Consider the following 288,358-nt stretch of genomic DNA (forward strand, 5'->3'; position numbering starts at 1 on the left):
CCACTACAGTCTAAAATGGTCATAACTTCTGAACCATTCATGCAAATAATGTCCTGATAAGGTTGTTGTAATCCTTATAAAATACTGGAGGAGGTCAAACAATTTATTTTCATGAGGAACTCGAGGATAATATCGAAATATTTATTTAATTTTAAGGAGTTATATTTTTTACCGCGGACTATAGCATAAAATCGCTTCTAGAGGGCAGCTGGTTGGAAATAGATATGTGCCATCGCGGACTTTTTTGTAGAGGTTTCTATGCTTTACATTTCGTCCGCTTACACTTGCGGTCTATGGTTGATGGTTCACGCAGCGTAAGCCAAGAAAGCAAGTGACTTACCGACCGACCGACCGACCGACCGACCGACATTTTTGTCTCTTTCTACGTATTTACTGTATATCGGGTCACGGATACATAATATTTTTATAGTGGTTCACTCAGTGTTCGTGTTATCAGTATCTGAAGTTGAACCACTGTACTGATTAAAATGCAGTCAACATATTATGGAAACGTGTGTGGCGCTATAAATTGTTGGCACGTGAAAGAACTTCCATGGGACAAAATTACGGCACCTCGAGTGTGAAAATGGTAAACCACGGAAAACCATCTTCAGGATTACCGACAGTGGGATTCGAACCCACTATCTTCCGGATGTAAGCTCACAGCTGCGCGACTCTAACCTCACGGCCAACTCGCCCGGTGGTGCCATTCAACAGCGAAATACAAATGCGAGAGAATGTGTGAGTGCTGAGGGAAGTGTGCTAATAACTCTCAGGTAAGAAAAGTGAACTTCATTTTTACAAACAAAGAAAAATTTAAAAGCTTAGAAAATAATTCTATGCTTTCTCCGTAATGTCCTTTCTTGCGTAATCCTTCAGCGTACAATTGTACGGTACGGAGTGTTTTTCATACTCCCACTAACTTTACGTTGAAAACTTGTTCGCTCGCCATCGTAAAAAGGCACTTGATCACTGGGAACTGAGAAACTAAACTCGCTGGTGACTGGCTCCGCGAGTCACCTGGAACTGATTACAAACTAGTTACTAACTGGTAGCTTTCCAGGAAATACACAGGAATTGTCACTCAAGTACGCGGCCGGAAACTTCAGTTACCAATCAGTTACTAATGAGTAGCTCCGTGTGTAGATGGCCTTAGTCATCAGAATAATTAGAAGGATATCTGTACTGATTGCCAGGAAAAGACCTCAGGTTTTCAAGTTTTCACAAGCTGAAAATATTTTTATTTTTTTCTATGGTTGAGAAAATGAAAACAAGAAAACTTACGACACTGATCAGAAATGACTAAACATGCTTGAAAGAAGCCGCTCTTCTCTTGTTTTCTATTATTATTACAGACATTGTCATTGCCAACCTCAAATATTCATAGTTCATAAAATCTTGACTTTGGAAAGTTTATTTCAGTCAAAGTCGACTTTAGAGAAAGTATCGTCTATGAAACAGACTTAGAGCAAAGTAAAAATTTCTTATCAAAGTGGACTTTGTGAAGTTTCCACTCAAAGTCGTATTTATGAATACGACCCTTAGTAATTTCTTTTTTTTTTTTTTTTTTTTTTTTTTTTTTTTTTTTTTTTTTTTGAGATCCAATAGTCGGAATTAGCAAATTAGCGTGCATAATCTTATTGCATCTCGACAATGGAGCTTTAATAATTTTCCGTACATTGTTATTTTGAAATATTTAGAGATGTTTTACATGAATTTTGGCTAAGTAGCCCCAGGCCTCGCAACCATACAGCAGTATGGGTCTCACACACGGTTGATAAATATTCCTCTTTATGGAGGAAGAGAATGATAGTAGTTTGAGAGATGCTACCCTACCTGATGCTCATTGCAGGGCCTGGTCAACATTAGGTTTCCATGTTAATTTCTGGTCAAGATGGAGGCCCAAATATTTAACACTCCAGTGATCCCGCGGTGTACAGGTGTACACCAGGTAAATTGTTATGTATACAGACGACAGTTGACAACGCCTATGGTCTTCAACGTTTGTCTACTCTCCCTTAACCTCTTTATCTTCCTGTCAGTATGGCGACAGCACACGTGGTGGTTGCGTTTAGCACTACATTGTTGGTGTATAACTGTACACCGCGCGACTAAACTCGTTACTATATTTTTTGCTCTGTGACTTTGACTCCGTAGAGTTTACTTATAAAATAGATATAGTTTTTGAAATGAGTACTTTTCTTGTGTGAAAGAAACCAAACATAGAACCTAAAATGAATGAACGTGATCGTGAGCAGATACCTCGCTGGCTTGAAGAAACTGATGAGGAAGACAGTTTTTGTGTTGTGGAAAGTGAAACTGAGGGTGACAATGGCAATATACTTGGCGTGGAAGACAGGAATGAACTGGAAGAAGACCATGTGGAAGAACACTGCTTCGATCGATCCGACGAGTTTAGTGCACCGTTGGAGGACGTGCTGAAGATATGGATCTGGAAGTTGAACATGCATTTCATGAAACACCTACCCAACGCCATTTAGAAAATAAAGAGTTTTATTTCGGAAATGATTGGCAAACAAGGCGATATTTAGATCACACGTATCTCAGGCTTCCCGCACAACATAATTCGAACCTTTCACCGACCAAGACCTTAAGGAAATTCCAGACATGCTAACACACCCACACTGTCATTTGAGTGCATGATTGATAATGAAATAATTATGAAAATAGTTGAATATACAAATATTTATATTGAGAAAGTAAGGCGTCTTTTTGGAAGAGAGAGAGATGTTAAGTCCACAGATTGCCAGGAAATAAGAGCATTGATTGGCACTTTGTATCTTGCTGGAGCACTAAAATCCGGCAGGAGAAATGTGTTCGACATGTGGGATAAATCTTTGGATACTGAGATTGAAGCTGTTTATCTAACTATGAGTGTTACTAGGTTTAGATTTCTATTACCTACGTTGCCTCAGATTTGACAACATACATAACAGTGAAGAACGAAAATAAGTGGACAATCTAACTGCTTTACTAGAAATATTTGGAAGATTTGTGAACAGTTTTAAGAACTCCTTCAAACCCACAGACTATCTCAATATTGACGAACAACTGGTGGCATTTAGAGGAAACTTCCCTTTCCGGGTGTATATGCCTAGCAAGTCAGCGAAGTGAAAACCTACAACCTGTTTTCCAGTCAATGACCGGGTCAGGGATGGAATGAATGATGCGGCGAGGATAGGAATTGTGCCGGCTGCCGAAGCCTGTCGCACTCCTCTGGGGCAATGATTAATGACTTACAGATGAAGTGAAATGATAGTGGAGAGTACTGCTGGAATGAAAGATGACAGGGAAAACCGAAGTACCCGGAGAAGAACCTGTCCCACCTCTGCTTTGTCCAGCACAAATTTCACATGGATTGACCGAGATTTCAATCACGGAATCCAGCGGTGAGAGGCCGACACGCTGCCGTCTGAGCAACGGAGGCTTAGCAAGCCCGCGAAGAACGGGATAAAAATATTTGCACCGAGCGCGATAGCTGCAGTCGCTTAAGTGTGGCCAGTATCCAGTATTCGGGAGATCGTGGGTTCGAACCCCACTGTCAGCAGCCCTGAAGATGGTTTTCCGTGGTTTCCGATTTTCATACCAGGCAAATGCTGGGGCTGTACCTTAATTAAGGCCACGGCCGCTTCCTTCCAACTCCTAGCCCCTTCCTCCCTCATCGTCGCCAAAAGACCTATCCGTGTCGGTGCGACGTAAAGCAAATAACAAAAAAACAAAAAAAAGCCCTTGTTTCCGCATCCAATTTTTTTAAAACCATAAACCTTGAGATGTATGTGGGTCAACAGCTAGTTGGCCCTCTTAGACCCAGTTACGCTACACAAGACTTAGTACTAAGATTAGTTCAGCCCATATCAGCGACGAACCGAAATATTACTTGTGACGACTAGTTTTCTTCAGTGCCTTTGGCAATAAAGCTTCGTGAAGAAGAAAAACCGACTTTGATAAATACTTTACGGAAAAACAAGCATGAAGCCTCCCCCCCCCCCCAACTTCCTACCTGATGCACCAAGGGAAGTAAAAAGTAGTCTATTTGGTTTCCAAAAGAATTGTACCTAAAAACAAAAGAGACTGTGCTAGCCATCTCAACAATGCATGACAATGTCGCGATCGACCCAGCCACAGGAGAGGATAGAAAGCTAGTTATTATAACAACATACAACGATACCAAGTTTGGTGTAGACATTCTGGACAAAATGTCTCGACAGTATGACACAGCAAGAAACTCATGGAGATGGCCTTTGACTTTATTTTTTCATGTTCTAAATTTAGGAGGAGTAAACGCTCTCACTATTTACAAGGCTAACATTAAGCCCTCGACTTTGAGAACCAGAAATATTTTTTTAAACAATTGGCGTTTGATCTCATCGAGCCATAAATTGCACACCGCATCAGCCTGGAAACTATACCAAAGGAAATGAAGACTTGAAGAAGATTGCTAATGAAACTCGATGATGAATGTCGTATGGCTTTTAGTGCCGGGATATCCCAGAACGGGCACGGTTCGCCACGTGCAGGTCTTTCTATTTGACTCCCGTAGGCGACCTGCACGTCGTGATGAGGATGAAATGATGATGAAGACGACACATACACCCAGCCCCCGTGCCATTGGAATTAACCAATTAAGGTTAAAATCCCCGACCAGGCCGGGAATCGAACCCGAGACCCTCTGAACCGAAGGCCAGTACGCTGACCGTTCAGCCAACGAGTCGGACAACTCGGTGATGAAGAAGCAGGTCAACATCAATCTTTGTCGGAAGTCCGTTCCCTAGGAGCTATTGCCCATGGGAGATGCTACATCTGCGGCAGAGAGAGAAGCAAGTTCACGAGAGGAAACGGTGCTATAGATGCCAGAAATGGGTGTGTGCTGATCTACTGAATAATATCTAGGAGCAGTGCCTCTAATAAGAGAACTGAAAGTTTGCGAAGTACTGTTCACATGTCTTTGTTGTGATTTTGCAAATAAACAAACGTCAACAATAATATTGTACTACAATATAGACCTAAATTATATTGGCAAGGTGCCAACAAGTTCTTTGCAGCATTGTATAAAATAATAACTAATAAGAGATAGCCGTTCACTGATTATTCATAGATTTGTTTTCAAATTTATAATTCTATTGCAAGACGGATGTAGATCTTACGTCAACCAGGTTCAATCTCCGAAATGCCTGGACAGATGAATGGTTAAACTCGACACCTCATGGCCTACTTTCAATCAGTGATCCCACTACAAGGATTGCTGGCTTTAATCTACCTCGGACAGTCTGGTCAAGGTTAAACAGGATTCGATGTGGTACTGGTCGAACTCGTGCAGCCCTATATCAATGGGGTTGGATAAATTCTCCCCAATCTGACTGCGGTTTCGAATTGCAAATCATCAAGCATATTATGCAGGAGTGCCCTCTATGTGCATATCCCGGCTCCTTGGATGAACTCCACTCAGCATCTCCAGAAGGAATTAGATGGATTGCAGACCTATCTATCCATATTTGAAAAGGGGTCCTGATGATGTAAATTGTACATATGTAACAATATAAATTAATGCAATTCTCATTGTCTTGTGAGCATCATATGCTAAATAATAATAGGAAATAAACAATTCTATTGGTGTAAAATTATCATGTAAATACCTGTTCATATACAGCCTAGGACTACTAATAACTTCTCCAAAAGTCTGAGAAAAAAACCTTTTACAGTTCTATTTTTCTATTTAAAACCTATAAACACAAAATTGTTTGTAAGTATAAACATATGTTTTGTAACTTACAACTTACGTTACATTTTCATTCCGAAAACATCAATAGAAAGGTTTTAAAATCCAAAATGGTAAAAAAAAAGACAAAAAGATGTGGTGTACACTTGTATGCCACGCGACTACTCATGTTACAAGAGTTGGCGCGACCACTGGAGTTTCAATAGCAATGACCCAGGGAAAGGCAGTGTTATGAAGTCTAGGTCTTCAAGTATAGTTCCGTAAAGTTAGCCGGAAGTCAGGCGGTGGTGCCAAATTGCTACGAATACAAACAACTGATTTACGATACACAACACGAACAGAAATGTAAATAATGGAATATAAGTCCATAATCAGTTATTCTTTGTAGCAACATGCATGATTCACATAAGATAAACAATAATACACAACACATTTAGGATAAGGCTACAAGATACAAATTTGTCAATACTCGAACAGACAAAACGTGATAAAATTAAATTAAATTTCTACTCACCATGTAGAATATCTCGCGTTGCTGTTATTCAGTTTCCCGTAACGAAGGAATAATCCTACAAAGCGAATATACCACTCATTTCTGAGTCACTATCGGCATTGTCATCGTCTGTTGAGGTTTCGCTCTCGCTTGACCCTAAGAGATAATAAAGTCTTCAACATAATCGTCTATGAGACTTTCTTTCTCCCAAGCTTTAATCATCTCGGATTTCGTGTGTCTCACATCGTTGCTCCAGTCCTCGGCACTTATACGGCCTACGTCTTCGAAAATAAGTCTTTCAACTTCCGAAACTGTGAAGAGTCGGTTATTCTCAGCTGCATAATCTTTCACTTGGGTCCAAAAAAGGTTCTATGGCGTTGAAATGGCAACGGTATAGTAGAAAGTGAACAACTTTATGCCCGTTCCTTCTGGCGATTTCATCCACCACATAAACTGGGCACTGGGGCTTGTTTTGTTTCAAGAGATGCATAAGATCTCCCTTCCCCATATCATCGCGAACCGAAATATTGTGCTCCTTCAACCACTTAATCAACTCATTCTTTCTAGCCGCCATTGTTGGTGCTTTGTCAAGAATGACTCCCTAATATTACAAACAATTTCCCCGGCCTGGCTCCTTGGTGGAGTACCGCGTCCGAAGGGCTTTCTCTTGGGAGCTTCATCCTTAGACGTAGGCGTCGACATCACAGAATATCACGTGGTTACCGTAAACAACAGATCGACAACACTGTTAACCAGAACTTGAGTCTAACACGCTCTATCGGAGCGATTGGCTGCCTATGATTGACTGTCAGCACTCAAACGTCAAGTCGAAACTCATAATAACTGAACTATAAATGGGATAGGCATGATACTGTATGGGCTTTTGGGCTTATGCCGTGTCAAGAAAATAAGGTGAAATTCTTTACGTTTCGCAGAGAACTGTGCTCTGCGTCCTCAGAAGAAATCTCGACTGTCCACGAGAAAGGCTTCTTAAACAACGATTATTTAAATTTAGGCGTTATAATAGAAGTGGAAATGGTACGTTCATTCGCCACCAGATGGCTCCCAGGACGTGGCACAACGCTAGCGTTCGAAGCGGAAGCTGACAGAACCATCAGAATCAGTCTAAACGGTTCACATAACGCGTGTACGTAACATATGACATTGACAGGTGTGTGAAATAGACACAAGCCTAGAACGAAACATCTGGCGACGAGGAACGTACGAATTTGGAAAATCACCGAGACGAAATAACAATTGTGAAGGGACAGGGAAGGGAACTAACTACGTAAATTCTTAATGGATGGCAACCAGGTATTACTTAATTGATAGCCGGTGTCCCTGTTGAAATTGTTAGGATTTCTACGCATTTCCACAGCTTCCTGTATAATCCTGGACCTGTAGTGTCTAGTGAGGGTAAGAGCTCGAGCATCTTGGAACATAACATCATCACCCGACGATAGAGCGTGCTCAACTATTGCCGATTTGTCTGGTTGGTTGAGACGAATATTACGTTCATGTTCTTTGATACGGGTACCGATGGACCGGCATGTTTGTCCGATGTATACCTTACCGCAAGTACAGGGAATTTCGTATACCCCAGGATGTAAAAGTGGGGACAATTTGTCCCTGGTTTTACTCAGACTGTGAGCAAGTTTAGTGGCAGTGCCAAACACGGTTTTTATATTGTGTTTGCGGAGGACCTTGGCAATTCTATCTGTGGTGTTGTGAATGTAAGGCAAGTAGGCAGCTCCTTTCACTTCTTCCTTCTGTGAGCTTTGCTTGGTCGTTTCTCTGGGATGCAGGGCTCTGTGAATCTGCAAATCGCTGTAACCATTACCCTTAAACGCGAATTTGAGCGTGTCCATCAACATCTGAATATGTGATGGTTCACAAATTCGTATCGCCCCCTTGGCGAGTGTCGTGAGAATGTCTCATTTTTGTGCTGGATAGTGGCGAGAATCTGTATGAAGATAGCGATTTGTGTGGGTAGGCTTACGATAGACGGCATGTCCTAAGGAGCCGTCCGGTTTCTTTCTTACTAGAACATCCAAGAAATGAAGGCATCCGTCCGACTCCATATCCACAGTGAATTTTATTGAAGGATGTTGCTGATTTAGGTGATTTAGAAATAGATGAAGTTTCTCAGGACTTTCTGTCCAGACCACAAATGCATCATCAACATACCTGCACCATATCAAGTTTGACGGGCGCCGAAGGAATAGCCTCCTCCTCAAAATGCTCCATAAAGAAATTAACCACTACTGGCGAAAGTGGACTTCCCATAGCCACTCCGTCCATCTGTTCGTAAAAATTCCCACCCCACAAGAAATAGCTGGAAGTCATGCAGTGGTAAATAGCTTAGTAATGTCTTTAGGGAACAGGTGTTCAATGAGAGACATGACCGAGTCAATCGGCACTTTAGTGAACAAGGACTCTACATCGAAACTCACCAAAAGTGCATTAGGTTGAAGGGTTATGGTTGACAGCTTGCTGCTGACGAAATACCGAGAGTCCGTGACGTATGATTCAGTACGTTCTATGTGTGGCTGAAGCAATTTGCTTAGGTATTTAGCCAGAGCATACGTAGGAGAACCTATCGCGCTAACAATAAGTCTGAGGGGAACATCTTTTATATGTATGTTAGGCAGCCCATATAATCTAGGTGGCACTGCACCTCCCCCCCCCCCCCCGGGACAGATGTTTAGCCTCCTCTTTTGGAACTGAAGATTGCCTTAAGAGCTTTACGGTGGCGTTGAACACACGAATGGTGGGGTTACGTGATCTCAGTCTGTAAACAGGCTCTGACAATATAGCCGAGATCTTATTCTTATACTCATCAGTGTCCATAACTACTGTCGCATTACCGTTATCATCTGAGAGAATGGTCAGTTCAGAATCATCTCTAAGTTCCCTCAGAGATCTCCTTTTGCCTCTTGCTAAATTGGGCGAGGGTACAACAGCGGACCTTATGAGTCTCACACATTTCTGTCTTAACTCCTTAGCCTCATCCGTAGGTAGTTTGTGGATGGCTGCCTCAACGGAAGTAATTAACTCCGGAATTTTAGAGGGAACGACAGCGAAATTAAGACCCCTAGCTAGAACTGCCGTTTGGTTTTCGTCCAAGGATTTCTTGGAAATATTGACGACAGTTTTTCTAGCATCCAGGTTCGTGCGAGAGACCGCCTGTTTCTGAGCTAGACGGAGGAACTTTGATTTCTGTCTGAATGACACCTGCTTGAATTTTCGTTCAGCCTGTAGAGCAGTAATGCGATCGAAAGTCAACCACAATTCCCGCGAGATAGTGTTGTTTAAAGAAGGTGCAAACTAAACAACTCTCGGGAGACTGAATCCGGTTCCCTACGAGTGTTATGCACTCTCTCGATCACAAGAGCCTTGTTAGCGCGTTGAATACACCGAAGGCCAGGAGAATATATCTCTCTCAGAACCAGAAGTTGAAGGCCCGCCTTAACAAATTTAAGCCTCCCCCCGCAGGGGGGTTGGGGGAGAGTTTTGAATTAATTACTGGTACCGGTGCAATTAAATGCTCCTCACCCAGTCTATTTGTATAAAAGTGGATTTAGATGCAAATTTATTAGTGAAAAGATACGTATTTAGTAATTATAATGAATACTGTAATATTAATTAATTAATGAAAAGCTAAATTAGTGAATGATTTAATTTTCGATATAATTTTTAATGCTGAAAATCAGTGAATTCGATGTAATTATTTAATATCGTATTATTTGATATGATTGTATGGATCGACCAAGCTATTTTTTCGTTTGACAGTATGGCTGACAGATTTAATGTAGCAGATATTTTATGTGGTATTGTTGTTATGGTGACCCATCCAACTACTGACCACGCCGTATGTTTCCCTCAAGTTGGTAACGGGCATTTATCCGATTTTTCACAGGGACTATACGTTTAATAAACTATTGTGTTTATAGCTAATGTGCGTATGCAGATGCGATTTATAAGCAGCATAATTATTGGCTTGTGCGTCGCACCGTACCTCGTTCCGGGTACCAGTGCTTCACCTGGAGTTGTGGGGCAGTTTAATTAGAGAGAAGGCAGTAGCACTAGAATTAGAGGTTATAAGGAAGGAAGTGAAAATTTTCATGGTCTTGGTGGGATGTGGGGGAATTCTTGGCTGGGTTGGACACAAGCTTACATGGAACGAAATTTGTCCACCGATCTCAAGTGTTAAATGTCAAACTAATGGATCTCCACCCTTCAAGAACTGTGTTAACGGCTAGCGGATGGTTCTATTACTTTTAAATATTATTTACTGTAAATTAACTTATTTAACATTTTACTGAACATTGTCGAAGATTTCTTTCTAAGTTGATCATGCTGCATTTCAAACTTCGCTTAAACCTGTTAAATTACTCCCCACGGACGTGCCTTGATTAAAACTTTGAATGTGATAATGTTAACCTTCCTCGAGCTAATTGTACTGCTTATTTTTTCATGTAACGTGTGGTGTCATGTCGAAGGTTCATGTGTTCAAACCAAAAGAACTATCGTGTGTATCATAGACATTTCACAACTTGCTCGACAAGCTGGAAAGTATGGAAGTGTAGCGTGATTATGAATAACTTTGGAACTGTAGGGTCAAAAGATCCACTGTCCTTTGGAGAATCTGCTTACTCGTGACAGCCTAATTCATACTATATCGTCGCTCGACCGGTAAAAGGTTGTATTCCACAAAGCTCTTCCTATCAATTATTCTCCTTAAGACTGGTCACGCCTCCCAGCCACGTATGGATGTCCATCAGAACAAATTTTGTTGTGTTCATTTTCCTATGCCCATGTGTAAAGGAAAATGAACCTTACAGTACCGTACTGTATGAATGTACGTTTGCATTACGTATTTACGCACTCCCAGTGTACAATGCACGTAAGGTTCATTTTCGTTTAATCGTTGACATAGGAAAACGAACACAACGGACATTGTTCTGATGGACTGCGTATCCATATGTGGCTGGGAGGCGTGACCAGTCTTAAGGAGAATAATGGATAGGAAGAGTATCGTGGGATACAACGTTTTACCGGTGAAGCGACGATATTTTTTAATTTTTGTCAAATTAACCCTAGTATGTTTTGTTTCCATCCCTTTTAAATATTCATGGCGGGTCTCTTTTTAAACGCACGGCAATTCCTAAAATTGTGTCAGTAATTGAAATGCTATTTAATACAATTTGAATTTGCTATATTCGTACTGTGCGTTCTAGTCGCTTCTTTAAATCCCCTCCCCCTCTTGCAATGTTGAAATGTTGTATTCTTAAAACTTATTTCAAAGAGTGTCTTGATGTGTGGTGAACTTTATCTTATACCCCAAGTATAAAACAAAGAAACTTGAGTCATTTTAAAGGGGAATAGGTTTCAGACTGCGTTCCGGTGTGTTCCGGCACCACTGCATTCCTGATCCCGAGGACAAATCACGTGAATGCATTCCCCACTTGACATGCGGTGGCAGAGCGGTTTTTTAGGTAGATATCGTCTCTCCGAGCACTCTCACTCCAATAATAATAATAATAATAATAATAATATGAAGAAAAATAAATCATTAGAAATACACTCAGCTAAATGGTCAGCGTAGCGGCCTTCGATTTAGGAGTTCTGTGTTCATTTCTTGGCCGTATTGGGGATTTAACCGCGTCTAGTCAATTCCCTTGCCCGGGCACTGGGGGTTTATGTTCAGCTTAATACACACTTCTTCATTCACACACAGCATAGCATATTACCAGCCACCACAGAAAAAGGTAATAGTGAATATTTTTTTAAATATAGGTTTCATGTTAGGAGGGGCATCCGGCCGTAAAACAGGGTCAGGTCCACACGTTCGACACAGATCACACCTGCGACCCTACAAGAGTGTGGGGAAAGCCCATCTGTAAACTCCTTAGTGCCCTTCTGCTTCAGATCACGCCTTGGTTGTCAATAAAAGAAACCTTGCTGATTGGTGGGAAACAGAATTATCTCAGAAGTATTTTAAGGCAGAATACAGCTACAGGAACAGCCAGTGTGCTAAAGAATCTGTTATGTGTCTAGGTGACGATCACGACCAGAACCAATCTGACACCAGAAGCAATCTCAGACTCCAGAAGTTACCATTCGGCCACCGGATGCGTAATAATTCATTTGTCATTGCCTATGAGAAGAGGGGAGCCTCACCTCCCTTCACCTTCCTGTACAATGGCACTAGCTGGGACATCATTCTAGTCCTGCACATGGCTACGGACCTTACCAGACTCGACATTCTTGTATCACGGTACATGCAGGGAGTTCATCACATAGCTACAGGCCTAATCATCACCAACTTCATGGCCATAAGACTTACTTGGCTTCATTTCTTAGCCCTGCACATGACTACAGACCACACAAGACTTCTCATTCTGCATCACGGCTCCTGCTGAGGCTTCATCCCCTAGCCCTGCAGCTGGCTACAGGTCTCATCAGACTCCTCGTTCCTGTATCACTGCACCTGCTGGGGGTTCAGTTCTGAGCCCTGTACATCTTGGTACTACGTGGAGCTTCATCGACTTGGCCTGAACATGGCTACAAGACTCATCAGACTCCTCATTCCTACTTCAAGGCTAATGCTAGTCTTTATTTCTTAGCCATGTGCATGGCTTCAGAACTTACCGAACTCATTTCCTACTTCACCGCGCTTGTCAGTCTTCATTGTATGGCTACATGGCTCGCCAGGCTCCTCATTCTTGCATCATAGCACCCGCTAGGGCTTCATTTCCTAGCCCTGCATATGAATGCAATCCTCATCAGCCTCCACGAGTCTGTATCACAGCTGGGGCTTCATCTGCACTTGGCTACAATCACATCAAGTATTAGTAGATTATTATTAGAGCTATACTCCGACGTTGCTTCTCTCTAGGCTAGTTCCCCATCCCTACCATGTATCATTAGCTCCAATGATTTGCTTCTTTACGGGCCATTAATTCAGCGCAGTTACTCCCTGGGTGATCATAACTAACTACGGCTTATCTGTGCATTACTATTGAGGGGATAGGTAGATGGTGCCGCTTTATGTGCTTGCAAGACACTGGCAATACACAATGCTAGGGAAAGGAATTGAAATAGAATTAATTATTAATCATAATAAATATTATGTGGACTCTGTTACTGAGTGCAGGTATTCTGATTATACGTCATTTACACTGCCTCCGTATCAATTTATACGCTCTGTTTTGCTCTACCAGGTTGCAGAGAAGAGAAACCGGAACCGTATAGGGCAACTTATTGTTGATTTTTATTTAATGTTGTCTGTCAAACACCAGTATGTCACCCACATCGTACGGCAAAGAGCAGTGAACGGACTTTTCTCCTTGTCCTTCAAAAACTCCAGCTACCTCTTCCGGATCTGAACCCGCGATTTTAGGATTCAAACGCCAACATTTCTGCTACTGTTTCACAGAGGGAGCACGAAAGAGTGAACACGAACATGCCATCATTTAAAAAAATGTATAAAGTAATTATTTGTGTTTTTTCACTTATCCACAAGGCAAATTGAGGACGTACCTTCACTAAAACCATGGCTGCCTCCTTCCCAGTCCTAATCCTTCCCTATCCCAGTGTCGCCAGAGAACTACATGTTTTAACGCGACATTAAATACTGTCATCACGGAACGTTTGAGTAAGTTCGATGTAAGCTTGTGCCCAGAGTTCAGATCACTGGGACTTCAGAGGATTTACATGTGGATCGAAGCGTATGTCTTATAATTGTAAACACCATGTAATAAACTAGCTCGTGAACTCGTTCAATTACTCACGGTCAGCTGAAAGCATCGGAGGGAACCGTCTGCCTCGACAGCGATACGTATTAAACAAGGTGGTAGAACAAGGAAAGATGAGGTGACCTAATTAAATTCACTCCAACACACGTATATAATATGACAGATACAATGGTAACGTAATATACCCATACGGAATAATCGGCAATGTATACATCCATAAAGTTACAGCTGAAGGGGAGACACATCCTACCTAAGTATCTGGAGATACTTGGGGTATAAGATACAGTTCGTAACACATCAATACACTCTTTGAAATAAGTTTTAAGAATACAACATTTCAACATTGCAAGAGGGGGAGAGGATATAAAGAAGCGACTAGAACGCACAGTACGAATGTAGCAAATTAAAATTGTAATAAATAGCATTTCAGTTACTGACATAATTTGAGGAATTACCGTACGTTTAAAAACAGACCCACCATGAATATTTAATGCATAGGAGACCGAGCCCGAGTATGTATCCGAGTGGGGTAACAGCTCAGACCAACCGCGCCCGAGGCTAACTCGGGCCCGCATATTTGTTATATTGTCAACACAGCCAGGACGAGAATCGCTCGGGAAGTATACTTTAAAGAAATTTTGTAACAGCTATGCCGTGCGTTCGTGTCCTCTGTCGTTGTTTTCTCGAACTTATAGCAGCTTATTTTAGCTCGAATTCGATTCTATACTCCATGCTTCCAGGCTTGCTTCCATCTGCTCAAGGCGCGCGCTTTCAGAGTTTTGTTTACATAGTGCGAAGTGTTTAGACTGTGTTTTGTTTCTGCTATAATGATTGGAACATTGAATGAAGGTGGAATTGTAGAGATTTTAGAAGAGATTTTTTATGACAGTGGTTCAGAAGAAGAGGTAGATGATTCAGTGGAATTGCCACACAGAATGGACATTTTTTAAATCTTCCACTTAAAGAAAGGTCCAACTTATGTGGTGAAAATAAAATGTAGCGAAAAATCGCATTTCATATAACAAATATCCTGATTGAATAAATCTACAGATAGCCAATGTACTGGATAAGGTTATGGGCCTCCTGAGTCGTACACGAGACGCCATTATAATACATTGTATTAATGTTATGTAAGGAAATATTTGCATCTGATTCTAAATTGTCGTTTATTATACATGAATCGACAGCAATATCATCACAAACACTTTGAATAGTATATATCTGTGCATCATTCAGTGGTGACGAAACAATAATATTTATTGCTATTTACTGGAGTCTTCTTGCGAGAGTGTATTGAATACCCTTTTAACTGATTATAATCCAATGACCTCTCCCATGAATTGTTAGCAAAAATAATTGACTGGTGTACGAAAAGATCGTGCTAGTTATATGATGGGTAAAAATCTGGTGCGCTGAAATTACTGAGTCTGAAGTACCCTGCTAATATCAAGTGGCATCGTCTTTGTCACGGACTAGAATTCTATCCTGGCTCAGTACGGTGGTATTTGAAGGTGCACTAAGGCGTCAGCCTCGTGTCTATAGATTTACTGGAACGTAAAAGAACTCTGAAGGACAAACTTCCGGCTTCTCCGAAAACCGTCAACAGTAGTTAGTAGGGCGTAAAAAATGCATAACAGAATAGAACTGACAAGCGAGTGTTGGTAATACCGTAAACTCAGTGTCTGGAACGAATGCATTTCAGATTTTCGTGGTTGAAGTCTATTCATTGTACAATAGCATAGATATAAAAAAATAAAATAAAAAAAATCTGTATCAACTACAAGCAAAAGACATTGGGCTGCAAATATCAAAAGTAGGGAGAATTCTGTTCAGTGCACTGGGTAGCTGAATCTCACAGAGCTGTTGAGGCAACTGTTTTGTTCACACGAGTTTGTATTTAATCTAGCATTAATAACCGATGTTATTTATGAATTTATAGTAATTAATGAGTTATTGCAAAAAGATTCTTCTAGTCTGACTGATGGCTAGAGAATCATTCATAGACGCTATTGAGGGAATGCCCTATAAAAGATTTAAAGGAAGCTGGAATTGCCATACAGAAATGACATTTTTTTAAATCTTCCACTTAAAGAAAGGTCCAACTTATGTAGTGAAAATAAATTGGGATACATTTCTCCAGAGTCTGTTTGAGAGTCTGAAATACAGATTGCTGTTTCCTCCATCTGCAATTCTCTAAGTAATACTGCCAATATTCGAAGCACTGATTAAACAAATCAAGTAATGGAACAAATTTGCACAAATATGTGAAAGGTTCTGCATGTCATTTGACATGGTTTGTGAAGATTAGGGATTTCAAGAACAGTAATGGTGAATGTGTGGATGGAAATTTGAATAAAGTTGACTGGCTATATGAAAAACTGAAATGGCGTATGACTTTTAGTGGCGGGAGTGTCCGAGGACATGTTCTGCTCGCCAGGTGTAGGTCTTTTGATCTGACGCTCGTAGGCGACCTGCGCGTCGTGATGAGGATGAAATGATGATGAAAACAACGCATACGCTCAGCCCCCGTGGCAGCGAAATTAACCAATGATGGTTAAAATCCCCGACCCTGCCGGGAACCGAACCCGGGACCCCCGTGACCAAAGGCCATCACGCTAACCATTTAGCCATGGAGCTGGACTCTGGCTATATCAACATTACCAATAACTAGCTCTGACTGTGAAAGGGGATTCGGCACTTTGAATTTCATCATGACACCATCCAAGAACCGTCTTTTGATGGAAAATGTGCCTCGTTTGATGTTCATCAACATACTCGAGCCACGAGTTTGTGGGATCCAACACCTTATGTACAAGAATGGTTGCTGAAACATTAGGACGGTTGATGGTAGAAGAATCAGACAGCGTCAGCTTCAAGAAAATGAAAGATACAAGATTCTCTGTAAGCTCTTTTGACTGTGAGTGTTTGAATTTGAGTGCCATTTGTAAGAAATTGTTCATGTAAGGTCAAAGTATAATGAAAAAATACTATGCATCTCTAAAGTTATGTAGAAATATACTATAGGTCAGTTAAGTTGATAATGAACTTTATGTACTGTATATTTGAAAAAATACCTTAATTAATGTTTTGCTATTACACGATATTTAACAAAGTAAGATTAGTAAGATTAGTAAGATTAGTAAAAGAAAAAAAGCAAACCCCCACGGCACTTAACGCCCTTGAAAGGGCCGCGACCGCTGCTCAGCACGAAGGCCTGCAGATTACGAGGGGTCGTGTGGTCAGCACGACACATCCTCTAGGCCGTTATTCTGGGCTTTCGAGACCGGGCCGCCATCTCACCGTCAGATAGCTCCTCAGTTCTAATCACGGGGCTTCCGGGCGAGAGGCGGGCACGCCACCCCTACACCACGAGGCCGGCTAAGATTAGTAAGATGTATAACAATTAATTGTAAGTGTAGTGGCAAATATGTCTTAATATGGAAACTAACTGCAACCGACAAGACTGACAAAACACTTGAGTTACGCTAGCACAGCAAAATAGTTCCAATGTTTTGCTATAGCTGTGGTGAATAGCTTTCTGATTTTGATTTTCTTAAAGTACGCAGTGGTATATTGAGATATTTAAATAAAGCAAAGCAAAGCAAAGTAAAGCAAAGCAAAGTCACCTCCGTACAGGCCATGAAGGCCCTTGGAGGAGTGGAAGATAAAGGCTTCCGCCATTGTTAACCTCGGCACGTGATGGGGGTAGAGTGGTTAGCTCTACGCCCGGCCGCCTTTGCCCCCACGAATTAACCTGGTACTCATTTCTTGTGTAGGCTGAGTGAACCTCAGGGCCATATGCACCTCCGGAAGTGGAAATCTCGTTTCTTAAATTTTACGACTTCCTGGCGGGGATTCGAACCCACGTCCTTCCGGGCGAACCGAGCACGCCTTTACCACCTCGGCCAGGCAGCCCCTGAGATATTTGAATACTTAAACTAATTTAATGCAATTATTTTCCTGTTTTAATTGGGGAAAAGTCCTTCTGAGCAACCCGTTGCACGCTCGTTCATCTTTAATTACTAATTTCACGAGTGAGTCTGAAACCTATTTCTGATACCAGTGCAACCCTGCTCAGGATGCAGCGTGTGGATGCCCGAGTGATAGCAGGGCCAATAATTTCATAACAACATTATCATAATTATCGGATAATGGATGGGACGGGCTATTAAATTATCAGATCAGAGTGAGGCAGCACAGTACACCTTCTAACTAATAACTGCATTGTACATAGTAGATACAATATGGACTACTGCATTCTACATTCCCAGAGGTTCGAAGCCAATTGCTTAATAAACAGTCAAAATTCATTTTAAGCCCGATGACGAATATTATCCTTTCTTTGCAGTACTAGCCCCCCAGGAGAAAGAAGACAAAATAAATCCATGATAACCCGCGCTGTGCGTAAGAGGCGATTAAGCGGGGCGCCTCACTTTCACGTTTCATTTCGGAGCCGCTTAATAGACACTTGTTCTCTGCAAACTCCGATGGGACAGGGAGCCTCCCATTTTTGTCTGTCATGGTTCTTCCCGTACACTGCCTGATAACTTACTCATATCTCACTGTACTTCCCCTTAAAACATTGTGATGTTTTGAACATCACAGCATGTACACTGACTGACAGAGCAAATGCAACACCAAGAAGGAGTGGTCAGAACTTCATGCCAATTGCAGGGTAGACTGACGTCACTGAGGTATGCTCATGATGTGAAATGCGCCGCTGTGCTGCGCACGTAGCGAACGATAAATGGGACACGGCGTTGGCGAATGGCCCACTTCGTACCGTGATTTCTCAGCCGACAGTCATTGTAGAACGTGTTGTCGTGTGCCACAGGACACGTGTATAGCTAAGAATGCCAGGCCGCTGTCAACGGAGGCATTTCCAGCAGACAGACGACTTTACGAGGGGTATGGTGATCGGGCTAAGAAGGGCAGGTTGGTCGCTTCGTCAAATCGCAGCCGATACCCATAGGGATGTGTCCACGGTGCAGCGCCTGTGGCGAAGATGGTTGGCGCAGGGACATGTGGCACGTGCGAGGGGTCCAGGCGCAGCCCGAGTGACGTCAGCACGCGAGGATCGGCGAATCCGCCGCCAAGCGGTGGCAGCCCCGCACGCCACGTCAACCGCCATTCTTCAGCATGTGCAAGACACCCTGGCTGTTCCAATATCGACCAGAACAATTTCCCGTCGATTGGTTGAAGGAGGCCTGCACTCCCGGCGTCCGCTCAGAAGACTACCATTGACTCCACAGCATAGACGTGCACGCCTGGCATGGTGCCGGGCTAGAACGACTTGGATGAGGGAATGGCGGAACGTCGTGTTCTCCGATGAGTCACGCTTCTGTTCTGTCAGTGGTAGTCACCGCAGACGAGTGTGGCGTCGGCGTGGAGAAAGGTCAAATCCGGCAGTAACTGTGGAGCGCCCTACCGCTAGACAACGCGGCATCATGGTTTGGGGCGCTATTGCGTATGATTACAGGTCACCTCTAGTGCGTATTCAAGGCACGTTAAATGCCCACCGCTACGTGCAGCATGTGCTGCGGCCGGTGGCACTCCCGTACCTTCAGGGGCTGCCCAATGCTCTGTTTCAGCAGGATAATGCCCGCCCACACACTGCTCGCATCTCCCAACAGGCTCTACGAGGTGTACAGATGCTTCCGTGGCCAGCGTACTCTCCGGATCTCTCACCAATCGAACACGTGTGGGATCTCATTGGACGCCGTTTGCAAACTCTGCCCCAGCCTCGTACGGACGACCAACTGTGGCAAATGGTTGACAGAGAATGGAGAACCATCCCTCAGGACACCATCCGCACTCTTATTGACTCTGTACCTCGACGTGTTTCTGCGTGCATCGCCGCTCGCGGTGGTCCTACATCCTACTGAGTCGATGCCGTGCGCATTGTATAACCTGCATATCGGTTTGAAATAAACATCAATTATTCGTCCGTGCCGTCTCTGTTTTTTCCCCAACTTTCATCCCTTTCGAACCACTCCTTCTTGGTGTTGCATTTGCTCTGTCAGTCAGTGTATATAAAATTACAAACTGTGAAATTAATTGGAAAGATGTATATATGTAATTTGTGGTAGGGCATTATAAATTATTATGCTTATATGTAGTGTTTTTAACAGTGGCGGTTCGTGACATTTTACTCTGGCAGGGCTGTGCCGCCTTTTCTTTCCCTTTCCCAATCGGTCGAGTTTTCACTGACCAACACCACGATACTTTTAGATGAATAATAAAAATACATACATACATTATCATTACAGACTGTTATGCCTTTCAGCGTTCAGTCTGCAAGCCTCTGAGAATTTACTAAACGTCGCCACAATCCTCGATTTGCAACTAGTGCTGTGGCCTCATTTAGTTCTATACCTCTTATCTTTAAATCGTTAGAAACCGAGTCTAACCATCGTCGTCTTGGTCTCCCTCTACTTCTCTTACCCTCCATAGCAGAGTCCATTATTCTCCTAGGTAACCTATCCTCCTCCATTCGCCTCACATGACTCCACCACCGAAGCCGGTTTATGCGTACAGGTTCATCCATCGAGTTCAATCCTAAATTAGCCTTTACCTCCTCATTCCGAGTACCCTCCTAATAATAATAATAATAATAATAATAATAATAATAATAATAATAATAATAATAATAAACATTACTGCGAACCTCGCTGGTCCTAAAAGTACTGACCTAGAATTACTTCAAATTGTTCGCTCACTAGATTGTAGAGAAGGTCATTCCTAACTACTCGATAGTTTAGAAATGATGAAATGAAATGGCGTATGGCTTTTAGTGCCGGGAATGACAAGTTCGGATCGCCAGGTGCAGGTCTTTCGATTAGACTCCTGCAGGCAACCTGCGCGTCGTGATAAGGATGAAATGATGATGAAGGCGACACCTACACCCAGCCCCCGTGCCAGAGAAATTAACCAATGATGGTTAAAATTCCCAACTCTGCCAGGAATCGAACCCGGGACCTCTGTGACTAAAGGCCAGTACGCTAACCATTTAGCCATGGAGCCTGACTTTACAAATGATGAAAGAAGTTGAAGTTACAGTCGGAAAATGAACCAAAAACCATGCTACATAGCACAAAGAATATAATTACTTGGATAGTACAGTATCAAATGATAACCAAGCCGAATATTAGGTATACAAACGAATCAGCAAGGTAACACACTTTTACCACCTAGTAAGACAGCTGTGGCATAACGAGTACTCCTGGAAACCAAGAAGATATGTGAATCCTGTTATACCCCATCCTCACGCATAGCCTGGAAACTGTCACATTCGAAAATCCAAGCATCAGAATTGAAGTTCCTACTCCTCACGACCCTGAAGACGGCAAAAGACAAAATTAGAGACGAAAACATTCCGAAAAGAGGTGGGAATATAAGACTCACTACCATAAAGGATTCAGAAGGCAAGACTGAAACAGCCGAAGGATGAGTGCTAACAAGACTGCAAAAAGGGAACATGAAAGAGGAAAAGGTGGGACGCGACCAGAGGGGAGACCTAAAGAAAAATGGACTGATTTAGTAAAGAAGGACGTAGAGGACAGAGAACAAGGTTGGGATAGGTTCTGAAAGAAGAATAGTTCATGGGGGCTCGTACACCACACTCGGGCAAAATCTATATATATAAAGTAGCTTGTCCTGACTGACTGACGGATTCATCATCGCCGAGCCAAAACTACTGGACATAAAGAAATGAAATTTTGGGGATATATTCATATTATAATGTAGGTGCTCGCTAAGAGAGGATTTTTGGATATTCCGTCGCTAAGGGGGTGAAAAGGGGGGTGAAATTTTAAAATGAGTGTGTCTATATCTCAAAACTTTAAAAGTTTACAAATGTGAAAATTGGTATTTAGAATTTTCTTTAAAAATAAGGAAACACGTATTTTTTTGTTTTCAGACAATCCCAATAGGAGTGGGTGAAAAAGGGTGAAAAAGGGGTTGAATGCCTTTAATCAGGATACCGCTACTTATATCTCAGAAACTGAAGATATTACAGACCTCAAAATTGGTACTTTCGATCGCTGTCAAAAATAAAGAAACACATATTTTTTTGTTTTTGGAAAATCCAATTAATGCGAGGGTGAAAGGGGGGTGAATTTTTAAAATAAGTGCATCTATATCTCAAAAGTTTTAAAGTTTAGAGATGTAAAAATTAGTATTTAGAATCTTCATTAAAAATAAAGGAACACGTATTTTTTTTTGTTTTCGGAAAATCCCAATAGGAGGGGTAAAAAGGGGTGAAAAATGGGTTGAATGCCTTTAAAGAGAATACATATATCTTAGAAACTGAATATATTACAGACCTGAAAATTGGTATTTGGGATCTACTTTAAAAATAAAGAAACAGGTATTTTTTCGTTTTGAGAAAATCCAAATAATGGGGGGTGAAAAGAGGGATGAAATTTTTAAAATGAGTGTATCTATATCTCAAAACTTTTAAAGTTTATAGATGTAAAATTTGGTATTTAGAATCTCCTTTAAAAATAAAGAAACACGTATTTTTTGTTTTCGGAAAATCCAAATAGGAAGGGTGGAAAAGGGTGAAAAAGAGTTTGAATGCCTTTAATGAGGCTACTTATATTTTAGAACCAGAAGATATTACAGACCTGAAAATTGGTAATTGGGATCTACTTTAAAAATAAAGAAACAGGTATTTTTTCGTTTTTGGAAAATCCAAATAATGGGGGGTGAAAAGGGGGGTGAATTTTTAAAATGAGTGTGTCTACATCTTAAAACTTTAAACGTTTACGGATGTAAAAACTGGTGTTTAGAATCTCCCTTAAAAATAAAGGACACGTATTTCTTTGTTTTCTCTAAATCCCAATAGGAGGGGTGTAAAAGGGTGAATAATGGGTTGAATGCCTTTAATGAGGATACATATATCTCAGAAACTGAAGATATTACAGAACTGAAAATTTGTAAATGGGATCTCCTTTAAAAATAAAGAAACACGTATATTTTTGCTTGTGGAAAATTCAATTAATGGCGGTTAAACAGGAGTGGCAAATTGGGGTGAATTTTTTGAAAGACTATATCTACAGAATATCTGAGAAGCGTAAAATGTTACAGACTTAAAAAGTGGGTATTTGGAATCCCCTGTAAGTGTAAAGAAACACAGGTGATTTGTCTTCGGAAACCCCACTTAAGGGGAACTAAAAAGGGGTGAAATTTTAAAATGAGAATTTCTACAGTATATCTCAAAAAACTTAACATGTTACAGAAGTGAAAAATGGTAATTTTTTAATTCTATTAAAAATAAAGAAATGTGTATTTTTAGTTTTCGGAAATACCACTTGGGAAGTGGGGGGGGTAAAAGTGACTGAAAATGGTGTTGAATTCTTTTAATTAGGCTACTGATATCTCAAAAATGAAGATGTTACACACGTGAAATGTGATTTTTGGAATCTGCTTTAAACGTAAACAAACACGTATTCTCGGAAAATCCAATGAAGGGGGTTTGGGGGGTTAAAGGATTGAAAAAATTAATTGACTTAATTGTATGAGAATACATACATCTAATAAAAACTAAAGTTGTTACAGACGTGAAAATTGGTGTTTTGATCTCTTTTAAAAACAAAGAAAAGCGCGTTTTTGGGGGGGGGGGGAACAATCTTGGGTGGGGCGGGAGTGAAAAGGAGCTGTATTCCTTTCATGAGGACACATAAATCAAAAACTAAAGAGGTTAGAGTGGTGATAATTGGTTTTTAGGAGATCCTTTACTATTAAAGGAACAAGTATTTTTTGCCTTAATATCACTTTGTGAGGGGGGGGGGGGAGTGTGAAAGGAAGTTAAAAAAAGTGAATTATTTTAAAGGGGATACTTATATCTCAAAACTGAAGGTAATAAACGTGAACATTGGTATTTGTAATCTCCTTTAAACATAAACACACCTTCTTTTAATTTTTTGGGGGGTGGGGGTAAATAAACTTAACAGCGGTGGGGTGTAAAAGGCGGTGAGACCAATTGATTTTACTGTTCATAATGTACTTATAAGGAGCCTCCGTTGCTCAGGCGGCAGAGCGCCGGCCTCTCACAGCTGGGTTCCGTGTTTCAAATCCCGGTCACTCCATGTGACATTCGTGCTGGACAAAATGGCGGCGGGACAGGTTTTTCTCCGGATACTCCGGCTTTCCCTGTCATCACTCATTCCAGCAACACTGTCCAATATTTCATTTCATTTGTCACTCATCGATCATTGCTCCAGAGGGGAGCTTCGGCAGCCGGCACAATTTATATTGTCGCCGCTAGATGGGGCTTTATTCATTCCATCCCTGATCCTGTCGAATGATAGGAAACAGGCTGTTGACTTTCGATGTACTTATTCTGATCATAAGCCGATCATTTTTAATCTTTCCTGGGTTCTTTTTCAACAGCCATCTTTTCCTTCGGAGAACGTTCTTAGATTAGAGTGGATTCTCCTGGCATATAAATAAAAATTTAAACACATTTGAAATAAACGATAGGAATGATATTGACCGTCAAATTGTTCACCTCTATAATAAGGTCACTAATACACGGAGGTATGTCATTCGTATCGCCAGAAATCCCGCACACTTGCCTACGCGCGACAATGGTGCTGGCCACATTGTCAACAATGACAATGGCAGCAGATGTAATTTACCGCCAAGTAGCGGTCTTGCATATTGCTGTGGGGTCCAGAACATATAATAATAATAATAATAATAATAATAATAATAATAATAATAATAATAATAATAATAATGTTCTGGACCGTCGTCACATGTGCGGACCACGCCGGAAACGGGTCCTGGACGGCTAATGACTAAGAATGCAGTCCGGCCGCGGGTTCAGTAGGCTACCGCCAAGGCACCCAAGACGACACCACGACAGATCCCCTGAAGGATTTGATCCATATTAAAAATGCTTATAGGAAAAGATGGCAAAGATTTAGGGACCCAACTAACTTGGTGGAATACCTGGACCTAGCCCGGGAAGTACGAAATCGTTTTTGGAAAGAAAGATTGAAAAATGGGAGGAAACTTGCCGTAATCTATTAGAAAACGAGTCAGATCGCGAATTTTGGCGGATTCTCTCAGAAAACGGGTCAGATCGCGAATTTCGGCGGATTATATACCTAAAACAATAAGCATTCAATTATAAATTTCAGTATAATACCGTAGCGAAGCACGGGTATCTTGCTAGTCTATATATATAAAATAAGAGTTTTGTCTGTACATTGCTTAGAATTTGAAAAGAATGGTATTTCTATATCGGTCATGACCACAGTAACAAGGAAATGCATTTTTTACTTTTCCGTAATTTCTGTCTGTCTGTCTGTCTGTCTGTCTGTCTGTCTGTCTGTCTGTCTGTCTGTCTGTCTGTCTGTCTGTCTGTCTGTCTGTCTGTATGTATGTATGTATGTATGTACACGCATCACGAGAAAACGGCTGAAGAGAATTTAATGAAAATCGGAATGTAAAGTCGGGTGATGAACCGCTACAATCTAGGCTATGAATTATTTTAATCACGCTGAGTGAAATGGTAGTTTAGGGGAAGGCCTGAAATTTAATTCTCAAATATTTATGTTATTAGTGGTCGTGTCTTAATGAAAATCGCTAGACAAAGATGGGAAATAAGTCGCTACAATATAGGCTATACACGCTGAGAAAAATGGTAGTTTAGGGAAGGCCTAAAATTTAATTGTCAAATATTTATTTTATTAGTGGTCGTATCTTCACGAAAATTGGAATGCAAAGTCGGGGAATAGGTCGCTATAATCTATACTATCAATAATGTTATTCGCACTGAGTGAAATGGTAGTTTAGGGGAAGGCCTGAAATGTAATCTCTATATATAAAATAAGAGTTTTGTCTGTACATTGCTCAGAATTTGAAAAGAATGGTATTTCTGTATCGGTCATGACCACAATAACAAGAAAATGCATTTTTTACTTTTCCGTAATTTCTGTCTGTCTGTCTGTCTGTCTGTCTGTATGTATGTATGTATGTATGTATGTATGTATGTACACGCATCACGAGAAAACGGCTGAAGAGAATTTAATGAAAATCGGAATGTAAAGTCGGGTGATGAACCGCTACAATCTAGGCTATAAATTATTTTAATCACGCTGAGTGAAATGGTAGTTTAGGGGAAGGCCTGAAATTTAATTCTCAAATATTTATGTTATTAGTGGTCGTGTCTTAATGAAAATCGCTAGACAAAGATGGGAAATAAGTCGCTACAATATAGGCTATACACGCTGAGAAAAATGGTAGTTTAGGGGAAGGCCTAAAATTTAATTGTCAAATATTTATTTTATTAGAGGTCGTATCTTCACAAAAATTGGTATGCAAAGTCGGGGAATAGGTCGCTATAATCTATACTATCAATAATGTTATTCGCACTGAGCGAAATGGTAGTTTAGGGGAAGGCCTGAAATGTATATATATAAAATAAGAGTCTTGTCTGTACATTGCTCAGAATTTGAAAAGAATGGTATTTCTGTATCGGTCATGACCACAGTAACAAGAAAATGCATTTTTTACTTTTCCGTAATTTCTGTCTGTCTGTCTGTCTGTCTGTCTGTCTTTGAAAGGGAAGAAAGTGTCGTTTATGAAATTGCATTATGTATAGGACGACGTTTAATTAGGGAGTTTTAGTAGCTCGTAAGGAGGGGGATGCTAAGTATATGAGGTATGCAGTATTTAATGCGGCAGGGCGGACAGTTCCTTTATGCTCCTGCACCTACCACACTCAGTGTTACTTAAATTCGGATATCTCATAGAATCCAATGTTTCAACATAGCTGCAACGTTGGCATAAAACAATAACTGAAGAACATTGGTCTGGTTATTGACAACCTAATCACTGTCCCAAGGTAGGCCAGGGGCCACTGATCAGGCCTCCTGAGCCGGTGATTACTTGTGGTAGAGTGGCTAGTTCATCTCTGTTCCTCTTCTAGCCAACACTCCTGTGAGGTACCAAATCCAATGATACTCAACTTCAGAAATCTCACGGGTTCCACGCAACCATTGGCAAATAAGTCTGCTATCTCATCGTATTAAATCACCATTTATTAGTTTACGTCGTGACTATCAGAACAACACATACACTTGAAGTCGCTGTCGACTAGATAACTGAACGTAAGCTCACTCCTTGCACTTTAGCTACACCGAACCGATGTGTAGTGAGTAGCTATTAAGTTATATACTGTATGTACCACAGATAAGTCCATGGATTAGAACTTCCAACAGCTGACAAGCGACGCGTACCAGCCCACGGTAGAGTTGGAGGAAGTCTGCTTCCTCTTGCATTCAGGCAGACACACCACATGAAGGCATCTCACAAACTGGAGTTAGGCCTCCCAAAGGAATATTCACTCTACCGGACTTCTCGAAGCTTAGCTTTCGGTAACGAAACTCAATGACATTAACACCTCTCTCTCTCTCTTTTCAACCTTTATTAAGATGCTTGGATAATCTTCACATTCTAATATCATATTAAAGATTCTAATATTAAGGAATCTTCATAGATACCAACCTACAGTTCCTCTTCATTGACGGATTTATTTGCTACTGCCTTTACATCGCACCGACACAGATAGGTCTTATGGCGACGTTAGGATAGGAAAGGCCTAGGAGTTGGAAGGAAGCGGCCGTGGCCTTAATTAAGGTACAGCCCCAGCATTTGCCTGTTGTGTAAATGGGGAAACCACGGAAAACCATCTGCAGGGTTGCCGACAGTGGGGTTCGAACCCATTATCTCCCGGATGCGAGCTCACAGCTGCGCCCCCCTGACCGCACGGCCAACTCGCCCGGTCATGTTATCCTTAGCTGACTTCTTTGTTAGATTCAATTTTCTAGGAAGTTCCTTCAATTTACCGTTACTTCCACAACCATTTCTAACTCTATTTCGTTCCAACCTGCGCCTCCTTCTTAGTCTCTTTACTTCTCTGTTATAATATAGTGGATATTTACCAGTCCTTACCACTTTTAAAGGTACAAACCTATTTTTACATTCCTCAATAATTGCTTTAAACCCATTCCAGAGCCTTTATACATTTTTATGTACTGTTTCATCAGCCATATGGTAATGCTTAACAGTCCTAATTTTAATACTTTCCTTTCTATCACATTTATTTTTAACTACGACAAAAACAGCTTCGTGATCAACAAGACCATCTATTACTTCGGTTTCTCTATAGCACAGATCTGCTTTTAACAGCACCACGTCCAGAATATTCTTCCCTCTAGTTGGTTCCATCGTTTTCTGAATCAGCTGCCCTTCCCGTATTAACTTATTTCCCAATCCACGTTCATGCTTCCTGTCATTCGCATTACCTTCCCAATTGAAATTTGGTCAACTGAATATCACCCGCTACAATCACGTCCCTTTCCATATCGTTTCCCTCATAGCTGATTTATCGTATCAAACAATTCCCAATCAGCGTCAGAGCTACCCTTTCTCGGTCTCTACACTCCATAGACATAAAGTTGCCTATTATCTTTAGAAATGAGCCTTACACCTAGAATTTCATGTATGTCATCTTTAACTTTATTGTAGCTTACAAATTATTCTTTCACCAGAATGAGTACTCCCCTCTTACCATTCCCATTCTATCTCTACGATACACACTCCACTTCCGTGAGAAAATTTCTGCATCCATTATATCATTTCTCAGCCATGATTCAATTCCTATTACAATATCTGGCAAGTATACTGTATATCTGTTAACTTACTTAATTCAATTACTTTCTTTACGATACTTCTACAGTTCAACACTAACATTTATTGTCATCTCTATTTGACTTCCTGATCCCTGTATCTTTACCACCGCTCCTTAGGCCACCCCGTTTCCCTGAATGTACCTCCTTATAACCCTTCTAAACAAATTTCCTGACTTATATGTATCATTGTGGTTTAAGTGTAGGCTATCTGAGCACGTATCCCTATCTCCTACCCACCCATTAGGATCTAGAATTCTCAATCCCAGTTCCCCACATACCCACTCCATAGTCTCATTTAAATCCCAAATCACCCTCCAATCAGTATCTCTCCTACACAGTAATCCACCGATAACAATCTCCGCTTCCTTTGCTGCATTTACCAAATCCCACACTTCCCCAGCTATGTTGGTACTTATACCTGCTTGCCTTATGTAGTTGGTACCAACGGTAAACACTACCACCTTCTCCTTTCCTTCCTCCTTCTCTTCTATTTTCCTAAACATCTATCTTAACCTAATTCCTGGATTACACTCTAACCTGGTTCCCTTTCCTTCACACACTTTTCCCACGTGTCTAACAATGGAATCCCCCATGACCAGTCTCTCAACCCTACCCACCCCATCTGATCCCATCCCCTCCTGGTCAACCCTATCTTTCCTGAAGGCTGCAGAAATTACTTCCTCCTCCCTTTTCTCCCTCCCATGACCCTGCTCCACCTATCTTTTTCTATCCTCTACTCTACATTTCCCTTTACTACTTGTTCCTTCTACTTCTTTACTTCTCAGCAACAGTTCCCTGTTCCTCATCTTCCCTCTGTTGTTCTACCTGTAGTAACTTGTACCGATTTCTCACAGACACCTGTCCTAAATTCTGATCCTGAACAGAGCCCTTAGCCTGCAATCTCCTTCCCCTTAAAACATTAGACTATCTGTCTTCTACAGTTTCTCCCTTTCCTTCCCATCCCTCTTTTACTCCTACTGTATCCTGTGCATTGTTTGAGGGAGGCCTACTTTCTTTCCTGTCGTCTGAGAGAATCCTAATTATCTCCCTCAAACTCTCCACCTCTTTCCTCATACTCTTTAATGCCTGGCCACCCCCACAGCTCCTACACTTGCACTCCTTAGCCATTCTTTACGGAATAATGAAAAGAAAATAAAAAATGAAAAACTTATTCTGTGTACAAAAAATGGAAGGAAAGAAATATTGTCTATGTTAGTACACAAATATCACACGACAATAAGGTAATTAATACACTACTACACTACAATACTATTTAGTCGTACAATATTTTTAGCCTACAACACGCTAACAGGATTTAAACAGCCATTAATCACTGAATACCGAAAGGAATGCACAAGAATGACATTATTCTAAACTACAGTTAAGTCTATCCTAATTACAACAATATAATTCTATTACGAGAGTTCCCACAGATACTTCTACTACACATATTTCACAACAATAGAATAAGTACGCTAATTTCTAATAAGATACTACAGTACACTACGAATAATTTTAACCACTTTTAGACGTATCCTAATTAGAATAGGTTATTACTAAGCACAAACATAAATGACAATTGCAATTAAGGTATGAAATTCGCAAGAACTAGTCAAGGATTACCAACAAAGTTAAATGTGAAGACAGATTATTATTAGTAGGCCTACTATTTTATCCTTTTATGCTCTAACAGAAATGAAAACTGCCGTTTCGCTGAATGCTGAAAGGGTTACCGTACACAAAGATACACAACGAATATAACAGGCAAGATACTATCTAATACATTGTATCTACACTACAATTCTCAACTGAAATGTGGTTATGTGATTATTACAGCTGATGGATTACTATTATTTTCTTTACTCCGCGGGACGGAGAATAAATGTGTCCTTAAATGCTGTAGGCTACAATAAGAGTTTATCTACAATAATTTATCAAAAAACTCCTGTCAATCCTACGCTGGGGACTTGAATTGTAATTATTGCGATATAGGAATTTGGTAATTATTAGGTAACCGCTCTTAAATACTGAAAGATCGAAGGTGCAATGTATGATTTACGGATACTTGAACTACCTATTCAGAACTGCAAATGATCGGAATACAGGAATCTGCTGATATTTATTTATATTTTCTTGACCCTTTGTTCACGACTGTAGCCAACAATGCAATATTTGAATACGAAGAGCGACAATAATCGATAACAATACAACGAATGTTATCTATTTCGCCAGGGAAATACTGTATATTCTGTGACGTCGTATGAACATCCAAAACGTTCAAGCTGACTCTTCGATAGCTAGACAAAATCTTTGCATGGTAGTGGTTGAGAAACTCCATATCCATATAAATTATTAACATCATAGTACATGATAAAAGAATCTTCTTTTTAGAATCAGAATCTAGGTACGGATTATTCGCACTGCATGCCTATTGACGAGAGAAACTACCCCCCTCGTATACCACGTTCGAAAAACAAGAACATGTCTACATCTGTCTACATCTGATGATAAACGGGGATAAAAGTCAGGCTGTGAGTTGCACAAATAGGAAAAGTCCTCTCAGTTTTAATTACTGCGTTGATGGGGAGAAAGTTCCCTTTGGGGATCATTGTAAACACCTAGGTATTAATATAAGGAAAGATCTTCATTGGGGTAATCACATAAATATGATTGTAAATAAAAGGTACAGATCTCTGCACATGGTTATGAGAGTATTTAGGGGTTGTAGTAAGGATGTAAAGGAGAGAGCATATTTCTCTCTGGTGAGACCCCAACTAGAGTATGGTTCCAGTGTATGGGACCCTCACCAGGATTACTTGATTCAGGAACTGGAAAAAATCCAAAGAAAAGCAGCTCAATTTGTTCTGGGCGATTTCCGACAAAAGAGTAGCGTTGCAATAATGTTGCAAAGTTTGGCCTGGGAAGACTTGGGAGAAAGGGGACGAGCTGCTCGACTAAGTGGTATGTTCCGAGCTGTCGGTGGAGAGGTGGCTTGGGAGGACATCAGTAGACGAATAAGTTTGGGTGGTGTCCCGAAAAGTAGGAAAGATCACAATATGAAGATAAAGTTGGAATTCAAGAGGACAAATTGGGGTAAATATTCGTTTATAGGAAGGGGAGTTTTGGAATAACTTACCAAGGGAAATGTTCAATAAATTTCCAATTTCTTTGCAATCATTTAAGAAAAGGCTAGGAAAACAACAGATAGGGAATCTGCCACTTGGGCGACTGCTATAAATGCAGATCAGTAGTGATTGATTGATTGACTGTGAGGATATCTTGTTCGGCATTTGTGTACTTTATCATTGCGTCCCAAGAGAGGCCAGGACTTGTGAAGTACTGACATGGATCTAAACAGCAAAATAGTCTGACACATTTTATGGAACTTCTCAAACACATCACAGTGTATCTACTTTCAAATATAACTCGGCGCACTCGCCTAGCGATTGTATATAGAACGTGTTCGATGCGTTACAGGCATGGGGTACTCATCATCTGAGATGAAAGATAACACTCGATTGCTCACTTAGCCATTGAGTAATGCATTCATTCAAGACACTCGTAAATGCAGAGTGAAGAGGTAAGTTATTGATCTTCCTCTAGCGTTTTCCAGTTGTTAACATAATCGTAAGGATATCCTTGCTTGGAAAACAGAGTTGACATTCATTAGGATCTGGGAAATACTGACGGCTAGAGCAGGGTAAGCATAAAATGACAGCCAGAGACAGATGTCCTGTTATGTAACCTACCCTAACATGGCAGGCAGAGCAATGTTTTGACGGATTTGTTACGTTGTTGTTGTTGTTTGAGTCATCAGTCCATAGACTGGTTTGATGCAGCTCTCCACGCCACCCTATCCTGTGCTAACCTTTTCATTTCTACGTAACTACTGCACCCTACATCTGCTCTAATCTGTTTGTCATATTCATACCTTGGTCTACCCCTACCGTTCTTGCCACCTACACTTCCTTCAAAAACTAACTGAACAAGTCCTGGGTGTCTTAAGATGTGTCCTATCATTCTATCTCTTCTTCTCGTCAAATTTAGCCAAATCGATCTCCTCTCACCAATTCGATTCAGTATCTCTGTATTCGTGATTCGATCTATCCATCTGACCTTCAGCATTCTTCTGTAACACCACATTTCAAAAGCTTCTATTCTCTTTCTTTCTGAGCTAGTTATCGTCCATGTTTCACTTCCATACAATGCCACGCTCCACACAAAAGTCTTCAAAAACATCTTTCTAATTCCGATATCAATGTTTGAAGTGAGCAAATTTCTTTTCTTAAGAAAGCTCTTCCTTGCTTGTGCTAGTCTGCATTTTATGTCCTCCTTACTTCTGCCATCGCTGGTTATTTTACTACCCAAGTAACAATATTCATCTACTTCCTTTAAGACTTCGTTTCCTAATCTAATATTTCCTACATCACCTGCCTTCGTTCGACTGCACTCCATTACCTTTGTTTTGGACTTATTTATTTTCATCTTGTACTCCTTACCTAAGACTTCATCCATACCATTCAGCAACTTCTCGAGATCTTCTGTTACGTAACCTAACGTTATCCCCTATCCTAACATAACGGGTGTGACAGGACGGTGGCTAGAGCACGTGACCAGAGAGTCATGCCCCACGTGTTCTCGCCAAATTCTCAGTGTTTTGACAAATGGACAAGTGAATAACAGATAAATGTCTTATTACCTTAGCCAACGGGTGAAACAAGATGGCAGCCACAGCATGGGAACTCTTGATACTGCGTCTGTTGCTTACCCCGCTCAAGATAATAGGAAATGAATCTCGACTATTAAGTTGTCCGGCTCCATAGCTAAGTGGTTAGCATGCTGGCCTTTGCTTCAAGGGGTCCCGGGTTCGATTCCCGGTGGGCTTGGGGATTTTAACTTACCGTACATTAGTTCATTCCTATGGCTCAGGGGATGGGAATTCGTGACGTTTTCAGCATTAGATCTCATCTTACATAGGGCCCCATCCTCACAGATGCGCAGGTCTCCTATACGGTGTCAAATCGAAAGACCTGCATCAGGCATTTCTGCAGGCCACACGCCATTATTATTATTTGTTAACAAACCGCAGTGTCACTAAATATTTCTAGCCTCAGTTTCAGGATCTACCGGTTAAAATTAGCAGTTGAGTTTTGGTACAGGATGTTCTATAAAATATTTCCATGAGTGAAATTTAATGTAGGTTGCGATGTGATGTGGGGAGCAATAGAAAACTTCCACGGTTTCCCCTGCCTGTCGTAAGAGGCTACTAAAAGAATACTTCCAGGGGTTCTCAAATTGGGAATATGGAACGAGAAACCACAGAGCCCTTAACTGAGCTTGTCATAGTTTCTACCTAAGGTAAGGTAAGGGTGTATTCTGCCCGAAGGCAGGTCCGAAACTCCTCAGAGGTGTGCCTGAGCCGGAGTTTACGTGCGGTAGGGTGGCCAGTTCCTTTCCGCTCCTCCATTCCCATACCCCCCCCCCCCCCACCAACAGCGCGCGGCAACCCATCCAAATCTTGACCACGCCCAATGTTGCCTAACTTCGGAGATCTCACGGGATCCGGTGTTTCAACATGGCTACAGCCGTTGGCAGTTTCTACCTACAATAATAATAATAATAATAATAATAATAATAATAATAATAATAATAATAATAATAATACTTGCTTTAAGTCCCGCTAACTACTTTTACAGTTTCCGGAGACGCCGAGGTGCAGGATTTAGTCCCGCAGGAGTTCTTTTACGTGGCAGTAAATCTACCGACACGACGCTGACGTATTTCATCACCTTCAAATACCACCGGACTCAGCCAGGATCGAACCTGCGAAGTTGGGGTCCAGGCTCGACACTTTCATCCTTGAGATCTGACCTCTCTTGGTCAAATCTTGTTTTCTTCCGAGCGCGACGATATTACTTTTGCGAGGCCTAGGAAGTCTTTAATTTTCACGCGCTTCGTGGTCGTTCCCTTTCTTATGCCGATACCTTAATTTTTCGAAGGGTCGGGCCTGTTACTTTTCCCTTTCTAATTAGTGTTAAGAAAGTATTGCTGCCCTAACGTACTGCTCCACGCCGAAATTATCAGCGCACTGGCCGTCGGTTCAAGGGTATTTTAACATTCACTGGTTAATTCTCATGGTTCGGGTCCTCAGCATTAGTATTCATCATAATAGAGCACCATCCTCACAGATGCACAGGTCGCCTGTTAGGCGTCAACTCGAAAGACCTGAAGAGGCCACACGCCGTTATTATTACTACTGCCTCTTTCTTAAAACAATAATCACCACCGGAATCACCAGCTCCCCTGTTCGGGAAGTAAAGGCGAAGGACGCGTTTGTGTTCTGCCAGACTGCTGAAGCTCAAGAAGTTATAAGGCTTTTGAGTAATAATTAAATGCAGTTTTATGACTGTCCATAGTCCGGCAAACCTTTGATATGAAAAAGTTCGAGTTTAGTACTGTGATCGTCTTATTAAAGAGATGAATGTTCTTCGATTCCTTAATAAATTTCAGGAACGGTCCTTGAGACTTCATTTTGGACAGGATAAAAAATGAGATGACTAATGAGCGGAACTGTGCAAATGGAAGCTCTCCAATTTTCTCCACCAGCTTCCTGTACGATACTTCTATTTGTAATGTTATTCAGAAGGCGGAGAGCCATTTCATAACGAGCAACCTTCAGGCGAAGTGTTTTCCAGTCCGATATCCTGAAAGGTGAATATTCCTCGCAGACTGTCCAATGAGCAAAGTGTAGTAACACTTATTGCGCAGACTGCCTTTGAAGCTAATATATACTCAGCATGTGTCTTAGTATCCACGATTCTAATCAATCTTCGATCTAGAAAAACGTTTATAGTTTTATGTGATTAACAATTACTTTGATTAGAAGCTAGTGAACATACAGTATTTCATGGATTTTGAACCAGTCAGGAATTGTTTGGATTGAACCAGACCAACTGCAGTGAAACAGTAGGATGATCAAGTAAGATATCAGAACATTACTGCACGCCAGCTGTTGTTGCATAGGCTGCCCACATCATGCCAAAATGGAGATTATGAACAGAAATCCACCAGTTTCCTAGTTTATGTTATTAAAAGATGTTAGTAATAACATGCTGGTTTATACGGGATGTTTCCAAATTTGAAGGAAGTGGTCGGGGGATGGAAATTAGTACGCTCCACAACATCACATAAAGTTCCTATGAACATATACCCTACGGGGGATATTACTGTCATTAATCCTCTCGTGCTTACGTACTCCTTTCATCCCGTCAACATCCATTCGCACCAACCACCGTTTATTTTCCGTGGGCCCTCCCCATCCACTTACCACAGGCTTCACGAGTACGTCCGGCTCAACCTCAAAGACATTACCGACCTACGGTCGTACAAGTATACTTACGCCTTGCAATACGCACCCATGGCCAGTAGGCAGTAATGATCTGTCTTTGAATGTTAACAGCTTAGCGTAGTAATCGCAAAAAATCATATACTCATACCATTATGGCAAATTACATCACATACGAGTGTTAAGGTATTAGTTCCGTAGCAGAGCCGGGAATCGAACCCAGGCCTTTGGGGGTTTCAGCTAATCACAGTTCAGTCCACTTTTTGCCTATTGGAAGCTTAGGTTTTTCTTGGAAACATCGGTGTCTTGTTAGTTTCTGTTTAAGGGGGGCACGTTCCCAGATATCGTTGTCTGTAATTCCCACTTCTTGTAAATTATTATTATTATTATTATTAACACATTAATTGTAAGTGAAGCTTCCACGGTGTGTAGAATTATTTAGTTCTTCCTCCGGGTAGAACCGTGTGTTTTTTTCTTTATTTTTCTGTACATTCCGTACAGTTTGCCGACGTTTCGAATACATTGTAGCATTCTTTGTCAAGGCGACTGAAATACCGCTACTCGATTCGAGGTACAATAATCAGTCTCCCAGGCAGCAATCACACTACTGCAATATATTCGAATCGTCGGCAAATTATACGGGCCGATTGCAGAAACGATGGCTAGTTTTAAGCCTTAGACAACGTCTACCTAAACAACGTCTAAATTGAGCACGATCTAACATTGCATAAACAATGTTCAACGGGTGTTTAACTAGACATCGTTTAAAGTTTCAATATTGGTTTGAAAATGGAGATAGAAGTATCTTTCATGCGACTCTTTGCTTGTCGCAACCAATGAAATTCGTCGGTGCGCGCGCCGAACGCCAGTCAGCAATTTGTCTTCCTACACATTACTCAAATATGACTAAGGATGAGCCACTGCCTGCTCGATCTGCATCCAATGACTGCTTATGCTTCCTGCTCAATACAACACTTTAACATGGCACTGAATGAAACAGTGCGTTTAAAAATACCGACGGGAGGCGGCAGTACCAAATGTCAGAATGAAAGCGGAAAATCGCCTAGTACTGTACTTCCTTTTAGTGAAAAGGATGTATCATGGATTGTATTTGTTAGCGGATTGCTTTTCCGAAAGATTACGAATATGGACAGAGATCAGAATTAATATAGTCACCTTCACGTAGTACATTAGATAAGTCTCCAAGCGTGATGAAGTCTGGAGCAGGTATTTCACCATTAATAAAGGAAAGATTGCAAGCAGAATGATATGAAGAAAGTTTGCTCTCTAATTTGCGACGAAATTGCAGTCGAAGAGCGGCAAAGAGGACAGATCCTATGGAATTATCGAAACAGGGGGAGTCTATAAAGAAGAAATGGGAATAAACCCTCAACTCGCTAACAAGTTGCTGTGATTTGTAATTCATGGATTGTCGAAGAAATTTACGATTCCACCTGCCTACTTCATGGTGAAGGCATTACAAGGAAATGAATTTTCCTCCTCGTTCAGCAGGTTTTGAAGGCTGGATTCTTCGTTATTCGTCTTGTGACGGACAAGCATGGAAGAGAGAAAGAAGAAGAGCTGCTCGACTAAGTGGTATGTTCCGAGCTGTCAGCGGAGAGATGGTGTGGAATGACATTAGTAGACGAATAAGGTTGAATGGCGTTTATAAAAGTAGGAAAGATCACAATATGAAGATAAAGTTGGAATTCAAGAGGACAAACTGGGGCAAATATTCATTTATAGGAAGGGGAGTTAGGGATTGGAATAACTTACCAAGGGAGACGTTCAATAAATTTCCAATGTCTTTGAAATCATTTAGGAAAAGGCTAGGAAAACAACAGATATCGGAATCTGCCACCTGGGTGACTGCCCTAAATGCAGATCAGTATTCATTCAAATATTCCCACGTTCAAAAAATTTGGTAACGGAGAATTAAGTCATGTGTGGTTCAGCCATGCAACACCATGCAACAGTTTCTGCCAATATGATGAAGAGATATAAGAAGCCCCAAAGCTCCCGATAATTAAAAAAAAACTTGCCGAAGAAACACATCAAGCTATTATCACTGTCCGACTCCTTGGCTGAATGGTCGACGTTGAGTTCTATGGTTCCGAGGGCCCCGGGTTCGATTCCCGTCCGGGACGGGTATTTTAATCGCGTCTGATTAATTCTCCTGACTCGGGGACTGGGTGTTTGTGTCTCTCCCAACACTCTTCTCTTCAAATGCAACAAAACACCAGACTACCAACCACCATAGAAACACGCAATAGTAATTACATGCCTCCATATAGGTTTGGCCACAGGAATGGCATCCGGCCGTAAAACAGGAGAAAATCCAAATATGGGGTAACACAGTTCGCACCCCACAGGTGTGGGAAAAGCGGTGAAAGAAGATTATCTACTTCTTCTTTCATTGTTCATCTTCTACAGAATGATTTTTTTAATTTTTTTATGTGCTGACACAGGCCTTTCAGGAGATCCATTTTAAGCCATGTTTAGGACTATATAAATGGTAGAGAGAACAGTGACATGACTGACTCACGGGCTGCTCAGGATTCCGTATAGAGAATTCTGAAATTCGGTATTTTTATGTTCACCGATGGTGCTAGCAAAATGCACAAGCAAAATTCGCAATTTTCTGCCTCAATATCTTCTTCCAGACTTGACTAAACAGAATCAATGGTATTTGATTTACTGGGAGATGTTCGTGAGCCCCCTAAATCAGTGTGTGCCACTTTGGTAACAGCTTCGCAGGCACTAGTGTGTGTGGTTATATGGTGCGTGTACGCCAAGAAGAAACTGAATGCAATAATGTTTACACCTCAGTTAATCCATCCCTATTGACGAACCTGGTCAGTCACTCGGATACGCCTGTTATATCTCCAGCCGCTATTTACTGGCCTAATTATGGGGCTATACGAATTTTTTGAGTTTGCTCTACCGTACTGCAAGAACTCTTCGAGTAATTTAAAGTGTGTTAGTAACAACAATCACGAGGAACTTGCGTCACAAACTGTGGTGACCAAAGCTATGGAACCCTACCTTAATAACGTAGGGAAGTGTAATACAGACGAAGTTTCCAGATTTTCTTTCCGTCGAAGCCTCCTTTTCGAGAAGTGCTGAAGATATAAATCTCTAGAGCACTACTTAATTATTCTACTTTATTTTCATAGTTTCAGCTTCGCTTATGTGCTTATCTACCTGTATTTCCGCGATAACTAGGGCCATTTTGGTGCTGCCATCTACCGGCGGTTTCTTCGTAAGTCGTGTTACACCTTTGAGTATGAAATGAGCAGGCAGTATAAGCAGCCATCGGGTGTGTATCGAGCAGGCAGTGTATGAGCACGACTTGCCCACAGATAAAAATATCGCTTTCGGTGGAAATTAAATCTCATAATATTATCGACACTAAAGCGACACGCCAACGTACGGGGAAGTGTAGCTTTGATTATAGCGTTGTTATGGTGAATGTAATCTTGTCGTAAATAGCTTCGACGAAGGAAAGATGAAGCAACAGTAATGTGTAACCGAATGTGTTGTACAGGCCATATAGATGGAGATCGTAGGTTCAAAACGCATCATCGGCAGCCCTGAAGATTGTTTTCCGTAGTTTCCCTATTTTTACACCAGACGAATACTAGGGCTGTTATTATGGCCACGGCTGTTCTTCCCCAGTCCTCCTCTTTAAACAATAACCACCACCATCACCATCACTTGCCTTTTCCTATCTCACAGTTGCCGAAAACGTATCTAAATTAGCGGAGCGATTATATATATATATAAACCACATAAACCTACTTTTTAGTTTTCACTATTATGTGTGCTTACTTGGCAGTAAATATAAGTCAATCACTCCCGGTTGATGTACGCGACAGCCCTCTGACGATTGCGACAAGTAATTCTGACATACGTGTAGTCAAAGTGTCCTATAATTCCATGGAAGTTACCCCATGTACAATAAAATACATCGGTTACCAAGAATTATATTCCAGTTGGCAGTTACCGGACTGTCCCTTTGTCAGTCTCAAGAAACAAGTCTCTTGAAAAGCGAAATGTTATTTTGAGCTCTACCTCCCTGTACATTTCAAATGAATTGCTGCGATTTAGCAGCGGGAGACCGTCCGACTAACCTTTCTTCGAGAAATCGTCTCAACATGATAATACAAACTACATGTTTCATGGTACATAACCTCTGATTGTGATTCACTCCTCTCATTTGAGGTTAAATAGTGCTCTCGGTAGTGTTTAAACATGGCCGGTTGAAAATATGTTTTAGACTGTGTCTAAATGATAAATAACGTCTCTGCAATGCGACAGCCATACTTAGACATTGTTTAACCTTAGACATCGTATAAACACTGTTTCTACAATCGGCCCGGGACGGATTGTACAGAAAACAACACGGTTCAACCCGAAAGAACTAAATAAATGCAATGAAATTAGCAGATATCCCGTTGGCGATGCAGACTTACAGTAGTATGACAATGAAGAAAAATGACAACATAAATTTAATAACAAAAACAGAATACAACAAACAATTCCGTGAAAAGCAAATACAGTATTACCATAAGATTGACAATTAAACATTGCATACGATTAGTGTAACATAGGCCTAATCATATCGAAAGCAATCGCACACACATGAACACGAAATTTTCGGAAACTATCTTAAAATGTGTCTACCCCTTAGTCCCGTTCCCTGACATGAGGTGAGATGAAATTATATGGCATGTTATTACGGCCGGATGCCCTTCCTGATGCAAAACTCATTTGAGAAACTAATGAAGACGAAATTAATGATGGCGAATTAAATTGGGTAAGGAGGTGGAAGGAATCGGCTGTAGCCTATGAATGATTTTCCTGGAGGTGAAAATGTAAAACCACAGAAAGCCATTGTCAGGACAGCCTCACTCACACTGCCGAATGCAGAGACCGAGCAAGTTCGCCGTGCGCGCAGCTGTGAGCTCGCATTGGGAAGATAGGGAGTTCGAATTCCACTGTTGGCAGCCCTGAAGCTGGTTTTCCGTGGTTTCCCGTTTCACACCAAGTACATGCTGGAGCTGTAGCTTGTTTAAGAGCACAGCCGTTTCCTTCTCACTCCTAGCTCTTTCCTATCCTATCGTCGCCATAAGACCTGTCTGTGTCGGTGCGACGTAAAGCAAATTGTAATTAAACCGAATGCAGAGCGTAGCGCTGTAGCGCGTTAACATGTGCGGCGACTCCTCTCGGTGGAAACTAACTTAAAACATTCTCTCACATACGCGTAACATAATTACAACGTAGAAACTTAGAAATTCACCCAAAATTTATAGAATATTCCATTACGAATAGTGTGCCATTACAACGCAGAAAACTAACTGTGGTAAATATTCGTCAGTAAATCGGGGAATTGATAACTGCAGCTGTCTTACAGCCTTTACCCAAAATGTAAGATGCTCCAAGAATGGACTCCAGTGTCTTGTAAATTCTGTGTACATTTCTATTTGATGGTTTCCTGTTTAAATATTAAGCTCACCATCATTAACAGAATTATTTTTACTTCGTACGTTAATAATGTTATTTGTTTTACGTCCCACTAACTACTTTTTGGTCTTCGGAGACGCCGAGGTGCCGGAATTTAGTCCCGCGGGAGTTCTTTTACGTGTCAGTAAATCTACCGACACGAGGCTGACGTATTTGAGCACCTTCAAATACCACCGGACTGAGCCAGGATCGAACCTGCCACGTTGGGGTCAGAAGGCCAGCGCCTTAACCGTCTGAGCCACTCAGCCCGGCAAACTTCGTACGAACATAGGGCTTGTTCTTGACCACATTCTTCACATAATCCCACAATTTTCTAACTTTCCATTTTTTTGGTAGTGGTTTAACGTCGCACTAACACATCGAAGGTTTTCGGCGACTCAAGTATGGAAAAGGGCTAGGATAAGGAAGTGGCCGTGGCCATGATTAAGGTACAACCCCAGCATTTGCCTCGTGAAAAAATGGGAAATCACGGAAAACCATCTTTAGAGCTGCCGACGGTAGGATTTGAACCCACCATCTCCCGAATGCAAGCTCACAGCTACGCGAGCTCACTCGACCTTTCCCATTTTTTCCAAATAATGTGAAATTCATCAAATCATTAAATGATATGTCTAAACTACGTCTTCTAAGTCATCCTCTACAGTCCAGTTCCTCAGTATCCCAGGAAACATACCTCCTTCATTCGCATCACATGGGATAGAGCCTGCTTCAGGTGTCGAGACAACGCTCTTCTAGATCATAATGAAAATGTATTAACGTTATGTCGGTAGATTTACCGGCATGTAAAAATAACTTCTGCGGGACAAATCTCCATTACCTTGGTGTTTCCACAAACCATAAAAGTATTTCGTAGGATGCAAAACCATTATTATTATTATTATTATTATTATTATTATTATTATTATTATTATTATTATTATTATTATTATTATTATTATTATTACACTCCAGGTTTTCTTTGGCCGCCTTCGCCTTCGATCTTCTTGAGCATACCAGTCTATAGAATCTATAGAGCCGCCTTTTCGATACCTCCATCTGGTTTTCGCACCGCTTATCCAATCGAACTCAATTTCCTATGTTTAATTTGAGACTCTATAGACGGTTGACACATTGTTTATTTACAACTTTGTATGAGATATAATGGAATTCAACAACCACAGCATTAATTCAGGGCCAGTCGAAAGCTGCACAATGAGCAAGCCCGCACAGTAGCACACTATCCCAATAGAGGTGCAGACGCGTGTTGGCTACAATGGAGAAGTGGAGGGAAGAATGCGAGGAATGTACCAGAAAGAAGCATTCTGTATAGCTGGTAGAAAGTTATTTTATGCTTCGAAGTGCATATTTTTCGTTCATAAATATGTAAGCAAGATTCATATCAGTTATGAAATCATGGTTGAGAATTTTTTTCGAAATTGCTGGTGATTATTGTGACTCAATAGTATGCAATCTTAAAGCTAATTTCTGTGGATTAATAATAGAGTGCCATCTCCAGATACCAAGATCGCAGGTTCAACCCAGCAGAGGTATCTTCATCTTTGAAGGGTGAAAAAAATCAATTTGGCCATCAATGCCGCATGATGTCAGCATGTAGAATATCTCTGGTGATACAACTGGTGTTTTACCTGTTAAAATTAACACTCAACCATTGATCACCCAACAGAAATCCCGTTTATTCTGTCATCTGGTAGAGTAAAACAGAATGTCGAGATTGACATTCAGACTGCCTAGATGGCAGTAGAAGTATTCGGATGCACACGGCAACTGAGGCCATGCGATTACATTATTATTATTATTATTATTATTATTATTATTATTATTATTATTATTATTATTATTATTATTATTATTATTATTATTATTATTGTTGTTGTTGTTACGGGATTTTGGTGGTTCAGCAGAGGTGAAAGAAGGTGCGGGCTGGAATGGGTCTAACTACAAGTTCGAAAAATGAATTAAAATTTCAACAAAGGTTATATTTTCAAAACTTAACAGTGGTGACATAGAATTTGAAAACTTAACAAGTCAACAACAAGCCAAAATCAGGTACAAAGAAATCACAAGATTTCGGGGGTTATTAAAAGATCTGGGCTTCGAGCCCCAAGTATAATTTCTGAGCTCTCAGCTCACAACAACAAAAATACTAAAGGGCAGAGCACCCTTAATTACATGGAGCATTAGCTCCCAACCTTACATCTCAAGCCTCTCTAAGGCCCTTTTACCACAACACTATAAAGAGCTGTCCCGCTCTCTATCTGTCAAGCCTATTAAAGGCATACCCGACCTTACAAATCAATTGCCGTTACCGCACCAAATGAAACAGGGGTATTAGTACCCAATCTCCTGGGCCTCGGCCCAAAATACAAAATGACTGGAGGCGTAGCTTGCACTCCTACATTACACTATTAAAACCTACTCGGCTCTAGGCCGCTTACACAAGGGCTAATCCCATACTAGGGAGGTGACTCGTATAAGGAAACTTTATTACATTAAGAAAAAAGAAAATCGGTTATGAAAACGTAGTCACCTCAAAACAATATGAGTGGGAGCTCGAGAGGGTTAGGCACTCTCTATCCCAATTTGTAGTTAAAGAGACGGAATTTTTACCAAATGTCTTTACATTGTAAAGGTAGGTTACATGAGAAAAGTTTCGAACCTGCCCCGTGGGTTAAACTGCTGGGCTAGCAAGAAATAAAGTTATTAAACGGCCATTACCTTGTTGATGAACTGCTACCCGAAGAAAGAGGCGCTTCCCGCCCCCTGCTACATATTCACACACTGAGCAAGATGTCGATGGAGTGGCAACGAGCCATGAACCTCAGCAGTTTTATACCCACAAGGAAGCTTCGAGACCTTTCATGAAATAAAAGCGCCACACCCCTTCCCTTTATTGGCTAACATCAAAAGTTACACACAACATGAACAAGAAACCTAGGATTGGAGGAAAATTTAGAAAATTCTGGATTGGCTGAATTCAAAACTGGCGGAAACAGAGATCAATATTGCCAACCCAAAGAATGAAAGAAAGAAGTTTAACAAAGAACAAACTTATGGATACAAAGTTTCTTCAAAAACAGTCCCTTCACTTCGCACCAGAGTGCACAATCGTAGTCTTTTCTCTGTAGAGACATCTAGAAGAGAATGTCCACACTTCTTGATACAGGGCAAAACAAACACAAATCGAAATAGACCCCGTTCAGAACACTTCAAAATTACAAAATTTACAGTGATGACATATTCTGGGCAACTATAGAGTTGCTTCAGTTATTAAAGTTCAGGGTTTCCCCTGTAGGGGTTTACTTGTAGGCACACAATTTAAATTTGCGGGGTCGGGGTGTACCAACAGGTACAATTATGATTGTTAATGGAAAGGCGACTCACTTAAATGCATTTTTTACAATTTGTTTTAGGTCACACCGACACAGATAGGTCTTATGGTGACGATGGGATGGGAAAGGCCTAGGAGTGGGAAGAAAGCGGCCGTGGCCTTATTTAAGGTACAAACCCAGCATTTGTCTGAGGTGAAAATCGGAAATCGCGGAAAACCTGGGCTGCTGACAGTGGGGTTCGAACCCACTATCTCCTGGATGCAAACTCACAGCTGCGCACCCCTAACCGCACGGCCAACTCACCCGGTTTGCAGCAGCTATCAAACGAGATATTTAATGAGTGTGAGGAAACACAATGGAATGAGTAACATCGTGTGCGAAACAGGGAGGAGGTTATTTTGAACATTTGTTGTCATGAAACGTGCAACAATATTCATACATATTGTAATCCTCATTTCAATTTCCCTTCCATGTGAGAGTGCATGTTGATGCAGCAAACTAACATACAGTACTATGGTGCAGGCCCTATTCGTTTGCCACTTGGTACATCTACGGTTGACAAGAAATGCTTTGCCGATCTGCTTTAATATCAGGAATATTATAATTTTCTCAATTTGAAATACTCCTCTATACCATACAAGTTTAGGTTAAATATTGTTAAGGTATCTGTTGTTTTGATTCTTTCTTCGTTCATGCCAGCAGCATTATACATAAAAGTTGGTATAAAAAACATAAATTACATATATTCTCAATACATCACCTCAAAATTTGTTGATATTAATGCCAGTGCTGCTGCAAAGGAGAGTCGCGGATAAGGATTAGAAAGAGGTTTTACAGCGTTATGTATACTTTTGAATTTTTATACATCTTACCGAGTTTGACTTGTTTATATTTGCATGCGATGCACACGACTTGCATAATAATAATAATAATAATAATAATAATAATAATAATAATAATAATAATAATAATAATAATAATAATAATAATAATAATAATAATTCCCTGATACGTTAACGTCAAGAAAGACCTCGAAGAAATGGGCCTACGATCAGATGACACACACAAACGAGACCTTTTCAGCAAGCATCGTACCTTTTGAAACTTTCCGGGATGTGAAGTTGACAACTACTGGTGCTCGACACAGCAAGCTAATGAAAACCGACTGGATCAATCGAAAACTGAGTACACGGCGGAATGTATAACGAAACTTATCGTGGTCCCTAGCTGGCCGATAGCGAATAATAAATAAATAAATAAATAAATAAATAAATAAATAAATAAATAAATAAATAAATAAATAAATAAATAAATAAATAAATAAATAAATAAATAAATAAATACATGAATGAATAAATAAAGTGAATAAAGAATTATACAGACAGCTAGACGTCCTTCATATATATATACACTAACACAATATACTGCGTGGTTTGATGACCCATTAGGCGACATTTCACCACCACTTATCTTCCTGACAATATTGTTGACAGTGTCTCTCATAAGCCTTGAGTAAGGATTGGATTCTCCGTTATCCCGAGGCAGGAAATGCGCTCTCTCCTCCCAATAAGTGATTTCTTCCACGCCGCTGTTATGTACGTTACCGAGGCCAACGAAGATTAAACGTCTATTTCCGCACCCGTCCAGTCTGGAACTAGCTAAAATGGCACGGAAACATGGCCTCTCACCCTCTGAAGGAGACCGAAGTTGTCAGCCACCAAAGTTGTCACCTACTGTAAATGAGAATGGCTTCAGACTTGGATTGCTTTATTCGGTATGAGACAGAGCGTGATTGCAATATCCTTGGCTTCTCACCAAGGTGGCCGCGGTTCGAATCCCAGTCAGTGCATATGGTACTTTTGAAATTAAATTTCACGGTCCTGTGGTTCGGATACTGGAGTTCCCGTGACTATGATCTCGATATCAACCTAGTGTTTACAGTGCACTATGTCTTCTGGTATGGGCTAGAGCAATTTTGTTACTTTCATTGATCTGTCTCTGTCTTATCCTTGGCTTTGACAATATGAAAGTGACTGAGGTATGAGCGATGCTAGTAATGCCATTCCTTGTACAGCCAGTCCCTGCTATGAATGGTATGAAAATGTTGCTCATAGTGTCGGTCGGTGCATGCATTTTAATGGGCTTGGCAGGCTGATATGTAATAGCAACTTCTGGCTCAGTGAGGAAAGCAACGGGAAACTACCTCATTCCTCATTTCCCTAGTACGCCTCTTCAATGATGCCTAGGCCATCTATGACAGCTGATGGCAGAGCTGTTGAGCATTAGGGCTGAAGACTGAACATACATACATACATACATACATACATACATACATACATACATACATACATACATTGCATACATACATACATACATACATACATACATACATACATACATACATACATACATCAACGGTTATGAAAAACTACAAGCTGCTTGCTTTTCGTTATAAGAGAAAAGGTGTAACTTCAGACCTCAGTATAGAATTTCGAGTAAAATCCCTGGACTGACTGGGAATCGAACTGGATCCTCAGAGTGAAGGGCAGGCACACTAACCCTTTCTCTCGGGACTGCCGCCGTGAAACATCTACTGCAGAAACAACATTCCACCACTTGAAACTGAAACTGATAGCAACTGAAGGCCATTAAGTACATTACATTATGTACTTTATAATATTTCATACAAGTACTTTCCTCACATGTAGACAGGGGTGACATAAATTATCAAGGAAATCAACAACATGTCTCGTTCAGAGATTTAGATACAACTTCAATACTTATAGACATGATACTGTATAGGCTTTTGGGCTTCTGCCGAGTCAAGAAAATAAGGTGAAATTCTTTACGTTTCACAGAGAACTGTGCTCTGCGTCATCAGAAGAAAAATCTCGACTGTTCACAAGAAAGGCTTCTTAAACAATGACTTTTTGAAATTTAGACGTAATAATAGAAGTGGAAATGGTAGGTTCATTCGTCACCAGATGGCTCCCCGGACGTGGCACAGCGCTAGCGTTTGAAGCGGAAGCTGACCGAACCTACTGGTAAGGATTGGATTCTCCGCTATCCCGAGACAGGAAATGCGCTCTCTCCCCCCAATAAGTGATTTCCTCAACGCCGCTGTTATGTACGTTACCGAGACCAACGAAGATTAAACGTCTATTTCCGCAACTAGCTGAAATGGCACGGAAACATGGCCCCTCACCCTTGGTTCGGTCAGCTTCCGCTTCGAACGCTAGCGCTGCGCCACGTCCGGGGAGACATCTGGTGACGAATGAACGTACCATTTCCACTTTTATTGTAACGTCTAAATTTCAAAAAGTCATTGTTTAAGAAGCCTTTCTCGCGGACAGTCGAGATTTTTATTCTGATGACGCAGAGCACAGTTCTCTGCGAAACGTAAAGAATTTCACCTTATTTACTTGACACGGCAGAAGCCCAAAAGCCTATACAGTATCATGTCTACCGGGCGAGTTAGCCGTGCGCGTAGAGGCGCGCGGCTGTGAGCTTGCATCCGGGAGATAGTAGGTTCGAATCCCACGATCGGCAGCCCTGAAAATGGTTTTCCGTGGTTTCCCATTTTCACACCAGGCAAATGCTGGGGCTGTACCTTAATTAAGGCCACGGCCGCTTCCTTCCAACTCCTAGGCCTTTCCTATCCCATCGTCGCCATAAGACCTATCTGTGTCGGCGCGACGTAAAGCCCCTAGCAAAAAAAAAGTCTCATGTCTATAAGTACGGGCCGTGAAAGCATCAATGGCAACTTGAGTGTTGTTGAAATCTGTTCCAGAGGTCGCGATGGTTGTGATGCAGGTTATCTCGCCTCCTTTGTTTTCATTGTAACTCGAGTTTCTCATTTCTATGTGCTGCTCCTTATAAATAACTCCAGACCATGACCATTCAAGTCTATTGTCTTCTCTCTGAGAGGAGCTGTAGTAACTTCTAAATTAGCGGATGGATCCTCCGTAATTAATTACGCATCAGACACGCCTTGTCTCCAAACCAGCGAGGAAGAACTGCATTACCTATTCGCGAGCAGACGAGAGGAAATTTTCCGGCTGCTCAAAGTACGGTAAATGGTCTCAGTGAACACTAGGCATTATGGTTTAGCAAAGAGGGTTAAAGGTGTCAATTTAGATTACCTCAAGTTATTGGTAGGTATTTAAACTTCGACCTAACAAACTTTTTCAACTCTATAAGTAACTGTGTATGAGAAAAGCAAGCTTGCAGTTTTTCTGTGGCCGTTGATAGTGTGAACATAGCCATGGGACCTCCCGTTTTACACACAGTCCAAACAAGAGGAATGTAATTTTTTCATTTCATGAAATATAGTTTCTAATCTGACCACCATGATCGCTGGAGACAAATATTATGCAGTGGAATACACAGAATAAAACACACTTCTCTTCTAATGTGGAATGATTAAAGAACGAGCACAATGCAAATTATTGTGACCTTCTACTGATATGTAAAATAAAGTAAATTCGTGTCCTCGGCCTGAGATAGCGCAGCTCTTCTGAGGCATACGCCCCATGGAGGTGAGCTGCATGAACCATTTTAACCACATACCAGCCTGCCTGCCATTCTTAAATCTCTGGCAGTAACGGGAATCGAACCTGGGCAACCAAGGACAGCAGCTTATCGTGATGCTACGGAGGTGGAAGATACGTGAAGAGTTCATTAATGTTACTAGCTCTACGTCCCTCTAACGGTTTTCAGAGAGGCCGAAGTGTCAGAGTTTTGTGAGTCGAGATCGACCCCACCGACTTGAGTTCGGAAACCCAAAGCTCTACCGTCTGATCCTCTCAGATCGGCTGCATGAAGTACTGTGAAGTGTATAAAAGCAATATAAAATATTCATTAGGATAAAAATGCTACATATTATGAGAGACAAGCTACAAGAGTCAAGCAATTCGGTACTGTTTCTAAGAATAAAAGTTAATAGTAAGGAACGTAAACGTTCATTTCATATTCATTCCTAATAACTAATAATCGAAAGAAACCCGGATTTATCTGCATACAACATTTTCTAAAAGTGTTTGCTCTTGGTGATAGAAGGCCTTCTTGTTTCAAATAGTTACACAGATTAGACAAGGCTGTAATATTTCACCCTCGTTGTTCATAGTTTAGATGGATCATTCATTAAAAAATATAAAATGGCAGGGAAGGATTTTCTTGGGTGGAAATGTAAGGAAATTGGCCTACGCCAATGACTTAGTTTTATTAGTAAAATGCCGAAAGCCTGCAATCTGGTATCTTGGACCCTGAATAGGGTGCAGCGAGCTTGATATGAAAATTAACATTTTAAATTTTTTTTTACACCTTGCTTTACGTCGCACCGACAAAGATAGGTCTTATGGCACAGATCCAGCATTTTCTTGGTGTAAAATGGGAAACCACGGAAAACTATCTTCAGGACTGCCAAGAGCGCGGTTCGAACCCACTATCCCCCGATGCAAGCTCACAACTGTGCGCCTCTAACCGAACGGTCAACTCGCCCGCTATTAACATTTCTAAGACTAATGTCAGTAGAGAAGAGACACAAGGGGATTGAATACCAGATAGAGAATACGAAATTGGATGTGTATTCTCCTAGGATGGTAGTATACTAAGTGAAACAATCATGGTGCAGCAAAATTAAAGCAGTCAGCAGGCAGTGGCGATCAGTGGTATTCTGAAAGAAAGAAGTGTGTTTTTGATCCGTTCAGTTTGGTGATATTTGAAAGCGTTCAAATACGCAAGCCTTGTGCCTGTACATTTGCCGAAAAGTAAAAGTTCTGTGGAAACACTTTGCGAGCTTCTGTCATGGAATTATTCGTAGTGTGAGCAGTGGAAGCGTCCTGTTGAAAATATGCAAAATTACGCTCCCTGTCGGTTAATTTTCTGAGGAAGGGTTTCAGTGTGGTATTCACATAACTAAGAGAATAAACCATATTCTGGAAAATAAAATGGTTCCACGATACTTTCGCAACTGATGGCACACCATACACCAAGTTTTGCGTCATGCACAGGCACTTTCTGTACGAAGTCTGATTTAAACTAGTAACGATTGTTTTGTGTACACGCATAACCATGGAGTTGGAACCAGACCTTGTCCAAAAATAATATTAAATGTGTGTTTATTTGTCCACTGTATACATTTTCCAAACTCCACTCAGAGATTGTGCACCTATCAACAGGGTCACTTGGTTGAAAAGCAAGTGCCATCGTTATTTTATACGGCTTTAAGTGTAATCATTTGCGCAGACCTATACGAAATTACCACTTGTTCAAAACGACGAAGTGATTTTTTTCAGCAACATTTTTTAAACGATGCCCACTGTCATATAATTTTTCATTGGTGAGAACCTTACGTCCGTCTCTGTGGTGTAGTGGTTAGTGCGATTAGCTGCCACCCCCGGAGGCCCGGGTTCGATTCCCGGCTCTGCCACGAAATTTAAAAAGTGGTACGAGGGCTGTAACGGGGTCCACTCAGCCTCGGGAGGTCAACTGAGTACAGGTGGGTTCGATTACCACCTCAGCCATCCTGAACGTGGTTTTCCGTGGTTTCCCCGCTTCTCCTCCAGGCAAATGCCGGGATGGTACCTAACTTAAGGCCACGGCCGCTTCCTTCCCACTTCCTTGTCTATCCCTTCCAATCTTCCCATCTCCCCACAAGGCCCCTGTTCAGCATAGCAGGTGAGGCCGCCTGGGCGAGGTACTGATCATCCTTCCCAGTTGTATCCCCCGACCCAGAGTCTGATCTCCAGGACACTGCCCTTGAGGCGGTAGAGGTGTGATCCCTCGCTGAGTCCGAGGGAAAAACCGACCCTGGAAGGTAAATAGATTACGAATAGATTACGAGAACCTTACACTGCCTTTTTGTCTTTTTTTAGGGATGGATACTTCCTGTTTCCGGAAATTTATTATGAACATTGGATTGCTTTGCGACTTAAAACGTCTGCACCCGGAAGTCTTTCTTGAAACCGTCCTTGAACTTCACAAGCTGACTGAGTTAACACACATGGATCGTGACATTCTGTGCCGCACGAGTTTGCAGGGATACGCGCGCACACGAAACCACGGCAGGGTCAGAAAACAAAACATGTGATGGCATACAGCGCCAACCCCTTCCCGCGTGCGACGAACGGGTGGGTAGCTCACCCATAAGAAAAAGTCCGCGAAAGCCGGGCTAAGGTATATCTCATCACTCTATACATCTACAATAAGCTGGGACTGAACTCGTAAATTTACTGTCAGAAAGCCAGCGATCTTCCATCTGAGCCATTCAGCGCGGCGCACACAACACAATTATGAACCCCTGTGGGTGGGGACGGTAGAATAACACCCATGGTATTCCCTACCTGTCGTAAGAGGCGACTAAAAGGGGCCCCAGGGCCTCTTAACTTAGGAGCGTGGGTTACGACCACGAGGCCCTTAGCCTTAGGTGAGTCCTGGCATTGCTTCCACTCACTTGTGCCAGGCTCCTCACTTTCATCTACCCTACCCGACCTCCCTTGGTCAACTCTTGTTCTTTTCCGACCCCGACGGTATTACGTGAAGAGGCGTAGGGAGTCTTTCATTTTCTCGTCTTTCATGACCCTAGTCTTCCTTTTTTTATTTTTCGAAGTATCGGGCCCCTCACATTTCTCTCTCTGATTAGTGTTATGTAGAGGATGGTTGCCTAGTTGTACATACTCTTAAAACATAATCTGCAGATAATATGAACGCTAAACCCACATAAAAAGCAAAGCAGAGAGTCATCTCCACACAGGTTATGAAGGCCCTGGGAAGGGTGGAAGGTAAGTGATTCCAGTGTCCGTAACCGCCGGCACTTAGTGGGGTGAAGTGGTTAGCTCTACGCCCGACCACCTTTGTCATCAGGAATTCACCTGGTAAGTACTAATTTTTAGTGTAGGCTGAGTGTACCTCAGGGCCATGTGCATCTTCGGAAGTGGAGATCTTTCTTAAAATTTTCAGCTTCCTGACGGGGAATCGAACCCACATCCTTCCGGGTGAACCCAGCACACCTTTCCCGCCTCGACCAGACAGCCTCTTCCGAACCCACTTACACGAAGCAAAAGCAAAAACTCTACCACCAATGTAAAGTTTAACGTAAAATTCCAGCCACTGGGACATGACTTTCCCATTCCACTCAACCTGGCAGTTTCTTCAGGAATTTACATACTTGGGTTAGAGCAGTGATTTTTTATTATTTGAATACAAATAAGTATTTTGTCAAGTACTGGGAAGAGCCGAAGACTTTTCTGTTTTAAACCTGTCAGTGGACAACAGATGGGAGATTCTTATTCAAGGGGGACAAGATAATACATTGACTGAAAGGGACAGTAGAGTGGAGTGAAATGAGGATGGACATAGTTGACGATATGCCGGACGGAGCAATAAAAAACATGTCCAGTGAAGGGAACTGGTTGTTCACGTTCGCTTCCATATGAGAAGTAGCTATAACGCAAGGTGGACTCAAAAATAAAATAACATAGGTTTCGCTTGACTGAGGGAGTTGTATCATAGACTTCTGGTAACCATTCAAAACCAAAGAATGCAAGCCATATCAAACTCAGAACAGTGCAGCATCTTAACAAAGACAGAGTTTGACCAGTCGTTATTGAACAGAAACAGTGCAAAGCGTTTACTTAAGATCAGTCCCATACACTTCAATAAACTGGACAGCTTCAAAACATCTTTGAAAATTTTGAATCTTTACTTCCACCGTTCATCTCACACTTGATCCTGCCTTACTCTCTTTATCAGAAGTCCTATCGATCACATTGCTCTGCACTGCCCACACTCTATCAATAGTATTTCACTCATCTTTTTCATTTGGTACTCGTGCAGCGTTCCTTTACTTCGTTTTTCTTCAACTTATCCAAATTCCATCTTCTTTTTCTTCAAGCTATTTTCAAGTTATATCCTTACCAAATTTCAGCACAATCGATCCAGTAGTTTTCGAACCTATTTGAAAAAACAAACAAACAAACAAACAAACAAACAAACAAACAAACAAACAAAAACAAGCAGACAGACATCATCTCAATTTTATTAATAGTATAGATAATGTACAGTTAGACTGGCTCACCTTTTTTTTTTTTTTTACCACGGGTGCGTGGAGATACGCCAGGGTAGGGGTAGAAAATATTTTAATCCTCTTAATCGGGGAAACAGATCTTCCCGTATATGCGGCAGCTCGTTCAATAGACTTACTGAGGGGGAAGAGCAACTGCTTATTTTCATTTTCTATATCACAACAATCTAATACTTCTGCTATCGATGGGTACCGTAGCTTATGTTCTATTACGGAATGTTTTGATTCTAATTTCCGTTTTGATAGTTCATTGTGAACTTTCACTTACGAGACCCATCGTGCTTCTTACACGGACACTCATAGATTGTTCCCATCCTTCGGAATTAGTGTGTAGTTCTCGCTTTCCAATCCATCAAGCATAGATAGGACCAATCATCATTAATCTAAATGTTAGTCGCTAGAAATGTGCATAGTTTTCGAACACTTACATCCTACAGTATTCATGTCACTCCTCTTATCTTGAAATATTATCCAAATGCAAATTTAAACCAGGCGCCTATATTTGAACATCCCTCAAAGGGGTTGCTCTCCCACGCAGTCAGATGCAACACTAACTGGTGAATAGACTGTCTGCTTCACGCATCAGTTGGCATGTCATATGGTGAAAAGGGTAACTGAGCCGATAAACATTGACACGCACCTCTAAAGAGACGCGCGATCGGATAATTGTGTCATTGTTGTTGATCTCGGAGCCAGGTGGATGACAGTGTATTGATCTGCACGCCAGGACCATACTATTTCCTGTGTAACGTCAACCACTTAAACTTATATGATTTATCAGCTGTCTGCTAGATGTCATGCATATGAAAATCCCCACCAGCATATGGTTCTCAAAACAGACATTACTACCGCCCTTCCATAGTTCAGACGGCTGGACATCTATTGTTTCCCACTACCTTCCGTATTCGAATCTCGCACATCACAGATATACTGTATGTGAAAAATGTTAGATAGAAATAACATAATTTTCTGCAGATAATTTATTTAATATTAAAAAGAAACGTTGGATGATAAGATCAATGCTTATTTTTAATTCTGATAGTTATTGTCTCAGATTCTCATTCATTGGTACAGGACAAAAAAAAAATTCCCAACTTTCCTGATAGCTGCCAGTTTGCCAGGAAGCACATTAATAAAACGTGAAATTCATATGTTTATTTCCCATGAGAATTTACATGATTTTAAATAGATGAGCTGCCTTTTTTGCAAAATGGCTCTGTGGTCGGTCCAGTAAATATAATAGCACGTGGCTGTGATGTCGTCAGAGCTCGTATTACTCTTGTGCGAAACAGTTGACCACATGATGGGCAAGACTCGAGATCTCAACGCATTTGACTGCGGCCAGATTATCGGTGCCAGGAGTATGGGTCATTTCATCTCCGAAGCCGTACAGGAAATGGCCTTTCCACGGGCCACCATGTCAAGAGTGTTCCATGAGTACGTGGATTCGGGGAATACCACCACCACCACAAGGGTCAACTGTCGTAGAATACAACGTGTTGATAATGAAGGCCACCGTCGGTCAGCTCGGACAGTAAGGCTGATGACACACGGAGCGGTTTTTGCCGAGTCGGCAGCCGCGTCGGCCGCCGCCTGTGATTGATACACAGAGCGGTTTTTGCCGACTGTGACGAAACCACTGCCTGCTCGAACTGCATCTAAAATGACTGCTTATACGCAGTCATCGGGTGCGTATCGAGCAGGCAGTGGACAAAACACATTAGTGAGCGTGACGTTAGGTGAGGAAGCTAGCTAAAATTACCGAAAAATAAAGGATTGTTCTTATTCTTATTATTATTCCAAAATACTACTTACTCTATACGTCCTTTTACGTGTATATTATTGAATTTCAAAGATACTTAATGATATCTAATAAAGAATACCTACCAATGATGCAATCGCCGCGTAAATTCAGCCACGCCCGACTAGAGCGAAGCATCAAGTCAGCCGTGATTCAGCTGAATGTAATAAATCTATGGCGCTAGAGCGCGCACAAAGTCTTCAAAACGCTCGCTGCACCGCCAGCTACACGACAGGCCGAGTCGGCAAATCTGCCGCCTGTCGGCGAGCACCACTGTGTCTGTTTCATCCCATCTGATACAATAGAAACATGCGCCGACGCGGCGGCCGACTCGGCTGCCGACTCGGCGAAAACCGCTCCGTGTGTCATCAGCCTAAGAGGTGATAGACGAGCCTACAGTGCAGCAGATCACTGGCGAATTCAATGCGAATTCATTGCCAGTAGGTATCCTCGTATAAGAACTGTTCACGTGGGACGAAATGGGACTCCTGGTATATCTACCAACGTCCCTTACTGGTGAATGTTATAGGAACCTGTTGTATGATCATGTCCACACAATTGTTCCCTCACCTCTAGCACCCTGTAGAGAACCTTTTGCTGCAGCACTGTGGTCTGTGGCACCCTGTAGGAAACCATAACTCCCAAACTGTGACAGATTGGATTCCACAGACATGAGTATGCTTGCCTAAATTAGTCACGTAGGTCACTCAACCTTAAACCTATTGAGCGCAACTGAGATGCTATCGAAAGGATTCTGTGCACCTTGGACCTGCTCCGACCAATCTCCGTGCATTATACGAGGTCGTGCGGCGGTCATGGATTAGTATGGCTTCATCACACCTTCATTACCTTGTGGAGTCCATGCCACGCCATGTCACTCCCATCATCAGGACGAACTGGGCCGCTACACGCTACCAACCAAGTACCTTTAATTCAGCTGCTCATCAGTGCATAATGTATTAAGAATCAGTGTGGAAAACTAGTGGCATGTGCTTCGATATGTATATTTATATTCCCTGCAACAGGTCTCCCGTAAGATGAAACAAATATCTTTTCTGAGCGAATACGTTTATCACTGAAACAAATAATGCATGTAAAGATATAACAAATCGTTCATTATTTATCAATTTGTGAGGTGATCAGCCGCAAAAGCCGACGGCGGTGCTACGCTAAGGCGTACTAGGCAAGATGAGACAGGAGATACTTTGCCGTTGATTTACTCACTGAGCCACGAAGTGCTACAGCCCTATGCGTAGCACCATTTTCAGTATTTGTACTAATTGTGGTCTGAATGGCATTACTCAACATGATCCATACCTCAGGAAATTTCATACTGTCACAGCCATAAAAGAGATCCAAACTTAAGTGCAAACCACACCCCAATCTGGTCTCCAAGGGAGAGACGCAAAAATACTGTCTCCATGAAGAAATAGCCACAGGATATTTATCAGTACCGGTTTTACTTTACTTCCGATATTCTCGGACGAATTTTCATATTTACCAGAGTTGTATAACATAATTAGCAGACTTGTCAAGAGCGGCAAAAAGGGTTTAACTTTTCGGTGATTTGGGCTAGACGATATTAATTTTAATTTATATTTTACAAAAATGAAGATGTACTAGCAGTTCGTGTTTATCTTACGTACTTGGGAATGAAGTTATTCAAGCTCAACTATGATTGCACGTCCCAGTGAGTCAGTGACATAAAACTAAGAAGAGGCGAGGCAGTGCTAATCCTAGCAGCACAAAATGAACTGTGAATCTTGTTAGAAGTATGCAGCGAGTCTCCTCACGGGGACGAAACGAGATGAAATGGAGGGCAGATGCCAACATGCCAGTACAGCAACATGTAACATAGAGCTGAAATGAGAGAGCACGCAACACAAGAGGAGCTTTATCTTGAAGACTCGAGGTAAGAGAGCATTTCATGAAACAGTCCTGGCATATTCAAGTCTTCTGGGCATATGCCTCATAGACTGTGTGTAGTATCTCAAATGGTAAAAATCACGGTTGTTATCGACAAGAAAAATCAGGAGTTTTGAGTAACTGGTTTATGTCACATAGACTGTGAAGTAACTCAGCATGATACTGTAGTTACTGAAAAGAATATGTCACCGGGCAAGTTGGCTGTGAGGTTCGGGTCACCCAGCTGTAAGCTTGCATTCAGGGGAAGGTGCGTTCGAACCCGACTGTCGGCAGCCATAAAGATATTTTTCCGTGGTTTCCCATTTGCACGCTACGCAAAAGGAAGGGTTGAACCTTAACTAATGCCACGGCTACTTCCTTCCTAATCTTAACCCTTTCCCAACCTTGCGTCGCCGAAAACCTTCCGGTGCGACGTAGGCCTAAACCACTAGCAACCGAAAATGTCAAGAGTCTTGAAGCACACGTCTCAGTGAAAACTTTCAAACTTTTTAAACATTATTTCAATGCTCTAGTTAGAAGACTCTGGCACTGAATACGAAGTTAAAAGTGAATTTCCCTTATGATTTGTAAGCGAACATGTAAAGATAGGTCAAAATGAGGTACACTGCTTTATTTCGGCTTCATTCTTGTATTTTTCGAGATAATCACCACAGTTATTGAAGCATTATCAAAGCGTAAATTGAGTGTCTTATTACCCTTACTATATTTTCCATGCGTATAGCAATGTGCTGCTGCGGGTGGATATTACGAGAACTACTTAGAGGACTGTTCAACAGATGGCCGTAAGAAGGCGGAGGACGTGTGATGTTTACACGCATTTATTCAATCATTTTATAGTGCTATCTTCATTTCTTTTTAATGCGATAACCTTTTCGGCAAAACTATGACCTTGTTGTTGGCTGCAGTAATATATATTTTAGCTTTCTTTTATGACCTCACGAAATGGATTCGAAAAGATGGTGAATCTTGGCACTAAATAACAGTAAGTAACTCAGGATTTAAATTTCATTAATACAAGTAACTCATTAGTAAATTTACAAATATTTTAACAAGTACAAACAATTAATTATAACAATGTTCTATCTGCAAAGCAAGCTGCAGTAAGCTATCGTTTTAAAGCATACGCATCATAGTAGTACACACACATTATATTCTATTAATCAATAGTCTTAATGATAGCCATACTAATAATAATACTAATAAATTATAATTACAGAAATAGGCCTACATCACAGATCAATAGCTCACAGAAATAGCGTATTTTTCAAATGCGTAATTATACGTCAATTTGTGTAATCGTCTCGAGGTGGTACACGTCTTTTCAGGCACACCCCTAATGGAAATGTTTTAGCCACATACAGTCCTCATACAAATCTTAAATATCTGTCAGTTTCGGGAATCAAACTCAGGCCCCCGAAAACGGTAGCTAGTAGCGCTAACCGTTAAACTGTAGAAGTGGAATCGACCATACTATATCAATACAGAACCACAATATAGGCCAGGGCCTCTCAAACGCCCAAACTCTCACGCGTGCAGAGCGAGGTGCATAGGCTCTGTGCACTGTGCATCGGTACGCTTCGCCTCAACTCGGCTTGACTCGGATGGTGTAGTGTGCTGAGAGCGACGAAGCGTTTGGTGGTAGACGACGTGTTTATCAGTGAAACAGATAAGCGCACGACAACAACATAATAATGGAGCAACCTGTTTCGAAGAAAGCAAAGACTTCCGAAAGTCCATTTCAATCGAACTGGGAACTTTCGTATTTTTGTTTGTTTCTTTGTTTGTTTGTCGTGACGATAACGCCAAATGCTTATTCTGTTGGACGATAATTACGTGCGTAAGAAAATCGTCTATTGAAAGACACTACAACAGACTACATTCGGAAAATTATTGTGAAATCATAGGAGACGTCAGAGAGAAAGAATTAAGGAAGTTGAAACAGCTTGAAGAAGAGCATTCTATATCCACAAATGAGGTTTGTTCCAGTAGTGTAGCATTTTCATTTTGGTTACGGTTTCTGAATTTTTAAAAATTATGTTTACATTCCTCTCAAACATGTATGTGTATTTCTAATTCACTTTTTAAATTTTTTTAATAACACTGGTAACCTTGTCCCATACAACTGTGCGTCTCCGCTCACCACACGTAAACATTTCGCAGTGGGGGAGAAACAGCAGTGAAGGTGAGGAACGCGGAGACAGGGCGAACGGGGTGACAGGTGTAGGGAGAGAGGAGTGGGGGGTCTGCACTCTGGTCAACCAAGCGAAGTCGTCTTTTGCACCGTGCACAGTGCACCACGCGCATGCACCCTGAGAGGCCCTGATATAGGCCTAAATAACCATTTACTGGCAACTTAAAGTTTTCTAGTTTTTGATAGTGTAGGGGCATATGCGGTTTCAAAATAAAAAATTTCAATTGGTACAATATCAAGCCTCTGCATTTTTATCGGAGAAAGTTCTTCTAATCTCTTCCTCTTGCCCTGACGGAGGGCATTCACGGGCACAATTAATCGCCTCCCTAACAGCATTAACCTACGCTAGCATGATATCGTATTAGAAAGGCCTAAAATAATGTTCCTGAGGATAACTTAAACATGAATCTTGTTATCACCACTACTGATACATAAATTATAACGTGCCGGGCTGAGTGGCTCAGACGGTCGAGGCGCTGGCCTTCTGACCCCAACTTGACACATTCGATTCTGGCTCAGTCCGGTGATATTCGAAGGTGCTCAAAGACGTCAGCCTCGTGTCGGTTGATTACCGGGCAGGGGCTGTACCTTAATTAAGGCCATGGCCGCTTCCTTCCCACTCCTAACCCTTTCCTGTCCCATCGTCGCCATAAGACCTATCTGTGTCAGTGCGACGTAAAGCCAATAGCAGTAGATTACCGGCACGTAAAAGAATTCCTGCGGGACAAAACTCCGGCACCTCGGCGTCTCCGAAAACCGTAAAAGTAGTTAGTGGGACGTAAAAGCAAATAACATTATTATTATTATTATTATTATTATTATTATTATTATTATTATTATTATTAAATTATAACGTTGCCTCTATCGTGAAATGGTAGTGGTAGGACATCTAGTGAACCGATGTTTCTCTTATCACATTAGCAGTTATTACTCTGATGATATTTCCTGCGAATTGCTTTACCTGTACATTTAATACATGACCAGTTTTTTGGAAATTTGGAAGAATTTAGCTGATTGCTGTTGTATAAACCACTCTGAAATTCCATTGTTATTGTTTAGTCGGCCATGGCAGCACGGTGAGACTACATCAGATATTTACGCGTACCGGGCGGGTTGGCCGTGCGCGTTGAGGCGCGCAGCTGTGAGCTTGCATCCGGGAGATAGTAGGTTCGAATCCCACTATCGGCAGCCCTGAAGATGGTTTTCCGTGGTTTCACATTTTCACACCAGGCAAATGCTGGGGGTGTACCTTAATTAAGGCCACGGCCGCTTCCTTCCAATTCCTAGGCCTTTCCTATCCCATCGTCGCCATAAGACCTATCTGTGTCGGAGCGACGTAAAGCCCCTAGAAAAAAAAAAAAAAAAAAGAAAAAAAAAAAACAAGATATTTACGCGGTGACACACCACAACTTACAATGTTCGCCGCTCCCAGTGCAGCAGTGCATTTCTCCCATTAACGCACGAAGCCTACAGAAAGTGGGTGTCATGTTCGTTGAACACCTGTAAGTGATTCAGCGTTACACGTCTGTTCTCCCATCCCATTTCATCAATTCTTCTACCCTTTATTCCCACACCGTATGGGGTCGCGGGTGCGAACCGTGTCGCACATCTGTTTTATGGCCGGATACCCTTCTGGACGCCAGCCCTATATGAGGGGATGTATTCACTATTACGTGTTTCTGTGATGGTTGGTAGTGCGGTGTGTTATGTGAATATGAAGTGGAGAGTGTTGGGACCAACACAAACCACCAGTTCCCGAGCCAGAATAATAAATATCACGCGATTAAAATTCCCGACCCGGCCGAGAATCGAACCCGGGACTCTCTAAATCGAAAACCTCAACGCTGACCATTCAGCCAAGGAGTCGGACCATTTCATTTGTTCACAATCTATCGGTGTTACTAAAAAATACCGGATACATCAGTCAATCAATCAATCAATACTGATCTGCATTTAGGGCAGTCGCCCAGGTGGCAGATTCCCTATCTGTTGTTTTCCTAGCCTTTTCCTAAATGATTTCAAAGAAATTGGAAATTTATTGAACATCTCCCTTGGTAAGTTATTCCAATCCCTAACTCCCCTTCCTATAAATGAATATTTGCCCCAGTTTGTCCTCTTGAATTCCAACTTTATCTTCATATTGTGAAGCGAGCTCTGTTACTTTGTTCCTGAGTGATAAAACAGGATATCTTACTTTATGATTTACCCTCGTAGATTAACGTTGACTATTGTTGCTTTACGTAAAGGTTACGAGATGATCACCTATGTGTGCTTAGGGCATGAGAAGTCTGTCAGATAACATAACCTATGTGCCTGAGGTCAGCAGATGAAGCTCCAACTAGATCCATACAGTCTTCGAAAACAATGACAAAAGGAACATTATGGAATGAAAACCTCAATATATTTGCTTTACGTCACACAATGTATTTGCTTTACGTCACACCGACGTGAAGATAGTATAGGTCAGGGCTATGACTGGGAAGAAGCGACCGTGTCCTTAAATAACCTTTTCAGACCTGAATTTTTGCTCATTTGAAAAAAAAAAAAAAAAAAAAAAAATCTAACTCGATGGGTCATAAATAAAACTTTAATGTGAATATAAGCAACTATAAAAAATTATTTGTACAAAATTCAATGCGTACATTACAATGTCAATTCATACCCGACCAAAACCAATCCAATCCAATCCAATCCAATCCAATCCAATCCAATCCAATCCAATCCAATCCAATCAAACCCCATGGCACAACAGCTCCGCAGGTCCATGTCCTACCAAGCAGCCACTGCTCAGTAAGGAGACCTTGTAACCGTCCAGGCTTCTCCAGCCCTACTAATTTAATAATATCATTTTACGCGATATCATTTGATATCAAGTTTATCCGCCATCGGCAATTATTTGTAATAACATATTTATTCAACGTCAATCATTTGTAATCAAGGCTTTTTGGAATCATATTGCATATATAATAACATCGTTTTAGTATTTAAATTATTATATTATGTAGGATAAGAATTCATTATGTTGTAAATACGGTCAATATGTTGAGACATAGTTGTTTTCATTTCATCTCATGTTTGTGTATACGGAGGGTTATTCTTGAAGCTTGGGATTTTGCGTGCGTCATGGGTTTATTTTATGACCAAGGCTAGTAAACAGCGACCCGTGCGCGAGGCTTGCAAGCTAGTCAGCTATATCATCGCCACGCCTTCTGGACTTGTCGAGGTATAAGAGAAGGGGAGTTGATGCTTCGATCTATCGAATCAGATACTTCGTTGTATATGAGTTTTGAGATTGAACTGTTACCAAGAGTGGGGGTGAGCCCGGATATATACTGATTCTCAACACGAGAACGGGACCTAACAACCTTACGACCTTACGACCTTACAACCTTACAACCTAATTACGAGATACTCCATCACTACTACTTCTACTGTGAACATCTACTTTGAACGACGTGATTTGATTTTTGATACAATGTGTGGTCGCTCCGCGACAGAGTTATTTTTGTACAATGTGTTATCGCTTCGATACAGTACTTAGGTGCGGTAAGGTTATCGGATCTACGAGAAACGAAACAAGCTTATGGCTTGTGTGATATTCAGTAAATATTGTGGACGAAGAACTATGTTTAGTTCAAGTCTACGGAATTTTGGTACAAGTCTGTACCGTATAAATAGTATAGCTCAGTTGGTTTGAGATTTCTACTAATATGGAAAAAATCATATCTCTGAATTTTCTCCTCATACGATCAACGCTGATCAGTTTTTACAAGTATAGGGCCAATGTCTATTTTAAAGACTAGGCAAGCAGGGAGTGCTAGTCCAGATAGCCCGTACCATATCAGAGAAGGAAGGAAGGATGTCCATGGAGCAACGTCTACATCGAGAAGGAGAGAACGAGCAACCACGGAAACCAGATGACTTCAACGGAAGCTGCAATTGGTGAGCTTCAATTAGATAAAGCAAGCAATAGTAAATTCAGTAAATTATTCCTCCACGCTTTAAGGAAACTTTTCCGATTCATCTCATTTTTTTGTATAATAAATTCATTTGTATTTTATATTGCGTTAATTTTCTTTAAGCGATACTTAATGGTTAATTATTTAAAATCCTACCCCTGTGATCTAAGTATAAGTCTCTATGCTAGTAAATATAAATTTTGGTTTACAGTTTTGTTTAAAACTGTAACCATGGCGCCCAAACATTACATAGAGAAATGGGGAACTATGGAATGTTAATTGTTTCTATTTGCGTGGCAATTTGCGGGCAAGTCACAAATAGTTTATTTAATATTCATGTGTCCCAAGATAATAACTTTCATCTCCTCAAGTGTTTTGACGAGGTGGAACAGTTACAACCTGCAGATTACGACGAATCCTCACGACCGTTATTGTTGGCTTTCTAGACCAGGGCTGCTATCTCACCATCAGATAGATCCTCAATTGTAACCGCGTAGGATGAGTGAACCTCAAACCAGTCATAAGATTTAAGTAAAAATCCCTGACGTGTCCGGGAATCGAAACCGGGGTCTCCGGATAAGATGCAGGTACGCTACCCCTACAATGGGGGAACCGGCACATTTATACCCGGACACAGCAAAATTATGATCGTCTAAAAATATGTGAAATTGAACAATAAAGGTTACTTGCAGGGAAATGATAAGTAGTTAGTACACAGTCCAGCATAAAAAGTCCAGAAAATGAATGAAATTAACAATTATTGTTTAGCTTTTTGTCCGCCTCTGTGGTGTAGTGGTTAGCGTGATTAGCTGCCACCCCCGGAGGCCCGGGTTCGATTCCCGGCTCTGCCACGAAATTTGAAAAGTGGTATGAGGGCTGGAACGGGGTCAACTCAGCCTCGGGAGGTCAACTGAGTAGAGGTGGGTTCGATTCCCACCTCAGCCATCCTGGAAGTGGTTTTCCGTTGTTTCCACTTCTCCTCCAGGCGAATGCCGGGATGGTACCTAACTTAAGGCCACGGCCGCTTCCTTCCCTCTTCCTTGCCTATCCCTTCCAAACTTCCCATCCCTCCACAAGGCCCCTGTTCAGCATAGCAGGTGAGGCCGCCTGGGCGAGGTACTGGTCATACTCCCCAGTTGTATCCCCCGACCAAGAGTCTGAAGCTCCAGGACACTGCCCTTGAGGCGGTAGAGGTGGGATCCCTCGCTAAGTCCGAGGGAAAAACCGAACCTGGAGGGTAAACAGATGATGATGATGATGATGATGTTTAGCTTTTTTCACGACTTCCCTCGGACTGAAACACAACATTTCTCTTTGCTAGTCAAGCACAAATATATCCCGTATTTTAAATTTGTCACAGTAAATGTATGATCTCCTTTGACAGTAGGATTGCTTGCATCTTGTGGCTTCTTTCTTGTCATCAAATTGTGGCATGTGGTCTGTGTTGTCACACTGGACATCTTCCCCCGGTCTTTTCTCACCATCCGTATCGAGCCGTGACCGTGTTGGTGGTGGCAATGGTTTTTGTGAAGAACTTGGTTTTCCCCTTCGTTCCAAATTAACATTTTCTTTCAGCTTTTAAGAGACCATCAACTACTCTCATTCTTAAATGTAATGCAAAGTAATTTCTTCTTAGAATACCTAAAGCACCAGTCTTTTCATTACTCGAGCCAGGTTGGTTAGTGTAAAATCAATGCAATGGGCAATTTGACCTTTAAAAATATATATAAACTTATCAACTGATCCAGAAGATCAACTCCTACCACCGTATTGATTTCATAGCTTTACAATCTCTGGGCGAGGTATATCAATGTAAGCTAATTGCCCCCTGTCCCATCATAAAACAGTATGTGATACTTTAATTCCTTCAGTTACCGGTAGGTGTAAAACAACAGTAGCATCTAACTCAAAACATTTCAAGTTTGAAGGATTCAATTCTGTAGCCTTATCTTGATAGGATAACAAAATCATAAACCATACAACTTTTTGCACATAAAACAAATATTTTCATGCCCGATGACTGTGGTTTGCATTTCACATACTGATTAATGACAAGTTCTTCCGTAAATAGCACTATCTGCTCATCTACACACAATAACTCTTCTAAAGGAAGTTCTAAACAACGCTGCCTAACTGAATCAAGTAATGGTCGAACCTGATATAGAACATCTGTGTACCATTTGGACGATCTAATCTATTCTCTAAATGAAAATATGTTCTGAGTTCAAAATATCTTTTTCTCTGTTCTTACAGTTCAGAATTTAATTTATGCGAAAGGTTGTGTCCCAGTGTATTCGTACTCCACGAAACTTATTCAGACAGCCCATAATTATGTGAAGAGCAAAGCGTGACTTGATTTCATATTGCCTGTGTTCTTGAATCGCCTCTTATTTTCCTAGAGAGCATTATTATTAAGGCACTCTTCCATTATTTCAAAACGTGTATCAGGAACTTTTACAAAACGATTTGGAGAATTCTAGGTCATCGTTTTCAATAACCGGAGCGTCAAAATCAATAATAGGATCAATAACTGGCTTCGTTCTGTATTTTTTATGACATTTATCTCACAAGATGTATGAGACAGGAGAAGTCCCATCCGATTTTCGGCAGAATGTTGTTATACCTATTCCCAAGAAAGCCGGTGCTGACAGGTGTGAAAACTACCGCACTATTAGTTTAGTATCTCATGCCTGCAAAATTTTAACACGTATTATTTACAGAAGAATGCAAAAACAAGTTGAAGCTGAGTTGGGGGAAGATCAATTTGGCTTCAGAAGAAATGTAGGAACACGTGAAGCAATCCTGACTTTACGTCTGATCTTAGAGGATCGAATCAAGAAGGACAAGCCCACGTACATGGCATTCGTAGATCTAGAAAAGGCATTCGATAATGTTGATTGGACCAGGCTATTTATGATTCTGAAGACGATAGGGATCAGATACCGAGAACGAAGAATTATCTACAATCTGTATAAAAATCAGTCTGCAGTGATAAGAATCGAGGGCTTTGAAAAAGAAGCAGCAATCCAGAAAGGAGTGAGGCAAGCCTGCAGTTTGTCCCCTCTCCTTTTCAATGTTTACATAGAACAGGCAGTAAAGGAAATCAAAGAGAAATTTGGAAAGGGAATCACAGTCCAAGGAGAGGAAATCAAAACCTTGAGATTTGCCGATGATATTGTTATTTTATCTGAGACTGCAGAAGATCTCGAGAAGTTGCTGAATGGTATGGATGAAGTCTTAGGTAAGGAGTACAAGATGAAAATAAATAAGTCCAAAACAAAAGTAATGGAGTGCAGTCGAACGAAGGCAGGTGATATAGGAAATATTAGATTAGGAAACGAAGTCTTAAAGGAAGTAGATGAATATTGTCACTTGGGTAGTAAAATAACCAACGATGGCAGAAGTAAGGAGGACATAAAATGCAGACTAGCACAAGCAAGGAAGAGCTTTCTTAAGAAAAGAAATTTGCTCACTTCAAACATTGATATCGGAATTAGAAAGATGTTTTTGAAGACTTTTGTGTGGAGCGTGGCATTGTATGGAAGTGAAACATGGACGATAACTAGCTCAGAAAGAAAGAGAATAGAAGCTTTTGAAATGTGGTGTTATAGAAGAATGCTGAAGGTGAGATGGATAGATCGAATCACGAATGAAGAGATACTGAATCGAATTGGTGAGAGGAGATCGATTTGGCTAAATTTGACGAGAAGAAGAGATAGAATGATAGGACACATCTTAAGACACCCAGGACTTGTTCAGTTGGTTTTTGAAGGAAGTGTAGGTGGCAAGAACGGTAGGGGTAGACCAAGGTATGAATATGACAAACAGATTAGAGCAGATGTAAGATGCAATAGTTACGTAGAAATGAAAAGGTTAGCACAGGATAGGGTGGCATGGAGAGCTGCATCAAACCAGTCTATGGACTGATGACTCAAACAACAACAACATCTCACAAGATAACAATGCAACTATTTATCATTACTTTGTGGTACTTAACTTTCTTAACACTTTCTTCGTCTACATCATGTATACCTTCTTCTTATTGTATTTTAATTGCGGTTATTGTATCTGATTCCTCTTCATTGGTATTGAAGCGTCTAAAATGTCCTCTTCGTCGTTACTGAAGTCTTCAATCTCAAATGCCTCACTATTCTCCAATATGTTCAAAATTATTGACGTATAATTTGGATCGCTTTGGACCGATGAACTTAGATGTCAGGCCCCTTTAAACAACAAGCATCATCATCATGGATCGCTGGGATCGAGTCGTTCAGAATAATATTTATCTTCGACTGAGACATTAAATGGCCTAAAACATTGGAAATACTGTATTAAAAATCATGTTATGTAAGTGTTAAAACTGTTTCAAAGACATTATATAATTTAACAGATTACTACTTAGACACACACTTGGAAGCAGCTGAACTGTGAGGTTATGAACTGCTAGACATAGCTTGAGACCAGATGTACATTACAACGTACATTGACTTTTGGCCCATAAAACGGCGCATTATGCCCATTATATAAGCTGCATTATTATGCTTTGTCCGGCTCCATGGCTAAATGGTTAGCGTGCTGGCCTTTTGTCACAAGGGTCCCGGGTTCGATTCCCGGCAGGATCGGGAATTTTAACTTTAATCGGTTAATTTCGCTGGCACGAGGGCTGGGTGTATGTCTTCATCATCATTTCATCCTCATCATGACTCGCAGGTCGCCTACGGGAGTCAATTGAAAAGACCTGCACCTGGCGAGCCGAACCTGTCCTCGGACACTCCCGGCAATAAAAGCCATACGCCATTTCATTTCATTATGCTTTAATTCTTCCACGATATCTGGTTCATAAACACGCAAAATTAGACAAATATTGTAACTAAGCGCATGTGTATACAAGAAAACAATAAAATTAACTTTCATTATCATGGTTTATGTTATACATCTTTTTTCTGTATAGTTGAAATTCTTATTTCCGATCATATAGGGCAGCAGCAACTGAAGTAGCGCACAGATGGGATGTACTGTACGTTACAGCGTACAGTCACCATCATAAAATAAAAAGCTACTGGGGTTTTAGAAAGAGACATGAAAAATGATGTACATTATAAAAGGATCTCCAAAGACTTCAGAAATAATAATTATGTTATTCGCTTTACGTCCCACTAACTACTTTTACGGTTTCTGCAGACACTCAGGTGCCATCATTTTAATTTTATTCCGATGGAGTTCTTTTACATGCAGGTAACTCTAACGGCATGATGCTGGTGTATCTGGACACTTTCTAATACCGCTGGACTCAACCACTCAGCGAAGCGCAGAATTCCCTGACAAATACGGGAGATCTTTTCAATAATTCTCGTAGAAATGATTACAGAAGAAATTATTTTTTTAAGCATGTAGGTCGTGGACGAATTGGGTCGGCAACTGTCTTTCGGAGGGAGTGGAGCCGACTGAGAATGCCGAGTTGGGAGCTACTAACCCAGTTCGATCACGGTCAACGTGTTTGTTTGTTTGTTTGTTTGTTTGTCCAACCCTTGTCCCGTTTCCCTACGGGGTCGGGTGTGAGGTGATATGAATTTGTCGTGGTTGGTTTTTATGACCGGATGCCCTTCCTGACGTCAACCTCATCAGAGGAGTTAATGAGAGATGAAATGAATGACGTGATATATGATAGTAGGGAGAGGGTGAAACCCGGTGCCGGCACATAGCCTACTCCTGTCGAATAGCACCAAGGGGTCTGCTCAAGGCTTAACGTCCCCATCCGACGGACGAATCACCATCAACAGCGTCATATGCCCTCACTCCATATGAGCACTGCGGAGAGGTTTGGAATTTAATCCAGGCTTTTGGCATGCAATCTAGTGATTAGAAATTGTATACCACCACCTCCCCTACCCTGCCGGCCAACATTCTGATGGTGAAAATTTTTTCGACCAACGGGACTCGAACCGGCTAACCTCGGTGTTAGACCGTTTTAGACTTCAGCGCCTTAACGATCATGGCCACCAGGCGGGCTAGTTCGATCACGGTCAACAAGCCCAGAAAATCATTTCTTCTACTTTAACCACCAAGAAATCCTATGCTGTTATGTAATATAATGTTATTCGTTTTACGACCCACTAACTACTTTTACGGTTTTCGGAGACGCCGAGGTGCTGGAAGTTTGCCCCGCCGGAGTTCTTTTATGCGCCGGTAAATCTACCAACACGGGGCCGATGTATCTGAGCACCTTCAAATATCACCTGACTGGGTTCAGAAAGCCAGCGCGTTAACCGTCTGAGCCATACAGCCCGGAACGCTGTTAAGTTCTTCTTGTAGCAAATTTCTGAAATGTATTAAAAAAACAATAGCTATTATCTTGGACATTGCGTAGGAGTATATATAATGACTTCGTGACCATATGACTTGTTTTTCATTCCCACATCTAGCATGAAAGATATAAAACAGGTCACTTATTTCCAAGCCCTACCTTAACCCAATTAATAACAAATACCCATACTTATTTTTAAATATTTGCTTTACGTCGCACCGAGACAGATAGGTCTTATGGCGACGATGGGATAGGAAATGCCCAGGAATTGGAAGGCAGCGGCCGTGGCCTTAACTAAGGTACAGTCCCAGCATTTGCCTGGTGTGAAAATAGGAAACCACGGAAAACCATCTTCAGAGCTGCCGATAGTGGGACTCGAACCCACTATCTCCCGATTACTGGATACTGGCCCCACTTAAGCGACTGCAACTATCGAGCTCGGTAATACCCATACCAGTACGGACAGTGAATTAACTCAGGTTGTGGTAAAGTCTTAATGATATGGTTCACCACGATGTCTCAAACTTCCCAAAATTAAGAGTATTAAATCTAATTAAACATCATATTAAAGATCTTCAGAATTACGTCCGACTCGTTGGCTGAATGGTCAGCATACTGGCCTTCGGTTCAGAGCGTCCCGGGTTCGATTCCCGGCCGGGTCGGGGATTTGAACCTTCATTGGTTAATTCCAATGGCTCGGGGTCTGGGTGTTTGTGCTGTCCCCAACATCCCTGCACTCACACACCACACATAACAGTATACTCCACCATAATAACACGCAGCTACCTACACATGGCAGATGCCGGCCACACTCATCGGAGGGTCTGCCTTACAAGGGATACACCCGTCTAGAAATAGCCACACGAAATTATTATTAATTATTATTATTATTATTATTCAGAATTACAACTATACAGAAAATGTGATGTTGAGTAAACAGATTTATTAAGCTGTGTACGTACTTATAAACGTACTACAAGGGACTGGTTCAAGGATACTCAACATTGTTGCATGAAGAGCAAGACAAATGTGAGAGCTCTACTTCGCTGATGTGGCGGTTACTTAAAGCGTCACACAAAGGCACGCCATTCGCACTTCTCAGGGAATTGTTGCATCGAGCGCGGTATGACACTTCACCTTAGTTCGGGGAAGGGAACTCAAGGAGGCACATTGGTGAAGAGTAACGAGGAGATCGATGTATCAGGAGAGAGCAGCGCACTGTCATTACAACAGGCACCCGTTATACAGGGTAAAGAGAACGCAGTGAGTGGAGGGAGGAGGAATTTTCTTCTTTGAAAAGAAGTATTCCTCCAATTCAGTAAGATTTCTAATTTCAGAAAGTAGAGGGATATGATTTTGTTTTTATGCCACTTCTTGGATTTATATTGTTTCAGAACTGTCTGGACACTAAGGCTGCTTCACTGAACCAACTGCAGGCTTTTGGAATCGCAGACTGTTGAAGATCCCTAAGGAAGACATCATCACAAACGAGGAGGTACTCTGTCATGCCATCATCATGCTAAATCCTATCCCATATAAAAAAGGACGGGAAGCAGTCCATTCTGGTCACATCTTCTGAAATGGCAATTGTGGCAATTGCAGCCTTATACAGCTGATCAAGGAAGGCAAGATAAAGAAAAGTTGACGTGGGCAGAACGTCCGACATAGGTCTGACACCCTCGATACGACAAGCGTAGTGGTATGAGGTTTGGTTGAAAATGGGTGGAAATGCCGTAAAACTACAGTGAACATTACTGTCTTTCAACGCAAAGCATGTAAAATAAATTAAGTGACCTAGTTTGAGAAGCACATAGTGCAAACAGTTGAGCACTTTAACGCTAAAATACGTCCCAACGAATCACCTCATCTTCCTTCATCCCGTACGCCTGCTTTATAGACCTCCGAACTCACAGTTTAAACTGCTGCAGTACGATCGGAAGTTTGAAAACTCGCGATCAGAGAAAGGAAACTTCCTTTCCATACATCATTCCAAACTTTACGTTCTAAATTAAGTTAAATTCAAAGCAGAACTCATAATGCTAGTTACAGTTCATTTCTAACATATACTATCAAACATTTTTTAAAGCCAGAAGTGGTGATCGGAGAAACATTCTGAAAACCAAAATTAAGGACTCGAATTATGTTTGTGTAATACTTTCTCACCATTATTATTTCTGTCCGAATGTGTGTCCTGGGTGTCTTAGGCATTACCTGAAGCTTAGTGCCTTATAGAGTATGGGGTACAGTTACCTAATTACCGGTCCCATCTATGACAAAGGATCACAGATCAGTCATTTGGAGAGGGGGAGCTGGCAGGCTGTAGTGTGTCCAGCTCTTTTCAAGCATCAATGGAACATAAAATAGTGTATGTCAGATGTTCTAAGTGGAACAGAAGCACGATTAACCCCCTTACTTTATCCGACACCTTCAGTAATTGAAAAATCGGCACGCACACTGCTTCTTTATTCATTCTGTTTTCATTCATTCATTCATTCATTCATTCATTCATTCATTCATTCATTCATTCATTATATATCCGTGTTCAGATTAATAATAATAATAATAATAATAATAATAATAATAATAATAATAATAATAATAATGTTATTTGTTTTACGTCCCACTAACTACTCTTTTACGGTTTTCGGAGACGCCGAGGTGCCGGAATTTAGTCCTTCAGGAGTTCTTTTACGTGCCAGTAAATCTACCGACACGAGGCTGACGTATTTGAGCACCTTCAAATACCACCGGACTGAGCCAGGATCGAACCTGCCAAGTTGGGGTCAGAAGGCCAGCGCCTTAACCGTCTGAGCCACCCAGCCCGACCGTGTTCAGATTAAAATAATGCTTGGCCAGTAAGCAGCTTTATTTGTAAGTCTATAAGTAATCTGGTGCCCGCAAAATCATAAATATAGTTAGAGGAACATTAACCAATAACAGAGTTTTTTTTTTTTTTTGCTAGTTGTTTTACGTTGCACCGACTGAGATAGGTCTTATGGCGACGATGGGATAGGAAAAGCCTAGGAATGGGAAGGAAGCGACCGTGCCCTTAAGTAAGGTACAGTCCCAGCATTTGCTTGGTGTGAAAATGGGAAACCACGGAAAACCATCTTCAGGGCTAACGACAGGGGGCTTCGAACCCACTATCTCCCGGATGCGAGCCCACAACGGCGCGCTCCTAACCGCACGGCCAATTCGCCCAGTAACATAAATGTTAGGTTAACCTCATTTATAAGAAATTTCCCCGAGAATAGAAGGTTTCTTGCATCTCTCCTTGGTAAGCATAGCCGATGGAGCCTCCAGAGGAGCGGAATAACTCATTCGATCTTCGCAATATTGCTTTATTACATACTTAGACGACATTGACCAGCTATGGGCATAAGTTTCTCCGAAAACCGAAAAAAAATTGTTAGTGGAATGTAAAAATATTATTATTATTGAGCATAAGGCACTAGGAGATTCATCTACACCAATGACAGCAGTCGCAGCAAAGGTTCGTAGGTAGATTTTCGGATGTAATAAATTCCCTGTCCTTTGCATAGTTGGTGTCTGGTCATGCCGAACTGAGAGTTCTGCGTTTCTCGACATTGTGACGTAAATCTACAAAACAGGAAAATACTAACTCCAAAAGCCACAGTTGGAATGAATGTGCGGAGTGTAACATTTCATTAGTTTCAGCAGACCTCTTAACACATTAAATGTTAAAGCAGATAAGAAGAGTACGTTTTAGATGGCTGAGTAAGTCAAGGCGTGATACAGCAATAAACGTTAAGTTTATGACGGCTGAGAATGGCAAGTTTCATCCGCAGCATCCCACAAGGTAGCGGTAATATCCGAACAGAGACACATAAAAGATCATTTTTATGTTCCTCAAGTTTATTAAACTTCTGCAGGCATAATTTTCTCGTCCTCAGTTTCAGGTCGAGGTTTAATACTGCACACGCTGGAGGAAGTAAATAAAATATTTCTGTATCTCCTGAACTGGAGTTAATTATCTGGACGGAATTACGAACAACAGCAATGGTTTCATGTACGAATGCTTATATAAATGCGTGATGTACGCCAACTCATCTACATCATGAAGAATGTAACAAAACAAGGACACCTAGCTGTGAGGTTGTATTTGAGAGATGCCGGGTTCGAATCTACAGTAATTGTCGGCAGCTCTGAAGATAACATTCGCGTGGTTTCCCATTTTCACATCAGGCAAATGCTGGGGCTGCGCCTTAATTAAGGACAAGACCACTGCAACCCAATCCTAAGCCTTACGTCTCTGAAAACCGTCTACACTGCTGGCCATTAACAATGCTACACCAGGAAGGTACGCAGAGAGCAAAATCATATTTATTATACTTATACAGTATGATGGTCGGAAGACATGATTTAATTTACACTAATTTTGAGGTACAGAACATGCACAAATTAGTGTCCGGAATTGTCACCGCTGGCAGCAATAACAACAGCTGCAATCCGGCTGGGCATGGTGGGGAGCTTGGTTTACAGATGCGGGTACACCATTACACCATTCCATACGGCTTCAACTCCATGCCAGAGTTCATCAATCGTAGTGGCTAGCGAGTGGTGGCGTGCCAGTCTCTTGGCAACCTATGACCAGATGTTCTCAGGTGGCAGATCTGGAGAACGTGCTGGTCACGGCAACATTCGAACACCTTTTTTATCAGAGAAGGTCAGAACAGCATGGACAACATGCAGTCGTGCAGTGACCTATTGAAAGGTAGCAACACAGAGGCTTCGAAGATAGGGCACAGCCACGGGTCTTAACATGTCAGGAATGTAACGGCGGCTGTCCAAATTACCGGCTGACAGGGATGTGTACCCAATGGCACCCCTTAGCGCGTGTGACAATGACGAATGCAAGCTGGCAACGTTCGCTCTCTTCGGTGCCTCCACACATCTTTATGATGCAGTGCGCAGAATCAGGAAAATCAAAAGGAGGATGATATTAGTATTCCGGTGATTATTGAGACAATCTATGCTGTAGTGGTTAGCAAGATTAGCTGCTACCCCCCCCCCCCCCCCGGAGGCGCGGGTTCGATTCCCGGCTCTGCCACGCTTTTTGAAAAGTCGTACGAGGACTGGAACGGTGTCCACCCAGCCTTGGGAGGTCAACGGAGTAGAGGGGGTTCTGTTCTCACTCCAGTCATCCTCAAAGTGGTTTTCCGAGGTTTCCCCACTTCTTCTCCAGGCACATGCTGGGTTGGTACCTAACTCAAGGCCACGGCCGCTTCCTTCCCTCCCCTTTGCGTATCCCTTCCAATCTTCCCATCACCTATAAAGCCCCTATTCAGCATGGAAGGTGAGGCCGCCTGGGTCTCTTCCCCAGTTGTATCCCCGACTAAATGTCTTACGCTCCAGGACACTGCACTTGAGGCGGTAAAGTTGGGATCCCTCGCAGAATCCGGGGGAGAAACCAATCCTGGAAGGTAAACGGAATAAATAAATAAATAAATAAATAAATAAATAAATAAATAAATAAATAAATAAATAAATAAATAAATAAATAAATAAATAAATAAATAAATAAATAAATATCGAGACAATACATGTTTGAATAATATGTGTCTTAAAAGACGACGTGACGCCACTCTTGTAACCATGGTCATCGTTCAACGCACCGCTGTAGGCGCGTCTGTCTGCAGGGAAGTCGCAACAATGGTCGCCGTGCTGACAGTCGGCGGTACTGCAGAAATCGTCGCACTGTCTGTGAGGACACTTGTTCAGCAAACCCTCTCGGGTGTTAGTGGGCAGGAACCATTGAGATCCTGGATGGCGTTCCGTATGGCCTTCCTGGACCCCCCATCAATTTCACATTCGAATGGCAGTTATGGGATCCCGACCATCACGAGCAGCAATGTTGTGGAACCGTAGTCGCGATAGGCCACTATCTTGCCGCAGTCAAATTCCGTCACGTGCTGGTAGGCGTTCCTCCTTACCAAGGAATAACATGACCTTTACACAAACAACCAACGTTGAAAAAACAACTTCCGACTGGGAAACCCGCTGTGTAATCTTCTCTTTTATGCAGGCTGTAGATGGCATTTCTCCTCCCTGCTTTGTGCGCATGCGTTGAATTGCCGATCATTTGAATATCCCAGCATGCTGTAGCCTTCATGTAAATTTCACGTTTGTTACATGCCGCCTCCATGGTGTTGCTATGTTAATAATAATGGCATTTGCTTTACGTCCCATTAACTACTTTTACAGTTTTCGGAGACGCCGAGGTGCCGGAATTTAGTCATGCAGGAGTTCTTTTACGTGCCAGTAAACCTACTGGAACAAGGCTGACGTATTTGACCACCTTCAAATACCACCGGACTGAGCCAGGATCGAACCTACCAAGTTGGGGTCAGAAGGCCAGCGCCTCAACCGTCTGAGCCACTCAGCCAGGTTGTTGCAATTTTAAAGGCCAGAAGTGCATATGTTAGTGCGACATTAATCTACTACTGTGTAGGAAAATTAACATTTAATTTATACTATGCTGGTGCAACGGCGAGCCTCCGTGGCTCAGGTGGTAAAGCGCCAGCCTCTCACCGCTGGGTTCCGTGGTTCAAATCACGGTCACTCCATGTGAGATTTGTGCTGAGCAAAGATGAGGCGTGGCAGGTTTTTCTCCGGTACTCCGGTTTTCCCTGGATAATGATACTAATAAGTAGGATATAAAAAAGGAAGACAAAATCTGACTATTAAAGGAGGTTGATGAGAGGAGTAAGTTTCTGGTAATGAAGAAGAGAAGAAATAAATTTGATATTAAGACATAACCAGCTTACGAAGCAAATTTTAGAAGGGAAATCTCTTTGAAGAAACGAGAGAGTAAAACCGAGAGAGAAATACTTGGCAGATGTTTAGAGACGAACGAAAGTTATGCGTAGCTGAAGAGGGCAGCAGTAAAGAGGAATCTCTAGTTGCAGCGACAAAGAGTAACCATTAAGCCTTGATTGACTGATCACATACTCACACTAACACACTATTAAGGCTAAAGTTATTACTTTTATCAGACACTGTTGATAAACTTAACGATAGTAGGTATTTGTATTTGTTCCTCTAAGTTACTGACTTGTCTAAAGCTATTAAAAACTATTTAAAATAGTATGTGTTTCGTCCACATTGTCAATACACTTTTATAATTGAAAATCATTTATTCGAACATGTTTCAGGAACATAATACATTCCCCTCATCAGTGAAGTCCAATCAAAGACTTTGAGTGACGAGGTGGACGATACACACACTGTTTTAAATAGTTTTTAATAGCTTTATCAGAAATTTTCCGTTCATATACGCCCACAACGGGCCGACAATGACAGATGTCCCACCCCTGCAATGAGTTAACAGCACTACTGCCACATTTTGACAAACATTACGTTAGACAAACTTGAGCATTACCTTCTTGTGCTCGCGAAATAAGGACCTAGCCGTACATCAAAATTACAAAGCACAAATAAGTACGTAGCGTATGTTCATTAGTTACAAGACAAAGAAGTACTTCATTTCGCGCTACAGATGTTCTTTACTCTTAATTAATGACACTCGCTTTCGCAGCTAGCGTGCACAATGCCGTTTGTTTACACGAATATTACAGGAAGGGAAATAAGACACAAAACATCTGGCGGTACTGCGATGACCTATGGACCTGACCTCAACGCGGTAATGGGTAGAACGTGACCCGTTGCTGTCCTCAGCAGAAACCCAGTACAAGAACTCCCTTGCTTTACAACCCAGAGGAGCCCAGATTGTTGTACAAAACGCAATGCATATATTGCTAAGAATATTGTTTCAAGAGGAAGTACAATGAGGCAACCATCCTCTCTTAAGAACAATCGGAGGGAAAAATGAAAGAGTTAAGGAAAGAAATGGACCACAAAGGGCGTGAAAATAATATACTCCCCAGGCCACGCAAACCTAATACCGTCGGGGTCGGATGAGAAACAGAGTTGATCAAGGAGGGTCTGGTAGGCGAGGAAGCTAGTACAAATAAATGAAAGAAATGCCAGACCCAGCTAGGTACCCCGTGGTGGCCTACCCACTGCTCCCAAGTTGACAGTCCCTTTTATTCGCCTCTTGCGACAGGCAGTTGGACGTAGATATATTCTACCGCCCCACCCACAGGATGAAATACTTTGTAGGGAATAAAAGAAATACTAAGACCCTCAGTGGCTCAGGCGGCAGCGCGCCGGCCTCTCACCGCTGGGTTCCGTGGTTCAAATCCCGGTCACTCCATGTGAGATTTGTACTGGACAAAGCGGAGGCGAGACAGGTTTTTCTCCGGGTATTCCGGTTTTCCCTGTCATATTTAATTCCAGCAACACTCTCAAATATCATTTCATTTCACCTGTCATTCATTAATCATTGCTCCAGAGGAGTGCGACAGGCTTCGGCAGCCGGCACACTTCCTATCCTCGCCGCTAGTTGGGGCTTCATTCATTCCATTCCTGACCCGGGCGAATGACTGAAAACAGGCTATGTATTTTCAAACGAAACAGTAGTAGTTTTAGACCTACTGAACGAAAATATACATCTGTGATTCACTGGAGTATGAACTATCCTAGCAGGATAGGTTAACGTATCCTCCCGAATATCAGCTACACGGATCCGAATCCCGAGGTCAGTCACATTTTAAAGTCCTTTGCCTGAGATTATGGATACATCTGGAACGAAGTGGGTATCGCACAACATTTCGTCACGCGAAAGTGAAATGATGACATCTTAAATATCGGACACGTTCAGATTTTCCACCCAGGGACTTGAGGGCCCTGATCCCCGAGTAATATCGTCATTGCCCTCTCGCTAAAGTGAAAGCGGTTCAAATCCAGAAAGATGTATGTGGGCTTTTGGATATGACGAGTATCGTTCATAAGATTCGACTTTCACCTGAAAAGGAGGTTTTATGATTATGGAGACATCAACAGTCACACAAAATTAAATGATTGCTTTAATATTGGATATTTAATAAACGGAAGAATAGTAGGCCTAGTAATAAAATCTAGATATACAGGCATCTACTACTAAACAATCACTGCTCCCCCATTCAAAAGAAAAACCGTGGCACACTGAAGGCCTTGGTTTACCAAGACGAATTCTGCCCAGGTGGACAGCCTGCAGATACTGAAGTGTTACGTGGTCAGCGTCATGAGATGCTCAATCTTATCGCTTGGCTTTCGTGACCGGCCCATGTCAGACATCTTCTCAGTTGGTTTCACGAGGATGAGTAAATCCTGTTCCACCCTTCATCTAGGAATAAAATTCGCCGACTGGCTTGGAAACGAATCCCAGGCCGGGTAAAAGGCAGACGCGCTACCTCCCAACATCACGGGGCTGGCCCATCCAAAATAAAAGGTTCCAAATAATAATCATCACATATATTTTTATTCGTATGCTGTCATATTTGTCCAGATCATGTCTCCGGCTGAATCTATTAGATGTAGACCTTTAATTGTTGTACTTTCATCTCAAATGTCGAAGACTGCATAGTGTGAAGCTCTCCGCTTGATCTCTTCAGTACTCCCATTTGTTGTCAATGAACCCAAATAAACTATTTTGTTCGCTACCAGTACTTTGTTCATGTGTTGCAACTGCTGGTTGTTATTCTACCTCAAAAATAATTTCGTGTTCCCCCTATTTACTTCCAAGTTTTCTTTGTTCCTCATCTTTTCAACGCTTTCGCGTGAGGTTACAGTGTCTTCCTTCCCGTTGTTCATCTAAATTATGCCTACAATGCATAGTGTAGCTTTTGGGCTACACCAACTTTGAAAAGGCTCCGAGACCTTTGCTGGAAAACAAATATATATCTCTACAAGTATTAAGAGAAATATTGACCTGGCATGTATTAGACCCATCCTGTTGTACGGCTGTGAGGCCTGAGGCTAAATTGCTAAAACTCCGCATTCCAAATTACATGTTTTTCAATATAAAACACCCAGAATGATTACACAAGCATGAAGACTGAAATCTAACGAGAAGATACGAACAGAATTTCGTATTCCGACTGTTAGATCTCAGATAAATAAAATAGTAAGAATGACCAAAGCTAGAATCCTCCGTAGCCATTCAAACGACCCTGGCATCCTACTCTTAAAACGGGTCATAAGAACCAAGAATTCGAACACACGTTTCTAACATCGCGGCCCTTGGCTCAATTACGACCTGTTTTAACATAAAATAGAAATCTGTTTCGGCCTTTTCCAAATTTTAAAACCTTCCTCTCATTAAAGCCGGCCCCGTGGTGTAGGGGTAGCATCCCTGCCTCTTACCCGGAGGCCCAGAGTTCGATTCTCGGCCAGGTCAGGAATTTTTACCTGGGCCTAAGGGCTGGTTCGAGGTCCACTCAGCCTACGCGATTAGAATTGAAGAGCTATCTGACAGTGAGATAGCGGCCCCGGTCTCGAAAGCCAAGAATAACGGCCGAGAGGATTCGTCGTGCTGACCACACGACACCTCGTAATCTGCAGGCCTTCGGGCTGAGCAGCGGTCGCTTGGTAGGCCAAGGCCCTTCAAGGGCTGTAGTGCCATGAGGTTTGGTTTGGTTTGGTTTGGTTCTCTCATTAAATAACCTCAAAATTAAACCCCTGAAAGGGGCCGGTTGTTAAGAAGGGAAGTGTCTCCCCCACTCTGAAAACAGCTCTCCGACTCAAAATTAGAAGCTATTCCTAAGCAAAGAAGGGGTTTATTCTCTGACGGAAGGTGAATACCTCCTCTCAGCCAGATCGTTTTTTCCCTGTCAGTGTAGAACCAGAGATTTTTCCGACTCATCGGCATTTCTCGGAAACAGATGAGCAAAGGAACATACTTTTCGCATTGACACTCTCAGGTACTCGCCCTCAACAAAAAATATGTTAGTGTTTGATGCTCATTTCTCGGCATGACTCTCAAGCCCGACCAAGCCACGTGCAGATTTAGCAACACCGCCTCGTACAACCCATTTGAATTCGCCCGCGAAGCAATGTGATTGGCTAACTTCAGCAGTTGATAAAATGACAATGGCGCGAGAAATCGACGTATTTTTTTTCAAATTTCTCATCGGTATGACCAACTCTGTAACGCTCATATACTCGGTTCACGTTGTTTCCTACCACCCTGTATATAGATTTCCGAATCAGTCGCGAAATAGCTAATAACATTGTTGTTAAATATGAACGGAGTGAGCAGTATAAGAGTGGTTTCTATGGACAGTTTGCGCCAGGCTAGTTGCACCGAGAATTAGCATTTTGATTGCTATACTGCATATTAATATAGGCCTAGGTCTATATTTTGTTTACTTTTGACGAGAAGTCTTATGTTTGTAGGTTCTAGTATTTCGAAGGTATACTGGCTATCGCTTTCGCGATGTCGCAGATAGATTTGTTTTTGAGCTCCTTGTGCAGATATATTAGAAGGGTAGTCATATTTGTAAGCGACCTTCCACTTCAGCTTATCACATGGCGTACGGAAAACGAAAAGTTTATCATAGGAAATTATTCCACAGAAAAAGGATTTCCAGGTAATTGGAGCTATTAATGATTGCCACTGATAAACCAGAAAATAATCCAGATTCATATATAAACAGGAAAATCTTTTGTTCAATACAGGTAGGGTTATTTATGTGCGATTATCAAAAGGCACGTAAAATTATTATAATAATTATTAGATACGTATACATACTTTTTCTCTATCCAGAGGCAAGTTGTATGTGGCCATACAAGAAAAATTCGAGGCATATTTGTGGGCTACCCAGACTTTGTTCACCGGGCGAGTTGGTCGTGCGGTTAGGGACGCGCGGCTGTGAGCTTGCATCCGGGAGATAGTGGGTTCAAATCCCACTGTCGGCAGCCCTGAAGATGGTTTTCCGTGGTTCCCATTTTCACACCAGGCAAATGCTGGGACTGTACCTTAATTAAGGCCACGGCCACTTCCGTCCAACTCCTAGCCTTTCTTATCCCATCGTCGCCGTAAGACCTATCTGTGTCGGTGCGACGTAAAGCCACTAGCAAAAAAAAAAAAAAAAAAAAAAAAAGAACTCTGTTCATGACAGCAGAGTGTTTAGGAATTCTCCACTCTCCACTATTTTGGAACAGATATGTAGCTGTTATTATTTACTTGGAGATAGTGGGTACCGTATTATTGATACCGTTGAACGACAAAAGCCAACTCAAGCGTAGGCAAGTTAACTACAACGCGGAACTATCAAAAAGTCGCTACATTATTGGACATTGTTTCGGAAGACTAACCCAAACACTTCGACAGGTATTTGATTTGGTTGTAGCATGGTCTGAATGTAGCCTATTCAGAGAACAGATCTTTCATCCCGGGAATATACTGTTCTATTTTTCCATTTAAACTCTGTGGGCCGCAGCCTGCCAATATGTCGAATGTCGGTTTCATCAGAATAACAGAGTCACATTCTGTTGATTGTGCGCTCTGTATTATGTAATACTGATGGCAAATCATGTTCCAGTCGAAGAAGTTATAAAGATATTTCACTGAGCTGATATGGTTTAATTTTTTAATTTCGTGTGGCTATTTCTAGCCGAGTGCAGCCCTTGTAAGGCAGACCCTCCGATGAGGGTGGGGGGCATCTGCCATGTGTAGAGAACTGCGTGTTATTGTGGTGGAGGATAGTGTTATGTGTGGTGTAAGAGTTGCAGGGATGTTGGGGGCACTACAAACACCCAGCCCCCGGGCCATTGGAATTAACCAATGAAGGTTAAAATCCCCGACCCGGCCGGGAATCGAACCCGAGACCCTCTGAACTGAAGGGCAGTACGCTGACCATTCAGCCAACGAGTCGGACAGCTGATCTGGTGAATGTATATAAAAGCAAGCACACAGCGTAAAGACCCAACAGGAAATTTATCTCTCAAAGAAAGAACAGCTGAGAACAGCAATCTTCAATGGAAAAAAAAAAAAAAAAAAGTGATAAAACGAAACGATAAAATTACGCGAGGCAGCTGTCGTTGGTAGAAATTCCTGATATTCTTATACTGGATTGGTCACTGATTCATGAATAGCCATAGATATATCCTGGCCTAATAATAAACGGAAGTTTACTTACATTTTAAGTATAAAAGGGTGTAGTTCTATGCTCTTAGAACGAGTAATATTCACTACACATTGTCTCAAACTCTGCTAGTCACTTTCCTAATGTAATAGAAGTACGCAGGTTTACTGGCAAAAGTATATTAAAGAGAAAGGAAGAAGTATATTATTACGAAAGGCTATAGCACGAGACAAGGAATACAAAGTCTGGCGCCGATTCTTCCGTACAGGACTCCGTTCAGTGTCTACACGAGCGAAAGCACATAAGCACTAGCTGGAATAACATACCCTGACCTAACAATTGGCCAGAACGAGGTTAGTTGATAATTTAGATTTACTCAACTTGGCAATGTCACCGTGCATTTGTCATGTACTATTTTCCCAATGCGCAGCTTTATTCGACCCCTGGCCTCTTGGCAAGAAATAAAGCGTTTGAATTCCCAGCACGTCACTTGGTCAGCGCGACTTGTAAACGTCGGTCGAATGCTCCTCAAATACGAGCTTTTAATGCTCACGCACGAGCTGTTAACGTACCACCAGGAAGGAGGTGAAAGCTGGTTGGCTTTACCTCTCTGCCTCACAGATCAGCAGTGCGTAAAGCTTGCAAGAGCATGGAATGGCCATACACTATAGCAAACACGTGCACAGTTTGGGCTGGACAACACCGATTGCAAAGAAATAAAATAATGTTAAAACAGTTTTATGCTAATATTTTTTTTTTTTTTTTGCTATTTGCTTTACGTCGCACCGACACATATAGACTTACGGCGACGATGGGACAGGAAAGGGTTAGGAGTGGGAAGGAAGCGTTCGTGGCCTTAATTAAGGTGTGGCCTGGTGTGAAAATGGGAAACCACGGAAAATCATCTTCAGGGCAGCCGACAGTGGGGTTCGAACCTACTATCTCCCGAATACTGGATACTGGCCGCACTTAAGCGACTGCAGCTATCGAGCTCGGTATTTAAATATTTGAAAGCTTCTAAAATGCAAATTAAAGGGTAAATAACCAGACAAATGCTGGGACTGTTCCTTAATTAAGACCACGGCAACTTCCTTTACACTACTGTCAATTTCCTCTCCCATCGTCGCCCTAAGACCTACCTGTGTCGTTGCGATGTAAAGCACCTTGTAAGAAAAGAAACAAGAAGCAGCCGAGAAGCATATTCGCTGGTTTCTCACAAGGCGTCCGTGGTTTGATCCCAGTCAATACATGTGGGATTTCGGATTTCACGTAAAACTGGATGTCCTGTAGCTATGCTCACGACATCAGCAGTCACTTAAATCTACAAGCTTACTTGTTTGATATAAAATATGTACAAGATACGTTCATTTGAAACACAGAACGTTTTAAACAGAGTATGATATACATTGAAGAACACGAAATAATTTAATTATCATAGTGAGCTGACGATGTTCGGCAATCCCATGAAGTACACTATACTAATGCCTAAAGAAAATTGGAAGATTCTAGTATCAAACCCGGTTTTCTCGGTTACTGGGGTATATCTGTAACCATTAAAACAGGGAGGTGGCAAATGAGTATTTCGATAATGCATTTAATTTTTTTCATACTTCTAATAGTGACTGTTTAATGGAGAATCTACGAGATTATGTACGGAAAATTAATTGAGGCCAGTTTTACGAAAATGGATTTAACCCATTAGAGCCCAACTTACTTATCTGTAAAAAAATATTAGTTAACATCATTAGTGATGATGATGATGAGATATATTGAAAATTGATCTTGAAGCCCGCCTGGTGGCCATGATTGTTAATGCGTTGAAGTCTACACGGTCCGACACCATGGTTAGGCGGTTCGAGTTCTGTTGGTCGAAAAAAATTTCACCATCAGAATGTTGGCCAGCAGGATAGAGGAGGTGGTGGTATATAATTTCTAATCACTAGATTGCGTGCCAAAAGTCTGGATTACATTCCAAACCTCTCTGCAGTGCTCATATGGCGTGCGGGCATATGACGCTGTTGATGGTGATTCGTCCGACGGACGGAGACGTTAAGCCTTGAGCAGACCCCTTGGTGCTATTCGACAGGAGTAAGCTATTTACCCTCTCCCTTCCTAGTATCAAATCACGTCATTCATTTCATCTCATTAACTCCTCTCTTGAGGTTGACGTCAGGAAGGACATCTGGTCATAAAAACCCGCCATAACAGATTCATCTCACCTCATACCCGACCCGGTAGAGAAACGGGACAAGGTTTGGACAAACAAAGATTGAAAATTGATCTTGAAAATGCGCGTGGCTTGAGTAAAAATTGATATACGCAACAGTCTATAAAAACAGTAGACGGCTAGGTGCTAATGGTTTGAACATCAGGACCATGTCTGAACTTTTCTGGAGGGAGCAGGAAAAATGTCATTACGGACCTAAGATCGAGAACGTAATAATAATAATAATAATAATAATAATAATAATAATAATAATAATAATAATAATAATGTTATTTGCTTTACGTCCCTCCAACTACTCTTTTACGGTTTTCGGAGACGCCGAGGTGCCGGAATTTAGTCCCGCACGAGTTCTTTTACGTGGCACTAAATCTACCGACGCGAGGCTGACATATTTGAGCACCTTCAAATACCGCCGGACTGAGCCAGAATCGATCCTGCCACGTTGCGGTCAGAAGGCCAGCAGCTCAACCATCTGAGCCACTCAGCCTGTTCCCAGCAGGTTAAACTGAAGGGGCACTTTCATCGTCGACTGGAAAGAAGGAAAACTACGTTTTAAAATACAATGAGTGGCTCCTCGGAGCAGGCCGCGAAAGCCGAATGACACCGTTACATGGCTCTCATCACGACAGCTGCGATCTGAATTCCGGCATATCAATGGAAGATTTTCGAAATGAAAAAATCACATTCAAGTGGATAGTATTCCATATAAACTGGAGATTCCATGTTGGTCGTCATGATGTTAACAGTGACTTCAAAATACAACACAACTCATTAGGTAAGAACATGTGTATAATTCTATTTTCATGGCTCCTGGGCATTAACATGATATTCAGTTACCCAACTTTGTGGTCTTTCCTGCTTTAATAATATCTACAGTGGGCAGTGAAACTGGCTACTGGGAAGTCTAGTCTTCAAAAACTGAACCATTACCAAAAAACAATTCAACTGATTTCATCGTAGGTTATTTTATCTTGTTTCTCCGCCAATTCTTTCAGTAGTTCTTTCGACGTTCAGACGATCAGATGATCAGACGCTGACCTATCACTGCTTTATTCCAGTTTAACATTTAACAGCAAAGTAACGTTGTTTCTGCACCACTATGCCGGTCCTGAAAAGAGTGGGATTTACAGACATCCACTACTCGTAACTCGACACAAAGTGGGATAGAGTAGTTAACTCTATGTCCGATCACCTTTTACCCAAGGAATTAACCTAATTCAATATCAAGTGGATACTGAGTCAATCATAGATCCATGTGCTTCTACAGAACCGAAGGGCACAGTTTTTCTTAATTTTTCGACTTCTTCCTAATAAACTGCAAATGCTTCTATATCCTCAATAATAATAATAATAATAATAATAATAATAATAATAATAATAATAATAATAATAATAATAATAACAATTTTATGAGGAAGAGGCAATTGACCTTCTATGGGCATTTGACTCGTATGAGTACTTACAGACTTACCAGAAAGATCTTTACCGCTACAGGCAGAGGGAAAGCGTCCAAAAATAAATGGATCACCACAGTGAAGTCCGACTTAGAAGAGCTGGGGATTTCAGAACAAACTATACAGGATCGTGTATTATTCCGGCAGTTGACCTTTCAAGGTGTCTTTCCAGAGTCTCTCACCAGCAGACAGAGTACAGGCACCACCCGATCGAAGTGGACCGAGAAAAGGAAACAAGCACACAGCCAGAAGATGAAAGCTTTCTGGGCGAAGAAAAAACAGAATTTCCATACAAGGAGTCGAAACGAGCCCCGTGGTCCTCAGTAGGCCCAAACGATAAGAAGAAGAAGAAATAACAATTTTACCACGGGTACAATTTTCCCGGCTTTGTAAACTGCGCGCCTTTCCTATGGCCATCTATGACAGTGACCAAGAGCTTTTAAAACCTTCTAAAACCTCCTTCTCCGACGGTTAGGCTGTGCCATCTATTTTCTAGAGACCTTTAGTGGACTAAACACAAATTTAATTTCTGAAGATATTTCATTCGTTGTAGTTTTAAATCTTTTTTCTTGGTTATTTTTTTTGATGTGCCGAAGTAGTCAACACGTCACCTGGTTCCTCTTCTAATGTCATCTGCATATCACATGCCTGTAACTAAGTTCTCTAGCCAATCAAACCAGGAGGAGTGTAAGGAAAATTAGCCTATCAGTGCTCTGGATGTTAATTTAATCTGGAACTTTCCCCTGCGGAGTTATTTAAGGAGAGCACTTTAGGGCCATCTTGTCTGATTTGCTCCAGTTTTTGAGAGTGCGACTTGGCGGAGGTTAGAGAGGGCAGAAGTCAGGGCGGCCGGCTCGATGAACATCCAGCCCTATAAGGTAATTGCAGAATTTACCTTAACATTTGATTGTGCCGGCGTGTATTTTGAGGGGAAGATTTCAGCACTTTTCTTAATATCTAACATGTAATCTTTTCTTTTTGGGCCGAAATGTAGCGCCTTCTTCGCAGTCTTCAGACTCTATTTATATTCCCTACTGGGAAAACATTTAATTTAATTTAAGGGAGCAAGAGAGGCGACCCTCGGAACTCTCCCCGTCTACTTTTGAGCTGGGTGACTAGAGTTTTCAACCTCTAAATTATGGAGATATTGACCCGACATTTAAATTTTTCCTCTTTAGTCACCCTTTTTAGTAGACGATTAGGCCCCGTGTCATTGTGCCTTAAGCCCACTTAGGTTCTCGTCTCTTTCCGAATGTTCGCAAAGGAGTGCTGGTGTTCCGCCTCCTTGCCTTTTGTTAATGACCTGTTTTGTGTAACCGTTTCTTTTTATTCTTAAGGCCTTGCAGTATGGGTAATTATGCCCCTCTATATTCGTTATGGTTCTTCGGGTAACCTTGTCTAGTTTAGGTTCCTTCGAGGAACAGTGCTTAACCTTAATTAAGGTACAGCTCCAGCATTTGCCTGGTGTGAAAATGCGAAAGCACGGAAAACCACATTCAGGGCTGCCGATAGCGGAGTTGGAACCCACTATCTGCTGGATGCAAGCTTACAAGCTGCGCGCCCTTAACCGCACTGACAACTCGCCTAGTCCAACAGCCTAATTTTTACTAGTAGTCCTCTATGATCTACCCTACCTAAAGCCTTGGACAGGTCAATATCGATACAGTCTATTTGACCTCCTGAATAGTTGAGTCTCACGGAAGCCTGTCTCAAACCGAAACTACCTTCTATCAAACCAGTTGGTAATTTCGCAAACGTGTCTAATCAGAAATACTTTTCGAGAGCTTACAAGCAATACATATCTAGCTGACTGGCCAGTTCCGCCTTATGTTTATCACACGTTTCTTTTTGTACCGGCTATACTGCAGCAACTCGCCACAAATCGCCACTCATTTGGTGTAGCTCCTTCATGTAAACAGCAATCAAATAAGTACTTCAGATATGGTATTATATTCCAACTCATTGCCTGTAGTATATCCTCAGAAATATTATCAATTCCAACTGCTTTCCTAGCTTTCAACTTCTGTATCTTTTGTAAACATCTTTGTTATCAAAGACGAACTTCAGTTTTTCACTAGTATTAATATAGTCGTGTAAACGACAGCTGCTATTGAGAAAGGGTGTATCTCAAGCTCAAACGGTAAATAAAGTTTTAAAAATAACATGTATGGTTAACGTGAACGATAGGATTCGAATTCTGGAATCTTCTAAATAAATGCGTTTTCCACCTTGGCAAGCAAGCATTACAGTTATATTGGGTAGTTGTAATGATGTATTATTATTATTATTATTATTATTATTATTATTATTATTATTATTATTATTATTATTATTATTATTCGGCTCCTCGGATGAATGGTCAGCGTTGAGATCTTCGTTTCCAAGGGTCCAAGGTTCGATTCTCGGCGTCTCGTTAATTCCTCTGACTCAAGAACGGTGTGCTCTTCATATATAGACTACAGCATACATTATCTACCAACCACCACAGAATCCAACGATAGTGAATACATTCCTTCACAGGAAGGGCAGCCGGCTGACAAACAGGGTCAAATCAACATATGCGACATAGTTCGCAAGTTCGCAACCGCGACCGCACCGGTGCGTGGGAGCAGCGTTATTATTAATAATAAATGCATTGCTACTGGTGGGTATCCCTGTGACAATGTTTACTTACAGTAGTACAGCGCGAAACTGAATGCTATATATATATATATATATATATATATATATATATATATATATATTTTTGCTAGTGGCTTTACGTCGCACCGACACAGATAGGTATTATGGCGATGATGGGACATGACAGGGCTAGGAGTTGGAAGGAAGCGGCCGTGGCCTTAAGTAAGGTACAGCCCTAGCATTTACCTGGTGTGAAAATGGGAAACCACGGAAAACCATCTTCAGGGCTGCCGACAGTGGGATTCGAACCCACTATCTCCCGGATGCAAGCTCACAGCCGCGCGCCCCTGTCCGCACGCCCGGTGAAATTGAATGAAAACGTAACAAAATATTACGACAATGACATCAGAACGAAGTACAATAAGAAATCATACCAGTAGTATAATACAGGGATTCTGCGGCCACCTCCTCCTCCGGCTCTCGGGAGAGGCCTCCACCTCCCGTGGGAAATTTGCATTTTGGCGGGAAATTTGAATTTTGGCGCGAGATTTGAATTTGTGAACAAAGTCACGTGCTTTTTGACAGCTGTCATCGACAACAACGCATCGCTAACCTCACTGCTGCCATCTTGACGGGCCTAAACCTCAGTGGTACCAACTTAACCTTACTAGCGCGAGATTTGAATTTGTAAACAAATCCACGTGTTTTTGACAGCCACGTGCTTTTTGACAGACAACAACGCATCGCTAACCTCACTGCTGCCATCTTGACGGGCCTAAACCTCAGTGGTACCAACTTAACCTTACTAGCGCGAGATTTGAATTTGTAAACAAATCCACGTGCTTTTTGACAGCCACGTGCTTTTTGACAGACAACAACGTATCGCAAACCTCAGTGCAGCCATCTTGACGGGCCTAAACCTCAGTGGTACCAACTTAACCTCACTAGCGCGAGATTTGAATTTGTAAACAAATCCACGTGCTTTTTGACAGCTGTCATCCGCCATCTTTAAACTACAGAGCACCGTGCTGCCCTCTTTATCGCAGTAGCTGCAAATTCGTCACCTGTCATCGGCAGTGCTGCCATCTTGGCGGGTCTAAACCTTAGTGCTACCAACTTAACCTCACTAGCGCGAGATTTGAATCGGTAAACAAATCCACGTGCCTTTTTGACAGCTGCCATCCGCCATCTTTAATCCATAGAGCACAGTGCTGCCCTCTTTAGCTACTTACATTTGAAATGTGGTGGCGGATAATTTGAAAAATGCTTTTTGACAGCAGCCATCTTTAATCCAGAGAGCGCCGTGCTGCCCTCTTTAGCTAGATATCTTTGAAATGTGGTGGCAGGCAATTCCACGTGACAGCAGCCATCTTTAATCAAGAGAGCACCGTGCTACCCTCTTTGTGGCGGTGGTAAATTCCACGTCCTCTTGTTTGGAAACAAACTCACGTGCTTTTTTTCTGATAGCTGTCATCCGCCATCTTGCATCACAAACCTCAGTGCTGCACTCTTTAGCTAGATACCTTTGAAATGTGGTGGCGGCAATTTGAAGAATTCTATGTGCTCTTGTTTGGAAACAAAGCCACGTGCTTTTTTGACAGCTGTCATCCGCCATCTTTAATCAATAGAGCACTGTGCTGCTATCATGTGGGCAATTTCGTCAGCTGTCATCCGCCATCTTAAATCTACAGAGCACCGTGCTGCCCTCTTTATGACATGTAGTAGAGGACAATTTGAAAAGTTCTGTTAGCTGTCATCCACCATCTTAAATCAAGAGAGCACCGTGCTGCCATCTTTAGCTAGATACCTTTGAAATGTGTCCGAGGACATGTTCGGCTCGCCAGGTGTAGGTCTTTTTGATTTAACTCCCGTAGGCGACCTGCGCGTCATGATGAGGGATAAATGATGATGACGACACATAACCCCAGCCCCCGTGCCAGCGAAATTAACCAATGATGGTTAAAATTCCGAGCCTGCCGGGAGTCGAACCCGGGACCCCTATGACCAAAGGTCAGCGCGCTATCCACTTAGCCATACAGCCGGACAATTTCGCATTGTAAAAAGAATAAGAAGAAGAAGGAGGAAAAGAAGAATAAGAAGATGTTGAAATCAACAAACAAAAAGTGCATATAAATTAAAATATTAATATATTATATTCACGCAAACGTTCACACGAAATGTAAATGCAACGCAGTCACTCAGGAATTTACTGATCATTTACAATGTTGTTTGTCCCGTTTCTCTACGGGTATGAGGTGAGATGAATTTGTCGTGGCAGTTTTTTAATGACCGGATGCCCTTCCTGACGTCAATCTCATCAGAGGAACTGTTTATTTACAATAACTTAATATATTCCAAAACATTTAGTGTAGCATAATTATCTAAATACAACCACATAGAAATTCACAGATAACATAAATATCTCCAATATGAAGAGTGAGGTCGAAGTTTCAGAATCACACAATACTAGGTGCATCTGTATCTTGTTGGGCAGGTCATTTCAAAAGTATGATTGCTCTTGAAGGGATAGTCTTCAGTCGTAAACGCAATGTAATACTGTTGCAGACTATGAAGACTGGGCTCCATTTCCGAGGAGAGAAACGATCAGTGGTCTGTTGTATGTCGTTACCTCCTCGCATAGTAGTAAAAGGAGACTAAACATAAAATGAAGTCAATTTGGGATAGGAAAGGAACAATATTATCGAGCTTCGTAAACTGAACGCGTTTACGACTCCCATAAACAACTTGACGTTAATTTCCTAGCTTCCTACATTAGCACTTCCCACACCAAACGATTCTGACTTTTATTATCAATATTATGATGATGTTATTTTGTTGCCAAGAGCATCCTTAAGAGCGTCCAGATTCAAATGAAAGGAAGCCTTTTCGTAACTAATTTTCAGAGCAAGTAGGACTTCAATAAAAGAAGAGTGAAACAGGCAAGATTTCATATACATCATCCATCATGTTATTGCACCTCATATGAGAGCTCGTAATGTGCCCCCAGATCTTGTTACACGAAATGTATAATTTCACAACAAGAATCTTTTGCTTTGATAGGGTATATCATGGAATACTACTGGCAAAAATGAGTCCTATTGGACTAGAAAAAAGAGTGACTGAATGGGTGGCTATATTTCTAGAAAATAGAACTCAGGGAATCAGAGTAGGCGAAGCTTTATCTGACTCTGTAATAATTAAGAGAGGCATTCCTCAATGCAGTATTATTGGACCTTTATGTTTTCTTATATATATATATATATATATATATATATCAATGATATGTGTACAGGGGATAAGGCTGTTTGCAGATGATGTTATTCTGTACAGAGTAATAAATAAGTTACAAGATTGTGAGCGGCTGCAGGGTGACCTCGATAGTGTTGTGAGATGGACGGTGGGCAATGGTATGATGATAAACGGAGTTAAAAGTCAGGTTGTGAGTTTCACAAATAGGAAAAGTCCTCTCAGTTTTAATTACTGCGTTGAGGGGGTGAAAGTTCCTTTTGGGGATCATTGTAAGTACCTACTGTAGGTGTTAATATAAGAAAAGACCTTCATTGAGGTAATCACATAAATATGATTGTTAATAAAGGGTACAGATCTCTGCACATGGTTATGAGGGTATTTAGGGGTTGTAGTAAGAATGTAAAGGAGAGGGCATATAAGTCTCTGGTAAGACTCCAACTAGTGTATGGTTCCAGTGTATGGGGCCCTCACCAGGATTACTTGATCCAAGAACTGGAAACAGTCTAAAGAAAAGCAGCTCGATTTGTTCTGGGTGACTTCTGACAAAAGAGTAGCGTTACAAAAATGTTGCAAAGTTTGGGCTGGGAAGACTTGGGAGAAAGGAGACAAGCTGCTCGATTAAGTGGTATGTTCCGAGCTGTCAGTGGAGAGATGGCGTGGAATGACGTTAGTAGACGAACAAGTTTGCGTGTTTTTTAAGTAGGAAAGATCACAGTATGAAGATAAAGTTGGAATTCAAGATGACGAACTGGGGCAAACATTTGTTTATACGAAGGGGAGTTAGGGATTGGAATAACGTATCAAAGGAAATGTTCAATAATTTTCCAATTTCTTTGCGACCATTTAAGAAAAGGCTAGGAACAACAGATAGGGAATCTGCCACCTGGGCGACTGCCCTAAATGCAGATCAGTAGTGATTGGTTGATTGATTCATTGATTGATTCATTGATTGATCTTCTTTTTTCTTCATCTTCCACCGCTTTTCCCACAACTGTGGGGTCGCGGGTTCGAACTGTGCCACACATGTGAATTTGGCCCTATTTAACGGCCGGATGGCCTTCCTGACGCCAACCCTACATGGAGGGATGCAATCACTATTGTGTGTTTCTGTGGTGGTTTATTGTGTAGTATGTTGTCTGTATATGAAGAGGAAAGTGTTGAGACAAACACAAACACCCAGTCCCCAGGTCATGAGAATTAAACAGACGCGATTAAAATCGGGACCCTCTGAACCGAAGGCCTCAACGCCAATGGGTCGAACAATTTCACAACAAGAATATTACGTTAATTTTAGCCGGACCCAGCCAATTCTCTATATAATATTGAGCCTGGTTGCGTTCATTCACAAAGTCGAGTTTCGCAACCTGTGCGCCGTGAAATGACTTAAGAACTTCCGAGTATTCTCGTTACGGGATCACGACCGGAGTTGTAACAGGATTACATGAGTGATCGGAGAGAGAACTGGGGATTGTGTAAGTGATTACGGGGAGTTCCGGAAAGAAACGTTAGGGAGACACTGAGAAGAACAGAGACTCTCACGGAACCTCTTCTCAGTACAGTGACTCTATAATATGAAAGTTGTCCATAAATATTGATAACTTGGAAAGTTGGACGAATCATCGAGGTGAATGCAACCGAGTGCCGAGTCTTGAACGTGTGAAGTTCGTGGATTATGCCCCCGTAGCAAGCCATTTTAAGCGCGGGAGATCTCACTCTCCAGAATGACAGGCCCATGTACATAATGATAATGACACATGACTAGTTGTAGGGGCGAAGGAGAATGCCCGTATAAGCGTAAGTTGGACGTGGTCCATCATCTCTTATCTGCTTAAAACTGTCCATTGTTTACAGGTATGTTATAGTGTTACATTTCGTGTTTACGGCAGACTGAAAAACTATAACTTGTGGTAACGAAAAAACATACACACACACACACACACACACACACACACACACACACACACACACACACACACACACACACACACACACACACACACACACACACACAAAGAAAGGCCTCATTCCTAACATTTTATCAAGGATTCTTTATCCAGTTACCATAATCTATCGACCAATGTACAGTATCAAGAGTTCGTTACGAATCGTCTTATTGTCTTATTTATTGGCTACTGTCTGTTGGCTGGTATCGTGTATGTGTTATTGAACTGCTAGAGTCTATGGCCTGATTTCAAGGCGTAGATGAGTCTTTTGAAAGAAACGTGTGTTTTTGAATAGTGAACAGTATGATTATATCAGTATTAAAATCAATGAGTGGCTACATACAAAGATGATCTAAATCAGGATACAACGTGCCGGTGAAACAATCCCTGAAAATTGTATATGTGGCAAAATTGAAGTGAAGTGTGTTGCCGTTACCACTGGCCGATTACTACAGATAGTAGTAGAACGTAGTGCTTGATTTCCCATGAATTTATTTCGGCTTTAAATGTAATTTCGTATGTCTACAGTATGTGCTAGGCGACAACTTTCCAGTCTTCCGTTTATTTATTTTGAAGGTTTGTTTAGATGTTTGTTACAAGAATTTGATGAAATGGACGTCCGTGGATAATGCTATTTTAGAATATACCTAGTTTATTCCATGCCTTTGTGGGAGTGTTATTTAAGGCAGACAACCTTACAGCAGTTCCCACCAGTTTAATCGTTTTCGGAGGGTTAGGTAAGGCCCGTAGCCTCATGTACACGTCCTTGGAGAGAAGAAAAAATTTATCATGCTCTACGTAACTATGAGGGATGCATTTTGGTGAACTCTGGCGCCCAAATAACGGACACTTCAGATTATTATAATTTCTATTTCAAGAAAGTTCAAGGTAAGTACGGTTTCTAACGTTACAAATTACGCCCAACTGTTGGGCAAGTAGAATAAGTAAAAAAATAAAAATAAAAATAAAAATAAAAAGAAATGAAATGAAATGGCGTTTGGCTTTTAGTGCCGGGATTGTCCGAGGAAAAGTTCGGCTCGCCAGATGCAGATCTTTTTTGATTTGACGCCCGTAGGCCACCTGCACGTCGTGATGAGGATGAAATGATGATGAAGACGACACACACACCCAGCCTCCGTGCCAGCGAAATTAACCAATTAAGGTTAAAATTACCGACCTTGCCGGGAATCGAACCCGCGACCCCTGTAACCAAAGGTCAGCACGCTAACCATTTATCCATGAAGCCGGACGTAGAACAAGTAAAGTTACAACATTTCTATGAGTTGGAAAATTAGGGGGTCTCTGAAAGACCAGTACGAGGTTATATGAGATAACGCTGGGGGCTCTGTGAGACTAATACGTGGTTCTGTGAGAAACTACTCTAAGCTTCTGCCAACTTTAGTGGCTAAGCGTGAGGATGTCATATTTATGATAGAAATGCATGTAAGGAAACGCCTAAGGCTTCATTTTAAAGTTCTTGGAGGTTTCAGAGAAGTGCAAAGAGGTTCTGTAAAATAACGTTGAATGGTCAGTGATGTGTGTTTGGACGTTCCTTGGGGAAATGTGTTTTCATAAAAAAAGTTGTTCTTGAACAGAAAAGATCACTGGAAGTTCTGAGAGAGGATAGCATGGAATTTTTTTTTTTTTTTTTTTTTTTTTTGCTAGTTGCTTTACGTCGCACCAACACAGATAGGTCTGATGGTGACGATGGGACAGGAAAGGCCTAGGAATGGGAAGGAAGCGGTCGTGGCCTTAATTAATGTACAGCTCCAGCATTTGCCTGGTGTGAGCAGTGGATTAAGACTGAATCAAAATACGGAGAGATGTTGCACGATGCCATGTTTTTTTTTCTACACAAGCTTCATATTTTTGTACGATGCAGAATCCTGGACTGAAGGCTACTGATGTGAAACGAATTGACGTCTTTGAAAGTGGTGCTGGCAACGGTTGCTCCGCATCCAGTGGACAGCAAGAAGAACGACCGTGTCCTATTAAATGAACTTGGTATTTGTGTTAGGCTTTCGACGATTTGTCGATGTCACATTCTGCAGTAATTTAGGTAACGTGGAATGCCGTGATGGTACTCGCCTTAAAAAACTGATAGATAAAGGATACGTTTATGGAAAGAGATTCAGAGGTAGAGCACCGAAGATATGATTGGATCAAATCAAACACTTCAATGGGAAACCTCTTCAAATTTCAATCAGACTAGCACAAGATCGGCTCAAATGGACAACCATAGTTTACACTTAGAAATTAAGTCATGAGATCAAAGTTCATATGCTGATTTTATTGTCAAACAATGCTGTTTTGTTTTTCTGTTGATGAATATAGGGACGTCATGCCTGGAGAAACACGCGACATCGTCAGGTCTCCCAAGGCCTCAAAAGCTGAGTTGCAATGGCCTGTCTTTCTGAAATGTCCTGCTCATTCAGATATTGTTATTTTTTTGTTAATCCCTCATATTATTTCACGTGTTTCATTTCAGATTCATATCAGTGTTCTAAGCAACTGATGACACAATCGGGCGGTGAATGGGTGTCGCATCAATTTATGAAAAAATGCAGGAGGCACGCCTCCGACTGTCACCAGTACTTTGAAGTAGGCATTCACGTACAAGACTAAGCAAAAGGGGCTGGATACGTTGAAGTCTGATTTAAAATACGTCACTTACATCTAGTTGATATACTGTATTTGACTCATTAAGTGTTCTGTGATCTGTTCTGCAGCGCGGATGCTGCACCTGTGGGACAACGTTAGGACGAAGAAGAAGAAGATTTACAATGAATGTGATTAATTCCATGTTTTACTTCTACTTAACGTGTACCTTTACATATTTTAAATTGACCTTCAGCCCAATTAATTCGACAAATTGAAAAGATCAAAGAGAAAATAGACATAAGATTTTTTCCTATGTTAGAGGCGAACTGCAGGAAATCTTTACGTATCACGAGGACTTCGCTTCGTATCCTGGAGCAAGAAAATACGGGGAAGGGAATAACCATTTAAAATAAAAATGAATGAAAGATGATGCAGAAAGGAATAGAAAAGTACAAAATGGGGGCGGGAGGAGACCAGGAAGAGAGAAAATATGGAAAGAGTATAAAGACGGTTAAAAAGATGAGAGGAAAAATATGAATGTTCGAATTCTTAACTAGGGAACACTGAAAGTTATATGATGCTTGTTGTTTAAAGGGGCCTAACATCGAGGTCATCGGCCCTGAAAGTTATAGCCTGTGAACAAATCATGAAGGTGGTGAAGAAAGAAGGCAGGGGTGAGTTTATATGTTAGTTCATGTATTTGTTTGTAGGTGCAGGAAAGTAGATGAAGGATTAGCTGTGAAGTGCAGCTTCCACTTTAAGCTAGAGAAGAGAAGTGTGGAAAATGTAAAGAACGTAGAGGGAGAGATGGAATTTATGACGAACACTGCCGACTTGGTTCGTACTGTATTTTATTAGACGTGGGGAATATGACTTGCTTGCTCCCTCTCTGTTTTTATGTCCCTCGTCCCCCGGGGTACATTCAGCACTCAACCTGCCATCCTCACACTTACACGCAAGATATTCACGTCTTTATTTCCACTCTATGATTTATATCATTCCTTTTATGAACCTCTATTTCAAACAGAAGGAAGGCGTCGAAGATGATGCCTCTTCTGACACTGCACTTTACTTCTCCTTTCTTCTTCGCTTTGTAAGTAAGGTATCGAGCTCAACACAATGAGTAGGCAGCGAGACGTCTTGAGTTTTATATAATGCATGCCAGAAGCCTCAGGTTAATACGAATGGCTCTATTTATAAAGAAAATGACTGTGAGCAAATAAAGAATACTACCCTATCATCATACCATACGAAATTGCGTCGCAGACATGTAAAGGATGATGATAATAATAATAATAATAATAATAATAATAATAATAATAATAATAATAATAATAATAATAATAATAATAATAATAATAATAATAATAATAATAATTCGTGTGTTCTGGGCAGAGTAGCTCAGGCGATAGAGAGCTGCCCTTCAGAGTTCAACTTGGTAGGTTCGATCCTGCCCCAGTACGGTAGTATTTGAAAGTTCTCAAATACGTCAGCCTCGTGTCGGCAGATTTAGTGGCACGTAAAATATCTCACACGGGGCATAATCAGGCACCTCGGCGTCTCTGAAAACCGTATAAAATGCAATTAGTGGGACTTAAAACCAATAACATTATTACTTAATTAGTATATTTTACGCTACAATGTAATTCAGTTAAGATGTTGAAATATTCTGTAAACCACTGCAGATATCGATATGTTGTTTTGACGGAGGTGTGTGGTAACAAGGCCGTACCTTAATTACGGCCACGGCCGCTTCCTTCCCACTCCTAGCCCTTTCCTATCCAATGGTAGCCATAAGACCTATCTATGTCGGTGCGACGTAAAGCAAAAAAAAAAAAAAAGAAAAAAAAGATGTGAAGCAGATTGTAAAAAAAAGTAAGAGAGGGATACCAACTTATTTCCTTTACCTGGAATCATGCCAGTTTCTACCGCCAAATAAGATATTTTGCTTATTCGTATTCAGTGGCGTGATTTATTTTGGCATGTTGTACATAGGGGGAGGGGGAGAGGGTCTATTGTACTGTATGTCAGAACAGTTTAAATGAAAAATGTACTCGTACATTTTATATGTAGATTTGAAAAGAGGTCCTCGTGCGCCAACTAAAAATCCAGTCACTCCGCAGTTGTTCAAAAGTAAGTGATATTTCTCCTTCAACTACTCTCTTATCATAGTGTTCCTCTCACCATCCCCTGAAGGGGGCTGGACATGGTTTCGTACCGGACCTGCTGCATAATGTGTTTGTTTGAATTAAGTTCCAAAAAGTATTTCGTTTCCCACGGTCGACTATTTTAGTGTGAATACCGTAGGACGTGTCTTGTTTTAGTACACCCTTTTGAGAGGGTTCGTGTGCCTGATCCAAATAGTCACCGTATTGTGTCTAAGGTCACTCTCACCAAACCTCTAGTAGTGTTGTATGAACGTAATGTGCATACTCGCTGTAGCCTACCTTTGTCACTGCAATGTCAGAAATGACTCTTCCAAAATCCTCTGTTTAGTTTGTGTTTGTATATGTATTATTTTGGTGTCGTTGCCTTCTGGAGTATCCTCGCAGGTGAAATGGAGGCTGAGTGGGGTATGGAGTAGGGGCTGATGATGTAGTAACTTGTGGCTTGTCCTTTGTAGTGTTAGTCAGTTTTAGTATCGAGCGAGTTGGCCGTGCGGTTAGGGGCGCGCAGCTGTGAGCTACATTCGGGAGATATTGGGTTCAAACCCCACTATCGGTAGCCCTGAGGATGGTTTTCCGAGGTTTCCCATCTTCACACCAGGCAAATTCTGGGACTGTACCTTAATTAAAGGCCATGGCCACTTTTCACTCTCAACCCTTTCCTATCCCATCGTCGCCATAAGACCTATGTGTCGATGCGACGTAAAGCCAATTGTAAAACGTTTAGGTTTAGTAAGTGTTGTGTTCCGGCTTATGGTGAGTTCTGTTGCAGTATTTTAATTACAAGAGTATATGAAACACATTCTGTAATGTATATACTTTTGCCTTTCATCCTCATTTGCTTGAGTATCGTCACTTTCAAATCTTATTGCAGGGTCGACCATGAAGCCGCTGTTCTGTATCCTGTATGAGATCAGCCCATTTAATGAAAGATCTACTCGTACTCCATTGCCTCGGAGCCCCGTGTTCAATTCCTGGCTAGATCGCGGGATTTTAATCGTCAACAGTTAATTCCCTTGACTGTCCGACTCGTTGGCTGAATGGTCAGCGTACTGGCCTTCGGTTCAGAGGGTCCTGGGTTCAATTCCCGGCCAGGTCGGGGATTTTAACCTTCATTGGTTAATTCCAGTGGCTCGGGGACTGGGGTTTGTGCTGTCCCGAACATTCCTGCAACTCACACACCACACACAACACTATCCTCCACCACAACAACACGCAGTTACCTACACATGGCAGATGCCGCACACCCTCATAATAATACTTATATTTTAATATTTAATATTAATTAATTTAATTTAATTTTAATATTTAATTTTTAATATTTATTATTATTATTATTATTATTATTATTATTATTATTATTATTATTATTATTATTATTATTATTCCCTTGACTAGAGAACTGGATGCTGGTACCATCACAAACATTCCTGAAAGTCGCACACAACACTAGAATGACAACTCGCAGCTTCTCACCATTGCGGACGTCACCCAATCTCCGGAGGGTCTGTCTTGCAAGGACTGTCTTCAAATGCAATCGCCATACGAAATTACACGGTATGCCGCAAAACAAAATACACTGAAATAATTGTTAATCAGTGTCCACATTTCCCTGGCAGCGAAGTATTTATCTATATTATATAATAGTTTGACATACTGTGAATTCGGTGTTGTGCTTCTCAGAACAGCAGTGGCGTATGCTGGAATCAAGACGTGGGCTACCACTAGACTAGGTTACCTCTTTTTGATGGTTGGATTAGTGAACGTCAAGCCTTAAGCGTTTTGAGCTGCAGCCAATAGCCAAGGGAGAAGCCTGCTGTGATATCAAGGCTGCTTCGCAAGCTACTGCCCTGGCCTTTGCTACTGTAAATACATAACACCTGATCAGTGGAGATGGTAGCCTAAGGTTTAGCAAATTAAAGTCCGGCTTTGTGGCTATGACGTCTTCGCCACTCATTTTATCCTTTAGGTCACCACCAAGCCTATACAGATGCCATGCACTATTATTATTATTATTATTATAATTATAATTATTATTACTATAATAATAATAATAATAATAATAATAATAATAATAATAATAATAATAATAATAATAATCTATATAAATAAAATCGTAACGACCGTGTGTCTGTACATTGATTATTTTGGCGAAATTTCCGTACAGTTATCCGTTTCAGGTGTAATAATGACCATCTGCATCATTTTTAGCTTTGGTGTCTGTTTGTCTGTTTGTTTGTCTGTTTGTCTGCTTGTCTGTCCTTCTATAACTTGAAAACTACTGGATATATTTCCACCAAACTTTATATTTATAATCCATCTGTCCTTGGGTAGGTTTTAGCGCAAATATCCTTTCTAAATCCCTGAACTGAGTGGGGATTTTTACGAAACCGAAACCGTGATTTTGCACTCCCTCAAAGTATACACAACCGAACTTAATGGAAATCTACCTGCTTAATGAAAATATATTTCTAAACATTTTTTCTCATGTACATCATTTCGATAACAGGATTTAATAAGGGAGATATCATTAACGGACAGTTTTTCGGTACAAATCCTAGCGGACGTAACGCAAGAGCGGGTGCGTGTAAAGCGTATTTCTTACAACTTGAAAACTACTGAAGATACTTGAACCAAACTTTATATATAGCATCAATCTGTCCAAGGGTAGGTTTCCTTGGTGTCAGTTAGTTAGTTAGTTAGTTAGTTAGTTAGTTAGTTCGTTCGTTTGTTTGTCTGTTGGTCTGTTTGTCTTTCTATAACTTGAAAACTACTGGATATATTTCCACCAAACTTCACATTTGGAATCCACCTGTACTTGGGTAGGTTTTAGGGCAAATATTGTTTCTAAATCCCTGAATTAATTGGGGGTTTATACGAAACCGAAACCGTGATTTTGCACTCCCTCAAAATATACAGAACCAAACTTAATGGAAATCTACCTGCCTTAATGGAAATGAATTTCTAAACCTTTTTTCTCATGTGCATCATTGCGATACCAGGATTAATAACGGAGATATCATTTTCGGTACAAGTCTCACCGGACTTAACGCAAGAGCGGGTGCGCGTAAAGCGTATTTCTTACAACTTGAAAACTACTGAGATATTTGAACCAAACTTTATATTTAGCATCCACCCCTCCAAGGGTAGGTTTTAAGGTTTATACCATTTAAAATTCCCGGAATGGACTGGGGTTTTATAGGGGACCGAAATGGTGATTTTTACTCTTCCACAATATATAAAGTACAAGACCAACCTGACTGTTTGTCGGTTTGATTGTATGAGTTTTGATAACATGAAAACTACTGAATATATTTCTACCAAACTTGATATTTAGAATCCACCTGTCCTTGTGTAGGTTTTAGGGCCAATACTATTTCTGAATACCTAAATTCACTGGGGGTTTATCCGAAACCGGAACCTTGATTTTGCACTTCCTCAAAATATGCACATCCGAAATTAATCGAAATCTACAATCCTTAATGGAAATCCATTTATAAAACTTTTGTTCTCATGTGAATTTTTCGACAGGAGGATTAATAAGTGAGATATCATGAACGGTTGGTTTTGCAGGTTAAGTCCAGCGGACGTAGCCAAAATGTGTTGTACGTGAAGCAGATTCCTTATCTATCTATATAAATAAAATCGTAACGACTGTGTGTGCCTGTACATTGACTATTTTGGTGAAATTTTCGTACAGATACCCGATTGAGGAGTAATGATGATCGTCTGCATATTTTTTGGTTTAATTTCCTGAAAGTCATAATTTTTACCCCCTCACCCAAAATCCAGATTGCAGCATAATCTGCCAGACAAGCAAGAACATTGAAATTTGGCAAAATTATACGTTTCAGCCTGTAACGAACGAAAAATTTCACAGATCTTTAATTTTTTCATTTTTTATCCCCGAAGAATATCTAAATATGGAAGCAATTTTAATGATGGTGCAGACCTTCGTTTCGAGGTATTTCGTGGGATAAACGGTAAGTCCTATCAAATAACGGATGGCACAATCTTCGTTGAATTAGGAGTGATATTCAACCTTGGTCTTAAGACTTTTTGTCGTATCTGTATCGCTTATACGTTAGATTCGTCTCTATTTCTCGAATTTAAGTAAATTTGGACTCTATACCTATATAATTCATACTTTCAATCACTTACAGGAAAGATAGTATGATCAAACTCTACACCCAGTACCCATATGTGAGCCAAAAGCTATGTCACATAATTATCCGAAAAGTAATGCAATGTAAGATAATCTTACACAAATTTCAACCTATTCAACGTTTCTGACTCAATTTGACCCATGAATAGATGAGATGCGAGATCACAGGACCAGCCATTTAGATCGCTAAATACTGCGCCTTACGATACAATCCTTTGTCAATTTGACGTACCGTTTAGCAGCAGTTAATCTGTAAATGAAAGTCTGCAATATTGTAAACATACATATACTTTCGTATGTCCATCTATATATATTCATTGACTAGCTGTTGTACCCGTGCTCCGCTACGCGATTCTCAGAAAGACTGACTTGGTGGTTTTCCTAACTGAATTCAACATAGGTCATTACAAAAACGTCAGTAGGAATGTAGCGACTGAAAGCCATGTTATCATATAAAATACTCGATCAAATGAAAAACCGCACACTTTCTCACTTTCAACGAACAGTACTACGGTGCCGATCTAAGAGTCCAAAGTTCCAGAGCTGGAATAACCAGGTCGCAGACTGCCGTGAACACTCCTCTGTCATTATTCCGTTAAATATGCACACTACTCATTCCAATCAGTGTCTCAGTGTAGGGATTGAATAGCTCGAATGCTATGATGAACCAGTATGTTACGTACCAGATATATCAGAAAATGTATGAACCAGAGGAATGGCATGCTAAAGAAGAAAGTTATCTTACTCCCCAGCTACTTCCCGCCAATATACAGGCAGGCTGTTACAGTCGGTACGACCAGGCGAGTTGCCCGTGTGGTTAGGGGCGCGCAGCTGTGAGCTTGCATCCGGGAGATAGTAGATTCGAACCCCACTGCCGGCAACTCTGAAGATGGTATTCCGTGGTTTCCCATTTTCACACCAGTCACACCAGGCTGTACCTTAAAGCCAAGGCCGCTTCCTTCACACCAGTATTCATTTCCTATCCCATCGTCGCCATAAGACCTACCTGTGTCGGTGCGACGCCAAGCAAATTTAAAAAAAATCTTGGTAGGCTGCAGTAATCCTATCTATCAGGGATGAGAGGAAACAGAAGACAAAAAGCACATCACAACAAACAATGGTCAATGTAATGTTATTCTTGATAAAGTTTATGACCTTTCTATATTGCAGGCCTTCACATTAGTTTTCTTTCGACTCTGTGATATTAGGGTGTCCTACAAAGTTATTTATATCGTAGACTGTAGTCCTTATTCTCAGACTTTACATACCGATTTTCACTAAATTCTGTTTACCCATTTTCTCGTGACTCGGCGCTGATATGGACTTAGTAACAAAAATCCAAATTCATGAATATCTCTGATTATATGCGGTACGGTAACAATGTATAAGACATAAGTGATCGGAAATTTAATAACTTCTTACATAACTACTACTAACTTACGACATAACTAAAGTTATGTTAGTTATGTAGTATTTATCGATACGACCACTAATAACATAAATAACTTATTTGAGAATTACATTTCAGGCCTTCCCCTAAACTACCATTTCACTCAGCGTGAGCAAAATGATTTATAGCCTAGATTGTAGAGGCTCATCCCCCGACTTCACATACCGATTTTCATTAAATTCTCTTCAACCATTTTCTCGTGATGCGTGTACATACATACGGACAGACATACATACATACATACATACATACATACATACATACATACATACAGACAGACATTACGGAAAAGTAAAAAATGCATTTCCTTGTAACTGTGGACATGACCGATACAGAAATATCATTCATTTCAAATTCTGAGCAATGTACAGGCAAAACACTTATTTTATATATAGATTACATTTCAGTCCTTCCCCTAAACTACCATTTCGTTCAGTGTGAATAACATTATTGATAGCCTAGATTATAGCGACCTACTCTCCGACTTTGCATACCAATTTTCGTGAAGATATGACCACTAATAAAATAAATATTTGACAATTAAATTTTAGGCCTTCCCCTAAACTACCATTTTTTTCAGCGTGTATAGCCTATATTGTAGCGAATTATTTCCCATCTTTGTCTAGCGATTTTCATTAAGACACGACCACTAATAACATAAATATTTTAGAAATAAATTTCAGGCCTTCCCCTAAACTACCATTTCACTCAGCGTGATTAAAATAATTTATAGCCTAGATTGTAGCGGTTCATCACCCGACTTTACATTCCGATTTTCATTCAATTATCTTCAGCCGTTTCCTTGTGATGCGTGTACAGACAGACAGACAGACAGACAGACAGACAGACAGACAGACAGACAGACAGACAGACAGACAGACAGACAGACAGACAGACAGACAGACAGACAGACAGACAGACAGACAGACAGACAGACAGACAGACAGACAGACAGACAGACAGACAGACAGACAGACAGACAGACAGACAGACAGACAGACAGACAGACAGACAGACAGACAGACAGACAGACATTACGGAAAAGTAAAAAATGCATTTTCTTGTTACTGTGGACATGACCGATACAGAAATACCATTCTTTTCAAATTCTGAGCAATGTACAGACAAAACTCTTATTTTATATATATATAGATGTCGATTTGTAGCGATCGAGAAAGGGTGTGTCTACTATTGTAATCAGAACTCCCTACACCGACTTTGACTGCTGGCACTGGGAATGGGGTCCTTCTCCAACTCCTGTGTAACTGGTATTAGTAAGGAGGGCCTACCATTTTAATGAATAATTCACTTCTCGATTTGTCTTGCAGAAGGTAAGGGATCATGCAGTTTTGTTCGAAAGTCCCCTACCCTATTGTGTTTGGCTCTAGGCCAGGGTGCTCGCAATTATTAACAAATGTTCCAATCTAAAATTTGACTAGCATTAGGCACAGTGGCCTGCTATTTTCATGGAAACTCACTAATTCTGTGTGACTGGCAGTAAGCTGGCTGGCAGCAGTAAAAAGGGCCTGTCATTATAATGATAACTGCACAAGTCAATTTTGACTGGTGGTAGGGAAGCTGCCTGCTATTATAATAAAAACTCCTCAACTGTAATCTGTCTGGAAGTAGGAAAGGAGGCCCGCCATTGTAACTAAAACTCCCCAAATCGATTGTGACCGCGCAGTAGGCAATGGGGCCTGCAATTATAATGTAAACTTCCCAACTCGATTGTGAATGGCAGTAGGCAAGTGAGCCTGCCGTTATCATCACAACTCCACAACCCTCACTTTATATTGGAAACAACGTATGGGGACCTCCCCATGCTATTTCTCGGATAACGCTAAGAGACATGCAATTTTAAAACAATCTCATTTACTGCACGCACAGTATTTACTTCGATATTCGTATACAATGTAGAATACCGTAGCGAAGCACGGGTACATTTGCTAGTAATAAATAAAAACGTTGAATTTTACAGCGGTCGTGCCCATCGTCCACTGGTTTATTAGCTTCCTCAGGAGAACAGTGGTGGTGTCCGACCCATGATCACGGGTTCTATTCCGACCAACAAAAGAGAACACTAAACTTGAAAGATTGCACTTCATTTTAGCAGACCTACCAGTAAAAAGAAATCCATATTGCTCCTATAACAGCAGCCCTGCAGTGTCTTCCTACAAGGATGTAGAAGCGAACGGGAATGAAATACCAGTATTCTGTTATCTATATAATTAATTCAGAAGTATGAGGTGAGGAAGTATGTAACGCATGGTTGATATTAAGCAGTGGCGATCTGACGGACCGAAGCCTAGCACACCCATCTCCCCTTATACAACAGCATACCGCGCTAGCTGAGTCGAGGGGAGAGCGACGAATGTCTGGGCTGCAATATCAGTCTCCGATGCCTTACTCTCAGAAATACGTGCGACGTTTTTTCTCACTGCTTTCAAGTTTTGTAAATGGTACAATGTGTCAGATGATTACATTATAATGTGTTTTAGACTTGCATCATTCTCAAATGAGGTTTGGGTTTCACTGATAGCCTTGGTAGCCCTCAGTATACGCCACTGCACAACAGAGGAGAAGGTGTTTATCGTTGAACATTATTTCCGGTCATACGAAGTGGGGCGTCAGAATGGGCCGAATTTGCTTCACGTTGAAGAACAGTACGAGGTGCGATTTTATGAGGACGCACGAAATAGCTTAATAATGCTAGCTGTAGTGGACAAATGCAGTCATACGGGATCAGTCTTATATCAACGCAAGGGGATAGATAATTGGATACCCAAGAACCGTCACTCCAAGCGATAATCAAGGGCGACTTCTCTAACAAGTCCACAAAGCGTAGTCTACGACGAACGTAGCTGAAACTCTGTATGGGTGATAGGTCTGTTCGGCGGATGATTAAAGAGCTGGAGGGATTTGCATACCGTATTCCAGATGCTCATGAGCGAGCACGATTACAGTATTGCAGCCGAGTGTTGTCCATGACGTATGAGAGCCCAGACTTTTTCTGCAACATATGGTTTTCAGATGAAAGCCATGTTCAAACTTGATAGTTACATGAACCGACAAATAACTCATCTTTTAGGGTTTGAACGGCCTGATGCGGGGTTACAATTTGGTACGCTGTGTCCGGTCATGGGATATTTTGACCCTTATTTCGTCCGGGATGCTGCAAATAATCCTAAAACAGAGAACCAGGTAGTCTACAGAGACATCGTTATTACCACATTCGTGCGGGATTTGCGACATTTTTGTCGCGCCCGAAACTTGCTCTCCCAACAACAATGGAAGCAGAGACACTTTGGAGATCACCTAATTTTTCGTGGAACTCCATTCCCGTAGACATTCTGCTCTCCGGATCTCATGGCCCCAGATGCCTACATACCGGGCATATTAAAAAAAAAATCGGTTTTCAAGACAAATGACCCACCTACAAATATTCACGAATTGCACGAGAAGATAGCGTGATTTTTGGTGTCTTTTCAGCAACCTCTATTCATCAACATGTTCAATGTTCAGAAACGTTTTGAACCATGTGTGGCACGCGATAGTAGCCTAAAGATTTTGAACACACACTGTACAAACGCAATTAAGCAACATTTCAGTGTCGTTTGTTTTGCCGCATACGGTATTAGCTGAGATACGTCCGAATCTTTACCTGAATGGTCAGTGTTAAGGCCTTCAGTTCTGAGGGTTCCACGTTCCAGGTTCGATTCCCGGCCGAGTCGGGGATTTTAATAGCGTCTGATTATTTCTTCTGGCTCGGCGACTGGGCATTTGTGTTTGTCCGAACTCTCAACGCGTTCCTCTTCATATTCAGACAATACAGTACATTACCAACCACCACAGAAATACGTAATAACGATTACATTCCTGCATATAGGGTTGGCGTCAGGAACGGCATCCGGCCGTAAATCAGGGCCAAATCCAGATGTGCAACACAGTTAACACCCGCGATTCCACAGATGTGGGAAAATCGATCGTAGAAGAAGAAGGTATTAGCTGAGATACAAGGAATTTCGTAAACAAATTTACGCAATCATCTTACACATTCGCCAATGCTTGTGCTCACTTTGCAATGTCTATTACAGGGCCTCTCAAACGCCCAAAATCTCACGCGTGCAAATCGAGGCGCAAGAGCTCCGTGCACTATGCATCGGTTCCACTCAGCTCGGCTCGGACCAACGCTTCGTCCCTGGGCTACTTGGCTAAGCTCGGCTCAACTCGGCTCGGATTTGGAGCGCTACGGAGCAAGTGTGGAAGAGGGAGACAGGGGGAGCGAGCGAGACAGGCGTGGGTAAAGAGAGAGACAGCGCTATTGCTCCAAATCGACGAGTGGCGGTCTGCACTCTGGGCAACCAAGCGAACTCGGCTTTTGCACCGTGCACAGTGCACCAGGCGCATGCACCCTGGGAGGCCCTGGTCCATTACTTCTTTATTTCTCTTGGGAGCAGTGTAATGACGAAACTGCGTACGTCACGTAAAACGTGTCAATCACCATCCATTTAAAGTTTAAGACGTCTGTGGGTGCTTGTGTAAAAAGAGAGTTGTTTTGAATACACCATGAACTGCTTAGTATAGTATTCATCCTTCTTGAATCGTTTCTCCCTGGAGTTTACGCCATTAGAGTAAGCACCTGGTGTTCAGCCAGTACACAACTTCAATTTCTCAGTACGGCTAGACCTTCATAAAGTACAGTTTAAAGCTATAAATCCAATATTCATGCACTGAAGCGAATAAGGACGACTGCGACTTTGCCAAGAGCTGCGCCAAATTACACTCGCTGTTGCAGTGATTTAGCTGCTTTTGAATAACGTCAAACTATTTTACGGAATAAAAACTCACCAACTAGTTTTATACAAAATGTGTATCTCCGCAGAATGCATAAAGGAAAATATACTCACCCATCAGATACAGTGCCGCATTCAAGGAGATATCCGAACTTTCTTCGTGAAAATGTTAAAATATTGGCGTAATTCAGATTATCTATCCACCTTGTCCGGCCCCGCGGTGTAGGGGGCAACGCGTCCGACTGCCACCCGGCGGCCCCGGGTTCGATTTCCGGCCGGGTCAGGGGTTTTTAATTGTAAATTATTAATATCCCTGGCCTGGGGACTGGGTGTTTGTGTCGTTCTTAATGTTCCTTTCCTCACATTCAACACTTTACACTTCCGCCATTTCCAAAACACGCAGGTTCACAACACACGGTGCAAAGTAGGGGGCAAAAGACCTTAGGTCGACTCCCCGAATAAATAGCATTTTGTAAAAATAAATATATATATATCCACCTTGGTTGAATCGTTAACGCAGCGGCCTTCGGTTCTGACGGTCCTGGACTCGATTCCTAGTTGACCTGGGGGATTTTAGACGCGCCTGGTTAATACCTCTTACTCGGGGACTGAATGTTTGTTTCCGTCTTAACATGCACCTCCTCATATACACACAGTATACCACACTACCTACGACCAAGAATGGTGAAAACAACCTTCCACGTGTAGTTTGCAACGGTAACGGACGAAGAAGAAGACGAACAGTAATCCAGAATATTTGTATTTTACTCCATCTTTAACATCATTCTGTTCTCCTTCCCCCCCTCATACTTATATCATCGATCCTATTCTTTCAACATACAAACGAAACAAAGCTTAGGAGATCCGTCTATTGTTGCCCGTAAGTTGATGACAAAAATGAATATTTTCTGGTGAACAGGCTGTAATTTAATAAGTTATGCAACTTACGACTCTTCACTGAAAACTGAGTTTAGTATTCTCAACATTCTGCGTTTTGTTCCAGGTTCTGTTGTCCACGGCGGCAGAGGATACCGTACCTTACGCTGAGCTTAGCTTGAACTTGACATTCAAGTTAGAAATTATACTTTAACTCTTCGTGAGCAGAACTCTTTCTATCTGGTAAGATATTAGCAATCATACGGTGTTGTTTTTGATTTCCAAATGTTGCACTTGATGGACAAGTAACCACGAGAATGTAGGATATCGATCTCATTGCATGTTGAAATTGAACATGAACCGTGTCATCTGCGTGAAAGAAGTGGAAGGTAAAGGCTTCCGCTATCACTTATCTTAGGTATAAACATCAGACGAAATTTTTGATTCTTCATGTATTAATAACAGATATTATGTACAAATAAAGGTTGAGGTATTAAGCGTATGTCTCTATCATTTGTAAGAAATGAATGATTAAAATTGATAAGATAAATGTTATGAGGGAATTTTATTATTGAGTTGTACTCCCACAGCCACTTCGTCAGCGGTAGCCCAGTTGTAGTCTACTTGGAGCTTCGCTGCAGTGAGATCACGTCCGAAGTCATGGAGGGAACTGTTATTTTTACACATTAAAAATACACATTAATTCAGAGAAACCAAACGTTAATCAAGTATAAATAGAAAAACATCCGAGACTGTAATTCGAAACAGTCATCCCAGGATCCGCAAGCAAAACTGCTAACCGTTACGTTAACGCGCAACTGCCGCAAGCATTATGAATAAATCATTAAACAGATACAGTAATGAATTTGAATAGCTATTTTCTCGAGAGCATTTGAGAGAAAAAGTTTATTTGCATACAGTCTTCTGCTGATACCCGAAGTTTCAAAGTTTTTTTTTTTCAAGTTGCTTTACGTCGCACCGACACGGTTATGGCGACAATGGGACAGGAAAGTGCTAGGAATGGGCTCGGAATGGGAAGGGAGCGGCTGTGGCCTTAATTAAGGTACAGCCCCAGCATTTGCCGGGTGTTAAAATGGGAAACCACAGAAAACTATCTTCAGGGCTGCCGACAGTGGGGTTCGAACACACTATCTCCCGAATACTGGATACTAGCCATACTTAAGCGCTTGTGAATTTTCAAAGTAAACTAGGTGATCCGTACATCTCAGGACCTCTCTGTAAGCGTAAAAGAGCTACTTCCCCTAATCTTTGTCCTCAGGAATCAACCAGGTACCCATCTATTTCAAGCTGAGTGAACCCTACGACCGTGTATATATATATATATATCTAAACAAAATCACTTTCTTCATGGGGGAATCGAATCCACGTCCTCTTTGATGAACTAAGCACGCCTTTATCACTTCGACCAGGTGGATCATCACAGCAGTATGAAAATTGATTCTTATTATCATTCAGTTTGCGTACATATTTTCCAATGTAAGATGTAAGATAGACAAAATTGAACGAACTCGGGTTTATACACTTATTTTCCTTTTGTACTGAAAAGCTTTAGAATTCTTGTCACTTATCGTCCAGGTTGCATTCACGGCCAGATATGGCAGCACCCAGTAATGCGCTAAAGCTCGCTTCAATCGATGCGAAGTGCAGCGCAAGGGAATGCCACACGTGTAATGATTGTCCCACATTTTTTACTACCTACCCCAGCATCAAAACAGGACATTTACGCTAGTAAAGTGGGTAATTTATAGGCTATAACAGTAGTTTTGGTGCAGAACAGTGGCAATACATGCAAAGAATCTACTTTAGTAACTAACGTTGCGTATTCAATATAATACAGGGACATACATGGTAAAGTCGATGAAAGTATGAAATAACTGCACAATTTTCTAGTTTTTCAGAGCTGGAAGTACTACATTACAGTCATAGGAAACTCCTTTCAAAAGGAGAAACTTATAGAAATGGACAAAAACTTATAAAAAATAACACCCGTGACTTTTATCAGACTTTTAAGAATGAATTAAAGGGGTACCAAACTACAAATGTTAGTTTCAAGGATGAAAACGGCAGAATTGGACTAAGCAATACTGAAAATTGTGAGATATTAGCAAGATATTTTGATCAACTTTTGAACTGTCCTGAACCAAGTGATAAATTAGAATTTCAAGATATTGATGAAGAAGTAATTAAAACCCTCAAAAACAACAAAGCTAGCGGAGAAGATTCTATTACAGAGGAACTTTTGAAGTGGTCCTTGCCAAATATAGCAAATGAGCTACAATTACTCTTTGAAGAAATCTGGAAAACTGAAACAATTCCTGAGGAATGGAATGTAGCCTTGATACATCCACTTCACAAAAAAGGTAATAAACAGGACGTTAATAACTACAGAGGAATATCTTTATTAGCAGTGGCATATAAAATATTTTCCAAGATTTTATTAAACAGAGTAGAAACAACACTAGACAATCATTTAGGTGAATATCAAGGTGGTTTCAGGAAAGGAAGATCATGCTCAGAAATATTTAATCTAAAGTCAATAATTCGCCACAGGTTACTTAATTCAAAGGACATTGTAGTCATGTTTGTAGAGTTCAAAAAGGCTTTTGATTCTGTTGACAGAGAAACTATGTATAAAATAATTCGAGAATTTGGCATAAAGTCTAAACTGGCAAATCTAATCCGTGAAACACTTACAGACACAGTCTCTAAAGTGAAATTTCTGGGAGAGATATCACAGCCTTTCAAAATAAAAACTGGTGTACGACAAGGCGACGGAATCCCCAATTCTTTTTAATTGTGTTCTAGAGAAAATAGTGAGAATTTGGAACGAAAAACTTATTGAACTCAACATTTCACCGATAAGGTTAGGAAGAGGAAACAAAAGGATCGAAATAAATTGTCTTGCATTTGCAGATGACTTTGCAATACTTTCTGAGAATGTGACATCTGCTATAACCCAAGTAAATGTCTTGGAAAGAATCGCCAGCAGAACTGGCTTAAGAATTTCTGCAGAAAAAACAAAATTATTAACAAATATTTGGGATGCACCAAAATTTCTGAAAACAGATATTGGCCAAATAGAGAGGGTAAAAATATTCAAATATCTAGGGGAAATAATCCAAGAAAATGGTTTAGAAAAATCTGCAGTAGAGGAAAGGGTACATAAAATGGAGACAGCTTATGGTGTCACCAAAGATATCTACAATAAAAGATGCCTATCCAAAAATGCAAAAATAAGGCATTACAACACAGTAGTGAAGCCAGAATGCCTACATGCAAGCGAATGTCTGGCATTAAACTATAATTTAGATAAACTAGAAATACTAGAAAGGCGAATCATGAGGAAAATATTAGGCCCACAAAACACAGCAGAAGGTTGGAAATTACGAAGTAATGCTGAAATACATCAACAAATAGAAAATATATTTGATGTAATGAGGAAAAGGAGACTTATGTTTTTTGGACATTTATGTCGAATGCAAGATAGTAGATTAACCAGTAAGATTTTCAGATATTTGTGGGGTAAGAAATCAACGACAAGCTGGGTCAATGAAGTAAGAAAGGATATAGAAAAAAAAACAATATAACAACACAAGAAATAAATAATAGAGAAGGCTTTCGGGTAAAAGTATTGAAAATAGAAGGATTCCAAGGTAGGAAAGTAAAAAAGACTGGTTCAAAGTGGTCTGAAGACAGAAAGAAGAAACATAGTGAACAGATGAAAGCGTACTGGAAGAAAAGGAAAGAACAAAGAAGGAGTTGAAATTGGCACGTGGTCCTCTGGTGGCCCATTCGAAATAATAATAATAATAATAATAATAATAATAATAATAATAATAATAATAATAATAATAATAATAATAATAATAATAATAATAATAATAATAATAATAATAATAATAATAATAAGGCATCAGCTATCATTTAGGCTTCTTGTGATGAAGAACCCCGTAGATGCACCTTTCGTTTTTCTTTACAAGTTGCTTTACGTCGAACAGACTCAGATAGGTCTTATGGCAACGATGGGCCAGGAAAGGATTAGGAAAGGGAAGGAAGCGGCCGTGGCCTTAATTAAGGTACAAACCCAGCATTCTCCTGGTGGGAAAATGGGAAACCACGGAAAACCATCTTCAGAGCTGCCGACAGGGGGGTTCGAACCCACTATCTCCCGGATGCGAGCTCACAGCTGCGCGCTCCTAACCACACCGCCAACTCGCCCGGTCAGATAGGTCTTATGGGGACGATGGGATAAGAAAGGACTAGGAGTGGGAAGGAAGCGGCCATGGCCTTAATTAAGGTACAGCCCCAGTATGAAATTGGGAAACCACGGAAAATCAGTTCAGGGCTGCCGACAGTGGAGTTCGAACCCACTATCTCCCGAATGCAAGCTCACGGCTGCTGCAGCTTTTCTACAGTCCTCGCTCAACATTCTCTCTAACTGGTGCCTTACTTGAAACATTACCAATCCAATAAAATGCAGCCACATTACGATAAACATACGGAAAACTCCTTTACTGACATCATATTACCTACTGGATAAGCCTATCGCCGTAGTTACCGTTTCACAGAAATCTCTGGTTCCACTACTCTTCGTCTCTTCTTCCTCACGAACATTCAACCTCCCCTGAACTAATGCTCTCCGATTTGGACAACACCCTCCACGTCCAAAATTAGCAAGGCAGTCAGAGCAGCGGCCTTCGCTGCAACTAGAAAGACCAGGGCACCCAAGCTTAGTAATCAGTCTATGCAGCAGATATTAAGGGCGATACGTGTGTCACAGCTGCACATTAAGCGACTGGCAGTTGACCTAAGTTTCCTCCGCGGAATTTTTAATGGGTATTACCGCTCGAAACATATTGTGTCACTTTTGTCTCTCCGTATTCTTTTCGACTGCACCCGTCAAATATCTTCTCCACATTCTCCATGCTCAGCACACACTACTCCAACGATCCTTCCAAATCTGTCTTCCATTTTTTAATAATATCAGAGACAAGGGCTTGATAGAGCTTCAAGATAAATGTTATTCCGGAGCCGCATAAAAAATCTCTGAAGAATAAATTAGTGTGAAGTGTTTACAACTAATGAATTTCATTTTGGTCCGTATTGATATGTAACGTCAAAATGAGTCAATTCTTTAAGGGAATGTATTGATTTGATCCACCAATTCAATGTTTGTCATAATAATTATTTGTCAGTTCATTTTACACTTCTAGGACATGTTTTGGCTCTTATTTGAGCCATCTTCAGCTAAAAAAGAAATGATTGATCACTTTAAAAGTGATACGTTATTTACAAAAATACACATTAAAATATGTACATTAAAAACAGACACACATCTATCAATATTAAAAGAGTTTACTAAAACAGCTTTGGCAAATCCATTCGTCCTTTATGCTGGACCGATTTGCTTCATTTTTGTTTTATTCTCTCCGGAGTTACCTGAAGGTGAATCATGAAACATTGACAGGTCTCTAAGTTCAGCCAACTTTGAGTAATCACATAAAAAAATCATTAAATGATCACTCCAATAATTGCAGGCGAATGCTTACCTTAACCCTCAGTACATTCTGTACTTAGCGGGTTGGTGAACGACAAACACTTCATTAATACTCTGATATATGTGATTTTCATCCTTAGTTAACCGAGCTCGATAGCTGCAGCCGCTTAAGTGCGGCCAGTATCCAGTATTTGTGAGATTGTGGGTTCCAACCCCACTGTCGGCAACCCAGAAGATGATTTTCCGTGGTTTTCCATTTTCACACTAGGCAAATGCTGGGGCTGCACCTTAATTAAGGCCACGGCCGCTTTCTTCCCACTCCTAGCCCCTTCCTGCCTCATCGTCGCCATAAGACCTCTCTGTGTCGGTGCGACGTAAAGCAACTAGCTAGAAAAATACCATTGCCTTCTACGACACAACGCCAAGCTCTACATCAAGAACTTTACTATAAAAAGCGAATATATAGGTACATTTTTACCAAACAGACGGGATGATGACTTCAGAATGGATGAAATCAGACTACGAACTGCGGCATACCATAACGCGCTTCTTGTTAAATGTTTATAAAACCATTGAAAAGGGTTGCCAAAACAATATGACTGCAACAGGCATATCAAGACGAATTACCTGACCTATTTATAATGAATCATATTAAAATAAAGGTCCTCTTAGATGTTGGTTGATGGTTTATAGGTTTGAAAAGATTCTGGTGTAGTCTTTGGTAAAAACCTATGAACCATCAAGCAACGTCTTAAAAGAGAATCTTTATCGTCGCCATAAGACCTCTCTGTGTCGGTGCGACGAAAAACCACTAGCAAAAAAAAAAAAAAAAAAAAAAAAGACCTTTAATACGATACTGTGTGTTTTAATGTATATGTTTTAATGTTTGTCTTTGGAACTAACGTATCACTTGAAAAGTGACCAATCTATTTAGTTTTTAACCGAAGATGGATGAAATAAGAGCCGAAACATGTCCTAGAAGTGTCAAATGAACCGAGAATATAATTATTATGGCAGGTATTGAATTGATGGATCAAAATAATAAATTCTCTTCAAGAACTGAATCTTTTTACCTCACCGCCGAACCCGTATCAAAAACCGAGACTATCGGGTAGACATACAAACGAGGAAGTATAATCCCGGGGCTAACGTTAGCATAAGCCATATAATAATAATAATAATAATAATAATAATAATAATAATAATAATAATAATAATAATAATAATAATAATAATAATAATAATAATAAAACGGACGAGTTAGCTGTGCAGTTAGGGGCAGCTTAGAGCTTGCATCCGGGAGATAGTGAGTTCCAATCCCACTGTCGGTAGTCCTGAGGAGGGTTTTCCGTGGTTTCCCATTTTCACACCAGGCAAATCCTGGGGTTGTATCTTAATTAAGGCCACGGCCACTTCCTTCCCACTTCTAGGTCTTTCCTATCCTATGGTCGCCATAAGATCTATCTGTGACGGTACGACGTAAATCAATTGCAAAAAAAAAAAAAAAGGGGGAAAAGATACATAAATGTTCCACTGAGATCAATGGTTTCAACAATATTTTCTCTCTAGGAGGGCCCGATCTTTTCATGAACGTGGTGTTGGTTTAGCAAACCAAATTTCTATGGAGAGATTTCTCTCTACTATGAAATTCTCTCTGCGGTCTAGGCACTATGTTCATACCGTTCTTGTCTTATACCATACCACAAATCGTGTTCGAAGGCGGATCCCAAGTAGGCAAGAATGAGAAATTAACTCCATTTTACTTTATCATCTCTTCCTCGTAGAGGAACGAAATATAACTTCGGGGAAGGGAAGGGTGATAGCCGAGCGGAATTTTCACTGGCTTCTCACCAAGGCGGCCGTCGTTCGAATCCCAACCACGGTATCTGGGATTTTAGAACTGAAAATTCATGTCCCTTTCACGTAAAATTGCAAGCTTGCGTTCTCTATAGGCTTCTTCCAACCTTCGATACAATGCCATGCACGAGGTATAGTATAATCCATGTATCATTTCAATAACATTTCAAACAACAAATCATCATGAGATACTGTATTCAAGTTGATCAATACATCTCTTTCAGTAAAAGTTGGTACCCAACATCAGAAAACTGAGCGTAGAGTTTCCTTCCTGAATTTGAACTGCAGTCCTTTGAAAGCAGTACATACAATAATTAGAAATAGCTGGAGAAATTACACAAAAATGCGCTATTAAAAGAATCCACCACAACTATCGAGAAGATACGACGTTGTGCATCGCCACGACGAAGTAAGTACTCATGTAATTTTGTTCGCCCACAGAAAGTTGTACTAGATTGATTGGGATGTCTTACAAATCCACCTTATTAATTTGGCATTGTGCTGTATGACTTCTGCTTGTTGCTGCCTGAAGATCATTGTTTTGGAATGGGAATTAATTAAATTTAGTAGGTAATTTTAACATTGTAAAAGTATATGGAATATTCCTTTGTTTCCAACTCAACATGGTTCTATCCACATAGAAAGTTGCTTCTGTTGATCAGTGACAGAGTGGCGAATCATGATCTTAAGTTCGCCGAATAGATCGCAGCCCAGGTAGTCAATTTTTTTATGGACGGTCAAAACTAATGGCACTCCAATTAGACCTGGAATGATGAAATATAGTGGCAAGACAGGGAAGAAATGACTTTATAGAGTAATGAGATTGGACGAAAGCAGTAATTGCACCTATATACTGTATAAGCAAGGGAACAGGAAGGATTGCAACAACTATCGAAGTACTTCATTGATCAGTACACTTGTCAAAGGATTTACTGGAATTTTGGAAAGGAGGGTGCGATCAGTGATTGTGAATAAGTTGGATGAAATCTAACGTAGTTTCGGACCACAGAGGGGATGGCTGGACGAGATTTTCAGTATGCAACAAATAACTGAAAATGCTTCAAGAGGAATAAACAGTTAAGAAATCAAAGAAATCAAAGACAATTATGTTGACAATATTGGCCTGCACTGAAAACTGATGGTAGAATAAGTTCTTGATTCAGAGAATTTATAGCGGTTAGATCAGACAGTAAATCTTTCATTTTCGTTGGGTTATTTTTCAATTTGCTTTACACGTCGCACCGACACAGACGATGGCGACGATGGTATTGGAAAGGGCTAGGACTGTGAAGGAAGCGGTCGTGACCTTAATTAAGATACAACCCTAACATTTGCTTAGCGTGGAAATGGGAAGCCACGGAAAACCATCTTCAGGGCTGCCGACAGTAGGGTTCGAACCCACTATCTCCCGGGCGCTAGCTCACAGATGCGCGTCCCTAACCGCACGGCCAACTCGCCCGGTCATCTTCGTTGTTCATAACACTCAAGGATAATTTACTCAGTGCGTTTATATGCAAGATTCAAATCGATTTGGGTACACTTCCCGTATTTAAAATGACATGTAGACGGGGACTCAGTCCGCGTTGAGTCTCAAGGTCGATACCGTAAAATCTATGATCTCACAATCACTTCGAATTGAGTTCGATGTAAAAGTGGATCGTACTGAGATCAAACTGAAAATGTCTGCGAACGCACACCATATTTATTATGTCGAAAATAATTTCCATAATCGAACCTGTGCTATTCATTTTTATTCATAACCGACAGCCGACTGAATATTTACAGGCAACAGAATCACGAGAAAATGATAAATTTTCATCCACAGAAGTACATTCATAATTAACTCATTAGGCTACTTCACTTCCCTAGGCTATTTAAGAACTACGTATGAAAATGGAAACAATATTATCAATTACATTGCGATAGGTTATATGGATAAAAAATATGGGCGATATCCGATATTACTGCGACCCCGTACCGTTTGTTTACAGTACGTCGACCTTGCTTGGAGGATTCAATATGATACTCAGTTCTATATGTAAATGGGATCGTTGTTTGCTTGATGCTTGTTGTTTAAAGGGCCCTAACATATAGGTCATCGGCCCTAAATGGGACTGTATTCAGTACGGCAAGTGCATTCAAATCGATTTCAATATCAATTTAAACATAGTAATTGAAAGGTGTAAAGTGGCAGAGAGGGATTCAGTTATGTGGAAATGTAGTAAGCATATTGGCCGATGACTTTGTCTTAATGACATTCTGTACTGAAACCATGCAGTCTAATACTTTCGAGCTTGAAAATAGGTGCAGTAGCCACGATGTGAATATAAGCATTGCCAAGACTAAAGAAATGTTAGGTAAGAAACCTAAGAGAGTTGAATGTCAGGTAGGAAATACAAAGCTGGAACAGATATATGATTTTAAGTATTATGATGTGTATTGTCCCAGGATGGTAGGATAGTAAGAGAAATTGAATCAATGTGCAACAAAGCTAATGCAAAGAGTTTGCAGTTGCGATCAACAGTATCCTGTAAGAAAGAAGTCAGATGCCGGACGAAACTATCTTTACAAGGGTCTGTTTTCATACCGACTTTGCTGTACCAGGAGTGAAAGCCGGGTGGATTCAGGATATATTTTGGGTAAGTTCGAAGTAGCAGGCATGAAAGTTGCGAGAATGATCGCTGGTACAAACAGGTGGGAACAATAGAATGAGGGTAATCGAAATGAGATCAAGGTTGAGTTAGGAATTAACTCGAAGGATAAAGCTGTACGTATAAATCGGCTTCGATGGTGTGGTCTTCTGAGGCGAGTGAAGGAGGATAGGTTACCTAGGATAATAATGGGTTTGTTCTTGGAGAGTAAGAGAAGTAGAGCAGATCCAGGTGGCAATGGTTAGATACAGTTTCTAATGATTTAAAGATGAGAGGTGTGGAACTAGACGAGGCTACACAGCTAGTTACAGAAAGATGATTGTGGAGGCATTAATTCATAGAGGCTTGCAGACTGAATGCTGAAATGCATAATAGTTTATAACTTTGTGTGTATGTTCATGCTACTGTTGTTTGTATGTTGAAGGTATGTTGAAGATTTCTGGTAGCATACTCAGTTTCACCCGAAAGAATTAAAATTAAAATATTTCTTAAGGCTTGTTTGGTTTCAATTCCACCGAAGAAGGCATTCAGAATACTTCACTTAACAAATTATTATTATTATTATTATTATTATTATTATTATTATTATTATTATTATTATTATTATGATTATTATTATCGCCCATAATAACAGAAACGCAACATTGAAATGATAAATGATATAATGGAGAAGAATTACATACGATAGCAGGTGTTTAAGAGCAACCGTAAGACCTACACACGAGGTATGGAACGATAAGTCCGGTGTTCAAATCTCCAATTCGTGGTTATTTTGAAGCGACTGTACTTCTCAATCCTCTTTGCATTAGTAGGGGTTTACCCGCCAGCGTAGTGGAGAGACATGTACTGCTTCTGACTTATGGTGAGTCCCAGGCTTACGTCATCTGCTTTCCTCAAACATTTTATCGATAGCGGATTTCGTACGACAAAAGAAAGAAAGCTTGTTCTTGATGAAATGTACTTCTATTGTTTTACCAGAGGCGATTTCTAAGTTTGTTTAAACTTAGAATACGAGACGAAAACACAAAAATATTCCAGAAAGGAAAAAGCGAGACCCAAACAAAAAGCGCAGTCTACAGAATATATATTCGTTCTTTTGTGCTCATTCACTGAAGATTACCTTTTATATTTGAATAAGATGACGCAGCCCAGCCTGACGTTACTTCACATAAACAAAGGAAGGATTCCTTAACTACAGCCGCTATAAAAGAAATGAACACAACGAACCATGCCCTTTCTTCTAATGGCGAATGTCTCTCATTACTTCACTAAGGCAGAAGGGTGGATAATGACAAGTAACCTTTTGACCAGCCATCAAAACATCTATCGACCTTCAAAATGGAATGTCCTGGGAACACTCTGAAACCAAATTATAGTTCAAATTCGGACCACAGGAAAACGTTCACATGTTCACCATTTCACATTTACATTTCTAATATGGCTACTGAACAGCTGTTCCCCGAACTTCCAATAAAAAGTACAAGCGGCTACAAACATTTTACAATTTTCAAGCAAAATGTGCATATAAATGTACTTCATCAGTGCTGGGTAAGATGATGAAGGCCCGCCGAGCGACGAGTAAATAAACGAAAAAAGAACGTGACGACCGACGAGGCTAGTGCACAACTGAAAGGCCCTAGATTCTGTATGGTTCACCTATCTCGTGGAGATAGGTGATATGTGAGGTACCGATGCCGGTGCTCCCTTCGGAGCTCCTCTGTCGGTCTATAGTGAGTGTATTCAGTTGTGTGTTAACAGGGTGAGCTGTGGTCACTCTTCCGAGTATCCACATCCTAGGTTACTTAATTATGTGTTAGATTTTCTGTTGTGTGATCTTTATTGTCGTGTTCAATGTTAGGTAGTGTTAATTTGTGTATTGGGATCGTGAAGTTTATGTAAAAGCGGTTAAGTATGATTATTATTCTGGGTTGTGTAGCTTCTTTACTAATTAATTATTTATTTGCGTATGTGTTTAGGTGTCCAGGGTAATGTCACATTATTTAGAATGGCTGACACAGTGAGTTCTGTATACGATGTGGATCAATTAGCATGGTTTCCCAGGCAGTTTCAATCCTAGCTGATGTTGCGTTTGGAGATCTGCAACGCTGCATCGTATGTGAATTCGCTTACTTATTTATCATGTAATAGATAATTAATAAGTGTTTTGCGGGTGGAATGTATTAATTAACAGCAGATTGGCGGCGGTGGTAGTTGATATTTGGAAGGGCTTCACAGGGAGGACCAATGTTGTGGTTGCCCGGATCGGGTAACCACTCCCAATATTGCTTAACTGCGGGAAGATGGAGTGAGAGCAGAGGTTGCAAAACGGGCCTTATCTTGTGTGTGGGTTGTCCGTATGTGTGTTGATTGATGACAAAGTCATAATTATGGCGAGATATTAGAATGAAATATACGAGGAAAACACAAAATTCCGAAGAAAATCTCTCCCACATCCTATTATTATTATTATTATTATTATTATTATTACTATTAAAAATGAAAATCCACAGCCTGTTTCCAGTCATTTGACCGGGTCAGGATTGGAATGAATGAAGCCCCCATCTAGCGGTGAAGTTAGGAACTGAGCCAGCTGCCGAAGCCTGTCGCACTCCTCTGGGGCAATGATTAATAACAGACAGATGAAATGAAATTATATTGGAGAGTGTTGCTGAAATGAAAGATGACACGGAAAACCAGAGTACCCGGAGAAAAACTTTTCCCACCTCCGCTTTGTCCAGCACAAATCTCAGATGGAGTGACCGGGACTTGAACCACGGAATCCAGCGGTGCGAGGCCACGGAGACTTCGTCTTATGATTATGATTATTATTATTATTATTATTATTATTATTATTATTATTATTATTATTATTATTATTATTATTGCTGTTGTATGTATGTCTCACTGGGGTGGAATTTTATTTCAGTTATATTTTGATTGTGTTTAAATTGTGTTTTATCTAGTATTAATTACGGTAGTATTAATTATAACTCTAATGTATACTAATTGGTTTAGCGTAAGAGAAGGTCCAATGGCCTTAACTACGCCAATAAAGACATTTATCTATTTTTCTTTAAGTAAAAATTTCACTTAAGATCAGTAATATCTTTTATCATCTTACAAAGCTACGGTATATGAAAGCATATTTTTGATTTCAGCTTTCTGAACGAACCAGCTATCTTCGGAACAAAAAGATGGTGGCTGTGCTACTGAAGTCGGTAGATGCCAACAGACATGAAAGTAGCGAAAACTATAGCAGGCACAAACAGGAAGGAACAATAATTGCACAAGGATAGACGCAATGAAGAAATACAGAAGTTAGGAACAAACTCGCTGGATGAAGTCGTGTGTATGAACTGGCTTCGGTGGATTGCAAAGTTGGATATTCAGATATAACAGATAACACTAATGCCTGAAGTGAATCAATGTTTTTTTGTTATTGTGTATATATTGTATATTATGAGTATAATTTGCTTGCCATACGCAAATAATAATAATAATAATAATAATAATAATAATAATAATAATAATAATAATAATAATAATAATAATAATAATGATAATAACAACCTACTGTATAATAGGCTAGATTGTGGGAGATAGAGCAGGCAGAGAGAAATCTAAGACACGATGGTTAGACTCGGCTTTCCGCGAATAGGAGTGCGGAAAAATAAGAGGTCACAATGCTAGATGTAGAATTGAAGATTATGGAAGCGATTAGTTCATTAGCGAAGGCTATACACACTGAATTATAAGTAAAATTACACTGAAGATATACTGTAAACTTATGTATGTATTGTACCTGGAAATGCGCACACTTGTGGCTAGCTTGAGGAACAAGAGCACTTGCAAGCGGGACGTGTGCCCTACACCAATGGGTACAGAGAGAGAGGTTTATTTCCAAATATATGCATAAATCTTGCTAAGTACGGTTTATTTCAACAGTGTTCATATCAGCTTTACAATAGACTTGCAGCTCCCTGCGAGGATGATGCGTACTCCTAGAATCCGTTCGTGATGCCTTCGTAAACCATGGAATCACATATCCAAATGCAATCGCCATAGAACCATGTATCCAGATGTCATCACCATAGAACCACGTATCCAGTGATGAGGATCCCTCATCGAACGTTATCGAAGGCTGATGATTGTCACTTGAATCTCAAGGTCACGATTTACAAGTGCAGAGATTATGCGGGAGTTACGCAGAAAACACAAGTCTCGAAATAAGCGCAAGCTATGATGAATTAAATTTTTTACACTTGGCGAGGTTCAAAGTTGCATTAATAAGAGCGCAGAGGAAGAAAATAAAAGTTCGTAGACGTGAAGAAAAATCCAATATTAACTTGAAATAAATCAAAGGATATTCGTCGTTAGACACATTGTTCACGTAAAAAAACAACGCACGTTCGTAGAAGTCGTACGAGGAGAAAATATTCACAAATTTCTAAGCTCAGTTCAATTGACTTGTAAACAAAGTTAACAAATGCATCCACACACTAAATTATGACTGGTGACACGGTCATTCTTGAAGAAAAAAGCCTGTAGTTTTACGTGAATGTTGATATTGTCATCATAGCCACGGGGTCTTAAGATTTATGAGGAATCTAAATCACAGTCACATTCCACTTTTTATTCAAAAATTGACATTCATTCATTTGAATTCGAAAGCTACCTAGGTGAGAAACCAGGGACGATGTTACTCGGCTATCACGCTATCTTGGCTGGCACCATTACGTGCTCCTAAGGGAAAAAATGATACCATAGGCTACATAAAATTCGTTCTACACAATGATAATGCTCTTTTTCACGAACACAAAGTGAAATTTTAACAAAAAATGTGGCTTTATGTTCTTTTTTATTTATGAATATTACGGTATGCTGCAAAACAAAAACAACTTATTGCTCGCCTTCTGTCCACACTTTCCTAGCAAAGAAGTATTCATTTATAGCATATAATGGTTCGACACACAGTGAATTCAACTGAGTGCAATTATGGCCCTCACAACAAAGGAAAGGGTGTTTATCGTGGAATATTATTTTCGGTCATACAGAGTGCGGCGTCAGAATGGACCGCGTTTGCTTCACCTTCAAGAACAGTACGAGTAGTAATTTGATAGGGAGGCACGAAATAGAAGAACAACGTTGGCTGTCGTCGATAAGTTCGTCACACGTGATCACACTTTTGTCCACGAGAATAACGGGCGACTTCTACAACAGGTGTCACAGTCCCCAAAGCGATAGGTCTGTTCAGCGGATGTTTAAGGAGCTGGGTGGATTAGCATACCACATTCATATTGATCAGCGTTTAACAGAAAGGGATGAGCGATACTGCAGCCGCGTGTTGCCCATGACGTACGCGCAACCAGATTTCTTCTGCATACCTTGATGGCTACATCAACCGACTAAAGCTCGTTTTGTCATGAATATGTCTAATGGCTGGTGGTCGTCCGAAATGTCAGTAACGTGCCACGACAAAATGTGTGATGGGAGTGACGTTAAATTAATCGTTACGGTAGGCCTAGCTTGCCAAAGATGCTGCGGCTATGGATTTGTATAAATAGTGTGTGTTGAAATAGAAACTGTGCCGACAGTGGCGTCACGTTAGTCGTTGGCCTTGGTCGGCAACGATGCTGCCTCCGTACCTATCTCTGTGGAATTATGCAAATACTGTACATCATTCGTTTTCAATACTTGAGTTTCATTACGTGAAAGATATATTCCTGATCATTAGCTCTTGGCAAATGAAAAAGCTTATTTATTTATTTTATTTGAATGGCCTGTGTCGTTGCTGTTCGTGTAGCAACATGTGGTCGCGCATTGTCCTGCTGAAATATGGTGTCTGGGGTGTCGTGCAGAAAGGATATGGCTACGGGACGCCTGATGTCATTCACGTATAGTCCTCTCCGTGTAAGGACGTACCCTAAGGGTGCAACCTTACCCTTTCTCCCCTGTAATATTAAGATATTGATTTATAGTTACTTTTCTTGCTGTTGGGTCTTTTTCAGTGTCGGTAACCATACAGTTTAGGGACCCTACTTGCCGATACGACGTCTTACATTTACCGTTAATCTGTTACGTTGGCAACGTTCAATCACTGCTCTAGCGTGGAGTGCGTGTTGCCACCGCATTGCCGTTAAAGTCACTAGTGATACATTTGCGAGAATATTTAAAGCATATTTTCTTTTTCTGTGGGATTGTAAATCTATTTGGCTAATACCAGGTAAGTAGGATTGTGGCATGTTCGGATAATGCATTTAATAACATAGTTTGTGTGAAATGATGAAAGTGCTCAAATACGTCAGTCTCATGTCTAGATCTACCGGTACATGAAATAACTCTTGCGGGACGAAATTTTGGCAGTAGAACTTATAACATTATTATTTTCAAATCCGCAGTGAACTTGAAAGCTGACCTAAATTCCGTTCACGGAGCTTGGCACATTAGTATTCCTATATGTTTCCTGATAAGCTTGAACATATAACCAGCCTGTAGGCTGAAAATATGCCCAATAATCTCTCTCCTTACTGGTTACCGGTATTGAAGAGAGAAGGAAATATTCGCGCAAAAGAAAGGGAAGTCATTGGATGTCTGCAACTTTCGAAAATTACACTGCAAAGACTTATTAAATAAATTGCATCGTTTAACACGCCCCTCTTTTCAAGAATATGGTTATAGTACGCCTACTGTATATCAAAATAAAGACAGATAATTTAAGTGAGAACGTGTGTTTATTTCCTTAATTCCTCAATGAGGAGATATTCATAATTATCTTGATTTATTTCATCTTATCTTTTATTATTTACTAGGGTAGGGAAACATTCATTATCGGTGTTTACATTGAGGTTAGTTTGTTATGGTTATGTCTGATGATTTTAATATGTAACCAGGCAGGTTGGCAGCAGTGATCAGCCATTACAAAAAAGAGAAAAGAAGAGCATCGGGCGGCGATATTTACTTTCTGGGGTATTACCTTACGTGGCAATTACTATAGGTCAAACTGGCCACAGCGCCCTGGGCACGCACACAATGTGCACTGCGCAGTGCATGGAATACGATTTGGTGCGCCGTGTTCAGTCATGGAATACTGTGCCCTTCCTTAGTTGAGGATGTTGCACAAAATCCAAAAACAGTGGATCTGGTAATATACAGAAACCTCATTATAACCCATTCGTGCGGGATTTGCACCGTTTTTGTCGACCCCAAAACTTACCTCTCCAACGACAATGGATGTAGCTCCCCGGATCTTACGGCCCCAGATGCCTATATATGAGGAATGATGAAGGAATCAATTTTCAAGACAGGTGACCCAAAACGCAATTACACTCATGTGCATAAAAACCGAACGCCTTGAAACAGCAGAGATAGGAAGTTCATATTCACAGGACGTGTTCGTTAGTATGTTTTGCAGAAACGATTAGCATTTCAGTCATCTAGGTTCAGCATGTGTCCTGTTGCCTAGTAGGCACTTGGTCCTCCATGGGCACTGATAACGTGTTCCATGAGTCATGGCATCGACGCGTATATGGCGCGAATGGCGTCTTGGGATATAGCCATTCATGCTGCATTCGCCTGGTTCCACAGTTCATCTTTGGTGGTTGGCATTGGGTCACAGAGCCGCACCCGTTGTTTCACCATATCCCACATATTTTCGATTGGTAATAAGTCAGGTGATCGAGCGAGTCAGGGCAACAATTTGACATCCTGTGACAACAAAAAGGCAGGTGTTCGTGCGGCAACATGTGGTCGCGCATTGTCCTGCTGAAATATGGCGAGTGGGGTGTCGTGCAGAAAGGGTATGGCTACGGGACGCATGATGTAATTCACGTAGGTCAAACAAGACACAGCGCCCTGGACACGCACACACTGTGATTTGTGGTTTTACCCAATAGCATCCCACACCACAAGGCCTTGCGTTGGCACTGTATGTATTGTGCGAATGCAGTCAATGTGATGCCTCTCCCCCTGTCTGCGGCGAACCAAAATGCGGCCATCATTTTCAAACAAACAGAACCTGGATTTGTCCGAGAACACTATCTGCTGCCATGCCTGTCCCCAGTGACGTCGTTCCATACACCACTGCAGTCTAGTATGTTTATGCACATTAGTCAACGGTAGACGGAGAAATGGACGACGGTCCGGTAACCCAGACCGTATTAAACAGCGATGGACTGTCACTCCTGATAGTGTACGATGTACTACACTGTTCTACTGTTGCGCCACAACCGAGGAGGATGCAGATCTCTCCTGCAATGCCATTCGGATGAGGTGTCGATCTTCTCGGTGGTTGGTTTGGGTGGTGCGACCAGACCCATCTCGTTGTGTTCTACAGTCTTCTGTGAGCCATTCTGTACACACCCGTTGCACTGCCGGCACAATTCATTCCACACGAGTAGCAATTTCTCGGATGGATGCATCACGTTCTCTCATGCCAATAATGCGCCCTCTTTCAAATTCACTCATTTGATGGTACGTCTGCGAGGCATTCTGAACGTCTGCTAAGGGCACACTGACCCATTACCTTCGGTTTATAGCGACAACGAGAGACGCAGGCACATTTTACCAGTCGGTGGTAGTGCGCCGAGATATCGATGTGGACCTTGAACCTGAGAGTCGGCATAGTTCAAATGCTAATCATTTCTTCAGAGCATACTTATTCACACGTCCTGTGAATTTCAACGTCCTATCTCTAGTCTTTCAAGGTGTTCTGGTTTTTTTTGCTAGTTGTTTTACGTCGCACCGACACAGATAGGTCTTACGGCGACGATGCGACAGGAAAGGGCTAGGAGTGGGAAGGAAGCGGCTGTGGCCTTAATTAAGGTACAGCCCCAGCATTTGCCTGGTGTGAAAATGGGAAACCACGGAAAACCATTTTCAGGGCTGCCGACAGTGGGGTTCGAACCTACTATCTCCCGAATACTGGATACTGGCCGCACTTAAGCGACTGCAGCTATCGATCTCGGTGTTCTGGTTTTTATGAACATGAGTGTAAATAACATTTCAGTGACGTTTGTTTTGCCGCACACGATATAATAAAGGTGTTGTACCAGTCGTTGTCGGGTTAGTTTTTGAACAATTGCACCTAAGGTGAATGGCAGCAGAAGGGATAGAGCTCACATCAATTAACAACACTCAATCTGATGTTGTTGTTGATCAGTTTTACAGGCTTTGGACATTGTAGGCCATCATATTTTGCTTTATTACACCTCGATGTTATTAGATCATACGAGAAATAGGGGCTCATCCCGCTCCCTTCTTTATGACTTCTTTTCTCCTCATCCTTCGAGTACCGGACGAACTGGCCGTGTGGTTAGAGGCGCGCGACTGTGAGCTTGCATCCGGGAGATAGTAGGTTCGAATCCCACTGTCAGCAGCCCTGAAGATGGTTGTCCGTGGTTTCCCATTTTCACACTAGGCAAATGCTGGGGCTGTACCTTAATTAAAGCCACGGCCGCTTCCTTCCAACTCTTAGACCTTTCTTATCCCATCGTTGCCATAAGACCTATCTGTGTCGGTGCGACGTAAAACCACTAGCTAGCATCCTTCGATTGTTTGTTCTTTCAAGCGTTTCTTCTCATTTAGATAGTCATATTCATTATCTTCCTGATTAAAAGGGACATATGATCACGCGGTTATGCGCTTTACAGAGATAATCACAAATCTACGGCGAGTAAACAATATTTCCATATCAGTGAAGCTCGGTGTTGATGGACACAGCAATACAAATTTGGATTAGAGAATATCTCTGCAAGGATTGTTTCAAAAAAAAAAAAAAAGCTGCCCACGACACTAAAGATTTGAAATTAAATTAAACTAGCAGATGTACCCGTGCTTCGCTACGGAATTCTACATTGTATACAAAATTCTATCTTATGTAGTGTACACGTTATGAGCAAGAATGTATTAAATTGAACAGCTCTTAACGTTACCCTAGAAAGTCACCAAACGTCTTTTCTCATATGAAGGCCGGGTTAGGGAATTCTCATTATAATGGTAGGCCCGCTTGCCTAGCATCAGTCACAATCAGGCTGGGGAGTTTTCATTATAATGACAGTCACTCTCCACTTGCCTTTTTAGATTCTCAGAAAGACTCTGTCACTGGTTTACCCAACTGTAATGAACATAGGTCATTACAATGACGTCAGTAGGAATGGTGCGATTAAAAGCAACGCTTTCATATGAAATACTCGATCAAGAGAAAAACCACACATTTTCTCAGTTTTAACGAACAGTACTACTCTGCCGATCTAACAGTTCAAGGTTCCAGAGCTGGATTGTCCAAGCTGCACACAGCCGTGATCCGTAAACATTCTTTGTCTTTTATCGGAAGGGGGAGGGGGGAGGTCGAATAGTGAAGAGTCCCAGGTCAAAAACTACGCCCTATGCAAATTTTTCCTCCAAGCCATGGGAGAAACGGTCTCTTCACTGCTAATTTGGAATAAAATTAATGTAGAATTTAATAAAAGTGAAGAGGAAGAAGATTTTCTTAAGAAACGACTCTTTTCGGGGTTGAATTTTGAATTATTTAGTGAATTGTGTAGCTATAATTTGGAATAGGCCTAAATTGTAATTCTAGACCAGGTCATACTACTGCTACTACTAAGTGAGCCTCTGCCTAAAGTGTGCACACTGCTCATTCAAAACGGCGCGTCAGAATAGGGATCGAATACTGGAATACTATGATGAACCAGTGTGTTACGTACCAGCAGCATCAGAAAATGTATGAAACAGAGGAATTGCATGCTAAAGAAGAAAGTTTTATAACTCCCCAGCTATTTCCCACCAGTATTTAGTCAAGCTGTTTTACTGGGTACACAGCTGTAATCCCATCTATCGGAGTTGAGTGGCAGCATAAGAGACAAAGAACATCACAACAAGCAATGGTCAATGTAATGTTATTCTTGATCAATGTTATGCGCTTTCGATATTGTAGGCCTTCACATTTAGTTTTCTTTAGGCCTTCCTCTAAAATACCATTTAACTCAGCATGAATAAAATGATTTATAGCCTAGATTGTTGTGGCTCATCACCCGATTTAACATACGGATTTTCATTAAATACTCTTCGGCCGTTTTCTCGTGATACGTGTACATACATACATACATACATACATACATACATACATACATACATACATACATACATACATACATACATACATACATACATACATACATACATAAATTACGGAAAAGTAAAATGTGCATTTCCTTGTTACTGTGGACATGACTGATATAGAAATACCATTCTTTTCAAATTCTGAGCAATGTACAGACAAAACATTTATTTTATATATACAGATGTTTTACTTGGAATATTTCCAAATCAAGCTGACCTTCAAAATGTCAGCAAGATACCATTCCAACCTTCCCCTTAATCTCTCTTCCTCCTTTGAATAGTTTAATGACTATTAGCCGAGAAACTTAGGTAACAAAATTGTAAAATATACGGCGAGTTTCACGAAAGTATACCCGACCAATTTCGTGTGATAAATGAACAGTCGTACATATACATGCAAGGTAGTTTCATAAAATAAGGATACAAGAGCTCGCACGGAGAAACGTGATTTTAGAGGCAGATATAAAGTAGTAGAGGACTGATATGCATTACTATTGAACAGTCCGGCTCCATGGCTAACTGGTTAGCGTGCAGGCCTTTGGTCACAGGGGTCCCGGGTTCGATTCCTGGCAGGGTCGGGAATTTGAACCATACTCGGTTAATTTCGCTGGCACGGGGGCTGGGTGTACGTGTCGTCATCATCATAATTTCCTCATCACGACGCGCAGGTCGCCTACGGGTGTCAAATCAAGAAGACCTGCATAGGCGAGCCGAACTTGTCCTTGGACACTCCCGGCACTAAAAGCCATACGCCATTTCATTACTATTGAACAAAGTCACATTCTTGTCCAAGCACTTGTTCCAACGGTTCACCAAAGAATCAGTCAGCATGGAAGTAATCTGCCTTCAGTCCCTTAAGTCACGTCATGATGGCATGATGAACGGCTGTATCGTACTTGAATGGCTTACCACCCGGGTGCTTCTTCAGTCGTCCGAAGAGATAGAAAACTGAGTGAGTTGGCCGTGCGGTTCGGGGCGTGCAGCTGAGAGCTTGTAATCGGGAGATGGTGGGCAGCCCTGTAGATGATTTTCCGTCTTTACCCACTGTCACACGAGGCAAACGCTGGGGATGTACCTTAATTAAGGCCACGGCCGATTCCTTCCCACTATTAGCCCTTTCCTAGCCCATCGTTGCCATAAGACGAAAGGAAACTTGTAAAAAAAAAAAAAAAAAAAAAAAAAAAAAAAGAAGAGAAGAGAGGGAGAGAAATCACTGGGTGCCAGGTCGGGTCTGTAGCGACGACAATCTAGCACCTCCCAATGGAAGTGCGTAACAATTCACGCGTTCTGTTGGTTGTTTGGCGTTGACATTCGGCAAAACGACGCCTGTTGAGCGAAGTCCAAATGAGGTTCCCTTCAGACGCAAAAACCGGATCATACTACACAGATTCACGTTAGACCATGCTTCCGTGCGCGCAGCCATCTTTTCAGCTGATATTGCAATGTCTGTCGCAACCTGCGCACCTTCTAACGGCTGCATGTTTAGCTGTGGTCTCCTGCTTGGGCCCTGCGGAAAATTCGAACATGAGAAGTGGGCCATCCGTGAAAGCTCTTGTTATTTTTGAAAAAAGCCTTTGCACTGTACATACATAACCGGTAGTTCAAGGATTCTTTCTTGTCTAAGCGAAATAATAATTTTCATTATGTATAGATAAAACGTAAATTTTATTCAGAAAAGTATTAATATGGATGTTAAGTGCACATTTCGGGAGTTCTACGCTTATCATTCTCTAATTCTACGGACAATAGCTTTCGTATTCACAGAATGAAAATCGAAGTAGACAAATAACAGACCGGCTGAATTGTCAGCGTACTGGCCTTCGGTTCAGAGGGTCCCGGGTTCGATTCCTGGCCGGGTCGGGGATTTTAACCTTCATTGGTTAATTCCAGTGGTCCGGGGGCTGGGTGTTTGTGCTGTCCCCAAAATCCCTGCAACTCACACACCACACATAACATTATCCTCCACCACAATAACACGCAGTTACCTACATATGGCAGATGCCGCCCAGCCTCATCGGAGGGTCTGCCTTACAAGGGCTGCACTCGGCTAGAAATAGCCACACGAAATTAAATTAACAGACTGATTGAACTCAATGGTAAACAATGACTAATGATGGCTGTAAAATTATTTTATACATATTAATATGACTGCGGACGACATTCCATAGTTAATATCAGTAACCATAACCTTGACAATATCAAGAAATAACTATCTGTACGAAGTGAATGAAACTAAACTGAAATATTATAATTAAAACTGAGTTATGTCTCCAACCAGGCGTGAAGTAATATCAATATCCGATCATGGACACTACCCCGAGAGGTAACTTACTAATAACATCAGCGCGAATTACAACACCACAAGTACGGGATATTGGAGAAGTAATTAAAATGGTCCTCCAAGTCTGAATAATTGGAATATTAAAATGATTAATGATCAGAACGACAAAATTTTAATGTAAAACAAATTAGTAAACTGCAAATATATTTTAATGAATACTGAACAGACTTCCAAATAATGGATTCATAAAAACATAGGCCTTATTATTATTATTATTATTATTATTATTATTATTATTATTATTATTATTATTATTATTATTATTATTATTATTATTCTACCGCTCTTCCCACACCTGTGGGGTAGTACATGTGGATTTGGCCCTGTTTTAAGGCCGGATGCCCTTCCTGACGCCAACCTTATATGGAAGGATGTAATCACTATTGCATGTTTCTGTGGTGGTTGGTAGTGTAGTGTGTTGTCTGAATATGAAGAGGAAAATGTTGGAACAAACACGAACATCCAGTCCCCGAGCCAGAAGTATTAATCAAACACGAGTAAAATCCCCGACCCGGCCTGGATCGAACCCGGGACCCTCTGAACCGAAGGCATGAACGCTGACCATTAAGCCAATGAGTCGTACATTCATAAAAACATACTATTTATAAAGTAATACAGGAATGACGAGATAGAACAGTGGATTAGTAATTTGTTTCCATCCCGACGTTCCGCTTTAGAATCTTAGTGCGGCAGGTAAAGATTTTACTTGAAGATCACACGTCAGAAGATGAATTCAGTCTTGCTAAAAACGATCCACGAAAGTTATAGTGACCCCAGGAGTAACTTTAATAAGCTGAAGACAAGTTATTATTATTATTATTATTATTATTATTATTATTATTATTATTATTATTATTAATATTATTATTATATTCAATATTAATCAACTGCATTATTAAAAGTAATAATAATTTGTTTATGGCATTTTTAAGATCGAGAATGCTCTCATAAACAAATTAGACAGGAAAACTCCAGACATACGTTTCTTTAGGAGATTCGTTATATTGATTTAATTTCGAATATTATCGACAGATTTTCTGAAAGTGCCTTCTGTAAAGATGACCTAATATCCAGATACATTTTCAAATAATAATACGTGTAAAACGATGGAAAATTCTGTGGTTATAAATAGTTTACATAATATAATGGACGAAAAAAGGCAGCATATACCACGACATCAAAAGAACACATAAAATTATTAAATTATGTAACTGTTTAGAGAAGTCTACGTTATAGTGCAAATATAACAACGATGCAGAAGAGTTTTCTTTTGTCGCAATTTCAACTATCATCACAACTGATTAAAAAAATCATTACTCACCCACTTCTTACTCGAACACCACGTGATAAATCAATTGTACTCACCTGGAAAGAGAAAAATGCCATTATTAAAATAAATAAATAAATAAATAAATAAATAAATAAATAAATAAATAAATAAATAAATAAATAAATAAATAAATAAATAAATAAATAAATAAATAAATAAATAAATAAATAAATAAATAAATAATACAATTTGTTAAACGTTTCTTCAATACATGCAGGTTTTACGTGACACCTTGGTATCAGAAAGTCTCACAATTCTTTAACGTGGAGGAAACCAATGACACGGAGTTGGGACCAGAATAACTGCGACTGCCTGACTGTGCTAATTGTGACATAATAGGATTATAAGGCGAATTTTTATACCGGTGGTCCCAAAAGTCTCCATACATAGGGAAAACGGGTTTTTCAGTAATAATTTCCGGATCTCAAACCCCTTGATTTTTACCTGTGGGAAAATTTGAGGTCCGTAGTCTACCAGCTGAAAGCCAATAATATACCTCACTGCAAGTTCGCATCATTAAAGTCTGCAGCTACGTGACGTCAAGCCATCTTGCGAGATGTTCGGCAAAACTGGCGCAAACGTGTTTATCTTTGCTTGCAATCTAATGGCCAACGTACTGAGAACGTTCTCTAAAGTTGCATTATTTAGTATTTAATATTAAACTGAATTATTTTGAAGTTGAAAAACGTTTTCTTTATGTATGGAGACCCTGGGACACTCTGTTTAACACAGTCCGACTGCATTTGTACCTTATTTGGCTATATAATATTACGTTGAATCTAAAAACAACGAAATGTATTAAGGAACATTATTAACAGCGACGCCTACTTCACATGCCCATGCACCTCACTTTTCAATAAATAATGTTATTTTCTTTACGTCGCACCAACTACTTTTACTTTTTAAAATAAATAAAATAGGTTTCTAGAAGGAAACCATTAATTTAATTTCATCGATTGCAAATGTTAAAAACATTTTTTCAATTGCGAAATCACCAGCGTTTCGCCCCAGTGTGGCAGTGGGCTCGTCAGTTGGATTGTTACACCTTACCAAGGCGCTGGCGGCTATTGCGCCGTTGAGACACCAGACCACTGCTACACTGGGGCGAAACGCTGGTAATTTCACGATTGAAACAGCCTAAAGAGCTTAAATGTTTTTACTTTTACGGTTTTCGGAGACATCACTTTTCAATAATGTGTGTTTTTTAAAATAAAAAGTTTAGATTCCGCATTAAGTTCGATGTCCCGTGAAAACGTAACACATCAAACTACAATACAATCTTTCTTCCTCGTCTATAACGTTGTAATGAGTCACACCGCTGTTTTCGTCGATGCCCAGGTAGCATTCCCAACTTGACAGCTACTGGAGTCAATATGTATCTCATTTCACCCTGCTTCCATTTCGAATAATAATAATAATAATAATAATAATAATAATAATAATAATAATAATAATAATAATAATAATAATAATAATAATATTGTCTGTTAACGTCTTTTCAAGTATTATCAACATTATGAGATATCAAATTACAAGAACGTTTCTCTAAGAGTTTACACTTGTCAATAATAATGCATAGGATTTTTTCACATGACGTCTTCTTTTTATTCTTCTTGGCCTTTGCCCAATTACCTGGGGTAGGTCTTTGTATGTATGTATGTATGTATGTATGTATGTATGTATGTATGTATGTATGTATGTATGTATGTATGTATGTATGTATGTATGTATGTATGTATGTCGCCCAGTTCTACGGCCTGATGCCCTTCTTGACGGCAACCCCTTGTGGAGCTATGTATTCACTATTACGTGTTTCTGTGTTGGTTGTAGTGTTGTTGTATGTAAATAAATAGATACAAGAAGACAAACGCGAGCACCCAACACCCTAGCTAGACGAATTAACCAGACGCGGTTAAAATTCCGAACGCGGAACCCTTTGAACCGAAGGCCTCGACGCTGACCATTCAGCCAAGTAGCCGGGTAGCGAGTGCCCATTGTGACACCAAACTCATGCGGAAGAATGTATTCAACTATTACGTACTTTTGTGGTAGCTGATAAAGTAGTGTGATGTGCGTGTATGAAGAGATGTGTATTAATCAATCACAAACACCCAGTCGCACTAGATGAAGTTAAAATCTTTGGCTTGACCAGTAATCGAACTGGGAACACACTGAACCAAAGATGCATACACTGATCATTCAGACAATCAAGCTCGCATATGGCAGAAAAATGATCGAAGATAATTCCAGTTGGACTGACGCTAAAAGACAACATTCGACGGCAATTTCTCACCATACCTACGGACATGCTGTACAGTGCTGTTCACAAAATTGTCCTTCGACTACAGATATTGTTGATAAATGTGGCCGACATGTTGAACATGTGTTATAAAGAACATCGCCTTTGCTAAACCTCGATCGCTATGCTAATCATTGCTTGTGTATCGTATGAAGCGCCATCTGTTGGCCATTTTGTGTATATTTTACTGTCAATAAAATCCCATGTCATGCCACTCATGTGTGTCAATTATTACCTCTCTGCCTCCAATATTCCGTGAAGTATTACCTTGTCAAATGTTGATGATGATGCTTGTTGTTTAAAGGGGCCTAACATCTAGGTCATCGGCCCCTAATGGTACGAGATGAGACGAAATGGAATGAAAAATTAAATGTCCAAAATCCTCCACTGACCAGAATTCAAAACGTGAGGAAGAAGAATGAATGGATCCGGCCCGCAATGCCTCACATCCACAGAAACTCACGTGAAACAATAGTATTACTGACCAAGGGACTGCATCTATAGCATAATACTCAATTGATGATGCTTTTAGTCTAAAGGGGTCCAAAATCCAAGTCATTGGCCCCTCATAATGGCACTTATCGCTAGGAAAGTAGAACCATGGTATTTGCCATGTTGCGGTACACGCACGCACATTAATGGTGTCCCGACATAAACAATCACTGCCCCACTCCAGTACTGAAAAGGAGGGGAGAGAGTAAAGGGATAGTGTTGAAGGCCACTCCAGTACTGAAAAGGAGGGGAACGGAGTGAACAGGTAGTGCTGAATACACAGTGTGTGTATTCCGGCGTTATACTGTAACATTGTAATAAGATGGCTCCTATCCTAGCACAGGTGAATCGAGGCCGTATTATTGGCATGTGGGAGGCTCACATGGTCCCCCAAGCAATAGCACAAGCAGTCTTAAGACAGTTTGGAGATGGATAGAAATATGGCAAGAACGAGGTGAAGAAGGGTTGGTAGACCCGATATAACACAGCTACAAAATATTCCTAACTAGTATAAAATACTTTTCGGTTAAAAACCTCCTTTACCTCTTAATACTGTAATTAACAGAGTAGACTATTTTTAATTTTTTAATGTTAAAATGCTATTTGTTCGGGGCGTCGACCTATAGAGTTCTTTTGCCCCTACTTGCACAATATATGAACCTGCATGTAATTGGAATTGCGGAAGTGTTGAGTGTTGAATGTAAGAAACGTGAAGGACAACGCGAACACGCAGTCCCCAGGCCAGGGATATAATCATTTACAATTAAAACCCCCTGACCCGGTCGGGAATCGAACCCGAGGCGGCCGGACGCATTGCCCCGTACACCGCGGGGCCGGACGAGCAGGTAATCTATTGTTGTACTTCAATACATCCGCCACTGTGCCCATTTCGATCACAACGAAGTCTTGTAGCGGGCTGTCTTCATGCAGTCCATGCAGCAATGCGTTAAGCGAGAAGGTGAGTCATTGTGCCTTCGACACTACCCCTTCACTCCCTACCCCCATGTTTTGTACTGGATTGGCCTTCAACACTACCCCTTCACTCTCTCCCCTTCTTTTCAGTACTGGAGTGGGGCAGTGTTGATTGTTTATGTCGGGACACCATTAACGTGCGTGCGTGTACTAATCAAAATTAGCGTAGACTCGCGGCATTCCACACACTTTATGGTACTACTAAGCGGTAATGAAATTCGCACATGTAATACAGACCTAAGGTGTTTCGCACATTGTGGTGCCATTTACAGGCAACGCAAACCTATGCTGGTTCATCACATAAGTGTACTAACCATAGGGACCCGCACTATCCCGTGGTGTTCCTCATATAATGGGTACTAATCATAGGCAAGCCAGAACCATGGTGTCGCTCACCCATGGTGTCGCTCCTAAAGCAGTACTAATCACAGGTACTGTAGAAGCCGGCAACGCACTCTGTTGCTACTAATCACAAACCTATTTGGTACCTAACATAGTGGTACTACGCGCAAGTAAAAGCGACCCATGGTGTTATCCGCGTGCTGGTACAAATCACAACTAGTTTCATGGTTCTAATACACTTATCCCTTGGTCACCCCTTTTAGTCACTTCTTACGACAAGCAGGGGATACCGTGGGTGTGTTCTTCATCTGCGTCCCCCACCCACAGGGGTTCGTCAAATGTTAACGGACATTTGGGTCACACTGTATGTACGGTATGCATGTAATATGTGTTACCTAGACATGGGGATTCATTCCGAAATTATAGAATGTTCTGAGCAGGATTCGAACTGTGGCTATCTTGATGAGAGATTACAAACGGTCCACCGATTACGAAAGCAGTTCGCGTGCAGTCTATCTGATTTGAGTTAAACGAATATAATAACAAGAAGAGAAAACGAAAAGAGGAAACCTATGATGACTTATATAACGAGCATAGTCAACAAAAAGCTATAAATGACTTTTATAAAAATGAGAAAATTTGAGAGAGTCCCCTTTTGAACCGATATAAAATATACATGAAGACAGGCTTGTAGATCTGTAGTTTCCATAGCCTGGTTTATGTTTTATTTATAAAAGGGTTAACAAAATGCCCTCCTCCCATTTTATCTGCACACCGTGGGACGAGCGAAATAAAGATTTGTTGCATGCAGCAGCACAATAAAGATAGCGAACGCGTGGAGCGGGCGGTGCTGGCGTCACCATTCTGGTGGAGAGAGCCATGAATCAGTCAGTACGCACGGCATCCTGAAAACATTCGGCCTCCCTTGTAATGGGGTCAAATGGCTTCACTGCATTACAACGGAGATAATATACGAGCCGAGGAATCGCTTCAATGGCAATCTCGTGTCACTGTCGTACATCAAGACTGGAGCAAATTTAAACTCATTATGCAGTGTCAGCTATAAGGTAGGCCTAACAACCATATTTTTGCTGATGCTGTACAAGGATATTTTCAATATCATCCCACTGGTTGCATGAAATGCTGTTAACTTTCACAGTTTAGGAGGTAAAAGTGATCGAATGGCACGATACAATGTACAGACATCGTCAGCCATGGTAGGTCGATGTAAACGAAGAGTCCCAAAGACATTAATATTACTACCGACTGCATACATCGGCATGCCAGCCTAACCACAACACGTATTCACCAATGCAACTCCTACTAACTCCTACTAAACAATAACTCGTTCAACAGCTAACTTGTCACCGTCAAGAACGTCTCCTTATATATGTGCCTGGCCAGGCTTCTAGAAAGCTACAATACAAAAAGCTACCTTCGTGAAAATTCTAGAGTGTCTAATACATAGATTATAATGTACGGAGTATTCTCCATTGTTCTCGTCACCTATTATCATTCTGGAAGTTACAGTGTATTTCACAATTATAGATTGCAATATACAGGTAAGAATAAATAATATAATATTAATTCGCAGGTATTTACATTAACTGAACTCATATAAATATTTATGTACAACACATGTTCCATGACATAACCTCACAAACAGCGCGATCATATCGTATGTACATATGATGTAATAATAATACTAAATGGATGTAATCCTTCATAGCCATACATACAAGTAATAATAACAATAATAATAATAATAATAATAATAATAATAATAATAATAATAATAATAATAATAATCATAATCATAATCATAATAATTCGAGCTCGATATTTCATTAGTTACCCATGGGTGAGAGAATATTTTTTTCAAGTTATAACTGTTTATCGCACTTGCGTCACTTTCTCCTTTTCAATTCTAAAGAGGAGAAATCTCTGTCGCATGCCATGTACGAATGACCACGTGTAGGGAACATGTGGCTGATCACATAAAATTGACTATTGTGTACTGAAGTATACCAGAACTGCACCATGGATTGATTTATATTCCGGCTTGTACATGTATCTGAAAACACACACAATTTCTGCACACTAGGTGACACGTAGTTTTGGGGAAAATTCATTTGGAACCTTGTTAGCTGTGATTTTGTCATATACATGCATAAAGGCATTGTTATCTGAACATCTGTGTACGCCAAAAATATATACCCATGGCTGTCTATAATAGAACATTTCTGTAACAGGTACATGCAAGCACAGAAATGGTGTCCCGACGTAAACAATAAACACTGCCCCACTCCAGTACTGGAAAGGAGGAGAGTGAGTGAAGGGGTAGTGTTGAAGGCCACTTCAGTACCGAAAAGAAGGGGAAGGGAGTGAACGGGTAGTGCTGAAGGCACAGTGTGTGTATTGCTGTACATCCTCCACAGTGCCCATTTGAATCACAACAGCCTTGTAGCGGGCTGTCTCCCTGTAGCAATGCGTTAAGCGAGGAGGTGGGGGGGTACCATGCTTTGTTTATATCGGGACACCATTTCTGTGCTCGCGTGTACATATGGCACTGGTATGTTTTGCATGAAATCAACTGCACACATTTGACAATCCTTTCTTCTCCCCCAAAAACCAGCCCTTGACACTTCTTCATACCGTTGTAAAATGCATTTGCTCGTAATTTAATGAGTTTTAGTTAATTCTGTAACTTTGTCTTCACAGCTACATTTGTTTCGCCCTAAATTTTGCATTTGAAGTTCTCACATGCACTGAATATGTCCAATCGAGGTCTCTCAAACCCATAGTTGAAATGGCCCTGGTAGTAATCATAAAAGTAATGATATTGCACTTCGGTTTGAAACCCGATTCTCCAGTTGAGCTTCCCGTAATATTTTCAGCAGTAAGTACTGATCCGGTTCATATTTCTGAAGGAAGAGCTCCCAAAGTTTGTGAATGGAAAGATCACAGGATAAATAGGCCTACCTCTTCTTCCAACCAGTTCGACCGTAGTGCGGTACTCTGTAGGGAAAGGAACGCATAAACTCTTGAATTAGCACATTGGCATCTTCTGGTACTTTTCGATGATTAATATGCTTACTACTACTATTAAAATGTTTTCATTCCTCCCCTGAAGAGGGAGGCGGGCCTCTTAGACGCTGTCTCTCAGGCTGGGAGATTTCTTACGGTGAAGGAGATGGTCGGAGAAGGTGAGGGGGTTGATAGCCGTGGCCTATACTAGGAACTGTCCCAGCATTCGCCTTAGTGCAGAAGAATGGAAAACCACGGAAAACCATTCTCAGGACAGCCGACGGTTGGGGCCAGCCGTGAGGTCCAGCCCTGTCCCGTGTCCCGAATGCAGAGGCGTAGAGCTACGGTAGAGCCGTGGCGACCCCTCCTCTGCTCAACTTGCCGGTCAGAGTGCAGAGCTGTTGGACCACGGACCATCCACGGCTACGGCCATCCTGCGGGGAAGCTACTCTTTTCTGTGCAAGGTTACATAACCTCTCAAAACGTCTTTTTGTTACACCATGCAGAACGATGAAAGCTTTCTTGCAAACAATTTTCTCTTGACAGCCGACTTTAATCTAAAGCAGTGAAGAAGGAGTACTTGAATCATATTCATAGAAATGTGGTTGCGTGCATATTTTCACAAACAGATAGTAGTAGTTTACTTTAAACCTTGGAAAAGTAATTAGCTTCCCTTGAGCAGTGACGTATACTGTTATCTCGTTGTCGTCCTGTCTGTGGTGAATACTCCAGTGTATGGGACCCTCACCAGGATTACTTGATTCAAGAACTGGAAAAATCCAAAGAAAAGCAGCTCGATTTGTTCTGGGTGATTTCCGACAAAAGAGTAGCGTTACAATAATGTTGCAAAGTTTGGGCTGGGAAGCCTTAGGAGAAAGGAGACGAGCTGCTCGATTAAGTGGTATGTTCCGAGCTGTCAGTGGAGAGATGGCGTTGGAGGAGATCAGTAGACGAATAAGTTTGAGTGGATGTGAAGATAAATTTGGTATTCAAGAGGACAAATTGGGGCAAATATTCGTTTATAGGAAGGGGAGTTAGTGATTGGAATAACTTACCAAGGGAAATGTTCGATAATTTTCCAATTTATTTGCGATCATTTAAGAAAAGGCTACGAAAACAACAGATAGGGAATCTGCCACCTGGGCGACTGCCCTAAATGCAGATCAGTAGTGATTGATTGATTGGTAGAATCAGGAAACACAGATAATGTATCCTGAACATTCTTGCTTAGCATGTTATTGGATTATGATATCAACAGTGCCTTTGTCTCACTAGACAACCCGTCAAAGCACTTTCGTTTACACTTGTAAATCAATTAAATGATTTTCATTATTAATGAAGCATAGCACAGAATAGAAACGACATATATGTTTAGGTTAGGCAATTCTTACCGACGACTAGAGCCAGTCTGACGAGCAGCAGTCGCTTGTCCTTTCCTGTTTACATGTTCCTTATCGCTAATTTACTATCCCTTATTACATTTCTTCTCCATTTACCAACGTTTCTTTTGTTTCTCACATATTCATTACACCGAGATTCACTTTCGTCACTAGTGCTAGCCATTTTCCCGCTACTATCTAACAATGTGTGCAAGCGAGCCATCTCTTGGCACTGAAGACAACGTCACATAGGGCCCGGATGTTTATGACCCAAAAATGTTAGAATATGCAAGCATTTATGGCCTAAACAGTATTAAAATATGACAATAAATATGACTTAAAAGTTTTTTTGGTCACATTTTCGAAATCTTCAAGATTTTGCCGCTGTTTAAATTAATATTATACTGGAAATTTACTTTTAAAATCTAGAACATCCAATAATAATACACTGACTGACAGAGCAAATGTAACACCAAGAAGGAGTGGTCAGAACGTTATGCCAATTATGACGTCACTGAGGTATGCTCATGATGTGAAATGCGCCGCTGTGCTGCGCACGTAGCGAACAATAAATGCGACACGGCGTTGGCGAATGGCCCACTTCGTACCGTGATTTCTCAACCGACAGTCATTGTAGAACGTGTTGTCGTGTGCCACAGGACACGTGTATAGCTAAGAATGCCAGGCCGCCGTCAACGGAGGCATTTCCAGCAGACAGACGACTTTACGAGGGGTATGGTGATCGGGCTGAGAAGGGCAGGTTGGTCGCTTCGTCAAATCGCAGCCGATACCCATAGGGATGTGTCCACGGTGCAGCGCCTGTGGCGAAGATGGTTGGCGCAGGGACATGTGGCACGTGCGAGGGGGTCCAGGCGCAGCCCGAGTGACGTCAGCACGCGATGATCGGAGCATCCGCCGCCAAGCGGTGGCAGCCCCGCACGCCACGTCAACCGCCATTCTTCAGCATGTGCAAGACACCCTGGCTGTTCCAATATCGACCAGAACAATTTCCCGTCGATTGGTTGAAGGAGGCCTGCACTCCCGGCGTCCGCTCAGAAGACTACCATTGACTCCACAGCATAGACGTGCACGCCTGGCATGGTGCCGGGCTAGAGCGACTTGGATGAGGGAATGGCGGAACGTCGTGTTCTCCGATGAGTCACGCTTCTGTTCTGTCAGTGATAGTCACCGCAGACGAGTGTGGCGTCGGCGTGGAGAAAGGTCAAATCCGGCAGTAACTGTGGAGCGCCCTACCGCTAGACAACGCGGCATCATGGTTTGGGGCGCTATTGCGTATGATTCCACGTCACCTCTAGTGCGTATTCAAGGCACGTTAAATGCCCACCGCTACGTGCAGCATGTGCTGCGGCCGGTGGCACTCCCGTACCTTCAGGGGCTGCCCAATGCTCTGTTTCAGCAGGATAATGCCCGCCCACACACTGCTCGCATCTCCCAACAGGCTCTACGAGGTGTACAGATGCTTCCGTGGCCAGCGTACTCTCCGGATCTCTCACCAATCGAACACCTGTGGGATCTCATTGGACGCCGTTTGCAAACTCTGCCCCAGCCTCATACGGACGACCAACTGTGGCAAATGGTTGACAGAGAATGGAGAACCATCCCTCAGGACACCATCCGCACTCTTATTGACTCTGTACCTCGACGTGTTTCTGCGTGCATCGCCGCTCGCGGTGGTCCTACATCCTACTGAGTCGATGCCGTGCGCATTGTGTAACCTGCATATCGGTTTGAAATAAACATCAATTACTCTTCCGTGCCGACTCTGTTTTTCCCCAACTTTCATCCCTTTCGAACCACTCCTCCTTGGTGCTGCATTGTCACTGTCAGTCAGTGTAAATACGTAATATTAATTTATTATTATATTTTGAATTTATTTAATAACTCAATCCACAGAGGTAACGCTCAGCTCTGCACAGAATGAAACAAATGTCACGGCGATTAGAAAGAATTGCAATAGGAAATTACATATATTTTAAAGTTATCAAATAGGAACGATCTTTTATTTTCACACAACACTGACTTGTAACGCGAAAAAGCCCGCTCAACACCGCAGGATATTATTGCTTATTGGGGTATATTTGAAATAAGTCAAATCATTAGAGTTCAATTGAGGCTCGCCTTTCTGTCGCTTTCTACGCATCTGTCTCTATACAGCTTACCCTCATAATTCACATAAATATACACATAAATAACAGACAACAATGAGGAGATGTGACAATCCGTCTTTGAGACGACTGAATGCAGGCAGGCCTATGCGAAAATGGAATAGAAGGATTAAAATATCATAAAAACACGAAATTTAAGGGGAAATATGACCATAATATGAAAAATTACCGGAAAATGGCAAAAACTTTAAAAGAGCCAAAATATGACTTTATATGACCCATGAAAATTACATAATTTTAGGTCACCATAGATAAAATCATGCTTGTATTTTCCATGGAAATAATATTAAATAAAATATGACATGTCATAGACATCCAGGCCCTAGTCATACATATGCGTACAAAAACAGGACATGTCAAGTTGACAAGTCCCCTTCTTCAGCTTAACGCTTATTTTCAGGGTCATCCATATTGCTGACAAGTCTTGTTTTGCTACAATATTCCAAGCGCGTATCCACGCAATGGTATGCAAATGTGTTACGCCTACTATATTTGACTCTACATACCTTTGCAAACACATATATTCAGTCTCTAATATGAATAAGAGTAAATGTTTGTCAGTTGCGCTAGAAACAGGGTTACGCATTTATTCTGCTCAAACAAATTTTCCTGATGTCACTATGTTGGTGAAATCAAAGAAACGTGAGTTGTCCTACATGCAGAAATAAAAACAGTTTTGTATTGTTGTATTATTATTATTTTTTTGCCAACGGCCGTAGCCGTGTTGAAACACCGGAGCCCGTGAGATCTCCGAAGTTAAGCAACATTGGGCGTGGTCAGGAGTTGGATGGGTTGCCACGCGCTGTTGGTGGGGGGTAAGGGAATGGAGGAGCGGAAGGGAACTGGCCACCCTACCGTACGTAAACTCCGGTTCAGGAACACCTCTGCGGAGGTTCGGACTTGCCTTCGGGCAGAATAACCCTTACCTACCTATTATTTTTTAAAGGCTGATTTTTGTAGTTCTTGATTTCTTTGTATATCTCATGAAATGTGCCGTTAATGCATCTCAGTCCCCTCTGCCTATTTGGCACTTACCGGCTCTTTCTCCCCTTTGGGGCTCGCTCTCAGGCCTGAACGCCCACGGTTGCTATACCCACTTGAAAGGACCTGGCGTACGTAATGCTTCAAGTGCAGTGAGAGCAAGGTTGGCTAGAGGTTCAGATTCTGGTGATTAGTTTACCAGTAAAGGTACGACACGTACAATTCGTTTTAAACTATTACAAATTTATGCCCTCGAAAATTTTTCATAGATTTAGATGACTTTTAGAGTGCGGATGTTTTATTAAGTAAAACTTTTTAGGAAACATTCAAGCGAAAGGAAATAAACTACCGTACATAACATCTTTACAGCAAATTGGAATTTGTATCTCACCTAATAAATGTGAAAGAAAATATTTTCAAGCCAAGAAAAGTGAATTTTAAGTGTAACTTTTAGCGCGTATAAGACCTTCAAGTTATATAATAAAACAAAAAACAGTATTATTTAAACTATCGCGAAGGAAATAAAGCAATGCACTGTTACTGATACAAAATATATAACATTATTTTCCGCAAATATAAGCAATATTTTTCAGGATAAGAAAACCTAAATTCCTCAATCATGATGCTGCCAACCCTAGAGAAAAGAGTTTCCCAAACTGCACGAACAATGGTAGTGATTTGTACGGGGGTAACTTTTCCCTCCCCCCATTAGCCTTTTCATTGTCTCGTACGGCTTGTTTACTACCTGCTTGTCAGGCTTCTATTCATCTCGAGACGGTCTCCAATTTGCATGGTATTGAACGTGCGATTTATTCTGGAAACATATGCTCCCCACATACCAAAGAATCGACCGACGAAAGAACTGGAGCCATGCCAACTTGTGTACCACTGAACGAGGAGGAGAATGCGCTGTTCCTAGTAAACCTTCTCCTGTAGGCAATCCTGGGTTTGTTTACATCGACCTATCATCGCCGACGATGCCAGTACAACTGTTTGACACGGACTTCTCATCCCTCCTCTCCCTGCTCGGCGAACGTTACGTTCGGGATGACGAACGGATCATTAGGTTCGCAATTTCCTCAGTCGGTCTCCTAACCGTCATGAGTAAAATGTCGATCCTTTAGAATATAATGCCAACAGCTCATCTCGATCACACATTGAACTTAAAAACTGTGAAGTATTAGGTGGTGTGTCCGGCTCCATGGCTAAATGGTTAGCGTGCAGGCCTTTGGTCACAGGAGTTCCGGGTTCGATTCCCGGCAGGGTCGGGAATTTTAACCATTATTAGTTAATTTCTCTGGCACGGGGACTGGGTGTATGTGTCGTCTTCATCATCATTTCATCCTCATGACGCGCAGGTCGCCTAGGGGTGTCAAATCGAAAGACCTGCACCTGGCGAGCCGAACATGTCCTCGGACACTCCCGGCATTAAAAGTCATACGCCATTTCATTTCATTAGGTGATGTGACATCCCTGTTGAACATCGACAATGCCAATCCTAGCTTACAACAGGAGGCTATGACGCACGGGTGACCGATTCGACACATCTTTGGTACACGTATAGGCCATGACTAGGAGGATAACAGGTGCAAGTAGCAAGGCGAAATTCTCAGCCGTTTCCGAGAAATTAATGAGACTAATGAAAAATTGCAGTGTGCTTATGTGCAAGTTATGTTTGCGAAAACGACAACGAGCTCGTGGCGCAGCGGCAACGACTCAGCTTCGTACGCGCGATATCGATGGATAGATTCGTGCCGATTGACGAATTTTTCAAATATTTCACATCTCTCACAAATTCTTCGATTATATATTTCTGCCTTTATTTTGATATATAGCGGTATTCTTCGGTATTTGCCTTTTGTAAATAATTCAACTCAAACCAAAACCAAACCCCATGGCACTACAGCTCTTGAAGGGCCTTGGCCTACCAAAAATAATTCAGCTCCCTTCTTGGAATTTACTATTACTTGTCAGACTGAAGTGAAACCACTCTATAATAATGCACACAAGCAAATACATTACATGCACATATCCGTAAGTCAATAAGAATATACAAAGGCCAAGTCTTTTTTTCTTTTTTTGCTATTTGCTTTACGTCGCACCGACACAGATAGGTTTTATGGCGACGATGGGACAGGAAAGGGCTAGGAATGAGAAGGAAGCGGCCGTGGAATTAATTAAGGTACAGCCCCAGCATTTGCCTGGTGTGAAAATGGGAAGCCACGGAAAACCATCTTTAGGGATACCGACAGTGGGGTTCGAACCCACTATCTCCCGGATGCGAGCTCACAGCTGCGCGCCCCTAATCGCATGTCCAACTCGTCCGATACCTTCATTTTTTTTATTTTTTTTTGCTATTTGCTTTACGTCGCATCGACACAGATAGGTCTTATGGCGACGACGGGATAGGAAAGTCCTAGGAATTGGAAGGAAGCGGTCGTGGCCTTAATTAAGGTACAGCTCCGGCATTTGCCTGGTGTGAAAATGGGAAACCACGAAAAACCATGTTCAGGGCTGATGACAGTGGGGCTCGAACACACTATCTCCCGATTACTGGATACTGACCGCAATTAAGCGACTGCAACTATCGAGCTTGGTACCTTCAGTATTAACACAGGAGAAAGAGTAAGGCTTAGTGTATAAGCTTACGTGCCAGGGAGTATACAAGTTTTTTTTTTAATGCCAACTCGACATAGAGTTGTCTCATATACATTGCCTCGAAAACACTGACCTCAGCTAGGATCGAACCCACTGTACTGGTAATAGATTAAAACGACAATTAAACGACTGCGTAAAATTTCTTGCAATATGGTATACAGACGTTTATCGAATCAACGTGTTGGCTGAGAGAAAGAACACTTCCTGTACGAAGTATACAGGAACAATGGTAAGTTAGAAGTCAATGTCAGTAGGTAATTTTGACCACCACGTAGAATATACCGAATCAATTCGCTTCAGAAATGAAATATGATACCGTATGCCAGAAAGAAAATGGAATGAATCTGTATTCATTTCCGAATATTTAAAAACTCTTTCTTCAAAGCGGCGAGGGAACTGAAATATGTTTCAATCAAGCAGTACACTGCACAAAAGTATTTTATAACAGCAATTTGAACTGATCGGACGTATATGAAATAAAAGGACAAACGTCCTTGCAGCGGAGGGCAGACGATACTTTCCGACAGGACAAAAGGAAAACAAGAAGAGAGCATATTCCCTGCTTGAGACAACAGCACCGGTTTCGGAGGTATAAATAAATCTATACATGTTGCATCAAAAAGGAATGGCAATAATAATTTATTGAAATACGCAAAATATGCAAACTGTCAATAAATACTACCTGAATCCTGAACAGAAGTGGAGACGAAGATGTAATTTACAAAGTTGTCGTCAAATGAACTTTCATTAGCACAGTGTGGCTACGCCTTAATGCTAAGAATGATGATTACTAGGTACACTGTCACCTTAAATTACTCGATAGATTGAGAATTGAATTTTAGCTGCCAATGAACATGAAGTCTGATAGCCGGGCTGAATGGCTCAGACGGTTGAGGCGCTGGCCTTCTGACCCCAACATGGCAGGTTCGATCCTGGCTCAGTCCGGTGGTATTTGAAGGTGCTCAAATACGTCAGCCTCGTGTCGGTAGATTTACAGGCACGTAAAAGAACTCCTGCGGGACTAAATTCCGGCACCTCGGCGTCTACGAAAACCGTAAAAGAGTAGTGGGACGTAAAGCAAATAACATTATTATTAGAAGTCTGATGTAAACTGACACGAAATCTAAAACGCAGCAATACCAAGCGAGCTGGTTGCGCAGGTCGGCCCACGTAGCAGTTCCTATTTCCACACCAGACAAATGCTCGGGATGTACCTTAAATAAGGCCAACGTAAGTACCTTCCCAATCCTATCCCTTTCCTGTTCCACAGTCATCAAACACACCTGTCTGAGTTCGTGTGACGTAAAAACTACATGAAGCAATCCCGTATTTTTCGCATTGCCGATACTAGACTCGGAAACTATTATCTTCATGGGGCGAGGTTTTGCTATTAACACTATCTTGTCAAGCATCCAAAAAATAAAAACCATACGCCATTTCATTTCATTAGGTGATGTGACATCCCTGTTGAACATCGACAATGCCAATCCTAGCTTACAACAGGAGGCTATGACGCACGGGTGACCGATTCGACACATCTTTGGTACACGTATAGGCCATGACTAGGAGGATAACAGGTGCAAGTAGCAAGGCGAAATTCTCAGCCGTTTCCGAGAAATTAATGAGACTAATGAAAAATTGCAGTGTGCTTATGTGCAAGTTATGTTTGCGAAAACGACAACGAGCTCGTGGCGCAGCGGCAACGACTCAGCTTCGTACGCGCGATATCGATGGATAGATTCGTGCCGATTGACGAATTTTTCAAATATTTCACATCTCTCACAAATTCTTCGATTATATATTTCTGCCTTTATTTTGATATATAGCGGTATTCTTCGGTATTTGCCTTTTGTAAATAATTCAACTCAAACCAAAACCAAACCCCATGGCACTACAGCTCTTGAAGGGCCTTGGCCTACCAAAAATAATTCAGCTCCCTTCTTGGAATTTACTATTACTTGTCAGACTGAAGTGAAACCACTCTATAATAATGCACACAAGCAAATACATTACATGCACATATCCGTAAGTCAATAAGAATATACAAAGGCCAAGTCTTTTTTTCTTTTTTTGCTATTTGCTTTACGTCGCACCGACACAGATAGGTTTTATGGCGACGATGGGACAGGAAAGGGCTAGGAATGAGAAGGAAGCGGCCGTGGAATTAATTAAGGTACAGCCCCAGCATTTGCCTGGTGTGAAAATGGGAAGCCACGGAAAACCATCTTTAGGGATACCGACAGTGGGGTTCGAACCCACTATCTCCCGGATGCGAGCTCACAGCTGCGCGCCCCTAATCGCATGTCCAACTCGCCCGATACCTTCATTTTTTTTATTTTTTTTTGCTATTTGCTTTACGTCGCATCGACACAGATAGGTCTTATGGCGACGACGGGATAGGAAAGTCCTAGGAATTGGAAGGAAGCGGTCGTGGCCTTAATTAAGGTACAGCTCCGGCATTTGCCTGGTGTGAAAATGGGAAACCACGAAAAACCATGTTCAGGGCTGCTGACAGTGGGGCTCGAACACACTATCTCCCGATTACTGGATACTGACCGCAATTAAGCGACTGCAACTATCGAGCTCGGTACCTTCAGTATTAACACAGGAGAAAGAGTAAGGCTTAGTGTATAAGCTTACGTGCCAGGGAGTATACAAGTTTTTTTTTTAATGCCAACTCGACATAGAGTTGTCTCATATACATTGCCTCGAAAACACTGACCTCAGCTAGGATCGAACCCACTGTACTGGTAATAGATTAAAACGACAATTAAACGACTGCGTAAAATTTCTTGCAATATGGTATACAGACGTTTATCGAATCAACGTGTTGGCTGAGAGAAAGAACACTTCCTGTACGAAGTATACAGGAACAATGGTAAGTTAGAAGTCAATGTCAGTAGGTAATTTTGACCACCACGTAGAATATACCGAATCAATTCGCTTCAGAAATGAAATATGATACCGTATGCCAGAAAGAAAATGGAATGAATCTGTATTCATTTCCGAATATTTAAAAACTCTTTCTTCAAAGCGGCGAGGGAACTGAAATATGTTTCAATCAAGCAGTACACTGCACAAAAGTATTTTATAACAGCAATTTGAACTGATCGGACGTATATGAAATAAAAGGACAAACGTCCTTGCAGCGGAGGGCAGACGATACTTTCCGACAGGACAAAAGGAAAACAAGAAGAGAGCATATTCCCTGCTTGAGACAACAGCACCGGTTTCGGAGGTATAAATAAATCTATACATGTTGCATCAAAAAGGAATGGCAATAATAATTTATTGAAATACGCAAAATATGCAAACTGTCAATAAATACTACCTGAATCCTGAACAGAAGTGGAGACGAAGATGTAATTTACAAAGTTGTCGTCAAATGAACTTTCATTAGCACAGTGTGGCTACGCCTTAATGCTAAGAATGATGATTACTAGGTACACTGTCACCTTAAATTACTCGATAGATTGAGAATTGAATTTTAGCTGCCAATGAACATGAAGTCTGATAGCCGGGCTGAATGGCTCAGACGGTTGAGGCGCTGGCCTTCTGACCCCAACATGGCAGGTTCGATCCTGGCTCAGTCCGGTGGTATTTGAAGGTGCTCAAATACGTCAGCCTCGTGTCGGTAGATTTACAGGCACGTAAAAGAACTCCTGCGGGACTAAATTCCGGCACCTCGGCGTCTACGAAAACCGTAAAAGAGTAGTGGGACGTAAAGCAAATAACATTATTATTAGAAGTCTGATGTAAACTGACACGAAATCTAAAACGCAGCAATACCAAGCGAGCTGGTTGCGCAGGTCGGCCCACGTAGCAGTTCCTATTTCCACACCAGACAAATGCTCGGGATGTACCTTAAATAAGGCCAACGTAAGTACCTTCCCAATCCTATCCCTTTCCTGTTCCACAGTCATCAAACACACCTGTCTGAGTTCGTGTGACGTAAAAACTACATGAAGCAATCCCGTATTTTTCGCATTGCCGATACTAGACTCGGAAACTATTATCTTCATGGGACGAGGTTTTGCTATTAACACTATCTTGTCAAGCATCCAAAAAATAAAAACCATCGTTTTAAATTCTGGACACATTCATATTAGAATATATACCTCCTTTCGCCCCTTCCCCACCACCCTCTACAAGAAGAAGAAGAAGAAGAAGAAGAAGAAAAGAAGAAGAAGAAGAAGAAGAAGAAGAAGATAAGAAATGTTCCTTCCTTGTATACTAAGTGCAATAGTGCCGTAATATTTCGTCACTATCACTTCTGCTCATTCTTCGAATCATCTTCGAATTATGAAACTAGCAAATGTACCCATGCTTCATTACGGTATTCTACTATGCATACGGATTTCTATGTAAATCACTGTACGCGCAGGGATATCCGAGAAACAAAACAGGGAGGACGCCATGCGCTGTTTCCGATGTAAGGTCGGCATTGGGGAAGTTTTGATACTAATGGCAGACCACATTTCCTACTGCCATTTGCAATCGAATTCGGGAGTTCCTACTATAACGGCAGACCCACTTGCCAACTGTCATTCACAGTTCATTATGAATAAAGGCCCCTTTTCCTAATGACAATCACGATCGAGTTGGAGAGATTTGATTATAATCGAGAAATGCAGCGTGATCTAACGTATAACGAATCGAGACACGGCAAAGAGCCATGGGCCCAAAGATGAAGATCTATAAAAATTGAGCAGCAGTTGCTCTGAAACGGTCTGCAAACGTCATTACAATTGCCTTCACATTTCGATATTTTCCGGGGCCAAAAAGTTATAGCCTACATTTGAACAGCTTGGCATTTTTTCTCAAAGGAAAGAGTGTCCAGGTTTCGAGATTTGCACTCGCATACATACGGAGTAATTATTATTATTATTTTGCAAGTTGCTTTACGTCACACCGACACAGGCAGGTTTTACGGCGACGATGGGACAGGAACGGGCTAGGAGTTGGAAGGGAAAACGGCCGTGGCCTTAAGGTACTGCCCCAGCATTTGCCTGATGTGAAAATGGGAAACCACGGAAAACCATCTTCAGGGCTGTCGACAGTGGGGTTCGAACCCACTATCTCCCGAATACTGGATACTGGCCGCACTTAAGTGACTGCAGCTACCGAACTCGGTACGGAGTAATTAAGAAAGTAATACAGTTAAGGAAGTTGAAAATAATAGAGAATAGGACGATAACTGAGGAGAAGAAAGTTGAAAATAATAGAAAATAGGATTATAACTGAAGAAGCCGAATAGTACAAATATGTAAATAGCGAGTGGATGTACTGGAAAATGTAATATCCGTCACTAAATTGTGAAGCTATGAGTTACGGATATAAGCAGGCGGAAACAGAGGAGAAATCTAGGCACAGCGATTCTTAGGTAAACAGATGAGAAGATGACTGATGGTGTTATTACTTAAGCCTAAAGAGGCAAAGAAGAGGCAAGAATTTAAAGCGGAAAACAGAAGTAGAAGAGAAATACAGCAACGATTATAAAAGATGCCAGAAGGCACCTTACGGTGTGAAATAATGGTCTACACTCCGCGGTAATGTTCAAATTTTAAGAGCCCGCCTTAGTGCTATTCGAGGACGATTGTAACTTCCAACGATATTCTGCGAATATTCCGTAGAATGGCAGCTTGAGACTGTCGCGCTTTCTACCCAAGGAACAACCATGAGTGTACAGGAATGATGACGAAAATGGCATTCTTTATTTCCCTGCTGGCAAGCAGAGACGTTGCCATGGTAACCGTTCTGTCGGTCACTCAGTGCAGAGCATGAAAGCCGCAGAAAATAGTAATTATCTCCGTCATTTGAATGTTGTTTAATCATCAGCCCGAAGGCTGGTTGGATCCTCAACAGTTCCGCCATGAGCTGTCATAGATGGCCTAGGCATCACAGAAGAGGCGTACTAGGGAAATGAGGAGTGAGATAGTTTCCCGTTGCTTTCCCCACCGAGCCAGATGTTGCTATTACATATCAGTCTGCCAAGCCCACTGAAATGCATGCACCAACCGACCCTATGAGCAACAGTTTCACACCATTAATAGCAGGGACTGGCTGCGTAAGGAATGGCACTACTAGCATCGCTCATACCTCAGTCACTTTCATTTTGTCAAAGCCAAGGATAAGACAGAGACAGATCAATGAAAGTAACAAAATTGCTCTAGCCCATACCAGAAGACATAGTGCACTGTAAACACTAGGTCCTGCCAGCAAAGGCATGTCATTTGAATAGTAAACAAAAATATGTACATAACAAGAGCTGTTTAAAATGGAGGGACGTTTTGCACAATAGTCCACGGATTTTGCAGAAAATCAATAGTATAAGAGAAATTGGAAGAAAACTGGTTTCCCTATAGGCTACACTCCCAGTCTATGTAGTGATTTGTAAATCATATGCATATCTGAACCTTCCTCTGGATGAGTGTACTCTAAATATGAATTTTAGTCGAGATCTATCCAGCCATTTCGCCGTGATAGTAGAACAAACAGACACGAAAAATAAAAACCACTGATACGGTCTTGAGTTGACCTAAAATGGATAAATATATGAAAAATGTCGAAACAAACGAAATCATAGACAGCGGACCCCCTACAGCTTTATTAGTGTAAATTGCCAACGTTTGCCTTGTCTCTCGAAGGAGTGTAACTCTTGGTCACGACATACTTGAGGAACGAAGTTATATTTTCGCTCTCCGAGCTGTTCCGAGTCGGTTCCACATAGCGATACAATGAGATGTCTTCATCCCTGTTTTCATGCTACCACAGTTGTTTTCCTATTTTGTTTCAGTTACTCAACATCATATCAAAACATAACATTATAAGATAAATTTCCTTACACGTACTTATTCAAATAATGTAAATGCACAGAATAATTATGCTTAATTTTACAAAATATAAACGATCGCGGTATAGACCATGAAGGCCCTAGAAGAAGTGGAAAGAAAGAGCTTCCAATTTCCATAACCTTGGTACTTAGCTATATATCTTTCTACCTCTGTTTTCTAGATTTAATCTAATACAATCGAAACTGCCCTAACGGACACCTTTATTCGGTGGACAACGGCCATTTTTCCATTGAACTGATTTTATTTTACATAAGAGACGTGTTAAGTAAGCCTCATTTACGCGGACACCTCGATTTAAGGACAGCGGACATCGCCATTAATCTCATCCACTTTACCGAGCTCGATAGCTGCAGTCGCTTAAGTGCGGCTAGTATCCAGTAATCGGGAGATCGTGGGTTCGAGCCCCACTGTCGCCAGCCCTGAAGATGGTTTTCCGTGGTTTCCCATTTTCACACCAGGCAAATGCCGGGGCTGTACCTTAATTAAGGCCATGGCCGCTTCCTTCCACTTCCTAGGCCTTTCCCCTCCCATCGTCGCCATAAGACATATCTGTGTCGGTGCGACGTAAAGTAAATAGCAAAAATCTCATCCACTTACCTTAGGCGGACACTTTAAACGTTCCAGGACACTTGCTTAAAATCATTCTGAAAACATACGGGAATTCCTTTTGAACATTTGTATTATTTCGTGCCCAAGGAAAACAGAAAGAAAGGTAGATAGGAATTCTGAAGTAGTTAATTGTTCTGTACAGGGCTCTTTAAAAACCTTTCTTTAGGGTCCTCCTTTGTTCTAATAAGTGTACATTCTGAGATTTTTATCTGTCCGTGAATGCTACCAGTAACTGTTCACTCACGAGTTACCAAGTGATTTTCCTGCATATCTTGCATGATTTTATTCATAACCCATATTGTCGCTGATAAGGTTGAGGTCAGGTAGGAATGAAAAAAGTGGGAGTCAGTTTTCGCAGAACTGAACATTACGGTGCCGTATATGAGTGATTCGAATGTTTTCGAGCAAAGAAATTATGTGTGAGTGAGCCAATGTTAAAAAAAAAAAGAAGCGCGAGAAATCGCAAATAATCTGAAAGTTGAGGTTAATTGGATAATGAATGTGTGTGTCACGCTGGATCGTTATTCCCTTTTCGAAAATTCTTAGTAAAGAAAAATGTGTTAAACTAGTACACCGAGTTGAATAATTACTTCCCGACGCTGTAACGAATGCAAAGGCAGTAAAATTACTTGTAATATCCCCAGGCAAATATTTAGTTACACATTATTTAGAATACGGTAATCGAAACAAAGATGTATGCTTACATATAAAGTGGATGTTTTTTGCTGTTAAAATGTTCGATTAATGTTTACAACCCTCTCTTAGCGGACACCTCTCGTAATGGACATTTGCCCACGGAACCGATGGTGTCCGCAAAAGAGAGGTTCGACTGTAGTAATTTCAGTTGCAGTCTGAGCGAATATTAGGACTATATTATCTTCCCAGAAGTTTATAACAAGGTACCTGAAGGCATTATTTCCAATAACATTCGACTGTATTCATTCGACTGCTAATGTTTAGCAAAATAATTGTCTCTCGACCTGCATTGTCAAGCGGTTGTAATTGTTGAACTTCCGTCACATAGTTTTAACATTTTTTTTTTTTTTTTGCTAGGGGCTTTACGTCGCACCGACACAGATAGGTCTTATGGCGACGATGGGATAGGAAAGGCCTAGGAGTTGGAAGGAAGCGGCCGTGGCCTTAATTAAGGTACAGCCCCAGCATTTGCCTGGTGTGAAAATGGGAAACCACGGAAAACCATCTTCAGGGCTGCCGATAGTGGGATTCGAACCTACTATCTCCCGGATGCAAGCTCACAGCCGCGCGCCTCTACGCGCATGGCCAACTCGCCCGGTTTTTAACATTTTAATTGCCTTATAGTCCGGATCCATGGCTAAATGGTTAGCGTGCTGGCCTTTGGTTACAGGGGCCCCGGGTTCTATTCCCGGCAGGGTCGGGGATTTTAACCTTAATTGGTTAATTCCTCTGGCACGGGGGCTGGGTGTATGTGTCTTCATAATCAATTCATCCTCATCACGACGCGCAGGTCGCCTAAAGGAGTCAAATCAAAAGACCTGCATCTAGCGAGCCGAACTTGTCCTCGGACACTCCCGGCACTAAAAGGCATACGTCATTTCATTTCATTTCAGTTGGCTTATAAACTAACAGTTCTGAGACATGAATTCTTTAGTAAGAAGACGCGGGCATTTCTTTGTAGAACGTTCTAATACGCCTCTAATTTGATTCAAGAATTTCTTTTGATTTGGAATTCTATCTTTCGGGTTTCTCGTGTTCTAAAAACTAGGAAGAAGATATCACACCTTATCGTTGTATGGAAACAACTCGCATACGAACTTGCATTGATTTAGAATTAGGATAAACATTCCCAGAATGAAACATTTTACTGCGTGTTTAAGAAATAAGTACGGTACTCTGTTTTTGAGGCATGGTAGGTTGGGTCTGGGAGATTATTTTAAACATAGGAACATACTGTAGTGTCCCCTACGAGTCATGATTTCGCCAGGACTTCTTGAACAGTCCGTTTGAATTAACGAGGCGAGCGTGGTTCAGGAACTATTTCAGTTATAAAGTGAAAATATTTTTGAACGAGTGTTTCTCAGCTCAACTGATTGGTTAAAGGGTGCTGGTTCACTGGCCAGCACGGTCACCCGATCTCATCTCACTGTTTTTATTTGTGGACGCATGAAGCCGAGTACACTCAGGAAATCCTAGTGGTACGAATTACTGCTGCTGAGGGTGAGATCCACGATCAAACACACTGAGTATTCTTCACTGTCCAACACTCCGTGATGTTACTAGTGTAACTGTCTCAGCAATGCAATGTAATACTCTCCAGTAAATGAGCACAAAACTAAATTTTCACATTTGTACTATCTTCTCTGCTTTACTATAGATATCCTCTGATTCTAACATCGTACCACGATGTTTTTAAATTATTTTTTTCCATCCCACAGTTTGATACTCCAGCGCCACTGTCAAGTTATATAGAATTTAACGTAACAATGGCTCACCGGGAACACCATGTTCCATAGCTTAAAGCGTTATACTAGACCCAAACTACCGTAATAAAAACTGTACTTATTTCCGATACGCGCTGTGTACACTAGTATTCCCTAGTGTTCAAGCTTCACGTCAATTCACACCATAGAATGTGACCCGGAAACGAATAACTCTACTTAGACTTCAAGTCCTTTCTCTGTTAAGGAAAGTAAGGTATATGTTATTTGGCGGAGGAGCTTGGTATTAGTTAATGTACAACGGAGCTAACTAACTGAATTCTCCAGAGATCTATCCAATCAGTGATTATTTCACCAATGACATAAATAATGGGATTAGATCTACGTTTCATGACCTGCTCCATCTTGGTCTCCCTTTATTACTCCGTCATTTCACTCAGGCGAGAACATAAAACAAGCACCATGACGATGTCCGTAACTCTAGAACAAAATTAAATTTATGTTGACGGCTATGTCCAGTGCAATCAAATATTAAAATCGTACCTCATGTGCCACCCAGCCTTCAATCAGCCTTGGAATGCTTCCACAAATCCAATAACTACCGTTTTAGTACCACGCACACTCTCTATTTAAATTACCATATTAGAGAGGGATAACAAAAGGCGACTAGGACACATACTGTACTACTCTGTTTCGTTTACGACAGCACTGACCACTTCGGAGAGATATTTCAAGATTTATTACTCACTTACATGTCTACGACCAGGGGCTACTCGCGATGCTGGAAATGTTCTCCATGGTAGGTGATTGTGGCTCTATTTTACAATAATTAACGAACGGAGAAGGGAGATGCTTAGCAGAGGTGGAAAAGGCGGCGAGGAATAAATCTAGAATTTACAGAACAAAGTATCTTCCTGAAAAGTTCCTAACTCCTTTACTGAATTCTACAAACGTACTAATCTGAATTTAAAATGAAAAATATGAAAATTAATATTCATTAAATAAAATACACAATTGTCGAACCTTGTACTCACACTTACTTCTTACCTGCTTACTTACACATACGTTATTTGATGGGCGCCAGCTACAACTCAGTGCAGCAATAATAGAATGAGAATCTTGACTATCTCTAGGGTGTGGGGTAATAAGCTTACTTTTGACAACATACCATATAATTTCTGGGAAAAGGAGATTGGCGTTCGGTTTCCCCATTTAATTAGAGGTTAAGAAATTCTACTGTTGAAATGAAACGAAAGATTAATTTGATAGAACAAAATATATTCTTGAAATTGTATATAAAAAATAGTAAGTCTTGTTGCGATAAAACAGATGTGAATATGAAATTATGACATTGCAACTGAAAGAAACTAGGCATGAATTTGAATTCTTCTTGACCGGACATTTAACAATTTATACGAAATATATCCCTCACAGATTCACTTGACTGTACCTTCAACACCTTGAGTGTAATTACGACGTATTCCTTAGATCTGGTGTTTAATGTAGATGTGTCACGCCTAATTTGGTGATGTATCCATGTGACTGCTTCTTCTCCATATCATATGACTTCTTTGTAAGTCTGTATGGTATGACTTCATTGCAAGTGTATCCTTCTGTGACTCCATCACTGTTCACCATCCACTTTACTTCTTCTCTCTTCACCTTCCGTTTAACTAATGACTCCCGTTGACTGACTGAGGCTACTCCATCTCGTTCACTTAATAGCCAACTGTGGCCTCTCCTTCCAGTAGAATAATGACTGACGCTACAATATGCAGCCACCTTATATAGACGTTTGGTTGACGCACCTACGTAACCTCCAGAAATAACTATGATCTACTCCCACCTCGCGACTAATATTACCTACAATGGTGAAATAGCCCGGGGCGGCCTGGGTTATTCAAAGAAACTGAACTCAGCGCTAAATACGCACGATGACGCAGCGATGACTTGACAGTAACGCCAGCAGTATTGCACAATGTAACAACGTCACATCCAAACATCTGATATATAGCAACTCTTACTGTACACGTTTTGAGTGTTATTCTACACACACGTATATATGCATACATTTAACTACAATCACGCAAGCGACAAGCATTGCAGAATTGAATTGAATAAGAATGATAATACAATAATAGTAATCTCACAGATACAATAATAATAATACGGACATACTAATAATAATAATAATAATAATAATAATAATAATAATAATAATAATAATAATAATAATACATATATCATCTTGTAACGGGATTTGAACCGTTACACTCCTCGTCTACAACAGAAAAAATTGTGATTTTCAGACTACGGGAGATCAGTTTAAAAGTTTGTGTGATAAGTTTTTACATAAAGATTTAGCAGAGCTTGTGTCCAGAAAATGGTACCGATAGTACTCTCCCGACAAAATTATTCTTATTTATGGCCTTTTGCCCCTTACTTGAGTTTGGCACTAAATGTGGTTTAAGCCTAGTTAATTCATACCTATTTTAGTTTTTATGTCCACCTTTATGTACAGTGCTACACACTGACTTCCATCCTTAATATCTAGAAATATTCCTCAACACTTTCGCAGGGCTTGATGTTAAAAATTAATTTAAACTTTCAGGAAGCTTTTAAGACCATACAAGCCATAGATCGTCGCTCTGAGAAATGACGTTTTCCACCAGGAGAGAAGTACACCAGCATGCTTGCGCTTTTTCACTTCCAAGCTCCTATTTCACACCACCAACTCTTACCAGCTCAACCCTTTACGAGAATTTTAGAAGTTAGACAATTTCTAGACATCTTAGCGGAAGCCGATTCTCTGGTATCAAGTTTTAAGTTTCTATATTGCCAGGAAGTACATTGCGTTTACTCAATTTTAACATAGGGTCAGCGCTGGGTTTGACTGACTACTAATCAAAGAACCAGTCCTCAGCTTCCCATCCTGCTATTTCCTATTCTCAGGCCACGTGTGGACAAGTGGATGATGTAATAGCTACCTAACCCATACAGCTCGCCTCGCGATGTCACAGTTCAGCTAATCTGCGATAAGCTTTCGTACAGCGTAGAGCGCGATCTTTCTTATATAGTAGTAATTAATAGATTTAGTGCGTTTCATGGCTTCTGAAGTAAGAGTCGGACTGCATACTTTAGTGTGCTGTAGATTTTTAAATGCAATTCACACTGGACTTTTGAAAATTCATGAGGTTGAATTGCAGAGAATAAAACGGAATATCTCAAACGCTACAATGCCTGTCTACAGGCTGAGGGAGAGCACTTTAACACTTACTTTAACGGAGTAAATGTTATTGTTTCTATCTGATTTATAATCTGATTATCCACTCGTTAAAGTTGATGAGTTTTCTACGGGCGTACGCTGTGACGGCAAGCGCATTCTCGTTTTCTTACACGCGACATGCAGAAAGGATGGCGACCATTGTGGGACTCGCCCTCTACCAAACCACACCGAACAATTAAGCAACATCTACTGTAGTATCCCTGGGTGTGCGACCACTCACACACCTACATATGGGCACGGTGAAAGCTTTCCCACTCACAATGACAATAACAAAACCAACAACAAAAATAATAACAACAATAAAAACTACGAGAGGGTACCATATTACACACACCAACATGTTTTAAGTCTGCCATCTTAAATCCTACTGAACTTTCCAAAATAAAACGTAAAAAAATAAGCTACATATGGTTTGCTGTACTGTGTCACGCCTACCTCGGGATCAGAATGACTCCCGAAAAAAACTCTCATGATCCTATGGAAACAGAGGTCATCAACTCCTCTAGACGCAACCACAAACTGGAAGAGGAGTACACGACTGCCCTTTAGGGAAGAAACAATTATCCAACAGTAATATGAGCAGAAGGGCACCATAACAGTCAGTCCTTCACGAAGGAAAGTCGTCATAAGTTACAGTGCCAAGAAGCTATCTCGGAATACGAATTGCGTGATTAACATAGGGGGTGAGTCGAAATTCTCGATGTAAGTTCGCTCAAGGTAGCCTCCGTAAGTTGCACTCGGTGAAGATTGTAAGGTTGGCTATAGAGGACACATCAAGCAAACGTAGATAACGATAAGAGTGGGCCTTCTGACAGTTGCTCAACAATCTGCTGACAAAGTATACACCTGCTGCAGAACTATTTACCTGTTCTGTGTGAAGGTATTTCACAGAACTACAATTCAGTAGGCGAGTGAACGAGACAGGATGAAAGGAAATTACACGGTAACGAGCCTGTCAATATCCATATGGAAATCAAACCCATCAGTGATGAAGCAGAAGCAATAAGAAGAGAACGGAAATGTTGCAGCAGGAGGGAAGGGGTGTGTTGGAACGTGAAACGAATGCATCGCTTTAAATTACATGCCAGGATTTCATTACCGGCTGGCAGAACTTTGATGGCAAAGGGACTATGCATATCACTGGGCCCAACTAAGCCAATATCGAATGGACAATACAATGACAAACAGCTCCTTCTGGCATAAATCACCAGCCAGTTGCAATATGATTACGCCCTAATGAGTTACTACACAAAGACAATAAACTCCTACACTGTTTGGATCAGTTAGCAGAAGACTGCATTATGAAAATTACGCAAATCCAGTAGAAACAAGGGTAATCGACTCAACAGTTTGAAATAACAGTTTTCAGATCGATTAGAATGGAAAATAGAAGTATGTACGTCCTCGAAAGGGAAATAATTTGTTTCGTTAAGTGTTCCTGAGAAGGCTGGACCCCAAAATACTGCACCTTTAGCTCTCGCAAATAGCCCAGGATTCATTGAGGAGGTGTATTAGGGAAATGTAGAGTAAGGTAGTTTGCCATTGCTTTTCTCACAGGGGCCGATGACTTAGATGTTAGGCCCCTTTAAACAACAAACATCATCACCACATCATCATCGCTTTTCTCACAGAGCCCAAAAGTGTTATTACATACCGTATCTCTCTGTCAAGCCCACAGAAAATATCACACCAACTAATCCCTCTGAACGACATTTTCACACCACTGATAACAGGGACTGGCTGCATGAGGAGCATCGCTCAAATCTCAGTCGGTTTCATATCACAAAGGCGAAAAATGAAACTGACAAGCAACATTCGCGAAGTGCCTGACTGATAATTTTATAAAATCAAATACGATGTATAAAGTTCAGCTGTAATCAATGCTTTTTGTACCAATTTTAGCTGCACATAGCTGTAATTATACACGTTTATAAGCCTAGATATATATCGGTATAATAATGAATACGACATGAAATTCAGCTTCTTCTTTTTCTCCTGTGAATCTGTCTTGAGGCAGGTATCAACTGGACAGCATCCACGATTCTCTGTCCTGAGCATCTTGCTTCAGTTATTCATAGCTTCTCCCTTGTTTGACATCTGTTAACATTCCAAACCTTATTTTTCCTCTTCCTTTTCTTCCACCTACAATATTTTTCCCTCCATCACCCTTTGTTGAAGATGATTTCTACGTAGTATGTGACCCATCCAGGATAATTTCCTCTTCCTTATCGTTTTTATCAGGTGGAAATTCAGCTAATAATAATGATTATTCTACAAATTTCATCTGTCCTAACGTATACTTCAACATATTTGTGGGTCTTGAAGTAGAAATCTGTCAAGTACAAATTAATGTAAACGACAATGGATGTGAATGATGCATCTGTGCAGTTGGGAGTTGAGTAATTCGAATCTTCAGTGTCCCAGGTAAAATTGTCCGGAGCATCAAAGGCATTAATTATATTCAACTGGAAATGTAATTTTCTTCCAGCCATGCTTAAACATGTTATTGAATATGGGGGCACTGAAGTGAAGGTTGATAATAGCGATACGGCTCTGGAGGTCAACATCAACTGTGTCGAGTAAACCTCATTTGGCGAACTTCTTCCATTAAAGAAGAAAGTCCATGTTCAAAGGTTGAACAATGGTAGTTGGTGGAATAGTTGTTACCTGTATGTGTTTACCCGAAATTACGAACAGATTTTGTTGATGGAGTGAAATGAATCTAGAACCAGATAACATTTTGTTCCAACACTGGGACTGCCACTGTTCAAGAACATTTTTGTCCATTTTGCCTGATTTCGGACATGTTTTACACTTGCTGTTTGCGTCATCAGTCCATAGACTGGTTTGATGCAGCCCTCAATGCCACCCTATCCTGTGCTGACCTTTCCATTTCTACGTATCTACACATCTACTCTAATCTGTATAAACGTTAGGAGATATGATCATGTTCTGCTGCACAAAGGGATCAAATATGTAAATTAGTTCACGTGAGAAAATAAGAAGCGGAGAGAGAAGTTTACTTTCAGTGAATACAATGTGCTGAGTTGTATACGAATGTGATATCACATACGCTGATTTCACTCCAACAATCGTGTCTCTTTCACCGATGCCAGATCGTATGCGTTCCCTATGAATTTCATCTTTAAATACAGATTGGTCGGTATTCGGAATTTCAGCTGATGAATATGTAATTAAGAATGATCTTGTCAGTGAATTCAATACTAAATGCAATCGCAGAATTCTCAATCTCTTCTTACGATTGAGCATGTTTGTAAGTTACCGTACAAAGTACGTAATATTACGACTAAAATTCTTGAGAAATGTCTTGAAATTCCAAAACCCAGGTCGATCAAGTTTTGAAATCAATCAATCCAAGCACTCTAGCTTTTGTATATGCCGACCGTCTTATATCGATACCATGCACAGCCATTACGTTAGCCCTTGCGTCTTGAAAATTAGACCACTCGTATTCCGATATAACAGTGAGTTTATCGTTTTGTTCCTTGTTGCTCATGATATCTCTAATAACGATATAGGCCTAGATAGCTGCTGTCTTTGACCCTCCTGAAGTTATGCATGATTATTTTCAATAACCATCCTTCGCTTTCCCCTTTCCTCCCCATGTACTTTACGTGACGAAGACGGTCATTTAATCTGATGCAAAACATCTAACACCTAATTTGCGTCAATTCTTATTGTGCAAGATACAAGCACAAAGGTTCAATCATTTCAAGGATTCAGTAATAATAAACCACAGTACACATTCACAAACGTAAACAACTACTTGGGAGTCAGACAGAACAGCGTTCTAATGCACTGCCATAATAATACACTGCTGCACGCACAGATTGCATCTACCTGCGTAAATGTAGCGAACGAGTCAGTATGGGCAGCTAAAATTGGTTGTGTCCGCTGAGCGCCGCATGTTATGTTGACAAGGATCATAAGGGTTTGACAAGTTTAGGGACTGTCCGCTGAACGGCAAAAATTTCTGCTGTATAAATTTAGCATATGTAATAATGTTTCTAGAGACTGCCTGGCCGAGGCGGTAAAGGCGTGCTCGGTTCGCCCGGAAGGACGTGGGTTCGAATCCCAGCCAGGAAGTTGTAAAATTTAAGAAACGAGATTTCCACTTCCGGAGGTGCATATGGCCCCGAGGTTCACTCAACCTACACCAAATATAACCTGGGGGCAAAGGCGCCCGGGCGTAGAGCTAACCACTCTACCCCATCACGTACCGCGGTTAACAATGGTGGAAGCCTTTACCTTCCACTCCTCCAAGGGCCGTCATGGCCTGTACGGAGGTGACTTTGTCTAATTATGTTTCTCCGTACAGAATAATAAGAACTCGATATAAGAATAAGCACCGTATCCGATAGTTTTCTTGCTCTCCTAAAATATGTGCTCTTTTTTGACATAAAAACACCATACGGTGTTATATGAGAGATAATTTATAAAAACGCAAGAGTTGTATACATGATCTTCGGCGATAGATGTTCGACGAATACTATATGGAATCGAAGTCAAGATGTTGGCAGGGTGTTTCACGAGGTATGCAGAAGAGTTGGTTTTTCCGTCCTCTGGATGCTGGTTTGCCACTTTCCACTAGGGCATTCCTTACCCCATACAAAGATTCATTCTCTTCAAATTGAGGTGAACATAGTTTATACTTTCCCGTGACGACGTCTGAACAAGTTATTACAGTGATTCCTCGCAGGCCAGTATCCAGTATTCGGGAGATAGTAGGTTCGAACCCCACTGTCGGCAGCCCTGAAGATGGTTTTCCGTGGTTTCCCATTTTCACACCAGGCAAATGCTGGGGCTGTACCTTAATTAAGGCCACGGCCGCTGCCTTCCCACTCCTAGTCCTTCCCTCTCCCATCGTCGCAATAAGACCTATCTGTGTCGGTGCGACGTAAAGCAACTAGCAAAAAAAGATTCCAAGTAGTACTTTTTTTTGCACTCAGTGTAAAAATTCGAGATAATTATGTGCGATAGCATTTAGTTTAGAATAGCTGATGTACCCGTGCTTCGCTACGGAATTCTACATTGTGTACAGAATTCTATGTTAAGTAGTGTACACCTTGTGAGCAAGATTGTATTATATTGCATAGCAACGTTACCCTAGAAACGCGACGGGGAAGTCACCAAACGTCTTTTCTCATAGTGGTGGTGGTGGTGGTGGTGGTGATTATTGTTTTAAGAGGAAGTACAACTAGGCAACCATCCTCTATATAACACTAATCAGAGGGAAAATATGGAAGGGATCCGACACTTCGAAGAATGAAGGTATCGTCCAAAGGAAGACAAGGGCCACGAAGGGCGTGAAAATGAAAGACTCCCTAGGCCTCCATACGTAATACCGTCGGGGTCGGAAAAGAACAAGAGTTGACCAAGGAAGGTCAGATAGGATAGATGAAAGTGAGGAGCCTGGCACAAGTAAGTGGAAGCAATGCCAGGACTCAGCTAAGAGCTCCGTGGCCGCCAACCCACGCTCCTAAGTTCAGAGCGCCTGGGGCCCCTTTTAGTCGCCTCTTACGACAGGCAGGGGATACCGTGGGTGTTATTCTACAGCCCCACCCATAGGGGGGTCTTTTCTCATATGAAGAATGGGTTAGGGAATTTTCATTGTGATGGTACATCTGCTTGCCTACTCTGTCACAATCAGGTTGGGGAGTTTTCATTATAATGGCAGACACTCACTCTCCACCTGCTTTTTTACATTCTCAGAAAGACTGCCTTAGTGGTTTTCCCAAGTGAAGTGAACATAGGTCATTACAATGACGTCAGTAGGAATGGCGCGATTAAAAGCAATATGAAATACTCGATCAAATGAAAAACACATTTTCTCACTTTTAACGAACAGTACTACGCTGCCGATCTAAAACTTCCAGAGCTAGAATGGCCAAGCCGCACAGCCTTGATCCGTGAACACTCTTAGTCTTTTTTCGTTCGGGGGGGGGGGGGTGTCGAATAGCGGGGTGTCCCAGGAGGACAAATCTATGCCCTTTTACCAATCTCTTTCCTAGGAGTACCCGATGAGTCGGAAAATCTTTTCACTACACTGGTGGCGGAAAAATCTATCTGACTTGGAGGCAAATTTTTCCTCCAAGCCACAGGAGAAAACCCCTCTTCACTGCTAATTTCGAACAAAATTAATGTAGAATTTAATAAAAGTGAAGAGGAAGACGCTTTTCTTAAGTAACGTCTCTTTTCAGGGTTGAATTTTGAATTATTAATGAATTGTAGTGCTGTAATTTGGAATAGGCTTAAATTGTAATTCTAGACCAGGTCATACTACTGTTACTAAGTGAGCCTCTGCCAAATCTGCACACTGCTCATTCAAAACAGCGCGTCAGAGTAGGGAGTGAATAGCTGGAATACTGATGAACCAGTGTGTTACGTACCAGCAGTATCAGACAATGTATGAACCAGAGGAATGGCATGCTAAAGAAAACAGTTTTTTAACTCCCCAGCTCTTTCCCGCCAATATTGAGTCAGGCTGTTATACTCGGTACGCAACAGTAATCCCATCTATCAGAGTTGAGGGCACGATAAGAGGCAAAGAACATCACAACAAACAATGGTCAATGTTATGTTATTGTTGATCAATGTTATGCGCTTTCCATATTGTAGGCCTTCGCATTTATTTTTCTTCCGCCTCTGAAATACTACTCTTATCACAGTCAGTACGGTAAAACTGAATAAAACATAAATGATCAGAAATTGTATTCTCTATAACTTTTGTTGTGTAGTACTTTTCTATAGGAGCAATAACGAAGGTATTTAAAAATTAAATTTTAGGCGCCTACCCCTAAACTACCATTTCACCCAGGTTCAGTAAAATTGTTTATAGCTTAGACTACAGTTCTTTCTCCCCCGAGTCTATATACCGATTTTCATTAAATTCTATTCACCCATTTTCTCGTGGCTCGGCGTTGATGTGGACTTAGCAACAAAAATCGAAATTCATGAATATCAGTGTTATCATAGCCGGTACGGTAAAATTGTATAAGACATAAATGATCGGAAATTTAATTCTATAACTTAGTATTTATCAACAGGACCACTTAAAATATAAATATTTGAGAATTGAATTTTAGGCCTTCCCCTAAACTACCATTTCACTCAGCGTGAATAAAATGATTTATAGCCTAGATTGTAGTGGCTCATCCCCTGACTTTACACACCGATTTTCATTAAATTCTCTTCAGCCGTTTTCAAGTGATGCGTGTACAGACAGACAGACAGACAGACAGACAGACAGACAGACAGACAGACAGACAGACAGACAGACAGACAGACAGACAGACAGACAGACAGACAGACAGACAGACAGACAGACAGACAGACAGACAGACAGACAGACAGACAGAAAAATGTGTGTTTCCTTGTTACTGTGGACATGAACGATACACAAATACCATTTTTTTTTTCAAATTCTGAGCAATGTACAGACAGATAAAGTTTGTCAATAGCGGTACTATAGTTTTGTAAAATACGACCATGGTATTTGTGCAAACGGTGAAGGGAAACTTTTTACTGCTATATGATGGATACTTTTACAAGGGAAAACGTCAGAACAAGAGAGGAATAGTGATATAGTGACAGAGATTAAAATAAGAATTGTATAGAAAATTGAAGACTAAGAACTTGTCAAATGTGTAGGTGAACATACAAGACGGCGTTGGATGTGAGGAAAGCTGTCACAAGTGCAAGAAAGAGTTAAGTGCGATAGCATTTAATTTAGATAAAATATGTCGATAGTAGTACCATAGTTTTGTGAAATGAAATGACGTATGGCTTTTAGTGTCGGGAGTGTCCGAGGACAAGTTCGGCTCGCCAGGTGCAGGTCTTTTGATTTGAGTCCTGTAGGCGACCTGCGCGTCGTGATGAGGATGAAATGATGACGAAGACGACATATGCACCCAGCCTCCGTGCCAGTGGAATTAACCAATTATGGTTAAAATTCTCGACCCTGCCGGGAATCGAACCCGGGACCCCTGTGAGCAATGGCCAGCACGCAAACCATTTAGCCATGGAGCCGGACTAAAGTGACGAGTAGGAGGATCAAGGAATTTGTAGAAACGGTGTAGGGAAATCTTTCTCTGACAGTCGTGATTGAGACAGTGGAGTGAGCGGATGTGCTGAGTGGAGTGCTGAATATGGGCGATTCACTAGTGCAGTACAAGGCAGCTATAGAAAGGTGGAATGGAGGAGTAAAATGTAAAAAAGTGAGAGGAGAGATGAAAAATGGGCAGCAAAGTGTGTATTGGTAACCTTGTTGGTAGCCGCAGTGATAGAAATCGTATTGGGAATTGACGGAGTTGAGCTAAACCCGGGGCCTGGACCAGTTGGTTCAATTGGATGGGAAGAATTCGAAATGATTAAGGAACTGATCAAAGAAGCATGTCAGGATGAGCAAATAAGAGACCTAATTAGAGAACAAGCCAAGGAGATAAATAAGGACATACAACAGTTAAAACAGTGTGTTAAAGAGGAGATGAAGGTAATAAAAGAGAGAGTGGCTCATAACACGGAGGAAGTAGAACGACTGAAGACCAAAGTCAGGGATTTGGAGGAGGAACTGAGTCAAGTAAAGTGGTATGAAGACAGGAATAACCAAGAGCTCGGGAGGAAACACCTTTTTATTTATGGTGTGCCGGAAGGAGACAACGAAAGCAAGGTGGAAATTGTATTTAAAGTGGTAGAAGTAATACAAAGTAAAATGAAGATAAACTTTAGTGAGGTGGACATAGGCGATGTATACAGAGTGGGGAAAGTGAAGGGTAAGAGATCGATCAAGGTTAAGTTAATATCAACCCTGATGGCGGAAATAGTGCTGAGGAATACCAGCAACTTAAAAGGTGAGAAAATTTGGGTGAGAAGGGGCATGGACAATGGCGTCATCAAGGAACAACACATTTTACGCAGGCACCTAGGCAAAGCAAGATTTCAAGGCCTACATTAAAGGGCACCGTTTGATCGTTGGAGACGGTCGCTGGTGGCACACGTGAACACCAGCTCAGCTACAGGAAATAGATGAAAAACACCAGCAGAATCTAACGTGTGAGAAAGGAGCAGAAGTGAGCAATGTAACACTGACGTAGGTGGGAGCGATACGGCAGAAGGAAGAGGAGCGGATACAGGAGCCGAACAGTCAGCGGCGCACGCCCAGGGGTCAGCAAGGGGATTGAAGAAAGAGTAGAGAAACAATGGTAAAGGGTAAAAACCTGTCTAAAAGAGTTAGGGGCAAAGATAAATAAGTTACAAACTGATAAGGGGGGGGGGGGGAAGAGAATGGCAAAACGCCTAAAACTCCGGAAGATGATACGGTAGAAATAGAACAAATGGAAATATCTAGAATGACCAGAAGTAAGTCAGGGAATTTAGAATATAAACGTAAAAAATAACTAGAGTTAAAGGTACCATGTGTTAACATCGAAGGAATATGGAACAAAATAGGTAACGAAGACTTTAAAGAGCTACTGGAAGAAATGAATATTCTTGGACTTGTAGAAACTTGGGCTGACTACAATAAAGACTTAAAGATAGGAGGGTGTATTGTATGGAGTCAATATGGATCAAGGAGATCCAATAGGGGAAGGATATCGGGAAGAATTTCGGTGGTAATCAAAAACAACTTTAAAGGTAGGATACAGCTCTTAGAATCTGAGTTTAAGGAATCAATCTGGATAATAATATTCTATAGGGTCAATTGGAGAAATGAAATATGTATAGCTTTTATATATAATCTACCTTTGAGCTCCCCATTTTCATTGAATGAGTTTCTTGAGAATTTAGCGACAGAAATTAGACGAATAAGAAGTATGATCAGGCAAGTATTATTATTATTATTATGGGTGATCTTAACGCGAGGATAGGGGACAAGAAGCAAGTTTATAGTCAACATGAGGACGAGGTATTAGTAGTTAATAGAAATAGCCAGGATGAAGAATGTAACAGACATGGAGAAAAACTACTAGAAATATGCGTGGTAGAGGAGCTGTATATATTGAACGGATGGTGGTCTGGAGATGAGAGGGGAAAACTAACCCATGTAGTAGAAAATGGGGGCAGTACAATTGACCTAGTTGTATGCTGTAGGGATAGTTTTCAAGTTATCAAGGAGATATGCGTTAGGGATTGGGCGGAGGCAAACCATATGCCAGTATCTACAAAATTAAAGATTCAAGATATAAGAGTGCAGGAGATAGTGTACGATAGCGTAAAGGAGAGGAAAATACCCAGGCATCGTTGGAGGGAAGAATTAGGGAATTAATTTAGAGAATACTTCAATGGAGAGAATTTTGAGATCTGGAAAATAGGTATTGTAAAACTGATAGAAGAGAATAGAGTTGAATAAGCCCTAACCAGGATATAAAATGTAATTGGAATGGCAAGAAAATATATGAGGCAAAATCCAGGTAGAACGCAGATGAAATGTGGATGGTATAATACAGAATGTGCAAAGAAAAAGTTACTGGTTATGAAGGCAGTTAGGAGATACAGGGAGGATGGTGGTCAATTAGCTAGAAACGAATTTTGTAGAAAAAGGAAAGAATACAGAGAATTGTTAAGAAAGACGAAGTCGGAATGGCAACAAAAGATGGCTGCAGACATAAATAAAAAGTGTAAGGAATATGACAGTAGGAAATTATGGGATAAAATAAATCAGATGACCAGGAAAAAATCAGGTTCAGGGGACCAATATAAGTCATAGTACATGGGTCCAGTATTTCGAGAAATGACTGAATAAAGAAGACAAATGGAGAGCTCATCATGAGGGGATTATTATCTCGGGGGGCTTGAGTGTCACTCTGCCTGAATTAGATGAGGCTATTTCGACTCAAGAAATAAGGAACCCGTTGCAAGGAGCTAAAAAGGGAAAATCAGGAGCTATTTAGGGTATCGCATATGAATTTTGGAAAGAGGTGGGAGAGCGAAACGGCATGTGGGAAATTTTGACAAGGATATTAAATAAAATCTTCGAGAAAGGGGTATTCCCGAAAGCTTGAAAAGAGGGGATAATATGCCCTATATACAAAAATAAAGGGGATAGATTAAATCCTGGAAAACTTTCCCTGCTATATAATGGCTACTCTGTCCGGCTCCATGTCTAAATAGTTAGCGTGCTGGCCTTTGGTCCAGTACGCCCCGGTTTCGATTCCCAGTCAGGTCGGGGATTTTAACCTTCATTGGTTAATCCCGATGGCTTGGAGGCTGGTATGTGTGTTGTCTTAAGCACTAGAAATCATCCTAGTTAGGGCGTAGCAGGTCGCCTATACGCCGTCAAGTCGAAAGACCTGCACCAGGCCTCCGGAGGCCACACGACATTGATTTTTATGGCCTTTTTTTAAAAAAAAATGCTATTTATTCAGGGCGTCGACCTACGAAGATAATTTGCCCCTACTTGCACCATATGTGAGGAACCTGCGTGTATTATGTAAATGGCGGAAGTGTAAAGTGCTGAATGTGAGGAAAGGAACTTCATGGACGACACAAACACCCAGTCCCCAGGCCAGGATATTAATCATTTACAATTGAAATCCCCTGACCCGGCCGGGAATCGAACTCGGGGCCGCCAGGTGACAGGCGGACACGTAGCCCCATACACCGCGGGGCCGGACAATTTTATGGCTACTCTTACAGGAGAAACCATCAGAACAAAAGAGGAATAGTGAGATAGTATTGTACTGAAGATCAAATTAAGAATTGTTATGGAAAATTAAAAGCTAAGAGCAGTGCACTTGTCAAATATGTAGGTGAACATACGTGCATTCCTGATGAGGCGGCGTTGGATGTAATGAAATGGCGTATGGTTTTTAGTGCCGGGAGTGTCCGAAGACAAGTTCGGCTCGCCAGGTGCAGGTCTTTCTATTCGACACCCGTAGGTGACCTGCGCATCGTGATGAGGATGAAATGATGATGAAGACAGCACATACACCCAGCCCCCGTGCCATTGGAATTAACCAATTAAGGTTAAAATCCCCGACCCGGCCGGGAATCGACCCTCTGAACCGAAGGCCAGTACGCTGACCGTTCAGCCAACGAGTCGGACGTTGGATGTAAGGAAAGCTATCACAGATGCAAGAAAGAGGGCTCGTGAGGATACAGTTCCAATATCACAGATACGAAGGAGCTTTCTTTAATGTTTTAACTAAGGAAGGCCAATTTTACGCTATACCATAACATCGGATGAAAGTTTATAAAGTACAGAAACATAAACCATCCGTTAAATTATCGAAACAAATTTCATAAAAAATCAATAATTAAAAAATAATTGTTTATACGATAATCTGTAATTATGAAAGTTCATTTGTCATTGTTTAGGTGTTAATAAAAGTTGAAATCGATTGATTTTTTTTATATGTTGAAGCAGCACTAACATTCTTCTTCAAATTGTATCAGAATTGTTTGTGATTTTTATTTTTCACAATCCTGTAATAATCAAAGATAACTTGGAGGAGACGACCTGATATTTCTGAAACTTATGGTTATGGGAAATGTTGGGAATTGCCGGGTTAGATAAAAAAATATGCATTATGTCTAAGAGAAAGTACATGCATTACAACGGCCTAGACCAGATGCGAAGAAGGGTTTTTTATTTTTTACACATGAAAATATAACACCATTTTTCTTTTATTTGTAGATGTACGAGAAGGAATTCGAATCACCTACGAATAGACGATATGAGATAATAAAAGATTACCTTCATTTAATCACGTAATATCCTACTTGTACGAGTAGCGCAACAAATCGCAGGGGCAACAGAGAGAACCCAAGAAATCCGAAAATGTAAACTTCGATGATGATTAATGGAAACAGTTTTCTTGTGGCAGATATAGGGCTCACGGAGAAAATTCTAGTGCTAGTTCTGAAGGAGAGAGAGAAAATCGTTTTTCATGTTCGGAACCTTTAAAAGTTGCTGTAAACGATTTGTTCAAACATATACCATTCATGTTGATTTAGGTAGCACTCATGAAGTGACCAAACTTGCACCTATTGTACTTGCTTTGCTGCCAAATAGAATTAAAAAACAGAGACTTAAGTCAAACTTTTCCAACTGATTTTAAATGAAGTTGGAGACCAGTAAGGGTAAATGCTGATTTCGAAGAGGCTGAGATTTCTGCTTTGAGTGAAGTTTCCCAAACATCAAGATTCGAGGTTGTTTTCTCATTTTACATAAACATTACTCAGAAAAGTCGAGGAAGTTAGGTCTGACTATTTTGTACAAACAAGAAAAAGAAATCAGAGATGTAATTCGTATGTGCTCCGCAATGGCACTTTTGAAACTAGAAGACGTCGAAGAAGGCTGGTTGTTCAAGCATAGCGTGGCGCTGGACGACACAAAGCTCACCGAGTTGAGAATAGTACAGATTGACCCTGGGGTGATATACTTTACGAAGTGGTAACGCACGTGTGAAAATAGTGCAGACGCTGCTAATTTAGGGAATTTCTTGATCATTCTCAGCAGAATTCTAGTTTCTCTTGTCGTAAGCTTCCGTGGACGACTTCTTCTTTCACCGTTGTGTATGTTCTTCTGGGTATCGCTTAATGATGGATTGCAGAGCCGCTCGACTTTTTTCCGATTATACTTGTCATTTCAGAGTATGACATGTGTTGAAGATATTGGGAGATACCAATATTTTCTCCCTCTACGGTCATTGCCTCCTCTTTGTAGCCCATTCTGCTGTTCTACAGTATTTGTTTTAATTTACTGGCTTCAGGTACCAGACCAAACAGCCAGCTAGAAATGCACTAGAATACAAAATATATACATTAAATATACACTGAGAATACATAGACACACATGAATCTTCCAAAATAATGTGCTGGGGTTACGTTCTGGAGTCCTTACAGAATGCTCACACACACATACACAGGGAAAAAGGAAGAAATTGAAACACTGCAACTGCAGTATGTTTAGTTATTTTTTCCGATATTGTATCACGTGAAACTTTATACTGTAGTCTTAAATCGGTGTCTTTTAAGAATATGGCGATTGCGTTATACACCTCTGGTTGTTGAGTTGATAAAATGTACTGGATGTTGAGCAGTAGTTGGAAGTTTAATTAAAATGTCGTATGGCTTTTAGTGCCGGGATATCCCAGGGCGGGTTCGGCTCGCCAGGTGAAGGTCTTTCTATTTGACTCCCGTAGGCGACCTGCGCGTCGTGATGAGGATGAAATGATGATTAAGACAACACATACACCCAGCCTGCGTGCCATTGGAATTAACCAAATAAGGTTAAAATCCCTGACCCGGCCGGGAATTGAAACCAGGACCCTCTGAACCGAAGGCCAGTACGCTGACCGTTCAGCCAACGAGTCGGACAGTTCAATGAAAGTAAAGTTGTTATTAATTTTTTCCGTTGTACATTATAAAGATGGCACGAGAAAATGTGGTTGAGGTCAGCGATTGCTTGGCGGTCACACGAACAGTAAGGCGAGTTTAGGACTCCTATCCGGCAGAGATTTGCAAAACTGCCGTGATTGAACTTCATACGAATAAGAGAAGTGATGTATCGGCGACAAGCATTCATTTGGAGAACCAAGGTGAGTGAGGAGGGTATGATGATATTCTACAGTACGCACGTCTTGCCAGCAGCTCCTTCACGGTACACCACAGGCTTGCACAAACGTTCCTTGCACTACGGGGTTGGATCAGCTGGTTCTTTTATTATTTTTTGTTTTGTTACAACTAGTTTGGTGTATGAATACTTTATTCCCGGTTGAATTCCGTGCGAATATCATCATCTTTTATTTTCACAGAACATTTCCGTGCCATAGGAAAAGCTGTATAACCAATGACTTACTGTAGTTATATTACGCTGCATCATGTCACCTATCACCTTGGATGTAGTTTTCAAAATAATATGCACTTTGTTTTGCGGCGCATACTGTAATAATTTTTTTCCATGACCATATATGGTTATCTCAGTGTTTTTCACAGCTTTCAGATTTTCCCAATTAAATTTTCCTCCCAGAGGAATGCTATTTTTGCTTTACGAATGACTTTTACGCCAAGTCACGTTAATGGCTCACCATAGAATTCCTTTGACCCACTATACAACAGAAGATCGCTTTGACACATAGTAATGTGTCTACGTACTGCGGGTGTCACCGAGCTCGATAGCTGCAGTTGCTTAAGTGCGGCCAGTATCCAACATTCGGGAGATAGTAGGTTCGAACCCCACTGTCGGCAGTCCTAAAGATGGTTTTCCGTGGTTTCCCAATTTTTACTCCAGGCAAATGCTGGGGCTGTACCTTAATTAAGGCCACGGCCGCTTCCTTCCCACTCCTAGCCCTTTCCTGTCGCATCGTCGCCATAAGACCTATCTGTGGCGGTGCGACGTAAAACAATTAGAAAAAAAAACTGTGGGTGTCACGTTCTCCATACAGTAATACCCTATATTACTAAAGTATTGTAACTCAGGGAAAAGACAAAGTAGCCATGACTACGCCTCAGCCCTTGTATTTTGGCGCATAAGACGTGAAGTGTATCATTTCATCGAAATATCAAACAAACCTCATTGCGCTACATCCCTGATGGGCACTGACCCACCAAACGACCTTTGCTCAGGCCTAAGACATGAGGTTACGAGGTGACACGTGGCCAGAGCGACGAATCTTCTCGACCGTTATTCTGGACTTGTTTTATTTTTGTCATTGTTTAGTATTTCGCTTAGAAAATGTGTGTGGATAATATTAAAATGTTGTAAAATAGTACGTGGTTACTACCGTGATTTTTATCATCTGGATATGCCCCTTTAAGCAATGAGTGGCGAAAAGATGAAACTTTACGTTTACTTATTTAAATTGCATGAACGTAATGAGCTTAAAAATAACAAACATTATTGCAAGAGTAATATATATGACTTACGGCAGGAGACAGTTATATTACAATTTATTATTATTATTATTATTTTTTTTTTTTGCTAGTTGCTTTACTTTGCACCGACACAGATAGGTCTTATGGCGACGATGGGACTGGGAAGGGCTAGGAGTGGGAAGGAAATGGCCGTGGCCTTCATTAAGGTACAGCCCCAGCATTTGCCTGGTGTGAAAATGGGAAACCACGGAAAACCATTTTTATGGGCTGCCGACAGTGGGGTTCGAACCTACTATCTCCCGAATACTGGATACTGGCCGCACTTAAGTGACTGCAGCTATCGAACTCGGTATATTACAAAAATAAAAAAATACAATAAACATGTTATAAAGCCCAATTACCTGATATCCGAACACATCAGAACATTGGCTGGGCACTAGCTACTGTCAGTCAACGTTATTATGTATTGATCTGATTATAAGAGCCTTCATACAGTTGTTCTGTTACATAGATTCTAACTGTTTCTCAACATCTTACTCCTTATTATCTGTATAAGAACTTTTTAAGTATATGTACTTGTAGGAAACTTCATGTCATTGATAGGAAAGTTGCTAGGTTTTGTTAACTGAAAGGTATGGGTCACTACCCCTTTGATATAGGGCTTCAGACTCGCTTCTCCTTCCCTTTTGGTATTGTACTCATAGTGCAGAAACTGCCGGGGAGCAAATTATATTTTTGTACTTCTACTGGTGTATTTTCGTATCGTTTTAGCAGAGATAACAACCTTTTTGTTCAAAGGGGTTCACGTTAAACCGTAATAAATTACAGGATCAAAGTTTGATTACAGGCCTGCTACACATTTATTACTTCCGGAGTTTATCCCTATTTGCAATAAATGTACATTTCAAATCCTCTCTCTACATGCGGCAAAGTAGCGCATAGTCTTAATTTAGCACAAATCGATACGTCTATTTCCAAATAATATGAAACAAACATACGAAGTATTTTCCATTATTGTGGAGATAATCCCTTTTATCAATAAATGATTCAATTGAGAATAAAAAGTTTACTATTCTTCAGATACACAGATGTAATGTTTTTCTTTAAAGTACCATACCCGGTCCCCCGAGTCACTGGGAATCACCGTGGAGAAACCATCCGTTTCTTAAGCTTATCTCATGATTGTTCGGTGTTGCTGATGCCCGTCCAGTCTTTGATGTCTTGGAGCCATGACGTCGATGGTCAACCAGCTTTGAGCGCTTAAATATTATTAGGAACTGTCAGAAGAACGCTGAACGAAGCACATATGTGAAGATCTTCCTACTAATCCGAACAATGAGATTTTACGAACTACTGAAGGAAAAAAAAAAAAAAACCTTTGGCGTGGATATTGAACAGAAAATATTCAACCAATGAGAATGATCTCGCCGACTAGAAAACCTATACCACGATGCAGAAAGCAAGACATTCATATCAGTACAAGAGACGGCAAATTTAACCATCACACTAAACGTACGTAATAACAGGCCAGAGCAAAGTGTAGCTTCCACTGAAGTCCCAGTCTCATCCATGGCTGTGACAATATGGAAGCTGCTGGGGTATGGGTGGTGCTGAGTAATGACACTCGGAGCACAAATAGTGTCCGAGTGTTATGAAAGGTGTTGCTCATAGGGTCAGTCGTGCTGCAGTGGCACATTCTGGCCCAGTGAGGAAGGCAGTGGCAAACTACCTCACTCCTCATCTTGCCTAGTAGCCTCATTTGGGCTCTGCCATTGGTTGTTGCTGTTTCCCTATAACTGCATAGCCTTTGATGGTGCTATTTGAGGATCCAACCAGCCTCTGGGCTGATGACCTAACAGACAACACATACAGTAGATCGTTTTTTGAAAAATACGATTATTTACACTCTTTATTTTGTATCACATTTAAATGATATTGGAAATTAATTGGAAACGGTTTCATTCAGAACATTATGTTGTGAATTACAGCGTAAATGCATATTTGATGCAATAAAAAACGTTACTTAGTTATATACAGTATAGTTTTAGGTTTTTAACTGATAACGTTTGATAAATGTTTCTAAGTTTCCCGATATCTATCCACCATTTGGAATCTGGCAATACGGGTGGTTTACACACATGAAAACTATGGCCAACCGCAATATACCAAACACAGAACCAAACTGAAATGTAGAGAAGTTCACAATGTGAGCATGATCAACAACGGTCACTGCAGAGCGACATACTTCACACACTGCTGTCTCCCGCAAACAATCTGTACAGCGGAACAAAACAAAATGCTATATGTTGTTGTTATGTAGCCTCAATTGTTTGAGCAAAATTCAGTAAACCTGCTGAATAGTGACCAACCATTGTAAATAGTAGCCTACCCAACTCTGGGTGAGTACAGAGCTTGAAACAACAATAGGGGGCAACAGTATTTCATAAGGACCTAACATATTTATGTAAACTATATTCATCATGTCAGCTATTTCATTGGATCTTATATTTGCGTATCAATGAGAAACTGCAAGCAATTAAATATATTACTACGCCGATAGATGCTACTGAGTCATTGGCTGAATGTCCGGCTGCATGGCTAAATGGTTAGCGTGCCGGCCTTTGGTCATAGGGATCTCGGGTTCGATTCCCGGCAGGGTCGGGAATTTTAAACATCATTGGTTAATTTTCCTGGTACGGGGGCTGGGCGTATGTGTTGTCTTCATCATCATTTCATTCTCATCACGACCCGCAGGTCGCCTATGGACGTCAAATCGAAAGACTTGCACCTGGTGAGCCTACCCGTCCTGGGATCTCTCGGCACTAAAAGTCATACGACATTTCATTTTTTTTTTCATTGCTTGAATGGTCAGCGTTGAGGCCTCCGATTCAGTGGATTCGATTCCCGACCGGGTCAGGGATTTTAATCGCGTCGGATTAATTCTTCTGGCTTTGTACCAAAACTTCCCTCTTCATATTCATACAGCACAATACACTACCAACCGCCACAGAAACATGCAATCGTGATTACATCCCTCCGTGTAGGGTTGGCGTCAGGAAGGGCATCCGGCCATAAAACAGGGCTAAATCTACATAGGCGACAGAGTTCGCACCCACGACACCACAGATATGGGGAAAGCGGTAGAAGAAGAAGTCCGATTCTAGTGAGTGCGTTCTGTACAATTAATTCTTGATCGAACGAATTCGGGGGGTAGTAGAAAAGACTACAAATTATCACCGCCGTTTACATTTCATGTACACAACAAACAACTTGTGGTGCATATAAGCTATTAAGGCCCTTGGCCTACCACGACAACTGCTGTCCAGGCAGATAACCGGCAAATACTTGAGTGTCGTGTAGTCAGCTTCGTCTTATCCAGAAGTTCTGTGTTCGATTCCCGATTTAATTCTGGACTGAGGGTTCGAACGATGTTCACTCAGGCTCGTGAGATCAAATGAGGAACAATTTTTTCGCAAGTTGCTTTACGTCGCACCGACGCAGATAGGTCTTATGGCGACGAGGGGATAGGAAAGGGCTAGGAGTGGGAAGGAAGCGGCCGTGGCCTTATTTAAGGTACAGTCTCAGCATTTGCCTGGTGTGAAAATTGGAAACCACGGAAAACCATCTTCAGGGCTGCCGACAGTGGGGCTCGAACCCACTATCTCCCGAATACTGGATACTGGCCAACTTAAGCTACTATCGAGGTATCGAGCTCGGTCAAATGAGGAGCTGTCTGGCATGAAAGGTAGCGTACTCGGTCGTCAAAGTCAAGCAATACGGCTGAGGATGCCCTGACGCTGACCACTTGGAACTCCAGTATCTGTATTGACGCATAGCCTACACAGTGAAATGGAATGTTGTATCGCGATCATAAGGGATAGATTTGCAAGGCATGCGTGAAAACTACGTTTCATTTTTGGACATATTGCAGTTACTGTGATGGTACGTTTTAAGGAAACAATACCTTAAGGTAAGGTAGTATAATACATAAGAACATGCACCGCAGTACAGGGGCTTGCTTCTGTACAGTCACAAGGGCAAGCGACCTGTTGTGACAAACACGAAGTTCAGAGCAGTAGAGTGAATCACAACAAGCACGCGAACATTCGCTGTGGGTCATATACACAGACACCAGTGCCATGTTTGTCAGACGGTCACCCGTTTGAAGTGAGCACGTATGTGTTTACCCATCACAGCACCTATGTCCGGCTCCATGGCTAAATGATTAGCGTGGTGGCCTTTGCTCACAGGAGTCACGGTTCGATTCCTGGCAAGGTCGGGAATTTTAACCATCATTGGTTAATTTCGCTGGAACGGGGACTGGGTGTATGTGTCGTCTTCATCATCATTTCATCCTCATCATGACGCGCAGGTCGGCTACGGGCGTCAAATCAAAAGACCTGCACCTGGCGAGCCGAACATGTCCTCGGACACTCCCAGCACTAAAAGCATGCGCCATTTCATTTTTACAGCACCTATAGTATGTTTCTCTTTGATATGCAAATATAAGACCCTATGAAATACAGAATAATTGACATATTTATGAAGACACCTTTCGACGTATAATTATTTATAATATTTCAATTTATATTCTTGTTTCAGCCGTACAACATGGCTTCAGTCAAAATTAATTACTGTGCTATTCTGAACTTTAAATCCTCTCATTTATTCTAAATTTTCTCAAATATAAGCGTTTCTTAGAAAGAAAAAAAAAAGAAAGAAAAAACATATTTGCGAAGTGTACAAAGGGGGATGCCAGTCGGAAAAGTTTCTGAACCACGACTTTAAAGGATGGCACTTCTTACATTTACGAATATATGTGGTGGAACATGTGACCTCCCTCGAACTCGAATTCTCCACTCTGGACTCGTGTGTTAACTATATCTCTATGATGATCCACGCATGAAGCAACTCTATGAAAGTGAGTAGTAGCTATCTGTGAAACTATTACTTCGGTAAGGACCGAAATTCTGTTTTATTCCCCTTGATGTACCTGCTTGTTACACCACTCGATTTACGAATATGACTATTTTTTTAACATTAAAATTTGCAATGGTTCATGTTTGTGGGTTACTGTAGTCACGTCCTAGTTCGTGAACCATGGGCAACGGCTGAGTGGCCTAGTAAGTGGTCCTGAAAGTCGGGATACCAGTTGCTATGGAATGGGAGTGGGCATCTCGGACATATTCTGAGTCGTGGCCCTCCTTGTGCTCAGGCGGCTAGGACTATACAATTCACCGGTGGTCCATAACCCGTTAGAAGAGAGATCCTCACTTGGACTATGTGCAAGTAGGGCAGCATCCTGTTTCATGAATTTACCGAGCTCAGAACACTTTAAGCAAGCCTCGGACCTATGGGAGTAATGGAGGCCCACTCCCATTTGACAGGCGAGGGACTCCTTGGAAACAACTTGGCGAACGAAATGGAATTCGACGGGGAGCTATCAATATTAATGGGGCTTATGGAAGAAAGAAGGTAGAACTGGCTGAGTCAGCAAAGAGGATGCATCTGGATGTGCTAGGAGTAAGTGATATTCGGGTAAGGGGAGATAATGAGGAAGAGATAGGAGATTATAAAGTGTACTAGACGGGTGTTAGAAAGGGAAGGGCAGAGTCTGGGGTAGGGCTCTTTATCGGGAATACCATTGCACGCAACATAGTTTCTGTTAGGCACGTAAATGAGCGAATGATGTGGGTAGATTTGTCAGTGGGAGGAATTAGGACAAGAATTGTGTCCGTGTATTCACCATGTGAGGGTGCAGATGAGGATGAAGTTGACAAGTTTTATGAAGCATTGAGTGACATCGTGGTCAGGGTCAACAGCAATGATAGAATAGTGCTAATGGGCGATTTCAATGCGAGAGTTTGGAATAGAACTGAAGGATACGAAAGGGTAATTGGTAAATGTGGGGAAGATATGGAAGCTAATGGGAATGGGAAGCGTTTGCTGGACTTCTGTTCTAGTATGGGTTTAGCTGTTACGAATACATTCTTCAAGCATAAGGCTATTTACCGCTACACATGGGAGGCTAGGGGTACCAGATCCATAATGGACTATATCTTAACAGACTTTGAATTCAGGAAATCTGTTAGGAATGTACGAGTTTTTCGCGGATTTTTCGATGATACAGACCACTATCTGATCTGTAGTGAACTAAGTATCTCTAGGCCTAGGGTAGAGAAAGTGAAATCTGTCTGTAAACGAATAAGTGTAGAAAGTCTCCAGGACGAGGAAATTAGACAGAAGTACATGGATATGATTAGTGAGAAGTTTCGAACAGTAGACAGTAAGCAGGTTCAGGATATAGAAAGTGAATGGGTGGCATACAGGGATGCTGTAATAGAATCAGCAAGGGAATGCCTAGGAACAACTGTGTGTAAAGATGGGAAAAGGCGAACATCTTGGTGGAATGATGAAGTGAGAGCAGCCTGTAAACGTAAAAAGAAGGCTTATCAGAAATGGCTCCAAACAAGGGCCAAGGCAGACAGGGATTGGTACGTAGATGAAAGAAACAGAGCGAAACAAATAGTTGTTGAATCCAAAAAGAAATCATGGGAAGAATTTGGTAATAACCTGGAAAGGCTAGGTCAAGCAGCAGGGAAACCTTTCTGGACAGTAATAAAGAATCTTAGGAAGGGAGGGAAAAAGGAAATGAACAGTGTTTTGAGTAATTCAGGTGAACTCATAATAGATCCCAGGGAATCACTGGAGAGGTGGAGGGAATATTTTGAACATCTTCTCAATGTAAAAGGAAATCATCATGGTAGTGATGCAAACAGCCAAGATGTTGGTGAAATTATGCTTGAGGAAGTGGAAAGGATAATAAATAAACTCCATTGTCATACGGCAGCAGGAATAGATGAAATTAGACCTGAAATGGTGAAGTACAGTGGGAAGGCAGGGATGAAATGGCTTCGTAGAGTAGTAAAATTAGCGTGGAGTGTTGGTAAGGTACCTTCAGATTGGACAAAAGCAGTAATTGCACCTATCTATAAGCAAGGGAACAGGAAGGATTGCAACAACTACCGAGATATCTCATTGATTAGTATACCAGGCAAAGTATTCACTGACATCCTGGAAGGGAGGGTGCGATCAGTCGTTGAGAGGAAGTTGGATGAAAACCAGTGTGGTTTCAGACCACAGAGAGGCTGTCAGGATCAGATTTTCAGTATGCGCCAGGTAATTGAAAAATGCTACGAGAGGAATAGGCAGTTGTGTTTATGTTTCGTAGATCTAGAGAAAGCATATGACAGGGTACCGAGGGAAAAGATGTTCGCCATACTGGGGGACTATGGAATTAAAGGCAGATTATTAAAAGCAATTGAAGGCATTTATGTTGACAATTGGGCTTCAGTGAGAATTGATGGTAGAATGAGTTCTTGGTTCAGGGTACTTACAGGAGTTAGACAAGGCTGTAATCTTTCACCTTTGCTGTTTGTAGTTTACATGGATCATCTGCTGAAAGGTATAATATGGCAGGGAGGGATTCAGTTAGGTGGAAATGTAGTAAGCAGTTTGGCCTATGCTGACGACTTGGTCTTAATGGCAGGCTGTGCCGAAAGTCTGCAGTCTAATATCTTGGAACTTGAAAATAGGTTCAATGAGTATGGTATGAAAATTAGCCTCTCGAAGACTAAATTGATGTCAGTAGGTAAGAAATTCAACAGAACCGAATGTCAGATTGGTGATACAAAGCTAGAACAGGTCGATAATTTCAAGTATATAGGTTGTGTGTTCTCCCAGGATGGTAATATAGTAAGAGAGATTGAATCAAGGTGTAGTAAAGCTAATGCAGTGAGCTCGCAGTTGCGATCAGCAGTATACTGTAAGAAGGAAGTCAGCTCCCAGACGAAACTATCTTTACATCGGTCTGTTTTCAGACCAACTTTGCTTTACGGGAGCGAAAGCTGGGTGGACTCAGGATATCTTATTCATAAGAAGTAACAGACATGAAAGTAGCGAGAATGATTGCTGGTACAAATAGGTGGGAACAATGGCAGGAGGGTACTCGGAATGATGAGATAAAGGCTAATTTAGGAATGAACTCGATGGATGAAGCTGTACGCATAAACCGGCTTCGGTGGTGGGGTCATGTGAGGCGAATTGAGGAGGATAGGTTACGTAGGAGAATAATGGACTCTGTTATGGAGGGTAAGAGAAGTAGAGGGAGGCCAAGACGACGATGGTTAGACTCGGTTTCTAACGATTTAAAGATAAGATGTATAGAACTGAATGAGGCCACAACACTAGTTGCAAATCGAGGATTGTGGCGACGTTTCGTCAATTCTCAGAGGCTTGCAGACTGAACGCTGAAAGGCATAACAGTCTATAATGATAATGTATGTATGTAAAATTTGCATATAGAATAGGTTCATATAAAGTCCGACCCCTTGGATGAATGGTCAGCGTACTGGTTCATAGGGCCCCTAGTTCAATTTTTCGGCAGGTCGGAGATTCGAACTGCATATGGTTAATTTCTACGGCTCGGGGACTAAGAATTTGTCCTTATTCCAACATATTCCTCTTCATATTCACACAACGCATCACACTACCAACTATCACAGAAAGACTCAATAGTGAATACATCCCTCTTCATAGCGTTAGCGTCAGGAAAGGTATTCGACTTAAAACCGGGCCAGGTCCACATGTATGATACAGTTCGCATCTGCGACCCCACCAGCGTGGAGAAAGGGTCAGAAGAAGTAGGTTCGTTAAAAGCAGTCATTATCTGAGGTGAATGAGTAAAAACGTGGCTATTTTCGGAATATGAACCCAAATCTCCCGCCCTCCAGAAGGGATTGATTATCGAATCTGCCATGGGGCTAACAATAAAACAACCCCCTCCCGTACAAAAACACACGAATGACACCTAATATAATTATTAAATAAAATCAATATAGGTCAATTTAATATCAAACTGTGATACAAAGTTCATCGAAGGTTTTGTGGATAAATTGAAAAGGTTTTCCTTCAGGTAAGGTCCTTAGAGTTAAATTACAACACGATCGTCTACAGTGAACTCATCTAACGTAATTTTCAGAAACGTTCAATATCACTAATCTAAGAGGAATCATAGAACGAGTTTCTTTGACTCGGTTAACCGCACCCTTTATACTAATATTTGAGTACAAGTTTCCACCAGGAATATCTGCCATAGTAGTACATGAAAAGGAGCACGTAACGATATCCATTTCCGTTTATTAGAGTTTTAATTCTTTCTCTCCCTCTTCCACCTCGTGCAGTAATTGTGTTTGCGTGTTTAGGCGTGGCCCCAGAAAGAGCAAACGCTATAATTATATTAGAACAGAAGCAGCAATATATTTGGAGTTAAAGTTCCTACCGAATCGATGTAAATCCTATTTATCTCGTCGTACTAGTAAAGAGGAAAATTGGGAGGGAAGAGATATCAACGCTCTGGATCCTCTGTGAAGAAAGGTTACGCTTTGTGCGCTCTATGCTCTAACGTGCAAACTTATGCATCTTGTATTCCTAGTGTCCGGCTCCTTGGCTGAGTGGTCATCGTAGTTAGGGGGACCCGGGTTCGATTGCAGGCCGAGTACGAGATTTTAGCCTTAAATAGATAATTCCCCTGACTTGGGGACTGAGTATTTGTACTGCTCCCAACGTCCCACAATTCACACAACACTATCATTCACTATAATAACACGCAGTTTCCCATACACAGCAGATGCTGCCCACCCTCGTCGGAGGGTCTGCCTTACAAGGACTCCACCAAGCTAGCAATAGGCACACATACTACTACTACTACTACTACTACTACTACTACTACTACTACTACTACTACTACTAATAATAATAATAATACAAATACTAACAAGGGCAGGAGAGGGGAAGAAACGGCAGGGCCTAGGTTACTGGTCAAATGGCCACACCAAAATATTAAATTTTGAAGATATTTTCTAACTGACCTCTTCTTTTCTTTCTTTTCTGTTTCAATTTTATTTTCAAAAAAACGGGAATTTTACCAATCATAACAACTAAAATAACAATTTAGAAAGGGATATTCACAATTATAAATTTTAGAGAAGAACTCCAATTTACAAGACTTGCTAGTCTTAATACACTGACTGACAGAGCAAATGCAACACCAAGAAGAAGTGGTTCGAAAGGGATGAAAGTTGGGGAAAAAACAGAGACGGCACGGACGAATAATTGATGTTTATTTCAAACCGATATGCAGGTTACACAATGCGCACGGCATCGACTCAGTAGGATGTAGGACCACCGCGAGCGGCGATGCACGCAGAAACACGTCGAGGTACAGAGTCATTAAGAGTGCGGATGGTGTCCTGAGGGATGGTTCTCCATTCTCTGTCAACCATTTGCCACAGTTGGTCGTCCGTACGAGGCTGGGGCGGAGTTTGCAAACGGCGTCCAATGAGATCCCACACGTGTTCGATTGGTGAGAGATCCGGAGAGTACGCTGGCCACGGAAGCATCTGTACACCTCGTGGAGCCTGTTGGGAGATGCGAGCAGTGTGTGGGCGGGCATTATCCTGCTGAAACAGAGCATTGGGCAGCCCCTGAAGGTACGGGAGTGCCACCGGCCGCAGCACATGCTGCACGTAGCGGTGGGCATTTAACGTGCCTTGAATACGCACTAGAGGTGACCTGGAATCATACGCAATAGCGCCCCAAACCACGATGCCGCGTTGTCTAGCTGTAGGGCGCTCCACAGTTACTGCCGGATTTGACCTTTCTCCACGCCGACGCCACACTCATCTGCGGTGACTATCACTGACAGAACAGAAGCGTGACTCATCGGAGAACACGACGTTCCGCCATTCCCTCATCCAAGTCGCTCTAGCCCGGCACCATGCCAGGCGTGCACGTCTATGCTGTGGAGTCAATGGTAGTCTTCTGAGCGGACGCCGGGAGTGCAAGCCTCCTTCAACCAATCGACGGGAAATTGTTCTGGTCGATATTGGAACAGCCAGGGTGTCTTGCACATGCTGAAGAATGGCGGTTGACGTGGCGTGCGGGGCTGCCACCGCTTGGCGGCGGATGCTCCAATCCTCGGGTGCTGACGTCACTCGGGCTGCGCCTGGACCCCTCGCACGTGCCACATGTCCCTGCGCCAACCATCTTCGCCACAGGCGCTGCACCGTGGACACATCCCTATGGGTATCGGCTGCGATTTGACGAAGCGACCAACCTGCCCTTCTCAGCCCGATCACCATACCCCTCGTAAAGTCGTCTGTCTGCTGGAAATGCCTCCGTTGACGGCGGCCTGGCATTCTTAACTATACACGTGTCCTGTGGCACACGACAACACGTTCTACAATGACTGTCGGCTGAGAAATCACGGTACGAAGTGGGCCATTCGCCAACGCCGTGTCCCATTTATTGTTCGCTACGTGCGCAGCACAGCGGCGCATTTCACATCATGAGCATACCTCAGTGACGTCAGTCTACCCTGCAATTGGCATAAAGTTCTGACCACTCCTTCTTGGTGTTGCATTTGCTCTGTCAGTCAGTGTACATATCTGGGAAAGATAACTTTGGTTTTAAGAAGCCGAGGCTTCCAATAGTTCAGTTACACAAAACAAAGGGATATAGAAATCCCAATTTTCACAAAGCATGCGGGCCTGAACCTCAGATCAAGGTACAGTACACTAAAAAATCAGTTTTTACATCACGTGACACTCGCTGCCCTTAATTCAGGGGACAGTTACACCACAAAATATGGATCAGAAGGATCCAGAAGAAACAGGAGCCGAAGCTCATACATACTACACGGCCAAGAAAGAGAAAAATAAAAGGTTAATAGAAAGGCCGAGAATAAAACAGAATGAACCCACTCAACCAATCCCGTGACGTGTGTGTGTATGTTGGGTATTCAGCCCGAAGGCTGGCTTGATCCTCCACAGCTCTACCAACAGCTGTCATAAATAGCGTAGGCGTCACTGAAGAGGCGTACTAGGGAAATGAGGAGTGAGGTAGTTTCCCGTTGCTTTCCTCACTGGGCCAGAAGTTGCTATTACATATCAATTTGCCAAGCCCACTGAAATGAATGCACCAACCAACGCTACGAGCGATATTTTCACACCATTCATAACAGGGACTGGCTGCATAAGGAATGGTATTACAAGCATCGCTTATACCTCAGTCACTTTCATATTTTCAAAGCCAATGATGAGAGTGAGACAGGCCAATGAAAGTATCAGATTTATTCTAGCCCATACCAGAAGACATAGTGCACTGTAAACACTACATCTCGCCAGCAAAGGAATAATAATAATAATAATAATAATAATAATAATAATAATAATAATAATAATAATAATAATAATAATAATGATAATGATAATGATAATAATAATAATAATAATAATAATAATAATAATAATAATGTTATTGGCTTTACGTCCCACTAACTACTTTTACGGTTTTCGGAGACGCCGAGGTGCCGGAATTTAGTCCCCCAGGAGTTATTTTCCGTTACATAACTACAAAAAACCTAATAGGGCAGAAGGCCCGATGAGACAGAGGATACGCTATACTACATGGTGATTAAGACGGGAAAGAAACTTACAGACCGACATGTAAGATTTATATTTTTTAAATAGACATTTAGAAAAACGTATTCACCAAAACCAAAGTGAACAGGTGAAACGAGGTCCCACTCTCGTACATCCTAAGGCCATTACATGACAACCACTAGGATGGTTGCACTCCATCTGAAGACAGCCCAGAAACCTACATGTTACATAAAATTAAGCACAGTGGAAATAACCTCTCCAGCCTATCCGTTAGATGAGATCTTTGGTATTTTCCCGTTGCAAGTAAGTTCACATGATGGAGAAAAGTCTTGCCGCCTGCCTTAGATGCTGCCCCAGCTCGCTTTAGCCCCCTATGAGGAGAACCTCACTTTTCACTGCACTAGCCAAGATTCAGATAGATATATATCCAAGGTAACCCCTATTTATACCGTAGGTGCGAGCTGGGCGATGATTGGCTGGCTTAATTTGAAATACCAGTAGTGGCAATTTAGAAACAGAAGCTTTCTTATGCCAACCCATAAACAGTTACGATACTCCACTAAGTCGCACACAACCTTTGTGGCACTCCAAAATCAAACGTAGTGACATCTGCTAATAAACTTGAAAATCAAGTACTCTTCATAAATTTCAGCATATTTCCATGAGAGTTCACCGCCCTCAGGTTTTAAGGTGTTGTCTACTACTAGAGAGGGCCTTACTGATGGTACAATTATTATTATTATTATTATTATTATTATTATTATTATTATTATTATTATTATTATTATTATTTTTGGCATGTATGTTGTGCTTGTAAGAACGTTATAAGAATCTACTCTATCCTCCTGAGGCCCAGAACATTTCTCTTTTGGTCAAATGTCATAAAAGTGTATACTTCTTTAACGGTGTCTTGGTGGGAGACAGTGAAGTGAGAAGCATATTACACCAAGGTAAATGAATTCCCCCAAAAATGGAACACCAACAAAAGGTCAATTTTATTTATTTTATTTTTAAAGTATTTCTATTACGGGATATTCCATTTTTAAACGGTGTCCTTTTTAAAGGTTACCAGGCCACAGGAGGCTATAAGTCACTTTTACTATTTTACAAAAATAGTCATTCTTAAATCGACTGCTATAACTAGCTGGTTCACCAAGGAGAATAAAACAGAATGTTGGTCCTTAACCAATAAATAGTTCCATGCTCACTATCAGAGAATTGCTTTATGCGTGGATCATCCTAGAAATAGTTAACACATAAGTCCAGAGTGTAGAATTCGAGTTCGAGGTTGGCCACATTTTTCACCACATATACAGTATATCAGCCACTGTAAGAAGAGTCATACTTTAAAGGCGTGGTTCAGAGACTTTTCCAGCTGGCATCCCCCTTTGTAAACATCGCAAATTTCATGGCTCCCAATATCGTTGTTTTTTGTCAACAACTCTTGTATTTGACAATAGAATAAATTAGAGAATTTAAAAATCCACAATAGCAGAGTAACTAATGTTAATAAAAATCAGGATGTGCGGCTGAAACAAGAATATAAATTGAAATATATAAATATACGAAAAATTCTAATGGCTAAATACCCATGGATAAACTATAAGGTACTGAGATTAGTGTTGAAGACATGAGTACTAAGTAGAGCTCTATATGGGGTGGAATTATGGGGACTGGAAAAGAAAAGGTTCAATTTGAACCAAATCATACAAAAATTTAGTAAGATAGTTATGCGACTACCGCAATGTACAGCTAATGGGGGGGGGGGGGCGTTAATAATATGCGGAGGGCAATTAGAGGTGGAACGCGTTAAAAGAGTATTGAATTATTGGATGAGACTTAAAAAGGGTGGGGGAGGTATTTCGTTACAGGAAGCATTCAAACAAGAATTGAAAGGTATGTATGACGATATAGGCAGCAAAAATTAAAACCTATGTCGAGAATCTGGGTATAGGATATATTTGGCGAGAGATATGGAAGGGATAAGATAGCAGAAGCCAGAGGGCTATGATGGCGAGAATTAAGGATATGCAAATGCAAAAATGGTTAGAAGAATGTAGGGATAGACCTTGGTTCAGCTTATTCTATAAGGTATTCCAAATCTCTAAGTTGAACATAAGATTCGGGGATAGAAGGTTGAAAGACGGACTATTATGGTGGCTGATGGGATTGTACAGAAACAAAGGATGGACAAGGAGCAAAGAGAGCTCACAGTGTACCCTATGTGAGGAAAAGACTGATGACTTGCACTTACTAGGCTTTTGTAAAGAAACACAGAAGTTGAGGGCATTGTTTCTAAGCTCGAAACAACAGGAGCTGTGCAAACGAAATCATGAACGAAAAATGTTAGTGTGGATGGTGAACCAATGGAATAGTGAAGGAAACTTGAATAAGTTTTTATGTGCAGTAAAAAAACTATGTTTAAGAAAAGTGAAAGGTATTGTATGTTAATGTAGATGGTCGGGGATAGCAAGAAATAAGTACGTAAACGCATAGGTGGTCTGGAATGTAAACAGAGAAGTGGCCAGCATAAGTAGGACAGTAGTCGATAGGCACTCAGCGATTTGCAATGTTTTGATAAACGTCAACGTGGAGTGGTAAGCTATTACCAGACACGCTGACGGGGTCAGATGAACGTGTAGAAGTACCAACTCAAGGTTGCTTAATCTTTCCCTCTCCATGTTAACCTAATCAGGATTCGTAACAATTCTTAGTCTTTTGTTAATCACCAGGCTTCATCCAGCAGTTATCACTACTGGTGGGAACTATTATTCCTATTAGTCCAAAATCCTTTTAGTATCATGACTAGCCTCGTGATTTCTGGCAATCGCCGAATATCTGGTAACCACCAGACTCCAACGCGCAGTGATCATTGCGTGGAAGGCCCACTATCCCTATTACAGTTTATTCTTTTGTTAATCGCCAGGCTCCATCCAGCAGTTTTCACTGCAGGAGGGAGCTACTCTCTCTATTATTACAAACTTTTATTATTATCATCGTGAGTTTCCTCGCGATTCCCTGGCAATCGCCAAATTTATGGTAAACACCAGGCTCCACCGGGCAGTGATCACTGCGTGGAGGGCCCACTATTCCTATCACAGCTTGTTTATTACTTATAACTGTATATTAGATTTGATTTGTTCATTACTAACAACACAGGGTCTAAGTTGGAGGAGAGCTCTGTATAGACTCTTTGGAAATAAATAAATATAAATATACGACAAGAAAATGTCCATATCAGGTTGTTTCTTCAAATCCAAAATGTTGCCTAAAGATGAGTGTAAATAGGTAAGTAACTAAATGAAGAATGAATGAATGAATGAATGAATGAATGAATGAATGAATGAATTCCACCGACATCAATTTACCTAAGAATTAAAACAACATTTTTTTTCGCTAGTTGCTTTACGTCGCATTGACACAGATAGGTCTTACGGCGACGATAGGACAGGAAAGGGCTAGGAGTGGGAAGGAAGCGGCCATGGCCTTAATAAAGGTACAGCCCCAGCATTTGCCTGGTGTGAAAATGGAAAACCACGGAAAACCATCTTCAGGGCTGCCGACAGTGGGGTTCGAACCTAGTGTCTCCCGAATACTGGATACTGGCCGCACTTAAGCGACTGCAGCTATCGAGCTCGGTAACAATTTGTCTTTAAGCCCGTGCTTCAGGACATAGACACTCAAGAGACGAAACTACAAAAGACATGTTGGGGGTACTGGGCAGAAAGAGCACACCGAAACAGACCATACAATATGCGCCTATTGAGTAAAAGATGTATTGGACGTCCGCAGAAAAGATTAATTGAGACCATAAAGGACCATATATTCTGAAGGATGACGATTAGTAACACACAGGAACAGCACTTTTCACTCTTAACAATCAGTATTTGTTTCTTTATTAATCTCACAACACCCATCAGTGGGATGGATTACAAGTTTTAATGTTGTAAGTATATTCATTTCTCAATTTTTTTTCTGATTAAGTTCTGTATCCCCCTTGTGAATCCCGAGCGCGCATCTCAATTTGGGGACCTTGTAAATTCCCATAAATGGTTACACCTATACGTGTATAGTTCGTTCATTAAATCTGATGTTGAACTCACTGCCACTATTCTTTGAAGTCATCCGAGAAGTGAAAGCAAACTCGGGCAACTTTCAGACATTTTAACCGCTAGTATGCTCTCATCGGTAAACTAGACTAGCCACACGGGAGATAAACTACCCAGAGGTGTAAATCCCTTGACGCTTTGGCATTCGCACTACCATCTCCGTGGAAGCGTGAAGTACAGTAGTTACCAGGAGCCAAACACGAACATTTATGACAACGAAGGCCCGGCTCCTTAGCTAAGTAGTCAGAGGAGGGAAAGGACGTGGAAGAAGAACATACAGGGTAGAATGATTTTCAGCGTATTCTCGTTTTCGATTGCGGTTGGGGTTCCGGGATTACCTCCTTATGATTAAAACCACCACCACCACCACCTTCCATTGAGATGAGTGTGTACCAATCAGGAGTAGGAAGCTCATTTCGACCACTTCATTTTATGCTCTGCCTGTGTCAGGTGAATAACCTTTTTTTTTTTTTTTTTTACAATTTGCTTTACGTCGCACCGACACTGATAGGTCTTATTGCGACGATGGGATAGGAAAGGTTTAGGAGTGGAAAGAAATCAGCCGTGGCCTTAATTAAGGTACAGCCCAGCATTTGCCTGGTGTGAAAATTGGAAACCACGGAAAACCATCTTCAGGGCTGCCGACAGGTAGGTGAATAATCACGGCCATGACCAAGTGAGAATGTAGTGTCAACATTAAAACCGGAAAAGTAATTTACTGGGACATTTTGGTAAAAATGTAAGGTCGTGATAGAAAATAAAAGTTAAAGTGGGATAAAGATAGCGAGGTATTTAAAAATGACCGCTTTCTAAAATCTGGAGTCATTTTTTAGATTTTATGAACAACTCATCAATCTTCGAGGTCGAGAAACACATTGTTGTTGGTACCGTTGAAATCGTCACATAACGTCTAGTTCGCGCCCACAAAAATCTAATGGAAAACTTTGTCCAGAGAAAGATGGAAAGTTAATGTAAAAAGCGCCTGCCTCTAAAAAGGAACATGGCCTACGGGATACACGAGTTACATTTCACAAACTGATCAAAGCAGACCTGTAACTTGCATCACGAGCAGTGAATGAAGAATGATTCACTGGACTGATTACAAAAAAGGTAATTTCATCTCAAATAAAAGAAAACTCCCTCGGTGTGTGAACGATTCAGGACTATCATATCTGTACAGCGTGGCGACTCAATGTGCGTTATTCAAGACTGGTTACACATCTGATTTCCTGAAGAGTATAACAGATAGGAGGCTATTTAAGCCTTGTGTATCCCTCGAAAGGCAGACCATTTTGAGAGTAAGCAGGGCGGTAGGCTGATGACCTCAATGTTTGGACACTTAAAACAACAATCATCATCATCATCATCCTCATCATCAGTCTGGTGGAAGTTGGTGTAAGGTGGTGTAATACGGGGCGGTTGTGAAACGGGTACCGGTACCACAAACATCTAGTCCCCAGGCCAAACTTAAAATCGCAGCCCAGCCGGAAATCGAGCCCTGGAGCCCTCGGACCAGAAGTGCGCTATCATTCAGGTACGGAGGCGGACAAGTTGCGAGATGGTCGAATATAGTGGGATGTGACCGTGCTAAGTAGGGCTAATAATCCCGGCGTCTTGCTCCTGAAACCGATGTTATTCTTCTTCTTCCTGGTGAGGTCGCAAGTACGAACTGTGTCGAGCATGTGGACTTGGCCCTGTTTTACGGCCGAATGCCCTTCCTAACGCCGAACCTCTAACGAGCTATGTATTGACTATTGCGCGTTTCTGTGGTGGTTGGTAGTGTGAGGTGGTGTGTGTACATGACAAGGAGTGCATTGACACAAACACAAACACCCAGTCAATGAGTCAGAGTAATTAATCAGAAGAGGTTAAAATCCCCGAACCGGCTGGGAACTGAACCCAGGATCACCTGAAACGAATGCCTAAACGTTGACTAATCAGCAAGGAGCTGAACCGCTTAAAATGATCACCACTATTAAAATCGACGCCGGGCGAAATTTTGTCTCATATAGTATGCGGAAATTATATTCTTGCATGTGTACATGTTCGCCACACCGTAAATACTTTTTTTGCTAGTAGCTTTACGTCGCACCGTCGCAGAGAGGCCTTATGGCGACGATGCGACAGGAAAGGCCTAGGAGTTGGAAGGAAGCGGCCGTGGCCTTAATTAAGTTATAGGCCCAGCATTTGCCTGGTGTGAAAATGGGAAACCATGGAAAACAATCTTCGGGGCTGCCGAGAGTGGGTTTCGAACCCACTATCTCCAGGATGCAAGCTCACAGCCACGCGCCCCTGACCGCATGCCCAACTCGCCCGGTATCGTAAATACTAATATTAAAAATACTGTCATTCAGTGTATTTGCCATGACAGTGATTTTTCGAAAATCATATCATCGTAAACATTATCTATATCTCGAAGAGACTCTACAGACAATTGAAGTGCACCTGCATGAAGATTCAAAGAAGTCTTTTGTATTATGAATGGTTCTGTCATGTACCTGTTTCCTTATTGGTTGTTCCCCCTCCCATTCTTTTCCCTTCCTTTCTCAAACTTAGGTTTGGTGGCTGGCTGCGTCCAGTTTGCGTCCTCATTATTATTCCGACAGCTGACTTGTTTAGTTAGGGGTTGCGTGGAACTCATGTTTGCCGGACTCCAAGCACTGGAGTATACGTCTTATTTGTTGTATGAAAGCTTGGTGCTTGTGGCAGTGACTGGCCGTATGAGTGGGCTAAGTGTAATGCGGTTTCTGTGTGTGGCTCGTAGCCCAGTATGTCCTCATCGCCAGTATGGCTTTATTTTGAAAATATGTTAGGTAGATTATTAATCCTTTTTATTTTTGGGGGGCAGTATGCTCCTGTTGGTGAATGTTCCTTGAGAAACTTTTTCCTTACATTTATGCGCTACAGCCGCGTTCAGAACTCAGAGATTCATTTGTAATAATTATGCTATTTGCTATTTGCTTTACGTCCCACTAACTGAATTTGACGGTTTTCGGAGACGCCGGGATGCCGAAATTTTACCCTGCAAGAGTACGTGCCAGTAAATCTACCGACACAAGGCTGAGCACTTTCAAATACCACCGGACTGAGCCAGGATCAAACCTGTCAACTTAGGTTCAGAAAGCCAGCGCCTTAACCGTCTGAGCTACTCAGCCCAGCTTTACTTTGCTGTGATGTGCTTCAGCAGTTCAACTTATGTTTGTTATAGCTTTTACTGTAAAGCTTCATAATTCACTTACAGTAAATTAGCCTATTGAAATTACAGGTGGCAAACAGGTTTATGGTTGTTCCTACTGTCAATACACCTTGGTTTATTCCTCCGCTCATTCCTCCCTATGGGTGTTATGCTAATTCCGTCTCAATAAGTAATAACATAAATGTGTTAGTATATTTTACAGTGAATGGTTAGTAATACCAACAATAACCCAGGCCGTCATTAATTAATGCGTCACTAAAAACGAATCATTGCAATATTCTGTTTAAACTTCATTAAACTGTTAATTAAACACGTTCACAAATCATTAATTTATCGATGACCAATAATGGTTATACAATATTATAAAGGATGATGATAATTAAAATTAATCACGTTATGGAAAAGAGTTATTATGATGCAGCTGAAGTCGAATTTTCTGAGTGTACAGTACTCCATAATGCTGATTCCTTTTTGCTAAAAGGAATGTCATCAATACATGCCGCAGAACTACTGCCCATGTGAAATATCATTTGTCGAAATATGATGGTAGGTATTGAACCCATAATTGTACGATGAGAAAATTATTTTTATTTTTCTCAATATTTATTTCACATAAAAGTTACTTGTTTCGTGAGTCTGGCTGTCTCGTGGGAGCGACCTCACCGTGTCGGGCCGAGCCGCAAGCTCGTGAAATACCGTGATACATCGGTGGACTGCGAATATTCAACAATTTTTCATATTCACGGAATTCTTCGTAACGAGAGATTTTGGCAACACAGTAAATCCTGAAATAATCTAAGTTATTCTTAAACCCTACGTGAAGACAGAACCCCCAGGGTAAATATAAATGCAGTTAAGCCTAGAGACAAATCCGCGTCAGATCCGCGTCAGATCCGCGGACTACTGACACGTGCCAAGGTCAATGAATGAAGAAAACCCGCGAAACGCCCGGGCAGAAATAACTTATTTCGTCTGTTGCGAGTGTGGGAAAATTATGAAAATAACGCCTAAATTAATTGTAAGTCTGTCCGAAGTCATGGAACGAATTTCAGAAAAATCGGTCTATTGGATGCGGAATTAGCATATTGCGTAACCAAGCTCCAGGGTGTGAGTAGCGTCACCTCATAAGAGTATAAAAGAAACCGCCCTCCGTATATTTCTCAGTGTCTGTCTGGTTTCTGAAGCGGCGGAGCTCATGTCGTTCGTCAACACAAAAGTGTAAAAATTTGGTCTCCAAATAACTTACTACATGTTCGTGGCTATGGTTCGGATCTACTGTTAGGAATGGAAGATGATAGAAATTTTTTGAGCTGCCGATAGTAGGAACTTTGAAGAGTTAGATATGTGGTGAATAAGTAATTGAGTTCCTCTTTGTATTCAGTGTGTGCGTACAATATTTGTTAGAGTCTGGATGAGAGCTACAGTGTCTGGTTCCTTATCTGTCGGGACACCTGGACTTCTTAGTAGAGGAACAAGTCAGTCGCCATTTGATGGACGAGCTCGTCACACGGTCGATCGTGTCAAAAAGTGCGTTATAAAGTGTTGTGTAATTTAAGTTGTATATATAAGAAGATGAAAAATTTTGCCATGGGGGCTAAATAAACGAGGTGGCTGGTTAGATATAGCCAGAATCCAGAACGATGTCTACGATCGCAGGTCTGTGAATATTTTATATCTATTTTGCAGTTAGATTGTAGTTTGTCTCAACCAAATTTTTCATTGCGTGTGTCGGGTTGATATTTTGTAATGATCAGGAAAAGATATTATATTTTTGGTCAGCGTGTGAAAATTTTTAGTTTTTAAATTCACATCAAGGAACTATAAAATGCGACGTTTAAGTCTTATGGTAACATTCTTTGAGATATTGTCCGAAGTGGGGAAAATTAGGAAGGTGATCATGATAAAGTAGTCGTGGCGAATGTCTTAATTTCAAATATCGTTTGAATTCAGAATTTTTTGTCTAAAATAATAATAATAATAATAATAATAATAATAATAATAATAATAATAATAATAATAATGTCTACAGCGGGATAAAATTTTCCTATGTTAAAAGTGGATTTAACAAGTATGTTTTACAAGGATTGCGGGCATTTAGAAAATTTCCAGTGAAATCCGATAAAGTTATGTTTATTCATGGGAAGTAATATTTTGTGACATCGTGTATGTCGATGATATGGAAAATCACGGTGTGTTGTTGTATTCTCGAGGTCCGAAAGTTGTAGTACAGTAAAATAAAGAGGTGTATTTTATAAAGGTTATTGTTTTTCATACGAAGATTGAGATTTGAAAAGGATCTTGAAATATAAGAAAATGGATTGAGAGCGAAGAATTTATATATGTGGAGATGAGAATGGTAGAAATGTTGAAGGCAAAAGGGAGCCTGGATTTTACGTAATACCGCCGTGAGGAGGCGAGGAGAATGAGTTTTTGAGACAGGCTATGTTTGCCGAGGAAGGATTTTTGAGACAGGCTGTATATTAAATGTGAGATTTATGTGGCAGGCTGTAGTATATTCCGGTAACAATCCGAAAGCTGGGACCTGGAGAAGGTCAGTCCGAGGTAATTATTGTATGAAGCACAGTGAATGTCAAATAAGATCCCAAGTGAAAAACGATTTTGGTGGGTAACTCTTGGTAGTAAAATTTCAAATGACTAGTTACGTAAAGTCAGTAATGAATATTAGAATAATATGACCTCAAGGATAAAATAGCACTTTGCATACACGGTTGGTGTTGTTTGGTTGTAAGGACGAGTTTCCTATCAGTAGCGTTCAAAAATTACAAGACGGTAATTTATCAGTAAATAGGAGCATTTGTGGAATGAGATATTCGACGTTTTTAAAGCGATATGTTTGACTGTGTAAATTTATTGAATTTCGTTTCACTGGATAGTCATGGATATGTATATTTGGAAAATGACGTTAGGCAATCTGAGGGTCTCATCCTAAATTTATAGTATGGATTTCTGCGCTGGTGATGATTATTATTTCTGACGACATCCACTAAATGTAGACGTGTGTCGGAAGTTATTATTTCTTTCCTAAACTTCATTGCGCAGGCTGAGATCGTGTTTGAGTTGGGGGATTGTTCGTCACGTGATATTTATTTTCAAGTTCACGTTGTTTTTGTAACAAGATAGAAACTTATGGCATTTTCGACTTGCGTTCTGTGGCAAGAGTTGTTTCGTTGTGTGTTATTCGTTTCGACCATACTAACAGTTAAAAATACCTGAGTTTGTTTGGAATTACGGGTTCGCCTGATATGCTAGGGGAAGCATATGCGACCCAGTTTCCGCCCGACAATAGATTTAGGACGTCACATGTTATCCTAGGAGTATACTGATGATGAGACGTCCTAGTTCACGCTCAACGATAGAATTAGGAAGGTTAGTTAGTGTTAGGGTGTGCAGATGTTAAGTAAGCCCGACGATACGTCTGGGATGTCAGCTGTACATACTCAAGTCTTAGATTAGATGTTTTTTGTTTTTTTGCGAAGTGACTTGGGCGATGGTAGCATCTGCAGTAATCTACGAAATATGAAGAGGGTCAGATCGGTAATAATGAGGCCAAACTTGCGCGCGGCTCCCAACAGCTGGAAGGTGCTCCTTAAGATATGGGACCGCTATCGACAAATGAGGGTTGTCCAACATTGGGCACTGAGCTAATGGTGATTGAATATTTTACTGTAATTCTCCATGCGTGTTGAGTTCAAATAACTTTGGTATTTTATTTTATTTTACTTTACGGACTTAACTGTTTTGTCGTTCTGACGTCCGTTTCGCTTTGATAGTGTGCATGTTGACACTAAATGTATTAGTGCGAGACTTGAGTTACAAATACGGATTCGATTCGTCAGCCAGTAATATATTTCATTTTTGATCTTTGTCGTTCTTTCATTGTTATACGTAGTTGAGTTCGATTAATTGATAGCTTTATAGGTAGTGTGTTGGGACAAACAATAAGTAGATGAATCTGTGATGGTAGCCATTGTTAAGTAGGAAAGAATTCTACAATTTGTGTATATTTTTCTCTGTGGACTTGTAAGTTTATTAAACGTAACGTAACCATTCATAACCTGAAAGTCGGTTTTATAATAATATTTTTCAAGTGATTTACCACTTTTTAACTTTCAGTGTTTGGCATTTCTTCTAAATGTGTGATGAATAAGTGTTTCCTGCATTTCGCAGTTTTGTTCCTTCAGAACGACGTAACGTAAGATCCTCGCGGATCGTGTTGTTGTTGGTTCCTTCTGAACGGCTGTTTGGGTGATGCACGTTTAGCATCGGGATTATTTTATCACTTAAGGGTGTCATGAAATGACAAATACATGGTGGAACTTTGTTTCAATTGTGGATGTTGCTGTTAACTTGTAGTGAACACCATGCTTTCCAATAATATTTCGCAACCTATCCAAAGCAACTGATAGTCAATTCGGTTCGATTAAGGGTCCATTCGGCGGGTGTTCCGTATCCGAAAGGATATTCGGCTGGTGGATAACCTTAATTGAGAGTAAATCAGGCGTTCTACTTGTTGAAGGTCAGATTTTCCACGGATCGTGTGGATTAATTCTCAGTTATCGTTTGGATTAATAGGTGCCCGAATTTTCAGGTTTTTTTCTTTCACATTTTCAGTTTCGCCGTCCACTAATTTAAGATATTCCTACTTTCACCGAAGCAAATTCTTCGATATTGTAAAACAAAATATAGACGCTATGCAATGTGACTGCGTTGAAACATTTCATAATTACTAATTGATTGTTGATCAAGGATTTATAAAATAAATATTTTTTTGTGCCATTAAGAATTTAATAAAAGTTAGTGAGCACATATTTGCTCTTCATTTCAAGTAGTTAGGCTCTCTTCTGAACCCCATCGTTTGGTTAAGATCGTGACCGAAACATTCCCGCAACGACCCCAAGATTTAAGAGTTCAATACTGCTCTACTGTAGCAGCTGTGGCCGACCAACGATGGAACGGTAAGTTAAGGGTTCAGTATAATGGACGAAAAAGAATCAAAGAGAACCGTGGTTCGGCAATTCCTGTGCATATTTTTAACCAATCACCGGTAAACTGCGAAAGAGGGACAATGTTCAGCCTGGTATATGTTTCCTTGCAAATATTTTTTCTCCCATCTCACTTGGTCAACTACTGGTTTTTCTGATCCTCTGCGGTATTAGTGAGCAGTTTGCAGTACGTGTCCAGTCTTGATATAACCCTGATAAATAGATAGAACAGTCCGAAAATAAAGTTAATATACGATTTATGCGCAGAGAGAAAGACAAAATTTTGAATGTTTCAAAGTAGAACTACTTTTTCATTTACAGATACTGAAGAGATATACAATTTTGAGCAGCCCTGCGGTTTACTATTTAGTACTACATTCAGACACAACAGGTAGTGGGAAAGGAAGTTCTTATAAGACAGGAATTTTTGGCACGAACATAAGAACACAGTTTTTCAGAACAACAAAATAAAAAACATATTCTGACTAGTTACTTCATTCATAGTTATTCCATTTATTCCTGCGGTCATTTCCCTCCAATGAGCCTTATGCTAGTGCCGTCTCAATACAACTTTAACTGAAGTAAGACCGTTGCATTCTGTGAGTGCAGTACATATGTAGCTTACTAATCTCTTATAAAATAATAAAGATACATTTTTGAAGTTAGTGACTTTCTAGCACCAGTATGTTAAGTTCGTTCGTTCGTAATCTATTTACCCTCAAGGTCGGTTTTTCGCTCGGACTCAGCGAGGGATCCCACCTCTACCGCCTCAAGGACAGTGTCCTGGAGATTCAGACTTTGGGTCAGGGATACAACTAGGGAGAATGACCAGTACCTCACCAAGGCTGACTCACCTGCTATGCTGAACACGGGTCTTGTCCAAGGATGGGAAGATTGGATGGGACAGGCAAGGAAGAGGGAAGGAAGCAGCCGTGGCCTTAAGTTAGGTACCATCCCGGCATTTGCCTGGAGGAGAAGTGGGAAACCACGGAAAACTACTTCCAGGATGGCTGAGATGGAAATCGAACCCACCTGTACTCAGTTGACCTCCCGAGGCTGAGTGGACCCCGTTCCAGCCCTCGTACCACTTTTCAAATTTCGTGGCAGTGCCGGAAATTGAACCCGGACCTCCGAGGGTGGCAGCTAATCACGCTAACCACTACACCACAGAGGTGGACAGTATGTTAAGTAATAGACTATAATACCCATAAAATGACGTGTAGACGTATGCATGGGAAATAATTGAGTTCAACTCTCACATGAAGGATGACTATGTTAATGAAATTTATTAAATTTTTCACAAATAAAGACGCGTTTGCGTTCATCAAGCTGAACAGCCCAGAAAAGCTTCATAACAGCATCTGAAACAATGACTCTTGATCCTGAAGATTAGTCATAAACATAAACATTTCGATATTCATAGACAACAGGTGAGAAGACTAATTTAATCGAGAAAAAACACACACTTATACTCGATACTGAATGACAGCAATCCACTAATGACTGGCCATTTACTGAAGTCTCTTGCACCGAGCTCGATAGCTGCAGTCGCTTAAGTGCGGCCAGTATCCAGTATTCAGGAGATAGTGGGTTCGAACCCCACTGTCGGCAGCCCTGAAGATGGTTTTCCGTGGTTTCCCATTTCCCGTCGTCGCCATAAGACCTATCTGTGTCGGTGCGACGTATAAAGCAACTTGTAAACGAAATGCCTCTTGTCCTCAGAGGGAAGGGGTTGGGGGTGGTTGTCTTACTTTGGCAGTCTTTACCCGGAACGGATGATCTTCCGTAATCTTGAATGAAAGGTTTCCCTTTCATTTTGCTATGCACTCACCACAACCTTGAACGCACGTACGTAAGTTATCACAACGCACAACTGCTGTAAACTTGGTTCGATTCCAGATAAATCCGATAACTTGCAAAATTAACCCACGTGTCCACTCCACACACTGAACTGTCAGCTCACACCTCGTAACTGACTACTGAACTAGTGATGGGTAGCTCGTGAATGAGACGTTTAAAATGAACGCTTCATTTATATGAAGTGTGAACTAACCACTCAGTTTCAATAAACTGGTACCTCAAACACTTCACAGTTGTCACGTATCATAACATTCATAACTCATTCGATTCGTCTGTCGCTCGATCACTAGCTCTCTTCCCCCTCCCAATATCTGCGACACTCATTACCCCCTTACGCCCAGGCCCACCCTACCTGCCAACTGTGTTCTTACAGGCATTTCCTTCTTTATATTAGAAGGGCTTCTGTTTATATTATTATTATTATTATTATTATTATTATTATTATTATTATTATTATTATTATTGACGGCGTAAAACTATGTTACACACATGACAAATAGGCTAATAGTCTAGGTTACCTAATGGTTGTTTTAGTTCATTTGAGTCGCCTAGATGCAAAACTGTCCATGTCCACTTTTTAAACGAAGTTGTTTGGCAACTCTGGATAGTACAGCATGACATTTTACACATGCTTGAAATTATATTTATGCTCAAAGCTCTCCGTGTCCTATGGAAAACAGCTCACGAAAAGTGTGGTTAGATTTAAAACTGTCCATGTCCATCAGTAAGTTAGGTGCAAAACTTGCCTTGTCCCTTTTGACAAATCGCATTGAAGGATGAAGTCATGTGACTGTAATGCAAGATGGCTACCGTAAGCATGTAAACATTGTACTTGTGTGGTCTCTTACAGTTTATTCTGAAAGTTATACACATTTTTCATCAAAATAAATTATGGAGATTAATCAAGGCATGACAGAAAGACAATCTGACCATTCTAGGAAGCGGGTACGCCATCCATTACTGACCATTGCAAAAGCAATTTCTTTGCGATCTAAACCTTCCTTATAATGAGATGAATATGCTTTCTATTGACTTTGAGTAGCGGCGGCAGCTACCTAATCCAAAGGCTGAATCCTTTAAGATAAACAGAAGATAACGTTTAGATTGAGGAAAGTAATAAGTTATACCACGAGTTGCCAATTATTTTAATGTACAGCGCGTACGGTAAAATACTGAGAAAATTGTGTTGGGGTATTTTAAGACAGAATTCATTTTGAAATTGGCTTCTTCATAAATCATAATGACTACTGTAATGAAATATTAGTTGTGCTGACCTTAATGTATTTTAATGTGACTTGTCTGTCACTGGAAGTAATTTTAAGATTATTATTCTAGCTATACATTGTTTTTAATTTGCATGTTTAACGTCTAAATAACAATTAAAACTTATAAATCTTTTTATTTTTCTAAAACATTTCTTTCCTTTTATTACAGACTCCCTTCAACAACTCAAAATGTTCTCTCAAAATTTAACCTCAACTTCGGTTTTTCTTAAGGAGTTTCCCCCGGTCATCGTATTTTTAAGTTAAGTCTATCGTCATCCAAAAGTTCTTAGAGTATCGGTACATAGTAAAAAGCTATCGCAGTTTCTCCAGCATTCTGAAGAAAGAAGATCACGTTCTAGGATCCCTTACCCATATATTTTATTACAAATTTGAAAATTGTCTGGGTTGAGCGTTTTAACTCAATATGAAATAATATTTTGTATCACCATCATCATCACAAGTATTTTTTAATTTCATATGTGCAAATTTTTGATTCTTTATACACGTTTTAAGCTGGAGATGTTCCACATCAGAGGAACGAAACATGTCGTTTTTTAGTCATTTAACTATACTTTAAGCTGGAACATGTTTGTGATTACTGATTACATAGACCAGCCATAAAAAACGACTAAGTGTTAGAAGGTGGTATTCTTCCTTCAACCTAAACCTTACTTAAGTAACAATTATCGTGAACATTGTAACTGGGACTAATGACTTGTTGTGTTCAAACAAACAAACAAACAAACAAACAAACTAACTAACTAACTAACTAACTGTTAAAGGACCAAGTGAGTCTATTTTCTGACATTCCAACAGGTTCATGTTTTGCTGGTGATCAGTAGCTCTCTCTTGCTAAGATATTAGGATGGATTCTGTGAAAGAGGCATTGTTTCGAATATCATCGTAGCCATATTATCATATTATTATGTAAGCGCCGAGATAAATTTCTATCTTCCCGGCAAAGTTAATTTGTTTCTTCGTTCATTTCTTTTGTTAGAGGAAAACGGATGGAATCCGCAAGACTAATTTGCATAAATTGATCCTTTAAAATAACAAGGGAAGTTTGAAGCTACAAAACCACGAAACCGTGCTCCACTAAACGAAGTGCAATAATAAATGGGTGCAGGATGCGAGTCCAACAAAACGCGCTCGGAACAGAGAACAACAGTTGGAACAGAAAACAATAATTAATTCTGAGATACTACCAAAGGTGCCCCATTGTTTTAAACATGAAGTGGAGGATAGATAATTCTAATTGCAATGGGTACAATACAGCCGACTGTGTGGTATAACAAGATAAAATATTACCACTTAGATACATCATACTATATTCAAAATTATTCAAAATGTTTGATAGAAACACCATCTTGGATAAATGCTGGACCCAGTAAAGGCAGTACGTAGTAGGGAAATATGAAAACTGAGAAAACAAATTACATTAGTACACGTTAATAACATGTAGGTCTAGTCAAGTCATGGCAACTATTTTCTTTCTCGCGAACAGGAGACAACAGGGAAAATCTATGATATGCAATTGGAAACGTACGGTATGTACTTGCGTATGATGCCACTAGATGGTGTGTGGGTCTAAGCATGCCCCCAAGTTCGGCGCGTGAGTGAGAGCGTCACAAAATTGAAGTCAACAAGCAGGAGTAACGATCGTATATTAAAATAGCAGTTCTCCGCGGCAGAAATGCACGCCTTATTCGCCTGATCTGAGCCCATGTGACTATGATCAAATCCCTAAAGTCAAGAGGCCATTACGTCGACAACGGTTTGCTAACAGAGAGGACATCGTAATAGCATTTCGGAGAAGTAAGTCCCACGTTAGCGATACGCATGCAGCGAATGGTATTCAGCGCCTGCCCCACCGCTGGCAACGCACAATGAAAACCTTGGGTGATTATTTTGAAGGTCTTTAACCAGTGGAGACCTGTCCTTTGTACGTAGTCTTGTGTATTTGCTGTCTATACCATAATAAAACAATGTTTACCAATAGCCTGTGTTCTGTTACTTTCCTACGAGAATCTCCTGAAGTCAGAATTTGTCTTCAGGCACTATGCATAAGTACATGCCCTATATTTCCAAATGCATATCATCGATTTTTCGTGCTGTCTCCTGTTCGCGAGAAAAAAATAGTTGCCATGACTTATGACTCGACCCTCGTAATAATAATAATAATAATAATAATAATAATAATAATAATAATAATAATAATAATAATTTAAAAAATGTTGCAGCACGTCGAAGACAACCGCGGATAAAGAAGTCTATTGAACCTCGAACTTCTGTATTTCAGAGAGTTTATACCTGTCCCAGTAATTATCTTCAGTTTTCTGAGTATGCTGAATATATTTCTTCCACGGCTCGGGAGTTAAAGATCGTAATGCTTGACAGCACAGATCTTGCATTGATTCTATATCCGACTCCGGCTCCGAGCCCAAGAACATGATTACAGGTCCCGGATCTATTGTGTACGCAATAATACTACCTTCCCCGTAGGAAAGTGTTAGGACTGGGAAGGAAGCGACCGTGGCTTTAATTAAGGTACAGCCTGCTGTCAAAATGGGAAACCAAGGAAAACTATCTTCGGGTCAGCTGACAGTGGAGTTCGAACCCACTACTGTATCTCCCGAATGTAAACTGACAGCAACATGACCCAAACCACGTAGCAACTCGCTCGGTCTGCCCAGTATCCGCCAAATGAAAAGTCCTGATCTCAATCACGAGCCCAGGCCACAGTCGCTTCCTTCCCAGACCTAGCTTGTTGTTATCCCATCGTCGCCGTAACACCTATCAGTGTCGGTGCGGCGTAAAAGAACACCACTCGAACCTGAGCTTCGTACCTACAACCCGTCGCCTCATAGTCTGTAGCCTAATGTCCCACTTTGTCGAACACTTAGTTATAACAGAAGAGGCTCACAATGAGCTCGTAATGGTCACCCCCACCCTCTTCCGCAACCGGTCAATCTTCGCCATTTTAACCGCACTCGAACCCAAAATCAAAACCACACACACAACTAAAACCCCACTAACAACCACTCTGTTTAACTCCTCCCCCACGAACCCAAGGCCTCACCTAGTCTCAACAGTCAGTACCCAGACACCTCCACCTCTTAAATTTGAAATTTCTACCCAAATCAAACTTATATCTACCAAGTCCAGTTCCTCAAAATCCAACCCCACTCAGGCACATCACAAATCAAGCATCAAACCCAAGAAACCCAAACTACATCTACCCCCAAGACCAAAACCAAGTCAACACAGATGAAACATTCCATCACATAAAACACAACGTAAACCCACACCCTTCACCACACGTACAGACTGCTGAGAGACCAAAAACACCCCGTATACTCACGACTCAGAGATCCACACCACCACCCAATCTCATCCGCTCAGAGCATTAAACTCAGCACTTCAGGCACACACCAAAACCAACCTACCTCACTAATACACTCACCATAATATGTTTAAACTGTCTTAAGCCAAAGCATCTTGTTGTCCTTTGCAGAGGACGCACCCGCTACAACCGGAGTGGTGTTCATCATCATCATCATCATCATCATCAACAACAACAAATTGTGTTGTCCACGGTTGTTGCTGAAGTCCCGATACAGTTAGTTTTTATTGTAATGGCGGACCCACTTGCTTACTGTCAGTCACAATCAATTTGGGGAGTGTTCATCACAAAGCCAGTCCCAACGTCGTTCTTCCAATCACATTCGATTTTGGGAGTTTCCATATTGCCAGTCACAATCGAGGTGGATTATTTTCATTATAATGGCAAGCCCCCTTGCTTTTTGCCTGTCCAATGTTGTTGGTGAAGGCAGGTTGTTTTATAAAACTTCCTTCTTAACCATATTTTTGGTTCGCCACCGTGACTGCATATCACAGAGCTGTCAGGAGAGCTTACACATGAAAAGGCTACATGTAACTGGCCAAGGGATAAACAATCATTCCTTAAATACACATCAGCAACTTTTAATGACTGCCCCTGAGTTTTGTTTATTGTTATTGCGAAGCATACTTGAACGGGAAATTGCAGTTGTTTGAATAGGCAGCGGTAGTCAGAAGTAATCAAAAGAATGCGATGGATAAAAATTGTTTCTCCCGTATTACATCACGTGAAGATGGTTGCTTCGATGAAGTTGCTATGTACAGACTTCACTTGCAGTCTGGTGCCATGACAAAGCTTAGGAGATATCAGGTTATATAGCAACATTATCGGTGCTCCAACTTTCAGACTGAGAATGCGAGGTGAAAAACCTTGTGAATTTAAAGTGTGGAGGAACTCCTCAGGGTAGTGGATCACGTCGTCTATCTTCATCACGGAGTCCACAGACTTATATCTCACCATCTTAGTAGGAAGTTCGTCCAATTATGAACCAATGATGCTCTCTACAGTGCCGTTCTTAAGCGTAAGAATAGCTCTCCCTTTAAGGCAATTCGGCCAGCAGGTCAGCGCAGTTCATTAAGTAAGATAGGGAATAGAAAAAAGAAAGGGGCCGTCTCCCTTCGTGGATCGAACACGGAGAGATACCATTACGCCGCCAATAACAATGATATCCATGCCTAACGAACCTATTCTGGAAATTAGAGTCAGCATTGAGAAATAGGAAGTATACTATACAAGAGCTGTACGTAAACAGACAGGAAAATCTTGTAGAACAACTATGGCATAGTGACCAAAACGAGTCTGAAACGGTGGAAAATACCAATAATAAAGGAAAAGAAAAGAGAAGAAGATGTGTATGACGAATAAAAATTACTTCAATAAGCTGTATGAAGCAGTATGAAGTTGTATGTAGAACGCAAAAGCACGTCTGAACGTCCCCTTCTTTACCTGTTTACCCTCCGGGGTTGGTTTTTCCCTCGGAGTCAGCGAGGGATCCCACCTCTACCGCCTCAAGGGCAGTGTCCTGGAGTGTGAGACGTCGGGTCGAGGTATACAACTGGGGAGGATGGCCAGTACCTCGCTCAGGCGGCATCACCTGCTATGCTGAACAGGGGCCTTGGTGGGGGATAGGAAGATTGGAAGGGACAGACAAGGAAGAGGGAAGGAAGCGGCTGTTGTCTTAAGCTAGGTACCATCCCGGCATTTGCCTGGAGGAGAAGTGGGATACGACGGAAAACTACTTCCAGGATGGATGAGGTGGGAATCGAACCCACCTCTACTCAGTTGACCTAACGAGGCTGAGTGGACCCCGTTCCAGCCCTCGTACCACAGTTCAAATTTCGTGGCAGAGCCGGGAATCGAACCCGGGCCTCGGGGGTGGCAGCTAATCACACTAACCACTACACCACTGGACGTATTGCTGGGAACGAGACAGCTGCATGCAGCAACTCATCTGTGCCTTTGCAGCCTATCCATAATAGGAAGATGCTATGCTGGCAATCGTGAATGTATTCTCTAAATTAATCATGAATCGTCTGCGAAACACGAAGTGGGCATTGTGGTTGCGTTAAAACTATTACATGAGCTACAACCTGCACATACACTGTATGGCTGTGCACTATAGCGTAGTTGGTAAGGGCAAGGGGCAAGTAAAACAAGCAGGTCTTACGCGTGAGGTTCGAATCCGGGTCGAGGATACTTTTTTAACTTCTTGTTTTTTAAATTTTTACCTCAATATACGCGAAATATCTTTTATGCAGATTTTCAGTTAATAACAGTTTACGTGGCCCTAAGAAGGGCAAATTTGACATCAGGGCCAGATAAATACGGAGTAAGAATCAGGGGAACCAAACTTTCACTGACAATGTTTAGCTACGATAGCAAATGCTCGAAGTGATGACCTGCTTGGTTTATGTACGTCTGGGTCCGCTGCCGAGAAGATCTTCTAGCACGCCGAAGCATGGCCGCTGTTACTGATCTGCAAGTTTCGGTGATGAGATGCCGGAGGTGCTCGGAATTTTCTGGCGCTTGAGTGTAAACAATTGTTTCAAGTTCCACCACAGGAAAAAAAAAGTCCAATCGCGTTAAATCTGGTGACCTGGCGGGCCAAGGAACATGTCCTCTCCTTCCCATCCATGTTCCTGATGTGTCTCATTGAGATGGCGACACAACGAATGTGTTCTCCATCCCGTTCACATCGTTAAACGATCTCGAAGTGGTATATTCTCCATCAGAAGTGAGGGTTCATGGTAGAGAAAGTGCAGGTTGCGTGTGCCTGTTAAGTGACCCTAGATGAAATACGGTCCGATAAGGGGATTACCCAAGATTCCACACCATACATTCACTCCCCATTGTACTCGATTGTCAGCACCCCAATAGTGCATGTTGTGGCAGTTGACGGTTTTCATTATTGTGGAATTGTGGTCCGAGAACAAGGTTTTCGACAGGAATGCTGCATCATTTTACACATTTCCTAATAGCCACTGACAGAAATTCCTTCGAGCTTCGAAATCTCGAACGTGGAGCTCTAGGTGTAGCTATACATGGTAGGGGTGATATTTATGTGCATGCAGTATTCGCCATACGCACGACTGGCTGATGTTCAACTGTTGTGCAAATGCCAGTGTACTCGTGTGTGGATCATTGCGAACTGTGTCCAAGACTGCCTCCTCATTCTCATCACATGTTACAGTTTTCTCTCGGACAGGTGGTACTGTTTGTATCACGCCTGTTGTCAATACACGTCTTTCAAAACTGCTGAAAGTCTTTGCAGTCGGATGACGCCTGTATGTATACCTTTCCTAGTACAGGCGTAGTGCCTGGCAAGCACTTTTCCTTACTTCCCCATATGTAAGGAGAATGTCCACGTATTCATCGGTGACGAATGACTTAAGTGACGTCCAGCTCCATGGCAAAATAGTTAGCGTGCTGCCCTTTGGCCACAGGGGTCCCGAGTTCGATTCCCGGCAGGGTCGAGAATTTTAACCATCACTGGTTAATTTCGCCGGCACGGGGGTTGGGTGTATGTGTCGTATTCATCCTCATTTCATCCTTATCACGACGCGCAGGTCGCTTACGGGTATCAAATCAAAAGAGCTGCACCTGGCGAGCCGGACATATCCTCGGACACTCCCGGCACTAAAAGTCTTACGCCATTTCATTACTGCAGTGACTCATTCAAGTCGTATGGCAGTGAAGCGCACAATATCAATAACAGTGGCGTTCTACTCTTTGCATGTGACACACACTCGCCTGTGCCGAAGTATTAAAACATGATGTTGATGCAAACAAATTGGAAGATGTAGGATTCCAACCATCAATGATATGCTCCGTTAATTGCTAGGCTACCGAGCTCGATAGCTGTAGTCTCTTAAGTGCGGCCAGTATACAGTAATCGGGAGATAGTTTGTTCGAGCCCCACTGTCGGCAGCCCTGAAGATGGTTTTCCGTGGTTTCCCATTTTCGCACCAGGCAAATGCCGGGGCTGTACCTTAATTAAGGCCACGGCCGCTTCCTTCCAATTCCTAGGCCTTTCCTATCCCATTGTCGCCATAAGATATATCTGCGTAGGTGCGACGTAAAGCAAATAGCAGAAAAAAAAAATTGCTAGGCTAGCATCGAACCATACGCGCAACGGGGTGAACTGTGAGCGTGTGCTTGTATTAAGAATAGACTAGAGTACATTACTCCGTCAGTTCACTTTGTCACACGCTCTTCAGGCCACTGTAACCTTGTTTTAAGGATTAATTCTGTGCTTTGCTACACCCGGTCACTAGGCACGAAATATTACCATAGTAACATGATAGACTGACATAGATAAATCATTTAAATGATGTACTGTTTATCAAACGGACTATAGCAACTGTCGGGTGTTGTCATAATCACTTGCTTGCCGAGCTTACGGGACATGAATATACAGTATATCACTGAGGTCGCCAATATAGAAATATCGACCTTACGACGTTTTCACGCGTTTGTTGGGTTGCATGAAACAAAATTAGTAGGAGCATGATAATCACCCGGTACCGTATTTAAACTCATAACAATATTGTGATAACGAACGTACAATATAATAATAATAATAATAATAATAATAATAATAATAATAATAATAATAATAATAATAATAATAATAATAATACTTTAACCCATACCTCTAGATGGCCATAAATACAGCAGGCTTTTCTTGAAACTTCTGGCACTATCCTCGAAAGACTTTTTTGAGACCCTTTCTTCCACACGAGCATATATTTTTTGTGTAGTTGTTTAAGAATAGCCCACGTTTTTCCAAGTGTTAATTCACTAACCAGCAAGATATGTTTGTTGTTTCCCACAACACCAAAATTGTCGAAGAATTAAGTTGCATTGCTTCTAATAATTTATCTACTAACAATACTTTCATTTTAAAATGTATGTATAATAATGAAAATTCATGTAATACAAGGCTAGGTTTCATGAACTCAGTTTAAATTTTTACACTAGATTTTGCTTTTACTTCGCAATTAATATTGGGGAGAAAAGGCAGCGCCTACCAAACATTACATAATTCCGGAAGTAACACGTATGCAGGTTCACTCGGCTACTGACGATTTATGTTACTTTATGCTTGTTCTCGATCAACAAAAAAACGTACTGCCATAAAACTATATAACAAGAAGAAAGTAAAAAGCAGAACTCACCATCAGCTCGGAAACATGTGGGAAATATAGTCCTGCATTCTTCATAACACTTACATTTTTGGTTGAGATTTTCGTCTTTCATAAATGTATCCTGCCCTCATCCGTAAGAAATAAAAATATTAGTGTATAGTTACTTGTATAGTTATATTTTCGACGTGGTACGCACAATGTCTTAGCATTGATGCAACTGCAAAGTTCCACATATTGTGTTCAAACTCTCAACATATTATATCTCCACAAAAACGTGCTATACGGTAACAATTCTTTCTTTCTCTCTTAATCTGTTTACCTTCCAGGGTTGGTTTTTCCCTCGGACTCAGCAAGGGATCCCACCTCTACTACCTCAAGGGCAGTGTCCTGGAGCTTCAGACTCTGGGTTGGGGGATACAACTGGGGAGGATGACCAGTACCTCGCCCAGGTGGCCTCAGGTGCTATGCTGAACAGGGGCCTGGCGGGAGGATGGAAAGATTGGAAGGGATAAACAAGGAAGAGGGAAGGAAGCGGCCGTGGCCTTAAGTTAGGTACCATTCCGGCATTTGCCTGGAGGAGAAGAGGGAAACTATGGAAATCCACTTCCGGGTTGCCCGACGTGGGAATCGAACCTACCTTTACTCAGTTGACCTCCCGAGGCTGAGTGGACCCCGTTCCAGCCCTCGTACCACTTTTCAAATTTCGTGGCAGAGCCGGGAATCGAACCCGGACCTCCGGGGGTGGCAGCTAATCACACTAACCACTACACCACAGAGGCGGACCGGTACCAATTCACTGAACAAATTCCAGGAGAAGTATGACATCTCTTGAATTTACATTAGGCTACTCATCACCTGAAGATAACATACCTAACCTAAACTATGAGGTCTCATTATCTTAATTATAGCTGCTTACGTAAATCCTGATGTGATAAATAATTAGCATGCAATATACTTACAAATAAAAGCCTGTCTTTCAACCGCCAAAATTATCAAAAAATGCATACGTACTACATTGATACGTACAGCTCGTAACATTCCCTCAGCTCGCCTCAATCGATCAGCTGATGGGCTTGGCGCGCTTTCTTCAGTGCGGCCTGTATATTACGAAGGGAGTGACATCGATCCAAGTTTTCCGTAATTGTTCTTTATAAAATCACTAATTGGAGCGCCTGTAAAGACTTCGTCCGATTTTCCGATATTGAGAAAACCTTTCTTCACTAAAATGACAACTTTTTTACGAAGATAAAAGAATGTAATTTCAGAAACCTGTAACGAACAATTGAGGCTACGTTGTGTTGAAATTTGGTTACGACAGGGTGGCACTGTTTTAAAACTGGTCCAGGCTGAGTAGCAGTCAGTTAGCAGGGCAAGTTCCGTCACGGCTATAGCGCCATGAGTTTTTCAACATAGTAACAAATGCAATTACACATCTCATGGATATCAGTAAAGAGGTCTCCATATCTTCTTGGAGTGTTAAAAACGAAGTTGACAATAATCACCACACCAACACTAGCATAATATTCAAGTAGTGAAATCTAGTGGTAACTTTAACGTGAATAGAGTAGTTTCTATCATATTTATAACTTATATACAGAACTATTATATTACATTAGAGACGAGGCGTCTATAGTCTGTTAAATTAATAATATGAAGTTACATTTCCGGTTGGAACAGTGCTATTTTATGTACGTATGTACAGTTCCGTCTGTGGTGTAGTGGTTAGCGTGATTAACTGCCACCCCAAGAGGTCCGGGTTCGATTCCCGGCTCTGCCACGAAATTTGAAAAGTGGTACGAGGGCTGGAACGGGGTCCACTCAGCCTCCACTGCTCTTGAGGCGATAGAGGTGGGATCTTTCGCTGAGTCCGAGGGAAAAACCGACCCTGGAGGGTAAACTGATAAAGAAGAAGATGTACAGTTCCGACGTTTCGAATACACAGAAATATTCTTTATCAACCTGACTGATGCACCCCAAGCAGCTAAAATTAACTACGACGGTGATCACACTATGCCACACCTTACATCATTTCTCCTCCTCCAGGCACCCGTGAGCCCCGAGGACGTCGTTGGAACATGTCGAAAGTACAGTATTTCTTGCCCAGCAGTCATATGTACAATTTCCGTTACTGTTCAGCAACTTGGAAGGTCCTGTGCTTTTGCATCCAAACATTGCTGATTTTGCACCCTTCCTCTAAATTCATGTTGTTTGGACGTTTCTTTATTTCTGTAGTCTCTTGGATTTTTTCGAGATTCCAGAGAACAACTACAAAATAATTCGTTTTACCAAACGAAATTTCGGAGAAGTATGTAGCTACAATTGAAATTTACGTATAGTGTGACGGATATATCCTTTGACCCAGAAAATAACTTAATATAAATTACATTAGCACCTAATATTTTTCTTCTTCTTCATCTGCTTACCCTCCAGGGTCATTTTTTCCTCGGACTCAGCGAGAGATCCCACCTCTACCTCCCAAGGGCGGTGTCCTGGAGCTTCAGACTCTTGATCGGAGGATACAACTGGGGAGAATGACCAGTACCTCGCCCATGCAGCCTCACCTGCTATGTTGAACAGGGGCCTTTGTGGAGGGATGGGAAGATTGGAAGGGACAGCCAAGGAAGAGGGAAGGAAGCGGCCGTGGCTTTAAGTTAGGTACCATGCCGGCATTGGCCTGGAGGAGAAGTGGAAAACCACGGAAAACCACTTCTAGGATGGCTGAGATGGGAATCGAACCCACCTCTACTCAGTTGACCTCCCGAGGCTGAGTGTACCCCGTCCCAGCCCTCGTACCACTTTTCAAATTTCGTGGCAGAGCCGGGAATCGAACCCGGGCCTCCGGGGGTGGCAGCTAATCACGCTAACCACCACACCACAGAGGCGGACTTAGTAATATTTTACGTATCAAATATATAGCTTAAATTGTATTTGCTTTTTAACTGAAATGTAAAGTTAAAAGCGTCAAGTGAACATTAGTTTAGGGTCCTAAAATATTTATCCAAAAATTATTTTATCTAATGTACCGAAAATGCTCCATACTTACACTAATACAATACTCAACTACTGAAATTGTTATGAGGTTATTTAGAGGTTGTAGTAAGGATGTAGAGGAGAGGGAGTACAAGTTACTGGTTAATAATGGCGTGTGGCCTCCGAAGAGGCCTGGTGCAGGTCTCTTGATTTGACTCCCCTAGGCGACCTGCGCGTCGTGATGGAGATGAAATGATGATAAGACGAAACACAAACCCAGTCCTCGTGCCAGAAGAATTAACCAATTACGGTTAAAATTCCCGACCCTGATGATAATCGAACCCGGAATCCCTATGACCAAAGGCCAGCACGCTAACTATTTAGCCATTGACCCGGACAAGTTACTGGTAAGACCGCAATTAGAATATGGTTCCAGTGTATGGGACCCTCATGAGGATTACTTCATTTGAGAACTGTAGAAGATCCAAAGAAGAGCAGAACGATTTGTTCTGGGTGATTTCTGACCAAAAAAAAAGTAGTGCTACGATTATGTTCGAAACTTTGGGCTGGGAAGACTTGTGAGTAAGGAGACTAGTAGTCCGACTAAGTGGTATTGTTCGAGCTGTCAGTGGAGAGAAGGCGTGGAATGACATTAGCAGATGAATAAGTTTGATTGGAATTTTAAAAGTAGGACATGTAATATGAAGATAAAGCTGGAATTCAAGAGGACAAATCCGGGCAAATGTTCGTTTAATGGTGGAGGAATTAGGGATTGGAGTAATTTATCATGGGAGATGTTCGGTACATTTCCAAGTTCTTTGAAATCATCTAAGAAAAGACTAGGTGAACTACTGATAGGGAATGTGCCACCTGGATGACTCAGTGATTGATTGATTCGGCGAAAACAGAGTACAGTTCATCTTTCTTCTCAGTAAGGAAGGAGAACATTTTCAAGGCTATCAGTGTCGTGATATATGCTCCTCTTTCACCTGCTACAAATTGGAGAAGTACGTTGTTAGAGGCGGTATAAAATTTCCTCTTGCTCTCGCCATCTGAAGATATATGCCGACGCCGACAGTTTAATAACACGTCGCAAGTTGCACGTTTCTAACGAACGACAATGCTACTCCCTCCATCAAACATTTTAACGACACTATTAACAAACACGGTGGCAACAACAGCTGTTGTTGAAGCAGTGCATCAACACATCGTAATTAGTATCATATCATTAATTAAAGGCATTGTCACTGAAGCAGGCGTAACTTTATGCTGTCCTAGGGCAAGTTATGGAGGATTAATAAGTCTAATAACAAGACTTTCATAATGTTGCCATTAATGCTTTCACGGCCCGTACTTATAGACATGATATTTTGGGCTTGTGCCGTGTCAAGAAAATAAGGTGAAATTCTTAACGTTTCGCAGAAAACTGTGCTCTGCGTCCTCAGAAGAATTCTCGATTGTCCACGAGAAAGGCTTCTTAAACAATGACACTTTTGAATTTGGAACCTTATAATAGAAGTAGAAGTGGAAATGGTACATTCATTCACCACCAGATGGCCCCCAGGACGGGGCACAACGCTAGCGTTCGAAGTGGAAGCTTAGTCTAATTGTGGTAGTTCGGTCAGCATTATAGTAAAGATTAACTGAATAAAATTTCATCACATTCGCTTGTGGTTACAATTGATTATAAAATCATCCACATGCAAGTGTAATCAGTTTTAATTTGCATATTTCATACAGCCTTATGAGCTGTTGTTTTTAATATTTATTAATATACATTTTGTTGTCAACGATTAAGTAAAATATTGGTTGTAATGGCTGAAGATGACTTCTAGTAGGCTGAAACTAGCACCAAGATGTTGTAATGTTTAAATAACTTACGTCTTCTATAAATATGTATTAAATAGGTAGACCTTTGCTTAACAGATAACTTGATTCACAAAAGAAATTACTTTGCACTTAAAGTCAGATTAATAGCCTCTTTCACTTTTACCCGAGGACTTACATATGACAATAGTTTTCCCTCAGGTGAATAAATACCATTTTAGTAAGATTTACCTGATTCATTTAAAAAGTTGTTTTTAAATTTGATGGCTTTTTTTACTGCAAAATGAAGCATAAAACCAGTTATAGTGGACTATATGTTAAAGATAGATATATGCTGTCATGGACTTTTTCTGTAGAATTTATTATGCTGAACAATTATTACCCTCATAGTATCGGTGTATCTTGAACAGTTTACCCAGCGTAATCTGAAGAGTCTCACGAATAACAGCTTTTTCTTCGATTTGCTTCACTTAAATCGTTACTGTAACATAAAAACTATTATGGTGTGCTTTGTGTTGAAGATAGATATATGCTGTAGAACTTTTTATGCTGAACAATTCTTAACCTCATGTTACAGATATAATTAACTTAACGGTTTAGCCAGTGTAAGCTAAACAGGTTCATGAACGGCCGGCTTCTCTTCCACTTGCTTCACTGAAAATGTTACTGCTCTGCTTCCTTTGGTCATAGATGGATGTTCATATGCATAAATCTCGAGAAATTCTTTATAGAATTGTGAAAAGCGCATCAAAATCTATGCAGGGGACCTTGGGATTAGCCCTCACAGACATACATACAGACAGACAGACAGACAGACAGACAGACAGACAGACAGACAGACAGACAGACAGACAGACAGACAGACAGACAGACAGACAGACAGACAGACGGGATTGATTATATTTTTTATTATGTAGAGATGTATTGTTTGTTTCTTCTTTTTCTTCTTCCTAACCTTTACCCAATTACTTGGGGTCGGTACTACATGTGTATTAAGTTTAGTTTTACTTTCAGATGCCTGTCCTGCAGCCAGCCCTATGCTGAGTGTGCGAGCTTGTGTGGTGGCTTGTAGTGTGATGTATTGTATGTAAACGAAAATGTGTAATTAGACGAAGACAAATACCCAGCCTCCGAGCTAGATGTATTAACTAAACGCACTAAAATTCTTAGCCCACCCTAGAATACGAACCCGGAGCCTTTTCAATTGAAGATCACCGGGCGAGTTGGCCGTGCGCGTAGAGGCGCGCGGCTGTGAGCTTGCATCCGGGAGATCGTGGGTTCGAGCCCCACTGTCGGCAGCCCTGAAGATGGTTTTCCGTGGTTTCCCATTTTCACACCAGGCAAATGTTGGGGCTGTACCTTAATTAAGGCCACGGCCGCTTCCTTCCCACTCCTAGCCCTTCCCTGTCCCATCGTCGCCATAAGACCTATCTGTGTCGGTGCGACGTAAAGCAGCTAGCAATTGAAGACCTGATCGCTGACCATTCAGACAAGGAACCGGATATTTATTTATTTTTTTTTTTTTTGCTTGGGGCTTTACGTCGCACCGACACAGATAGGTCTTATGGCGACGATTGGATAGGAAAGGCCTAGGAGTTGGAAGGAAGCGGCCGTGGCCTTAATTAAGGTACAGCCCTAGCATTTGCCTGGTGTGAAAATGGGAAACCACGGAAAACCATTTTCAGGGCTGCCGATAGTGGGATTCGAACCTACTATCTCCCGGATGCAGATATTTATTTTAAACACATTCGTATACTGACGTAACTGTAGAAGGAAGGAAGGTAAGGAAAACCCTACGTAATTCATCTTCATATTTCAATAGTTTATTTCAATTACATTTACTTCGATTTGTGTAGAATTTCATATTATTTTCCTAGGACAAGCTAACGGATGTTCCAACAACAGGTTGATGACTATCTGAAAAGTCAAAAAACTAAGGAAAGAACAGAGTACTCGGGCCACAATATAGCTTGAGACATTTTATCTACATTGAGGAGTTAATTTTCTCCATCTCTCATCGGCGAATATGCAAGTTCTGGTCTGTTATTGGAAATCAACCAGTGTTCGAGTTCGAATATGAAATGGTGGAGCACGCCAATTGTTAAACTGGTGAGAGCCATTTTTCTCGTCTATAGCTATTCCCTCTTTACGAGCAAAAGTTTAGCCTGAAGTGAGAGCTTAGACGGTTATAGGTAAAGTTGCAATGAAATATGTTGGTGGAACGGGGGTAATGGAGTACGGCGTGGCGAACTTCGCCTTCCGCTAGATTTGGTCGGCTCGCCTACATTCTCCAGATGAGTGATCCAATACGAGACTCGCCACTAGTACTGACTTCTCAACAACCTATCGACTCAAGGAGAAACAAAATGGTGAGTTACTGTGTATGTGACGGGTGACAGGAGATTTCTATCGTGTAATGGACATAGCAGCAGAATAAACAGGAAGTAATCATTTTCGCACTGTTACAGTGATTAGTTCATATTTATTTCTAGTCTTCGTACTTTTTATAATAGAAACAGGGCAAAACAGCGATATTTCATTGCAGGAAGACACCTCATAAAATTTCAAATGTTCCTTTAAAGTCCCCGAAATGCCCATTTTTTCAAGTAATAAAATACTTCCGAAGTACCGCACAAATTTAGTTGTGTAAAAATTAAGTCGGTTTTAGACGGTCACAGAATAATAAAGCGGCGAATGCTAAACATATACACTGATTTAGTAAATGTCATGGGATAGTCACCTAATAGCGTGTGGGGCCTCCTGTGGCCCTGCGAACGGATGTTCCAACAACAGGTTGATGACTATCTGAAAAGTCAAAAAACTAAGGAAAGAACAGAGTACTCAGGCCACAATATAGCTTGAGACATTTTATCTACACTGAGGAGTTAATTTTCTCCATCTCTCATCGGCGAATACGCAAGTTCTGGTGGAACGGGGGTAATGGAGTACGGCGTGGCGAACTTCGCCTTCCGCTAGATTTGGTCGGCTCGCCTACATTCTCCAGATGAGTGATCCAATACGCCGTGGAAGTGCGTCGACAAGTTCCTGGTAGTCCTCTGGACGCAGCTGACACCAAATCGTTTGCAGAGCGGCTGCCAATGCTAGTCTGTTCGTGGGTGCAGGATCCATGGACGGAGCCTGCGTTCCAGGACATCCCAGATATGCTCTATAGGGTTCATATCGGGGCTCCTGGGTGGCCATGGCAGTCGTCGGACCTCCGCTGCATGTTTCTGGAACCATTCTCGGGCGACGTGGGAGCGATGTGGCAGCGCGTTATCATCTTGAAACACCGCAGAACCATCTGGGTGCTGGAAGGCCAAAAATGGGTGGAGATGGTCTCAGAGCAGCTCAACATACCGCGTAGCATTCAAAGTCTCTTCCAGAATAACTAGGGGGCCCATTAAATATCAGGAAAATGCACCCCAGACCACAACAGAGACACCAGTGCCCTGGACCACACCTTCGAGGCCGGCGGGATCCATCGCTTCATGTGGTCTGCGCCAAACACGGTGCCTCCCATCGGTATAGTGCAGTTGAAACCGTGATTCGTCCGACCATATCACGTTACGCCATTGTTCCAGTGTCCATCCCTGGTGACTGGCGACAAATGCGCGTCGTTGTGCCCGATGACGTTGGGTTAACAGTGGCACCCGTGTGCGGCGCCGGCTCCCATACCCTACAGAACCCATGTTCCTACGGATTGTCCACTGGGAGACGTGTCTAGCACGGCCTGTGTTGAATTGAGCCGTGATTTGTTGCACGGTTGCCTGTTTGTCACTATTGACAATCCGTCTCAGATGTTGCCGGTCACGGTCATCGAGGGTGGCTAGACGGCCGGTCATTCGTCTGTTGTGGACGGTGACACCCGCATTCAACCATTCAGGATACATGCTGGACACGGTTGATCGTGTGAAGCCGAATTCCCGCACCACTTCCGAAATCGTACTTCCCATCCGTCGGGCACCGACCACCACACCCCGTTCGAACGGTGTCAGCTCACAACGACGTTCCATGTTACACCTGTCATATGCACAGCCACTGCTTACAAGTTCTCCTATACAACTGCCGCTGGCACAGGGAGCGTGTGGTGCGCAGACAACACACCTGCGCATCAGTGCTCCGCTATCCCAAGACATTTGCTCAGTAAATATATATATATATATATATATGTGTGTGTGTGTGTGTGTGTGCCAACGGCGTCGTCATGTTGAAATATCGGATCCTGCGAGATTTCTGAAGTTAACCAATTCTGGGCGAGGTCAGTGCTTGGATGGTAGCCAGGCGCTGTTGGCTAGAGGAGAAGCGGAAAGAAATAGACCATCCTAACGCAAGTAAACTCCGATTCAGAACGTTTGATCATTGGCCCTTGGCCTAGATTTGGATATGGTTGGTTGGTGTGTTTAAGGTTATTATAATAATTGTTATTGTTATCATCATCATCATCATCATCATCATCATTGCTGTAGCACTCTAATGTCTGCTGATGAAGAGACCATTATTCTGTGCCAAGCAAAATGGCGTGAAGTGGGAATTTGAATTGTATTTATTTGCTACAATTTGCCACTGAGATTAAGGAGCACCTTTTATGTACCGTCTACACTGACAGAACTAAACGAAAAAGAAATTAAAACTAACATTTAAAATGAATACTAATTTAAGATAAGTACACCGTGTTTTTAATTAACGTCCGGACCCATGGCTAAATGGTTAGCATGCTGGCCTTTCGTCCAAGGGGTCCCGGGTTCGATTCCCGGCCGGGTAAATGATTTTAACCTTTATCGGTTAATTCCGATGGTTTGGCCCCATTTTCATACACGCGCAGGTCACCTATCAGGTGTCAACTTGAAAGACCTTCACCAGGCCTCTTCGGAGGCCACATGCCATTATTATTATTATTATTATTATTATTATTATTATTATTATTATTGCTATGGGCTTTACGTCGCACCGACACAGATAGGTCTTATGGCGACGATGGGATAGGAAAGGCCTAGGAGTTGGAAGGAAGCGGCCGTGGCCTTAATTAAGGTACAGCCCCAGCATTTGCCTGGTGTGAAAATGGGAAACCACGGAAAACCATTTTCAGGGCTGCCGATAGTGGGTTTCGAACCTACTACCTCCCGGATGCAAGCTTCACAGCCGCGCGCCTCTACGCGCACGGCCAACTCGCCCGGTATTATTATTATTATTATTATTATTATTATTATTATTATTATTATTATACAAATCTACCAATATAAAATAAATTTTGAGCTGGACAAACATATGAAACCTACATGTACAAGGGGTTAATCACAAGTACTATAATAACTATTAGGCCTAGGAAGATTCAAATGATTTAACCTATTTGCAATACTTTTGTTTTTTCAAGTTACTTTACGTCGCGCCGACACATAGGTCTTATGCCGACAATGAGAGAGGAAAGGGTTAGGAGTCGGATGGAATCGGCCGTGGACTTAATTAAGGTACAGCCCCAGCATTTGCCTGGTGTGAAAATGGGAAACCACGGAAAACCATTCTCAAGGATGCCAACAGTGGGGTTCGAACCCATTATCTCCCGATTACTGGATACTGGCCGCACTTAAGCCACTGCATGCAATAAACCGTGATGACGATGCTCAAGGCGGAGTATATTATTTTTCATATCTTATGCAAAAAGTAAAACATCTATTCCCACGAAAAACCTATGAAGCTTTAAAAAATAAGCTGGGTTTCAGACACAATGCTGTAGCGAATGCTGTCTGTATACACACAAATTCTTACTAATTAATGCCAATGATTAAAAGCACTGAATATGCTCAGTTAACGTATGTACAGCCACTCAAAAACAAGCATGAGAGCCTTCTTGATGAATGTTTTGGCCAAGTCTCAACAGCGGGTTCGCACAAGAACATTTACAGCAGCGTCGGAGATTGTGTATTTCGAGGTTACTCTACCCATTCGTTTGAGTTTTTGTTCTGGGCTCGAGAACTAAACAAGAAAGGAAGTAAAAATGTGCCTTTAGACTTAACTTCAGTCTCTAAAAATTAAAAAAATGTGAATATAGCAGAAAGAAACCAAGTGAACCAGGGAGCCGCGTGTTAACTGTCCGGGTAGAGGCATTGGGTGGGAGTGACAGTGTGGCAAATGGTAGCTGGCGTAGGTTGAAATCCTCCTAGCGAGCTGTGTTTGTCTTCATTTTCCTTATACTGATTCCTGGTTACTAAGAGAGATGAGGACGTTACCATGATAGTATCACATTATTAGTATACCCATTCCCGGGAGTACTATCCTTGCACTCGAGGAATAAATAACACAGTGCCTTGAGACTTAATGGTCGGTCTCTGCAAATAAAACAAACCAGAAACAAACGAACACAAAAAAATACTATCGGGTCTGCCGACCCTCGTGGTCTATGACCACTCGAAATCGATTGGGCAGGAAAGCAGTGAGGGTCCAGAGCAGGGCCATCCAAACAGCGCTCCCCGAGCGCTAGCGCTCTGGCCGCGCTCCAAGCCAGTGCTCCGAGCGCTTTGGGGGAAGGTAGTTTCGGTAGTGGTGGGAGAAGCTTGGCTGGCTGAGCGAGCAGCCGATCCATCAGTCGCTAGTCTAGTCGAATGCGCTGTGTTGACAGAGTGTAACTAAATCAGTTTCGCAGCTGTCATAAAAATGAAATGAAATGGCGTATGGCTTTTAGTGCCGGGAGTGTCCGAGGACAAGTTCGGCTCGCTAGATGCAGGCCTTTCGATTTAACGTCCGTAGGCGACCTGCATGTCGTGATGAGAACGAAATGATGATGAAGACGACACATACACCCAGTCCCCCTGCCAGCGAAATCAACCAATATGGTTAAAATTCCCGACCCTGCCGGAATCGAACCCGGGACCCCTGTGACCAAAGGTCAGCACGCTAACCATTTAGTCATGGAGCCGGGCGCAGCTGTCATGACTGAACATCAAAAAGCAGAATGGGAAATTTCATTTTTCTGCACAGCTTATAAAGGGCATGCCAAAAAGCGTGCCACCGAGATTTAGTGTGGTTTAAAATAAACACAATTTGGAACGGCACTACAGTGCCAACCACAGGGATGATTATGGTGATTTGACAGACGCCAGTCGCTAATCGAAGTTGGAAGAATTGAAAGAAAATTTCAAGCAGCACTATTCTATAAGTATTACATTTTTAATTTTAAAATGATTGTGTCCAGAAATATTGTACCCAATTTGGAGAAGATTATTTGCTCCAAAACTAAAAGCTCGTAAAAACGACTGACCAAAAGTCACTCAAGGTCTGCACTATCTGTTCATATTTTTAAAATGTTGTTGAATTTTCCGCTCAGATATGTTCTAATTTCAGATTTGAATAAATCACATTATTCTTTACTTAACACTTGATTTCGTTTCCTGCATATTTCATATTTCGATTTATATATGCGGTATATTTGTGATGGCAAAACAGCCCTATCAGTATGATGTCAACAAACCCACAAAACCCGTCGACCGCACGTTTGTACGTACGTATCTAGTCAGCGCGGTCCGAACATAGTCCGTCTGTCCCAGGTCTCCTCGCTGCCACACTGTAGTGGTGGTAGGGGAAGGAGCGCTAGCCTGACTGTCCAGTGCTCCCCGAGCGCGGGCGCGCTCTCGGAGCGCAATGACTGGATGGCCCTGGTCTAGAGGTATCCCTGCTTAAGGGCCAGTTCTTTCCAAAGGTTAAAATCTACCGTCCACAGCTCTTCCTTTGAGTTCGAGCGCCGACAGCGTTCCCTACAGTCCTCTTATTACACACTAGACATTCTCAATGAGGTTCAGGTAAGGAATATTCGGTGGCCAAGGTATCGGCCTCGATACTTGCCTGCGAAGAAAACCATCGCTGACGTGCCTTTGAAGTATGAACTGTCTGCTTATCCTGCTGGAAGCGAAAACGCTGTTCTTGGGGGTAAATTACATCCAATGCTGGAATCATCCACGGAATCAAAGGCCGTCCATACTCGTAAATCTCGGAATTCTCAACAGCATCCCGGCACCGTGTAAGGTAAACCAACCCCGGCAAAGAACGCTAGATCGACCACTCCTGTGAGAGGTGGCAACATATTTAGCATCATACCTGGCTTTGGGTTCACGGTATACGCGGATATGGTCCGCACTTCCACAGGAAAACGTGACTTCATCGCTGAAGACTACCTCTTCCCACGCAAAGTTCAATATCTCTGTGGCATATGCGAGGCGATCAATTGTTTGGTCCTTGGAGAAACGGACCTTTCTAGCGGGGATGTAATTTCGCAGTCCCGCACCCTAATTCGGTTACGTGCAGTATGCACCGGGCTACAAAAGAAGACAAAGCCCTTAGTGAAACAGCTAAGAGCACGGGGTTCTCTTCTAGTGCTGCCAGGAGGATTTCATCTTGGTCTCTAGTATAGATGCGCGGGTGACTTGTACAATGCCTCTTTAATTCTTCAGCACGTTCCCGCCAATCGCCCAGCAGTAGAAGTGGGAAAACGTTCCCCCACGACCGGCTTCTGTTACCTAAAAACCAGTCTTTACCAGCGCCAACACCTGAACTACGGTCTGCGAGCCCCGCGAATGTAAAAAACACAATATGTGGTTCACATACTGCATTCCTCTGTCTCTGGATTGCTAGCGACAGAAGAGCGTCATCACTTATTGTCTCTGAGTTGCAAGCATGAGAGAGAGCATAAATACTCCATGTCATCCATCTCTATGGAATTGTAAAGCAGAGACTCTCATTCGGATTGTCTAACATTCAATTCTATTCTTCTTGTTTGCGCCACAACCAATTAAAACAGTCCTGAGGAGCTTTGCTGCTAGGAAACTATTTTCCTTCCCCAGAACAGCTTTATTAAATAGAAATTAAACTATATCTCAAAGTCAGAAATTCTAGAATATTTCATGATAATTTATGGACATAAGAGCTAAATCTTTCGTAGACTGTATCAGCAGATGTTGCGGCTGAGCGGGAATATCGTACTTAAGACGTAGAATGGTGAACACATGGGCGGATCCCATAGAAGGGGGAGAAAACTAGTCTTGGGGACGCCTACAGTAAATTACTTATTAAAACTGTTGTTTCGCTTATTATCTTCAGTGTTATGCTTTAGCTGTATTTATATCTATATTCTGAGACTGAAATTAAGTTGTGAGACCTTGTGGTCGACGAGTGTGGAATTATGCGAAGTAGCTTTTGGTGGGATAGGAGTGAGATTTCGTATGTTTACAAGTCAACTCAAGTCGTCATCTGGATCCTTATAAAAGGGCAGCCATTGAGCTAAAAGTTGTCATTCACCACCGGTATTTGAACACAAATCGCTTATGATCGCTTATGATCGCCAACAGCATCGCGTTCCACGAAGTCAGAGTCGGGACTCTGATTATTTTTGGTCGACGTTCCGCGAAGTGAAATTGGGCTTTGATTATTTTTGGTCTGCAAAATTAGATGGGAGTTAGTCTTATACAGGGAAGAGGCAAAAATGAACATACAAAAGTGCTGTAATTGCCAATGCTAACTGCAATTCGTATTTCAAATGAGTGAACATTTCAGCTTCTGAGTTAACTGATAGCTATAACACACCCAACGGGAGTTCAGCTGTGAATAAACTAAGTATTTTCCACTTGCAATTTTTTGTAATGCGACCGTTGACGTCAGCGGTCTGGCTGGCAGAATAAACCTTTTACCGCTATAGACAGCTACTGTACAACAGCTCTGTTCGAATGTTATTGTGTCTGCGATAAAAGGTCGACCTAGTCTTGGCAGGTAAAAGGGAAATAGTCCAAGAGTGCTGGCTAACCAATTAGTATTTTAAATTCATAAATACCGGCCGAGTTGACCGTGCGGTTAGAGGCGCGCGGCTGTGAGCTTGCATCCGGGAGATAATGGGTTCGAATCCCACTGCCGGCAGCCCTGAAGATGGTTTTCCGTGGTTTCCCATTTTCACACCAGGCTAATGCCGGGGCTGTTCCTTAATTAAGGCCACGGCCGCTTCCTTCCAACTCCTAGGCCTTTCCTATCCCATCGTCGCCATAAGACCTTTCTATGTCGGTGCGACGTAAAGCCACTAGCAAAAAAGAATCATACATAAGAAGGGCATATTTGTTAATATAATTTGCATTGTGAAAAATTATTTCTACGTGTGTGTGCTGATGTAAAGACATATCTCCGAGTGCTAAAATGTTATAACGCCATACGAAAGAATGAATCGATCTTCAGTAAAAAGTGTTTCATGCGATAGCACACTAACTTAGAGGAAGGTGGTCGGCTGAAAGAAATTGTGTTTTGCTGAAATATACGGTCTGTCGAAATTTCATGTAGGCCTATATTTCGTGTGTGTAAATAACAATGTATTTCACTGGTGTAAAGTGAAGCTGTAGGCCTACTCGTTTATGATATGTGGCAAATTCTATATCACGAGATTTTTCTCAGTTAGGTTATGTAGGTTATCAAGTGGATTGTTATTTCTGTTGCCTAAGTCAAACAGTGTCAGGAGTGGGCTATATTGTAGTCTAAATTTGGTGTTTCATCATGTCATTAGCTGACGGTAAAATTAAAAGTTGCAATAAAAAATATTTCGCTATTTTCTTCGAGAGTATTCTGACAAGGTGGTAACATTTCAGTAACGCAGGTCTAGACTTTTTTTTTTTGCTAGAGGCTTTACGTCACACCGACACAGATAGGTCTTATGGCGACGATGGGATAGGAAAGGCCTAGGAGTTGGAAGGAAGCGGCCGTGGCCTTAATTAAGGTACAGCCCCAGCATTTGCCTGGTGTGAAAATGGAAAACCACGGAAAATCATCTTCAGGGCTGCCGATAGTGGGATTCGAACCTACTATCTCCCGGATGCAAGCTCACAGCCGCGCGCCTCTACGCGCACGGCCAACTCGCCCGGTGGTCTAGATTTTTATATGCCATTGTGAGTGAAATGACCTTTAAATTTGAGCCCCTCATATCAGTTGCGTGTTTTTCTATTTCTTTTGAGTTATTGTGGGAATATGTTTTTGAATGTTTAATCAACAATGAAGACTTCCCGTCTCACGTAAAGTACTTTCTATCTGACTTAATTGAGCTGTATAGATTATATGTCTGGGTTTTATAATTTGCGTTGAGGCAAAGTTTTGTGTCCCAATTAGTCGTCGTGGAAGCGATGGAATTTTAGGAAGGGTGTTGGTATGCGCGTTAGCCACAGCGTCTTTCAGGCCGTCATGTTAGATTAGTCCTGATTTTAGTGTGCTGTTGTATTGTCATTGTGCACAAGGTCCGATGATCACTTAAGGAACCAAGTCAGAATTGTATGATAGAAGAAATCCCATATTTCAAATTTTAAAAAATAACTATCACAGAGTTATCAGGTGCTATCTGGAATAATTGTAAATGGATCCAGAGAAATACCGTAAGGAGATTTGAAACGTGTATTCAACCTTTACTGGCTTTAATGCCTTCCTAATGACAAATATGGTTGCGACCATTTTCATATAATTTCCTTAGTATAATTATTTTGTGCACTTCCGGTTGTTATGAATGTACGTATGTTCAGTCCGTCAGCGATTCCGCTGGTGGGATCCTCAACAGCTCTGCCATCAGCTGTCATAGATGGCCTAGGCATCACTGAAGAGGCGTACTAGGGAAATGAGGATTGAGGTAGTTTCCCGTTGCTTTCCTCACCGAGCCAGTGTTGCTATTACATATCAGTCTGCCAAGCCCACTGAAATGCATACACCAGCCGACCCTATGAGCAACATTTTCACACCATTCATAGCAGGGACTGGCTGCATAAGGATTGGCACTACTAGCATCGCTCATACCTCAGTCACATTCATATTGTCAAAGCCAAGGATAAGACAGAGACAGATCTATGAAAGTAATAAAATTGCTCTAGCCTATACCAGAAGACATAGTGCACTGTAAACTAGGTCCTGCCAGCAAAGACATTTGTTATGAATGCCTTATATCAAATTATAGTTGTGATTCGCTTAGTTATGAAATGAAATGGCGTATGGCCTTTAGTGCCGGGAGTGTCCGAGGACAAGTTCGGCCCCCGTGCTAGCGAAATTAACCAATGATGGTTAAAATTCCCGGCCCTACCGGGAATCGAACCCGGGACCCCTGTGACCAAAGGCCAGCACGCTAACCATTTAGCCATGGAGCCGGACCGCTTAGTTATAATCCGTTCTTCAGATGCTACAGCATTATCCTAGAATCTTGGACTGGCGCTACTTGACCATTTGTTTTCTCTTGTCAGATGATTGCCAGTTAAACTGTGCCGTGGATCAGGCTGTTCATCATACTGTTTTTTCTTTGTCAGGCAAGTTAGAATGTGTCATGGATCAGATTGATCGTTATATTGTTTTTCTTTGATAGAATAATCACATTTTCAGTCATTTATTATATTAGGTTCCTTTTAGGTTCGTCTTTAGTGACAGGGTTGTTTATCAAACCACGTCTCATACATTATAAGAGTAACATTTTCAGAGGTTGTTATAAATTATTTTAGGGTTTCTTGGGAGATGAAACTCCATTATAGTAAGTTCATTGGATTAGATGATATCTATAGTTTTACTTTGTCAGGCAACCTAGAATATGCCGTGGATGAGTGGATCAGATGATGCTTGTTGTTTAAAGGGACCCAACATCTAGGTCATCGGCCCCCTAGATGAGTTGATCAGATTGGTAGTTACATTGTTTATCATCTATATATAGCAGCGAATTCTACACAAGGAATGGAAAGATGGTGTGTTTAATGCACAACTAGCTAGGATTCTACAGTTGCAAAATCTACCTATGAAGCCCTAGCTTAGTGGTTATGCACACATGGAACCACTAATGACCATGAATTAATGCTGTATCGGAATCTGTTATGAGAACCTTATTTTAACGCAGTGTGCGTTGTATTCGTTTCAAATAATGTCGTAAATAATCTCGTAACTTCGCCATTGTCCGGTCTCATGTCCGGACTGAGAAAGGAGGAGGGTTTGCTGGTCTGGCACCCAGCTGTAAGACTGCCAACACTGAGTGTTGGGCGGCGGGAAATAACCTGACTCCCTAAGGGGGCCAACGGCTTCGGGCGAATGAGCCCCTCAATGGAGGAAATGCCCCTGGAATCCAATATGCAGTGTTTGTTCTCCAGGTTCGAGGCGGCTGCACGAGGCGTCTGTACTCCAGAGGAGATCTCACTGGATCACATCGAGAGTTGTAACTCGGGACCTAGTCCCACGCAGGTGAAACCTGGCCAGTCAACCATGGAAAGTCTTTTAAGGAATACTCCACTGGTTGAACCAAGAGTTCAGAGAAGGCAACATTCGGATACGGTGGGATGCCACTTAAAAGATACCATGAAGTCGGAGGCACGGAAATACCCCAGTGCCACATGCACGAACGAGACCTACTTCTCTACACACAGTATAAACTCACTCATGCAAACTCGTAAACTAAAAGTGATCATCGACATAATGGACCAACACAAAATTCTTATCATGGGATTACAGGAAATTAGAAACTCTGACCAGGATGCCTTGGAATCTCAAGGGTACAGACTTTATAAAGGTATACACGGGAAGAGAGTGATGAAGAATGTCCCACAATTAGGAGGAGGATTTTTGGTCAGCCTTAAAATAATAAACTCAGTTCAAGAATTCAAATCACAGTCTCCACGACTCTCAACCCTCACCTTAAAGGCATCTAATAAAATCTATACTATAAGAAATTCCCATGCTTCCACTAATGATAAAAACAACTCCTCAAAATATCATGAAGAAACAGAAGACGTTTGGGACCTATTGGACCAGATCAAATATAACATCCACAAACACCATGCAAAATATATTAACAGAAGACTTCGACGCTCAACTAGGCAAAGAAAGAAAATACCGTGACATCATCGGAAAATGGCCAGCACACAAGAGAACAAATAAAAATGGAGAGAGACTAGTTGACCTGTGTAGAAACCATAACTTAATCTCAAAATATACATGTTTTAGGAGAAAAACTCAAAACATGGAAACACCCTGACTACACTAAAGGAGAATGGCAACTGGATCACATTTGCATAAACAAATAATATCACAATGAGATCTATAACGTCAAAGTCCTCCGAGGAATAGACACAGGTTCAGATCACTACGTAGTTAAAATTAAAATTAAACTCACTCCTCAGAGGAGGCAACAAAAGCAAACCCCGTAAAAGAAAAATAGATCCTACCCAGCTAATCAACAATTAAAATTACCGAAAAACAACTGAAAAATAAAAATCACAGATAAACCTGAAGACTTAGTACACAACCTTAAACAAATTGTACAAGACCTTGATCCAATTAAACCTCGTAAAAAAACATCAATGGTGGAACAGCGAATGTTATGAAACAGTGGAGAAACGACATCAGTCCCAAACATCAGAAGTATCCTATCAACATCTAGTAAATCAGAGAAAGGAAACAACCGAAGTCTTAAGAAGAATAAAAAGACAGCATCATAAGGACACACTGCAATTAACTGAAGAATTCAATAAAACTAAATCAAGGGACTACTACAAAACCTTCAGAAAACAGCTCCAAAAATATGAACCCGCAACCCTACTAATGAAGGATCAAAATGGTAAGCTGGCTCATAACAATAAAGACAATGCAGAAATTCTGGCTAAATATTTCAACAAGCTTCTAAATTGTGAGGAACTAACAGAACTCCTTCATTTCGACACCAACACCCCAATAAAAACACCACCAGAGAACATCAATCCCTCCACAATAAAAGAAGTCTACCAAGCACTGAATAACTTAAAAATCTACACAGCGCCAGAAGATCAGACCTTTGCGGAAATCTGGGAATATGAAAGAAGATCAGCAAAAGTTGCCCTCCATCAACAACTTGTCTCTATCAGGATTAAAGAAGAACTTACCAGAACACTGGACAACAGCCGTGATGTTTGGCAGAAGAATAATTTGTGGAATACAACACTACGATAAAAGGGAATCAGAGGTGCAGATTTTTATCTTTTTTCTTTTCTTTCAAAGATGCTGTTCGTTAATCTATACTATACATAGATAACACGGAATCTCTGCTCGCAGAAGATTAACAAAATACGGTCTTTCCTGTTCTCTAGATCATATTTCTTCTTCTTCTTCGTGACCTTCTGCCGGTTTTCTTGGGGTCGGCAAGACTGTAGGTTTGACCCAGTTTTACGGCCGTATGCCCTTCTTGACACCAACCCTATATGGAGGTCATGTTTTTATTAGATTAATACTAAATTAATGTAGTTTAATTTTTAAGTTTAGTTTGCGAAATTAGACCGGGCGGCTCTTCAGACATTCAGCTTCAAACTCGGGTTCATATTTATACTTTCTTTGCCGCCAGTAGTACACAGTATATTGGCTGATAGAAGCGAAACTGAGAGAATAATAATAATAATAATAATAATAATAATAATAATAATAATAATAATAATAATCGAACTTGGGGCCCCTTGGATCTAATGTCAGCGAGCTAACCACTGGACCATCGGGGCCGAATAGTGTGTGTTTGAAATAATACAGTACTATGCAATAAGCGACGTGGAACCAGGACCAGTGTGTTTCAAACAGCAGTACAAAATGAACAGTATAATGGTTTCAAATTTTTAAAAAATCGGTCGATTAGAAGAAACACTACGACACAATTGGTAAATAAATTCTAAAAGTGGCGTTTTTATTTCTATGAATATTACTTGAAAATGCGCATTGTATAACTACGAAACTGAATTTCCTAAGCTACATGAATCAACAACAGCTCTCCGACATCTCTAGAGCCGCTAAAATTGACTGCATTCGGAAGATTATGGGTTCGAACCCCTTCGTGCACAGCTCTGAACATGGTTTTCCGTGGTTTCCCTTTTTCTCACCTCTACCATAATTACGACTACGGTCGCTCCCTTTCCAGGCCTCGCCCTTACCTATCCATCGTCACGTAAACCTGTGTGAGCTAGAGCAACGATAAACCATTCGCTAAAAGAAGAAAAGTGACTGGAAAGACAGATGTGAGAATGGCCCGATAAGAAGCATCACATCAGAAGTATGGGAATATTTTTTCGGGAGAGGTGATACCACGCTACATGCTTGCAACTGTGAGTGGTGCTGTGAGCAGAAACGTAGTATCTTAATAGTAATAAGTCCGGCGGTAATTTAGGTCTGCTGTTTCATTTAGGTTTATTGTCACAGTCAGGGGCTGGAATTTCATCACGTCGACTTTATGAGGCTCTGGCACGTTGAACATCTCCGCAATGTAATTATTTTATCAAATCAGCTGCTGCATTTTTCCCGAGAGAGAATGAAATATATCATGGAGTTACTTTAAAAGAGCTAGAGAATACTACGGTAAATCTTGACAGTGGAGTAGATATGTAAATAGCGAGTAACGTTGGTTCTATGAATTCCACTTTTATTAGATTAATACTAAATTAATGTAGTTTAATTTTTAAGTTTAGTTTGCGAAATTAGACCGGGCGGCTCTTCAGACATTCAGCTTCAAACTCGGGTTCATATTTATACTTTCTTTGCCGCCAGTAGTACACAGTATATTGGCTGATAGAAGCGAAGCTGAGAGAATAATAATAATAATGGGAATAGATAAGGATAGATAAGGAAGAGGGAAGGAAGCGGCCGCGGCCTTAAGTTAGGGATCATCCCGGCATTTGCCTGGAGGAGAAGTGGAAAACCACGGAAAACCACTTCCAGGATGGCTGAGGTGGGAATTGAGCCACGTCTAATTCTACAGAGATCTTACCTTGAAATCATTGAGTCCAACCAACATCGCCTTGGTATCACTGTATTTCTTTTACCTTCCACGAGCTAGCCCATTCATAATAATAATAATAATAATAATAATAATAATAATAATAATAATAATAATAATAATAATAATAATAATAATAATAATACAGGCAGTAATCCAACCCGAGCGCATGTATACTTCAGAATCCTTGGATTAACAACCAGAAAAGACACTGAAGAAATCGAGAAGAAGGAAAAAGATAAGAAAAATTCTCGGACCATAAAGACGTGCTGACACATATCGATTACGCAGCAACAAAGTAGTATATAAAACATCCAGCAGGGTTTCAGATACAATACGCAAACAAAAGGTTAAATTTATTATTTGGACATATTTCAATAAAGCCCGATGACAGACTCGCTAAGAATTATTTTTAACCATTTCAACAAACCCAACCAGAAGTGGCAACTCTTTGACAAATGGTTGTTAACACCAAGAAGCTTCTGCAAGAAATGCACGTCATGAATCAAGACATCTACAACAGACCCACTTTCAGGAACAAGATACACGCATTGAGGGGTTCCTAAAGCCAGAAAGAGCGACCAAGAAGAATAAACATTGGTTGCCTGAAAAGAAAGAAGCTGTTGCTATTTTGCTTTACGTCGCACCGACACAGATAGGTCTTATGGCGACGATGGGACAGGAAAGGCCTGGGAATGGGAAGGAAGCAGCCGTGGCCTTAATTAAGGTACAGCCCCAGCATTTGCCTGTTGTGAAAATGGGAAACCACGGAAAACCATCTTCAGGGCTGCTGACAGTGGGATTCGAACCCACTATCTCCCGGATGCAAGCTCACAGCTGCGCGGCCCTAACCGCACGACCAACTTGCCCGGTAAAAGAAGCTGTAAGCAAAAGAACGAAGGAATACTGGCGCCAAAGAAATTCTTCTTCTTCTCCTTCTTCTTTATCTGTTTACCCTCCAGGGTCGGTTTTTCCATCGGACTCAGCGAGGGATCTCACCTCTAGCGCCTCAAGGCAGTGTCCTGGAGCTTCAGACTCTGGGTCGGGGGATACAACCGGGGAGGATGACCAGTACCTAACCCAGGCGGCCTCACCTGCTATGCTGAACAGGGGCTTTGCGGGGGGAATTGGGAACATGCATCATTTTCAAATATTTTTTTTGAAAAGTACACCAATGAAATAGCACGTAAACGTATTACATTGTGGTATGTTGCCTTGTTTTCTACCATTAAAAAAATATTTAATAGTGCCTTTCCGCAAGGCGAGTGAAACGGCCTCTGACGTAAGCGGCGCGCTGTGACGTCACGATCCAGTACCGCATGGAGCTCTACCAGCCGTTGTGCATCAGCCATTGATAAAAGCCGACTGTTTATTATTCATGATCGCGAATAACTTCGAAATGACAGAAGAAAGGTTCAAAACAGCACAGTCAGACAATCTACCATGTGTAGATGTCATCATTCTTGAAAAATGTGACTTTTGTGGCCGCAGAAATTCGCGGATAACAAGCAAGTTTGTAAATGGTGTCTTTTACATACGTGCAATGTACTGTAACTCATAGTATTAGGATAACAACGAACCTGGATAGATATCACATCACTTTCAACATTTCCTTCTAGACTGATTCCCCTATTAAAGAATAACATTACATTATCGGGCTTTCAGCATTAGTAAAGTAAGAAATCGGATTTCAGCACTAACATAAACATACAGGTAGCAGTATAGTACTAGTCCGCTTCTGTGGTGTAGTGGTTAATGTGTGCCACTCCCGGAGGCCCGGTTTCGATTCCCGGCTCTGCCATGAAAGTTGAAAACAAATAGTACGAGGACTGGAACGGGGTCTACTCAGCCTCGGGAGGTCAACTGAGTAGAAGGGTTTCGAATCCCACCTCAGCCATCCTCGAAGTGGTTTTTCGTATTTTCCTACTTCTCCTCCAGACACCTAAGGCCACGGCCGTTTCCTTCCCTCTTCCTTGTCTATCCCTTCCGATCCTCCCATCCTCCAACAAAGCCCCTGTTGAGCATAACAGGTGAGGCCGCCTGGGCGAGGCAATGGCCCTCCTCACCAGTTGCATCACCATACTCAAAGTCTCACGTTCCAGGACACTGCCCTTGAAGTGGTAGAGATGAAATCCCTCGCTGAGTCCGAGAGAAAACCAACCCTGAAGGATAAACTGATTAAGAAAGAAAGAAAGAAGAAAAGAAAGAAAGATCATAGTACTATAGGGCTATAATCTATCATTCCCCAAAAAATATATATTTATGGTTGGGACAACTGGCCTACCCACTTCCAGGGCCCATGAAAGAGAATTAAATATCATTGTGGAGGGAAAAAGTTAAACATGATAAAGATAAATATGACTTCATCTAGTTTTCACAAGTCGGGCGGAGTGGTTCAGACTGTTGAGGTGCTGGCCTTCTGACCCCAACTTGGCAGGTTCGATCCTGGTTCAGTCCGGTGGTAGTTGAAGGTGCTCAAATACGTCAGCCTCGTGTCGGTAGATTTACTGGCACGTAAAAGATCTCCTGCAGGACTAAATTCCTGCACATCGGCGTCTCCGAAAATCGTAGTAGTTAGCGGGGCGTGAAGCCAATAACATTAATTACATTTGGCTTTTAACAAGCTGAGCATATCAGGAAAGAAAAGTGTCCTGGTGACATTTTAGTCGCTCAATACAGGAATGTCTTTGGGTGCTGTGACTTTTACTTTTTTTTTTTTTGCTGTTTGATTTACGTCACACCGTCACATAGAGATCTTATGGCGACGATGGGACAGGAAAGGCCTAGGAATGGGAACGAAGCGGCCGTGGCCTTAGGTACAGCCTCAGCATTTGTCTGGTGTGAAAATGGGAAACCACGTAAAACCATCTTCAGGGCTGCCGGCAGTGGGGTTCAAAACCCACTATCTCCCGGATCCGAGCTCACAGCTGCGCGCTCCTAACCGCACGGCCAACTCGCGCGGTATTTTTACCCTTCGGTTTATTGACTTGGCTTGTATAACCTAAAACTTACGCTAAGTTGGATAATATTTTAAACACCTACATCACTATTTTCACCTGTGTGCAATTATGTTATTTATTTCATTAATATTATGATAAATTATTACAATTGAGCATTTTTAACTGATAAGACCCCAACAGACAAGCATTGGTTTTGTGTAGAGTTATACATTTGTTAAATTCACGTTGTTTCCTTTCATGATGTACACGCCTATTCTTTGTTACATTATACAGTATTTAGATATAGCCTAAATTTCTTTACCAATTAAGCTCTTCAATGAAGACATACATAACTGTCCCATGCCAAGATATATTGGTAGAATTAGAGCTGTCAAAATGGTTCATAACCCCTTTGATTTATTATCTTGACATGGATCACCCAAAACATAGGTTAGGTTTGGAGAATACTTTAATAATCAGCATTATTTAATGCACTGTTTATTACTTTCATATTCCAAGATGTAATTGAAGCATTTAAATAAAGCATCATACATTAAAATTTAAAGTTTTACCACTAGAACAGCTGACATGGAAAAGTGATTTGAAAATTCAAACAAATTCATCTTACGTTAAAATCTTCAAAAAAATAAACTGTAGACTTTTCCGATATATCACCAGCATTTCTCCGGCTCGCCAAAATCCATTTCTCCCTAGTTTTAGCGTCTTTGGAACATTTATAAACAATTTGTTTGGTATGGTATGCGATATGCTATTGCACATCGGAACTCTACACCATTTATACGTTTTCTGCCTCACTGTCTGCGCAGGATTCATTTTAAGTCTAAAATATACCACTCAGATTATTATCCAATGTATAGACCTCGAATTTAACCATACTAGACACTAACGTAAAGTAGAAATACGCGAAGTGTATCCTGCTTCTCACAGCACACTATGTGTTATTTCGTCTGCTAATTCAGTCGACCTGTACGATGACGTCAGACCAATGAGATCGCGTACTTGCGTGACGTGACATTTTCGTAGATTTTTATCACGTTTGGAGTTATTATTTGTACATTCTGATCACATTTTTGAATTCTGCATTAAATTTTGAATCAGATTAGCATATTTTTAATTAAAACCCCGGATCATGCATGTTCCCTATTAGAAGGGATAGACAAGGAAGAGGGAAGGAAGCGGCCGCGGCCTTAAGTTAGGGATCATCCCGGCATTTGCCTGGAGGAGAAGTGGAAAACCACGGAAAACCACTTCCAGGATGGCTGAGGTGGGAATCGAGCCCATTGCTACTCAGTTGACCTTCCGAGGCCGAGTGGACCCCGTTCCAGCCCTCGTACCACTTTTCAAATTTCTTGGTAGAGCCGGGAATCGAACCCAGACCTCCGGGGGTGGCAGCTAATCACATTAACCACTACACCACAGAGGCGGACCCAAAGAAAATCATGAAGTGTTATTTATGTGGTCCATAGTTGGCCAAAATCGATTATGAATAATAATTATAAATGTATAAATAAATTAGAGCACATCATAAGTGGCTACTGTACACTAGACCCTGCCGAGTATACCCAGCGACATGACGTGACCAAAGTCATTCATCAGCGGATATGTTTGGGCTAATGTCTTATCACCGATCATACACCCTACTACAGATAGCATCCCCAACCTGTTCACGACAATCGGGAGTGGAAAATGTACTGGAACAGGAAATTATGCACTGACAGAACAACGAGTCACAGCCAACCTGATGATATTGTACTGACAGATAAGGCATCAGAGGTCTCATATATGATCGGTACTGCAATCCCAGCTCATGAGAACATCAAAAAGAAGGTCAGGTAAAAGGTCCACAAGTACCTGCCTCTGCACAATGAAGTAAGAGAGAATTGGTATCAGGACAGAGTTGTCATTGTTCGAATAGTCGTAGGAAGGTTCGATCCTGGCTCAGTCCGGTGGTATTGAAGGTGCTCAAATACGTCAGCCTCCGAGTCGGTAGATTTACTAGCACGTTAAAGAACTTCTGCGGGACTAAATTCCGGCACCTCAGCGTCTCCGAAATCCGTGAAAGTAGTTAGTGGGACGTAAAGCCAATAACATTATTATAGTGGTGTGAGCACAAGGCCAAATTCCCCAGCACAAGCTAAAGCTGAACAAGAACATGTACATTAAACTGCGAAACATACAGTAGTGCTTTTAGAAACTTACAGTTTTATGAGGAAAGTGCGAATTAAAGCAGCACTTCCTTACAAGAATGGATTTGTTTGTGTTAATTAAATAGTAACAATCGTAAGGTTTCGGCTACCGTGTGGAGACATTTTGGTTGCCTGCGTTCCGGTTTATTTTCCAGATGGCAGAGAAAGCGCACTTCTACTGGGCGATTTACTGCTGATTTTTAACTAATACTGTCTGGTAAATACCGAATGCCTCACCAGAGACTTTTCACATGAAGATACACAGTGCCGAATAGACTCCTGAGCCCGTTTGACAAGTTCGATATCACGGCTCATTCCGGTACTAGGACTTACTTTAAGTTGATCAAGTACGTTAGCCTCATATCGACAGATTTACAGGCATATAAAAAACTCTCACGGGACAACAATCCCGCACTTCGTCGTCTCGGAAAAAAATTAATAGTAGTTTGTGGGACGCAAAACCAATAACATAATTAGACCTCGGTTTGAACCCACGACACTGGGATGAGGAGGCTTGCAATACATTATTGATACACGGAGGGAGCTGTTTTTTTAGTTGAGTCTAATAAATTGGCCAGGGCCGATGACCTCAGATGTTAGGCCCCTTTAAACAACAAGTATCATCGTCATCAACATCAATAAATTGGCCAGGTACAATCACCAACCAGGTATTCACTGTGATATGTTGCTGTTACATGGAAGGACAGCTTGTTCCACTGCTCATTTCACTCAATTCTTTCACCACAGTCCAATATACGAATTTTGATTGATTTCGATAATATAGCACTTCCAACGCTCATCGTTTGACCGAAACTTGTTTATTTTCAGGAAATTCACAGAATAGTCAATGGAATGGCGAACTTCTTGCATGCAGAACTGCAACTTTTAATGGTGTTTCCCCTTCAGTGAAAGTTTCAAGACACATTTGACAAGCAAACAGATGAATTTCTCTCACTCCCGGACACAAAGATATCAAAAGCAAACAACCTGCTGGCAATGGGGGTGACGTGCAATTTGTCACGGCCAGACCTCGCGGCGTTAGACGAGCTCAAGGCCCTCGGGACTTCAAGTCTGCATGATTACTTCATCTCCGGAGTGAAACACCTAAAGCTTAAAAATTTGTGTCATAATGATATGAAGTTGTGCTGTTGTTAACTTATGCCTGTAGCAAGAAGAATCCCGTTGGAGGGAGAAAAAATACCACTGCATGGGCCTTGGTTGCATTAATAATAAGTTATTACAATTTAATGCCCGGCTCCATGGCTAAATGGTTAGCGTGCTGGCCTTTGGTCACAGGGGTCACGGGTTCGATTCCCGACAGGGTTGGGAATTTGAACCATAATTGGTTAATTTCGTTGGCACGGGGGCTGGGTGTATGTGTCGTCTTCATCATCATTTCATCCTCATCACGACGTGCAGGTCGCTTACGGACGTCAAATCAAAAGACCTTAGTCTGGCGAGCCGAACTTGTCCTTGGACACTCCCGGCACTAAAAGCCATACGCCATTTCATTTCAATACAATTTAATTACGTAGAAATTCTGAAAACGTCATATCTTTAACTAAAAAACCCGTTTCTCAAATACCTTGCGTTTCTTTTATGGGCTGAGGATATTATGGACACCCTCTTCGTGTACAGTGAACTTTATGGTAGCCTGCATCTGTTCTAGTCCCTGAAATTCGCAACTGATTGGGAAAGGAAACAAACGTGGCCTTGTGAAATGCACATTCCCAGCAACTGTCTCGAGCTTAAGTGGAATTAAATATCAATGATACTCATATGGCCAAGTGTGAGAGAGATTTCACTCCAATTTTTTCCTGGTACCAACGATATTCCATTTGGTTATGGTGACCAGACATTATTTTCTTTAAAAAGAAAGAGAGCATATTCTTTCACAGGCTCACATGCTCTTCAGTCTCCACAGAAGTCCTCATTTATACTAGAGTTTTTTCCAAGAAAAAATATTTAACTATTGTGAGTCCTAAATAAAACTGCATTTTTTTTCATTCCTTTATTCTGACACCAATATGTGTTTGCCAAAGGACACAGAATAGCTCAAAAGTGATTTGAAAAGAAAATTGAAATGTTGGTTTCGAAAATAAATATAAATGTATTGATGAATATGAACATTTTTGATGCTGTCAGGAGGAAATTAAATACTGTTTTCCATACAAATGATTTCGCATTATTGCCACAAAGAATTTTATAATCGTTGTAACAATTTTGTCTTGAAGATTTCTGGCCAGTCGGTACGATTTCCGCCATTCGCCAACATTTCTAGGGATGGTCCCTCTAGCACCCAGAAGCAGTCCCCCCACTCGTATGTTCCTGACGCTGTAGGCTCTCTGGAAGTAGGATATTGTTAGCGCATACATATCCAGTTTTTCTTTATCTACGTCATCTGGCTGGGAAACTGAGTCTTCATGAACCTCTGGGTGTTTTTTTTTTTTTTTTTTTTGAGACTGCTCGCTAGCCACACAGTGAACTTCTTCATAAACTTCAGGGTATTTTTTCTTTGAGACTGCTCACTAATAAAGATCTCACAGTGTTATGACGCTTAATGCGAAGTAACTCTCTCTGAGGGCAGCTCCCGAGCACATGGGGCAGGGTTTCATACTCACTGCAGTGCCTGCAGTGGCTTGTGCTCGTAGAACGTCCAGGTAAAGTGCGTACTGGGGTGAACATCGTCATTTTTAGCATGTTTCTCCATTCCGAAGATGATAGCCCATTGAATTTCATCACCCACAAAGTTGGCAGATGGTACTTCGGCGAATAAAGGAACTCCTCTCCTTGTGTGCGGGTAGTTACTCCAAGCATGAAATTCCGTTAGTCGCAGAGTTTCTCAGATTTTCTTAACACTCTTGCATCTGCAACTCTGAGAAGCAATGATAACTGATGGCGTTATAATCTCTGACAGCTTTTACGTGAAGACCATTCATTACTTCAAGCTTGCGGTTGACGTTTAATTGTTGGAGATATGCTTCCCACGTTGCATGAAGTATAGACAACCCTTTATATTTATTGCTTGTGTACAACATACTATTAGGTGTGTCACTCGGTAGCCGAAAAATTTCCTTCACCGCATTCTTAATTAGATTGTCTGCTTTTATTAAAACATTTCTTGGGACTTTTCTCTATAGGCGGTGATTGAAAAGGATATGTTAAAGTGGGGCCTGTGAACTAATTTATAACGGTGAATATTTGTTGCCTTTGCAGCAAATGGGATGCAGTAAGCTTGTTTAAATTACTTCTTAGATGTACTAAAGTTTGGTTTTCATTGAATATCAGCGTCTTATTCAAGGACACACCCAGATATTTAACTTCATCACCGCCGATACTTGCGATATTGCCACAGATTGTACCACAGATGAATTTTCCATTTTGGATGATAATAGCTCTAGATTTCTTAGTATTGATTTCTAGGCCTATCTCTTGCAGCATATTGACGATGCTTGTGACCAAGATCGAGGCTGCTTCTTTATCATTTCCGACAATTGCTATATCATCAGCAAAACATATTGCAGTTATTGGATCTGTATCAGGAGTTAGTTTGAAGCCATAAGGTTTAGCAACTTTTTCTTGTGATGTCATTAAATATGTTGTTCATACCCCAGTTAAATAGAAAAAGTGATAATGGATCTCAATGCATCACTCCGCATTTGATATTACTGGGTGAGTTGGCCGTGCAGTTAGGGGAGCGCAGCTGTGAGCTTGCATCCGGGAGATAGTGGGTTCGAACCCCACTGTCGGCAGCTCTAAAGATGGTTTTCCGTGGTTTCCCATTTTCACACCAGGCAAATGCTGGTGCTGTACCTTAATTGAGGTCATGGTTGCTTCCTTCCTACTTTTATGCGCTGGCCTTCTGACACCAACTTGGCAGGTTCGATCCTGGCTCAGTCCGGTGGTATTTGAAGGTGCGCAAATGCGCCAGCCTCGTGTCGGTAGATTTACTGGCACGTAAAAGAACTCCTGCGGAATTAAATTCCAGAACCTCCAATGAACCATGGTTTTAAAAAGAAAGTGCATGGCCACAAGTGTGAAATACAACCATTATCCTTAAGATGATGACCTGGTAAAGAAGGAAATGAGAAGTTATATGTTTGGAGCAGGACGTTTAAATGTTTCTAAAGCATGTTATCATGAAGCTAGGTGCCGTTTAGCAGAGATGCGAAAGGTGTTGTACGAAGGATGGGGCGTAAAAGCAATCTAGAACCCAGGCTACCACTTCTGTGAGTTCACGAGACTATATAGAACGCACCCCGTTCCAAAATTCTGTGAAAAAAAATGAACAATTAACTTACCTTTCCAAACGGGACTTTCAGTGGTATTTTACGACCAGCATAGCGAGTAGTGAGTGCTGCAATTCTAACCTTACTGGCTGGGAAGAAGTACTCACCTGAAAGCAAATAATACGATGATGTTAGTTCTCGAGTAGTTATAGTACACAGACATTTCTAATATATCTAAAGAATGATGAGACGAGCACAAAAAATCCCAAATTACTCGTCAAAGATAAGATGCAATGCATTTATAATGCTGTAGAATTGAGTCATCGCGACCAACTGGTTATTTTAATAGATAGAGAAGCTGTCTCGTTTAAATTCTGTGCTGCCCTTCCTTTGAAAATGTAGCTCATACTTTTAAAACGGACGATTTGGTGAGGCGCTCAGCTCATGAGACAGATCGGTGGGTTTGGAACTCAGTACTGTAAACTTAATAGCACTTAAAAACACTTTTACATGGCAAACCTACGACACTCCAGCGTCTCTTACGACCGGAAGCAATAACAGAAAATTCTATGTACTTATAAAAGATCAGAAAGTCTTGTATGTCCGGATAAAGTTTTCCTAGGTGGCCACATTACGTACTATAGTTTCTTCCTGGGTTATTCCTACATGTATCCCAGGTAAATACTAGATACATTCAATAATACCTATTAACTGTGATGATGAATCACAACTAAAGGATATCTATATAAATAAAATTGTTCGTGTCTGTTTGTCTCTTTGTCTGTCTGTTTGTCTGTTCCACCATCACGTCGAAACGGCTGGATAGATCTCAACCAAACTTCATATTTAGGGTATACTCATCCCGGGGAAGGTTTTGATATGCATATCATTTTAAAATCCTTGAATAGACGGGGGGTTTATAGGAAAACCAGAATGGTTTTTCCACCATCACGTCGAAACGGCTGGATAGATCTCAACCAAACTTCATATTTAGAGTATACTCATCCCGGAGAAGTTTTCCATATGCATATCATTTTAAAATATTTGAATAGACGGGGGGTTTATAGGAAAACCAGAATGTTTTTTTCCACCATCACGTCGAAACGGCTTGATAGATCTCAACCAAACTTCATATTTAGAGTAAACTCATCCCGAGGACGGTTTCGATATGCATATTATTTTTAAATCCTTGAATAGACGGGGGGTTTATAGGAAAACCAGAATGGTTTTTTCACCATCACGTCGAAACGGCTGGATAGATCTCAGCCAAACTTTATATTTAGAGTATATTCATCCCGGGGAAGGTTTTGATATGCATATAATTTTAAAATCTTTGAATAGACGGGGTGTTTATAGGAAAACCACAGTGGTTTTCCTCCATTTTCTCTTATACTATTGATTTTCTGTAAACTTCGTTTACCGTACGTGAAACGTCTCTTCATTATAAACAATTTTCGTTATGTTCATAATTTACCTTACTCTTCACATGACGGAGAAATTTACAATTTTCTGCTGGTATCATGCTCTGCATTCAGTGACCGACAGACCGACAACGAACCTACACGTTACCATGGCAACGTCTCTGACTGCATGCCAGTAGGGAAGTAACGTATTGCCATTTTCCTCATCATGCTTTTAAATTCGTGGTTGTTCCTTGGGTAGATGGCAAGAGAGGCGTCAATCGGCTCATCTGCGGGATAGTGGCGGAATATCGTTGGAGGTTATAACCGCCCTCGAATAGATTAAGTAATAACACCATTAGTCATCTTCTTATTTGTTTACCTAAGAATCACTGGACCTAAATTTCTCCTCTGTTACCGCTTTATTATATCCATAACTCACACTAGCATAATTTATTGAGGGGCATTTGATTTTCCAATACATACACTTGGCATTTACATATTTGTCGTTATCCGGCTGTCCTCAGTTATAATCCATTTTCTATTAGTTTCAACGTTCTTAACTGTATTATTTTCTTCCTTAATTACGCCGTATGTACGTGAGTGCTAGAAACTACTGGATGCATTTCCACCAAGATTCGTATTTAGAATACACCTGTCCTTGATAGGTTTTAGGGCAAATATTGTTTCTAAATCCCTGAACTGACTGGGGGTTTATACGAAACCGAAACAGTGATTTTGCACTTACCAAAAATATACACAACCAAACTTTATGGAAGTCTACCTACCTTGGTAGAAATTAATTTCTAAACCTTTTTTCTCATGTGCATCATTTCGATACGAGGATTAATAAGGGAGATATCATTAACGGACCGTTTTTCTGTACAAGTCCCATCGGACTTGACTCACGAGCGGGTGCGTGTAAAGCGTATTCCTTACAACTTGAAAACTACTGAAGACATTCGAACCAAAATTTATATTTAGCATCCACCTGTCCAAAGGTAGGTTTTAAACGTAAATAACATTTCATGTTCCGGAATGGACTGGCGGTTTATAGGGAACACAAATGGTGATTTTACTCTTCCACAATATATACAGAACAAGACCAACCTGGCTGGAAATCGACCAAACCTGATGGAATTCAACCTCTAAACCTTTTTTTTCATGTGCATTTTTTCGACAGGAGGATTAATAAGGGAGATATCATGAATGGTCACTTTTGCAGGTTAAGTCCAGCGGACATAGCCCAAAAGGTGTTTTACATGGAGCAGATTCCTTATCTATATAAATCAAATCGTAACGACTGTGTGCCTCTACACTGACTATTTTGGCGAAATTTACGTACAGCTTTCCGTTTAAGGGGTAATAATAACCATCTCCATAATTTTTGGTTTAGTTTCCTGAAAGTCCTAATTTTTACCCGCCTCGCCCAAAATCCACATTGTGGCATAATCTGCCAGAAGAATAAGAAGATAACTGAAATTTGACAAAATTATACGTTTTAGCCTGTAACGAATGGAAAAATCCTATATCATTAATTTTTTCATTTTTTATCCCCGAATAATATCGAAATATGCAGGCAATTTTAATGATGGTGCAGACCTTCGGAAATTCGTATCACATAACGGATTGCACAATCTCCGTTCAATTTGGAATGATCTACAACCTTGGTCTTATGACTTTTTGCCGTATCTGTATCCCTTTTACGTTTGATTTTTCTCTATTAATCGATGTTAAGTCAATTTGGAATTTTCACATGCATAATTCATACTTTCAATTACTTGTATGAAATATAGAATCATCAAACTCTTCACGAAAATTGGCCCACCCAGTAGCCATATGTGAGCCAAATGCTACGTATGTAGCTGTCACATTATTATCCGAAAAGTAATGTAATGTGAGATAATCTTACAGAACCTTTACCCTGTTCCAGGTTTCTAACTCAATCTGACCCAAGAATAGATGACATATCATAGGACCAGCCATTTAGGCCACTAAATCCGGCGTGTCTTATGGTATAATCCTTTGTCGATATGACGTACGTTTAGTAGCAGTTAATCTGTAAATGAAGGTCTTCAATATTGTAAACGCGCATATACTTTCGTATGTCGATCTATATATATACACTGATGTCGATTTTTAGCGATCGAGAAAGGGTGGGTCTGCTATTGTAATCAGTACTCCCCACACCGACTTTGACTGGCAGTAGGAAAGGGTTCCTTCTCCAACTTCTGTGTAACTGTCATTAGTAAGGAAGGCCTACAATTGTAATGAATAGTTCCCTTCTCGATTTGACTTGCAGAAGGTAAGTGAGCATGCAGTTTTGTTTAAAACTCTCCTACCCGATTGTGTTTGGCAGTAGGCAAGGGTGCCCGCCACTATAAAGAAATGTCATCATCTAAAATGTGACTGGCATTAGGCATAGTGGCCTGCTTTGATGGAAACTCACCAACTTGGTGTGACTGGCAGTACGCTGGCTGGCAGTAGGAAAAGGGGCCTGTCATTATAATGATAACTGCACAACTCAATTTCGAGTGATAGTAGGGTAATTGCCTACCATTACAATAGAAACTCCTCAACTGTAATCTGTCTGGAAGTAGAAAAGGGGGGCTGCCATTTTAACGAAAACTCCCCAAATCGATTCTGTCCGCGTTGTAGGCAATGGGGCCTGCAATTATAATGTAAACTTCCCAACTTGATTGGGAATGCCAGTAGGCAAGTGAGCCTGCCGTTATATCACAAATCCGTAACAAACACTTTACATTGGAAACAACGTACGGGGACCTCCCCATGCTCTTTCTCGCATAACGCTAAGAGGCATGCAATTTTAAAACAATCTTATTTACTGCATGTACACTATTTACTTCGATATTCGAATACAATGTAGAATACCGTAGCGAAGCACGGGTACATTTGCTAGTCAGGAATAAGGCAGACCTTTGCATATGATGTTATACAGTTCAGTATTTTGAGAAATTATTTAATAAAGAAGAGGAATGGAGAGCTCATCCAGAGGGGATTGTTGTTTTGAGGGGTTTGAGTATCACTCGGCCTGAATTAGAAGAAACTATTTCGACTCAAGAAATACAGGACCTGTTATAAGTAGCCAAAATGTTAAGTCAGGAGTCATTTAGGGAATCGGATATGAACTTTGGAAAGAGGTGGGAAAGCGAAATGCCAAGACGGTGATTTTGACAAGGATTTTCAATAAATCCTACGAGACAAGGGCATTCCCAAAGCTTGGAAAGAGGGGATAAAATATCCAGTATACAAAAACAAAGGGGCCAGATTGAATCCAGGTAACTATAAACCTTATTAGATAAGTTGGGGGAAAATATATGCTGGTATACTGGCAAATGACTAATGAACTGGACAGAGAAACATTCAATCCTGTCGAAATTTCACGGTGGTTTCAGAAGAGGTAGAAGAACACCACATAATATTTTGATTGTGAGTACTCTTATTGATAAACATGTAAAGAAAAAAGGAAGTAAGCTGTATATAACATCAATACACTTACAGAAAGCATTTGATTCTTTGAACACGGAGGGGGGTGGGGGGCAATCGTTACTAGGCTGAGACAAGTTGGAGTATCGTGTGAAATGATACAAGCGATAGAAGTATGTGTTGAAATAGGATAACTCTGGAGGAATTCATGAATATACATCCAGGCATGAGAATAACAAATGATAAATTAACAGAAAGAGACAGGGAATGATATGGTGGATGATGGAAGTTTATCAAAATATAAGGCATTCAAAGAAGTTAGGAAAGAAAATTCATGTTTATTGTGTGAGAAAGAGATATGAAATGCACATTTCTTGAGACAGTGTGAAGGTACAGGGGCATTAAGGGTTAAATATTTGAAAACAGGAGAAATAAAATAGAAATCGAATTTGGATATTATACTATTGTCAAAATCATTAACAGGGAATGAAGAAGGCCAAGGCAAACTATCGACATTACTGATTAACTGTAAAAAGATTGTGAGAGAAAAACTGAAAGGGTTTAATAGGCCAATGCAGTTGAAGGTGCGAATAATTAGGGACTTAACCTTGGCAAGTAACAAAATGAAAACAAGGGAATCAGCAAGAGTATACATGGATAAATATAATAAAGGACAGTTAACTACACGTACAGAAATGCATGCTAATGTTTCAGGATGAATCAAGTCTCGTCTCTCCTGCCTCGGTTAACGGAGGTTGGAACAGAGAGTCTCTAAAACTGATAATTTATCTGTACAGAAAATAAAGAGTTGGACATATCTGAGTAAAATATGTAAATATACTGAAAAATATTAATTTATTAAGTATCATCTCCCTATGGGGTAATAAAAGCGAGGTTCCGTGACCAGGTATGTCTAGAAAACAAAATTATTACTTAAAATTATGGAGTAGTGAGCCATGTCTGCATGGCAAATTCATAAATGTAACTATTCTGTTATTGCTAATGGCCTCTTCCCGCCTCACCATGAATGACTTAACTATTCCCACGATTCTACTAGAGAGGGCAGCTCCCTCGATGGTGAACACGGATGGTCGATCTTTCTGACGAGATACTAATTTTATCTCTTTAACTCGAATCTTTGTTTTGGTTTAGAGAGAAGAATAAAAACTGGACCCCATGCAGATTGGAGTGGCGTTTTTGTGTTACAGAAGGGTTTTTAAAAGATTAAAACTTAACCTATACTACCATCCTCCTTCCTACTTTGCTGGTTAATATATTCCAGGTGTGGTAATTCTTTCATGTTATTATTTTTTCGACTGTTCTTTCGTAACATTTGTTCTATTACTCATAGCTGATTGATATGCGTCTTTTCGCTCCGCAGTATAAATGGGCTGCATGTTTTCTTGTGGTTATTGTGATTATGATATGTTGATACTTGGGTCTCATATTACTTCATTTCATGTGCACTGCATTCTAATGTAATGCGCCATCTAATGACTGTTTGCCCTTCGTGTCGACGCAAGTTTCCACTCGTGTCGAACGAAGTGCGAACCCTGATGGGTTAGTGCATGACTACGGGATTTCTCTGATCCCACAGCTAATTCCTTTGTGCTGTGCACGCAACTTCTGATACTAATGAGACCTCGTTTGTGACCTTGTAGTCATGGTATATGAAATTGAGTACGCTTTTTAACTGGCGCTGTGCTCGCATTGGTTGCCGATCCCGGCTGTGTCTGAATGTGTGCACGTATGTTGGTGTGAGAGAGGAGTGAAAGAATGTCGTGTTGGTCAGCTAAATTTACATTTTAATCTTGTTTCTGTATCTTATTTTTGTTTTTCGTACGGTGCTATTTCTTTTGCCTTCGCACCTGTGTTGGCCGCTCGCTTACCCATGGGGCCGCCATGTTTATGCTTCTTATATTTAGGCTATGCACATGCCTGGGACTCTCCTTTTGGTTATTTATATTGTTTCCTTGGTACAGAGATGCTATTCTCTGTGCCATGCTAATATCTAACATATTTTATTTTTTCCTGCTCGTGGTTTTTTCTCCTTGATGCGTGGGAGTTGGACGATCTATGGTGATTGTTGGTATGAGGGTGGAGTTGAAACGTGTGTGAGAAAGATGATATGATATTAAACTCGTGGAAAGAACGATCTGATTGATCTGTGACACAAATATTTATACTGGCATATTCAATAATGATTTTCTATTTAACCGAGTGAGCTCGATGAAAGTTTAATTTTTTTCTCTGAGTTTAATAACGTCATGCTCACGTACCAATGTTATGCCACCAACTGGACCAAGTCTACTCATGTATGTAGCCGTTCTTATCCTTTTAATTAATTCCTTTTATTCTTTCCTTCTGTATTTATTTTACGATATTAATAAACCCTCATTACGTGTACTTGAATTTTATTACTTGTAGAATTAGTCTCTTGCTATTTTTAATTGGTAATCAGGTTCCTTTCCAGTTCAAGGTTGTGTTCTTTGGCCTTTCTTAGTCACGATCTTCGCCTCAAATCGCTTTCGCGGTATTTATTTGTGCTGGATTGTGACCACAACGGGAGGGGATGTGGCTCAGTAGTATAGAGTCAAAGTCAATAATGATAAAAGTAGACAAAATCAAAATTTTAGTGTCTTGTTCTGTTTTAATATTGTTGATTTGTTCATGTACTTAACATACTGTATATCTTCTAGCTGGCAGTATTTCTGTTAACTGGTATGAACTCCGTAGTGTGTACCTTTCAAATTATGTTTGTTTGTTTGATTGTTTTGGCTGTAATACGTATACGCCTAATTGACAATAAAGTGAATACCAAGTCCTCAGTTTCTAGCGATCTGGAACTGGGAGAGGGAAGTATTCATTTCTACATGACGCTGTACTGTATAACAACATGTTTGTTAAATGCGTTTAACTAATAACACAAAGAAAAGAACAAAAGAATGAACTATTTCAACGTGATTCATTCAAGAAAGTCAAATAAGGAGTATCAATACCTCTGCCTATTTCATACACGAACTCGCAAAAACGTCGGTTCCATCTAAGGCTAACGTCGCCGCACTTCTTCATGTCATTTGTCCAGTCTGATCTCCTTCGATGAACTATCGTTCGTTCCTATTCCCATAGTGTAAGATTTTTCTGACCCATATCTCTCATATATTTTAAAGCTATTTTCTGATCTTTCGTAGGATTTCCCTCGTTTTCCAGTTATAGGGCGTTGTATGACTTCGACGTGATAAATAAATAAATAAATAAATAAATAAATAAATAAATAAATAAATAAATAAATAAATAAATAAATAAATTGATAAATAAATAAATAAATGATACATGTGATGTCATCCAGAACTTGATGAGCGGGTTCTGATATTGGAGACATAAACAGACAGGTGAAGGACTTTACTCAAAAAACAAACTTCAAATAGACGTCGATAATCAACGTACCATAAATTAATTGATGAGGATATAAAGTTCTTTGATATTGTGCATCCAATTCGTCAATTATAGGACGTGTACTTATGTATTTTATTGAACTGTAAAATGCAAGCGCTTATACGTTGCTACGCGAACAGTCCCGCGTATTTGGCAATGCTGTATCTGCCCAATATTTTCCTTAAGATTGGTCACGCCTCCCAGCCACATATGGATAACCAGTCGATCAGAACAATTTTCGTTGTGTACATTTTCCTATGATTATGGGATAAGGAAAATTAACCTTACCCTATAGCAATGTAGGAATGTATGTTTGCAGAACGTATTCGCGCGCATGTAGTATGTAGTAATATGTAATACTAGCAGTTTCCCGCGGCTTCGCTCGTAATTTGATAAAGGTAATCGTTCCTCGGTACTGTACTAAGACCTTATCTGAAAATCCCTAAAGTATAAAACTCACCGAAAAATTGAGTTTCATTTACCCCAGAAACTCTTTGTAAACCGGACACCCTGAAGTATATACTTTAATTCTTCCTGGGTTTGGGATAGTCTTTAAATGTTTACTTTTTGTATGTTTTACATGTGAATTTTTGTGGTATTACCTTTTCAGGCTAAGACGACCATGCGACATAGAACTGCACATGTGAGAAACAGTCTTCTCTCAAGTCGGAAAGAAAAGTTTCTTTATTTTAAAAGAAGACTCCAAATACCAATTTTCACGTCTGTAACATCTTCAGTTTCTGAGATATAAGTACCCCCATAAAAAGAACTCAACCCCTTTATCAGTCCTTCCCACCCCCAACTCCAACTAAACGGATTTTCCGAAAACGAAAAAGGAGATTCTAAATACCAACATTCACGTCTAGAACATATCCAGTTTTGGAGATATAACTATCTTCATAAAAAATAATTTAACTCCTTCTCAACTTCTTTCCTCGCCCGTTAAGTGTCTTTTCCGAGAACAAAAATAGTACATGTTCCTGTACTTTTAAAGGACTTTCCAAATGCCAAGCTTCTTGTCGGTAACATGTAAAGTTTTTGACATATACTGTAGATATACCGCTACTCATTTTAAAAATCCACCCGAGTTTTCAATTCCTTTCAGCCCCTTATGTAGATTCTCCGAAAGCAAAAAAATGTGTGTTTCTTTATTTTTATGATGATGATGATGATGATGCTTGTTGTTTTAAGTGGCCTAACATCGAAGGTCATCGGCCCCTCTTTATTTTTAAAGGAGATTCCAAATACTAGTTTTCAACCTCTGTAACATCTTCAGTTTTTGAGATATAAGTGCCCACTAAAACAGAATTGAACATCTTCTTTACTTATTTTCTACCCCCTTTTGTCCATTATTATTAGAAAACAAAAAATACGTGTTTCTTTAATTTTAAAGGAGATTTCAAATACCGATTTTCACGTCTGAAACATCTTCAATACTTTTTATGTAAGAATCCTCATACAAATAATTCAACTAATTTTTCAATTCTTTCTCCCCCTTAAGTGGGTTTTTCGAAAACAAAAGAAGACGCGTTTCTTTCTTTTTGAAGGAGATTCCAAATACCAATTTTCACGTCTGTAACATCGTAAGTTCTTGAGATATAAGTATCTTCATACAAATAATTCAACTAATTTTTCTATTCATTCACCCCCTTGAGTGGATTTTTCGAAAACAAAAGAACACGTGTTTTTTGTTTGAAAGAAGACTCCAAATGCAAATTTTCATGTCTGTAACATCTTCAGGATCCTCATAAAACTAATTCAACTCCTTTTCCACCCCCTCCCCCCGTTAAGTTGAATTTTCCCGCAAAAAGGTGCGTTTCTTTATTTTGAAAGGAGATTTCAAACACCAGTTTTCACGCTTCAGTTTTTGAGATTTAAGTATCCCCATAAAAAATTCAATATTTTCACCCTCCCCTTTAAGTGAATTTTTCGAAAACAAAAAAATGCGGGTTTATAAAGAAACTTCCAAATACCAATTTTCACATCTGCAACATCTTTTGTTTTCCTGCAAGATTCTAAATACCAATATCCATGCCTGTAAAAATTTCTGTTTTTGAGATATAAGTATCCTTATTAAAAGTATTCAACCCCTTTTTCACCTTTATTCACCCCCTTAATGTCCGACCCCATGGCTAAATGAGCAGCGTGCTGGCCTTTGGTCCCAGGGGTCCAGGGTTCGATTCCCGGCCGGGTCGAGAATTTTAACCATAATTGGTCAATTTCGCCAGCACGGGGACTGGGTGTATGAATCGTCTTCATCATCATTTCATCCTCGTCACGATGCGCAGGTCATCTATGGGAGTCAAATCAAAAGACCTGCATCTGGAGAGCCAAACTTATCCTCGGACACTCCCGGCACTAAAAGCCATACGACATTTCATTTTTTACCCCCTTAATGGGATTTTTCAAAAACAAAAAATACGTGTTTATTTTTAAAGGAGATTCCAAATACCAATTTTTACGTCCGTAAACTTTTAAGTTTTGAAATATGGACGTATGCATTTAAACAACTAACACTCTTTTCACCCCCTTAGCGACGGGATATCAAAAAATCCTCTCTCTGATACATGTATATCTACATTAGATACGTATATTATCAATATAGACTGTTATGCCTTTCAGCGTTCAGTCTGCAAGCCTCTGTTGATATATATGTACAGTATACCCAAAATTTCATTTCTTTATGTCCAGTAGTTTTGGTTGGGCGATGATGAGTCAGTCAATCAGGTCAGTCAGTCAGCCAGGTCAGTCAGTTAGTCAGGATATGTTATTTTGTACATAGATAGATGCAGTATAAAGTATTTAAGGTTCATTTTATCCGATCCATCCAACTCAACATTAGTAGTTACACCCACATCTCACAAGTAATAGATGAAAAGGTACACTTCTCGTAATGACAACCAGAAATAAGGACTATGGATATCATAGTTATCGTCCTGTTAAGAGTGAAACTTCTCTTTCTGGAGACTAATACCGTGCCTACTTTTAACTTATTTCAGTCAAATTTTGGAATTAAACAACCTTGGGTTCTGTCTGGCAATTTTTCTGGGGCTGGTGTGGGAGAAACCATTAAGAATACATTAATGATATATGTGGCAGTGCTGGAATTCGAAAATTATATCTTCTAGAAACAGTGCTGCCTCCAATATCTGGAAGCCCTCTCGTCTGTGCTATACCAACGAGTAGCTTAGTTAAATACAGAAGTGTGAATATTATTAGACTCAACACTATTTCTTTATTATTTCCGTTGTGTCATTACTTACTACTACCTGCCCATAAAAATGAACGTAAATATTTTTTGTGCTTCAGTGAGGCTTTTACGTGTTACCTGTTGTCTGTTTCAAGTAAATTATAGAACACAACTTATATTTTCCTTAAATTACATCAGTAATGATTTTATAGCCAATTTAGACTCCTGTATCAATATTAAAGTCCAATGTTCAGTATTTTTAATTCCTCTTTTGAGTGTAATTACATAAAATGGTATTATATGAAGTGATGTGTGATATTTTGGTTTTCTTGACTGCTGATATGATTCTCTGTGCTTTGTACTATTTACTATCGAAATTCTTGGAAAGTAATATTGTACAATCGTCAACAGACCAAACAAAAATATAATATAGACGTAATATTTTAAAAATTATGAATAATACAGTATTTCACAAATTTTAGTCACTTGCATTAGTATTTGATTGAAAGACAGGGAGTTTTGTGGTACAAATTAGAAGGACAAAAGAAGGCAAAAGTAAAACTAAGGCAATTTTTCTTTTTATCTTCTCCTTTGAGTCTAATAATTTTCAAACCTCTGTACATTTGGAAACTACACGGAAACGCAGTGAATAGTTACCGCAATATGTGCGGGACGTCGGGGGAAGAGATTGCCCGCAATCCATTGCTAGACGCACCGGTAAGCTGTAGCAGCGCAGGTGGGCGTTCACTTCCATTACGGTAATAATAAATAATGTTACTGTTTAACGTCCCACTAACTACTTTTGAAGGTTTTCGGAGACGCCGAGGTGCCAGAAGTTTTTTTTTTTACGTGCCAGTAAATATATCGACACGAGGTTGACGTATCTGAGTACCTCCAAATACCACCCGCCTGATCCAGGATTGAACCTGCCAAGTTGGGGTCAGAAGAGCAGCGCCTCAACCGTCTGAGCCATTCAGCCCGACTTTCATTACGATAGGATTAATTAAGAGTTAATACTGAATAAAGTTGAAAACTAATGCAGAAGTTACCTTTCATCAAAGCAGCTATTGAATTGATGACCGTCGTTCTCGATACAAACGTTGCATTGGTATAAAATTTTCGAACGCTCTATCTCCGCTTCTGAAATTTCACGTGCCAGTCATCTGATTTCAATCTCCTGAGCTTCAAGAGTAGTCTACGTGCATTGTTCCTGTACACTTTCTGTTTTAAAGCTCCCCATAAAAATCACAGACACTGAAATCGAGGGAACGAGAGGGCCAAATTCCACGACTAAACATTCACTCATCGAACACCATCGTCACCATACTGACAGCTAACCCAAATAACGTTCTACGACAAGTGTAGGAATGTAACACTAATAACGTGTGCACTCAACAAGGAATCCACTCGTACTAAACATTCATTCCATATGCTTACCGCTAACCATGCTCGCTGCGCCACCTCAAGTCGCACTCTATTCCTGCCAACAAAGCAAACTGTCTACCGCGAGATAGGAAACGCGCATTTCGTAAGACAGTGGCATTACAGGCTAAATATTTGGAAACAGAAGAGAGAAATAAAATAGAAGGAGCATCTGAATATTATACTATTGTCAAAATCACGAACAGTGAATTGAGAAGGCCAGGGAAACTATCTCAGTTACTGGTAATTGTAAAAGGCTGCGTGGCAGCACTGGCCAAAGTGCTGGTAACTTTTCGCTGCCTCTCCCTGTAGTACACTAACATAATGTCATAATCTTATCGTTATTTCAAAGCGGCAGAAATTCCAGGTTACAACAAATCCATTCAATTACGATGACAGATATAGTGTGTTCCTCGCATGTTTGTGGACTGAAAGTGTAAATTCGTCATTTTAAGCGGACACGCTTGAACAATTCAATCTTCCGTGGTGTAAACAGCTGACGCTAGTCTGAATACTTGGGGCGCGAGACTATAAAAATCTGTATGCATAATACAACAGCATTGGGATCTTCCCTCCAGGTCGTAGCTCTGCGGGGATGTACAGTATGACGTGATGGCCCCTCGAGTCACCTCTCTGACGTACGATGTGACAACAGTTCGATTGGCATGCAATACTACGAGCTCCCTTATATATAGCAACTTCTCTCTGCAACATGAAAATGGTTGAAATGGTGTTATTCTTAGAAACAAATGTCAAAGCTGAAATTATTAGCATTTGTTTATATCCATGTTGCACGTGGGGAGGTGGGGGAAAGCGGATAATAATGACACGTTACTTTTCAGTACAGACGAAACCCTTTCTGTTATGTTCTGTTACATACACTAGAATGAAACACACGGGATTAAACTCTTATCACATATTAAACAGATTATGACTCCCATGGTGTTGGGATAGCGAGGCTGTTTCTTACTGAAAGACCCTCCAGGTTAGATTCCCGGCCAGACAAAGATTTCGAATTCTGGATTGAAGCTGGGAACGGACCACTCAGCTTGTGGGACGCACTGAACAGCTGTTGATACGAGAGGCAACAGACCCGGTCGCGAATGCTAAGCAGTACGGCTGAGGATGTCGTCAGACTGACCATGTAGTACTCCGGTATCCACAGGCAGCAGTCGTCTTGGCAGGCCAAGGACCACAATATCTAAATGCGCCGGACGTTCGTTTGTTTGATATCAGGTATGCCTTATTTTTGCATTAAGTTTGAGAGAGAGAGAGTGGTAGTTTAACAATCATGTTGGACCAGTTCGCTTTATACGTCACCCAGCAAGCTGATAAGTAGCACTGTAAATTGTGTTCATCTCCTATACTCAAGGTTGTGTGATTGAATCTCGGCATACTGGATAACTCAGATATGAAAAAAAAAAAAAAAAAGCAATATTTTAATTGCATGTGTGTGTTTGGATTGGAATATTAGTTACTCACATACCGTTTCACGTGGAATCCCAATCACAGGAATATGACTTTTCCAAAATCTCACCTGCATTGACCAGTATTCCAAACACCCACTCGTTGGTGAGAGCTATCATGCAACACATATGAGAGGCTCTTGTCAGTAGATTTATCGGCACGTTAAAGCATTGGTTCCCAATCGGTGCGTCGTGCAGCCCCATTGCGTACGTCAAGATTTTTTAAAATGTAAACAAATTTAATATTATCCAGAAAATCTCTCCAAAACGTTTTGGGTAAACCTTGGTAATTTCGAGAAAATCTGAAAATTATCTAAATATCGTAAAATCGTTCGCACATTTATAAAATTCAAGTTGTATTTCATTAGACTGACATTTTGTTTGTTAATATTTGTGGATAAAAAATAATAGTTTAACTTACATCTTCTATGCAACTTCCTAATATTTTACAGCTGACTGCCATTGGTTATTTCGTGATATCCTTGGTAATTCCGTGATAGTACCTTGGTAAGTTCGTGATAGCTTAAATAAGTCTATTAAAATACTATCAACACCATTATTTATTCTGTAAAATTAAACTATCCCTTATTTTAGCAAACAACCATTACACAGACGTGAACAGAAAATACAATCTGCGGGGGGTAGGAGGGGACAATTAACGACTATAAAGCAACTACTCGTCACATACATCATGTCCCAGCATCATTAAGTTAATAAAAATACATAATAGAAAATTTCCATATTTGCAAAACTGCCAAACTGAATCCCAGTTCCTGCATATATATATATATTATTCGTTCCATCCCCACTGATAAAGCAAACGGTTTACCTAGTTTAGGGACGCATCGTCTACACATTCGGTCCGTTTAAAAAGAAATATTTTAGAGTCAAGCACGGCACCTCACACTCTTTATAAAAAGAGTAATTTTGCTCCTTTACCAACTTTACTGGTTTAAACAAATTTTCGTTTTTGTAATGACGATACTTCGGAGGCATCTAACATGGTAGAGAAAAAAGGGTATGGTAAGCTCGTGACACATTGGTTAATTCGTGATATGTTACAATTTTTTAACAATAATAATGTTATTTGCTTTACGTCCCACTAACTACTTTTACGGTTTTCGAGGTGCCGGAATTTAGTCCCGCAGGAGTTCTTTTACGTGCCAGTAAATATATTGACACGAGGCTGACGTATTTGAGCACCTTCAAATACCGTCGGGCTAAGCCAGGATCGAACTTGCCAAGCTCGGGTCAGAAGGCCAGCGCCTCAACCGTCTGATCAACTCAACCCTGCTACAAAATTTTACGACACAGATAGATCTTATGGCGACGATGGGATTGGAAAGGCCTGGGAATTGGAAGGAAGCGGCCATGGCCTTGATTAAGGCACAGCCCAAGCATTTGACTGGTGTGAAAATGGGAAACCCGCAGAAAACCATCTTCAGGGCTGCCGACAGTGGGGTTCGAACCCACTATCTTCCGGTTGCTAGCTCACAGCTGCGCGCCCCTAACCACACAGCTCGTGATATGTTGATTTAAATAGATATCAAAACATTAACACGCAAGTGTCAAACATTGGAAAATTATGGTATTAAATAAGCGAAAACCGAAATAAATTTTATCAACGCCATGCTGGTTAAAATGTTTTCATAAAATGCTAAAATTCCAGTCTGAAAAGCTAAAGATATTAAATATAAACATATTTTCACAAATAATATTAAAATGTGTTCAAATATACGGTAATATTGAATGTTTTTTGTTTGCTAGTGGCTTTACGTCGCACCGACAAAGATAGGTCTTATGGCGACGATGGGATAAGAAAGGCCTAGGAATTGGAAGGAAGTGGCCGTGGCCTTGATTAAGGTACAGCCCCAGCATTTGCCTGGTGTGAAAATGGGAAACCGCAGAAAACCATCTTCAGGGCTGCCGACAGTGGGATTTGAACCCACTATCTCCCGGATGCAAGCTCACAGCCACGCTCCCCTAACCGTTCGGCCAACTCGCCCGGTAATGTTGAATGTACCCGTATACTAAATTCTTACTTATTGTCCTTCTTCGCTTTGTAGATATCTGTTATTAAAATAACACAAAAAAATTCACAGCACAAAAGACAACAGCAACTTTCCCCCACGTGGTAATAATTTTCAGTGACCCACGCTGGGTGGATGTAGGAAACCTAAGGGAATATCTCCAGAAACAAGACATTCTGTACTACCTGTGAACGAAAATTTGTACTTCTAGGACGAAGGATTACTTCGAGAGGGAATTCCACAAATTTATCACAAATTACCAATGTCACGGAATTACGAAGTTTTACCCTGTATTTACCACGAAGCTTTGAAAATGAAAACCTACAACCTGTTTTCCAGTCATTGACCGGGTCAGGGATGGAATGAATGAAGCAGATATAGGCTATTAGTACGATGGGGTCGCCACTCCCAAAGTGATTTTATAAATGACTGATAGATGCTATGAAATGAGAATGGAGAGTGTTGCTGGAATGAATGATGCCAGGGAAAACCGGAGTACCCGGAGAAAAACCTGTCCCGCCTCCGCTTTGTCCAGCACAAATCTCATATGGAGTGACCGGGATTTGAACCACGGTATCCAGCGGTGAGAGGCCGACGCGCTGCCGTCTGAGCCACGGAGGCTCTACCACGAAGCTTTAATATAGTAAATTTTATTTCGAGACACTCTGTACCAGTGGGCAGTGATCAACTGTAAGGCTTAGTTTAACATTTTTGCTTGGTGATAATTCGGTAAATACCTGCAACATTTATTACTTTACTCTTCCCACTTAGCAATACTGTAAACCGAGTATTTAGAACAGAACACATTTCTAGGCTTCTAGGAAAAGTCGACTGAAAGTTTAACATTTTTTCTCACAACATCAACAATTGCTATTTGAGATCATTCGAAGTGTTAACCAACTCTGCAAAATCGATATCTTGGTGAACAGACGACAAAAATCTCCCTGAGTGATTGCTGATAACAAAATCGCAGCGAAACGTCTTCTCACATTTTTTAATGCTTTTCATAGCTTAACAGCGGGACCTTATAATTCCTTGGAGTCTTGTGCACTATGGAGACTTCAATTCACTTAGTCGGAGTGGTGTGTTTCAAACTCCTGGCTCGAAATCGTTCAATGATTAATTAATATTTTCGTATGCTATGGTGGCCCAAAAAGTACGTAGACCTACTGTTTCCATTGTTCTTAGGTAATTCCTTGTAAAGGCGGTGCTACATGCGTCGGAAACTACCAAATTGAAATTATTAATTGAACAGTGTGGATATATAACCAACCCTCTTGGATGAATCAATGAGTCCAATAATTTCCCCGATATAACTGCAGCACCGTCCTATCCCTGTCCTCTTAAAACTAACAAGTAAAGAACAAATTCCATCAAGCTTTCAACTACAGATTAAATTAATGCTTTCTATGTTGTATCGGACAGTGGAAGAAACTGTATAAAACCTTCGTGGATCTTACCATCAGCGGATATATAATGGGCACAAAGGGAGAGTAGCTGTATTTCAGCAACGAGAGCAGTTTCAACGACAAGAACGGTCAAATAATTAGTGTCATACGATTGCTGAACAATCTTGCTCAGGAATTGACTTGATACAACTAATAGTTTGGTTTTGGATTCCGAGAATTTGTATTTATTTATCGAGTTTATTTCCGAGGTTGCCCGTAGGTTTTTGTCACCTTTTACCAGATAATTTAGAATGGCGCGAATGTTACCTGTGTTCTTTACATCTTCCTTGTCCACTTCAATTGGCCAGAGGTACCTGAGTCCCCTTAATGCTATCTGCCGACATCCATATAAAATCACCACCTCTATGATAGGGACTATTCGATTTCTATTTTTTTTCCCACTTGCGTCACCAAGCCTTTATTAAGCCGATGTTTTACGTCTTCAGGCCTGTTCGCCATCCTGTGTACAAAATTGTCTTTATCTACCAAGGCGATAAGTTGTCCTCGTACATTCCCGGCACTAAAAAGCCATACGCCATTTCATTTCATATGCTAAGTACTACTTGCGTGGGTATTTAAATACTGAAGAACATGCTTCCATTCAGAGAACTTTCCGCTATTTATTTCCCGATTCAATGGCGTGTTCAAGTGAAAATAGTGAAATCTAAACAGAGGAACAGACTGCTTCTTCTTGAAGAATACTTTGCTAGTTGATCTGTCAATCATAAGGCAACGTATTGAGATATTCCTACATATTGTGACACTGCTACTACAAAAACCGAAGAAGAAACTAATGCATTCGCGAGTGACACAACACACGGTCAGCGCATGCTCAGAGTATAGAATTAATCACTCGTAAAACATGATAAATGCGTATGCGTCAATTTAACAGGTGATTCCCTCTTGTGCGGAGTTTCATTTCCAGCCAATATTTATGCACGGTACCTATACATACTGTACAATTGGGTGGTTTGCATAGAAACTTGGACTGAAAATTTCCCTTGTTTTCCATTTATTTTTTATATTATTGGTATTTATTATGATTATTCAGTTTATCGTCACAGAATAAACTGTCCTTAATTTCGATGGTGGACCAGGAGGGGGTGGGGGGAAGCTTCTGCCCGGAAGGTTCCCGCCTTCCACTGAACATGCCACTGCTTCCCTAGCTTATCCACTTCAGACTTAGAATAGGTCACTTCTCCTTCTAATACGTCTAGCAACACCAACACACAAACTGGCACCGATCTAACAGTCAATGAGAAAAATAAGTTGTTAGAATTGCCATACGCAACCATGAAAAAGTCTAGACACCTCAGTGCAATCCTTTAATATTAGATATATGCGCGATGTATTCCACAATCGCAAGGAGGTTAACAAAAACTTTGCTGCCGTTTTCAACGTCGTGCTTGTGTAAAACAAGCAAATAGTGAAATCTACACAGAGGAACAGACTTTGCTAGTTGATCTGTCAATCATTAGGCAACGTATTGAGATACTCTGTGGAACCTACCCAGCGCCGACTTCACATTAATTTTAATAGCTGAGTTTTCAAAAACACCAGTAAAAATATTTTTACGGACGTCCTGTAGCACTTACCTTATTTATTTCTTAAACAATGCGATTGGTTGTATTTAGAAAAATGCGCCCGACTGCTTGTTTTCATTGGCTCTATCTACAGCAATGTATGCCACTTCGGCCCCGCCCATATATGTCCATTGAGACGTGTGGTCTACTGTATGCCCAATACTATGTTGAATATCTTCTTCTTCTTCTTTTCTTCTTCTTCTTCTTCTTCTTATTATTATTATTATTGAAAATCTGCAGCCTTTTTCCAGTCATTCGACCGGGTCAGAAATGGAATTAATGAAGCCCCATCTAGCGGCGAGGACAGGAATTGTGCCGGATGCCGAAGCCCGTCGCACTCCTCTGGGGCAATGATTAATGACTGACAAATGAAATGAAATGATATTGGAGAATGTTGCTGGAATGAAAGATGACGACAGGGAAATCCAGAGTACCAGGAGAAAAACCTGTTCCCGCCTCCGCTTTGTCCAGCACAAATCTCACATGGAGTTACCGGGATTTGAACCACGGTATCCAGCAGTGAGAGGCCGGCATGCTGCCGCCTGAGCCACGGAGGCTCTACAATTATTATTATTATTATTATTATTATTATTATTATTATTATTATTATTATTATTATTATTATTATTAATGAGCTGGGCCGGGACGAACCCATCAACTTGAGTTCAGAAAATCCATCCTTTACAGTCTTAGCCTCTCAGCACGGGAACAAAAATAATTATTTGCATGATATAGGCTACATACTCGCCAACCAGAAAATGTATTCTCAAACTAATATTTACATTTGCTGATTGCACCACTTCAGAACTGTGTTTTCAGTAAGGCCTTACACTACAAATTACAGGTACAGAAGAGTAATGGCCGCATCATTTGCTCACTAAGAAAAGCCAGAAGTATAAGAAAGGCTTCATGCATTCTGGATGAAGAGAATGGGTTTGAAAAGAGTTCTGAGGCACGTGGCGGACGTGAGATAGTAAAAATGCTCAGCCGTGACACCGTTTTCTGCCCAGACACGATCCTGCAAACCGCACCAAGCTGGCTCTGTGATTGTCTTTCTACTCTGCAATATTCTGGACACATCTAGAGATGCTAAGCCGGCAGCTTTCCTTGGCACTATCCCGTAGTAACGGGGGTTTAACCGAGGACGGTCCAAATGGCAGACTGTGGTGTACGGTCTGTCGCAAGGTATACAGAATGGTTCAGGACAATGAGCGGGTAGATGTGCCTGCTCGTATGAAAGTACTGTGCTGGTTTCCCTACATTCCGAGAAAAGCTTGCATAATATTCTGTTCTCAATGAGGCGATGTTTGAAAGGACAGTAAACAGTGACATGGAATAGTCATTTACGCAAGAGCCACGGAAAATGATCTTTTATATTACGAGTGAGATGTTATTTCATCTTATTTCATACTACGGTGAATTTACTTATTTTAAATTAAATGAATTTAATTAAAAACTAGCAGTTTCCCGCTTGCTCCGCCCGCAATGTACAAAGCATGGTGTTGTTCGTTACTATCCTCACGGATGTATTTGCAAAGTTTCGAGTTAATGAAATAAAGCACATGATGTGCTGTGGTAATAGAATGCAATATTATGTCTACAAAACACTTGAAAAATACATCACACAAAGAAAATGAATCAAACGTTCCTTGGAACAACATTACGCGCCGAACTGTTAAAAAGTCCTTCAAAGATCTTCGTCATGAAGACAAATGTACTCATAACTTTTCTTAGAATCTACCAATTTAAGTAGTTATTACCTCAAAAGAAAGCGCTTGATCCACTGAGTTTTTTGTGTGACCAAAGTGAATTGCGTACCTCAATTAGAACGAAATACATAATTGCTTCAATGAGAAAAAATGTTGAAGAAATGAGACGTCAAATTAAATGTGCACTCATAACTTTCCTCAGAATCAACCAATTTGAATACTTAAGAGCTGAAATGAAAGAGCTTGATCCACTGAGTGTTCTTAGGCCAAAACGAACTCCGTACCTCAAATAGAACCAAAGATATCATTGCTTCAACGAGTCAAAAAAATTGAAAAAAGCAAATAATTTGAGGAAGGCGGAAGTTAAGTGATTTATAGTACATAATGACCAATCTATGCATGAATACCTTTCAGTTTAAAAAAATGAAGGAAATCGACCAGATAGAATGGCCGGACTGGTTGACTTTAGTTTTCATAAATCTTTTTAAATATATAGATAATTTTTATTCGTCACGACGCAAATTGTCCATGTTTGATCCATGCATTTACGTTTTCTTATCTTACTGTTCGTGTCTTGCTATGAAAGATACAAGAGGTGCGTACATGAGGTTATATAATAATAACACAAAAAATAGCAGCGAACGGTCCATTGAGCTACCAGTCATAAACATGGTCCTTTGATCATGGATTAATGAAGGGTAATAAGAAACTTATGATATACTGTGTTATATGCGATATTTATCTGTTAGAAATGGATTAACCTATACATTAGTCAGAATTGTGATGGCTACAGTTTACCTGTGCTGAGAATGCAGAGACGCCATTTTTGTGGAGATGAGTACGGAGCCACGGTGCTGCAATCAGGCGGAGAAACAATTCCAAGATTAAGTTTCACGTTCTTTGATCAATTATCTCTCTGACTAACCGTGTCTACGTTACTGTGAACAGGAGTTCAACCATCCAGAGACGATCTGCAATAAAATCGTGCGGATAGTAATTACAGTACGTTGAAATGTCATGTCATGGCAATTACGTTATAGTAAGTATGAAATAAAATATATTTCACGTTACTTATGCATTGTTATTGTTATGTGCCCGTCACTGATGGGTTTGTTTTGCTAATGCCATCTAGCGGAGATGACTTACAGCAGGAGGAAGAGAGAGCACACCTCAACTATCACGCCTCGACCAGTGTAATGATATTGTTGGGAACTTTTAGGAGCGTAGGATCCGATTAGGATATTGCTGGACATCGCATTTTATTTTCTTCCCGCTCAGCGACATACGGATATTCATGATCTAGGCTTTCCAAATCAATATCCCATTTCTTTATATGTTCCTTCCGCCTTCCTCATTTTCACGTAATCGTTCCTTCACGTTGCTGTTCTCTTTTCAGTAGCTATCCTCGTTATCTTCCTGATTAAAAGGCATTAACGACCACATAGTTTTCCGGCTTATATTTATTGATTTAGCGTGTAGCTTTACAGATACAATACATACATACATACATGATTTTGGAAAGCAATCTATATCTTTATGTTCAGGTTGTTTATGCAGCTGCCGGCCCCGTGGTGTAGGGGTAACGTGCCTGCCTCTTACCCTGAGGCCCCGGCTTTGATTCCCGGCCAGGTCAGAGATTTTTACCTGGACCTGAGGGCTGGTTCGAGGTCCACTCAGCCTACGTGATTAGAACTGAGGAGCTATCTGACGGTGAGATAGCGGCCCCGGTCTAGAAAGTCAAGAATAACGGCCGAGAGGATTCGTCGTGCTGATCACACGACACCTCGTAATCTGCAGGCCTTCGGGCTGAGCAGCGGTCGCTTGGTAGGCCAAGGCCCTTCAAGGGCTGTAGTGCCATGTTTTTTTTTGTTTATGCAGCTAATCGTCTCTGAAAAATCACTAATGTCGCCACTGTACTTTCTTTCTGGACACTCTGTGATAATATGTTTGATGGTCTGCTTAGAGGCACCACAATCGCAGTTCGGTTTAGGAATTCTTTTCCACTTGTAGTGGAAATCTGCGCAGTTACCATGGACCGACCTTATCCTGTTAAGTGTAGAACAGGTTTAATGGCTCATAAAATAACTACAGTAACCATTACTATATCCCCCTGTGGGTGGGAGCGGTAGAATAACACCCACGGTATCCCCTACCTGTCGTAAGAGGCAACTAAAAGGGGCCCCAGGGGCTCTTAACCTTGGAGCGTGAGTTGGCGACTACGGGGTCATTAGCTGAGTCCTGGGATTGCTTCCACTTGTGCCAGGCTCCTCACTTTCATCTATCCTATTCGACCTTCCTTGGTCAACCCTTGTTCTTTTCCGACCACGACGCTATTCGGTTTCTGAGGGCTAGGGAGTCTTTCATTTTCATGCCTTTCGTGGCCCTTGTCTTCCTTTGGCCGATATCTTCATTTTTCGAAGTGTCGGATCCCTTCCATTCTCTTTGATTAGTGTTATATAGAGGATGGTTGCCTAGTTGTACTTCCTCTTAAAACAATAATTACCACTACCACCAACCGCTACTATCGCCAGTTAGTTTGTTACCATGGCGACTGAACAGTATTTTCTCGTCAGCGGTGTTCGTCGTTGACTGACGAGTTAACGATTTAAATTCGTGAGTATATCCGTTATCTTAACTTACAAGATAAATGTAAGTCATAAGAGATTGGAAATTGTACTTTCTACGAGTCTGTTATGTACATATTTTATATTGTACAGTACTATTATTTCATCATCATCATCATCATCATCATCATCATCATCATCTATTTACCCTCCAGGTTCGGTTTTTCCCTCGGACTTAGCGAGGGATCCCACCTCTACCGCCTCAAGGGCAGTGTCCTGGAGCTTCAGACTCTTGGTCGGGGATACAACTGGGGAGTATGACCAGTACCTCGCCCAGGCGGCCTCACCTGTTATGCTGAACAGGGGCCTTGTGGAGGGATGGGAAGATTGGAAGGGATAGGCAAGGAAGAGGGAAGGAAGCGGCCGTGGCCTTAAGTTAGGTACCATCCCGGCATTCGCCTGGAGGAGAAGTGGGAAACCACGGAAAACCACTTCCAGGATGGCTGAGGTGGGATTCGAACCCACCTCTACTCAGTTGACCTCCCGAGGCTGAGTGGACCCCGTTCCAGCCCTCGTACCACTTTTCAAATTTCGTGGCAGAGCCGGGAATCGAACCCGGGCCTCCGGGGGTGGCAGCTAATCACGCTAACCACTACACCACAGAGGCGGACTGTACTATTATTTGCGGAGATATTTGGTGGTTTATAAATAAATACAGGGTGTGTCTAAAAAGTACCGCGAATGGACCGATATCGCAATGGCAACGTGTGGTAACATCGCGTGCAGCGCATGTGAATACAGGAAATCGCGAGAAACGCCACATAGCGTTGAGCACACAGAGCTAAAGTAGGTTAATCTTCTGCGGCCAGTCAAACGTAGTGCACGTGAAGATTTGTGTCATAGTTCCGTCCACTTGCACCTACATTGAATGCGTCTCCGTTGCCGTCCTTCCCAAGTTATAACTGTTACCGTGTTTTTGTGGTAGTTATGCATGAAAGAAGGTGCTGGGTGGTGAATAGGTCTCAAGCTACTAAAGTGAAATTAATTTTAAAATTTAACAAGGTTATATTTTCTTTTCAAAATTAGGTAACAACAAATAGAACAGGTACTTAGTAGCCGAAACACGATTGAAAAATACATTTACATAGGTACCCCATTTGGGGCTTCAAAAGTCAGAAACATAATTCTTGAGCAATGAGCCCAACCTTACAATGAACACCATACAACAAAGGGGCCGAAAACCCCCAAACATGCCAGAAACATTTGCTTCCAATTACACCCAAAAGCCTCCTTGAGGCAGAAACACAATTTTCAAGAAAGGGCAACTTCCCCCTAAAATACAAGCCTATCATAGGCCACTCCGAACTCCACCTTTAAGCTGTCCTCCAAGGTCATATACACAGGGGTAAAATACCCAACCTACTGAGGTCTGTTAAATGACAAGAAGGTTAATGCATGACCTCTAAAATACAATTTGAGAGGAGGCGAACTTGCACTCCCAATACACTTTGCTTAAGACCTACTTGGCACTAGGCCGTAAATACAAGGGCTAATCCCATACTAAAGAGGTGACTTAAAAAGAGAACAATTGTTTTACGTTAACGAAGAATAGGTTGAGAAAACTAAGTTCACCTCACAACAATATGAGTGGGAGCTCGAGAGGATTAGCACTCTCTATCCCAGTATGAAGCTTTAAAAGAGAATATATGAAAAGAGTAGTTACATTTTAGGAAAAGGTTACATGGTTGAACGCCTAGAACCCGCCCCGAAAGTTAAACTGCTGAGTTAGCAAAGAAAGAAGTTATAAATCGGCCATTACCTTGTTGTTGACCGCTGCCGAAGAAAGAGGCGCTTCCCGCCCCCTGCTATGTACTTAATACACTGAAAGATGGAACAGAAGTGGCGCAGAGACCCAAAAATCAGCAGTTTATATCCTCTCGCGGAAGGTTCTAGGCGTTAGGGGAATGAAAACACCCGCCCACAATAATTTTATTGGCTAGGGTACAGAAACATATCCAAGTTGGGGGAAAATACATCGGATTGGTCGGAAATTACTAAAAGAAATTCGGGATTGGATAAACCTAAAACAAGGGGAAAAAGAGGGGTATACAGCCAACTTAAACAATAACAGAAGGAAATTTAACAAGAAACAAACATTTGAAATAAAAATTTCTCCAACAAAAAAGTTCTTTGACTCCGCACTAGGGTGCACTATTGTTGATCTTCAGTAGAGTCCTCTAGGAGAGAAAGTTTACACTTCTTACTTCAAGCGAAACAAAAACACATCAAAAATGACACAGTTCAAAAACTCAAAATTTTCCACGTGGTGACATCTTCTGAGAAGGTAAGGAATTAACAGTGTAGATAAAGTTCAGACTTCCTCCAGCAGAGGAGTTTCACCTGGCGCAATTTTTAAATTAGCGGCGTGGAGGTGTACCGCCCGGTACAATAACAAAACTTGATGTTTATGCGTTGCACCATTGTACTATGACATCAGTCTTCACACGCACTACGTTCGACTGGCCGCAGCAGACTAACCTGATTCAACTCCATGTGTTCTCGAGATGTCTCTCTATTCACATACGCATGCACACAGCGTTACCACACGTTGCCAATGTGATGTCGGCCCACTCACCGTACCTTCTACACACATCTTGTATAATAATTGCGATCATCTACGTTATTATTGCTTGTGCGTTAAGAGAGCATTAGACTTTATCATAGACAGCCAATATAAATGAAGGAATCTGACATTACCTGTCTTCCCTCCTATATTGCTCACCACGTCATTTTAATTCAAATAATGTAGCCTAGAGCGTAGCCGTCTCTAACCCTAAACACAATAATTACGGAATTTCGAGAAATTCTGTTGAGCTGATTCCTCCATATGTCCTAACAGACAGACAGACAGACAGACAGACAGACAGACAGACAGACAGACAGACAGACAGACAGACAGATTTTGACTACAAACACTTGACACTTTTGTATACCTAATCTGAGATAAAAGTTAAATATGAAACAAAACTGTTAAGTTTACAGACGAAACTATAAATGTATTTAGATAGATTAGAAACTACCGCAACTTCTTTTTCTCAATATAGAGATTATGAGAAGGGAAAACTCGTATAGCATAAAATAGAAGATATGATCCTGCTTTATATTTGATCTCCGATACTAAAGTTTTGGATGTTATTCGCCAACTGCGTAAATTATATTTTTTGCATAACATAGCCGACATTCTGTCTCCCAGTGAAAATGAAAACCTACAACCTGTTTTCCAGTCTTTGACCGGGTCAGGGATGTAATGAATGAAACATATACAGGCTGTTATTACAATGGGGTCGCCACTCCCAAGGTGATTTATTAATGAGTGATAAATGCTATGAAATGATAATGGAGAGTGTTGCTGGAATGAAAGATGACAGGGAAAATCGGAGTACCCGGAGAAAAACCTGTCCCGCCTCCGCTTTGTCCAGCACAAATCTCACATGGAGTCACCGGGATTTGAACCACGGTATCCAGCGGTGAGAGGCCGACGTCTGAGCCACGGAGGCTCTTCTGTCTCCCAGTGTAAGCTCGTAATAGCCCTTCATCTATATCTATTAAAAAGATAAATCAAGTTTGTTTGTTCAGTATACAAATCTACACGCTTCCACAGGTGAGCACAAAATGTTACACCTAGGCACATGAGACACTCGGAAGAGTCAACTTTGATCTCCACGTTGTAAGTGGGGCACAAAACAAACAATTCAATAATACAAGCAAATTGTCGAAGTTGTAGAGGTACTGGACACAACACATTTTACGCCCTCTCAATGCGAGAAACAATAGTCAGACATACTACTACTATCGCCAGTTAGTCCCTACGGGACCCCGCAAACAACATTTTGAGGCCCCAAAGTCAACTGCTTCCGAGATGTAAAAATACCCCCTCGCTCCTGAAAACTGATCAAGCAACCATGGTAACTTCAACAACTGTGTATTTTGTTTCGCAATCTCGCAATGTCCTCAAAAACGCATCAGATGCCGTTCAGACGGTAAACGGCCACATGGAATGACCCTTGAGCCATGGAAAAGGGGTAGATCTCTCCAGAGCGATTTTACCTGTGCCGACACATTCGACCAGTCCAATCTTCCTCTTTCATCGAGTGCCAGAGGTGCAGCTGCAAGTAAGGAAAATGGTAAAAGAAGAAAATACAGTAATTCGTTGGACAAATTCTTCTTCGTACCAGTAGCTACTGAATCCAGTGGTACCAGGGGAAATGATGGCCTCAGTTTTATCAAAGAGGTTGGCCAACTAATTGCTCGTATTTCCGGCGACACCCGATCAACAATGTTCCTTATTCAGCGCATCAGTGTAACTTTACAGCGTGGGAATGTCACATCGATTCTTGGGACACCGCCACTTGGTAAGGAGCTGGATGAAGTTTTCCAAGACATGACTCCATATTTTATATTACATCCACTTTTTTTGTCATAACCTGTATTTTGCGATTAAATAAATGTATAATTTCATCCTGAAAAAAGTTAAATGGATTAATGATTTTGCCGTCAGAAAATGGGTACAAAGTTAACAAATCAATAATCATTAATTTACAATAAGATCAAAAATTTACTGAACTGCAGAATAATAATAAACATAATTTAATTTCTATTTGAGATGTATTTTCATGTGTTTGTCAATATAATGAAAGTGGAAATTCATAGCTTGTTTCCAGTCATTCGACCAGGTCAGGAATGGAATGAACTGAAGCCCCCATCTAGTGGCGAGAATGGGAACTATGCCGACTGCCGAAGCCTCTCGCACTCCTCTCGGGCAATGATTAATGAATGACAGATGAAATGCAATGATAATGGAGAGTGTTGCTTGAATGAAAGATGACAGGAAAAACCGGAGTACCCAGAGAAAAACCTGTCACGCCTCCGCTTTGTCCAGCACAAATCTCACATGGAGTGACCGGGATTTGAACCACGGTATCCAGCGGTGAGAGGCCGGCGCGCTGCCGCCTGAGCCACTGTCGATATAATTACACTCTCATACTACAACAGCTCATGTGTATTTTATTTCATTACCTCTAAATTTTGCAAGTACATCCGTGGGGGGCATCAATAGACAACATGACCCATCGCGGGCGGAACTAGCGGCTAAGTACTAGTATTTCATAATATTATGGCAGGAAAACTGAAATGAAGTAATTTGGAATAAGTCATCAATGAGGATACTTTCATCGTGTAAATGTTTCAATATTATGCTCATACTTACACAGAAATAAACTTGTTTCTTGACGTTCGATTAATCTAACTCATTACTGATGCGGTTACAGTAGAAATAGCATGCAGTACAGTATAACCTGGATGCAATGCGATTCCTGAGATATGCTTCAATCTTTCTTCAATCTCTCCTTCACAACAATTCCTAACTTTGTTTCCTTCTATAATTTATAATATCTTTTAGATCGCACCGATACAGATAGGTATTATGGCGACGATTGGATGGCCTTAATTAAGGCACAGCCCCAGCATTTGCCTGGTGTGAAAATGGAAAACGACGGAAAAACATTTCAGGCCTGTCATTATAGAGGTTCGAACATGCTGTCTCCTGAATGCAAGCTCAAAGCACAGCTGTTTCGTTACAACCTTCTTCTCCTTCTCCTGCACCTCCTTCTAAAACTCTTTCATTCTCTGTTATAATATAGTGTGTATTCACCGTTCCTTACCTCCCTTAAAAGAACATACCTTTTTTCACACTCCTCAACAATCGATTTAAGCCCATCCAATAGGCTGTTTACATGTTTATTTACTACTTTCCACGGATCATTATGACTTTTTTGAACCCCCTAATGCTCCACTTATCTACCATTTTGGTACAATCTTCCTTTCCATGACACTATTTTTAACTGCGACTAAAACAGATTCGTGATCACTTATACCATTCATCACTTCAGTTTCTCTATAGAGCTCAGCTGGTTCTCTATAGAATTTTCTCCCCTCTAGTTAGTTCGATCAATTTCTGATTTATCTGTCCTTCTCAGATTTACTTCGTTACTATTTGTAGGGTATGCTTTCTGTCATTCGCTTGATCTTCACAGTTAGCATTTGGTAAATTGATATCACCCGCTACAATCACGTTCCTTTCTATGTCGTTCCCCACATACCTATCTTATCAAATAATTCCGCGTCAGCATCAACATCACACCTTACAGGTCTGTACACCCCAGCCGGGATCTAACACACTGTCTTGGGATAGACTGCATGTCCGAGGTCGTCGTGGAAGGATACACTACAATTGGAATCTGCAGCGTGTAAATAACGCACACAGATAGGCTATATCCTGCTTTTACAAGTGGTTTAATATTACACTAACTCAGAAGATTTTCGGCGACGATGGAATAAGAAAGAAAGGATGTGGTCGTGGCCTTAGTTAAGATACAGGCCCAGGATTTTCAAGGTGTGAATTCGTTTTCTTACAATCTGATTTACATCGCACTGACACCGTCTTACAGCAACGATGGGATAGGAAAGGGCTAGAATTGGGAAGGAAGCAGCCGTGGCCGTAATTAAGGTACATCCCCAGGATTTTCCTGGTGTGAAAATGGGAAACCACGGAAAACTATCTTCAGGGCTGTCGACAGTGGGGTTAGAACCTACTATCTTCCGAATACACGCTCACAGCTGCCCGCCCCTAACCGCACGGCCAACTCGCTCGGTGGTGTGAAAATTAGAGATCATGGAAAACTACAGTATATTCAAGGCTGCCGACGGTAGGGCTCAAGCTGTGGAGCCAACTCGCTCGGTATATATATACTAGCTGATGTACCCATGCTTCGCTATGGAATTCTACATTGCATACAGAATTCTAGGTTAAGTAGTGTACAGGTTGTGAGCAAGACTGTATTAAATTGCATAGCTCTTAACGTTACCCTAGAAACGAGACGGGGAAGTCACCAAACGTTACAACGACATCAGTAGGAATGGTGCGATTAAAAGCAATGATTTCATATGACATACTCGATCAAATGAAAAAACACACATTTGCTCACTTTTAACGAACAGTACTACGCTGCCGATCTAACAATCCAAACTTCCAGAGGTGGAATGGCCAATCGGCAGACAGCCGTGGTCTGTGAACACTCGGCTTTTTTCGGGCGGGGGCGTGTCGAATAGCGAAGAGTCCCAGGGCAAAAACTATGCCCTTTTACTAATCTCCTTTCTAGGAGTAACCGATGAATCGGAAAATCTAAATTCACTACACTGGCGGCGGAAAAACTGACTTCGAGGCAAATTTTTCCCCCAAGCCGGAGGAGAAACCGCTCTTCGCTGCTAGTTTGGAATAAAATGAATATAGAAATTAATAAAATTGAAGAGGAAGAAGTTTTTTTAAGAAACGGCTCTTTCCAGGGTTGAATGTTGAGTTATTTAGTTAATTGTGATGCTATAATTTGGAATATGCCTTTGCTGGCGGACCTAGTGCTTACAGTGCACTATGTCTTCTGGTATGGGCTAGAGCAATTTTGTTACTTTCATTGATCTGTCTCAGCTTTATCCTTGGCTTTGACAAAATGAAAGTGACTGAGGTATGAGTGATGCTAGTAATGCCATTCTTTCTCCAGCCAGTCCCTGCTATGAATGGCGTGAAAATATTGCTCATAGGGTTGGTTGGTGCTTGCATTTCAGTGGGCTTGGCAGACTGATATGTAATAGCAACTTCTGGCTCGGTGAGGAAAGCAACGGGGAACTACCTCACTCCTCATTTCCCTAGTACGCCTCTTCAGTGATGCCTAGGCCATCTATGGCAGCTGATGGCAGAGCTGTTGAGGATCCAACCAGCCTTCGGGCCGACGACTAAACAAACAACAACAAATTTGGAATAGGCCTAAATTGTAATTGTAGGTGGTAATTCTAGATCAGGTCATACTACTACTACTACTACTACTACTACTAAATGAGCCCCTGCCTTAAATGTGCACACTGCTCATTCAAAACAGCGCGTCAGAGTAGGGATCAAATAGCTGGAATACTATGATGAACCACTGTGTTACGTACCAGCTGTATCAGGAAATGTATGAACCAGAGGAATGGCGTACTAAAGAAGAAAGTGTTGTAACTTCCCAGCTATTTCCCGCCAATATTCAGTCAGGCTGTTATACTCGGTACGCAGCAGTAACCCCATCTATCGGAGTTGAGTGACAGCATAAGAGACAAAGAACATCACAACAAACAATGGTCAATGTAATGTTATTGTTGATTAATGTTATGCGCTTTCGATATTGCAGGCCTTCACACTTAGTTTTCTTCCGACTCTGGAATACCACTATTATCATAGTCGGTACGTTAAAACTGAATAAAACATAAATTATCGGAAATTGTATCCTCTGTAGTACTTTCCGATAGAACCAATAACATAGGTATTTTTAAAAAAATTGGTGGGCCGATGACCTTAGATGTGAGGCCCCTTTAAACAACAAGCAACAAGAAAATAATTTTAGGTGCCTTCCCCTAAACTACGATTTAATCCAGGGTGAATGAAATTGTTTATAGCTTAGACTGTAGTTTCTTATTCCCCGGTTTTTATTAAATTCCGTTAACCTATTTTCTCGTGGCTCGGGGTTGATATGGACTTAGCAACAAAAATACAAATTCATGAGTATCTGTGTTATCATAGCCGGTACGGTAAAAATCTATGACATAAATGATCGGAAATTTAATTCTATGTACCTTTAGTTATGTAGTATTTATCGATAGGACCACTAATAATACACATATTTGAGAATTAAATTTCAGTCTTTCCTCTAAATTACCATTTCACTCAGCGTGAGTAAAATGATTTATAGCCTAGATTGTAGAGGCTCATCCTCCGACTGTACATACCGATTTTCATTAAATTCTCTTTAGCCGTTTTCTCGTGATGCGTGTACAGACAGACAGACAGACAGACAGACAGACAGACAGACAGACAGACAGACAGACAGACAGACAGACAGACAGACAGACAGACAGACAGACAGACAGACAGACAGACAGACAGACAGACAGACAGACAGACAGACAGACAGACAGACAGACAGACAGACATTACGGAAAAGTAAAAAGTGCATTTCCTCGTTACTGTGGCCATCGCCGATACAGAAATACCATTCTTTTCAAATTCGGAGCAATGTACGGATAAAACTCTCATTTTATATATAGGCTATATATTTCTTTGTTGTGAAAACTACTGAAATGTAAATTAGTCATTATTTTCCCCTACCATTAACATTCCAGGCCACTAAAACCTAATGTTTGAAACTTCAAATTAAAATAAATAATGAAATGAGCCTTTTACAGGACAGCATTTGGGCACTCTGTCGTCTATTGTAACCGACTGAAAATGTGACGTTACACGTATGGAATTATTAGAGTGCGCCCATGACAGAGATGAGCTGCAGACACACAAAAGTCACTGACAAAAAGTAAAAAGGAAAAAAAAAGAAAAGCTGGCGAGTTCAAGGCGACGGAGAGTGTGTGACCTACAAAAGAGCTCCCTCTACGGTGACATAAACATTCCCTACCAGACTGCTGTGACTGGCAAGTGGGGTTTATTATCCTACCTACCTTCTATCAGATCGATATGGGACACGACCCATTGGCTCGACTCCATCCCATTTTGATATTCATCACTCCGGAATCTAACGACGCTATAACCTTCCGCAATTATCCCACCCGGATTCTTATTATCTGTAGAGCAGTATTAAAATATTGAGATGTTTTATATTCTGGCATAGGCCCCTACTTTCAAAACTCGTTATCTTCTCTATTGAAGAGTCCGGTCCATTGTCTCGGCTTTTCTGTTCCAATTTAAGCCGAATATCATTCATATTCTGTAGAAACTTCAATGATCAAGCAATTAGCAGTCTAAGAACTAGAAGTAATCACAATGCATATGGAGAGAGTGCAAAATAAAATAAAATAAAATAAAAATAAAATAAAAATAAAATAAAATAAAATAAAATAAAATAAAATAAAATAAAATAAAATAAAATAAAATAAATTAAAATAAAATAAAAATCAAAAGAAATAAAAAGCATTGCCGGTCAAAAGTTTACGACCACCTAAGAATATTGCAAAATGTCACCTAAAACTTGAAAATCTGCTTCAGAAAAGTTCAATGAATTTTGCTCTGAACACTTGCGTCTAACTGAGTAGGGCCTATATACATTTCGTCAGAGTTTCGTCAGGTATTGTGTTCTTATAAATTGTTAACATTAGAATACCACTCAAAACTGTGTTGAGAGATTAAGGAAGGAGGTCTTAGGAATCTGGAGCAGAAGGCCTCAACACTGGGAGAGCGAGGACGAAAATAAAGTATCAGCTTAGAAGATAACGGAGAAAACCTGTAGCTGAAAATGAAGGCATCAAGAGAATAAGCCATTTCAAATGCATGGGGTCAGTCTTGGAAGAAACTAGCGAGGTCAGCAATGTATCGCATCGGACGGAACCTTGCCTCTGAATAAAGGACATATCAGCAGATTGAGAGTGACAGAAATGAAGATGTTCAAATGAATGTGTGGAGTAGCCAGATAGGGTCGTGTTCGGAAGGAACAAATCAGAGGGACAGTAAAAGTTGCAGAAATAGCCGGAAAAATTCAAGATGCAGGATTGCGATGGTTTGGTCATGCCACGAGAAGAGCGGATGATTATGCGGGGAAGAGGGTGATTAAGATGTGCAGATTGGGGGTAAAGGAAAGAGAGGGAGATTCGGAGAAGATGGATGGAACTCATATCTTGAAGACCTGAAGGAGCAGTGGGCAAATGGCAGAGAGAAACGGAGGAAGCTCATCAAACAGAGGTAGAGGAAAAGCTAGAAGAAAAGAAGAAGAAGAAAACCACTGGAATATATTGCCACATTTAAGAAAGGAGATCTTATTCAGGAGTAACGAACATGAGATAGCGAGAATGATTGATGTATAAATAGATGGAAATAATGTCAAGAGGGTTCTCGAAATGGTTAAGTTAGAACTGAACGCGGTGTACGTATAAACCAGGTTTGGTGATTGCGTCATGTGAGGCGAATGGAGGAATATACGTCATCTGGGAGAATAACAGACTAGGCCATGAAGGGTAATATAAGGTCGCCAACCCACGCTCCAAAGTTCAGAGCCCCTGGGGGCCCTTTTACGACAGGAGAGGATACCGTGGGAATTATTCTACCGCCGCCCCCCCCCCCCCCACAGGAGGAAGAGAGAGACCAAGGCGATGATGGTTACATTCAGATTTTAACGATTTAATGACAAGAGGTGTGAAACTAACGGAGGTAGCCGGAAACAGAAGGTTGTGGAGACTCTTCGTTAATTCACAGAGGCACACTGTCGGCTCAAAGACGTAACAATCCATAATGGAGATGTATGTATGTATGTATGTATGTATGTATGTATGTATGCATGTATGTATGTATGAAGTGTTACAAGGGGAGTAGAGGGGAAGAAACGGCAGGGCCTAGACTACTGGACAAATGACCACACAAACATTTTAAATTTGAAAGTTCTGTATTCCTTTGTTTTCCTTTCTAGATTTTAGTTTCCATTTCTTTTTCGAAAGAACAACAATAACAACAGATAACAATAACCATAATAACAATTAGAAAAACAACAGTAGTAAGCTTCAGAGCTTATTTATTAACAGGGCAGAAGGAGCTCCCATTTTACAATACAAGAATTGCTTAGCGAAAGTTCAAGGTGGGTTTCGATATGAGTTCATTGAGCCCTTGTCAGAAAGATCTCCGGATCCAGTAGAGTCTCGGAATAATTTACCTTCCACCTGAAGTTCTACAAGGAATTATATGCGAAGATTGAAAAGATCACTACCACATTGAGAAAGAGGAAGTTGACGTTTTACGGAAGCCTGAAGAGGATGAACCCAGAGAGATTGTAACGCCTAGGTCGTTACAGACCATTCAACTATTGTATCAAGTGTAATTAATTTGAATTTGTGTATATTCCCGGTATTTAACATCATTTATACCTATTTATGAGTATACTTATAGGGTTATTCTCTCATACAGGTTTCTCATAATCATTCCATTATACTGTATTATGGTAGTCGATAACAAGAGCTGAACGACCTTTCTTTAGGATAGCGTATTGCGACACGTAGTCAACATGTGACTTGCAACTATTTCTCCCAAACGGTTACTACATCAGGCTGAAGGACACAGGCACGAGCAAGGAAAAATTCTACGAAATCTACGTCAGGTGACCCTGCAGCTAAACGAAAAGGTCGCCGCCCATCTACTTTAGGTAGCGTCATAATGCACCTAGTTGTGGGAGATTCCATCCTATAACAAAGCGCCCCTCCCCCGTGAGCCATGTGACCTTGGCACGGTTGTGAGGCTTGCGTGTGCCAGGGAAGCAGGCAGCCAAGCTGTAGGTACAACCATATCAAATGGGTATCTGTCAAGAGACCAGACTAACGAATGGTTAATCGAAAAGGGGGTTTCAGCATTTCGGAAGTTGCAAGTGCGGCAGTCTATATGATTGACTGATAAGCTCTTGTAATGTTACTTTACATAGCTTAGCTATGTTGATACTGCTACACGGCTGAAAGCAACGGGAAAATACAGCTGTAACTACCTCCCGAGGACATGCAGCTCTCTCTGTATGAATGATGTACTGATGATGGCTTCCTCTCGAGTAAAATATTCCGGAGGTAAAGTAGTCCCCCATTCGGATACCCGCGTGGGGACTACACGAGAGGGGGCAAACACCAGGAAGGTGGATACTGACATTCTGTGAGTCGGAGCGTGGAATATTAGAAGTTTGAACCGTCGTGGTAGGTTAGAGAATCTAGAAAGGGAGATTGATTGACTAAAGTTAGATGTAGTTGGTATAAGTGAAGTACGTTGGCAGGAAGAGCAGGATTTTGGGTCAGGCGACTACAGAATTATCAACATTAAATCAAACAGGGGAAATGCAGGAGTTGGTTTAGTAATGAATATGAAAATAGGGCACCGGGTAAGCTACTACGACCAGCATAGTGAAACGATTATTGTTGTCAAGTTAGACACCAAGCCAATGCCCACCACAATAGTGCAGGTCTATATACCTTCTAGCTCAGCGGATAATGACGAGTTAGAAAGAATATACGAAGAGAGAGAAGATAAATACAATATGTAAAAGGTGAAGAGAATCTAATTGTGATGGGAGACTGGAATGCAGTGGTAGGCCAAAGAAAAGAAGGTAACATAGTAGGAGAATTCGTATTGAGACAAAGGAATGAAAGAGGAAGCCGGCTGGTTGAATTCTGCACCGATCATAATTTAGTCCTTGCTAACACTTGGTTAAAAAACCACAGACGACGGCTGTAGTATACATGGACGAGATCTGGAGACACTGGAAGGTATCAAATAGACTTCATTATGATTAGGCAGAGATTCAGAAACCAGGTGTTGGATTGCAAGACTTTCCCAGGAGCAGATGTGGACTCTGACCACAACCTGTTTATCATGAAATGAATCGGAGAAATTAAAGAAAGTAAGGAATGCAAGGAGATGGGATCTAGACAGGTTGAAAGGAAAGTGTGAAGGATTGTATCGAGGAACATGTAACACAAGGACTAAATGAAAAGGCTGAAGGAAACACAGCAGAGGAAGAATGGACAGTCATGAAGAATGAGATCAGAAGGCTGCTTAAGAAAAGTTAGGAAGAAAGGAAAGATCAACTAAGAAACAATGGATAACTCAAGAGATACTAGACCTGACTGACGAACGGAAAAAAAAAAAAAAAACGAGGACAGATAATACAGGCAAATAAAGAATGAAGTAGACAGAAAGTGCAGGACAGCTAAGGAGGAATGGTTGAAAGAGAAGTGCAAGTATGTTGAAGGTTGTATGGGCCTAGGGAAGGTAGATGCTGCATACAGGAAAATCCAGGAAACCTTTGGAGAAATGAAAATTAGGAGTATGAATATTAAAAGCTCAGATGGAAAACCACTTCTAGGGAAAGAAGACAAGTCATAAAGTTGGCAGGAACATAAACAACATTGTATCAAGGTAAAGAAGTAGGTGATAGGGTTCTGGAACAAGAAGAAACTGTTGATGCTGATGACATGGGAGACCCAATTTTGAGGTCAGAATTCGACAGAGCTTTAAGAGACCTAAGTAGGAGCAAGGCATCGGGAATTGATGACATACCCCCAGAATTACTGACTGCCTTAGGAGAAATGAACATGGACAGGTTATTCTGTTTAGTGTGTAAGATGTATGATACAGGAGAAGTGCCATCCGATTTTCGGCAGTATGTTGTTGTACCTGTTTCCAAGAAAGCCGGTGCTGACAGGTGTGAAAACTACCGCACCATTAGTTCAGTATCTCGCCTGAAAAATTTCAACACTTATTATGTAGAGAAGAAAGAGAAGAAAAGTTAAAATTGAGTTGGGAGAAGATCAATTTGGCCTCAGAAGAAATGTGGGTTCACGTGTAGCAATCCTGACTTTACGTCTGATGTTAGAGGACCGAATTAAGGAAGACAAGCCCACGTACATGGCTTTCGTAGATCTAGAAAATTCATTCGATAATGTTGATTGGACCAAGCTGTTTGAGATTCTGTAGGTGATCGAGATCAGATACCGAGAAAGGAGAATTATCTACAATCTATACAAAAATCAGTCAGCAGTGATAAGAATCGAGGGGTTTGAAAAAGAGACAGCAATCCAGAAAGGAGTGAGGCAAGGCTGAAATTTGTCCCCTCTCCTTTTCATTGTTTACATAGAACGGGCGATGAAGGAAATCAAAGAGGAATTTGGAAAGCGAATCAAAGTCCAATGAGAGGAAATCAAAACCCTGAGATTTGCCGATGATATTGCTATTTTATCTGACTCTGCAAAAGACCTGGAGAAATTGCTGAATGGTATGGACAGAGTCTTGGAGAAGGAATACAAGATGAAAATAAATTAAAAACAAAAGTAATGGAGTGCGGTCGAACAAAGCCAGGTAAACCAACCAATGAAAATGAGTAACCTAAGTCTAGTGGTAGCCCACGACTTAATCCCAGCATATGCCACTGGATAGAACATATGACAGACGACGAAGGGGGAATGACTTGCACTCATATATACGAATTACGCGTTCTACGGAGCCTCAATTATCAATTCGGACTTCTCACTTCACATTTAGCACTGATCGCTAACCACTTCTAATTTCTTCTCACTCACGTAGCACTTGTTGTGTTGAGTGAGTACCTCTATTCCGAAATGGACCGACAGTTAGAATAAGACTTGTTAAGTCACTCAGGTATAGGTAGACAATGATACATCTTCATACGCAAGATCGCCATAAGTTGGAGGAATTCCTACCTGATATTCTCTCCATTGAGTCGAACCCATGGTGGTTTATTTGATCAGGGCTAATATTCTTGTTATGAATATTGGCATAACGGGAGGCGATAAGGTTAGCTAAGTCAACATGCAATTAGTGATTGATGCACGCATGAGGCAGGAGCTGGCGAGGTGACCCACTACTACAGATGACCACGAGAAATCCAGGACCACAAAAGGACCCCGAGGAGAGAATCTACAATATTGGTGAGCCTTTGAGTAAGTTGATGCAAGTCACAGCGTGATATAATTTCTGAGTAAAGTTCAATTTTCTATTTTAATTAAACTTTCTGTTCTTGGTACAACTTCGTCATCCCGTTTTTAAGTTCAGTAAACCGTTAGTTTTGCTTTATAAATTTTATCATATCACGTCAATTCTCCTTGTTTCCTCTCAAGTAAGTACTTAGTGTTTAGTGTCCCGTCACCCCACACCTGGGAAATCCTAGAGTATACCTTTCTATTTATAAATTTTGTCTAAGAGCCTTCTGCTTTGGACTGGCGTCCATTCTCTCTAGGAAGACGAGTTCATGAACAATCAGACTGGGGAACCACGGATATTGCGTTACATCAAGCTTAATTTTTTTACTCGCCACAATTAGCGCCAAGTGTGTGACGACTGGTTTGGGCACGTCACAAGATTGGGTCATAAAGTACTATTCTTCAGGAGAAATAGCAGACAGAGGTGCACAAAGATCTCAATGAAGGAGGTATAAAATTAGCAGAAATGTTTCGAAAGAAAGTTATAAAATTGAGGGATAATCCTAAGAAACAACCTGTTAAACTATAGAACATTTCGACGGAAGAACGACAGAGAAGATGCCTGAGGCTGAAGAACCTTTGGCGAGCATGCATAGTAAAAGATGGAAGCCAAAGAACAAAAAATATCTTGTAGCTTGTGAAGTAATTGCCCACAGTTGGCTCCATCGATGTAAATACATAAACAAATAAGTTAGTAAATAAATACGTGTATATAATGCCAATCTTACTCAATATTATCTTAACGGCAGGTGCGTAGAGGTATGACACAGAAGACCGATTAGTAAAACATGCACTTTAATGCTTTCCTTATTCGTTAACATTGTTCTTTTTCTACTGCGCTGTGATCTTAAGACTGAAGGTTAGGTAAGATTAAATGAAATTAGTCTACTTCAAATTAAACAGTGAATTCATTTGTGTACTTCTTGTTAATTTATAACTTCCAGGACCTGAAATATTGAAGTTTTCTCGGTTGATGTTATTTGCACTGCATTTTGTCTCAGAAGAGAGAGAAACGTTTTGGTAATAGAAGTGAAATGGCATTAACTTGTAGTGGTCTGGCTGAAGTAGTCTCCGTTCGGTTGGCGAAATGTGAGCCAATCGCCGGAGGAATTGCAAGTAATCTCCCTGGGTACATTACCTTCCCGCACTGGTTAACTTCCACTCAATTCATCTTGGCAGCCACTACGTGCAGACCCACATTCTAACTTATGGCCAGCTATCGGTTGAACGAGATTAAAATCTCCATTCCACTATCCAGACGTGAGATTTATTTGGCAACATCTGTGGGCACCGGATCAGGCGCGCGCGCGGCAACGCGCCGGCCTCTCACCGCTGGGTTCCGTTGTTCATATCCCGGTCACTCCATGTGAGATTTGTACTGGACAAAGCGGAGCCGGGACAGGTTTTTTTCTCTGGGTACTCCGGTCTTCTCTGTCATCTTTCATTCCAGCAATACTCTCCAATATCATTTCATCTACCAGTTGTTAATTATTGCTCCAGAGGAGTGCGACAGGCTTCGGCATCCGGCACAATTCATATCCACGCCGCTAGATGGGGCTTCATTCATTCCATTCCTGACCCGATCGAATGACTGGAAACAGGCTGTGGATTTTCATTTTGAATCATCCCTCCCAAAATTGCAGTATTTAGTTGAACCTCTAGTGCTCATAATAATTTCAAAAAGGCGCGCTAGGCACTGGCTAGATAAGAGTAATTATTTCTACCGCTGAGTTTATTTTTTTATTTTTACTATTTGCTGTACGTCGCGCTGACGCAGATAGGTCTTATGGCGACGATGGGATAAGAAAGGCCTAGGCGTGGGAAGGAAGCGGCCGTGGCCTTAATTAAGGTACTGTCCAAGTATTTGCCTGGTGTGAAAATCGGAAACTATGGAAAACCATCTTCAAGGCTGCCGACAGTGGACCTCTGAGATTGTAGCCCACTCTGACCGAACTGCATTTTTGGCTGGTCCAAAATTCCAAATTGGTGTCTAATGTGACACACACGCATTCCTAGGATTCTCCGTAAGTTCTCAATTGGGTTTAAATCTGGAGATGGTGCAGGCCAATTCAGAAGTGTTATTCCTTTCTGTATGAACTGTATGAACCATTTCTTCGACTTAGGAGACATACGATGAAACCATTACCTACTAAAATGTAGGATTTTGTCACACAATCTTCATACATCCGAACAAGCTCCGTGTAAGTATCGGAACTCATCTTGGTGGGCAGCCATCCTGTTTGAGTGTCTTTGGCGCAAAACTTTATCCAGATCATAACGCATCTGCCACCAAAATTTCTACTCAATCGAACTTGCTCTTCTGAACGTAGGTTGTGCCAGTAATACTGAAAACCACCTGGCCAATACAAATTAAATCTTTTCGTCGTTGAAAATGATTTGACTGCGTACTTAAGTCCAAGGCATGTGTTCTGCAGCAAAAGCCATTCTAGCGTTCTTGTGGGCATTGTTTAGACGTGATTTACTATGCCGTTTCTTGAATGCAAGGATTTTGTCACTTGCCTGTCTTAGCTATGATTTGAGAAGAATATATGTTAACAATATTTAAGCTCTTTAAGTCTTTAGGCTTTTTCAATCGTGAAATTACCAGCGTTTCGCCCCAGTGTAGCAGAGGGCTCATCAGTTGGAATGCTGCACCTTTTCAACTGATGAGCCCATTGCTTCAATGGGGCGAAACGTTGGTAATTTCACGATTGAAAAAGCCTAAAAACTTAAAGAGCTTAAATGTTTTAAACATTTGCAATCGATAACATTAAATTATGGTTTCCTTCTAGGAACCTTATTTTTTG

The sequence above is a fragment of the Anabrus simplex genome, chromosome 1, assembly GCF_040414725.1.
Source record: "Anabrus simplex isolate iqAnaSimp1 chromosome 1, ASM4041472v1, whole genome shotgun sequence".
NCBI classification, from domain to species: domain Eukaryota; kingdom Metazoa; phylum Arthropoda; class Insecta; order Orthoptera; family Tettigoniidae; genus Anabrus; species Anabrus simplex.